General features: G+C 40.1%; 1 protein-coding gene across 3 annotated transcripts; it reads right to left on the bottom strand.

Moving 5' to 3' along the window:
- Window positions 1–98243: 98243 nt before the first annotated feature.
- On the bottom strand, window positions 98244–213039 carry COL12A1 (collagen type XII alpha 1 chain). 3 transcript variants are annotated; one of them, XM_061427224.1, is made up of 65 exons: window positions 212933–213039; window positions 205789–205905; window positions 203865–204008; window positions 203376–203435; window positions 200829–201092; window positions 200475–200639; window positions 198995–199168; window positions 196570–196860; window positions 195525–196127; window positions 194142–194414; window positions 190643–190915; window positions 188308–188580; window positions 178894–179166; window positions 172635–172901; window positions 171994–172186; window positions 170568–170689; window positions 168701–168850; window positions 168500–168619; window positions 168238–168402; window positions 167510–167656; window positions 164569–164708; window positions 163908–164037; window positions 161331–161473; window positions 160888–161017; window positions 158887–159027; window positions 157682–157807; window positions 155099–155238; window positions 154757–154889; window positions 154626–154652; window positions 154148–154290; window positions 151490–151619; window positions 150329–150468; window positions 149767–149896; window positions 148216–148358; window positions 146771–146900; window positions 146329–146471; window positions 144909–145038; window positions 142447–142566; window positions 141226–141372; window positions 139386–139502; window positions 139091–139237; window positions 138523–138597; window positions 136548–136687; window positions 134778–134901; window positions 134468–134611; window positions 132741–132905; window positions 131402–131440; window positions 131167–131305; window positions 128488–128630; window positions 128086–128195; window positions 122313–122462; window positions 120213–120290; window positions 118807–118893; window positions 117334–117387; window positions 116180–116275; window positions 114871–114924; window positions 114467–114520; window positions 110235–110288; window positions 108775–108846; window positions 104865–104900; window positions 104689–104755; window positions 103399–103587; window positions 102406–102474; window positions 101448–101618; window positions 98244–99282 (listed from the first exon to the last, which is right to left on the bottom strand). In XM_061427224.1, the coding sequence occupies exons 1-65, from the start codon at window positions 213003–213005 to the stop codon at window positions 99122–99124; spliced, it is 9348 nt and encodes a 3115-aa protein (XP_061283208.1). In that variant the 5' UTR covers window positions 213006–213039; the 3' UTR covers window positions 98244–99121. The 3 variants fall into 3 exon arrangements, with proteins under 3 accessions (XP_061283208.1, XP_061283209.1, XP_061283210.1); XM_061427225.1 differs by having other exon boundaries at window positions 98244–100430; XM_061427226.1 differs by lacking the exons at window positions 170568–170689; window positions 171994–172186; window positions 172635–172901; ... (10 more) ...; window positions 203865–204008; window positions 205789–205905.
- Window positions 213040–261260: the final 48221 nt, after the last annotated feature.

Consider the following 261260-nt stretch of genomic DNA (forward strand, 5'->3'; position numbering starts at 1 on the left):
ATACCTCCCCTTAAATGATCCCATCCACCACTCTTCATATATCCAGAACATTCAAACCTGTATTCCCTGACCTCTTGTCCTACCCCAAGACTTACATCTGCAGTATCTCTTTCAGTCTCTTCCTCAGTCACCTAATGGAGTTCACCGTTTCACAGACCCCCTTCCCCTACTGTGTTCTTCCTTTCAGGAACTACGATCACCTATCACCTAAGCCAGCAGCATAAAGGTCATCCTTGACTCCTACTCCTCCCTATACTCTTTTCTCGTATACAATCAAATACCGTTTCTGTGAATTCTACCTCCTAAAGCATGTGTCAGGTCCTCCCCTCCACTCTAAATGTGGTAAATTGATTGCAGCCCTCTCGGCTCTCACTGGGGACCACCCACTCACCCTGTGTGCAGCCTACTTGTTCTGTTCTCTCTACTTCCAGAGTGACATTTATAAAATGAAAGCCTCATCATGTCTCTACCCATTTTAAAATCTCAGTGGCACTCTATAGCTTTCAGAACAATAGCCACTATTTTAAGCATTGATGTCCATAGTTCATATTATCCTGGTCACTGCCTAGCTCTCATTTTGTATTCTGCTGCTCTGAAGAATCCACTACGGGGAGCAAAACCAAATAACATACAGCTCCTCAAAAATAAAAAAAAAACTCACTTCATATCACATGCTTATTTCCTCTCTGCCTGCTGTGCTAATCTTTACTCTTCCCCCATCTTTATGTTGGGCTTCCCAGGTGGCTCAGTGGTAAAAAAAAAAAAAAAAAAAGATCCACCTGTCAATGCAGGAAATGCAAGAGACATGAGTTCAATCCTTGGGTCAGGAAGATCCCCTGGGGAGGAAATGGCAACCCACTCCAGTGTTCTTGCCTGGAAAATTCCATGGACAGAGGAGCCTGGTGGATTACAGTCCATGGGGTCACAAAGAGTTGGACAAGACTGAGTGACTGAGCACATAGGCACATCTTCATGCTGTGTGTATCCACACAAATGGCCAATGTGCCTTTCTTTTGTGCTTGCAGCACCTTTCCCATAACTTGTAATAACTACCTTCACTCTGTGTTGTAGTTTTTCTTAGTTTTCTGACTGCCTAACTTGAGTAAGAACTTATTTGAGCCCATGGACTGTGTTACAACAAACGGTTAAGAGCAGAAATCTCTTGGGTTTGAATCTTGGTTCTGCTCTTATTAACTCCCTGATCTGGGCAAGTCATTTAAATTTCCAGTTTCCTCACTGGTAAAATGAAGAAAATAATAACATCTTAGCACATAAGATTATTGAGGAAATGAACTTAGTTAATCCATCTTAGATATTTTGAAGAATGGTACTCTTCATTATCACCATCATACCACCTCTACAAATCCAGTATCTAGCTAAGCACACAGCACATCAGATATGCACAAACGTGCAATAAATTCATAATTAACAGTCTTTATGGAAGTAACAGCTAGAATAGGAGGATGCTACTTTGCCCCCTGGGCTTCCCCAGTGGCTCAGCAGTGAAGAATCTGCCTGCAATGCAGGAAATGTGGTCTTGATCCCTTGGTTGGGAAGATCCCCTGGAAGAGTGCATGGCAATCCGCTCCAGTATTCTGGCATGCTATGGTCCTGGGGTTGCAAAGAGTCGGACACGACTGCAACAACTGGGGTTGCATGCAGGCATTTTGCCCTCTGCCATCCCAAAGATAACAAAGGCAAAAGTATAGAGAGCCAGTGAGTCCTGAAACGTACTCATGATTAGCAGAGGTGATACAGGCTCACAAGAGCAGAGGAAGAGGCTGTTTTGAAGTAGAGGTGATGAGGTTTAGCATGTCAGGTACAGGTTCAAGAGACAGAAAACTGAAGCAAGGCCATTTGGATCAGGGCAGTTTCAGTGTAATGGGCCTGATGAGAAAGTCATGCTGCTGGAGGTGGGGAGGGTGAGTGAGTGGTGAGGAAACCCGACATAGGTGTAGACCAGCTCAAGAGATCTGACAGTGCACAGGAGAGAAAAATAGGACAAAGATTAAGGGGAGAAAGAATGCTAATGAGGTAGTTTCCCAAAAACACCAGTTTACTGGTTTTCCCTTTTGAGGGGATAAATGTTGCCTTAACCAGAGGAGAGAACTTCTCACTCTGTGGCCAACTCCTCTATTTGTTAATCAACAGCGTCTTGCCAAGAATAAAATAGATGACAAATTCTATGGGAATGTCTGATTTTTACTTTTTTTAACTTTTTGCATTGCTCCATTTACTGGAAGAAATTCATTGTTCCACTACTCTTGCCACATTTTAAAGCTGAAGAGATAAACATGAGAAAGAAGAGCAAGGATGTCACCTGCTTGCTGAAACTTGCAAGGAATGAATTAAATGTTTGAGTCAGAGATATTCATCAAGCCATTAGTCAACTTTGCATAGTTCATCATGAGACACTTAAGTTCAAATTCTCCAAGTAAACTAATCTTATTACCAAAGTAAATATAAATTTTTAACTTTAGTATGTTTCTCCTTATTAACAAACTTCATGTGGAAACTGTAAAAATTGTAAAATATAAAAAACAAAAATTAAAACTCCTATCATCCTACCACTCAGAAAAAAAGTACTATTGACCCTTTAATATATTTCCAAACAGCTTTGTTCCCTATACATATGCATACATGCACATACACACACACACACATATACACACACAAGCAAATTCTTAACAAAATTTATAGCATACTCTATATAAATTTTCTGTACAGTCATGTTTCACTCAATATCGGGACAGTCCATGTCTTGAAAATTCCTTGAAAACATAATTTATAATAACTATATGATATTCTATGTATTTTATTTGATCATCTTATTTTTGTTGGGGAGTTCTTTCCAACTTATTTGCCACTATAGTGAGGCAAAAGTTCTAGTTGTTTATTAGCATTTGATTCTAAGCCTTATAGTTTCTTAAGAATGGTTTCCCAGAATGATTACAGTGTTAAAATGCTCCTCACCAGAGAGCACACATTGCTATACACTTTTTCTAGAATTAATAACAAGTATGGATGTGAGAGTTGGACTGTGAAGAAAGCTGAGCGCCAAAGAATTGATGCTTTTGAACTGTGGTGTTGGAGAAGACTCTTGAGAGTCCCTTGGACTGCAAGGAGATCCAGCCAGTCCATTCTGAAGGAGATCAGCCCTGGGATGTCTTTGGAAGGAATGATGCTAAAGCTGAAACTCCAGTACTTTGGCCACCTCATGGGAAGAGTTGACTCATTGGAAAAGACTCTGATACTGGGAGGGATTGGGGGCAGGAGGAGAAGGATGAGATGGTTGGATGGCATCACTGACTCGATGGACGTGAGTTTGAGTGAACTCCGGGAGTTGGTGATGGACAGGGAGGCCTGGCATGCTGCGATTCATGGGGTCGCAAAGTTGGACACGACTGAGCGACTGAACTGAACTGAACTGAACTGATACCAACAAAGATGTATTGTATAACACATTGAACTCTGCTCAATGTTATGTGCCAGCCTGGATGGGAGGAGGGTTTGATGCAGACTGGATACATGTATATGTATGACTGAGTCCCTTTGCTGTTCACCTAAAACTACCACAACATTGTTAACTGGCTATACCCTAATACAAAATTAAAACTATAAAGTTAAAAAAAAAAACACGAATTGACATTTCTACCACTGACATGGGTTGGGGCCAGTCTCCCTGTACATGCCCTTGGAAGCATTCTTAGTAGCATTTTCCATGTGATTTGTAAGAATCCAACTTTTCTTGCATTTTCACTGATCAGTGAATTTGAATCTTTATAGAACTCATTATATCCCATTTATATTTCCTGTTTTTATGTTGCTTGACAATTATTTTATTGAAAGCTTGATGTTTTTCTTAATGACATTCCCTGTAGGAAAGATATTAATTCTGTCACATTTATTTATCTTTTAATTTTCATGTTATTTTACATTTTTTACATAACTAAAATTTTGTACAGTTAAACTTTATACATCAGAATGTTAATGAAGTGTAAATATTTGGCACTTTTTCATGGCTTTTATTCTTTAGAAAGATTTCCCTAATCTTAATCAGATGAGTTTTATTCATAATTTTCCTTTAAAACTGGTTGTATATTTTATATTTAAATCTTTTAATCCATCTGGAGTTTACTTTGAAATATATGATGAGGTAAAATTTTACCTTTGTATTTTCTAAGTATTACTTAATCATCACAATGCAATTTTATTAACCTATAACCCAATATTGCCTTCTACTACTTATTTGTGAGACTGTTTTTATGGATAATACATAGTTTCTGTCTCTACTAAGATCTACTTTTCTATTTTTTTATTTTATCTGTTGATCTGTTTATGGATTCTATTAGCAAAGTAACATTATAATGACTAGCTTTTGAGAATGTTTTGGTGCTTCATAGGGCATTAGTGGTTTTTTGTTTTAAATCTAGAACTTCCAGTGCTTTTATTCCCCAGGGACAGACTCTATTTCCCCATACTGAGTTCTCAAAGCATCTAGGGGAAATACAAGTGTTTGATTCCAAGTGATGTCATCAAAGATTTCTAAGTGACCTCTTGGTTCTTAGTAAACATTCCTTCCCTAGTGATAGAGTCAGGGGAAGATAGGGCCCAGATATCTTCCTAATAGAGGTGGTTAAAGAACAAGTCATCCTGGACTAGGAAAGTATCGTGTCAAGCACACTGCTTCCTAACCTATACATGGAAAAGATGTGAATGACTAACTTTCAAAAGGAGGATCTGTAAGTTTTCAATAAAAACTAAACCAAACAGGTATCATTTTGATTTTGAGCCCTCCTATCATTAACCTTAATTGAATAAGAAAATTCTTCCTCTTCATCAAGCTATCTAACAAAATACATTCAGTTTGTTAATTGGTCCTATAAAATAAGAAGGTGAACAGTGTTCATACTATTATTATTATAACTTGACTAATATAGTTCCCTTCTTTAGTATAAAGAGCACAAAATAGTGATTCCTACTCATTTCTCTGCATATAAGTTAAATAAGCAGGGTGACAATATACAGCCTTGACTTATTCCTTTTCCTACTTGGAACCAGTCTGTTGTTCCATGTCCAGTTCTAACTGTTGCTTCCTAACCTGCATACAGATTTCTCAAGAGGCAGGTCAGGTGGTCTGGTATTCCCATCTCTTTCAGAATTTTCCACAGTTTATTGTGATCCACATAAGTCAAAGTCTTTGGCATAGTCAATAAAGCAGAAATAGATGTTTTTCTGGAACTCTCTTGCTTTTTCAATGATCCAGCAGATGTTGGCAATTTGATCTCTGGTTCCTCTGCCTTATCTAAAACCAGCTTGAACATCTGGAAGTTCACAGTTCACCTACTGCTAAAGCCTAGCTTGGAGAATTTTAAGCATTACTTTACTAGTGTGTGAGATGAGTACAACTGGAACAACAGACTGGTTCCAAATAGGAAAAGGTGCCGGGGACCAGCCCCGGCTGATCCAGGGTATTCGAAGGAGAGACGGCGTAGGCGAAGATCAGGAAACAACTGCTTAATTAAATGTTAATTAAGGATATAAAGAGTAATAGAATAAGGATAGCTCAGTGAGGAAATTTCAGTGAAGAAAAGAGGCTGAAATAAGGATAGCTCAGTGAGGAAATTCAGTGGAGAAAAGAGGCTGAATAATTCAGCCAGAAGGTAAGAGAAAGAACAACATGGTGAGACCAAGTTTCGGTGAACAAGGCCCGCACTTTATTTTTCAAAGTAGTTTTTATACCTTAAGTTATGCATAGAGGATAATGGGGGAAGGGTAGAGTCTTGCAGCAAGCCAGGCTTTCTTCCTGCAAACGTATCATATGCAAAAGCTTAGGTGATTTGCATCATCTTCTGGCCCGGAGGCCTGTTAACATTTTAAGACCCTTTCTTCAGAAAACTTATTTTTCTCTAAAGGTGATAAGTCAAGCGCCACCCTCCAAAAGCATTAGATAAAGTTGCATTCCTACAGAGCAAAGGTGTGGTGGGCTATAACAAGAAAAAGAATTAACTCAAGGGTCCCAGGTTACAAACATTAAAGCTACTATTTACACCAATTATATTAATCAATACACTGCCAGAGACACAGCAGGTAAGGGATATGGAGACTTAGCAGCAAACATTGGCCCAACAAGTGAAAATCCCTTCACCAATACAATTTCTAATCAATCTTTTAACTGCTCAAAGGAATCTATATTTAGACAGTTTAGAACATCTCATGCCTCTCACAGTTGGGAGGCTCTGAACAATCACATGTGGCCAGAAAAACCTATTCAGGCAGGCTAGAGGATTTCCAAAGGAGTTTGTAGGTTAAACACTGTCACACCCAGGAATTATTAACTGGAACTGTAAGCTAACTCTTTTTTCAGAGAGAGGTAGTGGGGGATAGCCCCCCGTAAAGTCAGAGGTGTAGGTGAAAGCTCAAAGCAGAAAGTAGGCAGACTCTGGTTTTGGGGGTATATGCTCGAGAATTTCCAGGGGGACCCCTGAGGCTTGATCCCGCCTTTGCATATGCCAAGCCTCCTTCCTCATGACCTTTGCCAGGGGCAGAGCTCGCTCCCCGCAAAAAGGAGTACGTCAAGGCTGTATATTATCACCCTGCTTATTTAACTTATATACAGAGTACATCATGAGAAACACTGGGCTGGAGGAAGCATAAGCTGGATTCGAGATTGCTGGGAGAAATATCAATAACCTCAGATATGCAGATGACATCACCCTTACAGCAGAAAGTGAGAAGAACTAAAGAGCCTCTTGATGAAAGTGAAAGAGGAGAGTGAAAAAGCTGGCTTAAAGCTCAACATTCAGAAAACTAAGATCATGGCATCCGGTCCCATTACTTCATGGCAAATAGATGGGGAAACAATGGAAACAGTGGCTGACTTTATTTTTGGGGGCTCCAAAATCACTGCAGATGGTGACTGCAGACATGAAATTAAAAGACGCTTACTCCTTGGAAGGAAAGTTATGACCAACCTAGACAACATATTAAAAAGCAGAGACATTACTTTGTCAACAAAGGTCCGTCTAGTCAAGGCTATGGTTTTTCCAGTGGTCATGTATGGATGTGAGAGTTGGACTATAAAGAAAGCTGAGTGCCAAAGAATTGATGCTTTTGAACTGTGATGTTGGAGAGTCCATTGGACTGCAAGGAGATCCAACTAGTCCATCCTAAAGGAGATCAGTCCTGGGTGTTCATTGGAAGGACTGATATTGAAGCTGAAACTCCAAGACTTTGGCCACCTGATGCAAAGGGCTGACTCATTTGAAAAGACCCTGATGCTGGGAAAGATTGAGGGCGGGAGGAGAAAGGGCAGAGAAGGCAATGGCAACCCACTCCAGTACGCTTGCCTGGTAGTCTGCAGTCCACGGAGTCTCAAAGAGTGGGACACAACTGAGCGACTTCACTTTCACTTTTCACTTTCATGCATTGGAGAAGGAAATGGCAACCCACTCCAGTGTTCTTGCCTGGAGAATCCCAGGGATGGGGGAGCCTGGTGGGCTGCCATCTTTGGGGTCACCCAGAGCCGGAAACGACTGACGCAACACAGCAGCAGCAACAGTAGGAGAAGGGGACAACAGAGGATGAGATGGTTGGATGGCATCACTGATTCAATGGACATGAGTTTGGGTAAACTATGGGAGTTGGTGATGGACAGGGAGGCCTGGCGTGCTGCAGTCCATGGGGTCACAGAGTCAGACACGACTGAGTGACTGAACTGAACTGAACTCATTTCTCAAGTTGCTACTCACAAATGGAACCAAGTTGATAGTCACAAATTGTATTAAGAGGCTGTTCCTCCCTGGAAATAAGAATAAACCCAATGGGGAAATTCTCTTACACTCCAATGGTTAGGATTTCTCTTTTCAGCACAAAGGGTACAGGTTCAATCTCTGGTCAGAGAGCTAAGATCCCACATGCCTTGCAGCAAAAAACCCAAAACATCAAACAGAAGCAATATAGTATCAAATGCAATAATGACTCTTTTTTTAAAAAGGAGGAACACTATGATTATTTACTAAAAATATTAGTTTACCAGCTGTAAAATATTATTTACAGCTCTCTCAGGTTGATGACTATTCAGAGGAGGGGACTCAGGTAATTTCAAGAAAAAAAAATTTACATTCATGGCCATTTTTCTAATAACAATAGCAGTAATAAATACTCTTCTTCAGATAGCTTCATGTTTAAACTTTGCCAAGTCACTTCTTTAGCTTCATTGGCTAGTACACAAACTAAATTTTTTCTTCCCTCAAATTAATCCAGTCTAAACATATCAGTGACTAACTCTGTATGTGCAATCTAAATGTCAGCATTCTCCACCAACTTAGTAAAGGGCTCTTGTGTAAGGAAATCCTAAGAATTCATATTCCAGAGAGATTGTTTTCATCTAAAAACATTAACATTGATTAACTCAAAATAACCCTGTGTTTGAAAGGAGAAGAAAAGATTTTTGGTTTTACTTGAGAGGTTTGTGGCCTGTTTTCAGGTACTCTAATAAATCATCCTAAGACTTATAAATTATAAAATAAAAATGTGACATTATTTAACCGAATTCAATAAGCTTCTTTTCATTTTATTTGCAAGCAATTGAAAGAAAATTAGTTCTGTCTATTAAGAAAAGAAGATTAAATTCTCTCTCATGATCCAATTTGTAAGTCTTAGAAGAGACCTTGAAACTATATTTAACATTTCTTGTCTGCATGTTTAATGCCTTTGTTTAATCAATCCACAACTTCAAAGCCAACATCACTGACCAAATCAGTAGCGATTTGTAATTTATTTGGATTGACTTTGACTTTTACTTAATAACAAAATATCCTATAGTTTCTTCTCAAATAGCATTCAGGTTGACAGTTTGCATAAGAACTTACAAGAGATTTATAGTGACCTGAAAAATATAAGCATTGCATAGCACTGGACAGATATAAGTTTGAAGAATCAATTATTAGAATAAGTTGAACTACCAGTGCTTATTAGTTGCTCAGTCATGTCCAACTTTGTGACCCCATGGACTGCAGCCGGCCAGACTCCTCTGTCCATGGAATTCTCCAGGCAAGAATACTGGAGTGTGTTGTCATTCTCTTCCCAGGGAATCTTCTTGACCCAGGGATCAAACTTGAGTCTCCTGCAATGCAGGCAGATTCTTTACTGCCTGAGCTACCAGGGAAGCTCAGGAGGATAGAGATGTTAGATAAAGGAATATCTGGTGCCCAGAGCCTAAGATAACAAGGAAACAACGGGAAAATAGTCAACAATGAATGCATGTATGTTAGGTATGTTGCTGCTGCTAAGTCGCTTCAGTTGTGTCCGACTCTGTGCGACCCCGTAGACGGCACCCCACCAGGCTCCCCCGTCCCTGGGATTCTCCAGGCAAGAACACTGAGTGGGTTGCCATTTCCTTCTCCAATGCATTAAAGTGAAAAGTGAAAGTGAAGTTGCTCAGTCATGTCCGACCCTCAGCGACCCCATGGACTGCAGCCCACCAGGCTCCTCCATCCATGGGATTTTCCAGGCAAGAGTACTGGAGTGCGGTGCCATTGCCTTCTCCGATGTAGGTATGTTAGGGACGGGGCAAAGGTAGAAATGAGGGAAAGGAAGAATGGGCTAATATATTTCAAACCAGTTTTAAAAACTGAATAACAGATATTCATAAACATACAATAAAAGTTAATTTTTTCTTAAGGTAGTCAGTGGTTGCTTAGTTCCATAATTAGTCCTTACAACTATCTTAGGGATTAGATATTATCTTCAAAGCAAGCACAGTTGATGTTCAATTTAATGACCAAGCCTTATTTAGCATCTACTCTACGTGAAGCTGTCTGCTAAGTATCACGTCTCTAAGCGACAATGCACCAAATGTTCTATAGTATTCCCAGTATTTAACACCCCGTGGCTTTACCTTAAAATTTAGGATCTACTGTATTTAAAACAAAGAGATTCTATTTCCTAAATGTATTATTATACAGTGATGCCCTAAAATGAAGAGAGTGTTCTCTTGGATTATACCAAAAGGATCTGCCCCAACTCTGACCACTCATCAAAAGATAGAGTAAGACTTCTTGTGAGGCATAAGATAATATCACCCAAACTACTATGATATTTATAACTCCTGGCAATCAATCACAACTTACCAGTATTCTCAAGAAATATTAATAGAATTAGAGAATCAATGAACTTTAAAAATTCACAGGTGATCACAATTTTTGAGTTATCAGTCACGGACTTTAAAATAATTGTGATTACTATTTTTAAGAAAAGAGATGAAAATGGAGATTTTTCACAAAAATTGAAATACATGGAAAAAATGTGAAATTCAAGAACTTTAAGATAACTAAGTTAGGAACACAGTAAATGAATTTAACTTGTAGAATGTAACTGTAGAAGGAACTAGTGAATTAAAAGACAGATCAGTATAATATAAATGTAAACATACAGAAGAAAAAATAGAAAATGCAGATTATGATGTAAAATAAATGGGCCATAGTGAATATGTCTATATGGTATAATTCAAGCCTTGGGTGAGAGAGAAAGAATGAAAAAAAAGTGGAAATAATATTTAAAGAGTAATAATCCTTATCTAGGTTGACTAGGTAAAAAAGAGAAAATTCAAATTACTAAAATTATGAATGAAAGAAGGAAATTATTACAGACATTCAGAAAAAATATGTAAAGTAATATTAAGAACAAGTGTACAGCAAATTAGATAAATTAGATGAAATGGAAGAGTTTCTAGAAATGCTAATTACCAAAAATGACTGAAGAATAAATAAAAAAATCTGAGCAGAACTATAATAAGTAGACAGACTCCATTAATAGTCTTAAAACCCTCCCAGATCCTAATAGCTTCCTTGGTAAATTCTTCTAAACATTTAAAGAAGACTTAACACCATTTTTCACAAACACTTTCCATGAAACAGGGTAGAAAGGAACGATTCCCAGCTTACTGTATGAAAACAAATATTATCCTGATGCCAAAACCAGGCAAAGCTATAATAAGAAAAAAAGCTACAAGCCAATAGCTCTTATGAATATATATGGGAAAATCCTATCAAACAAAATCCAGCAAACTACAAAAAGACTATACACCACAATCAAATGGGATTTATTTCAGGAATTCAAGGTAGAACTAATATTCAAAATTCAATTAATATGAATGGGTGACCAAGATAGTACAGTAGGAAGATCCTGAGCTCACCTCCTCCAATGAGCACATTGACAGCCAAATGGGCCAGGGTGTAGCCCCACCTACTAATGTGCTCACAGTAATCAGCCCCACCACAACAGAAGGACCCATAGAGTCCCCATAAGCAGCAACCCTAGAGTATACATTAATAGATCTGGTGATCTGAGGGTAATATGAGGGTAATATGCTGCTGAGCTCAATAGGCTATCTCCTACACAAGACTGTATCACTAAGACTGGAAAACATAATCTACCTACCTAATATGTAGAAATAAACATAGAGACTTAGAATGAAGAGGCAAATAAATATTTTCCAAATGAAAGAACAAGATAAGACCCCAGAAAAACAACTAAATAAAGTGGAGATAAGCATTCTAACAAATAAAGAGTTCAAGGTAATGATTATAAAGATGCTTAACAAACAGGGGAGAAGATATGAATAAATATGAATTTATGAAAAAGAAAAATGAATAAATGAAAACAGTAAGACATTTAACAAAGAGTTCAGTTCAGTTCAGTCAGTCGCTCAGTCGTGTCCGACTCTTTGCAACCCCATGAATCGCAGCACGCCAGGCTTCCCTGTCCATCACCAACTCCCAGAGGTCACCTAAACTCATGTCCATTGAGTCAGTGATGCCATCTAGCCATCTCATCCTCTGTCGTCCCCTTCTCCTCCTGCCCCCAGGTTATAAAGAACTAAACAGAGTTGAAGAATACAGTAACTGAAATAAAAATACACCAGAAGGAATCAACAATAGATTAGATGCAACAGAGGACTGAATTAATGGACTAGAAGACAGAATATTGGAAATTAGTCAAGTGGAACAGAACCAAAAAAAGAAAAAAAAAGCCAAAAAACAATTCTTAATGAGATAATTTAAGAGACCTCTGGTACAACATCAAGAATTATAGGAGTCCCAGAAGAAGAAAGAGCACAAAATCTATTTGAAGAAACAATAGTTGAAAAAATCCCTAACCTGGGAAAGGAAATAGACATTTATGTCCAGAAAGCACAGAGGGTTCAAAATAAGATGAAATCAATAAAGAAAATCCAACCTTAAAGAACAAATTAGATCAGATGAACTTAATAAGTAAATATATATATAGAATATTCCATCTAAAAGCAACAGAATACATGTTCTTTTCAAGTGTGCATGAAACATTATATGGAATAGATCACATGCTAGGCCCTAAAACAAGTCACAGTATATTTAAGAAAGTTGAAATCATATCAGACATTGTTTCTAACCACAATTCAATGAGTTTAGAAATCAAGTAGAGATCAAGAAACTGCAAAAAACACAAACACATGGAGGCTAAACAATGCACTACTAAACAACCAACAAATCACTGAAGAAATCAAAGAGAAAATCAAAAAATAGTTGGAGACAAATGAAAATGGGGAAAAATGATTAAAATTTTGTGGGATACACCATAGTTCTTAGAGGGAAGTTTATAATAATGCAAGCCTACCTCAAGAAAAGAAAGAAAAAAAAAAAGATAAAATAAATACTCCATCCTTACACATAAGGAACTAGAAAAAGAACAAACTAAATCCAAGGTTAGTATATGAAAAGAAATTATAAAAATCAGAGCAGAAATAAATGAAATGATGCTTTTTAAAAAATAGAATGGGTTAGTGCCTACCAGGAGCTAGTTTTTTGAAAAGAGAAATCAAATGTATAAGCCTTTGGCCAGATTCTTCATGAAAAAGAGAGAGGGCCTCCCAAAATAAAACCAGAAATGAAGTTACAACTGACACCATATAAATGCAAAGGATCAAAAGAGATTTCTATAATTAAAAACCAGTAATATGTACAACCTAAAAGAAATGGATACATTTCTACAAATGTGCAATCTCCCAAGACTGAATAAGGAAGAAATAGAAAATATTATTACCAGTTATAAAATTTAACTAGTAATGTTTTTAAAAACCCAACAAACAAAATTCCAGGACCAGAGACAGCTTCACATGTGAATTCTAAAACACATGTAAATAGGAGTTAACACCTACCCTTCACAAGCTATTCCAAAGAAGGAAAAATAATGCTTTCATACTCATTCCCCATGGTTATTCCCTCATTCCCTCACTCTTGTACCAAAACCAGACAGACACCACACACACAAAAAAAATTATACTCCAATATCACAAATGAACATAGATACAAAAATTCTCAACAAAATATTAATGAACTGAATTCAACAAGGTATTAAAAGGACCACCCACCATAATCAAGTAATATATATAACAAGGATGAAGAATAATTCAATATCCACAAATAAATCAATGAGACACATGACATTAACAAATTGAAGAATAAAATTATATGATCTCTCAATAGATGTAGCAAATGCTTTTGATGAAATTCAGCATCTGTTTATCATAAAAATTCTCAACAAAGTGGGTACAGAGGGAACATACCTCAAATTAATAAAGGCAATATATGACCAGCCCATAGCTAACATTATTCACAATGTTAAAAACCCAAAAGCATTTCCTCTAAGGTTAGGAATAAGACAAAGATGTCCACTTTCACCACTTTTATTTAACATAGAATTGGAAGTCCTAACCACAGTAATCAAATATGAAAAAGAAATAAATCCAAATTGAAAAAGAAGTGAAGCTGTCACTATTTGTAAATAAATAACACTATATATAGAAAACCCTAAAGAAGCCACTGAAAATCTATTAGAAGTAATAGTTAATTTAGTAAATTTCCAGGATACAAAATTAATATATACAAATCTGTTGAATTTCTATACACTAGTACTCTTGCCTGGAGGAGCCTGGTGGGCTGCAGTCCATGGGGTCACACAGAGTCAGACATGACTAAAGTGACTTAGCAGCAGCAGCAACAAATTATCTAAATCAGAAATTCAGAAAACAATTTCATTTACAATTACATCAAAAAGAATAAACTAAATAAAAATAAAAATTTAGTGTTTGATCAATTTAGCGTCAGGTTTAGGTTAGAACTAAGCCTAACCAAGGAGGTAAAAGACTTGTACAAGACTATAGGACAATGATGAAAGAAACTGAAGATGATACAAATTGTTATGCTCATGAATAGGAAGATTTAATATTAAAATGACCATACTTCTGAAGGTACCCTACAGAGTCATTTAAGTCCCTATCAAAACACCAGTGGCATTCATCACAGTGGTGGTTTAGTTGCTAAGTTGTGTCTGACTCCTGTGATGCTATGGACTGTAACCTGCCAGGCTCCTCTGTCCATGAGATTCTCTAGGCAAGAATACTGAAGTGGGTTGCCATTTCCTTCTCCAGGGGATCTTTCTGACCCAGGAATTGAACCGTGGTCTCCTACATTGCAGGCAGAACACCAATGGCATTCATCACAGAACTAGGACAAATAATTCTAAAATTTACATAGAAACACAAAAGACCTCAAATAGCCAAATGATTTTAAGAAAGAAAAACAAGGCTGGACGTAGCACACTCCCTGATTATACTGCAAAACTACAGTAATTAAAAACAGCATGGTATTTAAAAAGATACCTAGGTCAATGGAACAGAGGCAAGAGCTCAAAATAACCCATTTTTCATCTATAACAATATGGGCAAGAACATACAATAGGAAAAAGACAGCCTCTTTAATAAATAATGTAGGAAAATTGGATAACTACAACTAAAAGTATCAAACTGGACAACTTTATCATACCATATATAAATATAAACTCAAAATGTATTAAAACCTTAAATGTAAGACTTGAAATTATTATACGCAATAATTGGGTAGGGTGTTTTGACTCCCCTGAAAAGGGCAGCAAAAGAAAATCTATACAAATGGGACTTCCTCAAACTAAAGAGCTTTTCACATAGCACAGGAAACTATCAACAAAATGAAAAATTGGCTTCCTGAAGAGAAGATATTTACAAGCAATATATACAATAAGGGATTAATATCCAAAATAATGAAGAGCTCATATACCTCAAAGTCAAAAAATCAAACAATTGATTAAAAAATGGTCAGTGGACCTGTGTAAGAAGACTATACAGATAGCCAGCAGATGCATGAAATGATGTTCAATGTCATTAATCATCAGGGAAATCCAAATCAAAACCACAATGAGATACCACTTCACACCTATCAGACAGCTATTATCAAAAAGGCAACAAATGGCAAGTTTTGATGAGGATGTGGAAAAAAGGAAACCCTAGTGCACTATTCATGGAATCATAAGTTGGTGCAATCACTATGGAAAATAGTATGGAGGCTCCAAAAATATTAAAAATGGAACCGTGTTAGGATTCAGCAACTTTACATTTGAATATTTTTCCTAAGAAAACAAAAACATTAATCCAAAAAATTATATGGACTCCAATGTTCATTGCACCATTATTTAGAACAGCTAAAATATGGAAGCAACCCAAATGTCCATTCATAGATGAATTAAGATGCTATATATACAAACATTGGAATATTTTATTCAGTATTTTTATAAATCCTGTCATTTGCAAAAACATGCCGGGAGAAATATCAATAACCTCAGATATGCAGATGATACCACCCTTATGGCAGAAAGTGAAGAGGAACTAAAAAGCCTCTTGATGAAAGTGAAAGTGGAGAGTGAAAAAGTTGGCTTAAAGCTCAACATTCAGAAAACAAAGATCATGGCATCCGGTCCCATCACTTCATGGGAAATAGATAGGGAAACAGTGGCTGACTATTTTTCTGGGCTCCAAAGTCACTGCAGATGGTGACTACAGCCATGAAATTAAAAGATACTTACTCCTTGGAAGGGAAGTTATGTCCAACCTAGATAGCATATTCAAAGGCAGAGATATCACTTTGCCACCAAAGGTCCGTCTAGTCAAGGCTATGGTTTTTCCTGTGGTGATGTATGGATGTGAGAGTTGGACTGTGAAGAAGGCTAAGCGCCAAAGAATTGATGCTTTTGAACTGTGGTGTTGGAGAAGACTCTTGAGAGTCCCTTGGACTGCAAGGAGATCCAACCAGTCCATTCTGAAGGAGATCGGCCCTGGGATTTCTTTGGAAGGAATTATGCTAAAGCTGAAACTCCAGTACTTTGGCCACCTCATGAGAAGAGTTGACTCATTGGAAAAGCCCCTGATGCTGGGAGGGATTGGGGGCAGGAGGAGAAGGGGATGACAGAGGATGAGATGGCTGGATGGCATCACTGACTCGATGGACGTGAGTCTGGGTGAGCTCCGGGAGTTGGTGATGGACAGGGAGGCCTGGCGTGCTGCGATTCATGTGGTCTCAAAGAGTTGGACACGACTGAGCAACTGAACTGAACTGAACTGATGCTAAATGAAATACATTAGACAGAGAGAGATGGACACCATATGTTCTAACTTATATGTGAAATCTAGAAAATAAAACAAATATTCAAAGCAAAACATTCATAGATACAGAGAATAAATGAGTGTTTGCCAAAAAGGAAGCAGGTAGAAGATGGATAAAATATTTGAAGGTGATTAAGAGGTACAGATGTCCAGTTATATGATTTAAAAGTCACAGGGATATAATATATAGCTTAAGGTATATGGTCAGTAGTATTGTAATTACTTTATATGGCAACAGAGGGTTACTAGATTTATCATGGTGATCATTCATAATATGTGCAAATGTCAAATCATTATGTAATACACCTGTAGCTAACATAATATTATACATCAACTATATTTCAGTTTTAAAAGGTCCAATTTATTGAATACACCATATTAGCAGAATAATAAGCAAAAAGCAAATGATCATTTCAAAGGCAAAGAAAAAGCATTTGACAACATCCAACAACACATCATGACAAAAAAAAAAAAAAGCACTCAACAAGCTAGGAATAGAATAAAACTTCAACCTGATAAAGGGCATCTACCAATACCTACAACTAACATAGTACCCAATGGTGAAAGACTGAATGCTTTCTCAATAAGATAAAAAACAAATCAAAGCATTTCCTTTCACCACTTATATTCAACATTGTAGTGGAGGTTGTAACCAGGGCAATTAGCAAGAAAAAAAAAAAAAGGCATTCAAATTGGAATGGAACAAATAAACCTATTTTCAGAGAACATGGTGTTATATAAAGAAAACTCCAAATAATTCATCAAGAAATAATGAATTAGGATTTTTCAAAACTAATAACAAGTATAAGCCATAGATTTAAGAAGCTCAAGAAATCAAGCAAGATATATACAAAGAAAACTACACCTAGGCACAGTTTTTTTCAGTGTAAAACAAATGAAAACTAAAGACAAAGAAAGTAAAAAAAAAAAATTTATAATAAGCCATATCAAAAATACATTATATTTAAAGAAGCAACATAAAGACTGACTGACATCTCCCCTCTGAACAGAAGGGATATAAACCATAAAAAATACAATCATAACTTTAAAATGCCAAAAGAAAAAAAAAAAACTATCCAAATTTAAATACCCAGCAAAGATACCTTTTTAAATGAAGGTAAATAAAGGTATTTCCAGACAAACAAAAAGTGAAGGCACTATTTCTAGAAGGCCAAAGGGAAACAATATAAATGAAGTTCTCTGGGTAAAAAGAAAATTATCCTATATAGAAACATGGAAATGCAATAGCAATAAAAACAATGGGATATATACATATGTATTTACTTTGTGGTCATTATTTGCTGAAGTTGAACATATGAATATTCTGTGAACTAGTAAGTCTAACCCTCTCACAAACACATGTTTATGTGCACCAAAAATAATGTATGAAAATGTAAAGAGTAGCACTATTAAAAACAGGCAAGTACTAGGGGAAAATCTAATGTCCATCAACAGGAGAAAAGAGAAATAAATTGTGACATATCCATTTGATGGAATACCATCCAGCAATGAGAAAAATGAGCAACTGTTACAAACAATAACATTGATGAATTTTTAAAACATAAAAGAGTATTTCTGTGTGTCTCCATTTAATAAACCTCGAAAACAAATAAGACTAATGAATATTGCTACATACCAGCATAGCGGTTCACTCATTGGAGGAGGACAAAAGGAGAGGTGCAATGGTTGACACCTTGATACAGGAAGTGATTATACGGATATATGTACCATGTGAAAATTCTTCCAGCTATGCTCTAAAAAAGTATACACTTTTATTTCTGTATGTTATGTTTCAATCAAAAGTTGTAACTTTAAAAATGCCAGCATGATGGTTATTTGCAATCATATGTTATTCGCTTCACAATTTTACAAATATAAGATTTCCAATGGTCTTTGCAAATCCATACATGTTGCTCCTCTGTTAACGTTTTGTAATCAAACTTGCAAGTGGCCCTTGAATGGTCCAAGACTGTTAGATCTTTATCTCTTCTTCAAATGCCTGCTTGAGGGTAAAATGCCCAGTAAACTCCTCTTCACGTTCTTCAGGGATCAGAATCAGCCCCTGCTCAAGGTATTTTTATTTCAAAAATATCTAAAGTGTGATTTTCCTTAAACATGTGATATAAAATCTATTAATCTTGATTGCACTCCATTGCAGGGGACAAGAAATCTTTCTGATTAAAACTATGAAATAGGGTTCTGTATTTCTGTACATCCTCTTTAGGAGGCTACAGGATGTCAGTGGGTATTACTAACACTCAGTGTACATGAACATGGCTGATATTTATGACAAGTTATTGTACTCTCTGCAGAATTTGTGTTCTGTCTGCAACAGATAGGTGCTTCCTCACACCCCAGGGTTGTGTGTATAACTGCAGGTCCCTATAATCTCTCCTCATGAAGACCCTTTATTCAGGTCTTCTATTAGGAATTATTTTGTCTACACGCAAATTTCTAATCAGAACAGAAAAGAAAAGGAGAGATAGAAAGAGAGGCCCATGGTTCAAGAACTATCTGTGCAGTTAATCAGGTGTGCTGTACAGGCAGGTACAAGGGGCCATGCCAAATACATTTGTTCTGCCCCAGATAATCTTGCTTCCTTTTGTGGTTTGGTATAATATATATCATCATCATCAAGTTTGCTTGTTTGGGCTATAGAAAACAAGTTCACACTCTTGCAGGAGAGTAAGTTAAGGGAAAAACAAAATTGATTTCCAGCATCAGGAGAGCCAAACTCTTGGCTGCATTCACCTGACATGCTCTGGCTGGGGCTCCAGCTCACAGCAGACACTGTGTAGGCAGCATCAGAGGCTGATAAACCTACCAGACAGGTGATGGTGGGGGCAGTGTTGCTCTGAGCATTTTCTGGTCCTCCAGACCAATCTCAGGCCTGCCTTCACGTCTGAAAGCTGGCTAGAATTACAACATCGATCACAAGGGTTTCTTGTTAGACATCACTGATGTATGGCTAAACACAGAGATTAAAAACCTTTGGTTTGAAAAACTTTGAGAATGAATCATTCAACATTATTTAACTGGACTGCTATATTGTAAATTGGAATTTTAAAATGGTTTCAATTTAATAAGTTTTTAAATCTGTTTATACGGTGGTGAAGGCCAGAACTTCTTTTAAAATATCAGGTCACGACCCTCTTCTGCTCAGCACTCTCCCTGGCTTCCTCCTCACTCAGGGTGAGAGCCAGGCCTCACCATGGCTACGAGCCAGTGAGATATGCCTAGTCCTTCCTCACTACCTAACCTCTCCCCTCACTCTGGATGCTCCCACCTCAGCTGTTTACACTAGCTATTCTCTATGCTTGCCCTGCTCCCCGCATACATCCTCTCCATGCTTTTACATAGCTGTCACCATCTCTATGAGGCCTTATTCAAAGTTTCAGCTCCCACACTGACCCTACACTCCTGATTCCCCCTCATACTCTGTTTATCTTTTCTTATAGCAATTGCCACACCTCCAAAAATATCTGATTTACTGATTTATGTAAGTTGATTTTGTTGCTCCCTCTCCTCCAAAATGTGAGCCCAGTGAAGGCAGGAATTGCTATTCAATTGATTGATTTATCTTCAGTGCCAAAACAGGCACTGATCGTTTCTGAATTCAGTTTTGTGAATATTGAGCTTTAAGCCAACTTTTTCATTCTCCTCTTTCACTTTCATCAAGAAGCTTCTTTTTATTTCCTCTTCACTGTCTGCCATAGGGGTGGTGTCATCTGCATATCTGAGGTTATTGATATTTCTCCCGGCAATCTTGATTCCAGCTTGTGCTTCTTCCAGCCCAGTGTTTCTCATGATGTACTCTGCATATAAGTTAAATAAGCAGGGTGACAATATACAGCCTTGACATACTCCTTTTCCTACTTGGAATCAGTGTGTTGTTCCATGTCCAGTTCTAACTGTTGCTTCCTGACCTGCATATAGGTTTCTCAAGAGGCAAGTCAGGTGGTCTCGTATTCCCAACTCTTTTAGAATTTTCCACAGTTCCACACAGTCAAAGGCTTTGGCATAGTCAATAAAGCAGAAACAGATGTTTTTCTGGAACTCTCTTGCATTTTCAATGATCCAGTGGATGTTGGAAATTTGATCTATGGTTCCTTTGATAGGGAACCAGAGATCATATTGCCAAAGGCTTTGTTTAATGCCTTACAAATTACAGAACACTTTTTCATTAGACCATCAAAGGAATGTTTTGAAGAATATAATATCAGCTTTATTTTTAAATAAAGGAATAAAAATCATCATTCTAATTTAATTTTCCAAAATCTCTTTGTGACTAAGTGATAGAGTCAGGACTTGAAAATGGGTCTTCATCCAGATTTTGGTTTTTCTATCATCCCCAGCCTCTCCTGCAACAACAACAGACATCCTGGGAAATAAGCCAGAGATTCATACATTTAATAATATTTTTTAAATCATATACAGAGCTTGGTTAAGGACAGCTAAGCCCTTCCCAAAATTACATCATGAAGAATATCAACAAACGGAGCCTGATAACCTTGTGTTACAACCACAAGACATAACTCTGTCACCTTCCTTGCTGCACAGCATACTTATCAGCCACATAGCTGTTCTGTGGCAAGTCTGACTAATATCTGTAATAAATTTTTAAAGCAGATTAATTTCTAAAATGGAAATGAACTTGAGCAAACACTGGGAGACAGTGAAGGACATGGAAGCCTGGCATGCTGCAGTCCATGAGATCGCAAAGAGTCAGACATGACTTAGCGACTGAACAACAATTTCTAACAACTATGACAGTTCTAGAAAATACCCAGAACTTAGCATTATAGGTCATTTAATATGGGGGAAATTATTTTATACATAACAAATATAATAACTTTTATTATTTCACCATTGTACAAAAGAGAAATTCTGGTGCTAATAATTTAAGCATATACTTGGGATTATTGAGCTTAAATAGGAGAAATCATTTTCTGAAGTAACAGGCTAAGCCCTCTTATCCTTTACCTTACTTGATTTTAACATCTATTTATTGGGTACATTATAGATGACAATAACTGGTAGGAAAATAGAAGCAACACAGACGAGCTTGAAAGCTAAGAGGAGGAATAAAACAAGTACAGGCATACTTATAATGAAAAACAGCATACAGTGCTATTAAGAGATACAAGGCTCTTTGAGGCTTCCAGAACTAAAGAGGTCACATCTGGTTGAGATATTTAGAAAATGTAAAAAGGATTGGTTTACTCTCCTGCCTAAAGCTAATGAAATATCCAAACAAAATATATAGAACAATAATTTTCAAGACATTCTTTTGCTGTTGTTCAGTCTCTCAGTTATGTCCAACTCTTTGTGATCCCATGGACTGTAGCACACCAGGCTCCCCTGTCCTTCACTATCTTCCAGAGTTTGTCAAACTCATGTCCATTGAGTCAGTGATGCCATCCAACCATTTCATCCTCTGTTGCCCGTTTCTCCTCCTGTGCTCAATCTTTCCCAGCATCAGGATCTTTTCCAATGAGTCAGCTCTTCTCATCAGGTGGCCAAAGTATTGGAACTTCAGTTTTAGCATCAGAACTCCCACTGAATATTCACGGTTGATTTCCTTTAGGATTGACTGGTTTAATCTCCTAGCTGTCCCGGGGACTATCAGGAGTCTTCTCCAAGAATGCAGTTTGAAAGCATCAATTCTCTGGTGCTCAGGCATCTTTATGGTCCAACCCTCACACCCACACATGACTACTGGGAAAACCATAGCTTTGACTAGACGGACCTTTGTCCATAAAGTGATATCTCTGTTTTTTAATACACTGTCTAGTTTGTCATAGCTTTCTTCTAAGGAACAAGTGTCTTTCAATTTCATGGCTGCAATCACCATCTGCAGTGATTTTGGAGGGCAAAAAAATAAAGTCTCTCTCAGTTTCCATTGTTTCCTCAACTCTTTGCCATGAAGTAATAGGACTGGATACCATCATCTTAGTTTTCTGAATGTTGAGTTTTAAGCCAAATTTTTCACTCTCTTTTACCTTCATCAAGAGGCTCTTTAGTTCCTCTTAGCTTTCTGCCATAAAGTTGGTATCATCTGCATATTGAGGTTATTGATATTTCTCCTGGCAATCTTGATTCCAGCTTGAGTTTCATCCAGCCTGGCATTTTACATGATGTACTCTGCATATAAGTTAAATAAGCAGGGTGACAATATACAGCCTTGATGTATTCCTTTCCCAATTTTGAAGCAGTTCATTGTTCTATGTCCAGTTCAAATTCTTGCTTCTTGACAAGACACTCTATCAGATGACAAAGAACAGCAATCCAGAAGAGGCCAGAAATAACCAAGGTGAGCCAGCTGCTAACCTGACTTCCTTGGGAGAGTTTCTAGGTGAGCGGGGAACCCAGCTGGAGATCTGTGGATTCTCTGAGTTGAGGAGAAAGAACTGAAAGTCTGGTAGCCCAGTGGTTACAGTTTGCAAGACAGTCTGCTGACAGTATGAGAGCTTAGAGAAAAAGAACTCCAAGGAGCTTCAGAGGGAAGGCATCCCCCTATAGTGTTTAGCAGACTACTGATCAGCATGTGCATATAAAGAAATTACCCTAGCCCAAAGGAAGAGCTGTCTAAGGATTAAAGAAAAACAAGACCAGTGCTCACACAAAACATGAATAATGCCTGCAGATAGAATAACCACACAATTCATGGAGATTTGGGTAGAGTTCTCAGAAGGGTCTTGCCTCAGTGGTGGGGAATAATTAACTCTACACTGGCCCCATCTAATAAATTTTAAAAGCAAAACATAAGAGAATCGAAGTGCCGCCAAGTGTTTTAACTGCATTCCAGAACAAAGTTCAAGAATATTTATAGATGTACAAAAATATCCAACACCCAAGAAGGTAAAATTTCAAAATACTCTGAATTTTAAAAAGCCAGACCAAAAAAAAAGAGTAGATACTGAATGATACTATACATTAAATGATTCTATGTGTACAGCTCTAGAAAAGCTAACTAATCTATACTGACAGAAAGCAGAGTCAATGTTTTCTTGGGGAAGAGGGAGTATAGAGGAGTTACTCTATACCTTAAGTATCTATAGTTTAGTGTATATCAATTATAGCTCAATAATGCTATTTAAATAAAATGTATACCAGTCATAATGGCCATCATCAAAAAATCTACAAACAACAGATGCTGGAGAGGGTGTGGAGAAAAGGGAACCCTCTTACACTGTTGGTGGGAATGTTCATTGATACAGCCACTCTGGAAAACAGTATGGAGATTCCTTAGAAAACTTGGAATAAAACTGCAATCCCAACAATCCCACTACTGGGCATATACCCTGAGAAAACTGGAATTGAAAAAGGCACATGTACCTCAATGTTCATTGCAGCACTATTTACAATAGCTAGAACATGGAAGCAACCTAGATGTCCATCAGCAGATGAGTGGATAAAATAACTGTGGCACATATATACAATGGAATATTACCATAGAAAGAAAGAAATGCACTTAAGTCAGTGTTAATGAGATGGATGAACCTAGAGCCTATTATACACAGTGAAGTAAGTCAAAAAGAGAAAAACAACTATCATTTATTAACACCTATATAGGGATCTTGGAGAAGGAAATGGAAGCCCACTCCAGTGTTCTTGCCTGGAGAATCCCAGGCATGGAGGAGCCTGTTGGGGTCTATGGGGTCGCACAGAGTCGGACAAGACTGAAGCGACTTAGCAGCAGCAGCATATAGGGATCTAGAAAGATGGTACTGATGATCCTATTTGCAGGGCAGTAGTGGAGATGCAGACATAGAGAACAGACTTATGGATACAGGGGACAGGGTGGGAAAGAGAGAGTGGGACTGATGGAGAGAGTAGCATGGAAACATATACACTACCATTTGTAAAGATAGACAGAATTTGCTGTATGACTCAGAGAACACAAACCAGGACTCTGTGACAACCTAGACAGATGGAAAGGGGTGAGTGACGGGAGGGAGATTCAAGAGGAAGGGGGCTTAATGTATATCTATATCTGATTCATAATGGTGTATGGCAGAAACCTGTTGCAAAGAGCTGACTCATTAGAAAAGACCCTGATGATGGGAAAGACTGAAGGCAGGAGGAGAAGGGGACAACAGAGGATGAGATGGCTGGATGGCATCACCGACTCAATGGACATGAGTTTGAATAAGCTCCAGGAGACAGTGAAGGACAGGGAAGCCTGGTGTGCTGCACTCCATGGGGTTGCAAAGAGTCAGACATGATTGAGTGACTGAACAACAACAACTATGGCAGAAATTAACACAACAATGTAAAGCAATTATACTTCAATTAAAAATAAGTAAAATTTTAAAAATAAAATGTATAGCCTGCTTCACTAAAAATCCTTCCCTGCTTGGGTCCTGTAGTCATGTGAGTTTGCAAGAGAAGAGCATGTAATTTTGCTTAATGATATACAGACTATATTCGGGAAAATAGCAGAGGACAAGTGGAAAGGAAAGATATGTGTATGTCCTTAAATGGCATTGTAATTGGGTAGAAAATGAGTAGACTACAAAGTGTTTGGAGGTGGTTTTTTTTTCTTTCTTTTTTTTTTTTTTAAGATTATATGCTCAGTGTTAACACTTGATGAAGCAAAGTTTGCTAAATTTGGCAGTAGTGTTTTAAAGAAAAGACTTTAAAAGTGTGAAGATGATTTCAGAAGCTATCATATTAGCCTGATTAGCGAAATTAAAAGTTGAACTGGAATGATGCCTGTGTGATTTCCAAAGAGAGAATAAAGACTATTGCCTTTGCAAAAAATAGAAGAGGTGAGAGAAGAGGAGGATCTGTACGATCAACTGGAAATCCTTTCAACATAAATTATTCCAAGGAGTTGATTTAGTACCAAGTAGTACTAACTGGTTTAGATCCATAAAAACACTTTAATTCATTCAGTAGTGATCTGATTGTTCACTAGTGTGGTTAATCTTAGATGGGAATTCACTGGTGGGTCTATGGAGGAAAGACTGTTTCTAACATCTCAAAAAGATGATTTACTCCCAAATCTGTGTCTCATATAATATATTCTTTACATTCATTACTTTTAGTATCACCCAAGAACTCTGTTACTCAGAATTCCTGCTTTATTGCTATCTACTCTACTTTTTCAAATCACAGCTGCCAAACATGTATAAAGTGTCTATTGAGAAGTTTATGGCATCATTGGGAGGTTCAAATGGGAGGTTAAAAGAGCTAGAGTATTTTCTGAGCAAAGAGATCTCATATCCTGCCAGGAAGAATCATATCCAAGTCAACAGATGTCATAGTGAAATAATTTTTTAATGCATATATAGAGTTTCAAACTTTGTAACTGATTTGGCAGACAAGGTTAAAAATTCTGTTTGAGAAAAACTATGGTGAGAGAGGCCATTGGATTGATGTGTATCCCTAGAAAATTCTGGAAGGAAAAAGACTGTTCTAATTCAGAGTCCACTTAGTTTAATAAATGGAATTATTGTCAGTATTTTAATTGTGTAAATGGCCAACTCTTTCAAAAAATTTGCTCCAGAACAAAGAAACAAACAGTGATAAGTAACAGGGTAAGTCTGAGTAAAAGTCTGAGTCCTTAATAAAGAATCAAAAGTGTTAGTGAAAGACAGTTAATCACATTCAATGGCAAAGTAACAAGCCCAAGAATGAAAGGCTCCCTGTTTCATTCCTTACCTGGGATTCTAACAACTAGAGAGTTGACTAGCTCTTACTTTCTTATATGATTTATAAAATTAACCCTGTATTTGCATTGTGGCTCAGACACTAAAGAATATGCCTGCAATGCAGGAGAGCCAGATTAGATCCCTGGATCAGGAAGATGCCCTGGAGCAAAAACTAGCAACCCATTCCGGTATTCTTGCCTGAAAAATTCCATGGACAGAAGAGCCTGGGGTTGCAAATAGTCAGCCATGACTGAACGAGAGCCATTGATGAACCAACTCATCAATCATGAATTGCATCATGAAAATGAATGTTGTCCTTCAAATAGTCACCTGGCCTTTCAGATTTAAGAATTTTTGAAGACCTTTCCAAAACAAAAAGAAAAACAAGCTCCCATTTTTAAACTCCCATATATGAACAAAATAAAAACCACAACACACAAAGAGTGCAAGAAGAAGTAAGACTGGTAAACAAGTCAGCAGAGGAAAGGAAGTTCTAAACCAGAGGACTGGAGTGGGAGATACCCACTAGGAATAGACTACAGGAATCTAGTTATCGGAAACATCCGTGACGGCAGAAGGAAAGAGTGAAATAAGGCCACAAACCATAGTGGAGATTTGAACTCTGTCTATGGAGCGCTTGCCTGGAGAATCCCAGGGACGGGGGAGCCTGGTGGGCTGCCATCTATGGGGTCACACAGAGTCGGACACGACTGAAGTGACTTAGCAGCAGCATGGAGCAGTTAGATCCCTCCGCCCTAACCCCCATCTGTCAATGACTACTTCCCTTCACTATAGGAGAAAGAAATATATTTTCTAGATGAATCAAATATGAAAACTGAGCCATTAGGGACTGGGTAATAGGAACAGGGGAGGAGGAGGAGGAGGTGGTAGGCCAAAAACTAGTGTTGCTGCTGTTCAGTCACTCAGCTGTGTCTGACTCTTTGGGACCCCATGAACTATAGCCTGCCAGGCTCCTCTGTCCATGGGATTTCCCAGGCAAGAATGCTATACAATGTGTTGCCATTTTCTTCTCCAGGAGATCTGCCTTACCCCAGGGACCAAACCCGTATCTCCTACATTGGCAGATGGATTCTTTCCCATTGCACCACCAGGGAAGACATGCTGTAGGGTGTACTCAGTGAGAATGTACACACTGAAGAGCAAGATGAATCGCAGTCAGGAGCCTTCACCTATGTAGATCCAGAATGCCACTTTCCAATCTTATGTCATTTCTGGACTTCCACCAGATGGGAGAATCTACCCTTCTCTGGAGAAATGTAATAACTAAAAAAATGTCTGATAAGTAGGTTTATGACCCCAAAGCTGTCTGACTGCCCATTTTCATAAAACGAATTCTCTCTGCCAATGAAATAAACTACATAGAAAGGATTTAAAACTTATCCTTCAAGTTCTCACTTTCAAGTGTGAATGAATAGTCACGCTTGAATCAACAGATATTTGGTTTTTATTACCAACAGATATTTGAGTAAAATTTCCTACATGCAGAAGATAAATCATGTACAGTAATCAGGATGTCAGAGGATGGATGGCATCACCAACTCAATGGACATGAGTTTGAGTAAACTCCAGGAGTTGGTGATGGACAGGGAAGCCTGGCGTGCTGCAATCCATGGGGTCACAAAGAGTTGGACATGACTGAGAGACTAAACTGAACTGATCTGAATCAGTAGAAAGTAAGACTACAAGTAGAAGAAAATAAAACAGCAGAAAGAAAAGAAAAATCTATATCATGTAACCTCAAGGGTAAGAGCATTTTTTCTATGCATGGAGTAGGAACAGGGTATTATTTTAAGGAACACTTAGAAACTATAAAGGAAATTTAAAATATAGCAAAAGTAAAAATTATCAGCAAGAGTAGGAAGATGAAATAAAGAAATCTTCCTAAAAGTAAAACACAGAGATAAAGATGAAGAGATGATAATACTAGAGAGTTGCTATGTCAAATCTATCAAGATTTTCAGAACAGATGTAAAAAAATAGCACAAGACATATTTTTAGAACTGGAAAGCACAAAGTTCTCAATTGAAAACTTTCAGAACAATAGACATAAAAACCTCACCATGGCTTTTTAGGGTAAAAAAGATCATAGGAAAAAAGAATAGGTTAGAAGCAAAGAATTTAGATTAAACATGTCACTGGACTTAACAGCAATAATGGAAACAAAGTAATGGAATAACATCTTCAAAATTCTTAAGAAAATTATTTTCTACTTAGAAGTTTATATCTTACTAAGCTATAAACAAAGTGTAAGAATGGAATGGAGACAACTTCAGACATTCATGGTCTTTATTTATGTCCTGTGTACCCTTCTTGGGAATCTACTGGACAGTGTGCCTCACCAAAATAGGAGAGAAAAAAGAAAAACAGGATATGAAACAGGAAACGAGAATCCAGTGCAGAAACAAAATGTGGAGAATTCTTCGAACTTCTGCTAGAGTCTAAAGATGAAAGGCATGCTCCTGCAGAGCAAATCTAGATTGAATCAAGGATAGAGACAGCACCTAAAGGGAAGTCCCAGGAAGGAAAAATGGAAATTACAGATTACATGGCCAACTTGACCATATAGGAAATTGTAGAGGGAGGTAATCTACAGAGCAACTGGAAAATACGTGTCAACTCAGTCTTAGGTTCAAAGAAACAGCAAATTTTTTTAAAAAAAAGAGTGAGAGAGAGGGAAAATTATTAACTCCAGGAAAGTAAAAAGCAGTAAAGGAAAGAGAACAACATTAGTTGACTGAGCAGTGAATAATATTTAATATCATAATAATGAAAGCATTTAATAAAAATGTACAGTACAAATATACCCAAAAAATGGAAAAAGTGAGAAGCGATAGAGTTAAAATCTTTATGTACCAAAATAGAAAGTCAATAGACAATGCATTAAAAATGCTTAATCAAGAGGAAGGATTCTACATGTATTAATACACTATTTAGAATTATGAAGATAATTTCTTAAAGAAGAATTGATAGCTAAAAATTAAAAGTAGCTGTCTCTTCTAAGTGTAGTGGGATGAAAAAAATAATCCAATAGGATCTACTTTTTTTCAGTGCAAGCTTTATAGCACTATTTAAATGTTTGAATTATCTTCAATATTTGAAGCTTTCATTATTTCAAAATTTTCCTCTGCAAATGGCAGCATAACCAATAATTCTTCCTTCCAACTGAATGACTATCTTGACTAATAACAATTTTTTTTTTTTTGGTTGCTGTGGATCTTTGTTGCAAGCTTTCTCTTGCTGCAGAGAGTGGGGGGCTACTCTTTGTTGCAGTGAGGGGGATTCTGATTGTGGTGGCCACTCTGATTGTGGAGCATAGGCTTCAGGCACAAGGCTTCAGTAGTTGTAGCACATGGGCTCAGTAATTGTAGTGTGTGGCTCTGGGATGAGGGCTCAAAAGCTGTGGCACACAGGCTTTGTTGCTCCATGGCATGAGGAATCTTCCTGGACTAGGGATTGAACCCATGTCCCCTGCATTGGCAAGCAAATTCTTATCCACTGCACCACCAGGGAAGTCCACTAATAACTAATTATTTAATTCCCTTTTCAACTTTTGCCAAGTCAACACTGAAGTCTTGGTTTTCTCACTGGTCACAGAAATTCATTTTGTAAGTTCAGAATTTTTTTCTAAAGACTTTCTTTTAAATGTTTGGTCAAATGTATTTTCATATCTTTTATCAACTTCTCATTGAAATATTTAAATTTTTGCTATGTGATCAATATCATATTTGAAATTATCCAGACTTCATTTAAAAAGTTACATGATTAAATTTCAAGTATAAAGTTACTTTTAAAAAATTCACCTAGGTGTCTCCTGAGTTTTTTGCAGTTCTTCAGTTTTCATATACTGACTAAGTTGATATTCACCAATAATGTTCACTGTTCACCAGTAGTATTTTTACAACTAAGTACATAATGCAACTCTGTTCAGTTCTAATAGGGTACTAAATTGGAAGTGTCAGCTAAAGGACCAAGGTCAATGGATATCATATATCACAATGAGTTATGAAACTAACTTGGAGGAATTCACAGTAGTTTGAAAATCAGTTAGATAAATCAAATGTATCTAGGTTCTGAGTTGAACTGTGGCCCACTAAAAAAGATATGTTGAAATTCTAACCACACTACCTCTGAATAAGACCTTACTTGGGAATGAGTATTGCAGATATAATTAGTTAAGTTGAAGCCATACTGGCTTAGGGGGCCCACTAACATAAAGTGACTGGTGCTCTCATAAGAAGATAGCTAGTGAAGCGAGACAGATCTACAGGCAGGATGCCCTGTGGAGACAGAAGATCAAAGTGATGCATTTATGAGCCAAGAAATGCAAAAGATTGCCACCAAACCACCAGAAATCAAGCAGAGGCAAGAAAGGACTTCCCTACAGGTTTCAGAGGGAGCATGACCCTACCAACACCCTGATTTCAGATTTCTAGCATCTAGAACTGTGGGATAATAAATTTCTATTGTTTTAAGCTCCCACTTTGTTATATATTGTTACAGCAGCCCTAGGAAACTAATGCAAAGGTTTAAAAGGTTAAGAGAGAGAGTTTAAGAGAATTTTTTTTTTTTTTTAAGAAGCCTGCTAATGTACCATGAGTTAGCAAGGGTGTGTGTTTTCTCCAGGGATAGAGGAACTTCAAAAAGTCCAAAGAGAAGGATTGGTATGTCTTTCTTATCGTATGAAATGATACATTAAAACACTTAAGGGAACGTGGGTATACCTGTGGCGGATTCATTTCGATATTTGGCAAAACTAATACAATATTGTAAAGTTTAAAAATAAAATTAAATTTAAAAAAAAAACACTTAAGGAATCTAAAGTCAAATGTCTGTGACTATCAGCACAAAGTAGTAAAACAGACAGATCAGAATATATTTAAAAACTAGTGCTTTTGAACTGTGGTGTTGGAGAAGACTCTTGAGGGTCCCTTGGACTGCAAGGAGATGATATCAGTCAATCCTAAAGGAAATCAACCCTGAATATTCATTGGAAGAACTTATGCTGAAGCTCCAATACTTTGGACATCTGGTGTGAAGAGCCAATTCTTTGGAAAAGACCCTGATGCTGGGAAAGATCGAAGGCAAAAGGAGAAGTGCGTGACAAATGAGAGTTATATAGCATCACTGATTCAGTGGACATGAATTTGAGCAAACTCTGGGAGATAGTGGTGTGCTGTAGTCCATGGGGTTGCAAAGAGTCAGACACAACTTAGCGACCAAACAACACAGTTGCACTTTCACTGACATCAGAGGCAAGTATTCTCATTATCTCTTATGAACAAGATAGGGATACAAAGGAGAGAGAGGTGATCTAAAGTCCTTCCAAACATAAATACCTAGAAAAGCAATGAAATCTAATTAGAAAGAGACCTTCCAAGAGACCACAAGGAAATCAGAGGACGACAGTAGAGTGCTAGGATAGAGGAAGATATACTATCATAAAAGGAGGGCAGATAAACATTTAGAGTGGGACTTCAGAAAGAACTACCAAAATACCCACAAGAGAAACAAGTGATTTTAAATGTCTGCTAGACCCAGAGAGAATAAAGTAATCTTACTGCACTAACAATAAAATAAGAATTTATACGTACACTTCATCCACCTCCCTCCATCTTTTCGACGGTGGTTAGTAAAAGAGGAAAGGGGAAGGAAAAGCCTATGGCAGCGTCAGCTAGGGTTGATGGGGTGAAAGAGGGATGGTCAAGAGAATATTTAGCTTAAAACTGATTTCAAGGAGAACTTTTGTCTATGTTAATCTAACTTGTAGAAGACTCACCACTTCACTAAAAATAACTAGAAAAGCTGCATAAATTCAAAAATGTATGGGCTTTCCTGGTGATACAGTGGATAAGAGTCCACCTGCCAATGCAGGGGACATGAGTTTTGATCCCAAATCCAGGAAGATTCCACATGCTGTGGACAACTAAAGACCGTGCACCACAACCACTGAGCCCATGCTCCAGAGCCCATGAGTCACAACTACTGAGCTCCTGTGTCACAACTACCGAAGCCCATGCACCCTGGAGCCTGCACACCACAACCACGGAGGCTGCAGGCTGCAACTGCTGAAGCCCGTGTACCTGGAACCCCTGCTCTGCAACAAAAGAAGCCACCACAATGAGAAGCCTGTGCACCACAATGAAGAGTAGCACCCCCGCCCCATTCACTGCAGCTAGAGAAAGCACAAGTGCAGCAACACAAACCCAGCATATCCATAAATAAATAAATTTTTTTTTAGAGTGTGTGTTTGGAGGCATCATGAAGATAACATGGCAGCCACTATCTGAAGGGTCAAGATTGTAGAGAAATTTGCAGCACACTGAGGTGACTCCAAAATTCTAACCTGGTTGTTTTTCCCCATAAAATATTTTCTGATAAGTGAAATGACCAAGAAAACTGAAAAGAGTAAGAGTTTCCCACATTAACCCACTACTGAGACAAGAATTGGAGCTCAAGGCTACCGAGGCAGGAGATATTTAAATCAAAAATTTCAGAGAAGACAATAGCAGCACCTGACATTCTGCACCTCTTTTTCCCTAGCAGTGTACGCCAATTCCTTCCTGGTAAACTCATCAGAATTTCTGATGTGAAGGACAACATCTCAAGAGTAAAAGCACAGTGTAAATAGAGGCTTTACAAAGACTGAAACCCAACTTGAATTGGTTGCACCTTTGAACAAAATGATCTTGTATTATTCTATCTTGTAGAAGCAATTAATCCTCTCAGGAATGAGATAATAGTCTCTAGAGCTTTATAATGTTTTCATACACACACAAAAAATCCTAGTATTAAGTAAAAAATTACCAAGATCATCTGAATATGGATCAAAAGAAAATAAAGTATAGAAATACAGCTAACATGAATTAGATTATTACATATAGACTTTAAAATAACTGTGATTAATTTCTTAGAGATGAAAAGACAAAATGGATGTACCCCAGTGTTCATCGCAGCAAAGTTTATAATAGCCAGGACATGGAGCAACCTAGATGTCCATTGGCAGATGAATAGATAAGAAAGCTGTGGTTCAGTTCAGTTTAGTTCAGTCACTCAGTCGTGTCCGACTCTTTGCGACCCCATGAATCGCAGCACACCAGGCCTCCCTGTCCATCAGCAACTCCCAGAGTTCACTCAAACTCGCATCCATCAAGTCAGTGATGCCATCCAGCCATCTCATCCTCTGTCATCCCCTTCTCCTCCTGTCCCCAATCCCTCCCAGCATCAGGGTCTTTTCCAATGAGTCAATTCTTCACATGAAGTGGCCAAAGTACTGGAGTTTCAGCTTTAGCACCATTCCTTCCAAAGAAATCCCAGGGCTGATCTCCTTCAGAATGGACTGGTTGGATCTCCTTGCAGTCCAAGGGACTCTCAAGAGTCTTCTCCAACACTACAGTTCAAACGCATCAATTCTTCAGCGCACAGCCTTCTTCACAGTCCAACTCTCGCATCCATACATGACTACAGGAAAAACCATAGCCTTGACTAGATGGACCTTTGTTGGCAAAGTAATGTCTCTGCTTTTCAATATGCTATCTAGGTTGTTTATAACTTTTCTTCCAAGGAGTAAGCGTCTTTTAATTTCATGGCTGCAGTTACCATCTGCAGTGATTTTGGAGCCCCCAAAAATAAAGTCTGACACTGTTTCCACTGTTTCCCCATCTATTTCCAATGAAGAGAAAAAAAAAAAGGCAAGAGAGTTCCAGAAAAACATCTATTTCTGCTTTATAGACTATGCCAAAGACTTTGACTGTGTGGATCACAATAAACTGTGGAAAATTCTGAAAGAGATAGGAATACCAGACCACCTGACCTGCCACTTGAGAAACCTATATGCAGGTCAGGAAGTAACAGTTGGAACTGGACATGGAACAACAGACTGGTTCCAAATAGGAAAAGGAGTACATTAAGGCTGTATATTGTCACCCTGCTTATTTAACTTATATGCAGAGTACATCATGAGAAACGCTGGGCTGGAAGAAGCACAAGCTGGAATCAAGATTGCCAGGAGAAATACAATAACCTCAGATATGCAGCTGACACCACCCTTATGGCAAAAAGTGAAGAGGAATTAAAAAGCCTCTTGATGAAAGTGAAAGAGGAGAGTGAAAAAGTTGGCTTAAAGCTCAACATTCAGAAAACAAAGATCATGGCATCTGGTCCCAACACTTCATGGGAAATAGATGGGGAAACAGAGAAAACAGCGTCAGACTTTATTTTGGGGGCTCCAAAATCACTGCAGATGGTGAGTGCAGCCATGAAATTAAAAGACGCTTACTCCTTGGAAGGAAAGTTATGACCAACCTCAGTTCAGTTCAGTTCAGTTGCTTGGTCGTGTCCAACTCTTTGTGACCCCATGAATCACAGCACAACAGGCCTCCCTGTCCTTCACCAACTCCCAGAGTTCACTCAAACTCACGTCCATCAAGTCGGTGATGCCATCCAGCCATCTCATCCTCTGTCATCCCCTTCTCCTCCTGTCCCCAATCCCTCCCAGCATCAGAGTCTTTTCCAATGAGTCAACTCTTCTCATGAGGTGGCCAAAGTACTGGAGTTTCAGCTTTAGCATCATTCCTTCCAAAGAAATCCCAGGGCTGATCTCCTTCAGAATGGACTGGTTGGATCTCCTTGCAGTCCAAGGGACTCTCAAGAGTCTTCTCCAACACCACAGTTCAAAAACATCAATTCTTCAGCGCTCAGTTTTCTTCACAGCCCAACTCTCACATCGATACATGACCATAGGAAAAACCATAGCCTTGACTAGATGGACTTTTGTTGACAAAGTAATGTCTCTGCTTTTGAATATGACCAACCTAGACAGCATATTAAAAAGCAGAGACATTACTTTGCCAACAAAGGTCTGTCTAGTCAGGGCTATGGTTTTTCCAGTGGTCATGTATGGATGTGAGAGTTGGACTGTGAAGAAGACTCATTGGAAAAGACCCTGTGGTGGGAGAATTGGGGGCAGGAGGAGAAGGGGACGACAGAGGATGAGATGGCTGGATGGCATCACTGACTCGATGGACATGAGTCTGAGTGAACTCCGGGAGTTGGTGATGGACAGGGAGGCCTGGTGTGCTGCGATTCATGGGGTCACAAAGAGTTGGACATGACTGAGTGACTGAACTGACTGAACTGAACTGAACAACTAAAATATAACTAAAAGCTAATTTTTAAAAATAAAGTATTTTAAATGAATCAATTTAATAAACAATGCACTTCAGCCACAGAAGAAAGTCACAGTAGAAATTACAAAACACTTAGAACTAAATGAAAATGGAAATACATCATATGAAAACTTGTGAGATGTGGCTAAAGACATGCTTAGAGGAAAATTTTAGCCTCAAATGCATATTATAGAAAATGTTGTAGAAAGGCATAAAATCAAATTGTCTTTCACTCAACTCAAAAAGTTAAAAAAAAAAAAAAGACTGGGAACCCAAAGAAATTAGAAAAAAAAAAAGAAATGAAAAAATGAGAGCACAAATTACTTAAATGGATGAACTATAATAAAGAAAAATAAACAAGAACAAAGGAAAAGCAAAACTACTACAATATACAGAAAGAAATAGAAAATGTGAATATTAATGTATCTACTAAGGAACAATCCATTTTTAAAACTTCCTGTGAAGAAAGCTCTCAGATCTCACAGAGGACTCAGTGACAGCCAAGAACCAAGTAGATTACTCAAGCAGTGATTCTCCAAGAGCCTAGAGAGGTTTACAAAATAATTTGATAGCAATACCATGAAATAATACAGAGGTAAAAGAAAAACACAGACAAAAATAAAATTGATTTCTGAAAGTGTCTTTTTATCAATGTACTTGTGAAGCAATTTTTTTTCTTTAGATTCAATACAAGAAAAAAATTGCTTTAAAAATTTTTGTACTTACCTAGTTCATATAAGATGTTTTGTTTTTCTGTTTTGAAATTGTGCTCATAGCTAGCAAATGTATGCCGGCTGAACTTTTATTTAAACCTATCTTTTCAATCGTGAGGCATTTTTAAGACACTACAATAGGACATTTGTTTCAGAAGAGGAGAGATGGTCATAAGCGTGCCAGAGACTATGCATAATTGTATATATTTCCAAGAAGGCAGAACAAGGAGAAATTTTCATGTGAAAGTAAGTAGGTTACATTTAACAATCTCCATATGGGTTTGCAATAAGTATTTCCATTTTTACCTAAAGGCTTTCAGCTACCATTTTGTGAAAAGGCAGTATAAATACATGTGTTAATTAAGTCTCAGATTTACCAGCTATTAGGCTGAATTGAAGGAATTCAGTCTTTAATTCTTTTATCCTGCCTGGCTCCATTCTCAACAGTGGGCATAAGTTTACATTGGCAACCACATGTTTCCCACCAGAAGTGCTACAAATCTTGCTTATATTATATACAGGAATTTTTGATTACATAGAAGACACTAATTCTGACAGGTTGAGAGTTAGTGCCAGGGTAAGTCAGATTCTCCTACTCTTAAACTTTTAGACTTTGAATACAAATGATATTTTTGGCTAAATCCATGTACCATGTTTCCATAACTGTACTTTTTTAATAAATACTTCCTTTCTGGTTGATATGTTTAAATCTTTTGTGAATTGCACATCAATAAAACTATAATTGAGCAATAACTTCCATATTTATTTCAGATAATGTGAAATAAATTTACTTTACATTGACACCCTCACTTAAAATTAATTTTTTTTTAATTTATAGGATGATATATTATCAGGAGAAGTCTCTTGGATTTTCTTTCAAGTTTATATGCACAATTAATGTGATAAAGCTATATGATAAATATCCAGATCTACAAAAAAAGCAAATCAAAAAGTGGCAACCACATTAAAAAATGAAACTAGCAGAACTTTCAGTATGATGTGGGATGTTGGTTTGTCATATAGGGCTTTCATGATGTTAAAATATGTTTTCTTTATACACACTTTGTTGAGCAATTTTATCATAAATGGATGTTGAGTTTTGTCAGAGGCATTTTCCAAGTCTAATGAGATTATTTTTATTTTTCAGTTTGTTAATGTGGTGTATCACGTTGGTTGATTTGCAGATACAGAACCATCTTTGCTTCCCTGGGATAAACCTCACTTGATCATCATGCATGTTCCTTTTCATCTATTGTTGAATTCTACTTGCTAATATTTTGCATAGGACTTTGGCACCTATGTTAATTAATGATATTGGCCTGTAATTTGTTGTTGTTGCTGTTGTTTCTTTGTCTGCATTTGCTATCAGGATGATGCTGGCCTTATAAAATGAGATTGAAAGTATTCTTTCCTCTTCAATTTTTTGGAATAGTTTGAGAAGAATAAACACTAATTCTTCTTTAAATATTTTATAAATTTCCCAAAAACCAGTCTGGAGAAAGAACACCAGAAATAGTCATCATGAACACTATATTTTCTTCAGCCAAAAAGTTGCAATAAAGTGGGCAAAGAAATCCCCTCAAAACTACCTATTGAAAATAATTATTATTCTATTTTAATTGAAAATTCAGTGTCCTTTAGGAATTAAAAAATTGAGGGCCAAATTGCCCTGTGTGTTGTTCCAGAAAGAGATACAGAAAACTTAAAGACCTTCCAGAAAGTCATTGGTTGCAATTCAGTTTTTTAAAAGCCAAAATCTCTTTTTTGGTTGTTGTTGTTTTTTTGTTCTTTTTTAATTTGCTTAACTTTTATCAGCCTGTTAGGTAGTTAGAATAGGAAAAAGGAGTCCAGAATGGCAGTGGCTAAAAGACAAGGAAGGGAAAAGCCCGCAAAAATAGAACAAAGGAAGGTCAGAGGACCAGAGTGAGGACCTCAGGTAGAACAGCACTCCTGGCTAGCCCAGTTTACATAGGGCAGGCCCAGGGGGAGGAGAAAAAACATAAAAAGGGGAGCCAGAGGGCTGGAGGTAGGGGGGTCTCTCTCTCTCTTCTCTTCGTGTCTTTTGGTTCATCGTGCCCTCACGTCTCGATTGTATATTTTTCTTTATTTTCTAAATAAAACTGAGCTGTAACATGGAGCTGTAACACTGGTCCATCTGAGAGCTGGTCTGTTGCTTCAAATTTTTGTTGTGACGAGACGGAACTGAAGAAATTACACACTCCCCCGACAAGCCTATGACTGACTTCACTGACATGAGAAGTGTTTGTGTGTGTGTGTGTATCCGCACGTGTAATATAGATCTTTACAAAGTATTTGCACCATTTGCATTTCTACTTTCTCTTACAAGCTGATAGGATAATCAGGTATTAATTTTTGTTATCTCTCTCTATATTCTGAAAATAGCATTTCTGTTTTTCTCACAGTAGATGTACAATTAAAACTCTATCTAAACAATCCAAATTACAAAAGAATTACAGTTAACATTGTATTCCTAAACCAAAAATATATTAAAAGTTTAACCTACATTAGGTTTTCCCTCATATAGCAGTTTTACATTATATGATTCATCCTAGAAATTAGCTTTACTCTGAGTCCCGTTCTCTGACAGCTGTGTTTACCTAAAGGATGTCCTTGCCAAACTATTTGTTGCCTTTTACTTTTTAAAGTTGCTTTCTTCTTACACCCCATGTTCTGAATTAATCTGTTCATTCCTTTACTTCCTCTTATAGCCTCTGCTTCACTCACTTTTCTACTCCTTTGTTTTTTGCCATTCTGGTTGGATTTCAAGGATTTTAAAACAAAAACTACAGTTTAACTCTGTATACTTTCTTTTAGCAAAGTCATGTTTACTAAATGCAAAGAAAGATAGATTTGGACTTTTAAAATCCTCTTTATGCCTATGTTATTATGTCAGCATCCTAGCCCTTTTCCACATTACTTGTAGCCTTTTGCCAAAATGCCTTTTTGAGCACTTCTTTCTATCATGTCATGTTTTTTTGTGGAAAAATCTATACTAGCTGACTTTTCACTCCCCTTCCAGGTCTAAATGTCTCTCCCTTGTCATAATACACGGGACAACTCTCCTCCACCCAACCAGCCCACCACTGCTGCTCCCCCACTGTCCACCGTGTGGTTTTCCCTTTTGGCAAGGATATCTTGCTGTTAGTAAACTTGGCAGAAGCATCCCTGCCTCTGGAAGATTGTTTGTGCTATCGTTCTCCTCTGGAATTTTTTTATAGTTCAAGAGCTGTCTTCCCTTTGAGAATCTCCCTCACTGCCTTAACACTTGCGTTTTCTTGAGTTTTCTCTTGTTTACATTTTCTTTATCACCAATCATTTCAAGAGCATTTCATATCAGCTTAATTAAATTGTAACCTATTAATTTAGAAAAAAAGAAAAATTACCAAGTGCTCACGAAAATGCTGGTTAAGTGGAAAATCTGATTTTTACTGGTTGAAATATAAATTACTATGATCTTAAAAGAAAGTAATTTGTGGTAAATATTAAAGCTTAGCAGTCATCCTTTGACCCAACAATCACACTTCTGGGAATCACTGTTTTAAAGGAATAATGTTCTTATATAAAAAGATGTATGTATAAGAGTGTTCACTCACTGTTGCTCTGGTTTCTGTGATAAAAGTCCATAAATACCCTCAATGTCTTGGTAGGGATTGGTTAAATGAATTATTTTTTTAAATCTTACTTATTTTTAAATGAATTCTTGAGTAAATGAAATGAATTGTAGTACATTCATGCTAAATTATGTATAGTTAGTTCCGTCAAAGTATTTTGACCTTAGAAAATACTCACAGTGCATTGCTGAGAAAGAAAAGCAAGCTACAGAGCTACGTTTAAAAAAAAAAAGGCTGCCTTTTTACAAGATTTAAAGCATAAAAAGTAGAAAGACATTCACCGGGTTAACACTGGTTACATGGTCAGGAAGGTAGAAAATTGAAAGGAGAGAGACAGGGAAAACGGGGGCAAAAATAAAACAAAAGCAAAATGAAAAAACATATGTGATGGTCGTTTATTCTGCTCACTGATGCTGGGTTCTCCTCCCTTCTGTACACATGAAGCTCTGAACTTCCTGGTTTTTCTAGGCCGTGAAAGTCCATGTGACTAATTCTGGCCAATCAGTTGAGAGCAGAAGTAAGGTGTGGCATTTTGAGCCAGAGCACTTAACTGACAATTAGAAACCTTGAGTTTCCATCCCACTACTGCAATAATTGTGAAGGTTCAGTCAATGCAGAGCCTCTATTCCTTGGTTCCCGAGTGACCACAGAAGTACAGAAATCAGGGACTTCCATTGACTCCATTTGCACAAGAGGCATATGCATAACTTTTCTTGCATTGAACTATTAAAATTTGAGGTTGTCTGTTACTGCAGCATAACTTAACCTATCCTGATATATATAATAAAAAGACATTACTTTTTAATATTTAATTTTATTTCATGCAAGCTATTATATAAAATTCTAATAGCACTGAAAAGCTACATAACAGAAATCTTACTTCATCCTTACTGAAACCAGGTCCATTCCCCAGAAGCAACTTATTTGACACTTTTAGCAAATGTTATGGTAGTCAACTCTGTAACACTAGATCTTTTATTTCTACTGCTATTTCTGGATTTACCAATTTTAAACACTGTTATGGTAAATCAAGATGCTACATTTTTATACCACAATCAATACTCCCAAATATCATCAAAAATAATAAACTATTTTAAGCTCTCCTAATATAATTATATCACATTTTTGGTCAAAATAATAATTAATGTTTATATTATTATAACTATGCAAATAATCATTGACTGGAATAACCTTTGGTGCTAGACTTCCTCGGGCCATCATCCTGAAAATTCCTCATTTCTTAATTTTCTGCATCCCATACTTCTATTTCTTATATGCTTCGGTGAAAAATCATGTAGGACAGATGATTTTTCAAGACCTTGAATAACCTAGTACTATAATTTCTAGGAAGGATATATTTTTCCCTAATAATTTTTAAAGCATCTCTGCATTTTTCTCCTGCTCAGTTTCTTTGAGATATCTACAGCATTCTTAGGCCTAGATTGAAAATATGACATGTCATCAACCTAGATTTTTCCAGAATCTTCTATTTTCTAATAAATCTTGATGTGGATCTTTTTTTACTACTCTGTACATTTGATAGGCCTCTTAATCTGGAGATTTATGTCCTTGTATTGGTTATTTGAGATTGTTCCAATTTTCCTGTTCTCAATTTATAATTTCTCTTGAGTGAATGTTGTCCTTTAAATATTTCACAAAACTTAAGATTGAGTTTCAGTTTTTCTTTTTTCTTTGTCTATATCTTTGTGTGTTATTCTGCTTTATTGGACATTTCTTAAACCTTGTCTTCTGCTTAATTTTAATTTGAGGCATTGTATTTTTGATACCCATGACTTTTCTGGTTCTCAGTATTACTCTTTCCAGCATCCAATTCTAATACTAGGGATGCAGTGAACTTTATCTCTCTGAGAATATTAACTCTATTCATGTTAAGTTAAAGTCTGTTTCTTTCCCCTTCATGTATTTATTTCTTTTTTTTCTGTTTGCTTATCATAACCTCTGTTTAATGAAGGAGGTTTTTACTGAATAGTTCCTGGTGATCCTTGGATATTGGTTCATGTTCAAGGTGAGGCTACAAACAAGAAGGCTTGGATGTTCTCCATTCAGGCAGAGATGAAGAGCAGAGAGTATCAGGTGCAAGGAGGAAAAGAGCTGTCAGTTGATGGTTTTCACTAGAGTGACTAGGCAACAAGATGGATTTCTCACTGCGATTTCTCCAAGTATCAGAATGCCCAGATCCTTTCATTTTCTCCAAAACGGGATTCTCCCATCTCCTGCCTGGGAAGTGGATGCCTGAGAACCAGCATCCTGGGAGCTGAGGATCATGTGACTCACCATCCATGTAAAGGCTTCACTCACTTGATTCCCTTTCAGCCCAGTGGTTCACTCCTGCTCCCTATCTCCCTAAATCAAGAACTAATCTGGTGTAACATTCCCATAGAAATAAATCCCCAAGCCTCTGCACTGGTAGAGAAGTACTCGCCAGTGTTCCAGGAGGGAACAAAGACCCGGGAGTTTGCTTCCTGCACAAATCCCAATTCACTCCCCCAGTTTTAGCCCCATGATTTTTGAAGCACTTGGTGCCTCCATCTCAGGATGGAGATGGGGTCTGCAGGAAAAAAATCACCTTCCTTTTCGATGCCATTCCTTCTGTAGACACTCTCAGCTGCATCTTTCTTTTAAATCAATTACAAATCCTCTAACACCTAGCTTCCAAAACTTATAGTCATCTCTCACCTGCTGTTCCCTCCTTGCTCTGCCTCTTCATCCTTTTGGTTTGTTCATCCTTTCTGTTTATTCTGTTTTACCTGTGCCATTAGCTTAGCAGGATTTTGAAAGAGAACAGATACAAACACTTGTCTCACTTCTGCTATGTCTACCCTGCAGACAAATACAAATTTTCAAATAAAACAATATAAAAAGCAAATGGCAAGCTCTTTGGGGACAGTTGACCCAAAGCACCTATTACAGGAAGGAGAAGACAGTAGTTAGTAAGAACTTCATTTATTTTGAGAGAAGCTTACAGGTTAAATATTCACGGACAGTGTACTGGTATTTCAGAAACTAGAACAAAGGATTTCTTCCTTGTTCTGATAGAGCCTCTTTCTGGAGGCTTTTACAGTAAATTTAACCAGAATCTTCTCTCCCACTCATTTTTCTATTTGTTTTCATTTAGGATAAAAAAAGAACATCTTGTTTAGTCTTTTCTTCTGCAGACATGTGTGCGGGTGGGAAATGGAAAGGGGTTTTGTTACCATTACTCACGTGGGTAGAAGTGGCCTGGGAACCCACGCACGTGTCCAGCCAAACCACAGCCTACGCACCACAGAGTGCAGTGCTGACTTTTTTCCGCGTATCCGATACCAGATAAATGTAGGATACGTTAAAGATGTTCAAGCTGGATGTTTCTAAAAGACAATGGAGGAAGGAGAAGGGCACATTTTTCGATGATTTGTTTTTGCCCCCAAATTCACCACAACCTTGGCTTCTTTAGAACCTGACGCTGAGGCACTCCACAGCTGGAGGCATTAGCTTTCAGCTTGCCCAGTGAATTGTACTTTTCTCTACTCGTGGCCCTCAGATTTAGACATCAGAGATGCCTGAACCCTTCATCTAAATAAACAGACCCAGTTCTGGCTGGAGGAGCATATCTGAGTGATGTCTGTCTAAGAAATAGATCCCTCTCCACATGCCAATTTCACCATGAATTCCCACATATGGAACTTTCTTCTTAGAGATGGGGTTTAGCTTATTACAAGATGTGGAATCTGTATTATATAATTTCTCATTTATGAGTCAGTAAACAAAAATCTTTTCAAGAAAATTTATACCAGAATTTAATCAAAGGAACATTTTTGGACTTATAATTAAAATTCAAAAAAGAACCACAAATTCTGCTGTTTCTGCCTCAGCTCTAATCCCACCTCATCTTTTCATAAAAACATCACTATTAAGCAGTTACTAGCTAAGAGAAAGGAAAGAAGAGAAAAAGATTCAATTTTCTATGCTCATAATGCAATCATCTTAAAGGACATGGAAAATGAGTAGGCTATCTGCTATGTATTTTAACTAAATTTTATAAAGATCATATTGGAGGAGAAAAGGGGGATTTTTTCATTAATTTTTTTTAACGCCAGTGCATTAGAGGAAATAGAAGCATCTGGCATTTATTTACTATCAACTTTGTGCCAGGAACTTTGTTGTTCCTTTTTGTAGATTCTCTCATTTAATATTCACAGCAACCCAGTAGAATAGGTGTTATTGTGCCTATTTTACAGATGACAAAACTGAGGTCTGGTTTCTAGGGTTACTCAGTTAACACGTAATCTAGCCAAGGTTTGAATCTAAGTGTTTTTGAGTCTGAATTATGTGGGAAACAGCACTGTATGTGGTAGAAAGCATAGATCCTAGATCAAGATTGCTTGTGTTTGAATCCTAACTCTACCTTTTCTAAGTGGCCATAAGTAAGTTGTTTCAGTTCTCTGTGCTTTAATTTTCTCATCAATAAAATGAAGATGAACACATTAATAATCTTACAGGAACATTGTAGAAATTAATGAAGTGATGCCTTCAAAGTCCTTCAGACCAGTGGCTTTACAAATAGTAACCTTTCACTAAATGTAAACTATTATTATTACATTATTTTCATGAAAATATTTCCCTTACTTATTAGTTCTAACATAAAAAAATGAAGAAATTTCATAAATAGACCCAATAAGAGGCATTTTCACCTCCCAAATTTTCACTTCATACAAAACAGAAGCTGAATTTGCCTGGGCATTCAACCAAATTGGAAGTTACAAATAAGCTTAGTCATCTGTTCATTTATACATCCCAAAGGACTTCCAATATCTCTTTCCTAAAATTTCAAGTATTTTTATTGGCTCTTGACACACATATTTTGATATTTTAAAACTTAAGGCAAAAGAGCTAGTTAGGAAGTAGAATTGGCTGACATTATGGGTAGTACGTACTTTTTATAACCATATTAAGAAGAAAAAAAGGCTAAAGTCTCAAGTATTCTCTTAGACTTGAGAAGAACCAGAGTAGACAAAATAGGACAGTGAAGGTAAGTTCATGTTCTTAATTACTTCTTAGTCTAATGATTAACAGATTCAAAGTGTTTCCACAAACGCATTTCAAGAGTTTTTATATTCCTAACATCACTCTGTTCTCTGCTTCTAGTGATGTCAGGCTCATTGTTTTGAGGAGGGGAAAATTGGTGAACTTAATATTTGGAAATTTTTGTATCAGGTCAAAGTCCATCAGAGATCTTAAAGAAAATATCTCTTACAAATTCTGCTTTTCTCTCTGGTTGCTGAATTTCTTGGAATTGATTAAATTGTCTAAGCATTTACAGTCATTAGGCTATTTTTCCAACCTGTAGAATGAAACTATTCATAAAGCTCTGGGAGATCCATAAAAATTCAGCATGTGCCATTTTAATGCATGCTCCAGGTTAATTAGTGCATAGTCAATGGGATAGTATAATAGGTGGCAGGAAAACAGGAGGAAAGGAAAGAAAACAAAGCAGTAGTTTTTAGAGAATTTGTGCCACAAAAATGTGCTTACATATCCATATGTATGTCTTATAGTGAAAGTGAAAGTCGCTCAGTTGTGTTCGACTCTGAGACCTCAGGAACTATAGAGTCCATGGAATTCTCCAGGCCAGAATACTGGAGTGGGTAGCCTTTCCCTTCTCAAGGGGAATCTTCCCAACCCAGGGATCAAACCCAGATCTCCCACATTGCAGGCAGATTCTTTACCAGCTGAGCCACAGGGGAAGCCCAAGATTGGATGGAAGTAAACAAAATGTGCTCTTATAGAACATCGCATCAGGTGTCTCCTGTTTAAGTGGTTTAGGTTTAAGGAAAACAAGACAAAACAAAATACTTCTCAGTTGTCATTTTACTTTTCTAAATATATTTTTTAAACTTTAAAAGAAATATGACTGTTCGCCATTGTATACACACTTGTTGTTGTTTTTGTGTTGCTCAGTCATGTCCAACTCTTTGCAGTCCCATGGACTATAGCCCGCCAGGCTCCTCTGTCCATGGAATTCTCCAGGCAAGAATACTGGAGTGGGTGGCCATTTCCTTCTCCAGTGTACACACTTACTCATATAGTATGTGTGTGTGTGTCTAGAAATTGATGCCACAGCTGGATAAGATAAACGTAGTCCCAGGTGGGGAGCTGTTTGATGAAAGAAGTTGTTGAGGAAGAAAAAAGAGTTTAGATAAAAATGCAAAAGAATCAGAAAGAATCAGGGAAGGCAAATTCTCAAAACTGGTCTTTGAATCTCTTCTGCCTCTCATACACACTAATTTTTTCCCATATACAGAACAGCCCATGAAATCTGCCCAAGATTTTTCATTATACAATGAATCTGGCTATACCTTTAAAGCACAGTTTAAGGGAACTCTGCTTAAATATCTTTAGATCCAAAGATAATACCATCAATGCTTACATGAGTCCTCTTTTTTTAAGTGGCACAAATTAGAGGACACAGTTCAGTTCAGTCACTCAGTCGTGTCTGACTCTTTGCGACCCCATGAATCACAGCACGCCAGGCCTCCCTGTCCATCACCAACTCCCAGAGTTCACTCAGACTCACATCCATCGAGTCAGCGATGCCATCCAGCCATCTCATCCTCTGTCGTCCCCTTCTCCTCCTGCCCCCAACCCCTCCCAGCATCAGAGTCTTTTCCAATGAGTCACCTCTTCGCATGAGGTGGCCAAAGTACTCTAGTTTCAGCTTTAGCATCATTCCTTCCAAAGAAATCCCAGGGCTGATCTCCTTCAGAATGGACTGGTTGGATCTCCTTGCAGTCCAAGGGACTCTCAAGAGTCTTCTCCAACACCACAGTTCAAAAGCATCAATTCTTCAGCGCTCAGCCTTCTTCACAGTCCAACTCTCACATCCATACATGACCACTGGAAAAACCATAGCCTTGACTAGATGGGCCTTTGTTGGCAAAGTAATGTCTCTGCTTTTGAATATGCTATCTAGGTTGGACATAACTTTCCTTCCAAGGAGTAAGCGTCTTTTAATTTCATGGCTGCAGTCACCATCTGCAGTGATTTTGGAGCCCAAAAAAATAAAGTCTGACACTGTTTCCACTGTTTCCCCATCTGTTTCCCATGAAGTGATGGGACCGGATGCCAAGAAAGTTCCAATATCTGCCTGTCTCCTCACATGATTAGCAGAAATAAACATAGATATTTACTGCACACGATTCATTAATCTCTATATTTCATTTACATTAATATCAATCGTAGCAATTGGCCAGAGAGATAGTTTAATATCCCTTTGAAGATAAAGCAACTGTGCTTCATTTACTTTTCTTTTCCACCTAAACTAATTAAAGTTGTGTCCATTTCTATATGACATAGAAGTGTTTTTCTTGGGCATTTAGCCACCAGTTTCTATTGGGGGGCTGAATTTCAGATGTGGTGTGTTTTTCAAGGAGTTCAATCAAACAATCCTGGATTGAATTCAAGAGTGAAAATGAAGAACAGCAGTATAATTCTAAAACAGATCTTGATTTTTGTATAATCAAACATCAACATATTTGATTTTATTCTGTATTTTCTCAACCAGATTTAGTTGAAAAAGTCTGCCATGCCTCTAAATTGACACATCTAGTCTCCCAGATTTTTTGCAAATATTTATTTTACTTTGCTTTTTTAGTTGCTGCTGCTGCTGCTGCTAAGTCGCTTCAGTCGTGTCCGACCCTGTGTGACCCCATAGACGGCAGCCCACCAGGCTCCCCCATCCTTGGGGTTCTCCAGGCAAGAACACTGGAGTGGGTTGCCATTTCCTTCTCCAATGCATGAAAGTGAAAAGTGAAAGTGAAGTCGCTCAGTCGTGTCCGACTCTTAGCGACCCCAAGGACTGCAACCTACCAGGCTCCTCCATCCATGGGATTTTCCAGGCAAGAGTACTGGAGTGGGTCTCCATTGCCTTCTCCGTTTTAGTTGCTAGTCTATATGAAATTTATATCTGTGTGTGCTGCAAGATAATGGCTCAGTTTTATTTGCTCTCATGTGAGTAGCCAGTCTTGCAATGGCATTATTTAGTAACTAAGTAGTCATTTTCCATTGACCTGAAATACCAACCTTAACATATATTAACTTCCTATACATAATGGGAAATATTTCTGTTGTATCTACTTTATATCTTCTATTTATTTTCTTTCTTATATTAATATTTTGTTGATTTGATCAGAGATTTTTTTAACATATTAGTTACATCTAAGGAAAATTATTTAAATAAATATTTAAATTTAAAGAAACTTTATATTTCCTCTCCATATCAGATATAAACAATTGGTTGATATGGTTTAACTTATGTGAATCTTCAGTGAATCAACACATCAAAAAGTCAATAACTAAACTCACTTTTACAAACCAATGCCAATCATAACATTAGTTTCAAATACATAGGATACCGAAGCTTGGTAGCTGGCAATAACTTAAATGCAAAAGTTCTTAAGATAGATGCTTGTCTCTGTGCTTTCAACCCTGGACTCTACTTAGTGATTCTATTGTAGATTCTATTCTATTCTATGCTCTGATTCCTAAAAATTGAGATTCTGATATACCATAAATACTAATGCTATCTCCATAGCATTAAACTAGTCAATCCTATCTCCATAGCATCAAACTAGTCAATCCTAAAGGAAATCAACCCTTAGTATTCATTGGGAAGACTGATGCTCAAGCTGAAGCTCCAGTACTTTGGTCACCTGATAAGAAGAGCCAACTCATTGGAAAAGACCCTGATGCTGGGAAAGATTGAGGGCAAAGGGAGAAGGGGAACAGAGGGTGAGATTTTTAGACAGCATCATTGACTCAACGTACATGAATGTGAGCAAAGGACAGGGAAGTCTAATGAGCTGAAGTCCATGGGGTCGCAAAGAGTTATATATGACAGCGACTGAACAGCAACAACTAATGCTCTGACAATAATTCTGACCCAGGTAAACGACCTTCACAAGCAATCTTCTGTCATAAACTGAAGGCATACAGGAAAGATGGTCAGGAAAAGAAAAGCCACTGAGAATGAAGCGTTGGTTCTAATAGATATCTGACAAATACCACTGGGGCCAATCCATAAACCTATCCTGTATTAAACTGGGAAATCACTTCCCTAGGCATCATATTTTCTGAAACAGTGGCCCTGAAAAAACCCAGCCTTTCAGAAAGATCCCCATGCTCTCCTGTAGCAATATATTCCAGATGCAAGTGAGCAACAAGTTCTAGAATTACGCTCTGCCTGGGAGAGCTGAAAAGACTCCAGATAAGCCTGTTGAGTCCAATTTCTTCATTCATGTAGTTAGAAATTGTCATCACACAATTAAATGCTAATTGGTTTGATCTAAAGGAATATGTTTCAAACACTTTGTTATAAACATACATAAACAAACCTTAATAATATTGTCTCTATTTCATAATTTAGGCATGCAGGGGTTCTAAAGGGGAAATTTTCCAGCCAGATGCCCAAATTAAATTCTTCTTCAACACAAAGCTCTTATATCCAGCTTGTCAGAACAATCAGAGGTACACCACGTATAAATTATACAGAATTCCAGAGTTCATCCACTTCTTTCATAGTATAGAATTTTAAAAACTGTAATAATGATATTGATGTGTGTATACACACAGACATATACATGTATATTTGTGTGTTAGCATCCCACCATGTTCTGAAGTGGAATGATGGCATTACACAAAGTTATAGAAAATAAAGCCAGATAGTATAAATTGGAAATAAATGAGAAAGAAAAAGTAAACTTAGAAATAAAGCAAATGCAAAACTTCACATATCTTTATATTTGAATATAAATATTCAAATGCATTTTGAATATATTTCAAAATATATTTGAATTCATATGCACTTGGTACCAATATACAACAAAGATGCACTAAGATTTCTCAAGAACAATACTGCTACTTCATATCTATAGCACTTTTAGGTAGATTATACCATAAATGGCCTTGTGCCTGCAGTGCAGGTGAGGTAATACACCACTCAAACGTAGATTCTCACATCATGGGACAAAAAACTTTAAGCCTCACAAAATACAGTGTATGCCATGAACAGCCCTCAGATTTTTCTTAAAGAGTACTATGCAAGCATAATGTTTTAGGAATCAAACGGAATACATGTACAAATAATAATGACTTACTGAACGCTTGCTATATTCTAGGCACTTTTTTCTAATTCGTGTATTACTGATGAAGATCTAAGCCAGTTATCAACTGGCTTATTTGCACTATGACAAAACTAAAGACTGGCAAAATGAAAGAACTCAGACAAGGTTAGAAAGATTTAACATTAGAGATCAGCACTCCTTCCACTGCTATAGATCAAATTAGTAGTTTGTTTTAGACTTGGGATCACCATGAACTCCTAGCAATCCAAAGCGTAAATTTAAAAAAGGGAGGTGGGTTGTAAATTAAATATAAAGTGAAAGTATTAATCACTCAGTCACGTCTGACTCTTTGGACCCCATGGATTATATCCCTCCAGGCTCCTATGTCCACAGGATTCTCCAGGCAAGAATACTGGAGTGGGTTGCCATAGCCTCCTACAGGGGATCTTCCTGACCCAGGGATCAAACCCAGATTTCTTGCATTGCAGATGGATTTTTTACCATGAGAGCCATCAGGGAAACCCATAATTGTTTTTATTATCTGTATACAATGAGTTGTCTACTCTAAGCTTATTTTATACTTGGGTTTTATTTTCTAATCCAATTGTTTAAGTATTTTTAGTAAACATTTTACTTAAAAGGATATGAAATGAATGTCTATAATAGCAGTGTGTATAATAACAATGATAATAACTATAATTTAGAGTTCTTTCCAACTCTGACATTCTATAATAACATATCCTTGAATATTGTATAACAGTTTACATAAATCTCAGCATTACTATTAGATATATTTTGTATATATCATACAAATTTCAGGTTTTCAGATCAAAAAATAATTAGAGTGAGGATTTTTCTGGAATGCATTCAAGTCTATCATTTGCCTGACAACAAAAAAGAATAAGAATTTCCAAAATGAAGTCTTTGTAATTGGTATCAGAATAACTCCAAAACTGTAACAGATACTTTCTTTATCTCTGTGACCAAAGCCATCTGACATATAATAAACAAGCAACCATTTAATTATTATTACTGGCAAAATAACTAAAATGAACTTAAGGAATGTTTAGGTTTTGTTGATAGGTTTTTTAAAATCCGTGAATAAAAAAGTTAAAGTAATCAAATGAGTCAAGAATGTAAATAAATATATTGAGGTTGATAAAAGTAAATATCATGTCAAAAACATAGTACAGAATTTTCTGGAAAAAAAAAAAGAAGAAGAATTTATTTGCAAACTATAAAGGCAAAACTCTTGGGGGTAAAATAAGGAAAAGGTATATTATTTAAAAATCTGTATTTCATAATGAAAAGAAGTTGTGAAGTCAGTTAATTCCACCCTCCAATAACTGTAAAATAGATAATTGCTATTCTGCTGAAAATTAAATTGGAGGGTTTTAGTCCTGAATTTGAGCTACTGTCTCTCACATTCTAAGTCCTCAAATCTCACTCAATGTTGAAAAATCATAAAAGTTAGGATAAAATATTTCCCTTTGTCAAGTACATATAAACATCCATCCTTCACCAAAACAAGAAAACTACATTTGAAAATCAAGCATGATATATAGAAGTCTTATTCATGGAACCTTCTGTAAAACTCCACCTCCTAGTGGATGTGACCGTGTAGACAGAGTTGCCCGTGAACACTGACTCAGTGTGAGTTAGGCACTTAGGAAAATCATCAAGGAGCAGCACTGGAAGGAATTAGAGGTTATCTTAGACTAAACCCTTCACGGTAGAGTTGAGGACACTGGAGCCGGAGGGTTTAAGTGGCTCATCCCAGGTTACACAATCACCAAGTGCAGAGTTTGAACTTGAACCCATATATCTCAACTTCAGGCCTGGTCTGCTTTCTACTGACCTTCTGAGCATTCCGGTTCAGTGAAAACAGCTCCAGACCACAAATCACAAATGCTTGCTGACATTACTTTGATCATCAGGCGTGAAGAATATGATTCTATACTATAGAGAAAGGGTAAAACACAGCCACACTCATAGTCATGTTCACCACGTTGGCTTCCATTGCTGCTGTAAGAAATTACCACAAGCTGTGTGGCATAAACCACAAATTTATTACCATATTGTTCTGTAGGTTAGAAGTCCAAGACAGGGCTCACTGAGCTAAAAACAAAGTGTCAGCAGGGCTGCATAACATTCTGGAGTTTCTAGGGGAGAATCTGTCTCCATGCTTTTTCCAGCCCTTAAGAGTATGTCTCCACGTCTTGGCTCATGGTCCCCTTCTCCATTTTCAATGCCCATAGTATTACATTTCTCTGGCTATTCTTCCATAATCATATCTCCCTCTTATTTTGACCATAGCATGGAATGATTCTCTGTGTTTGATTCTTGTGATTAGATTGATCCCATCTGAAAAATCCAGAATAATCACTCCTGCAGAAAGGGGAAAACCATTCCGCCTCCAGGGAGAATTTAAATTTTAAATCAGAATTCTTGAAGCTCTAGCATCTTTCAGATGCCACATTTAAAACTGACTGAGGGGTCCTTTCATCTTCAGTCCGAAAGCCTGTACTCCTCGACCACCGTGTTTCCCTGACCTTTACCTTCTTCTATTTACTCTCTAGAATTTGCAGAAACCAAGAAATTGTATCCAGTTGAAATTAAACAAAAGCAGTAGATTCCAAGAATGTAGAATCTCAAGGGGAATTCACAGATGGTGAAATGTGATTCTCTTTCCTGTTCTCAATTTTTCAAATAAACAAACTGTAACCAGAAGGTTAAAGTTCTTTCTAGAGGCCATTCTGTGAGTGAGAGGGCCAGAACTTGAACCCAGGTATAGGACAGGGTTCTTTGTAAATCATGATGCTTTTATGGGTCAACCCTCCAAATCTTTAGCATTTTAATATGTCTTTATCTTTGTTTCAGTCAAGGATCCTTTGGCTACAAGAAGCAGTAATTGCTCAAACTAAGTCAAGTTAAAAGAATGAGGGGCACTCACAAATTTGGGGCATAGCAGATATTCCTCAGCATCACGGGAACCTGAGAGTAAGGACCTAAAAGCCTTCATGCCCCCTTGTGGGGCTAATGGTCCCTCCTTCTGATCCACTTTAATGAATCCCTACATCTGCTTCCTTTACTTACTCAAACTCTAGTTAAGCACATGGTACAAGGTCATGCCCTCCAATCTCTTCAACATCAACTGTCGAGGAGATGGGCTTCCCTGTGTGTCCTTCATTTCTAAGTTTTACGAAATGAAATCTGATCAGAGAAGATAAGCTATACTTGGGCACAGCTTGTTCCTCTAGGAACACAAAGGAGTCAAGTGTTCACTTTGGTTCAGTGGCCACATCTGGCTCAGTGGCCACATCTGGCTCAGTGGGTACATCTGGCTCAGTGGGTACATCTGGCTCAGTGGCCACATCTGGCTCAGTGGGTACATCTGGCTCAGTGGGTAGTGGCTTAAGCTACAAAGGGGAGATGGATATGACAGCAATGTTGAATTATAGTTCTACAACTTTTACTTGACACATTTTTCCCTTTTAGATGTAGAGACCAAATCTCCTTTAAAGGTTAGTTTCTGAACTTGCCCAAATTTACATTTGTATGTTGAAAGACTGAGTAGGCTCAATTCACTGCAGCTTAGTAAGATCAATGTCCAGGTCAGAGACTAGGAATTAGTGGACTGCCTGGCCCTCATCTCGGGAAACTTGAGGATGCTCTGAGAAGGTTAAACATTTAGTACTCCTTCAAACCACAAATACATAAATCCCTTTGAACCTTTGCTTAGTCAGGTAAAAATAATTGGATTTTTCTGCTAATAAAAATTGCATGTTCTCTGCTCACATTCAAAATAAGGAATTTATTACATGCATTAACTTCATGTGCTTCTGAGCTAGTCAGCAGCTTGGGAAGCATTTGAAAGGGTTTAACTTTAGATAATAAAACAAACCATTCGTCTTGGAAAACAGCCTCATGCCATATCTTATTCAGTTTCAGAGTGACAACTGACTATGCCTAACAACTTTGGAAGGGGGAAGTTTCTTGTCTCTTGGTAGAGTGGCTTGGAATTGTTCCATGAAGTTTGCACATAGTTTTAACAGAGATGGAAAGGCATAGATGAAAAGTGTTTAGATTGCTACTTAGAGGCACTGTCTCTATTTGCTGGATCAAGACAACTGATATTTCCTCAATTACGTAAGTAGCAGTGGAAATTTGAGTTAACTGGTAGCATGTTTCTAACGTATTTTAGTGACTTTTCTTAATGCTTCTTAATCTGGTTCTTGTTCAGATTGATAATAACTTGAGCTTCTGAAATCTCTGAGTTTCCTGACTATAATCAGACCTTCTTAAGTGTTATTTGACAAAAAAACACAAATACAAAAAATGCTTTTCAGCAAGGTGCTTGTCTATGAAAAGAAGGGTTGGTGTTCCAATTCATGGCTGTCATTAATTTTAAAAAGATAAAGCAAATACTTTTGCCCCCACAAACACAGAAACAAATGTCTTGAGCTGGTTTTCGCCTTTCACAAATCAATAAAGAATCCCTTAAGGACTCCAGACAGCAGTCTTAAGTTCTCAGCCTCATAAAACAACTATTTTAATTAAATACAGAGATTCCCCACCAACTTCAATCTGCAATTATTCAAGACTTTTTAAAAAGGCATTAAATGGCATTAATAAAGGTACTGACAAACTCATGACCATGGAGAGCAGAATATGAGTTTTCAATGAAAGCGATGGTTATAGCTGCTTTATAATAAATGAGGCCCTATAACAAGGAAGGTCTGAGCACTGCCCCTCATGCTGTTTAAATTAATCCATAAAAGTCTACATGCACAGCTTGTTCCACACACACCCTGAAAAAATGTGACTACAGAAGGCAATGAAATCTACGATGAAAATCTATGTCTACCGGCAGTAACAAAGGCTCACTCTCCCTTACCCTTTGTAAAGGACTGGGATGTGCATAGTTAAGGTTAAGGTTAATAATTTGAGATAAAAAGAAACATCATAGATGCTGCTCCATAAACCTGAGTGTTCAAATATCTCTCTGCACCTGACAACTACAGAAAGAAAAGAGCAAATCTATGCACAACAATGACTCTGCTGGGAGAATTTTCTTTCCTGGTTGTAAGAACTGTCACCTCTGCACATCACAGTCACCGTGCCTTCTTATGAATCTAAGAACATGAATAGGATAAGAAGTATAAAACTTACATAAAGTAATTTACATAACTTTTTATTTTTAAATCCAAACTCTTTAAAAGATGACTTTTTTAGCAACAGGAAAAACCTTTGTATCCAAAGTAATATTAATGGGTAAATAAATAGAATATGTATGCTGTTTTTAAATAAATGTTTCCCCCAAAATTATTTCAACCACATAGGAAAACTCCATTGAAGGGAAGTTAATGTGGAAGAAATTCAGTCTTGTTCCAACAAACACACATCAAAAGTTGGCATTCTGTAATCCTTAGGCAAAACTAGCATTCCATTGAGTACCAGAGATGCAAGCATTTTTCCAGATAAATAAATTCTATTTCTGGTCTATTACTTTGAAAAGGCTGACAACTTACTTAAGTATATGGAACACCCTCATCAAACAGTCTCCAAGCCACAACATCCTGGAAAAATCATATCAGTCCTTCTTTCTAACATCTATAATTAATTTAAAAAATATGAAGTTTCTATAGAGTATGTATAAATCCAGGTCATAATAACAGACTACAATAACTTCATAGAAACTATTTGAAGGTTTTAAAATAAAATCTGAATGAGTATCAGAGGGAAGGACATACTATATTCATAAATGGAAAATTGAATATGATTAAAATAACAATTTTATCTCAAAATAAAATACAATTTATGGAAATTCCAAGCAGAATTTCAATGAGGTTTTATTTTGAATTGATTAAAATAATCATGTATTTCACATGACTAAAATATGTATGAACAAATAAATAACTGAAAATTGCCAAGAAGTGTTTAAAAGTAAAAAGGAGGGTTGAGGGGGAAGAGACTTATTAGAGAATCATGCCTCACTAGATATTGAAATTGACTATAAAATCACTACCACCAAAAAAAAAAACTGACATGAAAATAGACAAGTGGATAAATGGAATTGAGTGAGAAAGTTCAAAGAAATCTTAATATATGAAAAAATTTTCAGTTCTTAATGGATGAACTATTTAATGTTACTGGCACAACCATTATCTATCCAGAAAAAAGCCATGCCATTTACGTGAATGAATTTCAGATTAAAATTAAAGCTTTTATTACGTGTGTGTTAAGTTATTTCAAACTTTTATTTTGGTGAGAACACTTAGGATGAAATCTTTACAGACTTTTAAGTGTACAACTGGGTCCTGTTATCCAAAGGCACACTGTGGTGCCTCTAGTTCTTATTCATCATCAGATCTCTAGAACTGGTCCATCTTGCATAACAGAAATTTCACACATGTTATTTAGGGACTCTCCATGTCCCACTCCTCCCAGTCCCCTGCAGCATTCTACTCTATGAGTTTGGCTATGTTAAACATCTCCTATACCTATTTTAAGTCATGCAGGATTTGTCCCTCTGTGACTGGCTTGTTTAACAGAACATAAAGTTCTCAAGGTTGATCCATGTTGTCACATATTGCAGGATCTAATTTTACATATATGTAACACAGGATATTTGTAGACCTTCATCAGAAAGATGAAATCTAGAATTCCCCAGAAGAGAAGATTGCCAAACCTGACTTCATTAAAATGTAAAATGTTTCTTTGATAAAGATTGCATTTTCTCACAGGAGGAAGACAATTGCAGCCCCTGTAATTAACCATTGTTAAACATCTGTAGACAAACAGCCTCTCAAACTACGCATTTGAAAAATGGCCAAAGGGTAAGTGACAGAAGCAGAAGAGAAAATTTGAATGAGCAATCAGCATATAATATGTGCTCAAACTCTTGGTCATCTTCAAAATGCAAAGAAAAAAATGACAATAATAAGAGGCTATCTTTCACTCACCAGATGGGCAAATATTAGGAATCACTAATGCCTGGTCTTGGCAGAGGCTCTCATATATGGGCAATGAGAATATGAGTTGATATATTTCCAGCAAGTGATTTGGTGTATCTGTTAAAACTACAGTTGTGTGTAACCTTTGATTCAGCAGTTCCATATCTAAACTTCTGTTCATAGAAATAAGATAATCAGTACCTAATGATGAATGTTCATGAATGCTTTCTGCAGCACTATTTGTAATAGTAAAACCTCTTAACGTCCATCCATATCAGTAGAGGAAGAGGGGGATAAACTACCACAAAATCTATAGACTATCACATAGCTATTGGAAAGAATAAACTTACTGATACGTATTTACCAGAAAAGCTATTCATCTTATATTCTTCAAGTTAAAAAAAAAATTACCAAATACTGTGTATAGTAGCATATTGAAACTAAAAATAAAATCTTTGTGTCTGAGTATATTTGTAGATAAACAGAAAAAAATCATGAAATCATACATACAAACTGACTAAAATTAAATTCAAAGAGTAGGTATATATGAAATAGATAACTATAGCCTACAGTATACCACAGGAAATTTTACTCAATATTCTCTAATGGCCTGTATTGGAAAATAATCTAAAAAAAGAGTGGAGATATGTGTGTGTGTATATATATATATATAACTGATTCATTTTGCTGTACAACCAAAACTAACACAGCATTGGGGATTAACTATACTCTAATAAGGCAGAGGAACCAGAGATCAAATTGCCAACATCTGGTGGATCATCAAAAAGACAAAGAGTTCCAGGAAAATATCTATTTCTGCTTTATTGACTATGCCAAAGCCTTTAACTGTGTGGATCTCAATAAAATGTGGAAAATTCTGAAAGAGATGGGAATACCAGACAACCTGACCTACCCCTTGAGAAATCTGTTTGCAGGTCAAGAAGCAACAGTTAGAACTGGACATGGAACAACAGACTGGTTCCAAATAGGAAAAGGAGTATGTCAAGGCTGTACATTGTCACCCTGCTTATTTAACTTCTATGCAGAGTACATCATGAGAAATGCTGGGCTGGATGAAGCACCAGCTAGAATCAAGATTCCTGGGAGAAATATCAATCACCTCAGATACGCAGATGACACAACCCTCATGGCAGAAAGTGAAGAACTAAAGAGCCTCTTGATGAAAGTGAAAGAGGAGAGTGAAAAAGTTGGCTTAAAGCTCAACATTCAGAAAACTAAGATCATGGCATCTGGTCCCATCACTTGATGGGAAATAGATGGGGAAACAGTGGAAACAGTGTCAGACTTTATTTTGGGGGGCTCCAAAATCACTGCAGATGGTGAGTGCAGCCATGAAATTAAAAGACGCTTACTCTTTGGAAGGAACGTATGACCAACCTAGATAGCATATTAAAAAGCAGACACATTGCTTTGCCAACAAAGGTCCATTTAGTCAAGGCTATGGTTTTTCCAGTAGTCATGTATGGATGCGAGAGTTGGACTATAAAGAAAGCTGAACACAAAAGAATTGATGCTTTTGAACTTTGATGTTGGGGAAGACTCTTGAGACTCCTTGGACTACAAGGAGATCCAACCAGTCCATCCTAAAGGAGATCAGTCCTGAGTGTTCATTGGAAGGGCTGATGTTGAAGCTAAAGTTCCAATACCTTGGCCACCTGATGGGAAGAGCTGACTCATTGGAAAAGACCCTGATTCTGGGAAAGATCAAAGGTGGAAGAAGGGGACGACAGAGTATGAGATGATTGGATGGCATCACCGACTCAACAAATATGAGTTTGGGTAAATTCCAAGAGTTGGTGATGGACAGTGAGGCCTGGCGTCCTGTACTCCATGGGGTCGCAAAGAGTTCAACATGACTGAGTGACTGAACTGAACTGAACCGAATAAAATTTTTTTTTAAACTTCAAAAAGCAGGAGGAGAAATTTTGTAAATCAGAAAGAGAAGGCTAATGTTAGATTTGTTATACATTATAAGGCAATATAGTCACATTGTTCACAGATACGTTTCTCATCTAAAATTTCACCTGCTCCTTTGGCCTATTCATGTCCCCCCTGCTGTCATCTGGCCTCTCAAAACATGTGATTCATGGATAAACTGACAAAGAAAAAGGCTGATTCAAAGCATTTTATTTAGTAAGACAGTGCCCAAGTATGACCTAACAGAGGCTGCCCAAAAATTAGTAGTGAAAAGGAGATTTCAGCCTAATTTTCCCTGTGAGTAGTCAATGAAAAGGAAAGGAAATGTAAGCCAAGCTTCTGGTATTTTAACACTTTAAAACTGAAAAATAAATCTGTGATCTGAGCTTTTTCTTCTTCTAAAAACTTAGCCCTAGTAGGAAGGAATCTCAAACCAGCTCAGCTATTTATCGAATTATTATCTGAAAACATATCCATTGACACATGAGTATATTTATACTCAAATACTCATGAAGTTTTACTTACTAAAGAATGGGAACGGACTTCGCTGGTGGTCCGATGGTTAAGAATATGCATACCAACAGCAGGGAGCATGGGTTTGATCCTTGGTCTGGGGAGATCCCACGTGCTGTTAGGCAGCTAAGCCCATGAGATACACAGATGACACCACCCTTATGGCAGAAAGTAAAGAAGAACTAAAGAGCCTCTTTATGAAAGTGAAAAAGGAGAGGGAAAAAGTTGGTTTAAAACTCAACATTCAAAAAATTAAGATCATGGCATCCAGTCTCATCACTTCATGGCAAATGGGGAAACAGTGGAAACAGTGACAGATTTATTTTGGGGGGCTCCAAAATCACTGCAGATGGTGACTGCAGCCATGAAATTAAAAGACACTTCCTCCTTGGAAGAAAAGTTATGAACAACCCAAACAGCATATTAAAAAGCAGAGACATTACTTTGCCAACAAAGGTCCATCAAGTCAAAGCTGTGGTTTTTTCAGTAGTCATGTATGGATGCGAGAGTTGGACTATAAAGAAAGCTGAGGGCTGAAGAAATTGATGCTTTTGAACTGTGGTGTTGGAGAAGACTCTTGAGAGTCCCTTGGACTGCAAGGATATCCAACCAGTCAATCCTAAAAGAATTCAGTCCTGAATATTCACTGGAAGAACTGATGCTGAAGCTGAAACTCCAAGACTTTGGCCAGCTGATGGGAAGAACTGACTCATTGGAAAAGACCCTGATGCTGGGAAAGATTGAAGGGGGAGGAGAAGGGGATGACAGAGAATAAGATGGTTGGATGGCATCACCGACTCAATGGACATGAGTTTGAGTAAACTCCGGGAGTTGGTGAAGGACAGGAAGGCCTGGCATGCTGCAGTCCATGCGGTTGCAACCCTGAGGGTCCCAACCCTCAGTCGGACACAGCTGAGCGACTGAACTGAACTGACACTGCAACTAAAGAAAGCCTGTGGATAGCATCAGAGACCCAGAGCAGCCAATAATAATTAATTAATTTTTTTAAAAATAAAGAATGAGAACAATTTTCAAAATGGATAGAAAAATGGTACTGATGAAAGTATGTACAGGGCAACGATAGACACGCAGATAGAGAGAATGGACTTATGGACTCGAGAGGAAGGGGAAGATAGAACAAACGGAGACTAGCATTTACATATATACACTTCTACTCATGCTCAGTTGTTCAGTCATGTCTGGCTCTTTGCAATATTATGGACTGTAGCCCACCAGGCACCTCTGTCCACAGGATTCTCCAGGCAAGAATACTGGAGTGAGTTGCCATTTCCTTCTCCACGGGATTTTCCTGACCCAGGGATTGAACCCAATCTCTTGCATCTCCAGCATTAGGAGACAGATTCTTTACCACTGAGCCACTTGGGAAGTCCATATATATACTGGTATGTGTAAAATAGATAGCTAATGGGAAGTTGCTCTATTGTGTAGGGAGCTCAGCTCAGTGCTCTCTGATGACCTAGAGAGGTGGGAGGGGTGAGGCGGGGAGGAAGGCTCAAGAGGGAATGGATATGTGTATACATATAGCTGATTCACTTTGTTGTACAGCAAAAACTAACACAACCAATTATACTCCAATTACAAAAAGAATAGGAACAATTTTCAAACTCTTAAGCCCTTTTGTAATAATAAATGGAGAAGGCAATGGCACCTCACTCCAGTACTCTTGCCTGGAAAATTCCATGGATGGAGGAGCCTGGTAGGCTGCAGGCCATGGGGTCTCGAAGAGTCGGACACGACTGAGCGACTTCACTTTCACTTTTCACTTTCATGCATTGGAGAAGGAAATGGCAACCCACTCCAGTGTTCTTGCCTGGAGAATCCCAGGGACGGGGAGCCTGGTGGGCTGCCGTCTCTGGGGTCGCACAGAGTCGGACATGACTGAAGTGACTTAGCAGCAGCAGTAATAATAAAAAAAATTACTAACACTTTTTGAAAGCTTACTTTGTGTCAGACACCATGCTAAATGCTTCATATACTATTTTATTCCATTATCACAATTCCATTAAGTAGATAATATTATACACTCTGTTTTACAAATGAAGATGCTAAGGTTAGGGACTCTGTAATCTATGCAAAGCTATGCATCCAGGAATTGGCTTGGCCATCAGGGAACCCACTTTGCTTCCTATAGAACAGCAGAGCCCCTAGAGAGTAGTAAATGTTTCTCTCAGCATGTTCTAAAGGCTGGTGAAACAGATCAGCCAGGGGTCCCCGCATAGACAGGACCATAGGTGTTCCAAAGGAACATTCATTCTTAGATGATTCAAGGATAATGAGCTGTCAGCTGATGAGCTTTGACTTCATTATCTAAATCCTACAGCAACAGACACATTTAGAGGCAATTCTCAGTGGTAAGATATTTTATCCCATGTACCAGAGCAACGGGATGGAAAAGATAGCCAGCACCATGCAGCTTCAAGTAGACCAATTTGCAGCAGGCCTGAGTTGGACAAGAACTTCCACTGGATAAGGACAATGCAGAGAAATGTCTCATTGTAACTGCTATCTATTCACCCTATTTTTAAAAGCATGAACCATCCTTACAGAAGCGTCCCTAGATCTAACCTATATTTTGCCACACAAAGAACTTTGGATGATTCTTCCTCATCTTTTAGTTTTGAGGGGAATAGCCTTTAAGGAGAGCTCATTCTATTTAGTATGTGAGGGTCAGGACTTCCCTGGCAGTCCAGTGGTTAAGAATATGCCTTCCAAGGCAGGGAATGTTGGTTCACTCCCTAAGAGCCCACGTACCACGAGGCAACTAAGCCTGAGCACCACAACTCCTGAGCCCATGTGCCACAACTAGAGAAACTGTGAGCCACAGCAAAAGATCCTGCATGTGGCCATGAAGATCCCCTGTGATGCAACTAAGACCCAATGCAGGCATTCAAATAATAAATACGTAATTTTTTTTTAAAAAAAACCACACCACTTCTTTTAAAAAAAGAGAGTCAAACGTGACATTAAGGTATATAGAGCCATAGATAAAGTGAACTCCAAAACCTTATAGAACACTAATGTCTACTGGAAACACAAGGTTGACTTCCCAGTTTTCTTATTACAGGAATTTTCTGTTGAATTGATTTCAATCTATGGAAGACAAGCTAAGAACTATTATGGCATGGTATCAGAGAGATTAAAAGATTGAAGAGATTTGTTGGGTGATTCTCTGTGTCAGCTGAGATACCAGCAAGAAACAGATGGAATGCTCAATAAACAAAATATGAGAACTTTAAGAAAAATGGTTGACAGAGGTGTGGGTAGGGTGTAGGAAAACCACAAGGGCTTGGTGGGTAGTCATACTAGTTACCACTCCTGAGCCTGAAGAGGGAAGGAGAGGCAGGTCTACCAAGAGAACTGTGTGGAGAAGACCATCTTAAAGGGGCTTGGACTCTCAACCAAGGCACCCACCCAATCAACCAATTGAAAACCCACAAGAAGGGGTGCCTCCCCATGGGCTAAATCCCGCCCACAATGAGAGAGCAAGAGAGATCACTGATGCAATCCCTAAAAGTCAGCCTGCTTGCCATAGAAAAGGGCGAAGAATAAGAAAGAGTGACTCTGAAGGGACAAAAGAAAGATGGCCAGCACAGCATCTGTCTTTCCACTCAATGCCGGTAGCAGGCCAGACTGATGACGGTTTAGCACTGAGGAAGCACACGGTATCTTTTGGCATAGTCCCTGGAACAGAAACAACTCATTCAGCACACAAACTGAATGGCACAAACATGCCTTTGGCAGTTTGGTCAGAGGACAGGGGTTCATTCACTGCAAGAACAAAAAGATCATTAATTTTAGACTTGGCTTCTCCTACTCAGTTTGTAAGAGCAAAATATACTACAAATATACATAACTGCAGTCTCGATGTAAACCCGAACCCCCATTTCCCTAGCCGCTTTCATTATAGCACCTGACATAGAGAGAAAATTAGCTGGCAAGGGACAAAAAGTAAGGAAGATGAATATTCCTAATGTTACTACAGGCCACATACATACATTTTAATCATTACTTGTTTCCAGCAGGTCAAAGGTGCATTGCCGATTACCTGTAGGTGAGTGAATTGTGATGGTCTCCACTTGGGTCACTAATCATTCCATGTGTCCAAGAAGGTTCAGTTTTCAGTGTATGCTATTGGAAAGTTATCAGAATTGTATGAAGGGTTTGGACTTCCTTCCTTCTCATTGGAATATTTCAAGAGTAATTTCAACTCACATCCAGGATTCATGACCATGAGATAATATGTCACTGCAAGATTTTAACATTTAGATAGCATTACCAATTCAATGGATATGAACTTGAGCAAACTCCAGGAGATAGTGGAGGATCAGGAAGCCTGGCATGCTGCAGTCCATGGGGTTACAAAGGCTCAGACACGACTTAGCGACTTAACAACAACAATAAGTTCAATTGTTAACCTAAGAATATCATATCCATTAATACCTCTGTAATGAAACATATGACAGAATATCTTTTATACTGCCTGCTTGTTAGGTTTGTAATATTTAGATAATAGATAATAAATTTTTGACTCTACTTTTCTACACTTTTTTTCAATTTACAAAAATAAAACTTAGCTCATTTCTTAAGCAAAATGAATCAAACTTCCAACTAGGAATTTCAGAGAAAAGTTTGCATGGTATCAAAAAATTTAAAAATTCTCTTTCAGTTACTTTGGCTTATAAAAAAATGTTGGTCAGAGAAGGATTCACTCCTGGGGTTTCCCCAGCATTCTTCCTGCTTGTTTTAAGATGAACTCTTGGTCACTAGGGCCCACTTTGTGAAACAGTGGACTGATGGAGAATTCCAGGCCCAGATGGTTTCATGGTGAATTCTGCCAAACATTTAAGGAAGAAATAATAACAATTTGACAAAATTTCTTCCAGAAAGTAAGAGGAGGGAACACTTCTTAGCTCATTTTGTGAAGCCAGCATCAACACCCTGATACCAAAATAGAGACATTACAAGAAAACCATGGCCCAAAAGTGTGAATTCTCATGAACAAAAACCAGGGATCAGAAAACGGCAATCTGTAGGCTGGCTGGCTGTAAACAAAGCTTTGTGGGAACACAGCCACATCCATTCATTTGCTATGACAGAGTCAAACAGTTGCAGATGCAATGGAAAATATGTGGTCCAAAAGTCAACGCTATGTACTCTATGGCCATTTACAAAGTTTGCCGACTCCTGACACAAAACTCAATAAATAGCAGCAAAGTTGAGTTGAGCAATATGTAAAAGTATATAATACTTACTGACCAAGTCCACAAAGGGTGTGTCAAGGATGGGATAGATCCCAGAGCCAAAGTAGGCTGAGGAGTGCCCCTACACATGGGGACAGGCAGCAGTGGCAGTAAGAAAACAATTACCTACACAGGGAACATAGACTACATGCAAGTATACAGAGAATAATCATCTTTCCCCAGAACTAAAAATCCTAAAAAAGTCCATAGAGCATCATGAGGATATATGAGAAGGTTCTTGCTGTTGTTCAGTCACTGAGACCTATCCAACTCTGTGACCCCTTGGACTGCAGCACACCAGACTTCCCTGTCCTTCACCATCTCCCAGAGTTTCCTCAAATTCATGTCCATTGAGCTGGTGATGACATTCAGCCAACTTATATTTTGTCATTCCCTTTTCCTCTTGCCCTCAATTTTTCCCAGCATCAGAGAAGGTAAGAGTTGCCAGTTTAAAGAGCCTCCTACTGGCCAAATTATGGACAATTTGAGCATCAAAATAAGTTATGATAATAATGGTTTGCCATCTATTGGCAAAAATAGGTATCAATGAGTTTATACTCAGTACTCAGTTCAGTTCAGTTCACTCACTCGGTCATGTCCAACACTTTGCAACCCCATGGACTGCAGCACACCAGGCTTCCCTGTCCATCACCAACTCCCAGAGTTTACTCAAACTCACGTCCATTGAGTTGGTGGTGCCATCCAACCATCTCATCCTCTGTCATCCCCTTCTCCTCTCCTTTCAATCTTTCCCATCATCAGGGTCTTTTCCAATGAGTCAGTTCTTCCCATCAGCTGGCCAAAGTATTGGAATTTCAGCTTTGGCATCAGTCCTTCCAATGAATATTCAGGACTGATTTCCTTTAGGATAGACTGGTTGGATTTCCTTGCAGTCCAAGGGACTCTCAAGAGTCTTCTCCAACATCAAAGTTCAAAAGCATTGTATCTTCAATGCTCAATTTCTTTATAATCCAACTCTCACATCCACATGTGACTACTGGAAAAACCATAGCTTTGACTAGATAGACCTTTGTTGGCAAAATGATGCCTCTGCTTTTTAACGTGCTGTCTAGTTTGGTCATAACTTTTCTTCCAAGGAGCAAGTGTCTTTTAATTTCATGGTTGCAGTCACCATCTGCAGTGATTTTGGAGCCCCAAAAAACAAAGTCTGTCACTGTTTCCACTGTTTCCCCATCTATTTGCCATGAAGTGATGGGACCAGATGCCATGATCTTAGTTTTCTGAATGTTGATCTTTAAGCCAACTTTTTCCCTCTCCTTTTTCACTTTCATCAAGAGGCTTTTTATTCTTCACTTTCTGCCATAAGCATGGTGTTATCTGCATATATGAGGTTACTGATATTTCTCTTAACAATCTTGATTCCAGCTTGTGTTTCACCCAGCCCAGCTTTTCTCATGATGCATTCTGCATATAAATTAAATAAGCAGGGTGACCATACACAGCCTTGACATACTGCTTTTCCTATTTGGAATGAGTCTATTGTTCCATGTCCAGTTCTAAGTATTGCTTCCTGACCTGCATACAGATTTATCAAAAGGCAGGTCAGGTGGTCTGCTATTCCCATCTCTTTCAGAATTTTCCACAGTTTATTGTGATCCACACAGTCAAAGGCTTTGGCATAGTCAATAAAGCAGAAATAGATGTTTTTCTGGAACTCTCTTGCTTTTTCAATGATCCAGTGGATGTTGACAATTTGCTCTCTTGTTCCTTTGCTTTTTCTAAAATGAGCTTGAACATCTGGAAGTTCATGGTTCATGTACTATTGAAGCCTGGCTTGGAGAATTTTCAGCATTACTTTACTAGCATGTGAGATGAGTGCAATTGTGTTGTAGTTTGAGCATTCTTTGGCATTGCCTTTCTTTAGAATAGGAATGAAAACTGACCTTTTCCAGTCCTGTGGCCACTGCTGAGTTTTCCAATTTGCTGGCATATTGAGTGCAGCACATTCACAGCATCATCTTTTAGGATTTGAAATAGCTCAACTGGAATTCCATCACCTCCACTAGCTTTGTTCATAGTGATGCTTACTAAGTCCCACTTGACTTCGCATTCCAGGATGTCTGGCTCCAGGTGAGTGATGACAGCATTGTGATTATCTGAGTCATAAAGGTCTTTTTTCTTTAGTTCTTCTGTGTAATCTTGCCACCTCTTCTTAATATCTTCTGCTTCTGTTAGGTCCATACCATTTCTATCCTTTATTGTACTCGCCTTTGTATGAAATGTTCCCTTGGTATCTCTAATTTTCTTAAAGAGATTTCTAGTCTTTCCCATTCTAATGTTTCCTCTATTTCTTTGCATTGATCACCTAGGAAGGCTTTCTTATCTCTCTTTGCTATTCTTTGGAACTCTGCATTCAGAAGGGTATATCTTTCCTTTTCTCCTTTGCCTTTCACTTCTCTTCTTTCTCAACTATTTGTAAGGCCTCCTCTGACAACCATTTTGTCTTTTTGCATTTCTTTTTCTTGAGGATGGTCTTGATTCCTGTCTCCTGTACGATGTCACGAACCTCTGTCCATAGTTCTTCAGGCACTCTGTCTATCAGATCTAGTCCCTTGAATCTATTTCTCACTTCCACTGTATAATCATAAGGGATTTGATTTAGGTCATACCTGAATGGTCCAGTGGTTTTCCCTACTTTCTTCAACTTAAGTCTGAATTTGGTAATAAGGAGTTCATGATCTGAGCCACAGTCAGCTCCCAGTCTTGTTTTTCCTGACTGTATAGAGCTTCTCCATCTTGGCTGCAAAGAATATAATCAATCTGATTTCAGTGTTGACCATCTGGTGATGTCCGTGTGTAGTCTTCTCTTATGTTGTTGGAAGAGGGTGTTTGCTACGACCAGTGCCTTCTCATGGCAAAACTCTATTAGCCTTTACCCTGCTTTTGTTCTGTACTCCAAGGCCAAATTTGCCTGTTACTCCAGGTATTCTTGACTTCTTGCTTTTGCATTCCAGTCCCGTATAATGAAGAGGACATCTTTTTTGGGTGTTAGTTCTAGAAGGTCTTGTAGGTCTTCATACAACCATTCAACTTCAGTTTCTTCAGCATTACTGGTTGGGGCATAGGCTTGGATTACTGTGATATTGAATGGTTTGCCTTGGAAATGAACAGAGTTCATTCTGTCATTTTGAGATTGCACCCAAGTACTGCATTTTGGACTCTTGTTGACTATGATGGCTTCTCCATTTCTTCTAAGGGATTCTTGCCCAAAGCAGTAGATATAATGGTCATTGGAGTTAAATTCACCCATTCCAGTCCATTTTAGTTCACTGATTCCTAAAATGTCGATGTTCACTCTTGTCATCTCCTGTTTGACCACTTCCAATTTGCCTTGATTCATGGACCTAGCATTCCAGGTTCCTATGCAATATTGCTCTTTATAGCATCAGACTTTACTTCCACCACCAGTCACATCCACAACCGAGTGTTGTTTTTGCTTTGGCTCCATCTCTTCATTCTTTCTGGAGTTATTTCTCCATTGATCTCCAGTAGCATACGGGGCACCTACCAACCTGGGGAGTTTATCTTTCAGTGTCTATCTTTTTACCTTTTCATACTGTTCATTGCTAGGTATCAATATTTTTGCTAGGTATCAATAATTCATAATGAGTTCATCAAAGTGTTTATAAATAAATAGGCTGTTCTTTAGGTTTAGAAGGCCAACTAATAAGGATAGAAGGAAGAACTGAACTATAAAACTTACTGTTTGTTTGGCAGTTTTCATAGTAATAATTAATTCAGCCAAGAAACACAAATGGATATTCAAAATAGAGGCGTTTGTGCATTGGAATTGTTGGACCTTAAAATTCCTGAGAATTTAACAACTTCAGGAATTTTAAGGTTAAAGTTGTTAAAATTATTGAAATTCAGATGATCTGAATGTGCAATTAAATTAGGTTTAAATAGATGTACAGACAGATTTGATCCCTCAATCATATCCGACTCTTCATGGCCCCTTAGCCTTTAACTCGCCAGGCTCCTTTGTCTATGGAATTTTCCAGGCAAGAATGCTGGAGTGGGTTGCCATGCTGTCTTCCAGGGAGGACCGGGATAGAATATGCCAATTGTAGAGGCCAGGGCCAGATGCCCAGCCCTGGACCCAAGAAGCTGGACCAGCCTCTCTGGGACCATGTGAGCTGAGGATCATGGGAAATTTGATTCTCTGATGGAAAACAGAACTAGATGAAGGAAGAGAAGGGGCAGAGAAGGCAAGGGAAAGAGCAACCATTCAGTTTTCTAGAATGTGCTAATATCCTGCTGCTGCTGTTGCTGCTGCTAAGTCGCTTCAGCTGTGTCTGACTCTTCACAACCCCATGGACTACAGCCTACCAGGCTCCTCTGCCCATGGTATTTTCCAGGCAAGAATACTGGAGTGGGTTGCCATTGCCTTCTCCGACTAATATCCTAGGAAGCAGGAAAGAAAGTCATAAGAAAGGGGCAGGGGGAGGGGCAAAGTGTTTTGTTCAGCAAACATCAAAAAAAAAAAAAAAAACACATAAAAAGGAAAAAGTCTTTGTATCCAGCAATCATTAACAACATCCCAAGGGCTACTTGAGCAGAGTCAGGGATGGGGTGCTGGTCATAATCAATAGTTGATAGAATGATGGTTTCAGTGGATGGTGGGGAGATGGCAGTAACAGACAGAGACTCATTTTTCAAGAAGTTTCTCTGTGAAAGGCGCGAACGAGACAAAATGTTCAAAGGCATGATTTTTTAAGGGAGAAACCTGAATATATTATTTAGAGGCAGACAGGAAGAAACACCTAAACTGTGCCATGTTTGAGAACGTTGGAAATTTATTGAAATAAAGGAGTAGATAGCTAGTGGACTACTGTTAGAGCTGTGTTCCAAATGATCTCACTTTCATACTTTCTAAGAAATGCTCCTTTGTTGTGAACTAAATATTCCTGAAGGCCAGGGGTTATCTTACTTCATTGGTTTACCAAAACAGGCTGACACGGTGCCACTGAATAAATTAATAGTGAAAACATATTGTGAGTGTGCTCTGCTGAGTCAGAGGTCTCAAGATGGATAAATTACACTTGGATTTCAAATCTTTGATACCAAGCAAACAGAAGCAAGCAAAACCAAACAAAATCTGACCAAAGCAGCAAAATTCCCACAAAGAGAGACACAGCCAGATATTCAGTCTTACACTGGAGCATCACACGTCCGTAAGTCATTCGATTTTCAGGAGAACATTTGCTCAATATTTATTTTAAAAATATTTGATTGCCTACAATGCGTTTTAGTAATAACCCTGTCTATAATGTGGGTTTCTATCAGTGTAGATTGAGAAGCTCTTTTGTTTGATTTTTTTCCAGATAATGTCTCTGATTTTTCAGTACTAATCTAAAAATATCAGCCATGGGGACAGTCCTCCAGTTTGGAAATCTTGATGCATTCTCCAGTGAGAACACACTGCGCCTGGGGCAGGAACTGAATCTCTTTGTCTCCTCTTTTTCTCCTTCCTCTTTCCTTGAGGGTAAGACTGGCTTAGAAGAATAATCACCCATTTGAACAGTGAACATAGCTGCCTGCTTGAGAGAGTTCTTTTAAGTCCATATCTGCATAATCCTAATGAAAAATGAAAAAGAGGAATGAATTAAGAAAAGTCCCTTAATAACAATATAAATGCCTCTGTCCGTATTTGTAGGATTTGAGTTTCCATTCAGTCAGAATTGGCTAAGAAATTCAAATGTGTCTTCAGTGCAGCAAAGGACACAAAAGAGACGCATGATGAGGAAGAGCTATTGCTCTTCTGATCTCCTAATTCTATTCAAACAAATATGTTGACAGGTCATCCAACAGAAATTTTATAAGCAAGTTCAGTTTTCCTCTGAATTAAGCAAAGGAGTCATTTCCCAAGCAAGAAGGGAACTCTAAGTAACCCAGTGCCCCTCTGGCTCATGGCTGCCTCTCTGTTTCTCAGTCAGTGACTGGAGGGCAGAATTCCAGAGTGACTTTGAGACTTGGCCATGCCAGGGGAAAGCCTGGATTAAATAAATCCAGACACTTCGGATCATGTCACACTCTGAGTGAATATCTCCCTCTCCGTCTCCCCATCAACTCCACACTCATCCTCAAGATAAAAGTTACGTTTCTCAGCTTGACCGCAAGACCCTTTCTCCTCCTTCTGGTTCCCTTTTCCCTCTCCCAACACATCTCTGTGCCCGCCGGGTCTCCCTTCCCCCTTCCCTGTTCCTTCATACCTTTTTATAAGTGGCTTCACCAGCCAGAAATGCCCCTCCTCTAGAAAACAAAAATTGCTCGGTTATGTTGCAATGTTCTTGTCTGAGAAAATAGTAAACCCCCAAAGGTAATGCTTCACTGGTACATCTTACCACCTATAAAATGAGACTATGTATCAGTCTAAAGTTTTACTTTTGATTTTTTTTTAGGGAAGCCTAAACTCTGTTTTTGGTAATCCACTTTGAATTGATAAGTCATTAGCTTTCTAATGGAGACAAGAATAACACCAACAAAACATCAAAAGAAATACTCACCATCATATACGTGATAGGTGCAATTTGACTTTCAGTTTAACGGTGTGGATTGGCCTCTCTTATGCATTATATTTGCAGTCACTGTTGCTCACTTAGAGCCAAAATGCTGAAGTGACAATGATTATCATTCTCAACAGGTGTCAACAAAAATTTTTAAGCAAAAAGTCATTTGAAAAATTTTAATTAAAACCTATAATTTAAAAGGAAACTATAATTTCAGCTATTGAGGCCTTTGGGGATTCAAGAAGTTAATTTCAGATCAATTCTCATGACAATGATGTATCATTTCTATAAAAGCTATAGCATCAGAATAACTGGAAATCACTTACAGTCTACAATTTTATTTGTTGTTGTCACTATGTCCAACTGTTTGCAACCCTAGGGACTGTAGCATGCCAAGCCTCCCTTGCCATCTCCCGGAGTTCACCCAACTTCATATTCATTGAATCAGTAATGCTATCCAACCACCTCATCCTTTGCCACTAGTGTTTTATGAAGATAAAGGGTCACTAGGAGTTTCTTCAGAGAAGGCAATGGCACCCCACTCCAGTACTCTTGCCTGGAAAATCCCATGGATGGAGGAGCCTGGTAGGCTGTAGTCCATGGGGTCGCTAAGAGTCGGACACGACTGAGCGGCTTCCCTTTCACTTTTCACTTTCCTGCATTGGAGAAGGAAATGGCAACCCACTCCAGTGTTCTTGCCTGGAGAGTCCCAGGGACGGGGAGCCTGGTGGGCTGCCGTCTATGGGGCCGCAGAGAGTTGGACATGACTGAAGCGACTTAACAGCAGCAGCAGGAGTTTCTTATAATCTGTGATAAATGTCAAGAGGAAATCTCTTAATGATATTCATCAGAATCTAGAGAATTGGTGACTAGTCTCTTCTTTGGTATTTCTCTCATATATTCTTCATCTCTACAATCCCAGATTTTGATGGCTTCTATGCTAAAAAATTAGGCCATCTATTGCTTTTCTCAAGATAATTTCTTTGTATTTTTGGAGAGGAGGAACATGAGCTATGGATAAGGCAACGAGGACAAGGAAGAAGACTACAGAATTAAGTACCGTGAATAATGACAGTAGACATGCCAAAAGATGACATATTAATAGAATGAGACATTTAAGTCTTGCTCTGATGTGCCAAACCTGAATTGATTCAAGCTGCTTGGAATAAGGATAGCTTGGAACCTTAATGTGCAAATGATGCTGGCTGCATAAAAAATATCCCAAACAAAACCAAACAGAACTAATAAAAGTTGGAAGAACTTCGAAAAGAAATCCATATAGCATTGGTGTAATAGAGCATGTTCCTTGGCCTTGAAAGCTGAAGGATTTTTATACCTAGAAAAGTTATTCCCAGCACAGACATCAATTAAATGATTGCTCTCACTTTTAGTAAGAATGCCTATGCTCATATCAATTGACCTTTCCTTTCTCATGATGAATATAGAACAATGAACAAAATCAAGTGGGGATACTATTCCATTTGTTCTTTTTTTTCAAAATGTATTAAATTATGTTAGACAGCTATCCTTGAACACTTTCAAAAATTCATTCATCCATTATTATATACAGATTTTTTGTGAGTCATCATCTTCAGCATTGCTTTTGGAAATTTTACTTTCAAATTAAATATTCAATGAAAAATGCTCAAAATATCACTAAGATGGTTTTTCCTTTCTTTTTAGTCAGGAATCTAACATAATGTAGCCATCATTGTTCATTTAGGTAAAATTTAGCTCGCAGTCCCCCACTCTTTCTCAGTCTCCCTCTTTACAAATATATTTCTTCTCTCCATAAATTTCTTCATTTATTTTTCCCTACTTACTTTTTTCTCCATAATCTCCTATTCATCCTCACATTTGACATCTCAGTAGCTTACCTTCTCAAATAGCTCTAATAGCACCTTAGACCTCTCCAGGAAAGAGGAACTCTGTAAGCTGAATGAATAACTCTAGTTTTATTTAAAATGTATGTGGTTCTTCAAAAAATATATAAAGTACAGTTGTTTTTAAACCTTTCATTTTTGTGCTCTCTGAGACCTGTGAATGGAGAATTGTTTTTTGTTGGTTTTTTTTTAAAGAACTCATTAAGAGTGGCAAGTATAACCTGACATGGTCTAAAAACTGAATGAATGAAACAGCGGCCCCAGAAGGGCACCTAAAAGGGTCTAAAACTAGAGTCCAAGGGTTGCTCACATCGTCAGCTGCAGCTCCCGGCACGTGCTGTTAGGCAATGATGGCAACCCACCCACATCTCTGCAGTGACGTAACCCTCCTTAACTACAGCATTTTGAACCAAGGAAATGGCTGCCTTGTCTTACAGGAAGTCCTTATAATTCTACTTCTGCCCAGCTTCCTGTGTCCTTGCATCAGTTTTCCTTATCTAGAGGAAATCCAGCCTGAGATTATGTGTGGCTTGAGAGAGAATTTTCTTAGTATTTTTTCCCTTACAAAGATAAATGTTTCCCCACAGCACCTGAATAGTTTCCAACGCAGGCTGTTTGTACTTAGATCTGTTTCCACTATCTAAAAACGACAAGGCTTGTCATTCAGTCCAACCTGCCACTTTCTCTTACAGCCATTTACGCCATGTATGGTTTAGAGTCAAGACATTATTTCTTGACTCTTGCCCTTGATTTCTTGCCCTTTCTACAAAAGGTGAAATAGAGGTTCAGAGAAGCTAGAGCATTTTCTACAGGGATCACAGAATCAGTTAGTAGCCAATCTACTTCAGAATCCACTCCAGTGTTCTTAAGTCTCATCCCCTCGTGCGTCAGTCAGAGTCCCAGAAGACAAGAAGTAGCTCCCAAAGGGTGCAAATGATATAAAGCTTGAGTAAATAGATGATTTACATAGGTGTGAGTAAGTTCAAAAGAAAATAAATTTAGAATGGTGAAGTGTTCAGAAAATGGCAACCGGAAATTGCTCATTGGAAGGCATTTGCATTCCCAGTACTGGAGACACACAGGAAGAAACATCAATGGTATTGTTGTCAGAGTTCAGTAGGAACTGGCGCTGAGGAGAGGAAGACACCCAGCAAGAGACAGAGTGTGGTGGGACGTGGCTACTGCCAGAGATGAGACATCAAAGACTCTCCTCCCTCAGAGCTCCCACTGGTGCTTCCTGTTGCCTGAGTACCACCCAAAGAAAGTCAGTAAAAGATCCCACATGACTTCCTCCCAAGGAGTTGGCTTCCACAGGTCAGGAGTGCAGGATAGATTTAGAGGTTAGGACTACAGGGTGAGGAACAAAACAAAAAGCCAGAACACTTTATTTACACCATATTTGTGAATTGATGATTCTATTTTTCAAGGTATAATTCATACTAGAGATATGAGTGACTCCCATTTAAAAGAGTCTAATTAACACTTAATTGACATTTCATCCTTGTGTAGTCTTACACATAAAAAGAGCGTACAACCTCAAATACTCCTAAAAATTTCAAGATTCATGGTTTCTGGCAAACCAGACATCTGCTGCTACTGCTAAGTCACTTCAGTCGTGTCTGACTCTGTGCGACCCCATAGACAGCAGTCCACCAGGCTCCCTTGTCCCTGGGATTCTCCAGGCAAGAAGAATGGAGTGGGTTGCCATTTCCTTCTCCAATGCTTGAAAGTGAAAAGTGAAAGTGAAGTCGCTCAGTCGTGTCTGACTCTTCGAGACCCCGTGGACTGCAGCTTACCAGGCTCCTCCAACCATGGAATTTGCCAGGCAAGAGTATTGGAGTGGGTTGCCATTGCCTTCTCCAACCAGTCATCTAGCATCAGAAAATTCATGTTACCAAGCCATGAGCTTTCTGGAATGAGTAAGAGCCTCCCTAAGAAAGGCTGCCCTGGTGGCTCATATGGTAAAGAATCTGCCTGCAATGCAGGAGACCAGAGTTTGATCCCTGGGTTGGGAAGATCCCCTGGAAAAGGGAATGGCTACCCACTCCAGTAATCATGCCTGGAGAATTCCATGGACAGAGGAGGCTGGCAGGCTACAGTCCAAGGGGGTTGCAAAGATTTGGACACAACTGAGTAATAAACACAAACAGGGGAGTCTACATAGACCACATGAGAATTTTTAATGCTCTTTCTCATGAGGGGCTCCATGGAAAAATCTGGAGAGAGACCTCAAAATCTGATCAACACAAAATATCACAATTTGTGAACAGTTCCTAACCTTCACAGTCACTGAGTCAAATACAGCCCTAGGTCCACTGCTCCAAAACAGAAAATACCCTTGCATCTCATCAAAGAAGAATGTTTTGTTCAGTTCAGTTCAGTCGCTCAGTCATGTCTGACTCCTTGTGACTCCATGAACCACAGCATGCCAGGCCTTCCTGTCCATTACCAACTCCCGGAGTTGACCCAAACCCATGTACATCAAGTCAGTGATGCCATCAAACCATCTCACTCTCTGTCGTCCCCTTCTCCTTCTGCCCTCAATCTTTCCCAGCATCAGAGTCTTTTCAAAGGAGTCAGCTCTTCCCATCAGGTGGCCAAAGTCTTGGAGTTTCAGCCTCAACATCAATGAACATCCAATGAACATCCAGGACTAATCTCCTTTAGGATGGACTGGTTGGATCTCCTTACAAGAGTTTTCTCTAGCACCACAGTTCAAAAGCATCAATTCTTCAGTGCTCAGCTTTCTTTATAGTCCAGCTCTCACATCCATACATGACCACTGGAAAAACCATAGCCTTGACTAGATAGATCTTTGTTGGCAAAGTAATGTCTCTGTTTTTAATATGCTGTCTAGGTTGGTCATAACTTACCTTGAAAGGAGTAAGAGTCTTTTAATTTCATGGCTGCAATCACCACTTGCAGTGATTCTGGAGCCCAGAAAAATAAAGTCAGCACTGCTTCCACTGTCTCCCCATCTATTTGCCATGAAGTGATGGGCCCGGATGCCACGATCTTAGTTTTGTGAATGTTGAGCTTTAAGCCAACTTTTTCACTCTCCTCTTTCACTTTCATCAAGAGGCTTTTTAGTTCCTCTTCAGTTTCTGCCATAAGGGTGGTGTCATCTGCATATCTGAGGTGATTGATATTTCTCCCAGAAATCTTGATTCCAGCTTGTGCTTCCTCCAGCCCAGCATTTCTCATGATGTACTCTGCATATAAGTTAAATAAGCAGGGTGACAATATACAGTCTTGACGTACTCCTTTTCCTACTTGGAACCAGTCTGTTGTTCCATGTCCAGTTCTAACTGTTGCTTCTTGACCTGCATGCAGGTTTCTCAAGGTCAGGTTGTCTGGTATTCCCATCTCTTTCAGAATTTTCCACAGTTTATTGTGATTCACACAGTCAAAGGCTTTGGCATAGTCAATAAAGCAGAAATAGATGTTTTTCTGGAACTCTCTTGCTTTTTCCATGATCCAGTGGATGTTGGCAATTTGATCTCTGGTTCCTCTGCCTTTTCTACAACCAGCTTGAACATCTGGAAGTTCACAGTTCACATATTGCTGAAGCCTGGCTTGGAGAATTTTCAGCATTACTTTACTAGCGTGTGAGATGAGTGCAATTGTGCGGTAGTGTGAGCATTCTTTGGCATTGCCTTTCTTTGGGATTGGAATGAAAACTGACCTTTTCCAGTCCTGTGGCCACTGCTGAGTTTTCCAAATTTGCTGGCATATGGAGTGCACCACTTTCACAGCATCATCCTTTAGGCTTTGAAATAGCTCAACTGGAATTCCATCACCTCCACTAGCTTTGTTCATAGTGATGCTTTCTAGGGCCCACTTGATTTCACATTCCAGGATGTCTGGCTCTAGGTGAGTAATCACACCATCATGATTATCTAGATTGTGAATACCTTTTTTGTAAGTTCTTCTGTGTATTCTTGCCACCTCTTGTTAATATCTTCTGCTTCTGTTAGGTTCCTACCATTTCTGTCCTTTATTGTGCCCATCTTTGCATGAACTGTTCCCTTGGTATCTCTAATTTTTGAAGAGATCTCTAGTCTTTCCCATTCTATTGTTTTCCTCTATTTCTTTCCATTGATCGCTGAGGAAGGCTTTCTTATCTCTCCTTGCTATTCTTGGAACTCTGCATTCAAATGGGTATATCTTTCCTTTCCTCCTTTGCTTTTCTCTTCCCTTCTTTTCACAGCTATTTGTAAGGCCTCCTCAGACAGCCATTTTGCTTTTTTGCATTTTTTTTCCATGGGGATGGTCTTGATCCCTGTCTCCTGTACAATGTCACAAACCTCCATCCGTAGTTCTTCAGGCACTCTATCAGATCTAGTCCCTTAAATCTATTTCTCACTCCATTATATAGTCATAAGGGATTTGATTTAGGTCATACCTGAATGGTCTAGTGGTTTTCTCCACTTTCTTCAATTTCAGCCTGAATTTGGCAATAAGGAGTTCATGATCTGAGCCACAGTCAGCTCCCAGTCTTGTTTTTGCTGACTGTATAGTGCTTCCATCTTTGGCTGCAAAGAATATAATCAATCTGATTTCAGTGTCAACCACCTGGTGATGTCCATGTGTAGAGTCTTCTCTGTGTTGTTGGAAGAAGGTGTTTGCTATGACCAGTGCGTTCTCTTGGCAGAACTCTATTAGCCTTTGCCCTGCTTCATTCTGTACTCCAAGCCTAAATTTGCCTGTTACTCCAGGTGTTTCTTGACTTCCTACTTTTGCATTCCAGACCTCTATAATGAAAAAGACATCTTTTTTGGGTGTTAGTTCTAGAAGATCTTGTAGGTCTTCATAGAACTGTTCAACTTCAGCTTCTTCAGCATTGCTGGTCAGGACATAGACTTGGATTACTGTGATATTGAATGGTTTGCCTTGGAAACGAACAGAGATAATTCTGTCATTTTTAACGCATCCAAGTACTGCATTTCAGACTCTTTTGTTGACTATGATGGCTACTCCACTTATTCTATGGGATTCCTGCCCACGGTAGTAGATAAAATGGTCATCTGAGTTAAATTCACCCATTCCAGTCCATCTTAGTTCTCTGATTCTTAGAATGTCAATGTTCACTCTTGCCATCTCCTGTTTGACCACTTCCAATTTGCCTTGATTCATGGACCTGACATTCCAGGTTCCTATGCAATATTGCTCTTTACAGCATCCAACCCTGCTTCCATCACCAGTCCCATTCACAACTGGGTATTGTTTCTCTTTGGCTCCATCCCTTCATTCTTTCTGGAGTTATTTCTCTACTGATCTCCAGTAGCATATTGAGTACCTGTCAACCTGGAGAGTTCCTCTTTCAATATCCTATCATTTTGCCTCTTCATACTGTTCATGGGGTTCTCAAGGCAATACTGAAGTGGTTTGCTCTTCCCGTCTCCAGTGGACCACTTTCTGTCAGACCTCTCTACCATGACCCAGCCACCTTAGGTGGCCCCACAGGGCATGGCTTAGTTTCATTAAGTTAGACAAGGCTGTGGTTCATGTGATCAGATTGGGTAGATGTCCGTGATTGTAGTTTCAGTCTGTCTGCCCTCTGATGCCCTCCCTCAGCTCCTACTGTCTTACTTGGGTTTCTCTTACCTTGGACGTGGAGTCTCTGTTCACTGCTGCTCCAGCAAAGCGCAGCCGCTGCTCCTTACCTCTCATGTAGGGTAGCTCCTCTGGGCCACCGCCCCTGCCCTCGGGTATGGGGTAGCTCCTCTTGGCCGCACTCACGCGCCGTCGGCCCACTGCTCCAACAACAGAAAATACCCTCGCATCTCATCAAAGAAAAATGTTTTGTTACCAAACCCTTTATATCCTATGGGTCTTCAACACGATTTATCAATATTTCCTACCCTTTGTCTCTTAAACAGTGCTTTCTCATTTTATCTTCGGTATATTTCCACCAACCAAAAGGACTATGGTGCTTCATTCTCTGCAATTCGTGTTACTAAGTAAGTATATTGAACTTGCGTCTTGAAATACATACATAGTCTCACCCTTCAAATTCTGATGAGATCCTTACCCATCCCCAAGAAAATTTACTGCCCCCCCCCCCTCCACCACCCAACAATTGAAAATCACTAACCTAGAGTCCTTGGGCCACACAGGTGGAGAGCATTCAAGCTAAAGATATCTAGATTATATTTTGATAGCCCAGTTTTCTTCTGCAAGTATTCCCAACACATTCTTCAGGAGGAGTTTCCCTCTGGCTTTCTGTGATTTGAACTAGACTAAGTCTGTCACACACATGTGTATCTGGTACAGCTACTGGCGCCAAGAGCCCCCAAGAAAGGAGAAAGACTTTCTTGTCCTGTCTGACCCATATGGTCTGGGGTCTATATCTGCAGAATTCATGTCTATAAAATGTAATGCCCGAAGGAGAGCTCTAGGTTGAGCCGTGGCCTTAACAATGGAAGCTTCTGGTTCTTCCTTTCTTAGCCCTTTGAAATTTCATTCACCAAATATCTCTGCACAACATCTGGTGTCTTCGTCGGTTCTTCCTCGTTTTTCTAATAAAATCTTCCAAAATTCATTTACTCTAAATATAGATCACAAATATCCCAAAGTGTTGTCCATCACGCTCTCCACCACCACCACCACCACCACACACACACACAGACAATGGACTTGATTATAAGCAATGATCAAAGTCAGGCAAGAAAGGAGCAAGCCAAACATCAGTGGAAACTGATAAGATCTCCAGAAGAAAAAAGTCTTGGACATCAGATGCCCTGGATCTCTCTGACTCAATTTTTACTTTCCCATCTTAGATTTCTAGGATCCCTCTGTGCCATTACCAGGCCCAAATGCAAACCTCTTTTTTCCTATTTTTAAATGTTTTGAATTGGGTATCTTTTTTCAAGTATAACTAAATACAGCATTATATTAGTTTCAGGTGTGTGGGGTAGTGACTCAACATTTATATATGTTATAAATAATCACCATGTTAAGCCCAATAACATCTGTCACCACACAAGAGTTATTACAATATAATTGACTATATTTCCTATGCTGTTCATAAAATCTATTACTTATTTATTTCATAACTGGAAGTTCATTATCTCTAAATTCTCTTCACCTGCTTCACTCAACTGCCAACCATCTTCTCCTTTGGAAATCACACCAGTTTTCTCTCTGTATCAATGACTCTGCTTCAGTTTTGTTTTTTGTTCATTTGTTTTGGTTTTTATATTCACATATAAATGAATTTATACAATATTTATCTTTCTCTGATTCATTTCACTTAGCATAATACTCACTAGGCCCATCCATGTTGTTGCAAATAGTAAGATTTCATTCTTTTTTATCACTGAGTTATATTCCTTTATATATATATCATCTTTTTTATCCATTCATCTAATTATGGACACTTAGGTTGTATCCATATCTTGACTATTGTAAATAAGGCTGCGGTGAACATAAAGGTGTGTATATCTTTTCAAATGAGTGTTTTCATTTCTTCTGACAAATATCCAGAAGTGGAATTGTTGGATTATATGATAGTTCTATTTTTAATTTTTTGAGGAAAGTCTGTGTTTTCTATAGTGGCTGTGCAAATTTACATTCCCACCAACAGTGTACAAGGATTCCTTTTTCTCCACATCTTTGCCAACACTGATTATTTGTTGCCTTTTTAATAATAACCGTAGCAACAAGTGTGAGGTGATATCTCATTGCGGTTTCTATTTGCATTTCCCTAATGAACTCCGGGAGTTGGTGATGGACAGGGAGGCCTGGCATGCTGCGATTCATGGGGTTGCAAAGAGTCGGACACGACTGAGCGACTGAACTGAACTGAATGGTTCATGATGAGCATTGTTTCGTGTGTCTGTTGGCCATCTATATTTCTTCCTTTGAAAAATATCTGTGGTGGTCCTCTGTCCATTTCTAATCAGATTTTTTATATTGAGGTGTATCATTGTTGTTGTTTAGTTGCTAACTCATGTCTGACTCTTTTGCAATCCCATGGACTGAAGATCAGGCTTCTCTGTGGGATTTCCCAGGCAAGAATACTACAGTGGATTGCCATTTCCTCGGGGATCAAACCCTCATCTCCTGCACTGACAGGCAGATTCTTTACCACTGAGCCACCTGGGAAGCCCATTGACATGTGTAGTTTTTATATACTTTGAATATTAATCCCTTATCAGATATATCATTTGCAAATATTTTCTCCCATTCAGTAGACTTCCCTTTAATTTTGTTGATGATTACATCTGATATGCAAAAGCTTTTTAGTTCAATAGTACTTTGGCCACCTCATGCAAAGAGTTGACTCACTGGAAAAGACTCTGATGCTGGGAGGGATTGGGGGTAAGAGGAGAAGGGGACGACAGAGGATGAGATGGCTGGATGGCATCACTGACTCGATGGATGTGAGTCTCAGTGAACTCCGCGAGTTGCTGATGGACAGGGAGGCCTGGCGTGCTGCGATTCATGGGGTTGCAAAGAGTCGGACACGACTGAGCGACTGATCTGATCTGATCTGATTGTTTTGTTGGTTTATTTTGGCTTTTGTTGTCCTTGCCTGAGGAGACCAATCTAAAAAAAAATATTACTGAGACTGATGTCAAAGAGTATATGGTTAATATTTTCTTCTAGTTTTCTAGTATCAGATCTTACATTTGTCTTTAATCAATTTTGAGTTCATTTTCATTTAATAGTGTAAGAAAGTGATCTAGATTCATTCTTTTGCAAGTAGTTCTCTGGTTTTTCCAACAACATTTATTGAAGAGATTGTCTTTTCCTCATTGTATATTCTTGCCTCCTTTATCAAAAATTAATTGACCATATAAGCATGAGTTTATTTCAAGACTCTATTCTGTTCACTGATTTATGTGTCTGTTTCTGTGCTAGTACCACACAATTTTGGTTACTATAAGCTTTGTGGCATAGTTTGAAATTAGGGAGCATAATATATCCAACTTTGTTCTTCTTTATTAAGAATATTTTGACTATTTGAAGTATTATGTGTTCCCATACAAAATTATAAAATTATTTGTTTTGTTTTATGAATAATGTCATTGGTATTTTGATAGCGATTACATTAAATCTATAGATTGCTTTGGATAGTATGGACATTGTAACAATATTAATTATTACAATCTATTGGCACTGCATGTCTTTCCCCTTATTTGTACCATCTTCAATTTCTTTCATCAGTGTCTTATAGTTTTCAAAATACAGTCCTTTACCCCCTTGGTTAAATTTATTCTTTTTTGTGTAAATGTAAATGAAGTTGCTTTCTTAATTTCTCTTTCTGATAGTTCATCACTATTGTGTAGGAACACAATGAAATTCTGTTATTAACTAAGTGTCCTACAACCTTACTGAATTCATTTATTCTAATAGCTTTCTGGAGGAGTTTTTAGGGTTTTCTATATATAGTAATGTCACCCTGTTTATTTAACTTCCATGCAGAGTACATCATGAGAAACGCTGGACTGGAAGAAACACAAGCTGAAATCAAGATTGCTGGGAGAAATATCAATTACCTCAGATATGCAGATGACACCACCCTGATGGCAGAAAGTGAAGAGGAACTAAAAAGCCTCTTGATGAAAGTGGAAGTGGAGAGTGAAAAAGTTGGTTTAAAGCTCAACATTCAGAAAATGAAGATCATAGCATCCGGTCCCATCACTTCATGGGAAATAGATGGGGAAACAGTGTCAGACTTTATTTTTCTGGACTCCAAAATCACTACAGATGGTGACTGCAGCCATGAAATTAAAAGACGCTTACTCCTTGGAAGGAAAGTTATGTCCAACCTAGATAGCATATTCAAAAGCAGAGACATTACTTTGCTAACAAAGGTTCGTCTAGTCAAGGCTATGGTTTTTCCTGTGGTCATGTACGGATGTGAGAATTGGACTGTGAAGAAAGCTGAGCGCCGAAGAATTGATGCTTTTGAACTGTGGTGTTGGAGAAGACTCTTGAGAGTCCCTTGGACTGCAAGGAGATCCAACCAGTCCATTCTGAAGGAGATCAGCCCTGGGATTTCTTTGGAAGGAATGATGCTAAAGCTGAAACTCCAGTACTTTGGCCACCTCATGCGAAGAGTTGACTCATTGGAAAAGACTCTGATGCTGGGAGGGATTGGGGACAGGAGGAGAAGGGGATGACAGAGGATGAGATGGCTGGATGGCATCACTGACTCGATGGATGTGAGTCTGAGTGAACTTCGGGAGTTGGTGATGGACAGGGAGGCCTGGCGTGCTGCGATTCATGGGGTCGCAAAGAGTCGGACACGACTGAGCGACTGATCTGATCTGATACATAGTATTATGCCATCTGCAAAGTGACAGTTTCACTTCTTCCTTTCCAGTTTGGATGTTTTCATCTCTTTTTATTTTCTAACTGCTATGACTAGGACTTCCAATACTATGTTGAATAAAATGGTGAGAATGACTGTCCTTGTCTTGTTTCTGACCTTAGAGGAAAATCTTTCAGTTTTTCACCATTGAGTATGATATAAGCTGTGGGTTTGTCATTTGTGGTCTTAATTAGTTTGAGGTATGTTCCCTCTGGAGAGTTTTTATCATAAATGGGTACTGACTTTTGTCAAAAGATTTTTCTGCATCTATTGAGATGATCATATGTTGTGGATGGAAACAATGTTTGATATGATTTCTTAAGTTTATGAAGACTTACTTTGTGGCCTAACATGTGATATTTGCTGGAGAATGTTTCATGTGCAGGTGGAAAGAACCTGTATTTGGCTGCTTTCGGGTGGTATGTTCTATATATATATCAATTAAAACTAGTCCTATTTGTCACTTAAAATCAGTATATCTTTGTTCCTTTTATCAGGAAAATCTGTCCATTGATAGAAGTGGGTGTTAAAGTCTGCTATAATTGTTGTATTACTATCAACTTCTCCCTTTATGTTTGTTAATATTTGCTTTATGTATTTAGGTGTTCCTTTGTACAGTTATTTCAAATGCCTTGTTGGGTTGATCCCTTTATCACCGTGTGATGCCCTGGAAAGGATGAGAAATTCTAACTGTCTGACCCTCCCAGGAGATACCATAGTCCTTGACTGAGGGCTGGGAGAGAAGAGCTCCCTGTTCATCACACCCACCTGAAATGCAATCAAGTTCAGCTTGGGGATGCGAGGACGAAGTGATGGAGCAGTTCATGGCTCAGGTGCCAAAGATTCTTGCTATTTTCACCCAAATATAGTAGATTTTCTTTCATAAATGTTTCTTCATTTGCTGGATGCTCTTAGGACAATTTCCAAAAGCTTTAAATAGTTGCTTGGTCAATAATTTTCACTAGTTATGGTGACTTCACTGGGGAGCAGACCCACAGAGCTCCTCACACATTTACAGAGTGGATCTTTCCTCTGGTCTGTTTTTACATGTGCTTGGGGACCCTGCCCCTCCACTGCAACAGAAGCTGTGAGAGAAGAACCTAATGCTGAGATTTCAGATGGGAGCAGGTTTGGGGGGTGGGTATTAGAGGTACCTTCTTAGGTCCCCAGAAATGACCAGTCTCAACCTAGATGGAAGTATACAGAGAAACCTTCCATCTCTTCAAGCTGGATCTGGCACCCACAGTTCCACCTTAGGGTACCCCCAGTTTCCAGGAAAGTGAGGACTGTGCTTCTCATAAAACATTTGCTAATAATCTTTTGCTTTCAGATTGAGTGAATTTCCTGATATTTCACTAATCTATCACAGGAGCTGAAAGAGAAAGAAATGGAGGAAAGCAAAAATAATTAGAAGAGGAGAGAGCACACAAATAAAAGCAAAACCAAAGGTTTCTAGTTGGCTGAAGTTTGTAAATGTAGCTGATTGGCAAACTGTTTTATGCACATCTAATTGTAGAAAGTGAAATCCATATAAATCCCCAGTATAATCTGAGGACTATCAGGTTTGCTTCTTAGGTTTCCCAGGGGCTGCCACTTGCCTTTACTGACCCCCATGTTGACCTGTCTCTTCCCCCACTATATGATTCCTTATACCAACACAAATTCATTTCTTATACCTAGTTAGACAATTTTTTTACCAGTATTATCAGACTCCTGGTACATAGGTAGCCCCTGTAAATACTTTTCTGCTTTATCTCCAGATTTTTCAAATATTACTCATTAATAAATTTTTGTTCATTACAATGTACAACATTTATTAGGGCTTAAAAGAAAACTGACTACCAATAGTCTAAATTAATATGGATTAACTCACGTTCTCACTGTTGTTGTGCTTAGTCACTCAGTTGTGTCTGACTCTTTGCAATCCCATGGACTGTAGCCCACAAGGCTCCTCTGTCCATGGGGATTCTCCAGGCAAGAACATTGTATACTGGAGTGGGTTGCCATGCCCTCCTCCAGGGGCTCTTCCCTACCCAGGGACTGAACCCAGGTCTCCCACATTACAGGCTGCTTCTTTACTGTCTGAGCCACCAAGGAAGCCCCATGTTCTTCTTACTATTTCTTAACATAAATTTAGCTTGCAGGTTGTTAGAGAATAATTTAATAAACTGAATCACAATAATTCAGTTTGGGCACTCTGAGTTAGAGATTCCAATCCCAAATTTGTAAATTTACTAGCTCTGTGATCTTAAGTAAATTAATAAATCTCTTCAAACTCTGTCCTCACATTCATTTTGTAATAGATTGTATATAACAGTAGATTTGTGATAATAACAATTGCCAAAAATGCTTTTGAGTATTTATTGTGTGCCAAGAACTAAGTACTTTTCATGTATTAACTCTTTTAATGCCTATCATATGATTATCACCATGGTGACACATGATAAAAAAACTTTAAAAATGATTTTTATTATTAGTAATGTTAATGAATCAACTTAAATTTTGACTATCAATTAGAAGAAATAAAACAAGAGCCTATCACTTTTTATCACAATAAAAACTATCTTGTTGCTGTCGTTCAGTTGCTAAGTCGTGTCCAACTCTTTGTGACCTCGTGGACTGCAGCATGCCAGACTTTCCTGCCCTTCACTATTGCCTGGACTTTGCTCAAACTCATGTCCATTGAGCTGGTCTGTTGCCCCCTTCTCCTCCTGCCTTCAATCTTTCCCAGCATCAGGATCTTTTCCAATGAGTCAGCTCTTCACATCAAGTGGCCGAAGTATTGGAGCTTCAGATTCAGCATCAGTCCTTCCAATGAATATTCAAGACAGATTTTCTTTAGGATTGACTGGTTTGATCTCCTTGCAGTGCAAGGGACTCTCAAGAGTCTTCTCCAGCATCACAGTTTGAAGCATCAAATCTTTAGTGCTCAGCCTTCTTTATGGTCCAACTCTAACATCCATACATGACCATCAGAAAAACTATAGCTTTTACTATACGGACCTTTGTCAGCAAAGTGATGACTTTACTTTTCAATACACTGTCTAGATTTGTTAGACCTTTTCTTCCAAGGAGCAAGTGTCTTTTACTTTCATGGCTACAGTCACCGTCCACAGTGATTTTGGAACCCAAGAAAATAAAATCTGTCTTATTTCCCCTTTTCCCCTTTTTATTTGCAATGAAGCAATGGGACCAGATGCCAAGATCTTAGTTTTATGAATATTGTTTTAAGTCAGCTTTTTATTTTCCACTTTCACCCTCATCAAGAGGCTCTTCAGTTCTTCTTTCTGCCATTAGAATGACTCCATCTGCATATCTGAGTTTGTTGATATTTCTCCTGGCAACCTTGATTCCAGCTTATATTGTATTTATTATTATAATCATAAATATAATGTAATTATAGATTATTACTACAGAATATAATCTTTCTACATATTTATTTTCAAGTATGTTGTAGGAATAATGAGGCAACATTTTACTAAAGAGATTTGAATAGCGCCATCCTTGACAATGATAAAAGGGAAGTCTTTGTTGACCTAGCTCGGGCATAACTTTCTCTAAGAAGGTTGCCTCCTTTTAAATCCCCCACACTCACTGCCAACCTGTTCAGTTGTTCCCTTATCTTCTACGACTCTTCACACTCAATTTTAAATAATCTTTTTATTAAAGATTTATTAAAGATTTTTTTTGTTTGTTTGTTTTTTGTATTAAAGATTTAATAGTCTTTTTATTAAAGATTATTTATTCAGTGAAATAGGGTTTCACTGAAGAATCAGCAGATGAATGCTCATTTTCAGTGCACTACTGATCAAAGTTTTAGTGAGAAGTTGGGCCAGGTTTTTTCGGAAGTTTCTTCCTACCCACAAGTCCCAGAAACAGACTTCAGATTTCACATGGAAAGTACTCGGTGGTTATGGCTGCCTGCCCACAAGAATCAAAACCCCAAACAAGAGCCATTGGAAGTTCTTGTGTCCCAGGACACCAGAGTGCCCGCTCCCTTTACCCAACCACATACCACAGTGTGTCAAAGGGTGTTTTCACTCCTAGCTGACGTGTGTTATTATTTTTTTATCCAATTCTGAAAGTGTAGAATGTTTTTAGTGGTTTAGGAGATGACCAAGAGACTTGGTTTTGTTTGTAAATTATTCACCTCTAAATTTGTTGAAGTGATTTTCTAGATATATATTTTATTCATCTGAAGGTTGGAATATTTGCAGATTGGATATGCTAGAAATCGAAGGAATAATTCGGTCAACAATTCACTTACTGCCTAGTCCAGTTTGAGGGAGCTTTCCAAATGCTTATGGTAAAGTAAACAATTAGATTGCATCCAGTTTGGATAGTATTAATACATGTAATTAACATTTTGGTGCCATTATGTGATTGATAGGTGTTGTTAAGATATTTCCACTAGTAACAAAAAGTATCATTTCTTAAACAAGCAAAATGCTTTACTAACATGACATCATCTAACCCTTATCAATTCTAAAGCTGGTTATTAGCTTCACTAACAGACCTCTCGGAGAAGGCAATGGCACCCCACTCCAGTATTCTTGCCAGGAGAATCCCAGGGATGGAGGAGCCTGGTGGGCTGCAGTCCATGGGGTCGCTAAGAGTCGGACACGACTGAGCGACTTCACTTTCACTTTTCGCTTTCATGCATTGGAGAAGGAAATGGCAACCCACTCCAGTGTTCTTGCCTGGAGAATCCCAGGGACGGGGGAGCCTGGTGGGCTGCTGTCTATGGGGTTGCACAGAGTAGGACACAACTGAAGCGACTTAGCAGCAGCAGCAGCAGACCTCTAAATTCTAGATAGATCTCTGCTAAAAGATATGCCATGACAAAAAATAACCTTACTAAACAGTCAATTAACTTAACAGCTGAGGAGGAATTTCCGAGCAGCCATAATTTAGATGTAGAATGTTTTTGAGGAAAGCTACATTTTTTTTTCCTGGCACATTCTCTCTCATACCAGTTTGCTGGTATCCTACTTATTATAATGAATGACAGAACATCCACATGGAAATAACTCTGTATCAAATATAGAGAAAAAAATTCTATTTTTCAATTCTATTTAGAAATTTCCACTAAATTAAAAATCAATTACTATATAGCAAGTGTTTATACATGTATTAACTCTACCTCTAATACTATACTACAAAAGAAATATTATACCCATTTTATAGATTAAAAAAGCAAAATTCAGAGAAGTTGAATTACTTTCCCAAAGCAGCTAGCAAGCAACAAAATCTAGACTTAATCCAGGTCTTCCTGGCTCCAGAGCCTTTCTTTTTCCACTACTGCACTGCCAATCCCCAAATGGGCTGCTTTCTCTTGGTATTTTGTTCTTAAAAATGCACCCTTTGGCTCCACAACCTAAGAACACAATGTTATATAAGAAGGTCATAATTCTAATACCTTCACAAGTTGTGAAACTATTTTCATTAGCAAATTCTGATAAAGGCTCCTCATGCTCCCAAAATGTTCCTATTTCATACATCCCTTCCATTTTCCCTCTCCACATTCTTCCATCTGGTTAAGTCAAGGCAAGGCATGTTAAATTCCTGTGGCATAAAATCCTTACTAAAACCTTATGCAAAGTCTTCTCCATTATCCCTAAGAAGTATTGAGAAATCCAGTCACATGTCAAGACTAATTTACTGGAGCTACTGGGTGGCTAGAATGGGAAGAGTGCATTTATTCAAAGACCAGTGCTAGACAGCTGGTCATTGTCTTTTCTGATTCTATTGATATGAGGGAAGAAAAGGATGATCAGCTGTCAAAATGTGAAAGGAGAAACAGATGTTAGAACTTAAAGTGATGGAATGAAAACCGAAGAGAAAGTAAGACAGCTTCAGCTGGAAAATGAACGGGAACAACCATAGCATGAGCTGGAATAGCTACTGGAGACGTTTCTAACACCTCCTTGTGGATTTGTATCTGGCTTAATTGTTTACTATGGTCATGTGCTAAGTCACTCCAGTCATGTCCAACTCTTTTGTGACCCCATGGACTGCAGTCCGCCAGGCTCCTCTGTCCATGGGATTCTCCTGGCAAGAATACTGGAGTGGGTTGCATGAGTGTTCCCACAACTCTAGAGATAGGTATGAGGCCCAAATTTTCAGAACTTGGGAATCAGAGAAGTTAAGAAAATTATTCATATGACAGTCAGAAAGCATGTGAGTCAGAGTTCAAACCCAGGTTTATCTGAGAGCTCTCTTAACACCATCAGGTGTTATACACAAGATTATGACTTCATTACCACAGATAAACAGTAATGACAGCAGAGTGTAGGAGAAAGGCATGGATTGGAAACCTCTCTTAACTGCATGACCTTCAACAGCAGTTTAATTTTTAAACACTTTTTCTAATCTGTACAATGCAGACAATAATACATGTAAGAGCAGCTAAGTAAAGGCACTTAGCACCATGTCAGATACAAGGTAGCTTACATGGTGGTTTTATTTCCTGTCTTTAAAATATCTCTGAAAAATATTTCATAACTTCATTAGAAGTTCCATCTAACTTAATATGTCTTTGCCTCATTTATATTTTGCCTTGTTCTGAAATTAGTATTGCTAATTGAGAAACTAAGAAATTGAGAGATCAAGAAAAAAAATATATATATGAGATAAGAAAATCTAAAGTTAACAGTGTATATAGAAGAAAAATGTGTAAATTTTCTGTTAGAATAGATGTACTTGAGTAAATTGATCAAAGCAATGTATTCCAGTGGCATTTGCCTTGAGGGATCTAAAAAGCAGAAACTTAAACCGGTGACTATATCACATGTGCCTTGAACTGTCAAACCCTGGGAGATGTTCTGATTGAAGGTGTTTCCCATTTGACACACTTGGCCTATGCCATTTGGGGTAACCAGAACTACAATCAAAAGCACCAATGATTGACAACAGTTGTTACCAGGACCTCTCTCAAAAAAACATTACTTTTATAATAAACTCCATTATCTAACCATCATGTCAGGTGCTGACTCTTGAGGGCATGGCTTGGGCAAAAGAATTTATTTTAACGGAAGAAAATAAGGCATTCCTTCTTTGTCACATTTCCTAAACACCTTAGGCTTTTTTCATTAAGAATTCAATGAGAATTTGGAGCAAAGTCTTTATCTGATTTTCCAGGTATGATTCTAACCCGAAATGTTTCCTAAAGTCTAGCCAATTATCTTCCCTTCATTGCTCACAGTGCCTTGAATCCACAGATACAAGGGTTGATTTGAAAGCTCAGGAGCTTCCCAGGTGAAAGTTGACACTAGCCCCCGTACACAGATGGCAAGAGGAGACAAAAGATAGAGGCAGAGTGCTCCAGACTGGGGGAGCAGGTTTAATAAGTAAAGGGACTGACTTACAAGGTTTGTCGCGGGTGGGCCCAAGACCAGAAGGTCTCCACATCCACCTACCAGAATCATAAGGGTTTATATGAGGCCTTAACTGGGTACAGACTTATATTCAGTCCAGATGGTTTCAACACCACCTCACTCTCTCAAAGCTGCATCCTTGAAAATAGCTCCTACTGTGAGAATGGTGGGTGAAGGATATATTCCACAGATGGAGGATGGAGTGAGGAACCTCCATCCTAGTTGCCCAGATCCGGTGGAGGATCAACTGGCAGTCATGTCTGTCGATGACCTTCTCCAACGATGGTGTTCTAACACAACTGTGTAATAGCTCAAAGTAGGAGTAATCAAGGCTTCCTGTCACTTGTGGCTCTTACAGAGGGAAAAACAAACAAAAAGACAGCAGTGCCATCTGTCCTGGCTCTGCAACAAGGTAGACATGAAGTTCAGTTACAGGTGCATTGTTCAATCTTCATATAGTACTTTGATGTTTCAAATAAAATCTGGTGTATAAAGGAAGAGAGTTCGTTCCACCTGATATTATTCATTAAACACCCCCTAAATACCAGTACTCTGATGGCTGCTGGAAACATAAGAGTGAACAAAATAAACATTGTTCCTGCTCTTATATAAACATGCTATCCAGTGGGAGGGGCTTCCCTGGTTCAGTAGAAAAGAATCTGCCTGCCATGCAAGAGAACCCAGGTTCAACCCCTGGGTCAGAAACATCCTCTGAAGAAAGAAATGGCAAACCACTCCAGTATTTTCGCCCAGGAAATCCCTTGGACAGAGAAACCTGGTGGGCTACAGTCCATGGGGTATGACTTAGCTACTAAACCATCACTACCGTCCAGTGGGAGAGGCAAATTGGGTAAGAAATTACTGGTATGATAGTCTTCCCACGTGGCTCAGTCGGTAAAGAATCTTCCCTCAATGCAGGAGACCTGGGTTTGAGCCCTGGGTCAGGGAGACCCCCTGGAGAAGGGAACGGCAACCCACTCCAGTATTCTTGCCTGGAGAATTCCATGGAGAGAGGAGCCTGATGAGCTACAGTCATACACTGTAGCGACTGACATACACACACATCAAAGGGAACATAAACGGTATTAATGCACACTGTAAGGATCTTGAACTTTGAAAGTGACAAAGAGGTGTCTGAAAGGAAGTGATTATTTCAACATCAAATTAAAGGATAAATAAGACGTGACAAAATCAAGAGAGCAGGCTCCAGATAAAGGAAATAGCTCCCATGAAGGCTCATGATTAAGAAGGGATAGAGCAGGAAGTTCAGTGTAGTTGGGGAAAATCAATTGAGATAAACGAGGTATCATGATGGCAAAAGTAGGAAGAGCCCAGATCCTTGGCACCTAAGTCTTGATAAGGTATCCAAACTCGATACCACCAAAAATTTAAGAAATGCCATGATATGACCAGATTTGCATTCTTCACAATCATTTTGGCTGTTAAGCTGTGAGAAAAGTGGACTGAAGGGAGAAAAGTGGAATGAATGGAAAGAGAGCAGGTGGAAGACTTCAGAGGAATCCAGACAAGACCCCGGGGCCCACGGGAAGAGAATGACAGTGGGGTTACAGGGAGGTGAGCAGCTGAAAGATGCTTAGGAAACAGAAAGAAGCCAAAGGAGGTTAGAGAAAGAGAAATCATGTCAGTCCCTGGTTGCAGGCTAAGCAACTGAGAGGATGGTGGAGCCACTCGCCAAAGCAAGAAACTTGCAGAAAGAAGACGGTGTGAAAAAGAGAGTGAGGGATTTCACTTCATGCATAATAAATTTGAAATGTTTGTAAAATGTCCAATAAGAGACATATCAAGGCAGTGGGATACACATGCCTTGAGGATCAGAAGCAAAGTCTGGGCTAGAAATACAGTTTTGGAATAAAAATTATATCCAAAATCAAAGAGAGTGTAAAATTTTCCCATTCCTATCATATGACTCACCTGAAGAATATATTTAAATTATACATGTTCTTAAGCCTCCATCTCCAACATGCAGGATCAGAATCTCTAGGTCTTGTTAGACTCTTTAGCTATACTTCTTAATTACCTGGGGACTTTAAAAAATCCTTATCATCAGACCTCACCCTAGTCCAATTAATCAGAATTTATGAGGGTGGTATTCAAATATGAAGATTTTTTTTTAAATTCCCCAGGTGGGTAGGCAGAAGTCAAGCGCTACAGCTCTAGGAATATGCCTGGTAATCTATATAATTATGAAAGCATCCAGATTGTACAATTATCAGTCAGATTTCAGTTCCATGCTTTCAGGCACCTTCATTCAGGTCCCTGTTCAAAGAAGCATATTCTACCACCCTACCTAAACCAGAACCTACACCCAGCAGTATCTATCCTTTAGCCCTGCTCTACCTTCCTCCAGAGCACTTATCATCCTCTAACTGTTATGCTTTACTTTATTAGGTAACACTAATAAGTAAAGCATATACAAAATCTCACTCAAAAAAAATATGAGCCCCATGAGGGGAAGGACTTTGCCCATTCTTTCTTATAGTCACTATAGAATCCCAGCACCATTTCTAACAGTACCTACTGCTGACTAGTTGCTTAATCTAAATCTGTGGAAGTAATAAAAAGGGATTCAGAGTTCAAAAAGTAGATAGAGGTGTTCCTTTTGTTGAAACAGGAGAAAAGGGTGAGTCCAGATGCAAGTGATTTTGTAACCTTGGTGCTAGAAAAGTGAGGTTCTAGTCTGGCTTCTCATTTCAGTATGAAATAGCTGTTTCTATAAGAAGTAACAAGAAATCATGTGAACAGGATGAGGTACAGAGTTGGAATCTGGAAATTTTTGAAAAGAATCGAGAATATGGCTGGTCAAATTACTCTGTTGTCAGGCAAGTTGAGGTTGGTCATAATGAATTTACAGACTTGACCATCTGCCCCAAAGGCTGATTTTGCCCTACTGTGCTAAGTACCCTGGGTATAGTCATGGTGATCCAAGCAGTTGGGATAATCTGGAGTTAAGGTTTTAATATATAGGTATGACAGAAGAATAAAGGAGTAAGGGAGTTTGGCTCATCTGGAAAATTGGGCTATTAAATAGCACTTTTCCTTTTGACTCAGAAGTTGACAAATGGTCATAAAGATAAAAATAACCATTAAGTACCACTCATGGTCTAGAGAGAGTCATAAAGCATATTCCATTGGGACCTCCAAGAATTTATCAAACTGGCTCTGCCATCCAAACTGTGACTCCATCACACCCAAGCAGTCTACATTTGCAAAAGAATCAAGAAGAATCCATGGAAGCAGGGGAACATTGGTGTAGGGCAGAGAGTTGGGGCTTTTACTTTCTATTATAGAAAGAGTGCTTCAAACCTTCACCCAAAGCGCTAAGAAAACAGTTCATAGAGACTGAGGTGTGTCTTCAAGAAGCACATGTTATTCCATTGGTGGTTATGTACTACACAGTTGACTTGCTGACCTAACTTACATGCCTACGTGCTTGAATGGGGGGAAAGGCATGGGAGACAGCAAGGAAACAAGATGTCGTATTTGTGGGAGGAGACTTCCATTTTTCATTTGGCTTGACAAGGAAGCCTGAGTCTCCTGTGGTCACATGGGTACCCAGACTTGAGCCATCTTACTAGAATCCCCCCTAATAAGACTTCAGGTCTGGGGAGAGAATCTGAGAAACAAGTAACTGTAAAATATTCCATAGAGACAAAAGGCTGAGAGGGGGTTGGGAGTGATCATTCTAGAGATAACTGGTAGTGGACAGAGACCCAGAAGGCTCCTCTGAAGGGCAAACACAGGTCCCCAGTAAGAGGAGTAGCATTTGGGCACCATCATGCAGTGAGCATTGACATTCAAGACAGGATTCTAGTAGACACAATAAGTGGGGACAATATTAACCTCCTTTTTCTCTAGTTCTCATCCCCTAGCTGAACTCTGAAGAAGCTGAGTGAAAGCACTGACATACTGTCTCTACAGTCCAAGTCCTAAGTTCTGACTTCAAGTTATAAAGGAAAAGGAATACTAAATTAGATTTCAGATTAATGTTTTCAAGTGGATTAAATTACACTGGACTGGACTGGGGTATTCATGCTTATTCATGCATTATATCAAGTATTCATGCTTGAAATAATCTGAAAGCAATGGGTTTGTATAAGGTATGTGAAGGGACAGGAAAATAATATCCAACAGAACATAACTGAAAAATAAAGGAAAGTAAACTTGGAGTTTAGGCAGTTCATTAAACTGGGTATGTTACCAAGACATGAAATCTAAAGTGTATAAAGAAGAGAGTGAAGATGAGGAGGTGCTGATGGATGGAAGATCATAGAAGCTTCACAGAACTGAGTGTCATGATGAAGCTGAAAAGAGCCCCAGTGGGGGTACTTGAGTAGGTGAGCTGGAAACTGAAGAAGAGTGGCCTGTCTAAATCAATGATTTCAAAGTAGTGGCAGTTTGATTCAAGTCCAAGAACTTCAAGAGACCGAGCAGCTGAGATTAAAAGAAAATGATCATGAAGATGAAAAGGTCAAATAGCTGAGATAATGTTATATTTGTCATCAAACATGGATGCTTAAGACACCCAGAAGATGGCAGACGCTGAAGGGGGTAAAAACACTGATGGCCCTCTACTAAAGCTCCTCCTGATTGGGGTGGAGGAAGCACAAGCTGGAATCAAGATTGCCGGGAGAAATACCAATAACCTCAGATATGCAGATGACACCATCCTTATGGCAGAAAGTGAAGAGCAACTAAAGAGCCTCTTGATGAAAGTGAAAGAGGAGAGTGAAAAAACTGGCTTAAAGCTCAACATTCAGAAAACTAAGATCATGGCATCTGGTCCCATCACTTCATGGGAAATAGATGGGAAAACAGTGGAAACAGCAAGAGACTTTATTTTTGGGGGCTCTAAAATCACTGCAGATGGTGACTGCAGCCATGAAATTAAAAGATGCTTAACTCCTTGGAAGGAAAGTTATGACCAACCTAGATAGTATATTAAAAAGCAGAGACATCACTTTGTCAACAAAGGTCCGTCTAGTCTAGGGTATGGTTTTTACAGTGGTCATGTATAGATGTGAGAGTTGGACTATAAAGCAAGCTGAGCGCTGAAGAATTGATGTTTTTGAACCATGGTGTTGGTGAAGACTCTTGAGAGTCCCTTGGACTACAAGGAGATCCAACCAGTCCATCCTAAAGGAGATCAGTCCTGGGTGTTCATTGGAAGGTCTGATATTAAAGCTAAAACTCCAATACTTTGGCCACTTGATGGGAAGAACTGACTCATTTGAAAAGACCCTGATGCTGGGAAAGATTGAGGGCAGGAGGAGAGGGGACAAGAGGATGAGATGGTTGGATGGCATCACCGACTCAATGGACATGAGTTTGGGTGGGCTCTGGGAGTTGATGTTGGACAGGGAGGCCTGGCATACTGCAGCTCATGGGGTCATGAGCAAAGAGTCGGACACGACTGAGTGACTGGACTGAACTGAACACAAGGAAAATACATGACAGTTATGGGAAGCTGAGTATGAGCCCCAAAGGATAAAGGAATTTTACAGAAGGAAGGACTGTTGGCCTGGAAACAGTGCTGAGGAGTGAGGAGGACACGTCTCCACCCACCAACTCTCAGAGGCATATACTCTCTCATAGGTATCTGCAAGGTCAAGCCAGGAGGTGCCAGGGTGGCACCCTGATTTGCAGAGACATCGGTAAACCACTTGAAGAGGGTTGAGCAAAGGACGTGACAAGGTCAGGTGTGCATTCTAGATAAATCACACTGGCCTGTGTACTTTGAGGGCTCCAAGGTAAAGGCGCAAAAACAGCTGCTAAACGGTCATACCAATGGAATCCAGATCTCGTGACGCATCAGGCTGGCACCTGTCAACTACAAATTGGCACTTGTCATTTTACCTCTAGGATGACGGAATCACAAATGCTGCTGCAGCTACTGACCTTCAACGCCCCCTGAGGGAGTTCAGGGTGGAGAGCAGATATGAGGCAACTCTGTTTAGGGCAGGAGGAGGTGCGGGCTGGCAGAACAGGTCCTCAGATAGTCAGATATATTCAGAAGCCGATATTTGAGCTCAATTATTGTATCTCTTTATATCTAGAAAAGCACTAAAACCCTTCCTGGTGATGACTGTTCCTCACGACTAGAAGAAAGCTCACAAGACTAGCAGAATCCTTGTGGGAAAATATGTACTTGATTGCATAGACTCCCCCTTTATCAAAATCACATATAACTGAGTTCTTCCCTCCTGCCTCTCTGGAGCAGGTTCTCAGACCTGAGGTGCTCTCAGTAGGGCTCATTTTGCCCCAGATAAAGCTTAACTCACCTTCCCTGATAGTTCAGTTGGTAAACAATCTGCCTGCAATGCAGGAGACCCCGGTTCAATTCCTGGATCAGGAAGATCCCCTGAAGGAGGGATAGGCGACCCACTCCAGTATTCTTGGGCTTCCCTTGTGGCTCAGCAGGTAAAGAATCCGCCTGCCATGTGGGATTCATGCCTGCCATCCATCTACCCACTCCAGTATTCTGGCCTGGAGAATTCCACAGACTGAGCAAATTTCACTTTCGCTTTTCACAATTCTCACATTGTACATTTTTTTAAGTCGACAAAGGCTACAGGAAAAAAAGACCATTTAAGAGACTGCGATTACACTCCTGGTAAGAGATCCCAAGGGTCTAAAATTGAGTAGTAACAATGGGGTGATTAAGATATGTATGTAGGAGCTCAGTCAGTTAGACTTGATGAATTGGATGTGAAAAGTGAAAGGAGAAAAAAGTTTACAATCACTCAAAATTCTAGCCTCAGAAACTGGCGGTTGATGGGAACAATGGAGGATAATCAGATTTATGAGGAGGTATCTTAGGATTTTAGGGCTTCCCTGGTGGTTCAGTCAGTAAAGAATCCACCTGCAATGCAGGAGACTGCCTGCAATATAGGAGAACAGGGTTTGATCTGATACTGATGAAGTGAGTCTGATTCTTCCCACTTAAAGTGAAGACTTGGGACTGGGATGGTCTCAGGGGTCTCCTTCAACTTTAAAATGTATGTATCGGAAATTACAGGTGAATACCATGAATTTGGCGACCTACTTAAAACCTTCTAATCAAACAATACAATCATCTATCTAGTCTTTTTGATCTTAGTGTCCAGGAAGTATTTAAATCTTATGTTTTACTCTGTGGAAAATTTTCTTTCAATACTTCTCTCTTTGATGTTGGTTCTTTCAAATGAACATTGTTTTCTTTGGTATTTAAAATGATGTTATTGTATTCATAAAATATGCAAAAGAAGGTATCACTAAGGAATTACTCTTTTTGTAGTTAAACATGCTACTGGGTAAAGTATGGTATAGGAGAGTGAGTTAAGTGCATGTGAAATCATGTGACTTGTTAAAGGTTGTTTGGTTGTTTGGGGTCTCCTAGGATACTTAGTTGTTTTTCCACCAACCCACATATCCTCTACATTCCTAATAAAGCCTTTGGAATCTACTGGGCCTTTAAAGGCTCTCTCACTACTTTCTATGACTTCACCATATCATTAAAAATCTAACATTATTTACCATAATTTAATAGTAACAAGCTTTGTAACCGTATCCAAGGATATGAACTTGTTTGTTGTAACAATGGCCTGAATAATCCCAAAGGACATTAAAGAAAAAACATACCATGTCAAATTTTCAGTAGTTTTATTGAAAAATGCCTCTTTTGTTTCAGAAATAAATAATATAAGGCAGTGAAATTCACAATCTGCAGTTAAAATATAAAAGCAGCAATTCTATGTTCATAGTCTTGCAAACATTTTCCAACTGCTTTTGATAACTAAGAAACATTATGTTCTGGAAAAAAAAAAGTTCATACTAAATATACAACACAAACATGCAATTCCATCTCTGCAGAATAATCTGCAATTTGGCATAAATGTTAGCGTGTCTAAAACAAGGAGGTTTAAGGCAATATGGAACTGTGTCCAGTTGATACAACTTCAGCTACATGGCTTAAGGTTTGTGGTTTTTAAAAAGAGATGTATAAGAGCATTCTATGCCCTAATGTACGACAGAGAATAGAAGAGGAAGATAAACAGTTGCAATGGAGTGACTTTTCCCTCTTTTTTGGTTTTACGAGGGAAACTGCTTGGATGGGTGTGTAACTGAATTGTAGCTAAGTATTGGAAAAGATAAACTGCCTTCTCGAAATACACCATCGCTCTGGGTTCCAGGACTTAACTGCTTAAGAGTTTCACTGAGGCTGCCTGCTGAGCTACCTAATTAAGGCACAAGGCACGTTCTCTCCCCGCAGCTTTTGTGAACAAAGGATCTTGCAAGCAACTTCAAGGGCAAAGGTAAAAGACTTCTACAGACTGCGCGGGCAGCGAGCTAGGCTTCCTGCAGGAACAAGGTTCGCTAACAGTCAAAAAGGGTACTCTCCGATGAAGCAACGCCGGAAGAAACGTGGCAGGTAAGACGTCCACTGCTCCGTCTGACCTGTAAATGGGAATCCGAACACCTCCCCGCAGCCCGGCCGCGCTGCGCAAGCGCGCGGGGTCAGGGTCACTGCCGGGGGCGGTGGGGCAGGGCGCGCCGCCAGCGCGCGTGGGGAGGATGCTCGCCTGCGGGCTCGTCGGCGCCGTAGTCCTCGTACTCGTCCGCTGTCCGCTCGGGCTCCACCGGCACGATGAAGGGCTCGTGCCCGCCCTCGGGCACGTAGGGCTCTGTCCGATTCAACATTACAGTTATGGCATGATTTGGAAGAATACACACACACCAAAAGCTAAACCATCACCCGAGGGGACTGCACTTCAGTCTTAATCTCATGACTATAAAGGCAGAGAAATTACAACGTTCTGATTCCATTTGCAAAGAGAATTTGGTGATCTGAAATGGCACTTGTTTGTAACCTTCAGAGGTCCAGCAGTAAATACAATCATTGCACAAACACCTGGAAAGGGTCAGCGACTGGGCCAAAGAAAACTGTCAACCAACCCAGGTAGGATTTTTTTGCAAATCCCCAAGTAACTTCATGACTTCGAATTCCTCAGTTCAGAGAACCACTGGGAAAGATGAGCAAGTGATGGGGAAGTTATATTAGCTCCTTAAAACTGAACTCTGGAGGTGAAAATCAATTATCACCAAGTAATATACAGTACACGACGTTTTCTGTGGCTGTCTGGCCCACAGCCTGAGTTACAACTGGTGGGTGAGGACCACCCGTGACGACAGCAAAACAGGAAGAAAAAAAAGGGATTCTAAAATTTTGGTTTGAAAAGGATGATTACAAAAACCCAAATGAGAGTACATGTACATAAGGTAATCAGACATCGCTAACAAGCAAGAGATGAGGAGATTCTAATTCGATGTTATTCTGGCAGAGAGCAAGCGGCAGGCAGAAGCTGATTGTAGAATTGTTAAGTGATTTTAGTGGACAGTATCACATACAAATCATTTACAAGCCATAATTAGTTTATTATTTACATAAGGTACTTCTCTTTAACCAGGTTAATTGTTTTTCCCGAAATGGCATCATCTCCGCGGTTAGTAGTTTTATTATGCGCCTCTTTCACAACCGAGGCGCCTCATGAGCTGTGTTTGAACTTTTTTTTTAAATAATATTTTTCTACATTATTACTGAAATGCATCAGGCTTATAAACTAACACCACTGCTTTTGTCTCATTCAAGTTAGTATAAAGAGTCTCCACCCTCCTTTATGATGTCCACCCGGTTCGTTAACCAGATCTGTGGTGAGATTTCCATACAGACTCATTTTCTAATAAGCACGTGCGCAAACATCTCAGAAACAGGATTTTCATGTATTCAAACTGTAAGCAGCACTGGCGACTTAGAAAATTTGTTAGCCGGAACCTGAAACAGGTCAAAGATGATAGTTTTTAAAAGTTGAATTACTATGCAAAAAAAAAATATCTATACACATTCATTTAAGTATGTAATGGTTAAATTATATATGTATATATCCATATATTTCAAGTTACTCATACATACCAGAAGGCAGAGGTAATTAAAATTTCTTTGATAAAGAATGAAATTGCAATTTTGTGAATGGTTTGCATAAGAAACTTAAGATTCATGATTCTTTTTGGTCATATGTAAGTATGCACATAAATATATAGATATATAGATATTTAGATATTCAACTACTCATGCAGTACTTGCTAGTAGCCAACCATATCAAACAGCATATCATTTTTAAAACTTGCAAGATGCTTGAGGGTGCACTGATGAAAAAGGTCACTGCTGACCACTGCCCACAGCATTAATTTTTTAATCTCTAAATCAGCATACTGCCTCTGTCCCCATAGTCCCCGAATTCAGGCTTAAGAGACTTCTGCCTCCTGTAATTGTCAAATTGTCAAATATTAGAATTTCGTGACCAACTCTTGAAAAATTAGGTTCCAGAGTTTATAAAGTACTAATTTCATGGACAAAGCGAAATAGTGAAATATTTTCAGTTGCCTCCACTATGTTATCAAATAGTCTGCCTACACATTAGATTCCCAAAACAAATTTTGTATATATTCTTAGCATTCTACAGTTTTTTTTTAGGCAAAAAAAAAAAAAAAATTCAATAACATTCTTTGAACTATCAGGAGAAACAGAAAAGTTTATGTTGTGATTTGATAAATGCAGAAGTATAGAAAGAAGGAGAAAATATTCAACTTCTATCAGTGAAATAATGTCATTAAAATTAACATTGATTCTTTTGAGAGAGACTATTACTATATAATCAAAACACACAACTGAAAGAGGTTCTATCTTCAAGAAATCCTAAAATCAACTTTCCTTCAATCCTAGGGAACTTTATTTCCATACAGGTTTTTTTAATTCAGTTGAATTTGGGTCCTTATAATGGCAACAACATACCTGGATAGCCTTGTCCATTGTATGGGATGCTGGCACACTGGGATGAGTCACAGTATCCAGGAGGACCCGGGGGGCCTCGGATACCTGAGTTTCCAGGACGACCAGGGGGACCTGGAGGACCTCTGGAACCTGTGGACCCTGGTGGACCCGTCCTCGATTCTCCTTGTGGACCTGTTGTGGGTTTAAGACAAGTATTGCCCCTCTTGTTAAATGTGTCTCCTAAGGCAGTCAGCAATACTTTGGCACCTCCACTACTTCAAGACCAGCTGATTCTCTAGCATATAGTAAGAAAATATTTCCTTAGAAATCACCAGTATGAAGCAATGTTATTTCTGAATCTACTGATACCTACTCCTGGTTAACACAAATGTAAAGATTTAACCTCCAGGGCTGACCATGGTTGCAAGGGTCTCATGGACCTTATAGTGAAGAAAACAATTCATTCTCAATCTAGTAAACAAAATGCATAGAACAACTATTCTTTCCTTCCAAAACATCAATAAAAAGCCTGTGAATGAAATCTTGGGATGTGTCAGGATTTCCAACGAGGATATATTTCCTCAGTCCATTAGCAATAGTCTAATAGTCTATTAGCATCTTGAAGAACAGCGGAAGGAACAGGAAATGACACCATCCTTAACAGCTGTGAGGCCAAACAAAACAAGTAGGAAAAAAACAAAATAGGAATCCCATAAAAAGAAAACAGCATCCCTCTGTCACTAAAACTCAGACCCTAATGTATTAAAGTTACAGTAAATCTTAAATAGAATGTGCTGAAACTTTTTTTTTTTTAACAAAACATAAAAATGAGCAGGATCAAGAGGAACTTCTTGCTCAAATATATACCATGATGCTCAGCCTGCCTGAAGCTCACAGGATGAGTTTGTGCCTCTGAGGAGGGTTGTGTGCTCTCTCAGTCCTTACATGTTCTCTTGTTTGATGTACCAGCAAAACCTACCTGGGGGGCCAGGCAGCCCTCGAGGTCCTGGAGATCCAATACCCCTTTCACCTTTCTCTCCCGGCAAACCTAAGCAAGGACAAAATGGTAAAACACAGAGGGAAAATTATCTGGGAAAAATGTAGGTTTCATTGGAACGATAATATTTGATTCAAGTAATTCATTTCCCTTAGTAAAAGCAGAACCCAATTTTTCACAGAAGTCCACTTTTTAAGCCAAAATTCTTTCTAGACATTTGGGTAATTCCAGATTCATGGCCAAGAGACAAATCTGGCTACAACTCAGGGGAAAAATTATTTGAAGAAAACAAATATGTCGAATATATTATTTTAGAAACAGTAATTAAGAACAGAAATCTTGAATAAAGAATTAGAACCCACTGAAGGCATCTCAAAGGTACCTTAGCTTCAGTAACCCTATGAGGATGGCAGCTAAACCATCAGAATTATAGAAACATCTAGGTTTTCCCCAAATTGTTAACCACTACTTTCACAAAGTCAGTCCCCAGCATGCTGAAACATCTGGAATCAGATAATCTTGTTTTTCTTCTTCTCCTTCAATTATACTTATCTACCATGAAATTAAAGCCAAATAAACACATAAGACCAGTTCCAGACCCTGAATAAAGGAACCAGAAGAATTTGGATCTAAAATCGTAAGGCTGCTTACATTCAGTTGCTGCCCAGCTCTTGCCAGTCAAAACAATTAATAAGGTTTTAGCGCCTGATTCCCTTTGCCAAGAAACAATTTTGCTCGCTAACAACAACAATCAGAAAACGGCATTGTCTTGACCGAGATCTCCTGACAAAATCTTCCTGTGTTCTAAGATAAGGATCTCTATAGCCTGAAGCTGCCTAGAAAGAAAAACAGGTTCAGGGATGCGTGACTCTTCTGGGGCTGTCCAAACAAGACCAGCGTTGATTGCCAAGCTCAGCCTTCCACGCGCTTTTCGACCCAGCTTCTACACTTCCAGATTCCTTCCTTGTTGCCTACCTCGTTCCCCCTGGGGCCCCTGCATCCCTGGTGTGCCTGGGAAGCCGGGCCGCCCCCCAGGTCCTGGTTCTCCTCTGGCTCCTGCGCTGCCGGGGGGGCCTGGGGGGCCTGGAGGGCCTGGCTGGTTGCGACTAGAGTGGTAATCATTTGGAATCTGGTTCAGCATCTGATTGAATCTGTTCATCTGACCTAAAAATTAAAATAAGACTTATTAGTCAGAAACCCAGAAAGGAGGGGATGAGGACATGAAACAGATTTCTCTTAGTACTTAGTGACATTCATCTCTGTTCCTGCCCGCTCCGGCAAACATTTTAATTAGAATCCCAACCCTAAAATAAAACACTCCAGTCATCCCAGACAAAATGATCCCTGATAAGAACACCAAAAACTGTCTAGTAAGCCATCAGCATTACTCTAAACATAAAAGACTTGTGAAAGTTTAACGTGGGTCTGATATGAAGCCCCAAGGTTTTGCCCGATGATGTCACTCAAAAGAGAACCTTTTTTAAAATTAATAAGTGACAGCATTTGTGTGTGTGTGCCTACAGCAGTGATAATCAGGCTTTAGTGTAAACTGAAATCACCTGTGAGTTATTTCAAACACTACAAATTTCTGGGTCTCATCTCCAAAGAGTGATTCACCAGATTTAGGGTGACCAAGGAACTCATTTCTCACACGCAGCATCAGTGATTCTAAAGCAGGTGCTCCTCGGAACCGCCCTGGGAGAAAGCTGGCCTAAAACTTCTGAAAAGGGGGCCTTGAGTTGGAGGTCACACTCAGTTTGCAGGCACTGGGCCTTATCACTTAATAAATTTCATCGAATAAGGAGAAAGAGTCCGTGAATCAAAAGGAGGCAATAAAAAGTTCCCCATCAACATGGACTTTTCAGGATCAAATTAATCTCCACGGTCCACGGTCCTCCTTCCTTAAGAGTTAGTAAAACTCAAACGTCATAACTTAAAAGATGCAATGATTGCTGCTTCAATGGAAACCCAGTAAAAAATACTAATGCTGAAACTGAAAGGTCCTTTTAAAATGTGATTTTGTATCAGACTGAATATAAGGATAACTGGCTATGATTTTACCTTGGGTTACTGTTTTATCTTGATGACAATCATTAAAATATCATCAGCTTTATCTAACAGGATACAAATCTGACAATGTATAAAAAGAGGTTGTGAAAATGAAATAGAAACATTTATCTTAGAAAGTATGTATCTTAGAAAATACTCTGCATTTTCCTGCAATTAACTTAAACACTCATATATTCAAAGGAAAAGAAATTTTACCACTTATCAATTGTTCACAGACTTGTCTTGCAACTGCTCGCATCATGTTCTGGGAAGCGATGTCTCCCTAGTGAATTAAATCAGCAAGTACGATCAGCATATTATTTTCATAGTTCCAGAGTTCAATGTTTAACACACAAAATAAACTTGTAAGTCAAATTTTAAGAAATACATACTCTGTCGCCTTTCTCTCCTTTCAGTCCTGATGGACCCTGAAATAGAGGAATTTCAAATATTACAAACTGACAAACACGGTCTAAAATGACTTATGAATGGACATGATGAAAGACAGCAAGGTCTACTTTCCAACAAAGTAGCAAAATCACACATCGTGTTCACATTGAAGTTACTCACTTTTTGCTTGTCTGTAAAAAGGAATCTAATCTGTCTCCCTCTCTCTCTCTCTCCCCTCTCAGAAGCACATGTCCTCCAAAATAGTGCTGGGATGTGAATTTTATGATCATGTTCAGAAGTTATGTATTGCATCTGCATTTTATGATGCCCAGTCACAATAGAGATCTGGAACTGAAATACATGTCACATTGCCCTTGCTACCATTCTACCCTTTTTTCATGTCACGATGGCTGGGGAGCTCAACTGGCTATTGTAGGTTAATCTTGGTTCAGTTCTAGTAAGAACCCAGACCTTGTAATAATAAGACCTTCCATCAATTCCCTAACTAAACATGCATCTCTAACTAAACAACTTCTTCTAGTGATTTTGTGCACTGAATATGAAAGGGCTACATGCCTCACTTATTAAAGAACTTAATCCAAATGGTGGTCCCACATCCAAACAGAACTACAGAATTTGTTGTTGTTGTTCAGTTGCTAAGTTGTGTCCAAGTCTCTGCGACCCCGTGGACTGCAGAACACCAGGCTACCCTGTCCTTCAGTATCTCCCGGAGGTTGCTCAAATTCACGTCCGTTGAGTCAGTGATGCCATCCAACCATCTCGTCCTCTGCCGCCCCCTTTCCTGTTCTGTCAGGCCTCTCACTGGCCACGAGAACATCTTGGAAAAAGTCTTCCTTCTAGTGGAAGATGTTTTTGTCTTTCTGTGTATCTCCAGGCTACCCCCTGAAAGGAATACCCACACCACTGACAAATCTAATGTTCAGATAAATCCCAAACTGCATCTTACCGTCTCCAAGACTTTTGCCTCAACTCCTCAACTTCCATCCAACTCGTCTTCCTTTCTCCCATTTTTGCCCCTTTCAAGTCTGTTCTCCACAGAGAAGCCAGAGTGTTACTTCTAAGAGGAAAATCAGCCCATGTCACTCTTGGCTCCAAAGGCTTCTTATCACACTTAGAATAAGTGTGGGCTGGATAGACCACGTGATGGCCTCTGCCCGGGTACTGACGTCACCTCTCCTCACTTCCTTCACTTCAGGTGCTCGGATCTCTCCGCTGTTCCACCCACGTGCCACACTCACCTCCCTCAGCCTTTGTTCATCTTTCCCCACACCTGAAATAATGTTCCCACAGATGCTCCCAGCCTCACTGCACCTGCTCGGACAGGCTCCCTGACCGCTGCATCTGAAATAGCCCGTTCACACCACCATAATGAGCCCCTAACCCCTTACTCCATGTCTCTTTTTTTCATATCACTCATCATCACCAGAAACTATATTATGTATTTACATTTTTGGTCTATATCCCCCATTAGGATCTCCATGAGGGCAAGGACTTCGCCCTATTTATGGTTTTATCCAGACCCTAGAATGCCAGCTAGCACAGTTAGGCACCAAACCAAAGGGTGTTGAGTAAAGGAATAAAAATATTCCATCAGCAGTTCTTGGAAACATCCACTATACAACATCAGGTATTGTACGTTAACAGGAAGACAACTCTGCATACAAGCGCTAATGACAAGTTAACAGTGACTGAGCTAAGTTCCCTGCTAAGACCTTTATAACATGCAACTGCTAGTTTTGATTTTAGAAACTAAACGCAAATAGAAAACAGAAGAAAAGGAGGGGCAACTTACCACCTTAAAAGGATGGTTAAAGGAAGGAAACGGGGTAGATAACATCCAGATAAATGTCACCAAATTGTACTTATAAGAAAAACTGGAGCTTGACTCTCCCCTTACCAAAAGTACTGGACTCCCATGGAAACATTATTTAGCTTGGAGCCTTTTGTAAATTTCAGCGAATCTTTTTTGCCTTAACTGCTACTTTGTTCCCATTTGTTGTTTTGTTTTGTTTTAATTTACTGCCTTTCTGAGATTGGTCTAGTATGTACCATTTAGAACTCATCTTTATTGCCAGTATCTTGAGATCTCATTTCAAGTAAAGGAAGTAGAAATTTCTTTCAGGTTTCTAGCTGCAGCCATCAATTACATCAGTGATATTCTTATGTTAAACTCTATTTTTGGTCATCATAAAAAGAAATAGAATTCTGAATGGGTTGAAAAGTTCTGTGAATTCTGAATGGGTTGAAAAGTTCCATGCACTTTTAACCGCTCTTGTGAAGTTTCTGCCATGATTCATTAATGAAAAGAGAGTAATAAAGTCGTGCTAGAGTATACACAGAGTATGAGGCATATCAGGAGGCCTTTCATCATTATGCTGCTTGCTTAATTTTATGTAAACGTAGAAGGAGCACCATGGCACATAAAGATTCTACCCTAAGTTCAGTTCAGTTCAGTTCAGTCGCTCAGTCGTGTCCGACTCTTTGCGACCCCATGAATAGCAGCACACCAGGCCTCCCTGTCCATCACCAACTCCCGGAGTTTAAACTTTTTTAACTTGGGTTTATACTTGGGTTTATACTTTTTTTTTTTTTAACTTGGACAATACTTGAGAGAAGTTCCATTCAGAGAACAGCTCTGATAGGTGTGTCATTACTAATATCGGACTTCATGATCTCTGAATAAATTTTTATATTTCAGAATTCTACTCAAAAAACTGCTTAAAATAAATTTATTCTTCGTAGACATAAATAGGGAAGAGCTTGTAAGGAAGAATATGGAGCCCAACAGTCATTACAAATATGTGCTCAGTCGCTCAGTCATGCCTGACTCTTTGCGACCCCATGGACTGTAGCCTACCAGGCTCCTCTGTCCATAGAATTTTCCAGCCAATAAAACTGGAAGGGATTGCCATTTCCTACTGTAAGGGATCTCCCCGACCCAGGGATCAAACTCCTGTCTCTTGCATTGGCAGGCAGAGTCTTTACTACTAGCGCCACCTGGGAAGCATTCAGTTTTGGATTTCTAAATTTGCAAATAGAAGATATGCATTATACCAGCTCCACTGTTGGAGAAGGTAATGGCACCCCACTCCAGTACTCTTGCCTGGAAATCCCATGGACAGAGGAGCCTGGTGGGCTGCAGTCCATGGGGTCGCTAAGAGTTGGACACGACTGAGCAACTTCACTTTCACTTTTCACTTTCATGCATTGGAGAGGGAAATGGCAACCCACTCCAGTGTTCCTGCCTGGAGAATCCCAGGGACGGGGGGATCCTGGTGGGCTGCCGTCTATGGGGTCGCACAGAGTCAGACACGACTAAAGCGACTTAGCAGCAGCAGCAGCTCAACTATTATTTTAATCAAAACATCTGATAAAAAGAAAGTTAAACTAGATATGAGTTGGAGCAGGGCAGTGTAAAAAAGTAAGACAATGGATTAGATAAATTCTTTTAATTCTGGGGCTAGTGCTCTAGTGCTCTAGCATCCTCCATAGAAGAGGCCACAGGACGTTCACAAAGGGTTACTTGCAGAGCATCCACGGGGGCGCCATGCACCATCATGTTTTTCTGTCTTAAGCTGCATACCACTCCTAAATAAAAAGAATGATTCTGCTGACCCAGCTCTGAGTGTTTATACAGTGCAGAAATATGTGTCTTGGCTCATAATCCCATTCTCCTTTTAAAGAAACCCTATGACCACAATTTTCATCCCAGAATGTTATAACTTGGAGAGAAAAATTTTAGAACTAGTACTGAGTTAAATCCATGGGTTTAGCATAGTTTCAACAAATGCTTCAAAAGTATTACAGCAGAGATAACATAAATATGCCACAGTCTTGCAGTCTCTTCATCACTCACAGTGGAATGACTAGGCATGCAAGCCATCCACTTACTGGTCTGCCGTGATCTCCGGGCTTTCCTGGTTTCCCACTTGGTCCTGTGACTCCTGGAGAGCCTGGACTTCCCTGCAAGACACAGGCAGAGAAAACAAAAGGTTACCATGAAAGAGGAGTCCCATGTAAAGTAAACTAACAAAGCACAGAGGGTTTTGAAAGCTTTCAGCACATTAAGGAAGAATAAAATTAAATTTAAGATAACATGGAGGAAAAAAATATCGAAAATTCATATTCAATCTTTATGGAGTGTATAGTTGAAAAATACACTTGAGATCATTTGAAAAATATATACATATCCTGTTTTCAATCAGTTTAACCATTCACAGACTGGGATCCTAGTAAATTGGCTACTAAGTGAATTTACAGAAAGCAATTTCTTTTCATTTATTTCTGTTATCAAAATAGAAAACACATCAAAAGACAGGAACGAAAATTTTGTTTGGGGAAGAAATTGAGAAGGTATCTGAGCACCATGTTGTGGAGTTCATCTCCAGGAAGTCGTAGCTCAGCCTAGAAACTCACTTTTTCTTTGGTGCATTCAAATAAAGCGTAATTCTCTTCTATCATATCAGCACCCTCAAACCCATCAAAACCGTAAGAATTTCTCCCTTTTAGCACAACTTTAAGAAACTTTAGCCATAGTTTAGTCTGTGGGGTGGCAAAGAGTCAGACATGACTGAGCGACTTTCACATAGCCATATTTTAGTAAAAATGTTTATAATATTGCTAGACAATACATTATCTTCTAAAGCTAAAACTTCCTTAAAATGGAATCATCAGATTTCTGTAAAACAATCTTCTATTCATCAATCATATACATTTTAATCTCTGTAGTAAATACTTTAAATGAAAGTTTACTATACATTTTCAACTCTACTTGAGAACATATATATTAAACATGAATCATTCATATCTAGCGAGAAGCCATGAAGAGCATCCATTACCTCCAACAACGTAATTGCAATCTCACCCGGAGGCAAGTATACAGATACTTCTTTCAGAGTCATTGGCTTCAGTATTTTTCCCAAAGATCTTAATTGGAAAACCTACTCAGTACGAATTACATCCTCTGAATGACTTAAAACTGTTCAGTAATTAATATCCTTAAAATTCAAATATAAGCTACAGACTCATAATTCTAGAACAGGAAATGACCAGCAAGATCATAAAACCCACCACTTAATGTACACATGGAAGGAACTAGAGCACTAACCAGTTAGGGATATTTTTCTGTTTTTCAAATATAACTTCATTAAACAGAAAGACTCTCTATTTTAACACATCTGTTTTTTCTAGCCGATTTTGTTTTAGGAGAATAAAAACAAGCAGGTCCCTCAACCGTGTGGTCCACAGCACAAATGGAACATGCCTCAAAGGTCAGGTTACTGAGTTTTTTCCTAGCGAGTTGGGGTAGGGGGTCAGGACAGGGAGACGAGTGTCACGCATTCCATTCTTACCGGTGGTCCAGGGGGACCCCTGGGTCCCATTGCTCCATCTTTTCCAGTAAAGCCCTATTGTAAAAATGAAATTACGTGTGGATTAGTGAAATTATGACCAAGCAAAATGGAAAGAAACCAAACAGGATGATAAAAGTGACAGGTGAGGGATTTAACCCAACTGCAGGTAACTTTTCAATATAAAGACAAATATGCCAAAAAAAATGCTTTCCATTTAAGTTATGCCTTTTACTGAATAATTCAGTTCTAAACTCAGTCATTTTAGGGTTACAAATAAAATCGTTTTAAGAATTAAACTAGTCTTCTCCAAAGAAGGCAGTTTCCTATTATGAAGATACTAACTTTTGCTTTTGTAAGAGTATAAAGAAATCTACAGGAAGACTAGCCCTTTCTACTGAAAAGTCAACGTCCATGAACTGGCCTGGGAACGATCAAAATAGGATGAAGGGAATGTTGCTGAGGAAACCAGGTGACGTCATAGAAGATGCAGGAGAGGCCAACCACCTGGTCAGAAAACTCCCTTCCTTGTTTCCAAGCCAGGACAGGACCACTGTTGCTTCACTCCTGGCTGATTTCTCTCCTCCTCTCCAAGAAAGAGGCAAAACTATCTTAACTCCACCACTCAAAAAGAAAGGAAATCTTCAGTCTTCACTTAATTGTTTAGTGGTCCATCTCTCCTCATCTTACTTACAGGCTAGACCCATACCAGATCAGGTTGAGAGGAGAGATGTACCCAGGAGTGGTGGGCATCTCTGTGCAGCTTGCACAGTGCCAGACGACCTCTGCCTGGAATGAGTCACTCACTGCCCGCTTAGTACTCATCCCAAGTGCAGACCTCTGAAATCCAGCCGAGGATTTCTGAGTCAGGCAGTTTTTTATGGTTGCTGCATTCCTCTGTCAAAGGAAATTTTTGCCTCCTTTGAGAATAAGTGATAATTTTATGCATATTCTTGGATCCTAGCAAAAAGTCAAGAACATTTGGATCACTGCCTGCATTAAGTATCCACACTGCCATCGATTTTTACAAAAGAGGAAGTTTAAATGATTTCTTTAAAATTGCATTAGAAATAGTCTGTCCCTTCAAAAAAATTCAGAAACTTATAGAGATAAACATTTCAGACTGTTTTCTGGAAGATCTAGGCCTGCTTAACAAAAAACAGACTCTAAATTCATCTGATATAACATCAACACCACTCCTGGGAGCCACTTAAGAAGCAAAAATGCTCCGAGTCTGGTTCGCACAGTTGAATGTCATCTAAATTTCCTCCGACCACTGTAGAAAACACTCTTTTTCTTTCATTTTTTAAGGTAAGTATCATGTCTATGAATAATCCTCCTTCAGTCATCCTAAGAACTTCCTGATCAACCATTTTCTCTTTTTTCCTTGCTTTACTGAGCTATAATTGACAAATTAAAATCATATGTATTTATGGTGTACACGTGATGTTTTGATACATGTAGACATTGTGAAATGATTACCACAAACAAGATAACACCCATCACCTCACAGAGCTATCATTTATTATTTTATTTTTATAAAATGATACACTCTTTATGATACACTCTTTATGATACACTCTAAAATGATACACTATTTAAGATACACTCTATTAGCAAATTTCAAGTACACAATATAGTATTAACTATAGTCACCATAATGTACATTAGATCTCCAGAACTTATCTGGCATAACTGAAACTCTGTATCCTTTGTCTAATATCTCCCCATTTTGCCCTCTTTTTCAGCCCCTGGCAGCCACCTGCTTCCAGGAGTTCAGTTTTTTTGAGATTTCATACATAAGTGAGATCATGCAGTATTTCTCTTTCTGTGCTTTGCTTATTTCAGGTGGCATGTCCAGGTTCAAGGTTTATCCATGTTTTGGGAAATGATAGCATTTCCCTCTTCTTTTAAGACAGAATAATATTCCATTATATATATTAAACATATATTCATATATAAAAATATCACATCTTCTTTATCCACTCACTCATGGGTGGACAGTTAGGTCTAACCAAGTCATTTTCTCTTAGAAGTAACATATACCTAAATTGGGATGAGGCAGATTCTATTCTGATGACCTCAGAAGGGCTAACACTGAGCCATCTGCAGAACTTTGTGCTGCAAATTTTATTTTTTTTACTTTCCATTTTCAAAGCTGCAGCAGTTATTGCTGCTTCCCTCCATGGGAGGATGGCCGAGAGGACCTGTGGTCGCTTTCACAGACGCACGTGTATGACTTGCCTGAACATGTACTTGTCTTGCTACTTTCTAACAGGCCCCACAGCTGTGGCTCATTTGAAAATCCATCTGTGCTGAAGGTAACCTAAGCCTCTTGCTTCTACCAACTCCACCTTGCTAGAGACATCTTCCTTCATCACCATGGTCTTGGGCGTGCTCTCCTGAGTTTATTCTCTTCTCTCCCACCACAGGGTTCAAGTTTCTTCCTTCCTTTCTTCATTCCTTCCTTCCACTCTCTGTCTCCCTTTCTCTTTTGGCTGAGATGTCTGCACCCAAAGTCTAACTTTCCAAAACCGTTTTATGTTCCATCAGCTGTGACTCCTACTCTCAGCATTAGTGACAGGAAACTGAGTTGTAGGTACAAGGCTGTGATGGAAAAAGGACGAATAATTTCCTGAAAACCTTCCTCACTCTCAACATGAGGGTCCTGGGTTGCCTCACCACAAAGCTGGATTCACAGATTAAAATGTGAGACTGAAAAACACTGTCCTTCCCACCCCTCACTTTCAGGGAAGCAGTGATGGTGGGGATGGCTGCCTGACCACCAGCTCAGAAGAAGCATGTTGATGGGGTGGGCACTGACCACCCAGCGAGTCTGCATGGAACCCATGCTGAATCACGTGCCAACCCAACATGGCTTTCGTAGTAGCAGTGGCAAGGGAGGCAGCCCATCATTACTTCTGTTTTTTTTTTTTTTTATTGGAGTATAGTTGATCTACAATGTTGTATTTAATTTCTGTTATACAGCAAGGTGACTCAGTTATACATATATATTCTTTTTCATATTCTTTCTTATCATGGTTTATCATAGGACACTGAACTATATTCAATATCCATTATTACTTCCTGACTGTGATATTTTTGGTTTTGTTGACTAATTGTATAGACCAATTGGTCACCCTTGCAATATCATTGTGGTCCTTTATTATAAGACAAGAATTCAAATAAAACTAGAGTGCCAGTCTCCAAAGAGTCAGAAGAACATGTATAAGTGCCAGCAGGTCCCAGGCTCCCAGAGAATAGTTTTCTCTTTGACCTCATTTTCTCATAAATTCAAGAGTAGGCATTGGAGCAAATAAATTTCATTGGCAAATCATCCAACATTTGGTATTATCCGGGCAAAACTTTGCTCCATCTCTTCTTTGGCCCAACTCTTCTGCCCCATGGTGTCTTGGAGGTGTTAAGGTTAGCAAATCAATGCGTGAGTGACAACTATTATAGCCCTGGCCCTCTCAGAGCCTGCTGCTAGCCTTATGTTTTGACTTGATTAGTCAGAATACAGACAACACTCAGACTGCTGTCTAAACTAGAAGGTGCTGAAGTCATTAGTGACTTGGTTCTGAGCAGCTCTAAAACCTTCTATTAAAGCATCTGTGGTCTCCTATGAAACCAAATGTTTCTGTAACATTAAACAGAGCACAGAACTCACTGTGCTTCTCATCTACTTGTCACAGAAAAAATTGGGTCTCCTGTACTGATTTCCTCATAACTCAAGAACAGACCTGAGATCTGCCATAAAAAAGCAAAATTCCTACTAAGTTCCAGGTGCTATCCATCACAGAGGCCTGCAGATGGTATCTGAGTTCTAAAGGTGTAGAAAAGATGTCCCTGACCACATACAAAGTGCCAAGGGAATCAAGACTATTCTTAGAGTTACATAAAAGATGCCTCATAAAAAAATTTTAATTTTCAGATTTAATGCAATTTTCTAGGATTCTTGAATCTCTTTCCAATGAACCAAAAGTCGTTGGTTTTCAGAGCATGCTAAATTTTTTAAAATTTCCAAAATTCTAACAACTCATTTAAAGTCCCACCATTTTGTTTCATAGACCTTGAGATTGTCCTGGTGTCAGTTGGTCCACTGATATTAGCTTTTCTGCCTCCTATGAGATATGTGAACTCTGCCATTTCCAGCCACACCAACTGAACTTTGGGATAGGGGGTTAATTAATAGGCAATAATCATGTCGTTAGAGGCCATGCAAGAAAACTTACTCTGTCTCCTGGAGGGCCCATTGGTCCTGGTGGGCCAGGTAATCCTGGAGTTCCCTACGCAAAAGGAAACAAGCAAGAAAACACTGTAATAAACTTCTTGTGTGAGGAAAGGAATTCATGTCCTTCTCCAAAATGTTTGGCAGAAAAGTCAGGGGACTCTGAGAAGGAACAGAAACTCAGTACTGAGCGCAGAGCCAGCCTGAGGGCTAGACGCTAGCTCAGTCAACAAGCCCAGACCTGACTGCACAGCCCCAGCCTGAAGCCTCAGACCAGGCGACGGAATGGAAAATGGCCAGGCTTCTGCTCTGCGGCTTAACCTTGGTTCACCTTCTGAGGCACTACAAGGGCAACTTTGCAAAGAACACTTGACGAGTCAAGAAAAGGCAAGGTGAAGAACAACTCACAGTCCTGCCTGGAAGTCCTGGCTCTCCGGCATCGCCCTTCATTCCCTGGCGACCCTGGAGCAAGCAGTGGGAAAACAGGTCTCAGCATTTTACAGAAATTAAGTGAAAGGGAAGACATGAGTCATTCCTGAAATCTCTATCACTTCATAAATCCAATGAAGCATATTTGTGAAGGGAGATGAATAAATTATTTTGGGGACTGATGCTCACTTTTTAAACTACAAATGCTGTTATAATTTCCATTTATCATGTTGTGGGATCATTTTATGTAATCATGGGATAATATGCCTTTTTTAAAAGAACCCAAGTTGAAGGGGAAACTATTTTTATTATTTAACATATTTAATTTGGTGCTAACTGTAATGGAGAGTCAATGAAATGTAACATAATTTTGTTCTGTATAACTACATGCGAAAAGACACTTGTTAATAGGCAAATCTGAATTAAAGCTGATAATTTAATAGTAGTAATAAGAAAATAAATAGAAATAAAGCTCCCCCAAACTCCCCTGGGGATGTACGAAGCTAAAAGTAGATGCATTCAACCCTGTTCCTGTTTTACAGCTGCACTGAGAGGTACCAGGGTCTTAGTTCCCTGACCAGAGATTCAACCTGTGCCCCCTGCAGTGGCAGCTCTCAGTCTTAACCACTGGACCCCCAGGGAAATCCTGCATTCAACCGTTTTGAGTGAAAAAAAAAAATCCAATTCCTTCAAATGTTTCATTTCTAGCTATATCTGATATAGATTATTTTTTCTCTAAATGCAAAAAAAAAAAAAAAAAAGGTCTTCAAAGGGAGCTTAGACTTAAAACTATGTAATTATCTGGATTCTTATTCATATGCTGTATTTGTTTTATCTTAAAGTATAGAAAAAAGTAGTTAAATAAAACACCAGCCTTAAAAGGTAAGACACTTCTCCTAAGTTCAGATTGGCATTTGGAATAAAACAAATTTTTATTGAAGTAATGACCTAGATAAATAAGTCATAAATATCAGACAGAACCCTAGGGCCTGCCACAGACTCAAAGCCATTTCAAAGCTTTCAGGATATTAAAGGATATTTGCATTACTTATTAAAATAATTTTTAAAGGTCAAAGAAGTAGCAACAATTTTTCCTACATAGTTACATATTATTACATATGCTATTTACATATCTGAAATTACAGTCACAGGAAGTCATCTCAATGACTAAACTTGTTGAGTTTTCTGAAAAAACACTTGAATTTGGCAAAATAGAGTAGAAAATGTTCCAGTTAAATTCAGCATTAATCCACCATCCTCATTTCATACAGAAAGCCTTTGTACTTACTTGTTCACCGGGAATAGAGAGGCCATTGGGTCCCTGAGGGCCTGGAGGACCCTGGGGCCCAGGAGGACCTGTATCTCCACGAGGACCGGGGGGGCCCTACATACAGAACAGAGAAACAAGCACAGAGTCATAGACTGCCCTTCCAGGGCTGTCTTCACAACTCTCAGATACCAATCAGAATCTGCAAACGTTTGAGAAATCGCCCCATCTATTGGGTTGACCAGAAAACCCAAACGAAGTTTTTGGCTAACCCAATATAAAAGTATTTATTAATGTCATCCCTTTCTTCTTTTGACTACTCACTAAAAGAATTGGAAAGTACAATAAATTCACAAAAGCGCTTAAATTTCCCAACCTATTTTTACATGGGAATAGGTTTCTTAAAAAGTAAAATACATCAAATATATTCATATATCTATAGTCCTAGATTCATTCAGAGATCAAAACTCAAAATTCACTAGATCTGATTTCTTTTGAGCTGGTCCTGATTCCTCTTAGACTTGGGCTGATTTCTGGGACTAACATATGTCTACATCAGGCAAGGAAAGAGCAGGAGCTTCTTTGCAGGGTGTCCAGGTAGAAAAAGACAAACCTGGAGTCAGACAGCCCTGGGTCAGCACCCCAGCCTCACTTTCCTGAGTTAGCTTAATGACAGTATGACAAAAACTACACATCGCCTTCATAATACATCCCCCCAAGATGCTGGAGTTGTCTTACGGAGACAGTTTTGAACCGGCAGAAGAGGCCAGTGACCCCCAGCGAAGGCAGATGTGGCCGGCTTTGCCTCTTTCTCTGAGAGAGATGAACCCTCCTCAGCTCCCTCTAGTGGGACTCTGCTCCTTGAAGGGGGTCTTCCAGCTGATGGCCAGGTCTCCCCCTCTGCTTCCCCATATGACAGCAGAGCCCTTAGGTGCTTCTATAGATCTCCCATGGGCAGTTCCCACTTCTGTGACATCCCTGTACATTCCTTTATCTGACTAATCTAATCTACCATTCTGATATCTAGAGGCAAGACAGAGATCACAATATATTGCCTAAGGCTCACTAAACTTGAATCAATTTGTTTAAGGGCACATTACCCTGTGAGCGGAAATTTGAATAACGAGACTTCAACATATAGGTGAAAACGTAAATGCACTCTAAAATATACTTACAACTGCCCCACTGACACCTCTTTCACCTCTCGGACCTTTAGCACCAGGTCCTCCCTAAAATACATAGTAAGAGAACATTTTAGGGTGAACATAGAAAACTAGGAAGAAGCTGATACATAAAAATTGCTTTAAGAAGCAGCACATACTCCAGACAACCAATACTTCTACGGCTATTTATGAAATATGGAAATAAATACTTTCTATCATACAAATGTGTGGGAAAGGAGAATTTCAAAACATTCTTAAGGATCTAATTTTTATATTCTAATCTTTCCGTAATTGTTAGCAAATTTTGAAGCTGATTTGAAAATTTGAGGTTTACTTAAAAAAAAAGCATTACTTTAAATACAATATTTAAGCATTTCTAAGTGAAAAAATCTATTTTGGAATTATATGAGTGTATTCTTCAGGCAAAATAACATGTAATAACAAGACTCTCTCAGAATCTCACAACATGTAATTTAGTAACAGGAATTCAGAGACCTGTTCACTGAACAAAGAGGAAATAAACATGGTACTGATATCCAACAACGTTATCTTACAATTAGGAAAAAAATTCCTACTTCTCAAAAACATCGAAGTCACATCCAAGCTATAATTTTATGATTATAAATATAAATCAGGTAAGTCACTATTAATTAAAGAAAATAAATGATGTTAATTCCAGATATATTTGGATTCCATATCTGAGGAGCTGGTTTGTAATTAACCTAAAATCAATTTACATTATTTGTTAACAACCATGTACAATAAAATCTGGTGTTCTGAGGCTCTTTAAACTGTTTCTATGTTAATTAGCCCATATTCTTAAAAGAGGTCAATAAAGCTTAGTGGTACCACTTCCATTCTGAAAAACCAGCCCAGGTCACATGTGATTGATCAACAAGATCTAACACTGTACTCTTCAGTGTTTTGCATTGCATTTTATTGGTCTGCCCTCTACCCCATGGAAAGACCTGGTCAGTCTTCTCACTCAGGTTACTCCTAACCCCAACACTTTCACCCAGAGTTTATGATATCATCACATACATAAATTATCCTCTATATGTTATTCTATAATATGCTTGCTAATAACATACACATATCCTAGGCTCTAAAGTTTTTTTGGGTCAGCTTCTCAATCATGGCTCCACACATAGGTACAAGAAGCTTTCAGGAAATGTAAGGAATTTTCAAAATCATGTAATTAAAGAGAGAAACCCAAATCCATATCTTGAAAAGCTCTTGAATGCTAGCCCATATCATTCATTCTCATGTGAGTAGAGAAATGTGTTCAAATGCTTTCAGATTTTCTTCTGGATTTACTCCAGTTGAGATCTCAAGATGTGCCGTGAAAATGGTCTGCAATTCATCTTGTTCTGTCCTACAACACACCAGTGGCTAAAAGCATTTTATGCGCAACACACTGACCAAAGGATGATTATGCCAAAGATTTAACTGGAAATACTAGAAGGACTACTGGAGTCTCCTTACTGCAGGGCCGGGGGGTCCCGGAGGTCCAACGCTGTCCTGTGTACACGTGCAAGCGTTCGGAAGAGCTGGGCATTTTGCTTCATCTCTCTGAAATTTGGAAAAGAATATTTATCTCTGAATTGAAAGTAAACATAGCCTCTTATCCGCCACACCCACTTATCTTATACACACAAGGAAATCTATTTCCCAACTTAAAAGAATAATTTTTAATTATGATTACAAAGTCTTCGCCCAATCTTGCTATGCCCCTTTATGTCTTTACAAGTTTTGCTTTAGGAAATCTCACGTAAGATATGTTTACAAAACCATCATCGGGACCCCTGGTAAATTAATCCAATTCTCTCTAGTCTGGTATTAGAGAAATGCTGAGTGTTTCAGATATGGATGCCCATTTCATTCAGAATAAAAATTAAAATCCCTTCCACAGCCTATAGGCCTTACACAGTCTGCAAAACAGCACCCCACCACCTTGCCCCCCCCACTGCCCACCACCTCCCCTCTCCTTCACTCTGCCCCAGCCCCTCTCATCCGCTTCTTGCTTCTCAGATGTTCAGGGCAGCTTGTGGCCTTAGGGCCTTTACACTTACAGTCACCTCTGGTTGGAATGCTCTTTCTCCATTATCCACATTGCTTGTCCCCTCACTTCACTCAGGTCTCTGCTTAAATCTCACCTTCTCCCTGAGGGCTGAGGGTACTCACCTGGCTACCTGTCCTTGTACTCTGGTTTGTTTTCTATGACTTTTCACTCGATAACATACTTATTAACTCCTCCTCTTCCTCTGCCTTTCACTAGAATATTCCCTTTCACTGCTGTAACCCCAGCACACAGGATAGTGCCTGGCTTATAACAGGTGTTCAGTAAGTATTTGTTGAGTAAATAATGCACACTTATTTTGTGGGTGTGTGCAGCTCACTGTTTGCCTAGAACTTCAAATCCATCTTCAGCATTCAACTTTGTAACCATCACCACCTACACAGATAATATGCGGGAAGGCCATCACTCGAGCATTTCTACTTAGACATCCAGAGAGGTATGATGGCTGATCCTGTAAAGGATTTAATAAGCATTTACTGTAAAATGCTGGTATTTTACAAGCAATAGGAGGACTCTGCAGTAAATGGGTTTATCAGACATGCTGATTAAAGCAGGACTTTTCTGACTATGCCTAACCACTTTAGCTGTTAGGGAGAATTTCCAGATGTGGCCCTCTACATTCTTGACTTTTGAGCGAGGGGTCCCAGCCTGAGCTGCGGTCATTAATGAGCACGCACACCACGTGTGTCCCTGGCTCCATCCTAACATGCAGCTGCTGAGGATAGTTCCTCTCCCAGGCCATCCTCATCCACATTTCTTATTCCTTGAATACTAATAAAACCATGACAAAATTTCATTCTGTTTCACTTACTCTGGAGGGAATATCACAGCATCTGTCTCTGCTGGTCCACACCGGACTGCAGACAATATCAAAATTCTGGATTTGGAACTGTAAACAACCAACAGCAACGTGAGCTAAAGATGCGTGAAAAACATTTCATATTAACATTTCCACATTTTAACCTCTGCCAACTTCTCACACAGACTCTCTAGAGGGTCCAGGCAATGAGAGCAGTGTGATCCTTACCTCCTAAGAACAAAAACACCTATGCCTCAGAGAAAGGGACAGTAAAGCAAAATGCATATGTGATAATCCCACTTCTGATTCATTTCCTTGGCTAAAATGAAATGTCTCATTGAGGTTTGTCTTTTTTAAGAGAACATTGATTTCTTTATATCCTTAAAAATGATGAGTGCATTTAAATCAAAATTTTAATTTGAAGGCTACACACATTTAAATCAACTTTTAAGAGTCTACCTCTGTTAAAAAAAAAAAAGTAACATTTTAAAAAATTCTTCACTTATTCTTAAATTGATGCTCTGTTTCTTATAAATTCTTACCTAGGGGCTAACTAATAATTTCATGTTTACCTTCAGCTTAACTATTTCAATATACATATATTTTCTATCTTTCTACACTTAAAAAACAGAGTTCTTTGGATAAAAAAGAAAAGGTCACTTAGATATAGTCATTCTTTCCTTTATAAACTTGTTCTATTTAAATACTAAACCCAATATTCAATAAATGATTTTAATTGCAATTATATTATTTGCACTAAAAACTAGTTCTTCCCTCGTGGCTCTGAGGGTAAAGCGTCTGCCTGCAACCTGGGAGACCTGGGTTCAATCCCTGGGTCAGGAAGATCCCCTGGAGAAGGAAATGGCAACCCACTCCAGTACTCTTGCCTGGAAAATTCCATGGATGGAAGAGCCTGGTGGGCTATAGTCCATGAGGTCACAAAGAGTTGGACACGACTGAGCAACTTCAACTTCACATGGTGAAAGCTAAGAGTGTTTGCAAGTTCAAGTTCTACATTGAGGGTTAAAAATTTCATTTCTGAATAGAGACGAAAATTCTGTCCATGAAAGAAAGCTAAGCTCAGTGAAAGCAATTTTAAAAAATAATAGAAGGGCTTCTCTGGTGGCTCAGCAGTAAAGAATCCATCTGCCAATGCAGGAGACACAGGTTCAATCCCCGATCTGGGAAGATCCCACATTCCATGTAGCAACTAACCCCACGCACCACAATATTGAGCCTGTGCTGGAGAGCCTGGGAGTCGCAACTACTGAGCCCATGTGATGCAACTAGAGCAGCACATGCCCTAGAGCCCGTCCTCTACCACAAGAGAAGCCGCGGCAACGAGAAGCCAAACGCCACGACCAGAGGGTGGCCCCCATCTGTCACAGCAAGGGAAAAGCCTAATAGCAACGAAGACCAAGCACAGCCAGAAATAAACAAGTAAAATTATCTTAAAAAATAATAGAAGCCAAAAATAGTAGTCTTGCTTTCAGAACAATATTCTTATTAATCAACATTTATTATGAGCTTAGCCTGGGACAGTGAAAACCTCAGGTTTTAACAGTTTATTACTAAATAGCATTGTAAAAGGGTTGGCAAGCCCTTTTACAATGGCCTCAAACAAGCCAATGACAGTTGTGAGGCGGCTGCCACCCTACACTCATCTTCCTTCTGAGGCAGGCCTGACCCCTCTGTGAGGGAGCGTAGCTCTGTGACAGTCACAGCCAGAGTCCACAAATGCAAAATGTCCTGAATGCACAAAGCTGTGTCAACAGTTCCTACTTTTGAAGAGCAAAAAAATGAATTCGTTTACATTTCACTGATTCTCCTGGCAACAGTTTGTGCTGTACTCTCCAGTTTGATTCAGTTTCAAGTCAACTACATGATGTTCTCTGCTGCCCTGACATCTTAATTTGCTTCTAGCAGTAAAGCACATTATCATGTTTTGTCAGGAGCGTATTACCTCAGTGTAACTTCCAGTGTTTCTATCTAACCAAGATATAAAACAATTAAAAATATCATCGAGGGAAAAGAAAAAGTACCAATTACTTTGAAAAATGTCATTTCTATCTTCATACAAGGTACCAAGAAAAATAAAACTGTGTTACTTACTGTGGCTGACTTCCTCTCCCCTTTAAGCAGTTTTCCAAGAATTTCATAACCGTCAGTGGTGATATTTCCAGCTTCCTTGATATCCTTCTCTACAATCTCATAGCAGTCGATGTAAATCTTAACACTTTTCGAGGTCACTACGATATGAACCTAAAAAGATCATTCGTTTCCATTATAAAATTTCTGCCCAGAACAATATGGCTGACTTCTACATATATCAGATCACACTTTAAAAAAATGTGTACTTAAAGCTATTTATGAAATTAAAAGACGTATGCTCCTTGGAAGAATAGCTATGACCAACCTAGACAGCTTATTAAAAAGCAGAGCTTTTTAGCAAAGCTTATTAAAAAGCATTACTTTGCCAACAAAGGTCCATCTAGTCAGAGCTATGGTTTTTCCAGTAGTCATGTATGGATGAGAAAATTGGACAATAAAGAGAGTTGAGCACCGAAGAATTGATGCTTTTGAACTGTGGAGTTGGAGAGGACTCTTGAGAGTCCCTTGGACTGCAAGGAGATCCAACCAGTCCATTCTAAAGGAAATCAGTCCTGGGTGTTCTTTGGAAGGACTGATGCTGAAGCTAAAACTCCAAAACTTTGGCCACCTGACGTGAAGAACTGACTCATTTGAAAAGACCCTGATGCTGGGAAAGACTGAAAGTGGAAGGAGAAGGGGACAACAGAGGATGAGATGGTTGGATGGCATCACTGATGGACATAAGTTTGAGTAAACTCTGGGAGCTGGTGACAGACAGGGAGGCCTAGCATGCTGCAGTCCATGGGGTCACAAAGAGTCAGACACAACTGAGCGACTGAACAGAAAGCTATTCTCATCCCAAATCAAGAGCCTTGAACTAAAAATTCAAGAACCAGGCTGCAGTGTCAATGTCATTTAATTTAACAACATCAAATTAAATGAACCACTTGAAGAGGAACTAAAAAACCTCTTGATGAAGGTGAAAGAGGAGAGTGAAAAAGTTGGCTTAAAACTCAACATTCAGAAAACGAAGATCATAGCATGTGGTCCCATAATTCATGGGAAACAGATGGGGAAACAGTGGAAACAGTGGCAGACTTTATTTTTGGGGGCTCCAAAATCACTGCAGATGGTGACTGCAGCCATGAAATTAAAAGACGCTTACTCCTTGGAAGGAAAGTTATGACCAACCTAGATAGCATATTCAAAAGCAGAGACATTACTTTGCCAACAAAGGTCCGTCTAGTCAAGACTATGGTTTTTCCAGTGGTCATGTATGGATGCAAGAGTTGGACTGTGAAGAAAGCTGAGTGCTAAAGAATTGATGCTTTTGAACTGTGGTGTTGGAGAAGGCTCTTGAGAGTCCCTTGGACTGCAAGGAGATCCAACCAGTCCATTCTGAAGGAGATCAGCCCTGGGATTTCTTTGGAAGGAATGATGCTAAAGCTGAAACTCCAGTACTCTGGCCACCTCATGTGAAGAGTTGACTCATTGGAAAAGACTCTGATGCTGGGAGGGATTGGGAGCAGGAGGAGAAGGGGCCTACAGAGGATGAGATGGCTGGATGGCATCACTGACTCGATGGACGTGAGTCTGAGTGAACTCCGGGAGTTGTTGAGGGACAGGGAGGCCTGGCGTGCTGCGATTCATGGGGTCGCAAAGAGTCGGACACGACTGAGCGACTGAACTGAACTGAACCTCTCTGAGTCTCAGTCCTCCCGCTATTATACATTAGTATAATTTCTTATTTTCCCCACTATGTATTCTTCCTGAGATGGCCAGAGATAATATAGTAGATGAGATGACTCTTTAAATGATAGAGAGCTTTTCAAAAAAAAAAAAAAAAAGACTGACAGATGCAGAGAATAAACTTGTGGTTACCTGTGGCAGGGCAGGGGGGCAAAACGGGTAGTGGATTAAGAGGTTTGTATAGAATAAGCTACAAATATATACTATACAATGTGGGGAACATAGTCAATATTTTATAATAACTATTAAAAAATAAATTATAGCAAGTGAACTATTCAAATACAATTAATAAATTGTTATACTCTGAACAAAAGGAGCCTCGAATGTCTTCCACTGATTTTGCTAAACTCGGTTTTTAATTTCTTAGTCCAGAATACCTGCCAACTCATTGGAAAAGTCCCTGATGCTGAGAAAGATTGAGGGCAGAAGGAGAAGAGGGCATCAGATGAGATGGCTGGATGGCATCACCAATGCCATGGACATGAACTTGGGAAACTTCAGGAGAGGATGAAGGGACAGGGAGGCTTGGCACGCTGCAGTCCATGGGGTTGCAAAGAGTCAGACGTGACTGGGCAACTGAACAACAGCAACAGTCCTTGCCAAAAAGATATTACACACCATGCAGATACCTAACATAGGAAAGAGCTAGGTTGTATCTTTTATAAAGAATCAGCTCTGGAAATCAAATTCAAGATTCAATTTCCTCATAAGAAAACAAACATGTTGATTTATTGTTGTTGGATATTGAAAATATTCAGAATCTTAAGAAATCTATTAGTACAGATAAATAATAAAACATCTATATTTCAATAATGTAAAGAATGGCTGCAGGCAATCTTTGGCTTTATAGTTATGCCCATAGTTTCCACTTATCACACAGCCCAAATACCCAAGTAAGCCCACGATGATTACTTTAAAAAGTTTGGCTCCAAGTTAAGGAACAGAAATTCCATTAAATGCTTTAGAGTAAATAAGCATAAGGACAGTCTCCAGAGATTTTTTTAACAGTAGATATTTTTTCCACATAGAATCACCACCAAAACATTAATTTAGTGCATCTATGAATTACATACTGCTTTTATTTAAAAGTGATATATGACTTACTAAAAATAATTTTAAATACCCCAGGGCAATCATCTAATACTGAATTCAAGATGAATGCCATATAGACATTCCCAAGGTATTTATTATCTAGTAAGAACTGAAACTTATTTATCAGATCTTATATGAACAATCTCAGAGGCTAACATTCAAAAGCTATTTGAAAAATCATAGTATCCAAAAAAACTATTTCAAAATCAAAGCTTTGAAGTTTTGAAACAAAATTATTCCAAATACACTTGTCACTCAATGCGAACCAAAAAAAAACACATGCTAAAAATATATTTTGCTACAATCTCTTCAGTGTGTTTTATTGCATGTTAAACACATGCATAATTAAATTTCAGATTGACTCTTCATCTGGGCACCATTGTCCCAAGTAATTAGGGACTATTTCCCAACCAGGAAGCATGTTGGTCACAGACCAGTAGAACGAAGCACGAACACTCTTGTCAACGCATCAACCCTTCCCAAGGTCTGCCATTCCTTATTTTTAATCTATTCTACCTTTTTGTCTTATTACAAATTTCTCCCTCGAATCTACGTCATCTGTTACAATAAGATGGAGACACAGAACTTTTTCAAGATAATCCTCCAGAAGCAGCAGTTGTCTGCCCTTCCCCACATAAGCTCTTTTAGTCTATCCCCTCTCTCCCAAGAGCCTCCGGCATGTTATTTTCGCTAATTTGCTGCTTCTCTCAGAGAACTACTTGTTCTTATCTCAAGGACTGATGAATTTCAGTTCCCAAATTACATGGGAAATGAAAGAAGGGTGTTCCAAGTCCTTGGATCAGTAGCCAATAGAGACTGAACTTGGTACTTGAATGGATGCGATAAAGGAGAGTAGGTCATAAGAATGGGGTGGAGGAAGGAAGGAGGGGAAGAAAGCATAATGAAAAAGTAGAGGAGGAACTAAAAAAATAGAAAGACACTATGAAAAAAGAAGGCAGAGAATTTGAAACGAAAAGAGTTTATGAGAAAAAGAGACAAGAGGCATTACATAAAACCTAAGAACACAAATACCTCTCTATAAAGGCAAATTAAGATGGGAGGGTCAAAAAACAAGTCTCCTGATATGCAATAATTAATGACTATCACTATAGATCTCTTAAAAAATACTGCCTTATTTTCATCAAGTAAAACTAAACATTCAATGAAAGTTGGAAATTAAAAAATAATAGTTCCTAGCCTAGACGGGGGGAATAGTTTGGGGGAGGATGGATACATGTATACATATGGTTGAGTTAGTTTGCTGTTCACCTGAAATTATCATAACATTGTTAATCAGCTATACCCCAGTACAAAATAAAAAGTTAAAAAGATAATAATAATAGTTCCTAAATGATTATCAGGTGGTTAATAGCAGGCTGAGTTTCCAATATCTTCAGTGGATATGGAAGAAAAATAAAATAGTCCTCTTTAGCAAGTTACTCAAAGGTAAGTTTATAATAGGCATATCAATGAGCCAAAAAAAGTTCATAAGAACTTCACCAGATTCAGCATCTATTATTGGACAAGAAGCAATTGAGGCTAGTAAAAACCTGTCAAACTAGAATCTTCTTTCCCAATAAGGCATTTATTTTCCTGCACTTTACCAGTAAAGTCTGTAACTTGTTGAGCAAATATGCCTTTATACTCAGAGATCTCTGTTTCTCCATCATTGGTTTTGTTTTGGTTTTTTTTTTGTTTTTTGTTTTGGCTTATCACTAACGTGTTCATTGGGCTTCCCTGGTGGCTCAGTGGTAAAGAGTCCACCTGCCAATGGAGGAGACACGGATTCAATCCGTGTCAGGAGCTCCCCTGGAGAAGGAAATGGCAATCCACGCCAGTATTCTTGCCTGGGAAATTCCACAGACAGAAGAGCCTGGCAGGCTACAGTCCATGCCGTCCCATAGAGTTGGACATGACTGAGTGACCGAACAACAATGATGTGCACTTTGAGGCCTCTCCACATCCCTTGCTATCTTCACCAAGAATCTGATTCATGAATAAGAAAACATTCTGGGAAGAAACCAGGATTCTTAGGAAGAGAATCAGCAAGAAATTCAGCTAAATCTACCTAATTATGGGGAAGTTCTTCAATTTTCACTTGAGAAATCAGATTGAATTGGAAATATTTGTTTTCTACATATGGGGACTAACTTTCTGAGCCTCATACTGGGGAAATTTTAAAGCTTGCGCAGCAAATAGTCTTTCTCCTGTTCATTTGATCCAATTGATGCAAAAATTCCACTAAAAAGTCCACTCATAACCAAGACTGTTCATTTCCAATTCTGCCAAAGTCAGTACTCTTATCTGTCAATTAATTGCCTGACAGCAAGTCTGTATTACCCTTGGATCTTAAAATTAAAAAATTAAGATCAAGAATAGATAATCCCCTAAGAATTTATCTTATAAGTTGTAATAAAATGATTCAGAGAAGTTGTAAATGTGTTCATGCAGAAGTTAATCTCATAAACAGTTATCTTAATTATGTTGGTAGATAGTGATAACTTTTGGACTGACATGTTTGTAACTTTTCAATAAATGAGCAAGAGGAAGCAGCTTACTATGCTCTATAAAAGAAAAAATATTATCAACTAAATACAATCCACAAAAATTAAGCTTCTGAAACAAAATTCATAAAGGTTCAAAATAAAAGGTAGAAAAATGGGCATACAATATTGTATATACTATACAACTCATATTCTAAAAAGACATTTGCATTGAATATATATTGAAATGTTAACAGTAGTTAATCTCATTAACTAGTAGATTAGTAGAAATAGCATTTTAAATTTTCTTCTTTGAAAATTGATCAAATCCTCTGAAATAAGATATTGTTTTTAAAAGACATGGCTATGTTTCCACTAGTTTAACATACATTTTAATAAATAATAAATTAGTTTAAGTTTTAAGTCCACATACTTCTTTTATAAATAACCAGATAATCTTACGTTTTTACCTTATGAAAACTTCCATAAAATAATGCCTTCACTTCATCTGTGTCAAATGTAACAGTCTGCACCTCACCTCTTGTATCCTTGTTAAAGAATGATAATGTCTTGCTAGAAGCTGTAATCAACACATAATTGTTATTAAAATCAAATGCATGGAGATTCTATATTGAAAGTATTAACAATTAATTCTTGTTAAGGAGATCTCTAAAAATTTAATAATTCGGTTAAGATAAAATGTAATTCAAGTATTTACTGACCTATTTTTTAATAACTTTAAACATAAAAGCATAATCAAGGAAAAAGATATATACGTACATACATAGACATCCAGAAGGTTCTTAAAGAGAAGGAAAACCATAATAAAAAATATGCATGCATGGGCCTTAAGAGAAGATAAAAATCCTTACGATCTGCAATCACACCAACTTGTGGTTTATAGTCTCTGTCTGTGATCTGCCAAATTGCAAAAGGGTCGCTGGGAGTTTCTGGGAGGAGTCTGAATAGTAATATAATTGTATATGAAGGAGGGAGTCCATTGGGATGTAGTTCTCTGTTGGATAAAGCAAAATTAATTAACTAATTAGTAAGGATTTCTCATCAGAAATAGATGATATTTAAAATTTTTGGACTAGAATCTTTTCATGACTAGTATTGAAGCCATTTATAATAATCCAATTATATTATAATAATCCTTTTAATAATACATTATTAGAAGGGGAAAAAATTAAGAATGAGACCTCAAAATAGCAAACACTAAAGACCCATTATGTAAGCAGTAATAGTTTATTTATAATCTGATAAAGTCAAAAAGTCTGGGAAACTGCCAAATGGTCTTTCATCCTACAGTTAATAAATCATTTTTTCTAGATACATAGATGATTATAAAACTATATAATGATTTTAGAGTGATAAACATTGTATCTACGGATGTAATTTAAAGAGCATAAATCTCACTAAATATATTCAATTTCCAACATCAGGGATATGAGATAGTACGTAAGATGGCTCAAGGTTTCAATTTCTCCCTCCCTATACACTTCCAAAGTCCTCCCTTAAAATCAAATAAATCAAATAAGCTCCAGAAGGTCACACGTTCCCAGAAACAAAACCAATAATATATGTTACGGCCACATACATGTGCAAACGTTTAGTGCTGATAAACGGATATGATTCAAGTTTCTTGGCTCTAAGGCTATTGAACATAAAATGTGGACCCATGCGTCCTTCTAGACTTGAGTCAATCATTGTTCTAAGGGAACCTCTGAAATAGCCTGAGACCATTTAAGAACACTTTCTTCGTAAAGATAGGAAAAGGGCCTTGATAATCGGCCCATGGACAGAAAAGCAACTGCTCCACAGATTTGGACAGAGGCAGAGAACGGCTCTTGGGGTTTTGAGCCTCAGTGTGCCATAGTGCCGGCACTTCTGGAATATAACGCTGTCCTATGTTTGGGGTTTTTTTTCGATTTTTATTGGCATATGCTTGATTTGCAATGTTGCTTTTGCTTCTGCTGTACAGCAAAGTGAATCAGTTATACAAATACATAAAGCCTCTCTTTTTTAGATTCTTTTCCCATCTGTACAGGCTGGGACCTCTACTCCACACTCTGAAATGCCCTCCTTCTTAAAGTGTATGTTCTGGGCAAGCTGACACAATGTCTTTTGTATGTTCGAAAACCAACCATCTTCATGATGAAGTGAAGTGAGAGTTGCTCAGTCGTATCTAACTCTTTGCCAACCCATGAACTATAGCCCGCCAGGCTCCTCTGTCCATGAAATCTTCACAATATTCCACATTAAAAATAATATTGTCTCCATATAAAGTCATCAGTCACTTAGCCCATTTTTCTCCTTTTTTAGTTAATGAATGATTATGAAAAAATAAAGTATTTAATTGCATTTTATGCCTCTTTCAGCCACAAGATCTGACTCTTAAGAGGACAGTGGGCTGTCTTATGTGAAAATGTAGGAATCATAGCTTGAGGTGACAGAGTTAAACACTGGGTATTTAGGTTCACTGCAAAACCTAAAACTGCGAACTAGTGTGGTTAACCATAAAAGAGTTAGGAACTCACAGTGTGGTCACACTACAACAATACAATCTGTGCTTCCTTACAAAAAATTAGCCTTGGTTTTAGTCTGCATTTTCCGTCAGCTTTCCCAGAGCATTTCAAATTTCAGGCATCATCATCTGACTCTGTCCTAAAGTTTCTGAAAACTTTATTTCTTGGTGTTCTTTCCCCTCCAGAAGGTGCCAAACACATATTTTGGTTATCAGAACCAGGTACAAACTTTCATCAAGTTAAATAACAACATCTAGAACTGCCCAACAGGTCCCCGGAGCACCAGCCAATAAAAACTAACTGCCGCCTGTCGGATCACAGATCACTGACGGACTGCTGCAGTCTTTCATCTTCTGGAGTCAGAAGCTCTAGGAAGAATGCCTGATCCCATTCTGCACTGATTCCATCCAGCCCTTCTGCACCCACGGAGAAACGGTCAAGAGAAGAAGGTGCCTCCCTGCTTAAATAATCTCCCTTAGAAGAAGCATAACTACAGTCCTAGCCTTAAATTCAAAAGGATTTAGTAATCCATCACGTGGAAGATACAGGATGAGATTCTCAGAGTAGCAGGCTTGAGTACTAGTCTCCCATGTGACCTGATAAAAGACCCTTAACTCAGCTGTGGGGCTTCCCTGATGGCTCAGTGGTAAAGAATCTGTCTGCAACGCAGGAGATGCGGGAGACACGGATTCAATCCTTGGGTCGGGAAAATCCCCTGGAGGAAGAAATGGCAACCCACTCCAGTATTCATGCCAGGAGAATCCCAAGGACAGAGGAGCCTGGGGGCCTACAGTCCATGGGGTCACAAAGAGTCGGACATGACTGAGCAACTGAACATACACATCACACACACACACACACACACAACCCAACTGTACTTAAGGAAACTAAATCAGGTTATTCATATGACTTTTCTGACAATTCTAAAATACCAGAGTGATAAGAAATCAGCAAAGATTCTAAGACCCTCAAAAAAGCCTCTGGCCCATGGTAAGAAAGAGACCCTCCTGTTGTCAGACTCACACTGTAGGCTGGTTCACAAAGGCGTTCTTCTGAAGCCTGTAAGATGAGTAGCTGGGGAAAGAGCCTGACTCCAGGGAGACTCCTTGCACAGAAGCAAAATTCTTTTCTGTCAGATTGTACGCTTCAAGCATCTTAAAACCTTCACATCAGAACAGAAAATATTGAAATGAGGTTATCTGAATTATCTTATTGCTTAAATCCTGAAATAAATTAGCCCAAGAGTATGAACGCTTACCTGGTGAGGTGTAGCCGTCCAAATAAATGAGAGGGCAACCTGCAACGCACAGCATTGTTTAAGTCCAAGGCACCAGGGAAAACTAACATTACACACGCACAGAAAGCGCCTGCATATGGACAGCAAGTAACCAAACTGTTCATTCATTCACAGAACATGACAATCGAACCTTTTCTAAGTAGTTTTGTGTAGATTTTCAACTTGTAGGAGAAATTATACTATTGAGCAGTAGTAACCATGTTTTCTGGACAGTCTCCAGTCCACCTGGAATTTCACAACGTTCTTAAGAATGGTAAGACAGAATTAAAGGGGGAAATTTATATATTTTTTTCGATGAATTAAAGAACTTTTCGCCCAGCGAACTTTAAATTTATGCAAGGGCAGGAGGAATTGGTTGCCCGCCAGTCCTCTTCTCGGCCAAACGCTGGAGGCTCGTGCTCCTCACTGAACCATCCAGGGCAGGTGTGCAGGGGGTCCCAACCTGGGGCCCAGAGCTGGGACAGGACAGGCTGCATGCAAGACTCCCTGGAATGGATGGAACAGCTGCTCCTCCCTCCCTGCGCACTTTCACTAGGGCAGCTCCATTCTGAGCTTCAGCGTTAATTTTTACAGTAAGCCATTAACATTTGTTTACTTCCTCTGCCTCTAACCAGAGTTCTGAGATTCTAATATAATGTTTAATAGGGAAAAAAAAACAACACTTAAAAAGCACAGCTCTGCCTGGGATTAGGGGTTTAGATGAGCCACTCAACTATCTCCTTAATCTAATACTCCAAAAATCAGAGTTCATGAATGGGGAGGAGGACAAATGGATTTAAATCTTTTGTCCTTCACTGCATCTCAAAAGTTAAACTGGAGGTCTCGGTATACCATGAATATAGCCAAAGAAACAAATGAGAACCAAGTGCATTTCTACGGGGAACACTCGCATAAGGCTGTTTTTTCATGGCTCTCTTGAAGCACAGATGTTGACAGAACAAATACCAATTGATTACTAACAGGGAAAACCTTCACCTCACAGAAATGCTTCTATAAATGCATTTCTAAGTTGAAGATTCATTTTCTCAAATGTCACAGGCATTGAGATGGTGGGAAAAGGATATATACAAACATTTTATTTCCATACAAGGAATATTGCGTCTTCAAGACTAAAAATGGACCTCTGACAAGCACACAGTCAGCATGATCTCAATAGGAACAGTGATTCATCAGGTTCTCAAGTGGTTTCCCAGGATCTATTTATGCACAGACTTGATCTTGGTTAGGATAAGGAATGGTCTACACAGTAGTTACTTTTCAAAACAAGTGAGACTATGGGTCCATATGGACCATGACTTACTTGAAGTGGCAGTTTCACACACAAATGTGATGAGGTTGTCCTCGATCTTCTCAAAAGATTCAAAGTCATCCACGATGAACACATGCCGTTCGCTTGGCTTGCTCGCTATGTTGGCAAGCTCATTGTAGTCGACATCAGCCACACCAACTACAAAGACGCTGAACCCTGCAGAGCAATGTTTACAGAATTACACAAACTTTTATGGTCTAAACAATTCAAAATAAAATCTTATCAGAAATGATGCCAAATTTTCTCAGCTTATACATCAAGTTCTTTCAACATACTTTTTCCTGTTTTGGGGCTTATAGAATTCAATTAATTGGATTTCCTAAAATAAAATCTTAACAATTAAAAGGTGAACATTTTAAAAACAAAATGACTTAATGCAGCACTCAGTTCCTTCCACACATCCTAATATACCCATTAATATAAAATTCAGTTAATTGGATTTCCTAAAATAAAATCTTAACAATTAAAAGGTGAACATTTTAATAACAAAATGGCTTAATATAGCACTCATTTCCTTCCACACATCCTAAATATACCCATTAATTCTGCAGATGTCTTAGGCAACATTAGCATTTTAAGCCGATTTGACTCAGAAACCAACAATAGGCCCATTTTAACTGAATTCCTGAAACTAATTTACTCAATAAACTCAGGCTCAAAGTCAGCACTTTGACCACTTTCAAAATGAAATCTACAACTCCCGCTGGCAATAAACTTTCATTTATTTAGGCTAACCCAAATAAACAAAGTTTTCACTCCAAAAGTTTAATTCGACAGCAGGAAAAATAGGCTATATAAAAAACTGGTTACATAATTAGCTAGAAACAAGATAACTTGAGGAGCAATCATTCATAACCCCAAAGTTAAATCAGCGAGGAGCCCAACATCTGAAGAAATCTGTTCAAAGTGCCTAACCACAATGGAAATAATTTATAAAAACATCAGTGCATAGAATGATCTCTATTGTAAGAAGACAGTATGACTTAGTATTAATCATGACTCAGACTTTTAGCCAAAGACCCATACATGTGCAGATGACAAACTCCATATAATGAAGTACTTTACAATTTAGACCACAGTAAATCATGCATAGCATACAATTCTCTCTAAAATATGTCTACCTTGGACCCTGCCTGAGGGAGTGAGGTTGTTAAAGCAAGCACTATAAAGATCTTGTTTCATCTCTAATCATCTGACATAACTAATTTGAGGGGCAGTGTAACATTCTTGCTACAGGCTTTCAGAATGTTTGATTGCCAGGATCTACACCAGTGACGTCTCCCCAGACGCCTCTCCACTCCTTTGCAGTGAACCTTCCAGCAATCTGTTTGGGGCATGAGTCTACCAGGTCATGCTAAACCTATGTCCCTTCTTAGAGTGGGTTGAACCAGCATCAAGATTTACTTCTGCTATAGCAGGAAGCCTGCTTGAGGATCATCCCATCACTGCTGTCTGTACCCTTCCAACCACTACAGGGGACAGAGCCTGAGGCATGCATGTCTTACACAAAAAATACACCATGTCTTTGCTGAGCAATTATCCAACTGTTCCATGATTAAATGTAAAATAACATTAGAAGGGTATGGAAGAGGATAAAGTCAAAGAGAAACAATAAAGTAAAATCCATAATTTTGGTCTTTTGCAAGCATTTCTGGATGTTTGAAACTGTAAAATAAATGAGGGCAATCCCTGGGCGTCAAATGTGTGTCTGTGTTTACCTGACTGCTGGATGACCAAAGCCGCCTTCTTGACCTCATCCTGCGACCGACCATCCGTGACTACAACCAGCACCTTGGGGACATTCTTCCTCATGCCGCTCTCCCAGGTCAACACCTTCTCCTTGATAAAGGTCAGAGCCTTGCCTGTAGAATGTGGCACAGAACATGTTTGTGTCTTATCAGTGAAAACTATCCAAATGCCTTTAGTCACACCCAACGGTTAAGAATTTGAATGTTAAGAGTTATACTCAGCCCATCACTCCAAAGGCTTTGGAGAGCAAAAGTCTAAATACATGCTGATGAACAGTACCTGTTCTTGTGTTTCCTCCTCTGTACCGAATGTTCTGGAGGGCCCCCAGGGCCAGGGCCTTGTCATTGTATGTGTTCAGCTTAAACTCAGACTTGACCTCGTCACTGTACTGCACAAATGAGACCTGAAGAGAAAGGCAGTTTGGTGGTGAGGGTAAGTCAGCTCTTTTTATGTTTCAATTTTCAAATGAGTCCTCTAGTTGTAGAATGGGAAGGAGAAGTGTATTCGACCTGATGAAATATTATAAACACTTTATAGCTAATATTATAACACTGACTACCACTGTCTCACTAAATTCTCGAATTTCTGATCTTCATAAAAGTTTCAGTAATTGATAACTGATAAAGTACATGCACTGTATTTATTGTCCAGGATGTAAGAAGGGATGCATGAAGCTAGAGAGCAGTGACATTCCAGGATTAGAAATGAGAATATACTATCTTGAGCTCAAATGTTGGCTAAGCAATTGTTTCTCATTTCTACTGACTCCATCTATTCTCCATGGTAACATAAAAATGGCACATGTGTGACAATAATCATCACTCATCACAAACTCAGTGGCGGTGTGATTTAGTAGAAAGATTATAGGCTTTATACACAGGATCAATGGGATCAAAACTCTGCCGATTGATAGCTTTGTGACATTGGGCAAGTTCCCAACGTCTCTGGGTCTTCATTTTTTCATCAGCAAAATGGAAACAATTATACTTACTTTCTTCAGTCGTTTTAAGGAAGAAGAATCATATATACTAAGTAGCTGGCACATGGAAGCTAATAAAATATGGTAGCTTTTTTATTCTTATATTTTATCAGAAATATTAATTTCTAAAAGGATTTTTAAAATGGCTTAGTTGCTGACACATTAAATTAAGAACATAACTAGCCTGACATTTTACTCATCTTGGGTTGGAATAACATCCACAGGATTATTTGGGGATTTGAAATTTAATATATTCCATAAAACATTATTCCATAAAAGAAGACGTGATTTGTTTGCAGAATTATTTGTGGTTTATGTCAAAAGCTCTTATTTTCATAACATCTCTAAGATGTCACAATGAAGAGGTACAAACAGCCAAAATAAAGAAGAAAACTCACCAAGAGAAATATGGAAGGAAAGAACAATATTCCAAAAAAATAATAAAACCATTGTCTCTTGCCTTTAGGAATCAGTGATTTAGACAGAAGAGAAACACACAAATAATGACAATATAAAGTGGCAAGGGCCACAACAGCAATACAAACAGAACCCTTCAGGAGTTTGGAACGCCTAAAACTATCAAGGAAACTTCTCCAGAAAGCGTGGAATTGAAATGAGTCTTCAAGGTCGCAGAATCTGAATTACAAGTAACAGAGCCACTGGCGCTGAGTGTCATGACAGAGGGGACAACAGGTCCCCAACCAGTCACTAATCATCCCTGGATCTTCTGAGTTAAGAGGGTAGGACAGTTACAATGCCTTTAACTTCCAGAACACAAAGTGATCTTTTGTGAAAATGGATCCTTGTCAGAAGTTTTAAGCAGCAAGTTAGAGTTAGAATTCCCTAAATTCTTCAACAAGAACATCATCTAGCCAAGAGAATACCTAGAGGAATACTTATTTTTTCTATTCATTTTATCATTTACACCTAAGCCCTTCCCAAAAGTATATGTGTAAAGAAAATAGAAAATAAAGTCAAAATTGAGTTTATACTGAAAAGTCTTTGTACTTAAGAAGTTTGGAGGAAACGGCAAGACACTACAGATGAACAACCATTGAAACGACACCCACCTGAATTCCAGCAGGACTGATTTCATCAAAGCCTCCCACGGTATGGAAGATGAATTTTACAACTTTGTTAAAATTATCATCCCCAATACTCCAGGAAGCATCGGTCAGGAATACAATATCTGCTTTGGCCCCTTTGCACACTGGGGGAGAAAACACAAAAGAAGCCCAAAGTCTCATAAATTCTTTCATTCAAGTGAAGTTACAAAACTGAGAAATGTAGTCTAACACCCTGCTACTCCTCTGTGGTTCCAGCAGCAACAGCATCACGTGGGAATTTGACAGAAATGGAGTCTTGGGCCCGACCCCAGACTTCCTGAATCAGAATCAGCAGTAACAAAGTGCCAGATAATTCCAGTGCACAGTAAAGTTTGAGAAGTGCTCTCAATCTCTGCTCTGGAATTACTCCATCTGCGCACATTCTGCAAACACATGCTCCCTCCATATAGAATTCTTCAAGTAGCTTCAAACAATAAATGTGGAGGAAATCAAATTAAAAACAATTATTCACAGAACTTGAGTCATCAGTGGGTTTGGAGATTCTATATATAATCATCAAAGACTTGATGCAGATAAGGTGTCTTTTAAATTTTAAATTAAGCCACTAGAATCCTATGGAAGGACGAAAAGGGAGGAATAAAATAAAGAAACATCTTTAAATCTTCAGACTTGAAGGCTTAAGAAAATTCCGAAAATAAGAATTTAACATTTTAGTGACAAAAACTTAATGTGCAGAATATTTAACACCAAGAATGAATCCTAATGTAAATACGGACTTTGGATGATAATGATGTGCCAATATAGGTTCACAGGATGTAGCGAACATCCCACTCTGGCAGCAGGGGGATGTTGAGAGTTGGGGGAGGTTTGGATGGGAGGAGGCAGGGCATGTCTGGGACCTACATGTACTTTCAGTTCAAATTTGCGGTGAACCCAAAACTGCTCTAAAATTTAACTGCTCTAAAATAAAATTTAACGTCTATTAAGACCTTAGCATGTCTTTAAGCAAAAATTATTTACTGAATTCTTTTCAAAAGTTTAATTTAAAGAAACTCAACTATTTTATCCTATAATAATACACTTTTAATTTTACTTCTTTAATAGACTTGATAAAATCATAAGATAAAATCATACCAAAAAGGCTAAGATAAAATCATAGCCTTCTAAGTTTTCCAAGATTAAAAAAAAAAAAAAAAATCTTTAAAGTCTGAAATGCTTTCAGTTAAATGCTGGAAACAGAACGTAGGAAAAGAATAAACCAGTAGTTAATTTGTTATTCAGTCGCTCAGTCATGTCTGACTCTGCAACCCCACGGACTGCAGCACGCCAGCTTTCCTGTCCCTCCCTACCTATTGGAGCTTGCTCACACTCATGTCCATGACTCATCCAACCATCTCATCCTCTGTCACCTGAAACTTAATTTGATGAAACGCTGAGCATTGCCCCAAATTACAGGGAGACCAGTAGGAATAGCTCAGTATATGTCTTTTTACCAGTTCTCTGCAAGTGACAATTATGTCTCCAGCTTTGGTGAATGGAAATTTTTCAGCTTTGTGTAATCCAGGGCCTCTCAGGTCAGAAGCCAGGAATTCCAAAGTCAAAGGCCACAGGAGTTACATTGCAGATTTAGCACCAAAGGTTCCCAGTGCTTGTTAATGCCAACAGCCAGAAGAAAGAAATGCCCACCATGTGACTATCGATTTTATAAGGCATCACTAGACATTCATCTGCAAAACTGAGGAAACAGAGCTCCACTGAGAGCTGCAGTGGTTTATGATTGATTTTAGTCACACTAAAATGTGTCTGGAGCAAGGGAAGAGAGAATCACTGGTCATCTTTGCCTTTGATCTAAAAACGCTTCCGCAGGAATAATAAATCAGAAATGTCCTATGTCAACTGTAAATGATGTATAGGGTGCGTAAGTAAGAAGGATCTCAGTCCCCAGCAGCTGAATGCATGGACTGATAGCATCACTTACCTTCCCGGGCTGGTGGAATTGTAGGAGGAGGAGGGGGTGTGGGTGGCTCTGTCGGGGCTTCCGTTGGTTTTAAGGCTAGAATTTAAAACAATAATTATAAAACCACAACAAGTACATATTTCATATCACAGAAAGTAAATCTTAAGAGCCATTTCAGCCCTCGACAACAAATTAAGTCTCCCTGGCACTGATGCTGGGAATTCTATTTCATCCAAATTTGGTACCATTGGCAGACAGTATTGACTGCAGCAGGAACTGAAGCCCAGAATCAGAGGGAGAATGGGCAAAGGTCACTAATGCAACACATATTCACCTTCTCACTGTCTGCTAGAGCCAGCTCCCTCTTTGAGGTCTTTCCTTATTATACCAAACCTAACAGGGGCAGCACAGGTTTGCTACAGATAAAGGTGTTGAGCCGGCCACAGACCCCACCTCAAGGACCTGCCATCACCTCACTACTGCTGTTCTCGAGGAGAAGTGGTCATGCAGGAGTCACTTCAGCCTCCCACATCCAGAGGATCCTACTCTGAAGCCTTACAGAGACTCCCCAGATTACTCAAGCACTTACTAGTACGTTCTTTGACTGAAACACCTGGTCCCTCAAGATTTGGTGTCTGCACAAAGACAGTGACGCCATAATCAGTTTCTGGTGACAGGTCGGTGAAGCAGTGACTGGTTTCTGATCCACGCACTGTGATTTCCTGTCCTCTGGTTCCTGGTTAGGACAATGCCAGCATTGTCAATAGTTATATTTAAAGGCATGTTGATGCATCATTTTATAACCAAAATAACATCTTTACTAAAGTTTAAAATGTGACTACTATGTGCTCCAGGTATTTGTTTTTTATTTTTTGCACACGTACCATCTGCGGGGCTTAGTTTTAGTCTGTAGGAAGTGGCTGCTCGGTGAGCCAACCATCTGACACAGAATGTATCCCACCCGACTTGGTAAGTTTTCAGATCCGTCACATTCAAATATACTACAAAAAAAAAAAGGCAGGAAGAAACAGACTTACTTCCTAAACAAAGACAAAAAGCAAACTTTTAATCCTAGCACATTTTTAAAACTTTCATTGTGGCTGAAAAAGGTAATGCCTAAAGTCTCACATTGTTCACATTGTTTCCTTATTAAGAAATATACATGAAACAAACATGAAAATATGGTACAGTCAAAATGGATCTCCCTTTTTATCACTGATTTTCAAGAGAAGCAAATTCCACATTCAGGCATAACTCTGAGATACTGCAGGTTCAGTTCCAGACCATCAGAATAAAGCAAATATTGGTCCAGTAAACGAGTGACATGAATATTTTGACTTTCCAAGGCATATAAAAGTTATGTTTACACTATACCATAGTATATTAAGTGTGAAGTAGCTTTTTGTATGGAGAAGGCAATGGCGACCCACTCCAGTACTTTTGCCTGGTAAATCTTAAGGACAGAGGAGCCTGGTAGGCTGCAGTCCATGTGGTCGCTGAGTTGGACACGACTGAGCGACTTCACTTTCACTTTTCACTTTCATGCATTGGAGAAGGAAATGGCAACCCACTCCAGTGTTCTTGCCTGGAGAATCCCAGGGACAGGGAAGCCTGGTGGGCTGCCATCTATGGGGTTGTGCAGAGTCGGACATGACTGAATCGACTCAGCAGCAGCAGCTTTTTGTATAAAAAAAGTAATGTTCATACCTTCATTAAAAATACTTGATTGCTAAAAATGTTAACCATCATCTGAGCCTTCAGCCAATTGTAATCTTTTTGCAATAGTAACACCAAAGATCAGTGATCTCAGATCACTATAACATAATAATAATGGAAAAGGTTGAAATATTTCAAGAACTACCAAATGTGACACAGAGACATGAAGTGAGCAAATGCTGATGGAAAAATGGCACCAGCAGACTTGCTCCATGCCAGGTTGCCACAAAACTTCAATTTACAGAAAATGCAGCATCTGCAAAGTGCAATAAAGCCAACTGCAATAAAACGAGGTCTGTCTGTAGCCCCTCTCAACACAATGAATGTCCAAGATCTCATGAAAAACAATGAGAATTTTTTCTGAAATTCTATCTGCTAAGTTCTGAAATAGTCATTAAAACATTTGATGATGATAAAATCTATCTGTGGGCTGAATCAGTAATCATGACATTTACATGAAAACTTTCAACTGTGCATGTGTTTACCCAGTCACTCAGTCGTGACTTTGTGACCACATGGGCTATAGTCCACCAGGCTCTTCTGTCCATGGAATTTTCCAGGCAAGGATACTGGAATGGGTTGCCTTTTCCTACTCCAGGGGATCTTCCCAACCCAGGGATTGAACTGCACCTCTTACATCTCCTGCATTGCCAGGTTAATTCTTTACAACTGAACCACCTAGGAAGCCCGTGTTTAACATCAAATGTCAGGAAAAACCACCTCGTTCTCAACTCTATGATCTTACATATTATTCATGGATGAAATAATAATTCCAAAATTTTTATCTTTCAAATTTTAAAATGTATTTTATATGAAATAAACATATCTCAACACACACATTTTGTAATTTTGATTATATGGCCTAAATATTTGTTTAGCTGGACACAAAAGGGTTACCTACTCAATGCTGAGGAAACATGCATATGTTAAGAAAGAAAATTAGAACAGACTGACCTGATCATTTATACTACACTTTTTCTTACAACCGCAAAAAGCTACGTGACTCACATGTAGTGCCTTGGTCGGTCAGAGGAACACTGAGTCCAGAATCATACTGAGCGTAGACATTCACATCATAGGTGGTGCTGGGGTTCAGATTGTGTAATGTGTATGATGTCACTTCTCCAACAAAAACTTCCATGGGCTCATTGGAACCTTTTATTACAATCACAAAAATACAGAGAAATATGTTATCCCTAGTCTCAATTTTTTTCTTAAAATCAAATGACTTAAATGATAGTATGAATACTATTGATTTCATAGCCCTTATGCACTTACTCCCTGTAATACATGCTACATTATATGCTGAATACAAAACTGTAGGCAGACACAATCCTTTTCTTGTTATTCTCAAAGTGTAGCACAATACCTAACATGTGTGCTAATGAATGCAGCATGTGTGCAATTAATGCTCCTTTAAAGAATAAAGCATCACACAGTCAACTACTCCAGACTTCAAGCTTCTTCTCTAAAGCCTCATTTTGCCAGCACAGTACTCTGTACACACTAGGTACTCAATTAACATTTTCCTGTTGTAGAGAGGATTTAAAAACATCTGTCTTGCATCCCATTCCTCCACTTTGAAGTTGTCTCTTTGTTTCTTGTACAGCTCACGTATTCTGACACTTGCCTTTTCTCCTTTTCCTTTTTCTGGTTCACACCCTTCCCGAGTACATGGAAGATACCTCAGCAAATTTAGCACAAAGAGTATATTTCTTCCATTTTGCTAAACATATAGACAGAACATGGAAACAAAGATGGCAAATAATTTAATAGAGAGGACATCCATTTAAGTGAAAGTGTCAGTGGGAAGTTGAAAAGCAAGCCTGTTGTGAATAAACTAAAATGCACATGCTCTAAATGGAATAATACCTTGACATAATGGGAAAAATACAGAAATAGTTTATATTAATTAAGTACCCATTATTTCACAAGCATAATAACATAAAGGTTGTCTGAACACAATTTCAATTTGTGGAATTTTATGAACCAGATAAGACATCTTAGTCATGCAAATTAATGGCAGTAACATCTAAACCCATAGTAACAATGATACTTTAAACCACGGGCTTGAATACTATTTCCAGAAATGTTACCTTTGGTAGGAGAGAACTTGATGTGATAACTGAACTGTCAGGAGAATCTAATCATGGAGGATGCAATTAAAAACACTCTCATACACAAATAACCCTCTAATGCATTTCTAAGATAACAAAGTTGTTTCCTTACCCACTGGCTTATACACAATTTTATATCCAAGAACAGGAGAGGGTGAAGGATCCCAGGACACCCTGAATCTGGTATACCATTCATCAGAGATGTGTATGTTCTGAGGAGGAAGTAATCCCACTGAAAACAAATATTGGCACACATTACTGACCTTTTATTAACAAACAAGGACTAACAAACATTAAGCATAGAACTTAATGAGTATTGACTATGAATATTGGCCGTGCAGCTCCACGAGAGCATATTAATAGTATCTCATAATGTTCTGATCCAAAAAACAATTAATAAGCACTGAAATGTTCAACAGAAAGCTTTGAAATTTTTCAAATTCAGACAGCAAATCAAACAGACTCAGGAACTGGTGATTTCCAGAACCAGTATGTTATATGATGCAGAATCATAGAGACTAAAATATATCTCATACCAGTTTTTGAATGTTATAGATCAAAGACTGTTAGAGCAAAAAAAAAAAAAAAAGCAGTTTTGAGACTATCTATCCCAACCATCTGGAGAAGGCAATGGCAACCCACTCCAGTACTCTTGCCTGGAAAATCCCATGGACAGAGGAGCCTGGTAGGCTGCCATCTATGGGGTCGCACAGAGTTGGACACGACTGAAGTGACTTAGCAGCAGCAGCAGCAACCCAACCATCTTATCACAAAAATAAACTATGGTTCGTCCAAGACTACACAGCTAGCTAATGACTAAAACAAGGTTCTTCCCCAACAGTGTTATAACCTCTACCAGCAGACCTAGAGAAAATCCTTGGGCTTCCAGAGCTCAGGCTAACTCCATTCCCAGTAAGAGCAATGCTGTGAAATAGCATGATAGTCAGCCACTGAGTTATTATTCATAGCATTACACACATAAGGACTTCAACTTAAAAAACTGTTCTAATAACATAAACCAGAAGTGGCTTTGGCCCTTCCTAGAAAACTCAAGATCTAGGAGAGATTTTTCATGTTCTGTGATTCTGTGATTAAGAACAAAATTCTGAAATATGGCATTTCCTCCAGAAAAGTATCTAAATATATTCTGAAACCTCAGCGGGGGGGGAGTGAAAATTGGTAATTGCTCAATTAAAATTATCTCGAGTCACTAAACGGAGTCTCTGTTGACTCAGTTCTGTGGATGACAAGTGTCAAGAAATACAAATTCCTGACCTCCAGAGACTGAGCTGAAACACTGGTCCTGCTTTTCTCTCGGGAGCTTTCAAATGTTTCCTCTCCCAAATCCTGTAATGTTGTCAAGATTGTTTAAGCAGAGAAAGAGTCTGGGCAATTAAGCGTATCAAGGACCCTGAAATCATGTTACTTAAGGGGATTTTTGCTGAATGAAGTGGAAAAAAATTCTTAGCAACGTTGCCCAGTTAACAGAACCCAGTAGACTGATGGCCAGCCTGCCTCCAAGCTCAGCCAGAGACTCTCAGCTTTGGCTATGCACTAGAACTTTCAGTAGGTCCAGGCCATATCTAGACCGACTACTTCAGTATCTCTGTGAGTGGTGCCAAGGCATAGGCCTTTCTAAGGGTCCTCAGGTGATTCCAGCTACCAAACTGGAGAACTTGTGATCTAAATCATAAGAAACTGCCACCCGTGTGGGCTAGAAAAGACACCTGAACCCTGGTAATTCTTCGTAAATGACTTAGGACTATAAAGAAAGTTGAGCGCTGAAGACATGATATTTTTGAACTGTGGTGTTGAAGAAGACTCTTGAGAGTCCCTTGGACTGCAAGGAGATCCAACGAGTCCATTCTGAAGGAGATCAGTCCCAAATATTCATTGGTAGGACTGATGCTGAAGCTGAAACTCCAATACTTTGGTCACCAGATGCGAAGAACTGACTCATTGGAAAAGACCCTGATGCTGGAAAAGGTAGAAGGCAGGAGGACAAGAGGACAACAGAGGATGAGATGGTTGGATGACATCACTGACTCAATGGACATGAGTTTGAGTAAACTCTGGGAGTTGGTGATGGACAGGGAAGCCTGACGTGCTGCAGTCCATGGGGTCACAATAGTCGGACATGACTGAGCAACTGAACTGTACAATAGAAAAAAATATTTTTTAAAAAAACCTAACTTCGAAAAGGCAGAAGATGACTACTAATCATCTTGCTTTTTATGACAAATTCAATGGTGACACGGTATTTTTTGCTGACACGTAATTGATTAATAGCCACAGCCATAACTGATACCACACAAACTAAAATATTATTCAGTGACTAGGCAGTGGCTTTCCAAAGGATAAAGCTGTCTCAGGCAAAGAAAAATACACAGGCTTGTGTCTCATTTCCTTTTTCTAGTGGACCTTTAAAAAGTTAAAAACACATTCTGTTGTCATATCATCTTGACAAAATGCAATATATGATACAAATGTTGATGCAGTATTAATACCGTATCTGAGATACAGCTACTCAAAGACTACCAAGTTTAAAGATTATGAAAGGTAGAAGACATTTACCAGTTCTTCCATTTCCAGTCAAATGGGTACCATCTCCATCTTCATAAACAGGAATAACAGTAATTTTATACGGAGTATCAGGCTGCAGGGGCTGGAGAATTACGTTGTTTCTTCTGCCTGGGACGGTGGTCTGCAGGGGAAGTTAAATTATGAAGTTATTACCAGCTAGAGGATTTTCAGATCAATATGTGTTCCCATAGACAGCAATGTTTTCTTCCTGGTTCCTTCTTGTTGTACAGTGTTCATGGTGGGGCAAACTGTCTTCCCTGCCACCCAACAGCAAGGGGAATGGTTTTAGAGTCAGGTACATCTCAGCTCAAATAGTACATCAGCCATGTCCCTGTCCTGTGGCTCAGTCTCCCAGAGGGAAGGAAGCCTTGAGAATGAAAGGCAGCATCTCGCACACATGTGACCAAGCATCGCTGCGCCCCTCTCCTTTCTCACTCAACCCTCCGTGTCGGTTTTACGGTGCTCCTTCCTCACACATGCACCCGGTGCCCACCAGGGGCCAGGTGTGACACCCTCCACAGGAGCACACCAGGAAGCAAAAGTAGACTCAGTTTCTGTCCTCAAGAGGATCAGTTTGGCTGATATTAACTAGGGGTTAATCAACTGCCCCCATGAAGAGGAAATGAACCAGACAGAGCTCTCAGCCTCTCTTCCAACCCTATGCTCTGCTTCTACAAACAGGGATCACTTAAAACAGTGACTTCAGCACGGTGTCCCCTAAATCCAAACGGTGAAGTGGGGGGAAATTACATTTTTAGTGTCTTCAGAAAAAGACAGGAAATTGCATATTTGTCAGTGGCAAAGCTGAATAAACACTAAAGCCTGAGCCTCTCTGCTTTAGCAACTAAGTGTGGTAATACTGCGTATCTCATCTTGAGCAGAAACTTAAAGACAGTTATGTGACTTTCTGATTAACAAAAATAGGGGCTTGAATTTGAGTTTAATATTTCAAGTTCAAGTAGAACAAAGGTTACAGCATGGGGATCATGAAGGAAGAACTATCAAAGACAATTGCTGTTTTTCAGTCACTAAGCCATGTCCAACTCTTTGCGACCCCATGGACTGCAGCATGCCAGGCTTCCCTGTCCTTCACCATCTCCCGGAGTTTGCTCAAACTCATGTTCATTGAGTCAAAGAAGATACATGTGACAAAATGGCTACAAAGCACAGACTTCACTGCCTTACAATCAACATTCTGTGTCATATTCTACTAACCTATCACATCAATTAACCATTAAACTTTAAAGAAAGTAGTGAGTTCATCCCTCTGTAGTAGATGGATATACATACTGAGAACTAGGAAGAAGCTTGAAGAAACTTGAATCGGGTTCTAGAGTGACAAAATACGACACTCAAAAAGTTTAAGACTAATATGAGAGTGCTGCTAAGTCACAATGAGAATCGGACTCACATATTCATCAATCGGGTCACCAACAGTGGGAGAATAAATGATCCTGTATTGTTGAACCGGCCCATCAGCGTGATCCCAGGCTACCGAGAGGCTGTTGGTGGTCTCCCCAAAGACTCTGAGATTTCTTGGTCCACTTCGTGGTACTAAATAAATAAATACAACAATTAGTTTCCAGTCTGTGATCACAGTGAACGTGGGGTGGGGGGTGTGAAAGAAATGTCCCCAGGGCAGGACCTCACCACTCTCTAGATTGCTTACTCCCTTATGACGAAGTACACCTCTATGGTTCTCATGTGAAACCAGAATAGAAAATGCTGTATTCGGAGCGATCCAGGCTTCACTTAAACAGCCCCCAGCACCCCTCACTCCCCACCCGCACCACCCCCAGGCCTCCCACCCTGAGTCACAAGAGAACCCGGTGGAGAAAGGATTTTCGCCTCACATGTGCGGCCCTGGGCAGGGCTGGGATTCCCTTCGGCATCTGAGTAGAGCGCGACGATGTTCACAGAATAGGGCGTGTCCGGAATCAGCTGCTCCAAGTGCACCGTGTAGGTATTTCCTGGCACCACAATCTGGAGGGGAGGACATGCCAGATTCTGTCTGGTGACAACCCAAACACTTACCAAGTCTTCATTAGTCAGCATAATAACGTTTACAATAAAAGCGGAGCCTAACAGCAGAAGCCAACTTCTGTGCTACCTCGTGAGATATGCCCAAGCCATAGCATTCGATGCAATTTAGCCTCAGAAATTTCCTCTCCAAAAAAGTTAGTTCATACTGAACCCTTACTTCAATTATCTCCTATTTATGTTTATTGTAAAAGATTCTCAAATACAACATCCAGGGCTCATGACAGTGATCCAAAAGTGTCCTGAATGTTAGGTACACATAAGACAAGGGACCACACACACACACACACACACACTCGAGGGGCAGAGGTTTGCTATTAATATAGCAACTCCATGCAATGGGTAAGGACAAAGTTGTCTGAATATACTCCGCACACACAGGGACATGCAAATCAACATTCTTACAGAACACAGCCATTGCTCATTTGTTTAATCTTTGTTCATCATCATTGTTTATTGTGTAAAGACTCGTAAATTAAACTAGTTTATAAGTTTACTTTCCCATAGGTATTCTGATAATGCATGCGTGCTCAGTTACGTCCGACTCTTTGCTACCCCGTGGACTGCAGCCCACCTGGATCCTCTTCCCATGGAATTTTCCAGGAAAGAATACTGGAGTGGGTTTCTCTTTCCCACTCCAGAGGATTTTCCTGACCCAGGGATCAAACCCACGTCTCTGTGTCTCCTGCATTGGCAAGCGGATTCTTTACCAACTGCAGCACCTGGGAAGCCCATATTCAAGGTCAAATTAGTAATTTCTGATCTCTATTAATCTACTTTTTAAAAAAATAGCACAGTGCTATGAATTGAAGATAGACTGGGCAATCTGTTAAGAGCCAATGGAGGCAAACTTTAACAAAGTATTTTCTTAACAAAGACATGTGTATGTTGTAACAAAAGCCCATATTAACAAGGGCTAGCAAAGATTTGCATTAACTACTGGGGCTTTTAACTTATATAGCTTATTTCCATTTTTAAAATAAAATTCATTTTTGCTAACTAACCCTATAGGTAATACTTTAATTCATCAAAAGCCATCATTTAAGCATTACATGCAGGCTTGTCTATGGCTTGCATTCTCACAGGCAACCAACCAGGACACGAACATGAGACTAAGCTTATCAAGAAAGGAAGTTTCCAGGAGACCCAGTGCCACACCAACTGACTTATTGTCCGGGGCCGGCAACTACTACAGCTGGAGATGTAGTGAAATCTGCAGCATTCTTTTGCCAAGTTCCAAGGCAACAACATAACTTACAGATTCGGAGGGTCTTGTACCATCCTGAGGTGAATACACAATGCGATACTGCTGAACTGGGCCAGGTGCCGAGTCCCAGCGAACGTCCAGGCTGTTTGGTGTCGGATTGTACACTTGGACGTTTCTTGCCAGCCCTCTCACCACTGAGGAAAGAAAAGCCAACACATATTTCTTATGTTTGTTTATCTATGTTGAGTTTTTGTTATCACTTCTCCAGAACTTCCATTCTCCAAAAGGATAAAATATTGTCCTCCTTAAACATCTAATTATCCACACACAAAAGCAGATTAAAAATTTTCAAATCCAAATGTAGTCCAAGTTAGCCAACTATGTCTTCGGTCTATATGGAAGTGAAGTTGTTGCCAATAAAAACAAGCAAGTAAAAGCAACAGTACTGGGTTGGCCATAAAATGGGCTTCCCAGGTAGCTCAGTGGTAAAGAATCCACCTGCCAATGCAGGAGACGCAAGACATGCGGGTTCAATCCCTGGGTCGGGAAGAAGATCCCCTGGAGAAGGAATGGCAAAACACTCCAGTATTCTTGCCTGGAAAATTCCATGCGCAGAGGAGCCTGGTGGGCTACAGTGCATGGTGTCACAAAGAATAGGACACAATCAAGCGACTGAGCACTCATGGCCATAAAAGAAACTGAAAAGAAGCATCAGTTTTCCCACACAGGTACTGGAGAGATAGATGATTTTATAGCTCTGCCTTCTAAGGGAAACCTGGCAACACGGATGAAGCCACCTAATTCCAAATAGCTATCTTCACCCATTCATTCCTTCTCATTCAGCAAATCGACACTGAATGTCTTCTACGATTAAAATAAAAGGCAAAAGGAAGGAGAAAAGATACACTCAGTTCTCCATTAACTGCCTCAACTGGGACTTAGAAAAACATTCAAATTAAATCCGTGTATTAACCCCAAACTCTAGTTTAGCCAATATCATCATCTTTCCAGACCACTAATCTTTTGCCAAAAGAAGTCATCTGAACTTGCTCTCTTTCAGCCATCAGCAAGTGTATTTTTAAAGCCAAAGAAATATTTATAGGTATGCCCCAAAGCCTTTAAGCAATACTACACAGAATTGTAAAACCACTATAAACTGGTTTCTCAAGATGTTAATGGCAAATGAAAGCACTCAGATTTTCAACGCCATCAGCAAACCAGAGAAATGTGTGATTAAGTAATGTGACGAACAGATTTCAAAAATTGACACTGTGAAAGCCAGTTACAAAATACTGCTCCACATAAATTTATAAAGCACAAAGCAAAGTTCATGAATTTTTGCCAGTGAAACAGAATACGGACGATTATATATACATGTATAAATTCTGAAATTGCCATTTCAGAAGAAGAATGCCATTATAACTTTTCTGTTTCATACACTAAAATAATAACAGTTGGTGGCATTTGGATGGTAAACTAGCAACTTTTATAGTTTTATGCTATCGTGAATTTTCCAAATGTTCTTCAATGTGCCTACGTGGCCTTTACATTGAAAAGCAAAGTGTATCATGAAAGAGCTACGTTTTCTGCCTTCTTACTTACGTGTCCTTCCAGTATCTGACGTGCGTCCTCCGTCACCTTCAGAATAAACAGGCACCACTGTAACGGTGTACTGGGTATCCGGCTGTAGATTCCTAAGAATGGCATAATTGGTATTCCCAGGGATTGGTACCTAAAGATTTTAATAAAATGTAAAGTACTTGATTTGAAAAACTTGCAAAAGAAATAATGCTTCGAATGATACAATACTTAAAATATAAATCAAGACCAAATCAAGAAGCAAGTTCTGTAATACTGGGATGGAATGATGGGCTCCCAGAAGCACTGTTATAACTATTTGTGAAGGAAGACTTCTTACACTCATCCTAGACTCCCTCCTAGAACTCCCCGAATTATCACTTCCCTCAGCTCCAATCCTCTGTCCCCAAATCTCCCCAATCACCCAGGCACCCGAGGCAGCAACCTACTACCTTCCGTCAAGTTCTACTAAATGAATATGTATTTCTTAGGTTCCAAGGTAAATTTTTAATTCTTTAGCTCTACTTTGCAATCATTTGGCTGCAGTTGAAACAAACACACATTCTTCCCTACAGGAAATAATTACCAGTTCCTCCGGGCCCCCTGCTGTGGGTGCGTAGAAGAGCTTGTACTGGCGAGGACTGCCCTCAGCGTGGTCCCAGCGAACATTCAAACTGCTGGTGGAAGGGTCGTACACTCTGAGGTTCCTCACGGTATTCAAAGGTTCTGAAATGCACAGAAAGCATGTCACGGTGTGATGTGAACAACCGGCACACACAGAACACAGGTTCACTGATGTGTCCCAGGAACCCTAGAACACAGCAGGTCCCCCATAGTAGGCACCCCATAAATATTTGCCGAAGTAGTGAATAAATGAAAGAGTGTCTGTGATCATCTCTCCAGATGAATGTCTGTCTCATCTCTCCAGAGACATTTTGGCTCCAAAGGCAGTTTTTATTTGCTTTATCCTAGAGCATAATCCCAGGGATGGGGGAGCCTGGTGGGCTACCATCTGTGGGGTCGCACAGAGTCGGACACAACTGAAGCGACTTAGCAGCAGCAGTAGCAGCAGCAGAGAATAATACCAACCCAATGGACATGAGTTTGAGTAAATTCCCGGAGCTGGTGATGGACAGGTAGGCCTGGCGTGCTGCAGTCCACTGGGTCTCAAAGAGTCGGACACGACTGAGCGACTGAACTACAGAGTAATTATAAATGTCTTTTTTCCGTGAACAGAGACAGAGAATTCCAAGGATATTAAAAACAATTGAGATCATTATCAACATGCATTTTAAAAGATTAGCAAAGCTCTGTGTCGCCCCAGGGTTTCCAGAGAAAGATATGATTCCATTTCCAGGAAGGTTATTTAAAAAGCCACAGAACTGGGCTTCTCTGGTGGCCCAGTGCTATACAATCTGCCTGCCAATGTGGGAGACACGGGTTCGAGCCCTGATCTGGGAAGATCCTACATGCTACGGAGCAATTCAACACACACATCACAACTGTTGAGCCTGTGCTCTAGACCCCAGAAGCTGCAACCACTGAAGCTCAAGAGCCCTAGAGCCTGGTGCTTTGCAACAAGAGACGCCACCTCAGTGAGAAGCCTGAGCACAGCAAAGAGAGAGTAGCCCCTCCTCACGCCAACTAGAGAAAAGCCCACGCGGCATCAAAGACCCAGAAAAGCCAAAAGTAAACAAATGAGTTAATTCTTTTGTTTTTAAAGCCACAGGATTCTGGGTTCACTTACTGGTCTTGCCTCTTCCCGTCATGCGACCACCTTCGCCATCCGGATACAGGGAGGACACAGTGATGGTGTAAGGAGTGTCAGGCTTCAGCTTCTGCAGCAGAACACTGTTCTGCCGTCCTCCTATAGTGGTCTTGAGCAAAACAAGAGTAAGTGTCAGCCTTGTCTCTCCATCTCACTAACCTGCTAGAGAAAGCTCTTTCTACAGGGTAGTTATAGAGAGACGCTTGCCAAGATCTGGAAACATGTCCCACAGTGAAAGTTCGAAATATATCTTAGGTATAATTTTAAATGTAAAAGATGTACCTTCAATCATAAAAAGGATTTTAAGCCTTAAACCTGGTGACCTTAAAAAGATATTTCAACGTGCTAGCTGCCAGCACTGTGAAATTTCATCCAAAACACGTTTCACAGAACTCTTCCCCAAAAAAAGGCATTAATCATAAGCAAGTTGCACAGGAACTTTAAGATAGCAAAGAACTGCACAGTATTGGAGGTGCCACACCATTCAGTATTATTCTTAACCTTTTTTACAGATGTTTCTTATTTGCTTTAAAAACACATTAAAATGATTCAGCAAAAGATCTAAAGCTTTTGGTTTCCCCCTCAAAAACTACCCCTCTAACAGCATGAGCTGGGAAACTACATGACGGGACCCTCTGCCAGGCCACACTCCAGGATTCCAGCCTTGTGGTATGAAGCTCTCTCAACGTCCTCTGATTACAGAGTCCCGCTTAAGGCCATCTCGTTATCTTGTTGAAAGGGAAATTTGTATGATTTGTTAACAGTCTACCGAATTCAGATGCTTATGCCAGACTAATTAAAATCGCATGAAAATGGCATGCTGCCCACCACGAGTGCACACGCCACAGCCAGTCCAGATGTTCCCCACTTAGCACCCATCCACTCACGTGGTGTGAGTTTCAGGGAAAACTTCAGTGAATCACTGCACTCCTCTTCCGCACGGGCAAACTCAATCACTGCTGCCGCTTAGTCGTCAGTTGCATCCGACTCTTGGCAACCCGATGGACTGTAGCCCGCCAGGCTCCTCTGTCCATGGGGATTCTCCAGGCAAGAATGTTGGGGTGGGTTCCCATGCCCTCCTCCAGGGGATCTTCCCAACCCTCAGGTCAAACCCAGGTCTCCTGCATTGCAGGCGGATTCTTTACTGTCTGAGCCACCAGGGAAGCCCACAGTGGCTAATTTTAACAAATTTAGTATCTGAGATTATGAGAGGGAACTATCAATGTATTTGATACTTAACAAATCTGAAAGCATCCACTTAGTAGAATTAGCCCCATGAAGAAACAGAAGAGTGTGCCTACTCCTTACATCCAGTTCTCCAAAATAATGCTAGCATCAGTAAGTCATTACTTTGGTTATTTTATGAGCCAGCATTAAAAGGCAAATAGCCCTAAGAATAACAGACTCTAAGGGACTGTCAGCTAATACTTTACAGAGGATAAGTTGAGGGCACTCCTTCTGCTTACAACAAACAGCTGAGGGATAGGAAAAAAGACTCGAGGCAGCAGTTCCATGGTCAGTATCACCAAGAACAGAAATGCTAAGGACAAGTTTTATCTAAATGTGGCCCAGCTCAGACGAAAGTTCTGTTTCTGTCATTAAAATATCAATGCATTAAATGTCTTATTTTATATAAAAGCCACTTGATGACACTAGGTATTTAGTTCATTATGATGAACTCTAAGAAATTTTTAATCCAAATGTATCACACTCCCTAAGTCAGGTTCTACGGAAACCTCAACAGAGCAGCTCACGAGCAGCATTAGTTCAGCATAATCCACTTACTGTGTGGGTTCAGAGACCTTTAACCACTGCCAGCATCTACCTCTCCTAACACCTCTAAACTGGGAACAGGTATGGACCATTTGCTGGAGCTTGGAGTCGAATGATTAAAAGTTAATAACTCATCTCTCTCTAAGGCTTTGTGAGGAAAGAGTACAGTCCCGCAAAAGTCAACAAAATGCCAGACCTCACCAAATGAAGTATTTGAAATAAATCAGAAAGCATCACTCTGTCTAAATAAAAATCACACTGCTTCCTGACCCAGGGTAATGTGTGCTGTTTGGGCCACACCTTTCATAAAACAAAGCTGGAGAAGGTTCAAAGTAAGCAAAGTGAATGGACAAGGGCTCTGTTAAATAAGGGAAGTCTGGGAAGATAAAGAAGATGAAGGCCGAGTTTACAGTCCTACTGTCTTCCTCAGGAACCTCCATTTGGATCAATGCAAATGTGATAAATAGTATAAGTCAGGCTGAACAGGTACCCAGATCAAGAAACACCAGAACTAAGACGTACATCATGACATGCAAAAAACAGAAAAATTAGAATAATGGAAGATTAGCAAACTCTCTCAACACTTGATCAAGTCAGAGACATAAGAAATGAAAATACAAATAGACTCAAAAATCTAAATACCCTCATGGATAACCCAGCCCTAATAGTTTTTAAGAAAACATGAATACACTGAGGGACAAGCCTGATGCTATGAGGCTCCATTAGGGATGGAGCCAAATAATTCCAACTAATACAGTAAATTTCATAACTCTCAAAACAGTAAGTCTGACTAACTAAACACTGGGAGTGATAGCTTGAGGAGAAAAAGAATGTAACCAGGTATCTTTTTTCCCAACAGATTACCGTTTGTTCATTGCCTTCCCCTGTCGAAGGCTGGTAGGTGATTCTGTATTTCTGCACACGACCACTAGCGGGATCCCACTTAACAGTCAAGCTATTGGATGTTGCATTGTACACCTGAAGGTTTCGTGGGCCACTCTTTGGAGCTGAGAAAAGATTGTTGAGAAATAAAGTAAACAAACTGAAGAATGCCTCCCCGACAAATATGCACTGTCTCCAAGGACATGAGCAGAGTTTTGTACTTCTAGACTCAGAACTAAATCTGACCCCGTAACAAATGATGGTCATTGAGTCTCAAAGGACTCCTTAACAGATAGTAGCAAAGAGAAAAATTCTTCCAGAGAGACCTGTTTAAAAGAGGTCCCAATCAACACCTTACAATTTATTGTAAAAGCAGAAGGCCTATTTGCAATGGATTTTGTGGTATTTTTCATTCATTCATTTGTTCAGGACTCATACAATCAGCAAATTAAGTTCTTACCTTGTGTTGTTAAGGGTATCAAACGCACTAAAAAAAAAGAGAGAGAGAGTGGCAAAATATTACTAATTCAGCCAAAGCTCTATTCTGTTAATTAAAAAAAAAAAATGTCCTACTGAAGGTTAAACACCTACGTGTACGCTCACTGCCAATCAGGTCATCGCTTTCTGACTCATCAGGATAAATGGCGGTAACAGAAACTTCATAGAGAGTGTTGGGGTTCAGGTTTTGAAACACCAGAGTATTCTCATCTCCATTTAGGATGGTCTTAAGGAAAGAGGAAAAAAAAAACAAGCCCACACAAGATTAAGTCACCGTGTGCATCACAGCTCCACGGCAGTTGGTTGACATCATTTAGCCAGATGTTCTTCCTGCTTTGAGGCATGCCATGAGCTCAAATGTCACTAGTAGGAAACGATGCTTTTCAGGCAACAAAGGTCATATATTAAAAAAAAAAAAAAAAGAATTAACACTACCTCCATCTTATCTGCGCTTCCTGAAGGCGCCCAGGTGATTCTATAGAGAGACACATCAGAAGCTCCATGGTCCCAAGTCCCTCTGAAACTCTCTGGTGTTACTTCAGTAATCTGTAGGTTTGTTGGGGCTGGCACGGTGTCTGTCATGAGAGAAGGCTATGTTTTTGGATGTGATCTACAAACTCAATATAATAAAACAGCCTTGAACGGACTTGAGGAAACTGGCTGACAACATTAGAACCAAGTGTCTTACAAATTCAGTTCATTTGAAAGTAAATATGGGAGAGAGCCCTGAGAACTGCAAGTATTTTATGGATATAACAGACTGCTTCAGTCTATTAAAATGGTGATTTTTTTTTTAAAGGTACCGTGTAGTCATACTATTCTAATGCAGTGGTTCTTCATCATTTTGCCCTTCACACTTTTTGAGAATCTAAGGAAAACCCTGGACTCTTTTCCACAAGCAACACAGAAGGCGAACTTTAGCCTGTAGTATCAGAGAGAGCATGAACCTTCATGGTTCATGAAGATCGTTACTTACAATCTAAGTAACCCACAGATAAGCTTTTCCTACAGATTACTAACCTGACACACAACATGAAGCTGACTGTATCAACTCTGTTCAGAGACAGGAACAGCCCTGCAGTGCTGAGGATGGCTGAAATCCCAGCTAAGGATTCTTCTACTGACCAGGCACCCCAGCGAGCTTGCACTGCAAGCAATTTGGAACGTCTGCCACCCGTTCTGAGCTTTCATTGTCAATTATTCCTCTATCTCCTGGTAACCAAAGCCAACTACACAAAAGCCAGAGCCATCAAAAATTTGTTTCTAATAATGACAATGAAAAGGCCCATTGAGATAAAAAGACTGGTCCCACTTTGACAAGCATGACTGCAGAACAAACCAACCATGAAGGATGCACTTTGGATGTGTCTAAAAGTTCCTAGGAAATCTTAAGGATTAAAAACAAGTATTAATATTAAATTACCTGCTTTCACTAGTCTTTCTTCCTGACCTTTCCTTCCCTTTACTATTCCTGTTATATTTACGCCAGTGTGCACCTATGGGCAAATTTTCATCTCCAGCCACTACCCTTTCCAGGTAAGAACTGATGCCAAGAAGGCAATTGAAGTTGCTAAGAGATTTCACATGGTAAGAAAATAGCAGAGGTAGAGACTGTCTGAAGTTACATAGGAGTCTGTGATATTTGACAAGATGCGTTGATTATGTACAGACAGCGGGGCACTGAAGAGTTTCTGATCCTCTGGTAATAAAGATGCTGGAAAAGTTTTGGATCACAGCACTTATCCCACCACTAGCTTCCTGGGCGAGGCTGGGCAAGTTGTTTGAATTCTCTAAACCTGTGCTGTCCACCATGAGAGCCAACAGTCACATGTAGCTAATGAGTACTTGAGATGTGGCATCTGAGTTGAGATGCACTGAAAGCTTAAATTAAGACACGTGTGTGCGTGTATGTTCAGTTGTTCAGTCGTATCCTTCTCTTTGAAGTTCTATGGACGGTAGCCCACCAGACTTCTCTATCCAAGGGATTCTCCAGGCACAGATATTGGAGTGGGTTGCCATTTCCTCCTCCAGGAGATTTTCCTGACCCAGGGATCAAACCCACATCTCCTGCATCTCCTGCACTGCAGGCAGATTCTTTACCACTGAGCCACTAGGGAAGCCCCAAATTAAGACACATTAGATTTTTTTTTAATTATTATCAAAAAAAAATGTGAAATATCTCACTAATAATTACTATACTGGTAAATTTTGAAATGTTAATATTTTGGACAAACTGGGTTGAATGCAACACATTATTAAAGTGAATTTCATTTTTCTCCTTACCTTTTCTAATGTGGCTACTAGAAAATCTTGAATTACCTACGTGGCTCCTAATATATTTCTTGGGAACTCTGCTGGCTCTAGACTTCAATTTTTTAAACACCACTTATCTAGAAAATGACATGCTAAGCACTGAGCCAGAAACTGGAGGTTCAAAATTGAGCAAAATACATGGAATTCATTAGGAGGGAGCCAGAGGGAAGTGGTATAGACAGGAAAAGCCCGACGGGCAATAATAATTGAGTTAAATACTGTGGAAGTAGCACGCTTTCACTCCACCCCCGCCTCCACACACACACACACACACACCAGTTAAGTATCTGGAAGACGAGTTAGTGACAGTGGCTGGTAGAATAACAGGAGAGAAATTATCACAAAAGGTCTAGACCTAAGGATAGAAGATGGGAAGTGACTAAGTGAGGAACCGCCTGATCCCAAACAGTATTAAATTCTGGCAAAAACAACATTAAGAAATGCACAGAGAACTACATTCAACATTTTGTAATACCTATAAGGGAAAAGATTCTGGAAAGGAATATACATATATCTACAGTATATATTATAGAGGTCCATGTAAAACTGAATCCCTTTGCTGTACACCTGAAACTAACACAACATGATAAATCTATACTTCCATTGGAAAAATTTTTTTTAATTTTAAGAAATGAAATAATCAGTTAGTGACACACGCATGCAGTGCTATTTCCCAATTATCATTAAAGCATGAGCCCAACTCACGGGTGGTTTCCTGCGCAGTCACTGGGGGAGACTCCCCCTCTTCGTATAGAGCAGACACGCTGACTGTGTACAGGGTTTGTGAGAAGAGGTCTTTAAGCGGTGTGCTGGCCCGTGACCTGTCCACCTCTACCTGTAATACAGCGGTGGAACTATTTTTACAAAGTTTAGTTTTGACCTCTCTCTGTTGTTGGCTGTGTCTCTCAGCACGAGAGCATAAGAACTGCAGTACAGAAAAAAAAAAAACAGCAAAGTTTTCCAATTTGCCTAACAGTCCAGGAACTGAAGACCGTTTATAGTTTCCAAAGTGGAAACGATGTATGTACTAGAGCCTTGTGTTTGGTAAATGATGACAGCCTAGGAATTCAAACAACCTAATCGCTTTCTCCCCATTTCCCTGTGAGTCACTGCCTCATTGCTTTCAGAAAAATTCTCCTGTGCATTAGCTTGTAAGACCCACTGGTCATTGTACTGCTTCTGAAAATTGAAACCCAGAATGAAAAGAATATGTGCACAGGTCTAAATTAGCCTGCACGCAGTTCAGAAGACCAGCACAGTCTGCAACTGGGTGCTTACAGAAACTATTTCTAGCTTCCAAAACTGCCTCTGAGGTTCTTACATGTCCCTTCAGGGGAACATACATTTTAAACCCATTTGCTGGTGAAGCCCCTCAGTTTGCTCCCACTCTGAAGCAGGTTGTCACAGAAATAGCTTTTCATCCCAACATCAATTCAGAAACGTTCAAAGCCAAAGAGACACCCTTCTGACACTATATTCATACTTTCTCTCTGTCCCATTCAACTGTACTACCTCCCTATTCCTCAACAAACTCCCCCTCTTCTTTCCTGAATCCCCTTGCTACCTTTCATTTTTAGGAACATCATTATGACATTTTCTTAGTCATTCATAGAATGCAGAGCATCATATTAGGCATCAGGTGGAGAGTGAAATACCATCTAGATTCTGTAACCCTTCATCTACTAAGGGATGATGTTTTAGGATTAATATCACACAGCAAAACATTTCTAAACTAAATGCAAAACAGTCCAATATATTATCAATATTCAAATAGTGCTTTGTTAATATATGACAAGTTTTCAACAGTATGTTCATAAAGTGTCGAGTATTCAAAACATGCTATACCTGTTTAGATTCTTCTGTTAAACTACTAGAAAAACAAATATTTCTAAACCGCTTCCAACCTCAACCTACCTCTTTGGCTTCCTCTTCTGGGGTTTTGTAGCGAACGATGTATTTTCGCACTTTTCCAGGTGCGGGTTCCCATGCGACGTTCATGGTGCTGTGAGTCACGTCTCTGAGTTTCAGGTCTCGGGGACTGGGCAGAGGCACTGGAGACGCATGATAAATTAGGACCAGAATTTATTCTCAACCACAAAGCTCTGCAGCTTCCACACGAGCTTTCAAGAAGTTGCTTGAAGAAAACTTAAAGGTGTGCAGCAAAGTAACTAAACAAATTGGTCATGATGACAAAAGCACTTTGATTCTATGAGATACAGCTGAATTCTTAAGAAGGCTTTTTAAAAATAGGATACATTTAAATTTTTATAACAACTCTTTCTCATTCATATTTAACTTTCTCCCATTCTATTTAAAAAAACTCTTACTTGCTGCTCAGCTATAATAAATCATAATTTGCCATAAATGTACAGCTTATGTTTTTTATCAAATATTAAATCAGTTGAGATTGAAATCAAAGTGTCATGCTTCCTGAAGTTATGTGATAGCAAAACAAAACAGTTACAAGAGTGAAGAATGAAGATGATTCAAAATTACACATCCAATAAGTTCATAAGAAAAAACCCACAGAAACCCAAATGGTTAGGAGCAAATCCAACGATAAATTTTTCCCAAGTCAAACAAACCTTCACCTTAAAAAGGACAAGGAGGAGGATAACTAAAGAAGAGTTTTTCTCTTGTCACATGAGATGAAGCTCACTCTTTCTAGCTGCCTGTTTGACCAACTTTCTTCGTCTCTCATTTCAAGTCTGCACGTCTCTTCCTGAATCTCCACCTCTCTGCTCCTACCCCTGCATCCCTTCAATGCTTTCTTCTCTTGGCCTCTTTCTGTGTCCTCCCCCTCCTCCGCTGCTGCAGTCCAGCCCTATATCCAAATCTATAGCCACGTCTGTCTTTAATCCCACTATGACTTGGGTCCCCTCACTCAGCACCTCCAGGATATGTCGCCATGCCTGGCTGGATTCCTACTCTGTCCACCCACCACCGCCCCATTTCTACAATTCACAAGCTCCAATAGGGTCTGACATGTAAAAGGTGATTATTTGATGTCAGTGACTATATCCTGCCCCGCCTTGCAGGGTTTCTCTTTTCCATCTCTTCATGCCTCTGTCTCAGCCCCTTACCCCCCTGAAGGTTTCTTACAACTTCTTAATTTCCTTAGAAATGCAGTCTGAGACTCACAAAATGTAAGCCAAGACATGCTTAGAATCCCAGCATGCCCACCTCAAGAAGCATGAAAGGAAACTACCAGCTGGGTAAGACCAGGGTCCTAAGTGCCATCACTGTCACTTTTCAAGAAAAAGCACCGAAATGCTAGTGAAACAAACCAGAAACACACAGAAGGCTGAACAACACACACGAGAGAAGTGCAAACCATGAAGGAGTCAGGGTCCTCTACCTTGCTCTACGTTATTTATCAGGACATTCCCAAAACCTAGGCACAAGACTGGAACATCATAGTTGATCAATATGTTTGGGGATTAAGTTAATTTACTTAACATAAACAGACTGATTCGGATGTGCCATAGTTTCTACTTCAACAAGAACTTGGAACATCTTGATCTTAAACCTAGTATTTTTCTCCAACATCCCCTTCTCACTAATGGTGTATACCATATTCATGGATCGACAACAGGGACTTTAAGATGCACCATTATTTTACGCTCTGTTCCCTGACTGACACCTCACCAAGAGCAATGGTAAGACACCACTGATTATAAGATACCATCTGAAAATCTAATATGTTAAATATGGAAAAATAAATGCAAATCTTAATAATTGATTAAGATGCTGCCCTAAGTCTAGAAACAACCTTGGCCATAATGAATAACCCTACAACTTATACACAAACAATCAAAATCAGTTTTAGCATCATTGGGCAAAAGAAAAAGCTTAACAAATGAGCCTCATTCACAGCAATGAGAGAAGAAGGAAACCCAGCGACATCTTACAGGTGACTTCCCTTGCTGTGACGGGTTCACTGGTGAGGTCATGCAGGACAGCCTGGACTGTAACTGCATACTCGGTGTTGGGGAAGAGGTCACTCAGCTGCACGTCATTCACTGTCGGCTCCAGGCGCATCTGCAGATGGATGAGCCAAGGCGAAAGAACACATTCAAATAAAACATTTCCGCTAATGAGGGACAGCCAATCACACCAAGCTGTGACCACTAGATTTGAACACAACTTTTATTTTTCATTTCTCTGAACAGCATTTCCCTTTTCATACTGATATATATATATATATATATTTTTTAAGATGTGTCACAGGCCACAAATCTAATCTGTTTTTGTTTTGTGTGTAAAGCTATACATGAGCTAATGAGCCCCTTAACGGGGACTCGACAACAGTGAAGCCTCCAGAAGAGCCAAGATAAACAAACAAAGCTCCCACCTCTTTGGGCTTGGTCGGAACTGTGGCATTGATGGGTTCGTAGGTCACAGTGTAGCCGGTAGCGCCCCCCACTGGCTGCCACTGCACGTGCATGGTGGTTGAGCCAATGTCGTAAATGTTCAGGCTGACCACAGGCACTGGTACTGTTGAAATGAGAAAGCAAATATCTGTCTAACTCTTGTCATTCTCCTTATTTGTTAACTGCTTCCAGTGGCTCAGTGGTAAAGTGCAATGCAGTTACTGATATTAGTGTATGGTAAATAGAAAATGGGCTGCTGTGAGTAATCAGTGAGAGTTAATAGAAGCCCTTTCTCTGCCCTCAAAAACCCAATCTCATTGTTTACCACCAACACCTACTAAGACTGCATGTGATAACTATTTCATAGAGAAAAAGACATTTAAATGTAAAATGGCATTCTAGTGTCTATCCGAAAGCCAAAACAGAGAATAACTTCCTGAGGTTTCAGTCTCTTTTTCTGGAACATCTGTAAATCGACCATTTTCATTCTTCAATCATAGAATTTCATACATAAAAAGGCAACCTAGTATTTCATTTCATTTTTACTTTAAAAAAAATAAGTGAGAGTGATGTCTATTAATAAGTGGAACTCAGGGGATTCTTCAAAGAGAAGATTAGCCCATGAGGCACAGTAACAGGCTTACAGTTTCCTCTTCACTTAATATCCACACAGCTTTTCTAGTTTTTTGTTCAAAGATGGACTTTAAAGTTTTAAGGAATTATCAGATTAATCCTGCCCATTATGAAGTATATTATTTCCCACCTAATGGTCTAATATGAAGGGAAATATGAGAGATAAAGACCTAAGGGACTGAGCAGTCAGTGGAGTCAATTCTTGACTTGGAGTTACGCCCATTCCTTCCTCTTTCTTATAAAAGGCCTCCCTTCTTCCTGGAGGTCAGCCAAGAAGATGGGAGAAGGAAAGAGTATTTTCATATGGCCTCAGAAACCCCACCAGGAATAGGAGTGAGGAATATCTTTCCTCAAAGCTCTACTCAAAGCCAAAGCCATCAGAGCTTCTCTGGTAAAGGCCAGAGTCCAAAAGTCAATAAAAAAGGAGCTCTCGCTGCCAGCTGGAAGATCTGGCCTCATGCAGAACTGAATCAGATGATTCCTGCACAGCTGCTCCTCCAGATACTCTGAGTCCCACTCCCCACATGGTACCTTCCCTTAAGAGGTGGACAATCGTGAAAGCTACCCTTCCCTCTAAGGTAAACTCTTGCCATGAATACCCAGTGGGTTCCAAGATGGTAGGAGCAGCCGGTAAAAGCAGAAAATCACAGAGTATTTATTGAGAACCTGCACAAAGTACACATTCAGTAAATGTGTGTTGAAGAGATATCAAATAAAGGGATGATTCGGAAGGCTTACAGAAATCCCACACACTACAAACGAACTTATTTACAAAACACAGATAGACTCACAGACATAGAAAACAAACTTAGAGTTACCAAGGGGGGATAGTGGCAGAGGTGGGGAGAGATAAATCAGGAGGCTGGGGTTGAAATATACACACTGCTGCTGCTGCTGCTGCTGCTAAGTCGCTTCAGTCGTGTCGGACTCTGTGCGACCCCATAGACGGCAGCCCACTAGGCTCCTCTGTCCCTGGGATTCTCCAGGCAAGAACACTGGAGTGGGTTGCCATTTCCTTCTCCAATGCATGCAAGTGAAAAGTGAAAGTGAAGTCGTGCCCCATTCTTAGCGACCCCATGGACTGCAGCCCACCAGGCTTCTCCATCCATGGGATTTTCCAGGCAAGAGTACTGGAGTAGGGTGCCATTGCCTTCTCCAAAAATATTTGGAAGGAATGATGCTGAAGCTGAAACTCCAGTACTTTGGCCACCTCATGCAAAGAGTTGACTCATTGGAAAAGACTCTGATGCTGGGAGGGATTGGGGGCAAGAGGAGAAGGGGACGACAGAGGATGAGATGGCTGGATGGCATCACTGACTCGATGGACGTGAGTCTGGGTGAACTCCGGGAGTTGGTGATGGACAGGGAGGCCTGGTGTGCTGCAATTCATGGGGTCGCAAAGAGTCGGACATGACTGAGCGACTGATCTGATCTGATCTACAAAAAAAACCCCTGATACTGAAAAAGATGGAGGATAGGAGGAGAAGAGGGCAACAGAGGATGAGATGGTTGGATGGCATCATCGATTCAATGGACTTGAGTTTGAGCAAACTCCAGGAGATGGTGATGGACAGGGAAGCCTGGTGTGCTGCAGTCCATGGGGTCACAAAGAGTCAGACACAACTTAGCGACTGAACAACAACAACTGTATATGAAATAGACAATCAACAAGAACCTACTGTATACCACAGGGAACTACACTCAGTATCTTTTAATAATCTATAAGAATCTCAAAAAAACCTGAAAATTAAAATGTACACATATAACTGAATCACTTCGCTATACCTTTGAAACTAACACAACTCTGTAAATCAACAATATTTCAATAATTTTTTTAAATGAAAATGAAAAAAAAAATCCCACATGGCCTGTCACCTCTTTACCTTAATAAATTAAACATTGAGTTTTTTTTTAATCTGACTTACATGTTTTTTCTGTGCCCTTCAGAGGCTCACTGTATTCATCTTCCACTACAGAATACACATTGACAACATATTCAGTTTCAGGCTTCAGATCTTTCAGGACCGTGCTCCTTTCCAATCGGCTCACATAAAACTAGGGATGGAAATTTATAAAAAATAACAACTTCTGTTAGAATCAGTTCCCTCTTTTCTACTGTTAATTGTGAAGTAGTTAACTTCAATGAGTTTAAGAAATATTCTTCAATGGGGTCATTGTCTTTTGTTTTTGAAAACTATCAGATTACAGTGAGATCTTGGATAATCCATACAGTTTATGCTCCCAGCTGTTGTTTCCTTATTTGTAAGATGAGTGCATAAAACTAGAACATCCTCAATGTTTCCTTCCTACTTGATGATTCTCGTATAAACTCATGAACAGATTAAACACCCTCTTAATCCCTAATTAAAAATTGTATTGATACTGTGCAATTCTTGGAAAGCATAAGAAATTAAAAGCTCTTCCCTCTAATTAAGCCCAAATGGAAGTGCTTGCCCTGCAAGAAATGGAGAACACCACCATGGACCCAGTTCTGCCCCCTACTTCCCCCCCGGCATTCCTCCCAGAGCCCTAAGGAGGAGGACCCAATCTCGGGACAGGAAGGAGCGGGTTGTGAGGTCTACTCACTTCTTGCCGTTTCCCTCCTGACACTGGGTAGTATTCCACCTTGTACCTGTCCACGCTGTCAGAAGGAGGTGTCCAGCTCACTCTCATAGAACGATGGGTCCGCTCAGAAAGAACTAGGTTGGAAGGAGCTTCCAAGTCACCTGCACATGGAAATGAAGTACATAGACTTTTTCATTATCATAGCAAGATGACGATATTTAAATTAGGTTGCAATGGTGTTCCTCTCCTTATTTCAAGCTTTTGTACACATTATTTCATATACTAACAAGTTACAGTTGTACACATTCTTTCATATACTAACAAGTTACAGTTGTACACATTCTTTCATATACTAACAAGTTACAGTTGTACACATTCTTTCATATACTGACAAGTTACAGTTGTTCTTGTTCAGTTGCTAAATCACATCTGACTCTTTGTAACCCCATGGGCTGCAGCAGGCCAGGCTCCTCTGTCCTCCACTATCTCCTGGAGTTCACTCAAATTCATGTCCATTGAGTTGGTGATGCTATCGAACCATCTCATCCTCGGCTGCCCCCTTCTCTTCCTTCCCTCAATCTTCCCCAGCATCAGGGGTCTTTTCTAATGAGCCAGCTCTTTACATCCGGTGGCCGACGCATAGGAGCTTCAGCTTCAGCATCAGTCCTTCCAATGAATATTCAGGACTGATTTCCTTCACGATGGACTGGTTTGATCTCCTTGTAGTCCAAGGGACTCTCAAGAGTCTTCTCCAGTAAATCCGCCCAGTGCCCATAAGTCCTCTCTGAATGGGTGGCCTAAGATTCTTCACCCTCAGGAAATTCAAATCTGAGCTCTTGTCATCCTTTAAAAGCCGCTCCCCTCATCCTGACAGCATCACAGTTTATCAGTCACCTAGATTCAATACCTCCGACTCATCCCGGATACTCTCTCTGCTCTCCCACCTTCTGCATGTATCAGTAAATGACAACATGGGGCCTGACAACTCTATCTATCGCCTCTATCGCTATTGGTACCACCCAAGTTCACTGCCTTCATCATCATGTTGATTATTTACATTCATGTCTTATCTTCTTAACCATAAGTTATGCTCTGTGAGGACAGAAGTGATTTTTTATTCATGTTTAGTTCCTTTTCAGGATCTAATTCAGTGGTAAGATAACCTACTTCCTTTCTCACTCAGAGAGAAACAACCAAGTCTTCTAAAATTTAGGAATATCCTACTGCTGTGTTTGTTTTTTTCTGTTCCTAAGTGTAGGTGAAATGACTAATATATAAAAATATTTGGAATCAATATAAATGAAAATAGAAATATTGGGCTCAATAAGACCATTAGAGAGACATCCCAAATAATAATCATAGGAGAGCTAATACAGTGACTCCATGAGCATGGCAAATCATTCTCATATGAACTCTTCCTACTTTCTTTGTAAGCCAAAGCTGGGAAAAAGCATTTCCATTCTTAGTATCCTAACCTTTATTGTACTTGGGTCATAATCAAGCCTACAAAATTATCAAGCAATTTTACTGTCTGGGAAACTAAATGAATGCAACTATTACATAGCAGATGTAAAAAAAATAAAGTAAAACAGATAAAAGATGTTTTCATCCCCACTCAAAGTTCTCTCCAACTAAATAAAACTACAACTCTCTCAGCTAATCCAAAGCCAGACGCCTACAAATTCTGGCTTCCTGGCTGCTCTATTTCTCCTGGGAAAAGGTCAGTCTATTGTTCAAAATCCAAAAAGAAAATCTGCAAAATTTTGAAGAGAGAAATTCAAGAAGGAACATTCAAATAAATGTATCCTTAGTATCCAAAGCACGTGAACCATTTCTACCACTTTGTTAAACTCATTCCAACTTTCCAAAACCAGAGTAAATTAATGAAAGACAATCTTTACCAGAATCTACACTTACTTAAAAGAAATTTTTCTCATACAATAAGAACCATCATTTTATCATTAATTTTCAAAATACCTTCAATTTCGTATTTACCATGGTTTGTCCTACAATTTACACAGGTAGTAATTATTTTATACCACTTACCACTACAAATTCACTTCTATAATTTTATTTCTAAATCTTAATTCCTTATCAATAGCTACCTTTTTTCAAGGACCTCTCAAAACATCTTTACCCATCTGACTTTGAGTAAGTAACTGTATTTCTCTAAATCTATTTCTTCAGTGGTAAAGAGAGATGATACCCTTTCTAAAAATCCACACTCTAACACTGTAACTTGTCTTTATGTTTAGAAGTTACAAGTGCAAAGTATTAAATGTGATCATCTCTGGTTGGGGCATTTAATAGTAACTTAGTAGTGATATGGAGTGAAGATGGTTTACCAGAGAAAAATATACACCAGGAGAGAAAGCACCTCTTTATTCCCTAATCTCACTTGTGTATGTGTCTGTGTGTGTGGTGCACACGTGTGCAGTCGCTCCATCATGTCCAAGTCTTTGCAACCACATGGACCATAGCCCACCAGGCTCCTCTGTTCAAGGGATTATCCCAGCAAGAATACTAGAGTGGGTTGCCACTTCCTTCTCCAGGGGATCTTCCTGACCCAGGGATCAAAACTGCATCTCCTTTATTGGCAGGAGGATTCTTTACCACTGAGCCACCTAGGAAGCATGTGTTTGATACAGGCACATTTAAACTAAATGTATCCCCAAATAAACTAGAAGTCATTTACAGTTTGATGCCATCAGAGAAAACCCAAGGACTAAATCAATGATTCTCAACTGGGGGCAGTGTTCTCCCCAGCAGACGTTCAGCACATTCTGAAGGTATTTTTAGTTGTCATAACTCAGGGGATACTACTGGTATCTGGTGGGCAGTGTTCAGGGATGCTGCTAAACATCTCACAATGCACAAAGTAATCCACTCCCTCCATTCTACAAAGAATTAAATGGACCAAAATACCAACAGTTCTGAGGGTAAGAACCTGGGCTAACCTTACCTGGACCTTTGACACTGTTACACAAGTTGTTGGTGAGGTCATCCACGATCCTAGAAAGTGAATCAAAATCCGCCACGTTGTACGCGTGGATATCATCAGGATCTGTTGCAATCATCTTTAACTCAACTTCATCAGCATTTTTAATACCTTGGGGGAAAATGGATATACACAAATTAAAAGCATGTCTCAGAAAAAAATTCATGGAACAAAGCAAATATTTCATAGGCTACCCTTATACATTCCGTGTTAACTAGAATGTATATAAGATTTTCCCCAACAATAAAATGATTACATAAATTAAATAGAAACAAAAAATAATACAAACTGAAGGTTATTTTGTTTGGCTTCTCAATGCTTCTAGCACCAATTCCCCACCAAAAAGAGTTTGTTTAGTGTTTTTTTTCTGGAAAGTATTATAAAATAGTGGATATCAAAAACAAACATGATGCTGTGGAAAACCAAACAGGAATTTTCCTGAATCCTATTAATAGTACAGTTGTCCTCTTGATTTATTACTCTCTTCCAAGAAGCCATGTAATTTTGTCCCATTGTAAGGAGAAAAGAAGAAAATAGATGAACTTCCTGGCACATTATTTTAATAAATCATGTGATCGGGAAAGTGTGTTTCTGTATTTTTCATGCTTCAGAAAATATTTTTAACTACAAAATTATCCTTGGCAAAAATATTTGTCACCCGTGGAGGCACGGCTATTCTCATCCATACTTACCAATGGCAAACAGTTCCACACCTTCATCCTTGAGTTTTTTGGAAGGTGCCTCTACATCATCCTGGGATTTTCCATCAGTGATAAGAACACCGATTTTTCGAGCTCGAGGTCTCATGCCAGCTTGGGTCTTGAAGCTCTGCTGGCGAATGAAATTCAAGGCCATCCCTAGTGGGATTGTTAAAAGAGAATCAGCCACATCATTATTCAGCCACGAGCTCGGACAAAAGCGAGAGCCGACAGCGCCCTGAACCATCTGGCTCACCTGTGAGGGTGTTGCCTCCTTTGTAAGGCAGGTTCGCCACGGCCTGCAGCAAGCTCTTCTTGTCTTTGTGAGCATTTAGCTGCCACTCTGTTCTGGGGTCCCCACTATACTGCGCGAGGGCTGAAAGGACACCACTGGCATTAGCATATGTAAGCGAACCTGATGAAGACATCTAAATGCCGTCCATGTTGTGAGACCTACCAATCTGTACTCTTTTGGGGCCAATCTCAAAGACTTCCACGATACGAGAAATGAAGCTCCTGACGGTTCTAAAGTTCGCCCGGCCGATGCTCCACGATCCATCCACCAGCAGCACGATGTCTGCTTCAGCCCGGGTGAGACACTCCATCCCTGACGCAGCAATCACGAGACAGCATGGAGTCAGGGGGACATTCTTTGTCACGTTACTTCCCAGCGCACTCTTCTGCCACCCCCGGGGGCCAGGGTCACCTAACAATCTCAGTTCTGTGGCTCAGTGAGGTGATTGGGAGTTCAAGACTTTGAAAACACGTCCATATGACTTAGAGCTTCAAATAAGAATCACAGGAACTATCCATCCCTCTAATAATCATTTCAGTGGAAAATCTTTCCTTCATCTTTGACTATATTTATGGCCACAATCATAGAACATGGAGACTTAAACTGTCATTATAAATTTGAATAGGCTCACAAACCCAAACACTGAAATATAGAAGAGGGAATGTACAGCCTTCTGACTATAAGGAAATAATAATTTTAATAAAACTTTGCATTTTCCTCAATTTTCAGTGGTCATTAGCAGACAAGTATGAGATGAACTTTAAAATGTGCAAGCCAGAAAAAGGTTCAGTGAGCCAAAAATATCTTTTGAATTAATGCAAACTCTCAGTAATACATACATTATTAAGGATTAGGCACAGAACTCTCAACCCTTCTGAAGTAAAAAATATACTGTTTAAAAATCTGATGGCTATTATTTAGTTTTAAATAACTTAATCATCTACTACATATAAGAATCAGGTAAATACAAATGGTGAAATCTGCACATTTAAAAAATCAAGAGAGAAGGAAGACAATCTAGAAAAAAGGATGCAAAGAAGTATACAAATCGAGAGCTACAGAGACCACAAGGACAAACACTGATACAAAGCTAGGGTGCTTTGGAAAGAGAGAATTATCCCAAATCCTCAGTGCACAAGCTACAAAATAAAAATATAAGTCAGTTAATATCATCATAAGAGAAAAAACAGAACATCAATGCAAAACAGCAAGAGTTGAGACTTTATTTTATCCACATCCATATTTTCAAATGCTTTCTTTTCCAAGAGCTTATGTTACCAGCTATGAATTTTTCAACTACTTGCCATGTTAGCATCTGATCTTTATATTATTAAAAAAAAAAAAAACTGAGGCAAACTCAGTGATGCTCATTATACTACAAAGGCATCACTGGCATACTGGACGGGCCATCGGAGTGAGGATTCCCCAACGCCATCCATGCACCTATGTCTTTACAAGTCCGCTCCTGCTCTTCCAAGACCTACTCTTTATAAGCAAATGATGAAAATATTTAGAAGTAAACTCTACCCACCACCCTCACTGCTAAGAATGTTCAAATCTAGCTTCATGTGTATCAAAGCTGTAGTTGTGGCAGCAGCAGAAAGTCTAAGGGGTTTATGTTACCATTTTGCTTTCCAAGTCTTAGCTGCCCACCTATTAACGTATCAATAACCAAATACCACTTGCTCAGCCCAAATAAATCCTTTCTACAATTACTTTAGCGAAATAAAACTGCATTTGAATCATTAAAAAGAGAGAAATGTACATCATCTACCCATTGAAAAACTCAGCTTTAAACAATACAGTACTCTGTAACTAATGTAATGCTGACAAGAAAGCCTTAAAAAAAATGTTGGCAAAGTGTGCTTAGCTGGATGTCTGTAGAATTTTTTAAAGTATATATTACTGAAATAAATTTTAACATAAAATTTAATGGTTGATTTTCATGGTATAATTAATCTAACACTTTACATTTGAAAAAGTTGCGTGGTACTGACTTTTCTTAGGAGAATGCAATTCAATTTCTTACCAGAGGATAAAATTGGCATTACAGTTGTGTCAGAAAGAGTTGTCATTTCTTGTCCAACAAGTGGTGAACTTTCTCCTCCATCAAACATTCCAAAAACGTTTACTTTATAGGTGGTACCTGCCCTGAAATGTTAAAATATACAGTCTGTATGTATAATAGGCTCAAGTGGTAGCATTTTTTTTTGTTTTGTTATAAATACTCATCTTGATGTATACACTTTCATTCAGAGGAAGTTATAACACATAATATTGCAAGAGAAGAAAAATAATTTCCATCACATTCCAGTTTAAGCTCACACTGTGAGGTATTGAGGGAAACTAGCATCCTAGAGAACACTGGCGGTTCAGGGCACCAGTTTCCACCTTGCCTTCCATCAAATGTAGAATTCCCACCTTCCCACTGAGCAAGTTAGGAAAGGATCAAGCTCTCACTTTTACTACTGCTAAGTAATGGGCTTTAAGAAAACAATTTAAAATGTTGTACTTGCAAGGAAACATAAAGCCCTGGCACAGTGCCCAGCACATAGTGTGTGAAAGTTGCTCAGTCATGTCGGACTCTTTGTGACCCCATGGACAGCAGCCCCACCAGGCTCCTCTGTGCATGGGGTTCTCCAGGCAAGAGTACTCGAGGGGGTAGCCATTCCCTTCTCCAGAAGATCTTCCCCACCCAGGGATCGAATCTGGGTCTTCTGCATTGCAGGTGTATACTTTACCATTTGAGCCACCAGGGAAGCCCCCTGGCACATAGTAGGCTCAATCAATTTTATCCTCCCTATTCTGATAAAAATAAGTATTGTTCAAACAGATATCAGTGTTGTTGAATGAATAGTCAAAACAACTCAACTTTCCACCTGGCAATGAATGCAGAGCACTCTGTTTTTTTCACTATAAAGGATGTAGGCTGCTGTTCAAACTCAAACCTCCTTCTTTTCCACTGCGGAGCCTACAGCAAGACCTTCCATCAGCCCCCACTTCCCCAAGCCTCTCAGCTGACCCCAAGCACAAAGGCCCACTCCCTCCCTCGCTCCTGGGAGGGGATGTACGCAGGCATCTCTGGGTCAGCCCCTGGGCCTTTCCTGAAGCACAGGAACACCCACATTTCCATGGGGCTGGTTGGGGACAAGCTGCTCTTGGTGAAATGGTGCGATGTGGATGTCAGTTTTTTAAAAGAGGGGTGCTATGGGAAAAAACACCATTCCTGATTTCTTAGTAACAAACATCATTAAAATAGTACACTTGTTCAGGCCTAATTTTGAACGTCTGAACCCAAATCTCAACTTCAGCCTCAACAAGAGTGAGAAAGCAACTTGGGCTGATTTTAAATACTCTGCCAGCGACAGACACATAAGTGATCGTGTGTGGAAGGCCTACAAATTTACATCGGTTATGCAATCTGTTAACAAAAATGAAATAGAGTTCACTCCTACCTAAGTTCCTCTAGAACAACTGTGTTGTCATACGGTCCAACCACTAACTCCCCCAGTCTTCTGTCATCTCCCGTGGGATGAAACGTGACCTTGTAACCCTTGACCTCACCGGGTGCAGGCTCCCAAGTTACCCGGAAGCTTGACATGGTTGGATCAGATGTTTTGAGGTTTCTGGGTGATTTAAATCGAGAAGCTGTAGAGATAATAAATATTAAAATATTACCCAAAAGCCTAGGCTCTGGAGTTTTTTTATTAACCCCTACAATAATAAGTTGAATTCTAAATATCTAAGTGGCACACATGGCAATCACCACAAGCAAAACACTTCAAAATAAATATTTACTTTATGTTAAGTCAGAAAGCACAAACTATAATGCCCAATAAAAGTCAGAATATTAGAGTGTGAGCCAAGTGCGAGTGTAAATAGCATTCACAATTCAGATTAGAGTAACATTAATATGTAGGATCATTTTACAAGGAACTAGATTGGTAAAAATCATATGCTAATTAGGCATCTTATCCAACTATTATAACATAATTTATTACAGAGTTCATTTTCGATATTCACAAATGAAGCAGATATATTAAAATCCCCCATTAAAATATTACACTTGCCCCCTCAAATTATTATGATTTCATACCTGTTGTTCCCGATCCTTGCCTAAGCTTTCCTTCCCCTGTCTTGTAAACTGGGAGAACTGTGATGTCATACGTGGTCTGGGGCTGAAGTCGCTTTAACACAGTTGAGGTGACTGTGGGTGACACTTTGGCGACCATCTGCCTCCCACCCCCGCGGGGGCGATACATAACACGGTAGTTGACAACTTTCCCAGGTGCTGGTTTCCAGGTAACTCTCATTGTGTTTTCTGTTTCTTCATCCACTTTCAAAGTTTTTGAGTCTTCAGACACTGTGAGATGAAAAGAAGGTTACAATGTATATCATGCTGAAAGAACATGCTTATGTCCACCACCACAGTTATGTGAAAAGACACTAGATGTGGTTTCTTAAATACGTACACCCTTCCTTTACTTCACATTGTGATCTTGCTTAAATTCAGGATGGCGTGTGAACCTAATCTCAGTGAGGTTACACAGTGAGATGTTTTCTTTTTATCTGGCTAGTAACTAAAAAATGGAAGTTCATATTGCAAGGATTTCCTATTTGCATTCCAGAGACTTTAGTAAAGAAAACATCCATTTCCGGAGATGAATTTTTAGAATTTTTATTATATTTCCATCTGTAAAGAATTCCTGTAGAAATTACAGTGTGCAGAATATGAAAAATCATAAATACAGGGTCAGAAATATTCCTTGAGTCTTTTCAGAAAAAAAGTACAATGCATAAATGACTAGCCAGAGTGACTATAGTTAACACCACCCTTTGCGATTGCCATGAACACATAAGACGATCAAGGAACAGGAAATTCTGACACATAAAAGTATCTCTGGGGCTCTGGAGATAAACCAGTATACACTGGATGGTTTTAGAAAAAACTGTATGTAAAAAGGGTTTGATTAGTATACAACAAACTTTATTAAATTATATCTTATTATAACTATATCAGAAACTGGTCACCCAACATCCACAAATAGCCAATACAGTCCTCTTTTTATATATAATTAGAGCTTATAAGCAGGATCATTTCATTCAATTCAGTAATCTCAGCATTCAAAAATCATAAGCATCTTCTAAAAAGAGAGACAAAGCTGAAGGAAACACTGCAGACAATCTTTTTTGGTTCTAAAAGAAATTTTCATGTTCAAACAGGCAAGGACCACCTGAAAAAACTAAAAAAAAAAAAAAGCCTGGGAAAGCTTTAAAAAATACACACACACATACACACACACACAGAGACATAGCAGCATTTTTCAGACATGGGACATTAGGCAGCATAGGACCATGATCCCTGAGAGAAACAAATGAGAAGGAGCTTGATCATTGCCCTGACTTATTGCTAGGAGAGAGTTTCCAGCACCAGTACAGGAAGGGGGAACCCAGATGGAGCCTGGTGGTCTCCCTTAATTGAGGAGGTAGTTTTGTCAGTTCGGGGAGTCCAAGGCACTTAGAACTTGCAGAGAAAGTCCTGGAGATAGTGTGACGGAGAAAAAGCTCCAAAAATCTGCAAAAGGTCCTACTTAAGTGTTCAATCCAGTACTACTCTGTACATATGAATAAGTAAACTACTCAAAACCAGAGAAAGAACCACCTAGAAGGAGTAGAGAGAAAAAAGTTCTTAGAGTTCATGTGGGGCCAGAAATATTTCCCCTCTTCAGAATAGAAAATCTCAAAATTCTCTGAACATCATATAGAGTACTAAGAAGGAGTTACTGCCCCAGGACTGGTGTAAAAGAAGCCCTAAACTAAAGGTTTCTCTAGTCTAGTTTTAACACAATGTTAATGAAAGCTTCAAAAATATCAAACTGTTTCCAAGTGAGTTTACTACATCCCAAAACAAACCTTTAGAGGATATTTGTAAGAACATAAAAATATCTGATATCCAAAAAAGTAAAGTTCATAGTCTGGCTTCTAATAAACATTACCAGAAATGCAAATAAAGAAAAAAATAATAACCTGTATCATGGACTGAATGGTTGTGCCTCCCTATATTCATATGTTAATGCATTAATCTCCAATGTGATAGTATTTGGACCTTTAGGAAGTAATTGGAGAAGGAAATGGCAACCCACTCAATTATTTCTTGCCTGGAGAATCCCATGGACAGAGGAGCCTGGAGCGCTAGAGTCGCAAAGAGTTGGACACAACTGAAGTGATTTAGCACGCAGGGAGGTAATTAGGATTAAATGAGATTCTACAGGTAAGGCCCTAATCTGATGGAACCGGAATCCTTATAAGAGGATGAGGAGACACCAGAGAGCTCATTTCCTCTCTCTCTCTCCCCTCCTTACCCTCAACATGTACAGACTGAGGAAAGGCTACCTGAGGACACAGAAAGAACATAGCCATCTGCAAACCAGGAAGAGAGCTCTCACCAGAAACCAAGTTCTGCAAGCAGAAATAGAACTGAAAATAACACATATGACAGAACTATTCAAAGGGAACATCAAAACAGATATTATCAATATTATGATATGTACCATATTCCATATGTTAATGATGGTACAAGAAATATTAAGCATGTTAGGTAAACACATAGAATATATAACAAAGACTCAAACCAAACCTCTAGAAGTGAAAAATACAATGCCTGACACAAGAAATACACAGGGTGATACTAACATCAAATCAGAAACTGCAAAAAAAAAAAAAAAAATACTAGCAAACTTGATGACATGAGAATAAAAACTACCCAAATTGAAACATAATAAAAGAAAAAAGACTGAAAAACTGAAAAGCACCGAAGTGAGCTATGTGACAACTTCAACCAGTCTACCACATGTGGAACTAGAATACCTGAAGAAAGTGAGGAGTAATAAATAAAATATTTTAAGAGATAATGGCCTAAATATTTTCAAACCTTATAAAACTATAAACCCACAGATCCAACAACCTCAATAACCCTAAGCACAAGAAACATGAAAAAACCACATCCAGGCACATTATTAGCAAATTACTTAAAATCAGTATAATCTTGACAGCAGCCATATAAGCAAAAGATGCATTATGTATATAGGACAAAGGTAAGAATGACAAAACAGGTAAAGAAAATCAATATATGCTTATGAATTATGTCTCTGAAAGATGCAAATATAATTTCAACTAAGAGTATATTGGTTGCATTTTTTTAAATTTTAGGCTAAGAAAGTAAGAGAATTCTTGGCCAATTCCATTACTTTCTGGAAAATTAAAATGTATTTAGTTAATCTCCAGTTCCCCATTACTATTCTCTAGGTACGTGAACTATTAAAAGAAAAAATATATATTTTTTCAAAAAAAATGTAAAGACCTTACATAGGATTTTTGAAAGAACATGAGAAAGAATAGTACACAGAACAATCTGTCACAAGTATTGAGTAAATCCATGTGTGCCTAACACTTTTCTAGAAAAAGTTCTGCTAAAATATGTTTACTGACCTCTTGTTTCCATCTCTTCAACTCTTGTTCAGTAGAACAAGACATTTCTTCCTTACACAAAAGTCTCAAACCCATTTCATACCACTTAGAATTGAGACAAATAGACAGTTAAATATTATGAGTGTTGGTCTAAAATGAAGCCTATGTCCCCCAAAAGTGGGATCACAAACTTGAAAATATTCCCAAATTTAAATATGTTAATAACTTCCAAATACTGTACTTCATACTTTGAAGTGCTTCAAGGATCTCAATTGTTTTCCTGCTTTATAATTAACTCTTGAAAAAAAAGGAACTGAAGTTAAATAAGGTATGACATATCTCATCCTGGCTTTAATGGGAAACTCTGGATTTTAAGGAGGAAAAAGAAATCCTTGTTGTCTTCCCTTAAGAAAAAGGCAAGATTTGTCACTCCATTCATTGATAGGCCACATGCTATAAAATGCTGTAACACTCCCATTCTAAGTTCTTTTCAAGTTTTAGTGCCTTTCACAAGATGCTCTCCAGTCTCACTGTACCTTGGCTAAACTAGCTGCCATAATTGAAGGGCCGGTAGAGTTTCCCACCTGCTGGCTTTTTAGCCACAATTCGTGGTTGTCAGTGTATCGACAGTCTGCATACCATGTCTCTGAACGTCAGGTGAAAGCAGAAAATATTTCCAAAATGTCCCCCTTGGAAGTTTATAAGATACTCTAAGAGCATGGCCCAGTTATACACACAATTTTTGGACCTGTCCACCAGCCAAAGACACTACATGTGACTCGGATTTCTCAAAGCATTTTTGAAACTACCTTACTTTCCACAAAGAAAACAAACTAAAACACAACAGCTAAGAATGGTAGCAGATGGCGGGTGGGGAGGGAGGCTCCAGAGGGAGGCGGTGTATATACACTTGTGGCTGATTCGTGTTGCTGTAAGGCAGAAACCAACACAACATTGTAAAGCAATTGTCCTCCAAATAAAAATTTTAAAAAATAGAAGCAGAACAAAGAAGGGTTCTTGTCTTTCATCTAATTTGCTGAGCAGTTTGAGCAGGTGATTTATGCCCTCTAGAAAATGTGCCTTTCATTCCTACCTACTCTGCTCATGGTTCTAAAGAGGCCTTTCCATTTACTAAGATTTAAACCAATCAATTAGCCAAGAAATACTGAAAATGTCTTAGATGCTCAGCTTTTAGAAAGTTTATTTAGAATTTCTACTAACATACTTGCTTTGAGCTAAAACATATCCCTTGTGGAGATTTTAAATCCCAAATAAATATCTGAGGATTCAATCTTTTCAGAAGAAGAAAGGATGGAGGAGAATTTTTGAAAAAGTTTCCCTCTAAATATGTGTTTTTTGATAATTTCTCAGCCATGTGAATTTTATCTTTATGCCTACAAATAAATTTAGCTAGATGTGTCATATGTGGCCTAAATTTACAACATAACTTGTCTTTACAACAAATGAATAACTGCCAGAAATAGAGATGAATTTCTGCCAAGTTCTTAAACTATGTCAGTCAATATATTCAGACACAGGATTTCATTCACTATCATGGAAACCAATCATGTCAATATCTGGGAAATATGCCTTTTCATGTATTTAAATCTCCTATAAGGAGTTTGATTTTTTTTTTAATCTGTTAATTTTGACACAGACTTAAGCTCAGACATATCCAAATGATTTTGCCAGTGATTAAAAAAAAAGAAAAGATGAATTCTACAGAGAACTCAGACCAAAAGATTTTAATTTAAGGACAACTTGAAATCAGGATACAGGACTTCACTACTGAAATTGCCCTTGGCGTTTTCCTCTCTCCTCCTTTGGCAAAAATATCACCCAATATGTGGCCTTAATTTCACCCAATTCCTCCACTTCTTCCTAAAAAAAGAAATGCAAGAACACCCCCACTCTTTCCCCTTTTCCTAAATCCTCCCAAACAAAAAGAATAAACTTTTCTATAAATTCTTAGAAATGCCCATTTTTAATAAATTGCTTTTTAGGAAAGACAATTATGAAATACAGACACATTTCTCCCTAGCCACCTGATAATAAATGATGAGACGTCACTCAAAATTTTTCACAGAAAAGAATATTAATGAGATTAAGGTAAATTTTAGCCATCAGAAAACTGAGTAGACTTGAATTAGCCTCCCCAAACATAGTAAAAATAATTTAGGATTAGTCCTGGTTGTACAACATACATTGTCTCAACAGCTGCATTATACATCAGTCTTCTCTAAGTGGCTAGGGTGCTATGCTTTGCCCACTGTTATTTTATTTAATGCTCAAATCTGACGCTGCATTCTACATATTAGGAAACTGAAGCTCAAAGAAGTTTCAAGAACTTGCCCGAGGCCATGTAGTTATAAATGTCCCTGAATTCTCTCTGTTTCCATAGCTTCCTGTCTCTTTACTAGTTGAGTCTCTCATCTAGTTGATCTTTCCACCAGAAAAAAAGAAGCGAGAGAGAGAGAGAGAGAAACACAGTTCATCCTTGAACAACGAAGGTTTGAACTTTGAAGGTCCAGTTGTACATGGATTTTTTTTTCACTATCAAATGCGGCAGGACTACATGATCCGAGGTTGGTTTTATCCTGGGATGCAGAGGAACCTCGGATAAGAATGGTTGCCTATAAATTATATGCAGATTAACCCCCACATTTTCAAGGGTAAACGGTGTAGGCAGTTGGTAGGGATTCAGTATTTCAAAATCTGATACAAGTTTAGATACACAATGAACTTGATTTCAAAGCACATTCATTAAAGGTCATACGTTTTTAGCCCTCATCTGTCACATAAAGAAAAAAAATGCAAGAGGTTATCATGAGCTGATAGCTATTAGGTAGCACCAACACACTGGCAACCCCCCTCAGAGTGTTACCTACATTCAGTCATGGCTTCTCCACTCAAGGGTTCCCCTTCTCCACTACTGTAAGTTGCAAATATGGAAACTCTGTACTTGGTCTCTGGCTGCAGGTTTTCTATCACAGTATGAATTACATCTGCAGGAAGACTCTTTTCTCCAGTCTCTATATCATCATAAAGTGATTGCCAAGAGACCCTGTAACCGCGAACCATTCCTGGAGCTGACGTCCAATAAGCCCCAATCGATGTGTCCGTGATATCTTTAGTAATCAAATCTCCAGGTGAACCGCGCTCTAGAAAAGAAATGAAAGGGGGATCACTCTTCAATGTCTATTAGATATGTAAATACTCCCTCATCCTGGCAGACACCCTGACTTGTTGGACTCAATTTGTCTAACTTACCCATTTCTTCTTTCTGAGCTGTCTGTCCTGTTCTGTCAGGGGAACAGAAGATGGGATTAAACCGAATAATTATGCCTGATTCCTGCTTATCACCCTTGCCCCCATATGTCCAGTCAGATTAAAATGTCCTTCAGAACAAGAATGACATTCAAATACATAGAAGTAAATGCCTAAAGAAATTTTCAAAGAGGGAAAAAAGCATCTAAATCCCCCAATTTTACTCAGTTCTCTTCATCGATTGTTCACAAAGATCTTTATTTCTTCACCATCATCTTTCCCTCTCTTATCTTCTTTAAGTAAGTTCCGTTTCAATGTACCACTTCCAGTTACTTCAACAATCTTATATCACTTGCAAATCTTAATTTCAACAGTCTTTTTTTCACAGTCTATTTTCAACTATTTGTTCAAACAGCTAAAAATCCAGAAATGCAAAATTTCAATTATAGCTTAACCCTAAGGAAAATAAAAACCAACAATTCTTCTGGAAAACCTAAAAACGATTAGTCATCAAAATAAAACACACCACTTGCTCTAACTGATCGAAAATGTCTGCTACTAAATTTTGGCTCTCCCATTCAAAATAAAAATACAACTCAAGTGGAAAAAATATGTAAACCCTGACTTAATAGGAGGCACAGATGTCTACCAATAAAACCCTAACTTTCCATAATTTAAATGTAAGATAAATATACAAGTCATTTTATACTGGCTACCTTTACTAGGGTTTATGCCACAGTATGACATAAATATAAAACTATCTGCCTCTCCAGCATACATTTTACCAGTAATTATTGTGTATTCAAGAAAATGATATACAGTGCTGCTACAAGAATGCTGAAGGCTGCTATTCTACTTGAATCAAAGAGTAAAAATGAGTATCTTAAAAATACTCATAATTATTTAAATTTCAAGTACATAAAGATAACAATAAATGGTGGACAAAACCCTATCATATATGTCAGATTACAGAGGAAAAAATAAAATGGAAGCTGGGCATACTACCAGACCCCAAGACCAAATGGAAAATTTTAACTCTATTATAAATAAGTTTAACTGCTGACAGGACATCTCATCTCTGGAGGGAAATTAGTTACATATTTCACTGCAACCAAGAATATTTATTTTCAAGAACATACTGACTTCTTTCCTTCAGTTCCTGAGGCTCATCTTCATTTGAAGGTCTTTAATTGTATTCCTACTAAGGTCACACATCTTTATATCTTCTCTACTTACAGGAATTAAACAAACTGTTTCTTTGGTTAGGTTGGGCTGAGTTGGTTGGGTTTGACTTGCCTGTTGTTTTTTCACTTTTTATTTTGTTTTGATGGTTGGTATTCCAACTACTCGTCTCTAAGTTTTAAATACGCAGCATGTTTCATTTGCTTAATATATACTACATCTTTTTTTCATATGTACTTCTTCTCTTAAATTTCCCAGGCTGCAATTAGGAACAGCTTTTGTGAAATAATACTTAAAAGTACTTGAAAGGGATTCAGAATTTAAATAAGCTTAAAAGCCACATTAAGAACATTCTCCAAAAGTAATCTTCCAAATTAACACTGGAGAGATTTACAAATAATAATTTCAGTTTCTAGTTTTCCCAAAGATTGCGCTTCTCAGCCTATTTTTCTGCCTACTTTCTATAGTTCTGAATTTGTGACATTGTTTATTTCCATGGCAACAGACATCAATCTCACAAACACAGGCTAATGATTTCACTGTGAGAAAATAATAGGAAGGAAATTTGTGGTTGAAGCAAAAATACATTCACAAAGATATTTCTGAGCTACACACAAAAGGAACTCATTAGATATGTATTCCCATGGATTTTAATCAACTACATTAACACTCTCAATACGTGGAAAGCTAGAACCAAATATTAATAAAATTGTAATGAAGACCTCTGTAGAACTGTTCAATGTCCTGGAAAGAATCTGTAAAAACACTTTTTAAGATCCAAATATGATACGGGAGTTCCCATTAATGGCATGACAGTACTAATTCAAGTGAACATTAATTATATTCTCAATCACAGAAAAAAAAAGGTCCTCAAAAAAATGATAGTTTCTGCCTAACACAGAAAGGCATTACTTGTAGGTACTGGCGCTTCAACATTCCATGTTTGTGACAAAGAAATGTGAAATCCAAAGACAGAAAAGAGACACCTCAAACCAGAAGCCAAGATTGAAAATATAAACTGCTTCAGTGGGTTTCTTGTATGTCAGTCAGTTTGATAATAATAATCCTAAATATAAGGAGATCCAACCAGTCCATCCTAAAGGAAATCAGTCCTGAATATTCATTGGAAGGACTGATGCTGAAGCTAAAACTCCAATACTTTGGCCACCTGATGCGAAGAACTTACACATCTGAAAAGACCCTGATGCTGGGAAAGATTAAAGGCAGGACGAGAAGGGGACAACAAGAGGATAAGATGGTTGGATGGCATCACCGACTCAATGGACATGAGTTTGAGTAAGCTCTGGGAGTTGGTGATGGACAGGGAAGCCTGGCATGCTGCAGTCCATGGGGTTGCAAAGAGTCGGACATGACTGAGTGACTGAACTGAACCGAACTGAAATATTAAGTGTACGCTGTTGTCAAACACATTGAAACGCCTTTTTTTCTCCAAAAAGTAGGAGGGTTGGGTTTTCAAGCTGTTGCATTACATCCAAGAATCTTGAGACTATGATGTTCTCGTGATAAGTATATTTTATCAGACCTATAACCCTTGAAGTTTTTAAAAATGGAATCTTGGCTTGGTCAAATGTTAAGGTACCAAAAAAAGCAGTTGAATTGCACCCTGTGATGTAACTGGCAGTCTGCCAAGGGGCCACGCTGGCCTGGGGACTAGGTGTGCAACAGGATGAGCATGCCCCTACCTCCTGGAGCCCTGGGACCCTCAGGAGTAAAACCTGGACTGGACCCAGTCAGATACAGGAATCACCTGGAGGGCTAAAGACCCGGCCATCCCAGATCAATTACACTGGAGTGTCTGAAGATGTGCCTGAGCCCTGACGCTTTCTAAAAATTGTTTCGGCCTCCTCTGTGATACTGATTCCTCCACGATTCTGGCTTCTTTTCTCACTTAGGGGACATTTATTTATTTGGAAGCTGTGTTTGGTCCATGTGGGAGGGAACCCTCACCCTTGCTTTCATTCAGAAATGAGAGGCAGGTGTGGTGAAGTAAAACCCCATGGGGTGAAAGCAAAATTGGTCAAACCTGGCGGAAATGGGGACGCTGGGTAGCATGGTGTGATGGTTTCTCTATATCACACGGGTCTATGGCCACACACAAGTCACCCTTTCGGTAGTAGTGGCGTGAGCCCAAGGCTGATTCACAGAGAACCGAGAAGTTCTCATCACATCCTTTCCATCCCATTACATGAGTGGGATGTTCCCCATTCTCTCTTCCCCTCCATCCTGTGTCAAAAAGGAAATGGCTTTTCAATGTTTCTTCAAGCACTGATCACATTTTCCTGTGAATGAGATTCCACTCTAGTGTTACCCAGCCAGCCACTTGCTTTAGTTTAATATATTGAATTGCAGGTTTTCTCAAACTACAGAAGTTCAGACATCAGTAGCTACTGAAAGAGATTATTTGGCTTGGACTGCTTTTGGGACAGAGTCAATTTCTAATATACCTGGGAAGGAAGAGGAAAGAGAGAGGAACAAGAAAGAAATATAAGAAATATAGAGCCTCTATCCAGCAAAGGTTAGTATTAGTCACTCAGTATGTCCGACTCTCTGTGACCCATGGACTGTAGCCCACCAGGCTCCTCTGTCCGTGGATACTCCAGGCCAGAATACTGGAGTGGGTTGCCGTTCCCATCTCCAGAAGATCTTCCAGACCCAGGGATCAGATCTGGGTCTCCTGCATGCAGGAGGATTCTACACTGTTTGAGCTAACAGGAAAGACCACAAAGGTCACTGTTCTTCAAAAGACAAAGCCAAAGAAACAGTGGCATGCACAGAAACCAATTCCAACAGACTTCTTGCCACTTTGTCTCAACCCGTCCCTAAATATGGACCCACTTCTGCTCTAGCAAAGGCTCCCCCATCTTGAGCTCCTCCTCTCTGTCTGCCTGCAAGACTCACAAATGCATGTTTTAAGATGTTTGGGCTTGTCCACGTTTTTCACCTAAGTGACATGGTTTTCAATAATATATAATCTCACTGTACTTGTTTTCTGCCATTTTGAACCACATGCCTGTACTTTGCATGTTACTTTTACCTCTGGGAACGGAATTGCTGGCAATCATTTCAAACAAGTCATACCATCATCTTCTGTAACGATATACGCCTTCATCTCTATTCCTCTGAATCCCTCTCAATAGTTTTCCCTTCTACCGTGCTCTCTCCAGTATAGTACTAGGGCAAGTGTAAGAAATAACAAAGCTTTTCTGTCATAAATTTAAACAAACAAAATTCATCAGTTTTTGAAATTTTGATGCTCAGTATTTCTGATCGGATTACAAAGCATAGTCACATATATCAAAAGGCAGCATCGCTGGTGCCTGCATGCATGCATCCCTGTGCTGCTGCTGAGGCAAGTGATTAGACAGGTGCATTTCTCATGATCTGAAGATCCACACGGGGTTGATTCTACTTTTTCCACATACGAGGCCAAAGAACTGAGGCCTCATTTAAGTAACTTTCCTACATTTCCTTAGCCCTTTTCCATTTGCTTTCTGAAAAGCAGATCATCATCCAATTCAAATACAATTATAACACAAATTAGCCAGTGATAACTGAAAAATTAATCATTAAGAAATGAAACTCTATTTTCATCTTACAGATTGTTCTAGCCAGCTTTCATTGAGTTTCACATACCACTTTCAAAAATAGAAATTAAATTGAAAATGTAATGTACCCCCCTTCTAAATCAATTTGTCTTTTCCAATAGAGCTCAACTCAAAGTCATCCAACTTTCCACAGCACAATAAGGAAGACCTGCTCTGGATAATGTTCATGTGGAAACACACTTGATTTACAAGCAACGACTTGAAATCACCATTCCAAAGGACAAAGTTCACTATTGATCAGTTAACTTACTTTAAGTAACACACAGTTCTTAAAAAGCAAATTGCCCTTCAACCTCAAAGCCTGGATTAGATTTCTTCCATAATTGTCACCTCTCCAACATAGTTTAGATTTTTCTCTGATAAGCCATCAATTTGTGGGAAAGATATTACTGTTTGGTGATTGGACTAAAGTTCCCTGGAAACATCAGAATTGTTATACACAGAATGAATGATTTTTTGAATTATGAGACAGCAGTAAATCTAGGAAAACACAGAGGCCTTATTTATTCCATCTTGGAGGCACCCCATGTTACTCAACATCTTGCAGAAGAATTCCTGTGATGTGCTAAAAACCTCATGGTAACCAAATGTCAGCTGAGTTAGCATGGTTTGATGTATAGGAAGCCTTTCATGTTTAGGACACCAGAGGGTTGCTACAGCAACTGAAACAAAAGAAATTCTGAAAAATCATCTTTTCCACAGCCAACAAACGCATTCAAAAATAAAAGAACTGTATTATTCCAACGCTGAAATTTGCATTCATTTGCAGTAAATCTCTGAATTAAAGTGGGAATTATTCATTTCTTAGTTTAAAAGAGCAGGTTTCCCTCTGTAAACACTAGCAGTGACAACTAAGAATTCTTTCAAGATTTGAAGTTCATTTACATGTACAGCAGTGTTTTAGTAATTACATTAAATCTTCTTTAACAACAACAGGAGAAAAAAACAATGTAAATCAAACCTAATAGCTTGTGCTCAGATTCCTCTGAAGTTTGGATCTGAAATAGTAATAAACTCTGCCTTTGTGATTCTATTTCATACAGTACTAGGGCCAACCATGAACCTCCCCAACGCCAATGCTAATAAATCTCTCTTCCAGGGACGGGGGAATTTTCTGATCATTGGCTGCATTTCAAGAAAGCACTAGGAAACAGATTCAAGTTAGGGACGGTTATAGCCCATGCTAAATATTTTTTTAATTCTTTTTTAATTGAATAGAATGCACTTCAGTCAATCTATAAAATTTTCAAGCCACAGAATGCCCTCGCTGGCTGAGCCATGCGTCTGGATGGAAGAAACATTCCTTCAAGGTCTGCTCTAACCACCTCCCCTCCCAAGAGAAAAACAGATTAGAAAAACAGCAACCCTCAAGAGCAGTTGGCTGGCTGTGTTTCTGGGCTTTCCATTCTCTGCATTTACCATCATATCCTATTCCTGTATATGGTATGTGGATTTGGCTGAGTTAATATAATAAAATGAAATGGAATAACCATGAGCAAAAAATATCTATTATTTTAATTTAGTCACAACTATGCTTTCACATATTTGATAAGTTTACCACACATCATGCAGTAAGATAAATATGTTAACAAAATCAGGCTGGCAGCATTTTCTCTAATCCTTCACTAAAGTGAAAAGCTTTGGTGTCAATGGGAAAAAAATCTACTATTACAATCTAGTTATGAATTAACTATATTTTTAAAGTGAAGTTGCAAATCATCTAGCTTTCCTCCATCTCAGGGAATGGGAAATAGTAATTTTTTGATTTATTTTACTATCTGTGTATCTCCCTTGGAGATTATTTCTGACCAGATATATGGGTGTGCACACTAACACACACATTCAAATTTGTAGATTTTCTATACCACCTGTGCAAAGCCATAAAATTATAAAGAATTTAGCTACACACTTGGCCTAGAAAAGTCATTACCCAATAGAATGTTTGCTGTGATGTTAAAATGTGAATTTTATTTTCTAAAAATTGACAATATATTATTCTTAGTAAAAATGCATTAATCTTTAGAGGCAACATTTTGACAAAGTGTAAGTATATTTATAAAGTAAGAAATGCAAAAGAATATCAGAAGTTTAAAAAGTATAAGCACAAGTAAAACTATTATTTCCAAGATATCCCTTATAAGGGAGAAATGTTTGCAAATATAAACAATCTACAACTATTATATAAAAAAACAAAAGCTCCAAAGCTGATCCTTTAAAAATCCTAGAGGAGCAATCTATGTTAAAAGCCTGTAGAAAGCACATGAGAAAGAGAACTTAAAGGTAAAAAAAAAAAAAGGGACAAATTTCTCAGAAATTCTGAATGTTGCTCCAGGTATAAAGATCACATGCTTCCATTGTTTGGACTATGTCCCCCTAATTAAGGCAATTTCCATTTCCATCTCTTATTATTTTCAAAATTTTAGAGTAACCATTCAACATCTTTGATATACTTACAAAAGCTGTATCTTTAGATATCAGTTCTAAACTGAATGTTGTTTCCCCTTGATGAATTTCATATATGTGGAGTATTTTCCAGATCCCAAAGCATTTCACTTAACACTCTACCATTTGATCTCCACAGTAAGTTTGGGAGGAAGGGGGAAAAACCCCTCTTTATAGATGGATAAACTGAGGTTCAGAGGGGTTAAGAGGTTATTTCAAAGTCACATGGTAGCCAAACCAGGACTCTTCAAATAATCAGTACTTTGCACACTGGGATTTAAACTTTCATTTAAACCCTCTTCTAATAATAAATTTCACAGAGTATTGGATTAAACCCTTAATCACTATTAGAGACAGAACTCTGATTAGACTGTTTTTGTCAATTAGGTTTTATTTCTTACCTAAGTCAAAGTTTTAATCAAAACTGCCTCTTGTAGATCTCATCCTTGTGAATTACAACATCTATCATCCTCCAAGCTCTTGGACCCACTAAATCCGATATGGATATTTGCCTAATATCACTATGATCTCACATGACAAAAGATACTTCAGATTTATTTTCTTCCTACAATTATTTTAAATAAGGCATAGAAAAGGAGGTGATAATAAAAGTAAACCCGACCTCCCACTTAGGCCCCAGCTATGGAACTGCATCATCATTTTAACCATCCACTGATACTGCTTTTCAAAACTACAATCCATTTTCATTGTAGTTAAGTTAAATTTGTGCTTTCTCTCTTGTACGACTTACTTTCCGGTTGTGGTGAGTCAAATCTAAGCTTCCATTACAGTTCAAAAGAGCCTAAGAAATATGAAGCCCTCTGACAATGAACTCTGGAGAACCAAGGAAACAGATCCAGTCTTGTTGATGGTTCTTACTAAGTACTGCATTAACTTTGAACTTCTAACACAGAACTGAATTTTAGAAGTCATTCAGAAAACAGACAGTAACTTGGACTCTCATATTTCTCAAGCTTTTATAAATGCTTGTAGGCATAGTCAGAGAAGACTCTTGAGGGTCCCTTGGACTGCAAAGAGATCCAATCAGTCTGTCCTAAAGGAAATCAGTCCTGAATATTCATTGGAAGGACTGATGCTGAAGCTGAAACTCCAATACTTTGGCCACCTGATGCGAAGAACTGACTCACTGGAAAAGACCCTGATGCTGGGAAAGATTGAAGGCAGGAGGAGAAGGGGATGACAGAGAATGAGATGGTTGGATGGCATCACAGACTCAATGGACATGAGTTTGAGTAAACTCCGGGAGTTGGTGATGAACAGGGAGGCTTGGTGTGCTGTAGTCCCCGGGGTTGCAAAGAGTCGGAAACGACTAGGCGACTGAACTGATACTGATGTTGATAGGCACAGTGCAGGAGAAGAGGCTATTAGTCAGAGAAGGGATACTTTCTGCTCCTGGGTGACAGACCAACCACCTTATCTCAGGCACCCCAAACCCTCTTGCTCCATTAGTGTTTCCCCCTGTCCACTCCGAGAGTCACACACCTATTCTCCATTTAACCAACCCATGGCACAATAGACGCATTTCTACAGCCTTACTATACACTCAGCTCCCCAGTACACTGCTTCCCAATCAAATTTAATTTTTTTGGTAGCCTACATCTCTGAATAAGAAGCAGTTTTAAGACTACTTATTTTTTTAATACAAATTCCTTTTAAGAGAAAAGATGGCACACACTCAGATTTCATTCTCTGAAAACATTTTAAGCTTCCTAAGCGCAATCACAAGCAAGCTCAGAGATTTCTATAAAATATGACAGTAATTACCTTCAAGTGTTGTCCCTTCTCCAAAAAGGGCATCTCCAGCTCCAGAGGCGTACAAGGCTGTCACAGATAAGGCATATTGCGTCCCTTCGTTTAATCCTCTCAGGACAGTACTCGCTGTGTCTCCCTTCACAGTGACCTCTTGAGTGTCACCTCCTGCCACCGGTGTGTATGTGATGAGATACTGTTTCACCTTTCCTGGTGCCCTCGTCCAAGACAGTTTCATTGTTGATGTGGTAGGGTCAGAAACTCGTAAATCCCTTGGGTTCCCTCTAACTTCATTAAAGAAACAACAACATCAAAACTCATTATTTAGTAAAATGACTTAAAAACATTTTGCTGCTTTATATATATATAATCAATTGCCATGCCCTCCTCCAGGAGATCCCCACCCAGAGATCAAACCCGTGTCTCTCACTTCTCCTGCACTGGCACGCAGGTTCCTTACAGTAGTGCCCCCTGGGAAGCTCATATCTATCCACCTATCTATGAGATAGATATGTAATCAAATTTACATCCTGGGTGAGATTATGACTATTGTAACTGCTGACTAGTCAACAGAGTTTAAGCATCTCTAAACCGGGCCCTATGTGTTAGCAGAAACAAAGCAAAAGCCATCCAATTTCTCTTCTGTACCGTAGTCACATAGGCTAAAGTCTTCCATGTTAGAATCTTTCATGTAAAAAAAACTACAACATTTTCTCTAAAACTGGAACAAAGCACTATAAAATGTATATATGCTGATTAGTAACACAATGGAGATTTTTAACTCCTCTAAGAAACAGTCAATAAAAAGACTTTGTTGGAGGAAAGCTAAGAACATCTAAATGTGATGCCCATGAATTATGTTAATTGATAAAAATGATAAATGGTGCTGTCTCTAGAAAAATATACATGAGAGGAAACGAGCCTTGGTTCCACTCAGGAGCCACCCATCCCTTTGCAACTGTGATATTTGGCTTTTCATGTCTTTCCTGGTAACGGGGCCATGTGGTCTCTGAAGGGTCTCAAGGCTCCCAACTCTATCACTCTCCTCACCAGGCACACATCCCCCAGCTTTAACTCAGAAAAATAGAAGGATGAGGCATCACTGGGTCTTTTTTTTTTTTTTTTTTGGTGCCCAGTACAAAGATCCCTAGATCCCCAACTGGAAAGAATAAGGGTAGTGAGTTCTCCAGTGGAAGAAAAGAAGAGGGCAGGTGGAGAGGGTCTTTGCAGGAGAGACTAGCTAGGCTGCACCAGGAGTCATGAAGTGTCTGCAAGAGGGCAACAAACTCACATTCACTGCTTATTAGCAACATTCAGTTTCCTTAGCCTCAACATTTGTGCAATACTGGGATAATAACAGTAACAACTTCATAGGTCCTATGCAGGGATTAAATGAGATAATACATCAAAAGCTCTTTGCACAGAAGGCAAATAGGTGCTTAATGGTGGTGGTGGTTTAGTCTCTCAGTTGAGTCCAACTGTTGTTACCCGTGGACTGTAGCCCAGCAGGCTCCTTTGTCCATGGGATTTCCCAGGCAAGAATATTGGAGTGGGTTGCCATTTCCTGCTCCAAGTACTTAATAACTGCTCATTATTGCTGACATGGAATTATTATTATGTTTTTTAAACTTTAAAGACAAGGAATAAAATGAAAAATACATATGGCTTAATTTTTATTCATGAAATGATCCATTAAATAAATATTAATAACTTGCAACTAATATCAGAATCTATCCTGGAAGCCTAATCATTCCATTTAAATAAAAACAGGTGAGTATTTTTAAATCTTCCTGAAGAAATAACAGGTAATCTATCTCAATGGTGCATAATATGATATTTAATCCCTAGTCATCCTTCAATTTACAATAGAATATTTAATAGTATTATATTAAAAGAATATTTAGACCGTATCATACAACTCAGGTTCCTGCTGACACCAATAAATGAGGTCTGTGCTGTGCTTAGTTGCTCAGTGATGTCTAACTCTTTGCGACCACATGGGCTGTAGCCTGCCTGCCAGGCTCCTCTGTCCATGGGGATTCTTCAGGCAAGAATACTGGAGTGGGTTGCCATGCCCTCCTCCAGGGGATCTTCCCAACCCAGGGGTCAAACCCAGGTCTCCCATGTTGCAGGCAGATTCTTTACCATCTGAGCTACCAGGAAAGCCCAATAAATGGGGTCACGAGTAAGTCAAATATTTGAATAAATCAAATCTAATAGGACTAGCATCTTAGATACTCCAATAATTGAGACAAAGTATCTCATGGCTTGTAGTGTCTGAATAGTTGTCCAAAGCGTCTCCTAGTCTAAGATTTCAGTTGTTACCAAATAATGAGCATATTTCTTCTACCTTCTTCAGTGGCTGCATTTCCAGTCAACGGAGACCCGGGTCCCGAGACATATTCAGGAATTACAGATACTTCATATTTTGTGTCTGGAGTCAGGTTCTCCAGCGTTCTCCTCCTCTGATTGGCTGGAGTGGTAACTTCTTTGCTTTCTCCACCAGCAACAGGTCTATAAGTAATTCGGTACCTTAAGACTCTCCCCGGAGCTTGAGTCCAGGTAATTTTAAAGCTATCCGTAGTCTCGTCTGTCACCTTTAGGTTTCGAGGTGCTCCTTTCACTAAAATTTAAAAAATAACAAGTTGACTGATTATATGTGAAGAATAAAAAGCTAGTTTTTTGATCACTAAGTTACAGCATTTCTCTAAGCAAATCCATGAGCATTTTTTAACAAACATCCTGGTTCCTGAACGCATTTGGCCAGATATTAACTACATTCTGAAATGGCAAACACACTACAATACCCAGAAAGAAACTGAGTACTGTCAACTGTTTAATCAAATAAAGAGGTATATAACAGTAAATTTTTAAATTCATAAATACTCTATAAAATTGCAAATTAATATTGACATAAAATCAAAAATAAAGACAATCTGTTTATTCAAGTACAAGGCTTTCACTCTTACTAGATCTTCTCAAAAAAGCAGGAAAGTAATACCTAACACAGGAAAGTAATATGAGGTCTACCATATTCACCCACTTGAGCAAACTGTCTTATCCAATCAGTCACACCGTTAACTTTTTTATCTGCACAGTCGTTTGACTTGAGAATAATTAGACCACACATGTATTAAACCAAATACATTTGTAGGTACTTAATGAATACTCCTTTGTTTAGTCACCCAGTCATGTCCGACTCTTGCGACCCCATGGATGGTAGCCTGCCAGGCTCCTCTGTCCATGGGATTTTCCAGGCAAGAATACTGGAGTGGGTTACCATTTCCTTCTCCAGGGGATCTTCCCAACCCAGGAATCGAACCTGGGTCTCCTGCGTTGCAGGCAGATTCTTTACCGACTGAGCTATGAGGGAAGCATAATGAATACTAATAGCTGAATCTAAATCTTGAAGTTAAATTGCAATGTAATTTAAATGAAATGAAATTTTCATTATGTCTTAAATGAAATTTTCATTAAGTCCAAATGAGAACATCACTTGGTTTTGTGGTTTAATGACTTTTTTGTCTAAGAAGCGAAGTGTTCATATGGACAACATGGTCAGGAAAGATGAACTAAATCCACTAGGGTAAAACCACAATGCAGCATATCTACATGTACCTCCCATGCAATTAGAAGTTTATCTAAATGTACAACATATCAATAGACCACTCCAGGGAGGAAAAGGAACTGCATATCTCAAGAAAAGAAAGCAAATTTTTGGCAGACCTATATCCATGATTCATTTAATATGGCAAGGAAAAAGGCTATATTAGTCCAAGCAAACAAAACTGATGGATCTGAATACTGGCTCTGAAATTTAATTAACGTGTAATTTTGAGTCTCAGCTTAGCCAAAGCAAAAACGTGACTATTTGTAGGGTTATTGAGGTGGTGAAATGAGATAATCCTTGGAAACAATTATCATAGTATCTGACACATAGCAGAAGCTTAACAACTGCTAGTTTAATACAGATATTAAATCAGACACTTCCTTATTGACAGAAGAAAGTTCAAATCTCAGATTTCACTACAAATAATAGAACTTGCAAGGCATTACCAAATTCTATTGTAGTAGCCCACTGAGGAAAAATTAGAGTGTATACAAATATAGTTGACTGTACTCAAAAACCTTTTAGATTTCAATTTCCTTCTTGAGACAAAGTTCCATCTCCACCCCAAAGTGCTGAAGAAAAAAGGCCAGGCTCATCAAACCACAATTTGACATTACAGAGAAATCAGCAGAAAGTCAGAAATAGCTAAGTGTGGCCTGCTAGGTTATACTATCACAAAAATCATAAGACAAGAAGACACCTTAGGCCATTTAGTCTACTAACCTTCAGAAAGGAATACACCTGAACCATGCACAAAAGAAAAATCAATCATATTTGAAAAACTCAAAGATTCTCTAGCTTTTATCAGCAAGTAGACCTGCACATGCCTTCCCTGTCAGCAAACACTTCTTTGTTTGTAACTATCTTAAATTCCTCATGCTGCTGTTTCAGCCTTTTCTATACCCAACAAAAATGCAGAACAACTGATGCCTCTTATCATATTCACTGCATTTATCTTAAGGAGTAAATATCTGGTGGTAGTCTTCTAACAAGGTTCTTCAGAATATTGTAAATATCAAATGAAGAAAAATGTATCAGAAAGTATTCAACTCTTTCCAGTAAAGTGGACACATCTAAACAAGTATCACTTAAAACATCTGGTCAACTTTGTACACCTAGGTTTTTAGCAGGCTTATCTACAGTAGCTAAAGGATGGAAGCAATCCAAGTGCTTACTGATGGGTGAACGGATAAAGAAAAGTTGGTCTATACATACACTGGAATATCATTCAATCATAGAAGAAAGGACATTCTGACACATGCTTCGAGCACAGATGAACCCTGAGGACACTAAACTAAGTGAAAGAAGCCAGTTACAAAATGACAAATACTGTATGATTCTAGTCACGTGGGAACCTAGGGTCATCATATTCATAGAAACAGAAAGTAGAACGGCTGCTGCAGGGAAGGAAGGGGGAGTTGTTTAGGAGTAGCAGTGGGAATGAAAAGTTGTTGTTTAACAGGTAGAGAGTTCCAGTTTTGCAAGATAAAAAAGTTCTGGAGACGAATGTGGTGATGTTAGCACAACAATATGAATGTACTAATTGCCTCTGATATGCACACTTTAAAAGGGTTGCTATAATGTTTTTTATAGGTATGCTGCTGTGCTGCTGCTAAGTCACTTCAGTCATGTCCGACTCTGTGCGACCCCATAGACGGCAGCCCACCAGGCTCCTCCGTCCCTGGGATTCTCCAGGCAAGAACACTGGAGTGGGTTGTCATTTCCTTCTCCAATGCATGAAAGTGAAAAGTGAAAGTGAAGTCACTCAGTTGTGTCCGACTCTTAGGGACCCTGTGGACTGCAGCCCACCAGGCTCCTCCATCCATGGGACTCTCCAGGCAAGAGTACTGGAGTAAGGTGCCATTGCCTTATCTTACCACAATTTTAAAAAGATAAAAAACTGGTAATATATATCTGTCATCAGAGGTTTGGTAGCTCTGAAGTATTTGAAACATGGGACAGAAAATGCTAGATAAGCAGTATTTCAAGAGCTAATTCCATAATTATTAATGGTTCTCTATGTCTCAACCTCAAATTCATCAAAATAAACACAGGATCTTTCACTTAAAAGCTTTTTCCCTTTTGAAAAAGGTTTATGAGTAGTTGTATTTTAAAGGAACTGAATCCTACAAGGGCATTCACAGTGCTGAACTATAAAGCAGATGGTCATTTCCCATGGTGACTCTGTTCTACGATAAACTATTAGTTTGGGGGAAACGGTGGGGAACCCTCCTCACACCTTCTGCGGTGGTCTCCTCTCCAGCTAAGGGGATGCTGAAGCCATCCTCGTACTCCGCGGTCACATTGACCAGGTACAGGGTCTCTGGTTTCAGGTTGCTGAGGACCACACTGGTGCTCGAGGCTGGCTCCACCAACGTCACTTCATCATCCCCAGTAGCTTCTTTGTAGGTGATGTGGTACGAAAAAACGTTTTCTCCAGCAGGAGACCAGCTGGTTTTCAAACTGTTGGAAGTCACCTCAGAAAAATTAATATCCTTTGGAGGCACATAAGCTGTTAAGAGAAAAAGAAGGACATAGTTAAAATTTTTAAATCTACAAAGCAAACACAGACCCAACAGCTACGCATTTTCTGAAATGGCTTCCGTTCTATTGGGAGAGTGGTCACTGAGGCCAATGCACTGAGTAAGTAGTCCATACAAGACCAGTGAGAGAAAGCCTCTCACTCACAGCCCTGCAAATGATCTCAGTCTTGACCATTTGTCTTGATCATTCATAACACTGTTGTGTTGTTTAAGTAAAAGTAACTAGTTAAAAAAAAAAAAACTCAATTAGAGTTTTCAGCTTCATAAGGCAAAGCAGTAACAGAATGGTCATACCCACAACTGGAATATTTAAACAGTATCAGATCTAAAATGAATCATCAAGTAAATGGTTTGACAGATATTTCTGTCATACCATAAGTAGATATTTCAAAGTAATAATTTAAAATGTTTTCCTAACAAAAGAATATTTATTAAACCAAATCATAGGAAGATGCAATGTTTAAGGCAAACTCCCTATCCTTAGGGGACATACAATGAAACTGGAGTGAAAAGAGAGTGCAAGGTTATTAAGAAAAATGTAGTCTATTTGAATGCCAAATGACTACAAGTGGTCAGCATTATAGCACTAGAACAGGTATGAAGCTTGATGCAAGAGATGGGACTTTTAATCAAATGTTGAAAAACAGAATTTGAGCAAATGAAGAGAAGAGAATAGGGAATTCATTTGTCAGGAATGATGCCCAAAAATGGTCCAGGAAAAAGATTTCAATGATCCAGGACTATACTCCAGTTACCTTTGATTCAAAGGAACTAGTTCAGCCCTCCAGACACTCAATGCACAGTTATTTAATTGGACATGACAAATGGGCGTGACAAAGCTGGTTCCTAGTCCTGTATGACTCTGAAGATAAACAGCTTTTTCACCAATAAACATCTGACCCATAGCCAGGAGAAAGCCATGTCTCAGAGGTAAATGAGCTAAGCTCAGCACTTTTCAATAATACAGGAAAGTTACTTTTTCCTACAGATAGAATTGACAAAGCAGATTATCCTCTATTTTAGAACCAAAAATGCTTTGTTCATGAAGGGATAACTTTTACTTTAGAGAGCCTACTAACCTTTTTTCTTTATGGCTGCCAATTCTTGTTCAATTCTAAGGCAGATAGACTGTGTGAGTTCAAAAGATATCCTCTGAAAAGCATCAAAATCTTCCACTGTGAACACATGGGTCTCGGCAGGAGGAGAGGCGATGGCTTCTAGCTCTGAGCGAACAGCATCCTTCACACCAACAGCAAAGATTTCAACATCTGAATTCCTCAGTTTTATAGCCGGGTCTCTGAAAGCATCTGAAGATTTTCCATCTGTGATAAGAATCATGACCTTTGGGACATTGCTTCTTGAACCCTTGCTCGGCACAAATATTTTCTCTCTGACATAAGTCATTGCTTTCCCAGTGTTGGTAGACCCTCCTCGGTACGGGAAAGTGTTTATTGCTTCAATTATATCTTCAACTTTGGTGAATTTTTTCAATGTGAATTCAGTATGAGGATCCCGGCTGTACTGGACAAGACTTATCTGTACCCTATTTGGTGAGATCTCAAAACTTTTTACAAGAACTTCCAAAAAGGCCCTAACTTTAACAAAGTTTGCAATCCCAATGCTATAGGAACCATCAACCAAAAACACAATATCGGCTTTTATATCCACACCACGTGAACATTCTGTAAAAAAGAAAGAAAGCCCATTAAAGTTCAAACATTAATCACATGAAATAAACAAATTATAAACAAATATTAATTAATCATAAAAATATAAATACAGCAGCTTCTCTGCATCCTGGGGATGGGAGTGGTTCCAGAACCTCCTTTCCCATTCCAAACTCTGTGGATGCTCAAGTCCACTCTATAAAACAGCACAGGGAGGCTGGCCCTCCAGATTCACAGATTTCTACATCTGCGGGTTCAACCAACGTCAGACAACACAGGTGGTTGAATCTGTGGATATGGAACCCATGCATATAGAGGGCCAAAGACATCTGATTTTCTTAGTAAGCAGGCTTCTTTAAAAGAAACTTGTCGCAACTGTTTTGTTTAAAAGTAAGTCTGAACCAGAAAGGTATACTATTAAATGGACCTCCACATACTTCACACCCTATTAACTCACCCACTTGAACTTTCATTGGTTGAGTCTTCTCCATTATTGAAACGGGCTCACTGGATGTCAGTCCCTTCATGGCAGAAACACTGATCTGGTATTCCGTGTCTGCTGAGAGGTCACGGACGCTAAGCGTGGTCGTCTGAGGCCCCACACTCAGAGCATGCTGTCGGCTTCCCGTGGTCATGGGTATAAGGAGAACTTTATAGCCAGTCACTGCGCTAGGAGATGGACTCCAGCTTAGCTTAACGTATTTCGACGAGACTTCCGTGGCAATCAAATTTGAAGGAGGTTCAACAACTACAAAACAACAAGCAGAAGAGTGATTAAAAACAGTAAGATGCAACCCCATTAATGAGGTTTTTACTGTTACACCTCAGTTTTCCTTATTCAATGGTTGTATCATGATTGTATCAGGAAAAGGGCTTCCCAGGTGGCACGAGTAGTAAAAGAACCCACCTGCCAACACAGGATCTTAAGAGACGCAAGTTCGATCCCTGGGTTGGGAAGATCCCCTGGAAGAGGGCATCACATCCCACTCCAGTATTCTTGCCTGGAGAATCCCATGGATAGAACAGCCTGGCAGGCTACAGTCCATAGGGTTGCAAAGAGTCAGACACGACCGAAGCAACTGAGCACACACACACACACGTCACATGCACCTATCAGGAAAAGTTCCCAGTCACAGACACCCACTTCCACTTGTACCCCCCAAACCAGAGATTCAGCACCTGAATTTTAATCCAGGAGATGAGAAGTTTAGGGCAAAGAAATCCTTGAAAAAATTCATAATAGGACATCAGATGCCTAATTCATTTCTGGGGCCAAGATTTTCCATTTTGGTTTTTTGGTATTACATTCATGGGCCCTTTCCCTGGAGAAGGGCAGGGCAATCCACTCCAGTATTCTTGCCTGGAGCATCCCATGGACTGAGGAGCCTGGAGGGCTACAGTCCATGGAGTCACAAAGAGTTGGACATAACTGAAGCGACTTAGCACGCCTGCGTGTCATGGCCTTTATTCAGGTACCAAAGGAGGAACTTGATAAATATTTGTTAAATCAATGACTTATTCAATACTTTAGAAATTTTTTCCCTTTTCATAAAACTTTAAGCATAATAATGTAATACTTTAAAGATACTTTATAATATGCCAAGAAAGATAAGAAGTCGGCCGTTCTTAAATGATAAGATTCTTGTAATTTTAAATAATTGTATTTCCACTTCATTCAGGGTTTAGAAGAAAAAGTTCATCTATGTTCAGAATGCCACCAAACAGAGGTGAAACCACGGTGTACAACATGCAGATTGATAAGCAAATACTGATCATCTAAAAATGTTCTATCCTTAGTCGATGTAGAACATAGTCATGTACTTAGCTAATAACAAAGTATCTTAAGCTATTTCAGACCAAATCTTCGAAGTTTTAGATCTGTCAATGGAATCTATCTCCCAGAAGATATGGTTCTACGTTTTTATAAGTCAGCCTGAGACAGTGGATGATAAAACATGCACAGGGTCACTCACTGTCTTCTCTGAAAGGCAATCAGACATAGTCCATAAAAACGATGCCTAAAGAAATGAGAAATAATGGGAGGACAGGAACGGATGCGCCACCTGGAAGCCTGGGCAAAGCCTTGGACTGATGCAGACAGTGAGGGGACAGAAGTCACAGGCAATCGCCAGCGACAGAGAGGAGACCCCAAAGTTAAGACTGTGGCCACCTGGGATGAAGCCCGTGCCCCCTGCCAGAGACAGTGCGAACAGGGGCAAGACCAAAGTTGGCCTAACCTCACACATGCACCCTAGTGAGGATGAAAACTCAAATGTTTTAAAAGACTGAGTAGGAGAAGATGAGCAGGGGAAAGTCAGACGGGGGTGGATTTTGTAACAATATAGAGCAAAAAATCAGACATTAGGCAGTGAAACAAAGAAAGAGATTCAGAGCCCATGAGGTAATAAGAAGGAGTTCTGAAACTGAATTACAGCCCATGAACACTGCCAAAATGCTTGGGGTTTGGAGATGAAAGACTCTACATGATTGAAGATGGAGTTATTTAGAACTTATCTTTAATCAGTTGTCAATTCTCAGGCTGAGAGGAGAACAATCATGGAAACTGTGATTTTTTAACGCCCCAAAGGATCTTCATGAAATGTTTTTTCTCTCTCCCATGTATTTAAAAGCAATGACTGATAAATGGGAACATTGTGCAAAAGTGGGAGGATCAAACTGACTGCTCTTTGAAATATTCTTAAGAGCTCTGAAAACACTACGCAGTTTATGGTGATAGAAAACTTTGCCACCGAATAGAAACAGCGCTGTGATGAGTTTAAGTTGCAGAGTACTAACCTAAATGTCCCCCCGTTTGTAAACCCATAAATGCTCTCAAATAATGGAAAAGGGGAACACATGGGAACCCCCAACAATTCACTCACCTTCTTCTCCACTGACCAGTTCCCCGAGCTGTTCATCCACACCTGAGCACACCTGGGAGATGATCTCATTCTGAATATCCACAATTGCATCGAAGTTGGCCACATTGAAAACATGATTGAGTGAAGGTGTGGAGGCAATTTGTTTGAGTTCTTTTGCATCTGCAGCTTTAATGCCTTTAAAAGAGAAGGGACAAGGATAACAAATGGGGACCTCCTGTATGGTACATGGAACCCTGCTCAATGTTATATGGCAGCCTGGATGGAAGGGGAGTTTGGGGGAGAATGGATACATGTATGTGTATGGTTGAATCCCTTTACTATTCACCTGAAATTATCATAACATTGTTAATCAGCAATGCCCCGATACAAAATAAAGTTTCAAAAAAAAGGGAGTAGGATATTTGAAGGGGCTTCCCTTCAACGTGGCTCAAACATTAAAGAATCCACCTGCAATGCAGGAGACCCAGGTTCGATCCTGGGTCGGGAAGGTCCCCTGGAGAAGGGAATGACAACCCACTCCAGTATTCTTGCTCAGAGAATCGCATGGTCAGAGGGGCCTGGTGGGCTACAGTCCACTGAGTCACAAAGAGTAGTTCCCGACTGAGCAACTAACACATACACACACACAGGATCTTTGAAAAGGGAAGTGGGTCAGATCAAGGAAGTTCCTTGCTTTCTTAGTCTTTCCCAAGTGAAGACATTTGCAAATCCTTATTCAGTCATAAACTGAATTGCTTTGTTTCCTAACGAATGTGCAACTGTTGAAAGGACAAAAACGGTTGAATGACATTTTCTCATTTCACATAATGTGGCCACAGAGGCAAATGAGTGGTTGGTAAAACAGACTAGGCTCTCATGCCAACCACGCCATCATTTGTCCCTGCTGCCATCTGGGAAGATAATACTTTTTTCTTCCAGAGTCCTGAATGAGCTGGAGCCCTCTGAATTCTTCAAGTGTTACATAATAGAGGAAATACATATAAAACACTTAATGATAATACAAGGAGGACCTTTATGAGAACCACTGGCCCAGAATTCTTTGAAAAGCAGAGGATTGACAAGGAATGTGAATATCGCCTTACTTAATACATATGCAGCTTTAATGCCTTTTTTAAAAAGGGGGGACATGGGGACCTCCTGTATGATACATGGAACTCTGCTCAATTATATGGCAGACTGGATGGAAGGGAAATTTGGGGGAGAATGGATACATGTACATGTATGGCTGAATCCCTTTACTATTCACCTGAAACTACACCAATAAAAAAGTTTTTTTAAAGAAGGGAGGAGTTACATGAAGAAATAGACAATCAAAATTTTACTCAAAAATGATTTGGATTAACACTACACTATAAGATGCAGTAAACCTTGTTTTCCTTCCTTGAGGAAGGATCCTTTTTGAGGAATCAAGCCTTCATCTTCTGAGCATGAACTAGTAAAGTAGTTCTAAAAGGAAAACACTTCAGCAAACACGACCTACCCAAAGAGAAAACTTCAACCCCAATATTTCGAAGCTCTCTTGCTGGAATTTCCACTTCGTCCTGGGATTTGCCATCTGTAATAATAATTGCCACTTTGGGAAAGCCAACTCTTGCCCCAGCAGATTCCGTGAAGGTATTTTTAATTAAGTAATCAATGGCTTCCCCTGAAATGAAAAAGAGATACATTCAGTCACTCCACACTATACAATTTTACTAAAATCAAAAAGTGCGAGATTACTTTCAAAATTATTTAACATATGATCATTTGTGCAACCCATCATTCCTTTCCCACACAGACACTTCATTTATCTTAAACAATACCAAAATTTGTAAAAAAAAAAAAAAAAAAATACCTGTCATTGTGTTGCCACCTTTGTATGGGATTTTTTTAATTGCAGCAAGCAGCTCTTCCTGTTGGTAGTACTGATTTAAGTTAAATTCCGTCCTGGTGTCAGAGCTGTACTGAACAACTCCAACCCTTGTCTTCTCTTCCCCAATGTCAAAAGCAGACACGAGAGCAGCAATGAAGTCTAAGATGTACTTGAAATTGTTTCTTCCCACACTCCATGAGCCATCCACAAGAAAAACTAAATCAGTCCAGGCACTGACAGAACATTCTGAAATATATGTGATACGTTTTTTAAATGACATGCTATTAAATCTATCTAGCATTAAAGAATACAAACTAACATTGCAAAAATGTTGGCTCCTAAAATCATTTCGTTCTTTAGAACATTTCATATTGTTCTTCCCCCACAACTGACATGCACAAAAGAACACAAAATTTTATTGGCACACATTTTCAGGCAGGTTCCCAGATGGCACTGTAAAGAACCCGCCTGCTAAGGCAGGAGACATAAGAGACATGGGTTCAATCCCTGGGTTGGGAAGATCCCCTGGAGGAGGGCATGGCAACCCACTTCAGTATTCTTGCCTGGTCTGGCGGGCTACAGTCCATTGGGTCACAGAGAGTCAGACATGACTGAAGCAACTTAACACACACACAGAAGTATTTTCAGTACCTTCATGAACATGCATTTCTGCAACTATGTCTTTAAAATGTCATAGAAGACATTGTGCAAGACAAGATGAAAAGATATATGACCGATTCTCCAAGAGCCTATGACCCAAGCATTTGTGCTATTGACTTATCTATTTTTGTAACTATATCCTCACTCTTTTCTCCAAGTAAAAATTATATAAAATATCTAGGAGACATACAAAAGAAATATAAGCGAAGTGTTTTCATTCTTGGTACTTTTAGATCAATAAATACAAAACAGGAACTTCCCAAGTTGTCCAGTGGTTAAGACCCTGCGTTACCGATGCAGGGGGCCTAGGTTCCATCTCTGATAAGGGGGACTAGATCCCATATGAGGCAACTAAGATCTGGTGCAGTCAAATAAATATTTTTGTAAAATTACAGAACAATTGCTGTGCCATTTAAGCAAATGCAATAGAGCTGAAGAAAAAAGCAAATCTTTCAACATTCTCCTGTACTTTACAATGTAATGGTCTAAAGTTTGCAGCTGGTTAGCCCAGAGGGTTAATGAAATCTTAACAGAAGTACCATAAATATCATAAATATATCATAAATATAATGCAAAATACCCATAATATTTTCAATGCATTTGCACATTCAATGCAAATCATCAATGCATTTAAATTTCACAACTAAATCTACTTTCACTAAAGAAAAGGCAGGGAAAATATTTTAACTCAAAAGTAAAAACATATGTGGTATCTTTAAATCCCCAAAAATGCAACAATTGGTGTTTGTAATCAAACATATTTTTTCTTCTCTCTGTGGTCAGTTGGTGAGTGGGAAACAGGTTGGTTTTTACGAAAATCTGTATTCATAAGGCAAAGCTGAGTAAATTTTCTGAAGATATTTTTGTCCCTGCAGTCAGTTGGTGGATAATAAGAGAAGTATTTGGCTCAGAAAAGAAGGAAAGGGTCCTGGAAAAATTTGCAAGCCAATACAAGTTGCCTGCCTAAATAATTTTTGCATACTATTTAATGGGCCAACGTAAGTCTATTGAAAGTCAATGTTTGGAATAATACTTTGCTTTAGAATAAATATTGATGATTCAGGGAAAATATTTGCATTGTAACTGCATGCTATAAACTTCACTTCAGATTATTAGACATTATAAAGAATTATAAACAGTGATCTGGAGGGGAAAATTCCAGATAAAGGGAACTTTGTGTTCACAATATTTTTATTGTTATCCCGAGTCATAAATCCCATTTATAAGGTGGCAAAATCAGAAGTCCAACCACTTAAGGCTTTATCCCAGTAAGTCAGAGCAGTGTAGGATAAAAAGGGCCTAGAAACCACAAAACCAGACCATAAAATTGCTTTCATTTGATTACAAATGCATCAATTCATCAGAGACATCCTACAGAGACTCTGGAAATGTTTAGAGTCACACCAAGTAAGCCCACATAAACACCCTAGAGATGACCAGAATATATACAGCAATTTTCACGGCAATGGAATTGCTAAAGACACCACGAGGGCATCTCCCTTGTGGTCCAACCTTCTATTTCCCATGTGTCCCTAAGCTACCATCTGTTTCTACAATTTAAGTCCAGTGATGAGCTTTGTTTTTCACCTACTGCCAGAATACTGCAGGGAAACTTGAACATACACACATTTAATACACCTCCAGTAAAAAGAATATTTAGTCCCTAGAATGGTTAGAAAGTAAGAATGTGGGTGTTATAACCACTTAGCCGTACATTACTATTACACTGCCTATACTTGTAGATAAAACTTACAGAAATTAATATAGGAGTGAGATCAAACTATGGATCGAATTGGAACATCTCCTTTATATATTACATTTATAACTTACTTCTGCAAAACCACATAAAATATTAAGGAAAATGCTTACTTTGTATCTCTGTTTTTCCAGGTTTCTTCTCCCCTGGCTTTGTCGGGCCACCTGTTTGAACTGAGTCAAAACTTGATTATTACAAAGGGAAATGAACCCATAAAAATACTTCCTAAGAAGAAAGTAAGTGTATTGTCCTTCAAGTGTATGGTGTATTCCCAGCTTGTCAGAGAATACAGCCAAATAAGCATTCCCTTGCAAATAAATTATTTTCAGTGAGGCTTTAGATATATTTCAAAAAGAGATAAAAACTCTGTAGCTTGGCAAAGTCTAACGCTTTTTAATAGTTTTCATTCATAACATTCCTGCTGCTTGCAGAGACCAAGCTTATAAATGTGAGTACATTATTCACATCTACTAATAACTAGGATCAGAGCAAGAACAGTTAATGCTGATGTAAATTAACTGCATAACAACAAATTAAATTTGAAAGTTAGAGAAACCTTCTGCAAAATTTAAGGTATAAAAGTACTTTATATGTGTGCTTACTTGTTAATTGGCCTATAACTGGTACACTTTCTTCTACTTCATCATATGAAGTGATTGTCACCACATACTCTATTTCAGGTATAAGCTCTGTTAATAAAGTTTCAGTGGTACTAGCTGAAAGGGTAAATTCTTTAGTGGGCCCATCTGGAAATATAGAAAGGAAAATATCAATGCAACAAATCTTTTTTCACATATAACGTAATACAATATAATGTAATTCCCAGATATACTCAAAACCTAAAAATTCAAAATACACATTTTTCTCAAAATGCCCAAGCATTATTTTTTACTGTCCTCCAAAACTAACACTTTGAATTCTAGAAATTCAATAAATGAACTGGCATTGCCTTTACCTGTTACAATCATATTCCATATTTGTTTGAGGACTCAAGTATGCCTCTAGATTAAAGATATATCAGAATATAAAAAAAATATTTCATTGTTTTTGAATACTAATGGTAGATAACAAAATTTTTATAAGTGAGATATAAAGCAGAAAATAATTTAATTTTAAATTATGTATCGGAGAGTACCAAAAGAAAATGAAGGGCTAAAAATCAACTCAAAGACAACAAACCCCATTGGCTAAAATGAATGTCTACTGGGAAACAGCATTCACTTTTATAGGAGAGATGTATCCTCCATATTCCAGTGAGTGGGGCATACTCTGAAGGGTAACCATGGTCCTCTGAACTGACTTAACTATCAAATATTTCGAAGTACAGCGTACTGAGCATTTCCTTACATGCTGGCAATTATGTATTTCCTTTTAGATTATGTTAATGCTCAATTCAACAGGAAACAGTAGTTGTTAGAGACTAAATGACTTTTAAAATTCTTCACCATATTAATTTTCATCAAAACATAAATAATCAAAAAAGGCAACAAGTGTGACAGAACCCTGAGAAATGCTCCAAGTTAATATGTGGAGCACTGCAGAACCAACCAGGGCCCACCGTGGCAAAATAAGACCCCAGGGCTCTGTGGGTATGGATGGTCCCAGTGTTCGTTTCTACAGTCAGTCATTTCCAACATCTGGAAACCAGATGAACTCTTTCAGCTGCTTTTTGGCTTTGCAATCAATGAAATAGTTAACTGCAAATATATTTGGGAAGAAAAGATTCAAGGAAGAAAAAGTAAACGCCTGATCCCTTTTTAAGCTCTTGGGTCATATTGAAAACAGATAACAGTTTCTCAATCCCCTGATAAATCAGCATTTAAAATCATTGGCATTTTTAAAGGCCATAAGCATGCAAACACAGCTCTGGTGATAAGTTATGTTGACATCATCTATCTCTTCTATCAGCCAATCAAGACCCCTTCCTACCACTTGGCCAGTGCTCATAAAAATGGTTTTATTCCCATTCCATGTTAGAAATAAAAGTTAGTCAAGAGAGATTGGTTCTCCCTACTCAAGCAACATCAAGGATACTGACTCTTAGCCTTAGGATCTACAGAATTTACCCAGTAAATCCTTGTCTTCCATCATGGCAGCTAACCACGATCCCAGAACACTGTGTCCTGAGCACTGAAGTATGCAGGACACTGGGCAAAGTGTAACACCTCACTTCATCACTTGTCACTTGAAGTGTTGGACAGATTAAGTGATTCAAGAAGAATGTCAAGCCGTCATCGTTCTAGTTTATAAAATCAAAGATTACCAGCAATATTCTGATCAAGGGATAGAGTCTAACAGCTTTACACAGCAAACCAAGTTAATAAAGCTAACACTATAAAAATATAATAGTGGGTCCTGAGCCGGAAACCTGGAGACCTGAGGCCACCAAATATCTTGTGACATTAGGTAAACCCCTCTGGTTTTCTAAATCTTGGCTTCCTCATAATGAAGCAGAAGGTGGGGGAAGGATCAGATTATATCATCTTGGATGTCTCTGTCCGAAAATCCCAGCATCCCAAAACTTACCCGTTGTAGGGTCCACTGTTATTTTGAAACCCACAATTGGATCAGGTGGTATTGCCCATGACATATGAACAGTATTTTCATCTATAATTTTAAAATTCAAGTCTGAAGGTGGTTCAACTGCAAAAAGAGAGAGTTGGCATGTTACATTTTCCAATGTCACAAAATAGTCAATTGAATTAATAAAGAATTGTGTTGAGCAAAGCTTACTAAAATTGTCTTTGCATAAATTTGTTTCCAACAAATATAAAAGATATCTTGTTGGACAAGAATAAAATTAAAAGCTGACACGGTATGACAAAACATCAGAGAGTATACATATTACAGAAGACAGCACAAAACGCTTTGGATTCTTGAGTTGCTAGGTCATCCAAGAATGGCCAGCAAAATCAAGCATAATAGAAACAAATTTGGATACAAGTACATACAGGTACAATGAAATCACATATAATAACCACATATGCAAACAATTCACATAACAATTAAGGAAATTTCAATACATGCTGAGTGCATTTTGAATAAGCATGCCAAATCACAACCTGCTTACAACCACAGAAGTTAAGTTAGAACACTGACATAATACTTTTTTTTCATAATATGGAAAGAATCAATGATATTTTGGTTCATTCTCTGCATCATTGCCTTGTTATTAATTTTTGTTTGATAATTCTCAGTCTGTGGCAGAGATGAGGAATGTATTTTAATAAAAAGGAAGAAACACTGTTGGGAAATTTAGCACTGTTGTGTTTCACAAGGAAATATACATTTAAATGTATATTTGTATTCAAATAGACCAATACTCAAAAATAGTCATAAGGGATGTCAATCATTTATAAATATATAAAGAATGATATACAGGTGTTTATAAAATTAATATTCTGCCTGTTTACACCAATTTGCTGTATGTTTGCAAGGTGTAAACCAACACTTATTTTCCTTTGCAGCAGGTATATTCCATACTAGAAGTGGCATTTTAACTTAAAATGCCAGTATGGTCCTTTTACAAAAACAATGGTTAATTATGAAAAGACAACATCAATGTATATTTATGGACATTTATTTACAGAACTTAAAGAAACTAGTAAAGCAATCTGAAGACATGACCGCATAAATCTTGGAGAAGTCAATGACAGGAATAATTGAAAAGTACAGAAAGCAATAGTTTACATACAAAACTGTTCAGCATCATGCACATGTCAATGAAATGTTGACTGGTTTTTAGTTTCCCACAATGAATGAAAGCCTCCATGTACAGTAGTCATTACACAAAGACGTTCCAGAAATATTTTATAATGATATTCTCCCTGCAATGTTCATGCCTCATCATGCAGCATTGTACTGACTCACTGTCAGTGCATGGTCGATGCATTCAAAATGATTACTCTTGAAGCAGGTCAACACAATAAAATGACTTTCTGCCATATTCTTCTTCATTTTAAGATTGAACGTATTCCTTGTGAGTCAGAATTTTCTGTTTTGAGAGATTACAATCTCCTTTTAGGTTTTCCTAAAGGTCAATTGAACTGTAGTAGTAGCTTGGAGACATGAGTCATAGAATTTAACTGGGGTTAGGGATTTATGTAATATTAATAGCACATTTTAATGGAAATGATACAAATTAAGCAAACATTTGCTTTAAGGAACTGCTGTTTCCAACTGTAGGAGATGGCTTTTGATTTCTACTGTATACACTAGTAATGGAATGGATGTTATTTTCCTACTATCCATACACAGGCAGTGAGATTAGACTATTAATCTACATGCATAGTTTAATTATTCAACATTCTGCTGTCTGTAACCGTATTGCGAGGTTTCCCGATAGCCATCACTTAGTATAACAAGCATGCAACAGATGTTAATAGGACAATAGGTATTAAGAATATCATTATAAAATATTATTTCAGTAGCAATGGCTCAGGACAAATTTAATGCAAAGGCAGACGCAACTGGCCTGAGCATGCTTTTGAAAAATCAGTACATGGAAAAACAGTACCACCAACCTTGCAAGGAAATTGACCTGAAGCAGCAGACACTAGGTTAAAACTGCTGAAGGGCAGCAGCAGCCCACCTTGTTGATTTCCAAATGACCAGGATTCCAGAAAAACTGAAAAATTGACTGTTGGGAAAAGTCTTTAACAATTGGATTTTAAGGTGTTCATAGAAACTCAGATGTGGTACTTGGGGATCAAAAGTAATAAAGGATGGTTGACCAGCATATGTATAACAGACAGCCCTTTGCACTTTTCTTCTTGCCACTTTTATCACTTGCAAAATCTTTTAGGCTTGCCATTCTATGCATTTTGTTTGTTTTTTCATGAAAAAAACATAATAAAGCAGGTGTGAGTGTGGACCCCTGTTGACTTGAATCAATGCAAAATATATTTTCATTAACTTCAAAAGTCTTCTATTTTATATAAAAGTAATTCACAACTGCCTTTGCATCATTATAAACAGTGAATGCAGATGCCAGAATATTTCTAATAAAACTATCTACATAGGGATTGTGATTGCAAACAGTCATAGTTGTGTAGAATATGAACGGGAATGAAGATAAATAGAAGTGTAATTATAAATGAATAAGGTAGCAATCAGGTATATTAATATATTCATAAAACTGAATACTGATAGTGAAGAAACTAGAGTTTTAAGTATTCATAACACTAGCAGTTTAAGTTCATATTTATGAATAATGCTCTTTGTTATCAAAAGGCTATGCTATCAAAGCTACATTCTGATATATCTTTTTACATAAATTGGCAGGATTTAGGACTTTTTAGCAATGATAATAATAGCTAGTGTTTGCTGAGTGTCTTTTCTATGACAGGCAGAGAGTTGGTCACTTTATATATTGTCTCTCTCTCCTTTCATGATCACCCAGCAGAGTGGCCTTATTATCTGATTCACAGATGAATCAGTGAAATTCAGAAGGGTTAACACAGCAGCAAATAAGCAGCAAAACTTGGACCCCCATAGTCTGACTCTAGAACATACAGTTTTCTATCATACTGGCTTATTAAATAAATATTTGCATGAAAGATTAACTTTAGAAACCAATATTGATATGAATTTGGCTATTAAAATATACATAAGTATTTTACTTACTCTATGAAAAACCTTTATTTCATGCCTCATCAACAATAAATATGTGCTATTCAGACATCTCCAATTCAGATACAGATAAAGTTTGGTATATTAACTTTACAACTTGTTTAAGCACTTTTAAAACCAAAGTGTCTATCTTGATATACAGTGTTTACAAAATATTGTTATTCATTATGGCACTCAAAAGGAAGATATGTCCAAGAGTTTAACATCAGTGCAAGGATGGATGGACAGGTGGAAGGAGATTAGTGTAATAAGATTTGGTAAGTGTATGAAGTGTATTAAAGATAAGGAAAACCAAGAACAAACTGCTAAAATATCATCTTGATGAACCAGGTACCACCAACCTTGCAAGGAAATTGACCTGAAGCAGCAGACACTAGGTTAAAACTGCTGAAGGGCAGCAGCAGCCCACCTTGTTGACCTTTAGTCTAAATTTTGTGATAGCAATATTGAGAAGGGTACTACTTTAATGGCAGAAACTTTGAGAAGCGAGCAAAGTGCAGTTTTACTACATTCAGTAGGCGCTAATTTTTATTTTCTGTCCAAAGCTAGTATAAATTAAATGACCTTTGCCATGATACAGATATTTATTTCATTTGTGTTTATAAGATACCAAAAATAAGCAGTTGAAAAGTTCATGTTTCAGACAAGTAATAAATTATTCTGTGCAGATTACAAAATGCATTCTTTCATTAAACTGGCTGGGTTGACCCACTGTCAAGCGAGAAAGCAGCGCAATGGGAGCAAATTAGCATGGCGCTGGCCTAGAAGACCTGGGTCTTGCCTACGCCTTGCCCCTAGGCATCACGTTTGTTAACTGAGCCCTTCAGCCTCTCTGGTCCTCATTTTCTCACTCGGAGAACGAGAAAACTAGAATAGATGACTACACATTCCCATCTAGTTTGAAATTTCTGTTGCAAGTTAGACACAGGATTATAGAAATACGCATTAACTTGCCTCTTAACCTAGACACAAGGTAATTAAAGCTTATAGCCTCTACTCAGTTATGAATTAAAAATACCCAATATTTCATTATATATTATGAACTACAAATCAGAGTTACTAAAATTACAACTGTTTTTCATAAAACATACGATCACCTCAAATTTAGATTAATTAGAAAGGTGTCTAATTCTCAGGGAACACTGGCCATTGACCTTTACATGTTAAGTGTTAAATTTTCTAAATGGCAATTAATGTGCACTATGATATAGGAACCAAAAATAACTCACACATTTTAGATCTTACAGAGAGCTGGCCAAGTTATAAGGTTAGGGTTAGAAATAAAGTCTATGCGGCAGCTAAAAATTATTAAAAGAAAAAAATCAAAAATAAATAAAAGAAAAAATCATTTCACTCTTATTTCTACGGGAGAAAATACTAATTATGAAAAATAAAGTTCCTTGTATAAATACATAGAATAAAACAACATAATAAAGGTGGTACTCCCTATATTTTAAAAAAAGGATAAATGCAAAAAGTGAATGCCAAAATCTTTTAATTAAAGGTATGGAACTTTCCACACATAAAAAAAAATTAAGTAGAAATTGACTGGAAAATAGTATGAAGACAAGAGTACAAGTTGGAAAAGAGAAAGAAAAGTTACAATGGCTATTTTAGAATTAAGGTCAAAATGACATCTCAAGAAGCAGGGCTGCCAGTTGAAGTTTTGAAATGTATCAACAGAAATGATTCAGAGAACTTCTGTTTGCTGCCCATTGTCCCCAGAAATGCCTTGGCTACAAATTTTGTTAGCCCTTCCCAATCTCCTGGGGCCACTTAGTTGGTAATTAACACTGGACCAGTCCCGTCCACCACTGGAGCCACAAGCCACATGTGGCTATCAAGCACTTGAAATGTGGCCAGTCTGGATGAAATACACTCCAAGTGTAAAATACACACCCAGTTTCAAAGACTTAATACAAAAAATGCAAAATATCTCACTAATAATTTTCATATTGATTACATGTTAAAATGGCAATACAGTGGATATATTAGCTTAAGTGAAATATGTTGCAAAGACTAATTTCTCCTGTTTCTTTTTCCCTTTTTAATATCACAATCAGAATATTTTAAGTTGCATGTGTGGCTTGCATTTGTGGCTCACAATATATTTCTATTTGACAGTGCCAAACCGGAGAATGAGGTCCCCTTCAAATAAAAAATCTTATTAAAATATCATTATTAAATGCTGACCTAAGCAGATGAGAGACAAGAAGAGAAACAGCTTAAGAAAGCAAAACAAAGAGCTATACCATGTGGAAATAAATACAAACTTAAAAGATAAATTATGAGAAATACGGAAATAATCAGTAATGTAGATAGCAAAATGCTCTTTTCAACTGCACTTTGCTAACTATCTATTATCCAATTGAGAACTGATTTTTTCCCACTTACATCATTTCCAATCCAATTCTTGTCCTAAGAATTCACAACTTTTTCTGATTTTCAAATAACTATTTTCTTAATGAGCAATAAATAGGCCACTTGAGTGAATTATCTAAAAATATCTTGAGTGGGGCTTCCAGAAGTTCCTCCAGTGAAATTCCTTCCTAACAACGACATAGAATGGAACATTAAAAGCACTCTCATCTGAATATTACTTCACAGAGGCCTCTCTGAAAAGCCTCTACATTCATGAAGTATTCATCAGATAAGCAGAGCCAGCAAGTTTCCCTTACTTTTCTGAACATGCTGTACATTTTGAAGACTCTGCTTTTCCTAATCTTAACTTTTGGTACTTGCGGTCTTGAACCAGAGGATTGAACACAACAGAAAGTTTTTGGAAAATCTCAGTGCTGTCTTGAAACCCTTCTACTTCCCCACAAACTCTAAATTACCCTCACCCTCTGAACCCCACCCCCAACTTCCACACTGCCCCACCCAGAAATATTGCTTTTTTCCCTTAACTCCATCAGGAGCATTTCTTTACTGGAAAAAAAAAAAAAAGAGCATATTTTTAAGTTGTCTTTATGGTAGTACCCCATTTACCTTGCAGAAAAATAAATTTAGTGTGTCAGATCTCCCATGATAACTGAGGAAACACAGAAGCCCCTACTGGGTTTGTTCCACCAATACTGACAAACGAAGGCATCAAATGCACACAACAGTAAGGATGAAATAAGGTTGAAAACCTAGCAGAAGTCTTTCATTTCCTAAGGGGTGGAGCCTATAGAGTTTTTCCAGACCCTTGGGCCCTGAGCCCATCTCTGAGGCTCAGAAGACTCAGCGCCCAGGGATGATGCTGGGGGAAGGAGTGTTGGGGGAGGTGATGCCCAGTTTGCCAGGCTCCCACCAGCTCCCTGGGTTAAGAACCTTGGCCCAGACCCAACCTGTGCGCGAGGGGCTGGGTCTGGGCTTGGGCCAGGCGTCCCGGGGCGCAGCGAACCAAACAGGGACAGCAGCGACCCCCGACCCCGGCCACTGCCAACACACCCCGGGTCCCGGATTGCTACCGACCACCCACTCCCGGGGCGATCTGGCTGCTCACGTGCCCGCACCGCCCGCCTCGCCGACCGGACTCCCCACAAAACACACAGAGGCGCAGAGCCGGCGCTGTTGGAGTCTTTTATTTGGTGCTGTCACCGAGGCCGCGGCCCCGAGCCAGGGGCTCCCCCAGCCACGCGCACGAGCGAGCGCGCCGGGCGCTCCGGGGCTCCTGGGTACCACCCTCGGGGCGTCCGGTCCGTAGAGCCGGGTGCAGCCGTCGCCCCCTCCCGGACGGCTGGTCCTCGCTCCGAAGGCGGCAGCGGCGGTGGCGGTGTGGACAGCACACCGCAGAGACAAGCGCAAGGAGAGCACACAGCACTGCACGGAACGGAAGAAGCGGAAGACGGAAAAGAGCTGGACCTGAGAGCTGGGAGGTGGACGAACCTCAGAGGAGGGGGCGTTTCTCCGAAGCAGAGAAACCCCGGGAGAAAACAGACGAAGTGCAGGGGAAACAGATCGAGCAACAGTGGCAAGGAAGGTTTGCCTTTTTTTTTTTTTTTTCCTTTCTAGACTTCTACCTTGTCACGGAGAGAAGGAGGGAAAAGACTTTTACCTTCTGCCTCGATGGAAGACAGGAGCAGGGCCGCGCCCAGGGCGGCGAGCGCTGGGGGAAGCCTGATCCGCATGCTCCGCCTCGGGGCTCACAGCCACATGAAGGGATCTGCCGGAGGAAACAGTGACCGCATCAGAACCGGGTCCGGGCGGGCCTGGAACCATGTTAGAACTGGAGCCTGGACCCGGGCCAGGACCCGACCCGCTCTGCCTTAATAACCACAGGGCCCAGCCGAGCAGAGAATGGGCCCTATTGTGGAGCAGTGGAAGAAGTCAAGTTCGTCTGCCGCCGTTCAATCAGGGCACTGAGAGCGAGTTGAAGTTTAAAGAGGGTCCTGTTTGCCTGGAGGCCGGACCTGCTTAGCATCCCGGGTGAAGGGCCTTACCAGGCCCCACATGACTTCATCCTGCCTGGGTGATGGCTAATTCAGAGATCATCTTATCCCTAAGTCAACTAAATGTCTCTTCCAGCTGGGGTTTTTATTTGGCCAGGTTTTGTTTTGTTTTGTTTTTTCCCCCCTAGCTGCGGAACTCTTTAGGTAACTGTACTTTAGTGGTCTCAGGGTAATTTGGAAAAGTATAATAAGCCTCTTTTACTCTCTTTTTTTCATCATTTTGTTCTGCCTACAAATATGCAGCCCTTGAAGGTCTGAAATGGATTATACAGAAACATGTACAGCCCAAGAGAAACTTGACCCTCCTGCTAGCTGTGTTGTCTTCACATCTGATAAATCTTTCACTCAAGATGAGGAAAAAACAACTCTGAAATACATAATAAAAAAGGGAAAGGCAATAGAAGGACAAAGCACTCTTGTCTGTTTTCCCAAGATTTTTTTTTATAAAATTCTCAGTAATAATTACTCTTCTCACTTAACTGTTCATTTATTCCAGAAGATTACAGGTTTACATGCTCCAGAGAATATATCCTACTCTCATTTTTCCTGATTCTGTAACTAGGCTATTAATTCCTTCAAGACAAGGAAACTTATTCACCTTTTGTGGCAAGTAACACATAGTAAGTAGGTGCCTAATCCATGTTGGTAGAAGGAAATCTAAACTATTCTAAGGTCCAACTCAGGAACAAAAGCTACTAGCGATGAACAAAAGTGGGAGACTGCCAGAGGTAAACATAAAAAGAGAGTTGATTCTGAGATACATAAATTATTGTAAGGCAACAGACCAGGCCTCTTGAAAAACGAAGTCATGCTTGGGAACCCAAAAAGGAGCCAAAGGTTGAGCCCTCTTTGAGAAAAGAAACTGACAAGCTCCAACCGTGTCTTTCCAAATTATTGGCATGATGTATCAGGGCAGCTTTCCTGGGCCCGAGTGTAAATTGCATTTTAAATGTCTGATGAACAGGCTTGCCAGATTGCCCGGAGCTTCTTTTTATAAGCCAAGATTAAAATTTTCCCGCTGCTCTAGAGATCCAAGGACTCTAGCAATTTCTTTCTTCCTACTTAACTGTTTCACATGTCTAACCCTTTTCTACATCAGTAAAAGGCAAGAGGTGAGACTGGTCCATTGTTCCCATCATCTGGCCTTAACTTCGCTATAATAATTTCCAACTCAGTTGGCAGTCGTGCTCGCGAAAAGTTAAAAGGCTGACAATCGACCCACCGAAAAACTGTGTGCAGATTTTTTTTTTTTTTTTTTTTTAACCGCTGAACTTGTTGTAAAAGTTGTGGCAGGGCTATTGTGGATCTAGAGCGCCACTTATCGGCTGTCTTAACTCAGCGGCACAATGGATCCTATCTCGTCGCAGTATCTGAACATAAAGTCAGTTCAGCCAGCCAGCCAGGCATTACACCCATGTTTAAAAAAAAAGAAGAAAGAAAGAAAAGAAAAGTTCTCTCTCCTTTTAGCTAAAACATTTATCTGAATGTTTAGCAACACTTCATTGAGCATTCTCAGACACAAAAAGTCTGAAATCGGCCGCCCCTACGTGGCAGCTGGGCCATTTCACACACTCATGAATGAAAACGAGTCGGGCGGGGGGGGGGGGGGCGCGCATAGATGGGGGGCTGGAAACTTGGATTCATCTCCTTGGGCCAACTCGTCCCTTCCCCCCACTCCGCTGGAAGAGCCCAATTCTTGCCAAGTTAAAAAAGGCAATTGCACCCCCACCCCCACCCCGCGGGGTCCCTCCAGATTTCCTGCGCGTCACCTACCACCGACCTAACCCACTGAATCCTTGACATTAGTTACCCAAGGACCACCAAGTTTAGCGCTCACTTCCTTTCTTGCCCCATTCCTCCCCGGCGCGCCAGCACGCTTTAGAAGGCCACAGAATCCGGGTTGAGGGGAAGGGAAAGGGGTCTCCGGCAAGCCCTGCAAGGACCACCTGCGGCCCCTAAAGGTGCCTGATGCGGTGTACCTCTTATGCTCCCTGGCTACACTCCCCGCTCCTTAGAACCCTCTGCGACCCCTACCCTGTCTAGGATAGAGGATGGAAACTCGCGCAAAGGTTCCACGACCCTGAGGAGGGCCACCCCGTCTAGCCTGGGGGAGAAGCTGGGTAACGTCGGGCCAAAGCTGAGTCCCCGAGAGCTGAACTAACCCCCACCCCCACCCCCTCAAGGCCGGGATGCTTTGAAAAGCGGAGGAAGGAGCCAGAACACCAGCCCGGGAATCTGTCTCCAGATGCCAAACGCACCAGCGCAGCCTGGACGAGGAGTCGGCGGGCTCTCTAAAGAATTTCGCCCCGGGCGTCACCTCTTCTGCGCGCCGGCAGCCGCGAGGCCCGGGGGAGACCCGCGGCTCCAGGACCCCGCGCACCCCTCGTCAATTTCAACCAAGCATCTATAGACGAAATGCCTCCTCCAGCTGGAACAGTGAAGGGGTGCTTTACTCACGCACAGCCGCCCGGCATCCTCTCTTGAGAAAAAAACTACATTTCTTTCCCCCTTCATGTTACACATGAACACCCCCCCCCCAAAAAAAATCTCCGAGTAGCCCAGGCGCACGTTCAAACGGCCCCCGCTCGGGCTCCTGAGTGGCTCAGAGCCGAGCGACGAAGAGGCTCGAAGTTAGTTTCCCCAATTATCTTTGGAAGGGACGAGGCGACGGGGGGAGGCTAGCAGCCAGACCGACCTGAGGCAGTGGTGACCGAGGTAGCGGCGGCGACAGAGGCTTCCCGGCGTCGCGGAAGCCGGCGCTCGGTGTGATCCCTCGCGCACGCCCGGGCGGTCGGCGCTGCGCTCCGGGCGCACCTGGCGGCCGCGGAGAGGTGGAGCGGCCGCAGGGCCACCGGGGACCCGGAGGCGGTGGAGCCCGGGCGGAGCGGCGGGCGCGGCCGGACAGGCGGAGACGGCCCGGGACCGCAGCTGCCGGCGCGCGGACGCGTCTGGGTCGGCTCGCCTCGGTCGAGTGGGAAGAGGCTCCGCGCCGCGGGCTCCTTAATAGAGGGCTGTTCCCAGCTCTCAGTTTACTCGGTTACGAAACGCCTGAGAAGGTGGACGGCTGCCACGGGGTGATGTATGCTCCTCCGGCGGTGAAGGAGGTCTACTTTTGGGAACGTGTGCATACTTCGAGCATTCCTTCGGCGTGAGGTGGCGATCGCCGTAGTAGCAGTGCCCCGGCGGGGAGGGGGGAAGGGGAGGGGGCAGGGGCGAAGCAGAGGAAGCGGGGAGGGGCGGGAGTGGGGGTGGGGGGAACGACAGCCGCGGCCGGGTTCACTGCCAAGGGAATCCGCTCACTCCTCCGCTTGGGGCGGGCTGGGGAGCTCGGGTTTCCCTCTCCGGGCGACTTTCTTTAATAAATTTATTTTTCTAAATTAAGAAGGAGGGGGGAGGGAAGTAGCGACTTTCCTGTATAGAACTGCAAGAATGTGACCGACCCCACCCCATCGTTAGCCCCATCCCCCATCATCACCACCCGCACCTTTCTCCCTATCCGTCCTGGGGTGCACTTAAAACCGATTTACAGCGTTTCCATTAACTAACTGTCTGTGCACGCGGCGCGCCTTCTGTCTTTTTCAATCTCGGACGATTGGAAACCCGGATGGCCGCCTGCGCCGGGCTCAGCGGTGGGATGGCTTTCCCAGTCCTGTCTCTCTCTCCCCCCTCCGATGCTCCGGGACGGAACTGGGAGGCTTCATTTGAGCCAAAAGAGAGGGCGAAGGAATGCTATGAAACCTAGGGATCCTCCGAACTGGAAGCCCGCTCGGGAACAAGTTCCATCCACCGTCGAAATGTCTCACTTGAGCCAGAACAAAACTTGATTCCTAGTCGAGGCTTCGGAAAGAAAGCTCTGCCCTTCAAACCCCGCGGGGTCAAGGCGACGGAGGGAAGTGAGTTTCCCCCCTGCCCCTCACTGCTGGGAGCTGGCGGCCACATGGAGCTCGTGTTCTGCCAGCGCCTTCTGCAGGTTTTGCCGTCCCCCTCCCCGCTCTGCGCCACCGCTTGGCCCCGAACGGGGCGCCTAGCACTGAGGGCTGCCAAACCGTATTAGACGCACGGGAGGAGGTGAGGCACTCTTACACTGTGGCATCCGAAAAGCGCTTCTGGAAACTTTCGGGTTACACGTCAGTGCGCTCAGCGCAACCCCTGCGCCTTTTGGCCTCTTGGAGCCCAGGGTTAGTCGGCCTCCTTTAAGCTACCGGGGATGGAGACGAGAGCGCGGAGGGGAAAGCCGCAGCGCGGTCCCTGAATTCACCGCCCTCAGTAGAGGAGGAGGCCGGGTGGCCAATATAACCTCTTCTCCCTGTTTGATCTGACATCTCTAAATTTGTCTTTCCCCACACCGGGCTCGATAGCCTCCGAATTTGTCTTCAGAATGGCAAGAACTCTCAGGGCGAGCGGTCCCCTGCACTTCGCCCCACGCACAGGCTGCTCTAGAGGAAGCCAGAGAGAACACTGGGGCGGGGAGGGAACGGATGGGGGGCGCGGAGATGGAGGAAAATGGGAATCGCCACCTCTGCACATTCCCCGAGCACACACAGCCCACTGGAAGTCCAGCTGGGAGCTCACACAAAGAGCCCACACATGCACAGTGCGCAGGCCTTTTCCCCTTCAAACTTTCACAGCCCAAGTGTCTGGCACAAACCTCCAGCGCCCCAGGCGTGAATAACCCAACGTGAACACCCCAGTGCGCGGTGATCGCCAGGGTAGCAGCCCTTCAACCTCACTCTGTCTCACTCCACTCCTAGGCGGGTGGCAGCCTTGGGGACAGAGCGCGGAAGCTGACAAGTCCCGGCATTCACGGCCCCGGGCACCCAGCGGTGCTGCCGGTGGCCTGGAACGGCCGGGGATGCCCCTGGGAAATCCACACCTCTGTCTAGAAAAGGAAAACTGCTGCCTTGCAAGTCAGCCCAGGCTGGCTGGAGTTTTCATTTCGCCCGGGTGGAATGTGTGTGTGCGCGCGCGCCTGTGCGAACGCGAGCCCGCTCTTTTTCTTTATGTACTTTTTAAAAGTTGTAATGGCGAGGTTGCCTAGGAAGCTACTTAACCTAGGTGTTGATATTTGGGGATTAAAAAAAGAGTTTTCGGCTGTTGATTTGATTCAGAGCTGCAAATGCATCTAGCAGCCCGGGAATTGAGCCGGGGAGCGGAGCGCAGAGGCGGGCTTCCCCTTCTGGAGGCTGGAGGCGGCAGAGTCGGTGGAAGAGGCGTCCGCCCAAGACCACGCGCCTGGCGACGCCTGGGGAACTTCAAGGCAGTCCTCGCCGGCTCAAAGCAGTCTCGTTCCCAAATTTAGATTTAATATACTCGAGAACAGTTGCTGCAAAGAAGTATAGGTAATGTAAACCACCGGCTGCAAAAGTCCTCTCTCCCGTTGAAAGAAGGATCATACACAAAACTTCCTGAGTTGGATGAAAGGAGAAGGCTGGGGACACCCGGGTCGGGAAATCCACAGACGCGCATCCACAAACTAATCCAAGCACACGCACTCCTGGGGACACGAGTGCAATTCAAACATATCCAAAGGCGCTCTAGGGGAGGGTGGGGGGAAAGGGTGCTCCCCGCGGGCTGTCTGCACCGTTTGGCCTCAGGGTGCCCTTCTGCTGGGCTCCCAGTATGGTGAGCAGACAAACGTTAAAAACAAAACAAAACTTGTAAACCGTCTTCCCCTTCAGTAGTGCGTTCAGTTCTTAATACCCTTTTAGAACCGATTAGTTTTTGCAATAAATTAATGATATTTATGGATGAGATGGTTGGATGGCATCACCGATTCGATGGACTTGAGTTTGAGTAAACTCAGGAAGTTGGTGATGGACAGGGAGGCCTGGCGTGCTGCAGTCCATGGGGTCGCAAAGAGTCGGACACAACTGAGTGACTGAACTGAACTGAACTGAATCATATTTATCGACTGAGGCTGCGCCGGTTGGATTTATCGTTTTGTTGTTGTTGTTTCCTGGCTTTTATTCCTCAGGCTGCCTCCCGGAATCTCCCTCACCTCCCTCTTCCCATCCATTGCTCCCACCTCTTCTCCCTCCGACTCCTGGGTTCCTGGCGGGTCCCGAGTTTCAGATTTCTTGTCCGACAGCGCGATCTAGCGGTCAGCGCTGTCCCTGACGTCTAAATTCCAGAACGTAGATACATACAGTGAGTTTTGGGGAAATGTGTCATCCATAGATCAAACTCCCAGGATTGACTGAGAAGCGAAGCGACAGGACGGAGGAACGTCTGTGGAGGTGACATAAATTTTCTGTGCGCCCTGAAGTAGTCGCCTTTAGAAATTCTTGCCCCCCCCAAGCTGCTGAGAGGTTCAGGTCAGGGGAAGGCAAAAGAGGAGGTGTTAATTTCAGGAAGAAGTGCAGGGTACAGCTCCATTCTTAATTTATAAAAGCACAAAAGCGGCCTCCTCAGTGATTTGCTCGAGGTCAGCACAGCCGGGTTCCTGGCCATAGGCTAGAGTTGTTTCCGTTGTAAGTTCTTGATGATTTCCTTTGTGGGAAGGAGAAACCTGGACTCAGCCAGCACAGATGTTCCAGCTCTTAGGCTGTGTGCAAGCTGTCCCCAGAGTGAGTTTTTAAGGGTCTTGGTGAAGAAAGCCCTGGCAATTCCTTTGGGAGAAGGGCTTCCCTGGTGGATCAGTCTGTAATGAATCCGCCTGCGATGAAGGAGACACGGGTTCTATCTTTGGGTATGGAAGACCCCTGGAGAAGAAAATGGCAACTCACTCTAGTATTCTTGCCTGGAAAATCCCATAGACAGAGGAGCCTGGCAGGATGCAGTCCATGGGGTCACAAAAGTTGGATAGGACTTAGTGAATAAGCCACCACAATCACCAAGGGTGTAAAGAGAGGAGGCACCTGAATGGATTCTCAGAAAAAGGTATCCGAATCCTCTCCCTTAGATTGGGGTTCTCTAGGCTGCCGTCTATGGGGTCACACAGAGTCGGACACGACGGAAGTGACTTAGCAGCAGTAGCAGGCCAATTGAATCCCACCAAGCAGCACCTTGCATGTGTCTATAGAGGCAAGCTCACAGTAGTGGATACAAGATAACTACACAGAGGTTTCCCCCTCAAAACTCTATCAGACAATACCTGGGGCACTTGCAACATCTTTGTGTGGCCACTCCACCTCCTCAAAATCTCCCAAGAGATTTTGCCTCCAAAATGTTTTAACATTAAAATTGCAAAGCAGCAGTATATCAACTGAGTCTCCATGTGCCTAAAGCTGTGGGCACAAGTTGAGTGAGTTACTGAATAGTTGATCTCATAGAGAACTTTCACTTCATTAAGCAGTTGTTCTTCCCCAGGCAGGTGCTTTGGAAGACAAAGGCAGGAGGCACCAGTAATTGGAGAGGTTCACTGTCTAACAAAGGCCTACTAAAACAGCCCTAGGCAGCACTTCCTCTCAGGACTGAGGATTTAACACAAAGCTGGGTTTCACACTGACAGTTCACCTATACTAATGATAGGTGTTCAGCAGGGCCATAACAATGGAAATTTGTAGTGACTTAAAGGGACACACCCATCGCTGGATCTGGGTAAGGATCCCGCAGGTATCAATGGCCTCAGACCCAATGGCCTGGGGGTCTTACCCAGATCTCTCTCCCTTATGTGGTGAATATTATGCAAAAGAAAAAAAAAAATAGCACAAAGCAGCAGGCAGACCATACCAGGCAGTAGAAAAGCTGAAGAATCAGAGACCAAAGGCATCCCTGAAGGAAAGAAGAGGGAAGCCATGTGTTCCTGCCATCCTGAAAGGCTTTGCTTCCTCACAAAGGACTATTTCAGGGGAGCCCACAGGCTTGGTGCTGCTTCTCACTTTCATTACAGAACCCCCACCCCCACCCCGCCCCGCCACCTCCGTCAGAATATGAGCAACTCTGGAGCAGAAAACAGTAACTCATCTTATTCATTATATTCAATGTCACAAGGTCAATGTCACATGACCTCAAAAAGTTGCCATTGCATGGAAAGCTGTGAAACCAAAAAAACAGTGTATCCAAATACAGTGTCTGAGATGAACCCTTTAGATTTAATGAAAGCCAAGTGCTGCTGGAAGTGGATTATTCGGTTAGCTCTAAACTCCTTAAGGTAAGGTAAGTCACTTCAGTCGTGTCCGACTCTGTGCTACCCCATAGACAGCAGCCCACCAGGCTCCCCTGTCCCTGGGAGTCTCCAGGCAAGAACACTAGAGTGGGTTGCCCTTTCCTTCTCCATTGCATGAAAGTGAAAAGTGAAAGTGAAATCGCTCAGTCGTATCCGACTCTTTGCGACCCCATGGACTGCAGCCTACCAGGCTCCTCCATCCATGGGATTTTCCAGGCAAGAGTACTGGAGTGGGGTGCCATTGCCTTCTCCACTAAACTCCTTAAGCAAAGTGTAAAAGATAGAAGACAATACATTTTCTTAAGAGTTCAAAAAGCAACATTCTCCCACTTCCTTTTTCATTTCCATAAGATTCAACACTGTTTGAATCATCCTTAGACCTCAAGAGACTGGGAATCTATTTAGCTTGCAACTATCCAAGTAACAGAAGGTCCAGAGCTTCTAGCCAGGTCACCGTACTGTGTGCCAGCAGTGAGGACTGTGTGCTTGACATATACTTTCAGATTAGTGGGAAAATGTGAAAAATCATAGGAACCCAATGCTCAAGATTTGGTCTTGGCCTTCAAATGCACTACATAGTAGACTGAAACGCAGTGATAATGAAATTGTTTCAGGAAGGGGGACCCCTTCCAGGGCTCGAAAGTGGGCTCTAGAGCACTCAGAAATGAATTGTCAGAGGAGACACACGTGCTGACAAAGCAAGAGATTTTATTGGGAAAGGGCACCCGGGTGGAGAGCAGCAGGGTGAGGGAACCCACGAGATCTGCTCTGCCATGTGGCTCGAAGTCTCGGGTTTTATGGTGATGGGATTAGTTTCCGGGTTGTCTTTAGCCAATCATTCTGACTCAGAGTCCTTCTTGGTGGTGCACGCCTTGTTCAGCCATGATGGATGCCAGGGAGGAGGATTCTAGGAGGTAGTTGGACATGTGCTGTCACTTTTTGACCTTTCCTGAACTCTCCCAGTTGGTAGTGGCGTATTAGTTCCGTGTTCCTTACTAGGACCTCCTGTCCTAAAACAGTTCATGCAAATGGTTACTATGGTGCCTGGCCAGGGTGGGCAGTTTCAATCAGTGTGCTTCCCCTAACAAAATCACAGTCGAAAGAGAGGTTTCATTGGCCTCGCTTCCCTGGTGGCCCAGACAGTAAAGCGTCTGCCTGCAATGTGGGATCCCTGGGTCAGGAACATCCCCTGGAGAAGAAAATGGCAACCCACTGCAGTACTCTTAGCTGGAAAATCCCATGGTCAGAGGAGCCTGGTCGGCTACGGTCCATGGGGTCACAGAGTCAGACAGGACTGAGAGACTTCAGTTGGAGCTCCTGTGTAGAAAGAAGTGTAACCAGACGAAGGCTGAGCTTGATGATACATTTTATACACCTACTAATTCACTTAGCGAAATGTATGGCGCACAGACACCCAGGTATTCAAAGCCAAGAGCTCAGATTTGGGATGTTCCTGCTCGTGGAATGCGCCCTCTGGTGGAGAGAGGGGAAAAGGTGGCTATCGTCTGATCAGTGAGTGCGTGCTCAGTCCCTGAGACCTGCGCAACTCTTTGCAACCCCATGGACTGGAGACCACCAGGCCCCTCTGTCCGTTTTCCAGGCGAGAATACTGGACTGGGTTGCCATTTCCTTCTCCATAGGGTCGTCCCAACCCAAGGATCGAACCTGAGACTCCTGCGTCTCCTGCACTGGCAAGCAGGTTCTTTACCACCATGCCACCCAGGAAGCCCTGTCTGATCAGAGTCATCCTTTAATCATTTTACTGTGAGCTTTCATTCAGCAATTGCTGTTGCTCTAGCCATGATGTTCAGTAGGAAGGGTGGGAGAATTTTTTCCTTAAGACAAATCAAAAGAAGTCTTGTCCATAAATAAAACAAAAAATTTAATGTAGTAACAGAGACTAGAAACAAACATAACCAAGAGTCAAATGCTTCAAGAGAGGTCTGGAGACTGTGTAATTGGAAGCTAAAAGACCAATATGAAAAATAGTTTGGGTGGAAATACATAGTACAGAGAAACAAGATAATTGACATCACAGGAAACAATCAGCTCAATCCATGATTCAGAATATTCCACCAGAAAAAAAAATTTTTTTGCACAAACCAATTTCTCTATAAATCAATCTTTCCACAAACCAAAGACAAGAAAAATGGGGAGGAAAGAGTGGATTGTTATGAAAAAGTGTTTAGGATACTTTTTCTAATACTAAAAGTAACAATAACAATGACAACAATAGTTGTCAAGAAATGTGAAGGGTCTGGAGTTTTATCTTACTTGCAGGCTAACAAGTTACCCAGATGCAGTTTCATGGGTGCTGGCAGACAACCCAAAGAACCACACAAAGGAATATATTATTCACAGCAACAGCAGTAGCCAGAATAGCGTGCTTCTCAAGGTTCCCTAAGCTCCAGTTTCCACTGGGTGATGCAAAGAGAGCCAGCAACGTTGCATTCACAGTAACTGCATTGCAGGACCCAAATCTGAGCATGGGGAACCCAAGACTTTTACAAGGACAGTAAGCCTGTTTGACTTTTGCCTTGAAAAGAGACATTATATTTGTTATACTGGACAGTAAACAAACTTGCCCTTTGCTCTTCCAAGGCTACTAGTGTACAAACACCCTAGAAGGGTGTTCCTCATCTGGAACAAAAGCAGTCCCCCTCCCCGTGCCTCTGCTCAAAAGACACGCAGACACAGGAGAGACCCACAGAGAAATGTCTCAGCAGTAAGAACTATTGGGAGTTCACGGAAGGGAGAAAGCACTGTGTCAAGACGGTCTCTGAAGAATTTCTGGAGGAGGAGACTTTAAAGGACTAGAACTGAGCCTTCCTAGCACCAGATTCAAAATGAGAAGTTGAAAAATGAGGCAAGGTCAGAAAACGTCTTGGGCAATAAATAAAGCTGAATTGTTTTAGCACAAAGTGTGTGAACGCAATTTGGAATAGCAGTGGAACTTGGAAGTAGCTGTGATTCTGCATTTAATCCTTTAAATGTAATCATTTACAGAGTGTATTCCACACACTGACCAAAGCATTTTGTACATATTAGTTCCCGAAATCTGAGTTTTCTATGTTGTACATGAGAAATTGAGGCTCAGAAGAGTCAAGTGATTTGCTAGTCAATTTTGGAACCAGGATCTAAATTCAATTCTCTGACATCTAAGCTTATGGTCTTTTCTATTATATGAAAATCAATGCTTGTTAAAGAAAAAATTTATTATAAAAAAAGCTTAATCTGGCAATGGCGCTTATGGTAACTTGCTGGGAAGACAGCCTCAAGCCAGGAGACCAGTTGGGGGAGGAAGGTCCATGTTAGAGGCCAGGTAGGAGAAGCAGAGGGTCTCCATCACGGTGCTCACAGCAGTGGTGGGCAAAGAGAAAGATGACTGGCTGGAGGAAGTAAGGATGGGAAAAGCAATACCTCCAAGCAAAATCAGATGACTGGAAGAATGATGATACCATGGGGAAAATTAGGGAAGTGAGGCAGACAAGCTAGCTTCAGGAGAACAGGACACACAGCTTTAGATGTGCCTTCTCTGTGATCAAAATCCTTGTAGGTTTTTTCCTAATAAAGTTTATTGGTAACTTTCTATTGTATTAATAATATTAAAAGGATTTCTCTGGTAGCTCAGCTGGTACAGAATCTGCTTGAAATGCAGGAGACCCTGGTTCAATTCCTTGGTTGGGAAGTTCCCCTAGAGAAAGGATAGGCTACCCATTCCAGTATTTTTTAACTTCCCTGGTGGCTCAGATAGTAAAGAATCAGCCTGTAATGTGGAGACCTGAGTTTGATCCCTGGGTTGGGAAGATCCCATGGAGGAGGGCATGGCAACCCATTCCAGTATTCTTGTCTGGAGAATCCCCATGGAGAGAAGAGCCTGGTGGGCTACAGTCCATGGGGTCATAAAGAGTGGGACATGACTGAGCGACTCTACACAGCACAGCATAGTATCTCAGATACAAACATGGATCCGTTTTTTTTTTTTTTTTTTTAACATAGAAATGTATCCTTCTCTCTTTTTTCAGGATTTTGCAAACTGTGAAAAACTACGAGTCACATTTGCACTCTGAGACAGGCAGTCATTCACAGGGAAAAGAATGGCATTGTCGGGCCTTGGCCTCCTGCAAGCTTGTTCATGGGTGGGTAAATACATAACACTGCTTGTGACACAAAAACATCTGGAAAATGCTTCAACAATTTCTCCATCCTCCCCCTGTCTATCTGCTCCCTGAGGACTGGACTCATCAAGCTGAAAGTGAAGTTTTCACTTCTTGTTTAAATTGAAAAAATAATCACTTCAAACTCACATATGGCCAAGCTTTGCCTTTAAAAAAGAAACTGTAGTTTTATTTATTGAGTGGCTTCTTTTCTTGCAATTTTGGGGTTTTCTTTTCTGGTAGCAGCTTTGGAGCAAAACCACAAACTGCACCCAAAATAAAAGATTCTGGTGTTAGAACACTGAAGACTTGTGTTTGAAACAGGGATGTAATTAAAACACTAAGGATTCGGATGGCATTCATGTGTTTTTATTAACACGTTTCTGAAATGAAGTCTTGGACTCTTACTATTTTGATTACGAGCTATGAAAATGAAGTTGCCATGTCTGGTTTTGCATTTCCAAGCAGGATCCAATACTGTTTCAGTGTTGGAAGCTGAGGTCTTGGCACATGGATCATGGGCTTTCACAAGGTGGTCACAGTATGGACTCAGTGGTTGGCTCAGCCATATTCCTTCCACTGCCGCCCTATTGCATGGCCACCATGTGGCTGGAGGTGGCCCCGGTGGGTCTAAGCCAATAGGTCTCAAGTCTGCCTGCACAAAATAATCACTCTTAGAGACAGACCAATTTCTGTCAATCTCTGTACTGATGTCTGAGCACCACCCTTACACCAGTTAACTCTGATCCAGACTGGGGTCTGGGCATCTGCATATTTTTGAAGCCATCTGAGTAATTTCAGTGGTCAATGAGAGTTGACACACGCCTGTCTAAGCCAAGCCCTCTTTGTGTTAAGGAAATACTAGGAACTCAGAGGCAAGCAGAGGGGAGAGAGTCATCACCTAGAACTGGCAGGTAAGGAGAACTAACCACCCACAAGAAAGTGAAAGTATCAGCTGTTCAGTCATGTTTGACAGAGGATAGGCTCCTCTGTCCATGGAATTCTTCAGGCAGGAATACTGGAGTGGGTAGTCTTTCCCTTCTCTAGGAGATCTTCCTGCCCCAGGGATCGAACCTGGGTCTCCTGCATTGCAGGCGTATTCTTTACCGTCTGAGCCACCAAGGCCCATGGGGGTGTTTAAATTTGGGTTCAGTGTTGAAAGTAGCAGTTAGAAAAAAATGCCATGATGAAACCAGCAAATGGAGGAAACGTTGATGAGCCAGAGCTGGGAAGTGGGGCATCGAATCAGACCCAGCCTACCAGCTTCACAAGTCTCCACAAGCCCTGCCTCCACGTCACAGCTGCAGAGAATCTGTCATTGTCGTCAGTGGCTCCAAAGTCTAAATCAGACAATAACATGGTCCAACATCATTTGCTGAAGGATATTCAAGATGTTCTTTATCTCTTGTTCCTACTGACGCCGATCCTAAAATAAATGTCCAAAGGTGAGAATCTGCGTTTTATTTCTTCCAATGAAACTATTGGTAACATTTTTTTTTCTTGTTTTCCATACTGGATAGTCTAAAATATGACACAAATGAAACTAGCTGTGAAACAGAAACAATATGGGGCACAGAGAACAGACTTGCGGCTGCCAAGGGGGAGGGGCGGCAGCAGGACGGATCGGGAGCTTGGGAGCAGCAGCAGCGAGCCTGTGTATATGGATCGCAGAAGCAACATGGTCCTACCGTAGACCACAGGGAACTATATGCCATTTCCTGTGCTAAACCATAATGGAAAAGAGTATGAAAAAGACGTTTTTGTATGTAGCTGTACAACTGAGTCACTCTGCTGTACATTGGTAATTAACATTGTAAATCCACTATACGTCAATTTTAAAAGATAAACAAATAAGGCACTCAACAGATTAATTGAATAGTTTTAGAGAAAGACATGAAACTGTAGGGAGAAGGAAAGGGCAACTCACTCCAGTATTCTTGCCTGGAGAATTCCATGGACAGAGGAGCCTGGTGGGCTACAGTCCGTGGGGTCACAAAGAGTCGGACATGACTGACTGACTAACACACACGGTGGGTCCAGATGATGGTGGGATTATCACAGAGTGATGGGAGCAAAGGGATCTTAGAAATCCTGCCCCCCACTCCCTCATTTCACATGTGCAAAACCTGGGAACCAGAGCAGCTGAGCAGCTGGTTCAAGGTTGTGTTCATCTCAGAGGATCAGTGGTGACAGGACTGGAATCCAGGTGTCAGCTGCCTGGTTGGTCTTCTTTCCATTCCTCTGGGTACCCTATTCTTGGGCATGTCATTAATTTCGCAAAACATGTTGGGACTCATCACCTCACTGTCTCAAGAACAGGCTGGACTAGAGCCGTGGAAAGCTGCCTGCCGCCTATCACAACATATCTGCATCTGCAATCTTTTAAAGTTAAAGCAAAACAAAACTTGCCACAAATAGGCGGTGACATCTGCAATGAGATGTGCCTGGCCCACCCAGCGCTCGGAGGTCCAGCTGAAGGACATCAGATGCCTGGGGCTGAGTCTGCTCCCAGAGCAAGCAGGGGAGGCAGCTCCCTCCTTGCTGCAGACATGTAAGCAGCGCCGGAGCAGTCTGCGTGTGTTCTGAGTGCAGGTGAACAGACAGGGCCAGCACACTGACTCGTGTCCCGTGACAGCCAGCGTCTGCTTTCTTCCCGAGAGGATTCTCTTCTGGGAATCCTTGAGAACACTGCCATGCCCACTTTAAAAAAAGAAATTTTTTTAAATTGATGTGTAGTTGATTTACAATATCATGTTAGTTTCAAGTGTACAGCACAGCAATTCAGTTTTATATATATATATATATATATATACGTTGTTATGTGTGTTAGTCACTCAGTTGTGTCCAACTCTCTGTGACCCCATAGACTGTAGCCCGCCAGGCTCCTCTATCCATGGAATTCTCCAGGCAAGAATACTGGAGCAAGTAGCCATTCCTTTCTCCAGGGGATCTTTCTGACCCAGGAATGGAACCTGGATCTCCTGCATTGTAGGTGGATTCTTTACCATCTGAGCCACCAGGAAAGCCCCATATGTTATTATATATACTGGTCTCCTTATTGCCAAATTCAGACTTAAATTGAAGAAAGTAGGGAAAGCCACTAGACCATTCAGGTATGACCTAGATCAAATCCCTTATGATTACACAGTGGAAGTGAGAAATAGATTTAAGGGACTAGATCTGATAGACAGAGTACCTGATGAACTATGGACTGAGGTTCATGACAGTGTACAGGACACAGGAATCAAGACCATTCCCATGGAAAAGAAATGCAAAAAAGCAAAATGGCTGTCTGAGGAGGCCTTACAAATAGCTGTGGAAAGAAGAGAAGTGAAAAGCAAAGGAGAAAAGGAAAGATATACCCATTTGAATGCAGAGTTCCAAAGAATAGCAAGGAGAGATAAGAAAGCCTTCCTCAGTGATCAATGCAAAGAAATAGAGGAAAACAACAGAATGGAAAAGACTAGAGATCTCTTCAAAAATTAGAGATACCAAGAGAACATTTCATGCCAAGATGGGCTCGATAAAGGACAGAAATGGTATGGACCTAACAGAAGCAGAAGATATTAAGAAGAGGTGGCAGGAATATACAGAAGAACTGTACAAAAAAGATCTTCATGACCAAGATAATCACGATGGTGTGACCACTCACCTACAGCCAGACATCCTGGAATGTGAAGTCAAGTGGGGCCTTAGAAAGCATCACTACGAACAAAGCTAGTGGAGGTGATGTAATTCCAGTTGAGCTCTTTCAAATCCTGAAAGATGATGTTGTGAAAGTGCTACACTCAATATGCCAGCATTAAATTTGGAAAACTCAGCAGTGGCCACAGGACTGGAAAAGGTCAGTTTTCATTCCAATCCCAAAGAAAGGCAGTGCCAAAGAATGCTCAAACTACGGCACAATTGCACTCATCTCACGTGCTAGTAAAGTAATGCTCCAATTCTCCAAGCCAGGCTTCAGTAATATGTGAACTGTGAACTTCCAGATGTTCAAGCTGGTTTTAGAAAGGAGACCAGTCCTGGGTGTTCATTGGAAGGACTGATGCTGAGGCTGAAACTCCAATACTTTGGCCACCTCATGCAAAGAGTTGACTTATTAGAAAAGACCCTAATTCTGGGAGGGATTGGGGACAGGAAGAGAAGGGGACGACAGAGGATGAGATGGCTGGATGGCATCACCAACTCGATGCACATGAGTTTGGGTGATCTCCAGGAGTTGGTGATGGACAGGGAGGCCTGGAGTGCTGCAATTCATGGGGTCGCAAAGAGTCGGACACGACTGAACGACTGAACTGAATTGATGTATATATAATACATAGATATTTTGTATAACTGACAGATATGTATTATTTAGACTCTCCTCCTTTATAAGGTATTACAAAATATTGAGTATAGTACCCAATGCTCTACAGTAGGTCCTTATTTTATGAAACTATTGGTCCCAACCTCCTAATTTGTCCCTTCCCCAACCCCTTCCCCTTTTGTAACCAACAACTTGTTTTCTATGACTGTGAGTCTCTTTACAGCTGGCCCTCTATTGCATGGAGGGGTTTTGCTGCTAGCAATAGAGAACAGAAATAACAGGGATTAAAACACTCATGAAAGCGAGAGGTCGGCAGTCCACGGCTGAGATGTGGATTTGGCTCTATGAAGTTCAAATACCCGGGTTCTTCCCATCTTATGACACCACAGATGAGTCCTCTGTGTCAAAATATATACATACAAGACATGAAATACACATTTTAGCCAGAAGGTAAAGACAAAGGGCAATAAAAGGTGGGAGAAGGAGTCACAAGGTGGTCTGTGTAGTCTTCTGAAGAAGCTTCCCACAAGCTGCTCTTTGATGATTGTGATTATATCTCATTGGCCAGAACTTAGTCCCTTGGTCACATCTAGCTGCAAACGAGGCTTGATGGTATAGTTTTTATTCTGGTCGTCCAGGTACCCATTTAAAACTCTGAGGTTTTACTGGGAAACATCTAAAGGTCCAGTGGTTAAGATTCCACAGTAGGGGGCTTGGGTTTGATCCCTGGTGGGGAAACTAAGATCCCACATGCCAAGTGGCTTGGTCAAAAAAAAAAGAATAAAACTCTGAGGGGCTTCCCTGGTGGCTCAGAGGGTAAAGTGTCTGCCTGCAATGCTAGAGACCTGGGTTCTATCCCCGGGTTAGGAAGATACCCTGGAGAAGGAAATGGCAACCCACTCCGGTACTCTTGCCTAGAAAATGCCATGGATGGAAGAGCCTGGTAGACTATAGTCAATGGGATCGGAGAGTCATACACGACTGAGCAACTTCACTCCTCTGAGGTTCTATTATTATGGAAGAAAGAGAAAACAGATAATGGGGTTGGGGGCTGACCACTGATAGACAGCAATCCACTGGTAAATATCCACCATCTGTGGTCATCAGTACTGGCCACTTGGTAGCCAATAAGTAAGCTAGGCCAAGCCCTATCCAAGGCATCAAACAGTCCTGGTTACCGATATCAAATTTAACAAGAGTATATTCAAAATTTGGACTTGTTCCACTCAGTCTGGAGAACTAGCTGCCAAGTACAGAGGAATCTCCTTTACACTATTGTCTTCAGAAATTCCTTAACTCCTACTAAGTTTTGGCCTGCACACTTAGCATAATTTGGAGAATTGGCTTTACTTGAGAGCAAAAGCATCCTGTGAGCTAGACGGTCTATGGAAACAGCAGGTCCCCAGAGAACAATGAGGCCGTGGAATCATCACTGGTGACATCACTGCACAGACATGTGTTTTCCCCAGCGAGTCATTTACTCCATTAAAACTTCATTTCATCTTTCCTATCATAGAGGGCATTGAAAGGATTACATGACATTGCTTTTATAAACATTATTCTGGAACACACAAAAAGGCAAAACAAATGCAGTTATAAATAGAAAGGGAATATAGGAAAATTTCCAGGAAAATGTAGGCATTTCATAAATGACTATGACTTAGCGTCTTTTGTTTAAAAAAAAAAAAAATGCTTGTGTTTGTCTTAGAGACAACAGAAAAATCACAGAAGGATACCTGCATCCCCTCAGAAATTAAGAAGCCTGCTTCTAGCATTTTAGATCAATCTGAATCCCACCGCAGGTTGACTGAAATGTAATTGGAGTGTTCTTTGATCATGGAACCTGAAACTGAAGGGCACACTCCAGTCGTATCTCAAACCTCACAGTTTTGTTCTCTGGGTCTGAGATGGGCTCAAGTCAAAGGAAATTTATCAAAGTGCCGCTGGTTGTTTCCTAAGTGTGTAGGATGTTTCAATGGGGGCAGGAAAAGAAAGTCAATGAATCTGAAATGAATCACCATGGATACGGTAGGCAAGGGGTAAAAGTCAAAAGAAGATTCAACAGAAGGGAATTAAAGGAGGGCAAGCAGGTTAAAACTGACCAAATAAAAGACACCCATGAAGTAGACATCACACTCACCCTTACGTCTCAGTGCAGGGCCCACAACAACAGTCATGCAAGGCACATGGAGCTAGTGTTACTTCTTCAGCATCCTACATGGAAAAATAATAATAATAAATCTAATGTTTAAATAAGTGGAAGTCGCTCTGTCCTGTCCAACTCTTTGCGACCCCATGGACTACACAGTCCATGGGATTCTCCAGGCCAGAATACTGGAGTGGGTAGCCTTTGCCTTCTCCAGGGGGTCTTCCCAACTCAGGGATCAAACCCAGGTCTCCCACATTGCAGGCAGATTCTCTACCAGCTGAGCCACAAGAGAAGCCCAAGGATACTGGAGTGGGTAGCCTATCCCTTCTCCAGTGGATCTTCCTGACCCAGGAATCAAACCAGGGTCTCCCGCATTGCAGGTGGATTCTTTACCAACCGAGCTACCAGGGAAGCCCCAAGAGATTACATGATTTGCTGAAAGCCACCTGACTAGAAAGTGGCACAAATCTACCACCACAGCTGCGAGAGAAGGAAGACAGGCTTCCACCCCAGCCTCCTTGCTACCTGGCTGTTGGGGTTGGCTGTGTGTCTCCTGCGTGCCGTCATCCCACTCCCCATTTTGGTCTCATGTCTGGACTCTGACTCTCTATTCTGGGAATGGCTCTCACCACTCAACTCTTGCTAAGCCTTTGGAAAGTAACCCTGATAAACCCTGATGGGGTGATCCTGTCAGATCGGCTTCCTGGAGGCTGAATTCTAATAAAAAATTGAGGAGGAAAAATGACACTGCAAAGAAGGAATTTCAAGTATTGCTAAAACAAAACAGTGGAGGAATTATTGGGGGAGGGATTGGTCTTATTCAGTATCTTTCTACCCTGGCAACCAAAAAATTTAGACCTCAGCACATCTATCCATCTACTTTGACACTTTTTTTTTTCAAAACTCAGTAAAATCTTACAACTCTAAAACCAAAAATCTAGTACAAGTATACTTACAATATTTATTTCCAAAGTACTAGAGAAATGAAAACTGCATATACTGCTGGTAGACATGTAAATTGGTACAATTGCCTCGGGAAAAGTTAGCATTTATTATTATAAAGTTAAACACACGGTTACCATATGACCCAGAAATCCTTACCCTATGTACTTACCCAAAAGAAATGAAAATATATGTCTACATAAAGACCAGTGTGTGAATGTCAATAGGAGTATTATCCGAACAATAAAAACTGAAAACAACTATAATATCATCTGGTGGATAAACACATTTAGACCATGCATACAAGAGATATTGCTGCTGCTGCTGTTAAGTCGCTTCAGTCGTGTCCGACTCTGTGCGACCCCATAGACGGCAGCCCACCAGGCTCTCCTGCCCCTGGGATTCTCCAGGCAAGAACACTGGAGTGGGTTGCCATTTCCTTCTCCAATGCATGAAAGGGAAAAGTGAAAGTGAAGTCGCTCAGTCGTGTCCAACTCTTAGCGACCCCATGGACTGCATCCTGCCAGGCTCCTCCATCCATGGGATTTTCCAGGCAAGAGTACTGGAGTGGGGTGCCATTGCCTTCTCCAACAAGAGATATTACTTAGATACAAAAACGAATAAACTACTGAAATCGGCAACATGGATGGATCTCAAATTCATTAGACCCAATGTAAAACGTCAGACACAGAGGAATACAAGCTACATATGATTTCATTTGTATGACAGCATGGTACTAGTGAAACTATAGAGACACAAGTCAGAACAGTGATTTCCAGGCAGGTAGGGATGGGGGACTGACTACAAAGGAACAAATAGAACTCTGGGGGAGTGATAGAAATGTCATGTATCATAGTCATGGTGTGGTGTTTGAGATTTTTTTGAATCTCAGATCTGAGAAAATTACGTTTAAAAAAAGAATATAGTGCATATTTGCTCTAAGTTATGTGCTTGCTGGGATCTAGGAATACAAGAAGACCTAGTCAATGACTTTAGGGAGTTTATAGTCCAGTGGAGGAGAGCGGGGGAGCAATGCATGACATTGAGTAATAAGTGCCTTGGTGGAGACTCGCAGAGCAGGCTGGAGCACATAGACAGTATTGCTTAGTCTCTGAGTCTTGTCTGACTCTTAGAGACCTCATGGACTCTAACCTGCCAGGCTCCTCTGTCCATGGGATTTTCCAGGCAAGAATACTGGGGTAGGTTGCCATTTCCTTCTCCAGGAGATCTTCCTGATCCAGGGATCGAACCCAAGTCTCCTGCATTGCAGGCAGATTCCTTACCTCTGAACCACCAGGCAAGCCAGAAGGACACAGAAGGGTGTCTAAATTAGATTTCTGGAAATGATGGCACCAAGACAGTGCAAGAGTTAGTCAGCCAGATGAGAGAAGAGGACATCCTTAGCTAAGGAAATAAAAATACAAAAATAGAGAGAGAGAGAAAGTTTTCATGGATCAGCTCCACTTTGAAAACTGCCAAAATGAATAATGTAATGAATGAATAGGAGATAATTCAGACAACATGCCAGAAAAAAAATTCCATGGCAGTGAGATATATTTAAATGTGACTTGTTCTTTCCAAGGAAGTGGTAGATGATCTTGAGCATCCAGAAATGCTCAAGTTCATAAATAAACAGGGCTGTGACACAGTAAGAATAAGGGTCCTTTGCCTTGGCATCATGACCTATCAATTCTTCACTGACTCAAGGATCAGCACAAGGATTGATTGTTCCATTTCTAATATCCACTACTTTACCACTGTCTGTCCTGTTTACTCCAGTTTGTTGATTTAACAGCTTGACTTCGACTTTCATCTTCCTATTGTTTTCATTAAAAAAAAAAGTTAAGTGCACAAAAACCTAGTTGACTGCCATGCTACATCGCTGTGGGACACACAGGACTCATTCAGCACTGTGTGTTCAAAGGCGAAAAAAACAGTACAATCTAATGACATAAGTTAAAAAGCAGAGACATTACATGGCCAACAAAGGTCTGTCTAGTCAAAGCTATGGTTTTTCCAGTAGTCAGGTATGGATGTGAGAGTTGGACCATAAAGAAACCTGAGCACCAAACAATTGATGCTTTAGAACTGAGGTGTTGGAGAAGACTCTTGGGGGGGTCCCTTGGACTGCTGCAAGAAGATCAAACCAGTCCATCCTAAAGGAAATCAGTCCTGAATATTTATTGGAAGGACTGATGTTGAAGCTGAAATTCCAATACTTTGGCCACCTGATGCGAAGAGCTGACTCTTTAGAAAAGACCCTGATGCTGGGAAAGATTGAAGGTGGGAGGAGAAGGGGATGACAGAGGGTGAAATGGTTGGATGGCATCATCGACTCGATGGACATGAGTTTGAGCAAGCTCTGGGAGTTGGTGATGGACAGGGAGGCCTGGTGTGCTGCAGTCCACGGGGTCACAAAGAGTCAGACACGACTGAGCAACTGAACTGAACTGAATGACATAAGTAAAGCATATACATAGTCTCATAAAGCAGGTTACTGCATGTTACCCCCAAATACTCCCAGATCTATTCCACGGGTCAGGATTTAGTCACATGGCCATGCCTAGTGGGAAGGGATGATGGGAAATGCAGTCTTTATTCCAAGAAGTCATAAGCCAGCTGCTAGAAATGAAAAGGAAGGGTATTGCAGGATAACCAGTGGTCCCTGAATCAAAAAAGGAGATTCCCCTTATCCCTCAGAATACTGGGGTCACAGAGATAATGCATTTTAAAACACGGACTCTAGAATTTAATTGTCAAAATTTTCTCCTGATTGGGTACTATTTGTTTTTTCTCCTAGTATTACCTGGAGCTTCACAGATTACAAAGCACTAAGGACAGAGTTGGCAGAGTAAGTGCTAGAATGTCACTGAAAACTGGGCAAGAAAATACTAAAAAAATGTTCAGATTTCTGTATATCTCTTTCTGGGAACCACAGCTCAAGAAATGCCATTTTGTTGTACACCCAAGTATTCTATTTGGGTAGATTTTTCCTGATGGCTAATTTTGCAAGATAGACCTGAGAAAATCTAGATAAGATTGCTGACCTATTATTTTTATTTTATTAGAAAGCATCCTGGGTAATTTCCACAGCATCAACATGACTGGGGGGAGGGAGGTTGGAAGGGAGGAATAACTACATGTTTCCATTAATTGTAATGTAATAACAAAAACTAGCAAGGACATTTCCATTATCTTTCCTTTTTTAGGAAATTAAATAGAAAACATCATCGCAATTTACTTATAGACAAACTGTTTTGAGGACTGAATTTATAACTGGGCCAAAGACTAATCACATGAATTATTATAAGAAGGAAACAAATTTGCCTCCAAATGGCCTTAAAAAGGAGTCAGTCCAACAGATCTTTGATCATCTTCTTTAAGAAACTAATTTATCTTTCGGGAACATGGAGCAAAAATTAAATCTTCCTAAGGCTTATTTATTCACTAATAAAGTGAAAGTGTTAGCAATGTTTCAAACATCTTTGTCTCACAGCAATGCACAGTCTAAAATCAATGTTTCAGATTTCATTCTGTCTCTTCTCCTTCACAAAAATCTCACTATATGAGAAGTGGCTCCATGAAAATCTTCCTTGAAAAATTCCTCTCTCACCACACTTTCTGCTTTCCCAAGTCTCTTATTGTTTCTGAGGTTAGATTGAGACCTATGGACAAACTTGGCAGCCTAATAATGTAATGCCACTTTTCAAACCATAATTTGTAAACATCTGTTTGAAATGCAGGGCGGATGGGATGAACCTGATGGTCTATTAACTTTTAAAAATGTATGCCCTTCAACAGAAGTGGCAGTAGGTATACCACAGTGCTTTAACCTACTTAGAAATATCTCTTAAACTGCAGTGTTTTCACCACTTAATTTATGAGTGATGAAATGAAGGGATGAAAAAACCATAACTCAGATTAACATGCGTCACATGTCATGTATCAGTTGTATTCGTTTGCTGGGGCTTTCAAAACAAAATGCCACAGCCCAGGCAACCGAAACAATGGAAAGTTATTTCTTCCTGGTTCTAGAGGCAGGAAGCCCACGATCAAAGTGTCGACACGTTGGGTCTCTCCTGAGACCTCTCTCCCTGGCTTGCAGAGGCTGCTTTCTCTCCGTGTGTCCACATGGTGGTTTTCTGTGTGTCTGGGCCCCAGTCGCCTCTTCCTATAAGGACACCAGCTGTATTGGATCAGAGCCCACCCTAACCATCCCGCTTGAACTTAATTACCTCTTGAAGGCTCTGTTTCCAAAATACAGCCACAGTCTACGATGCCAGGGGTTAGGGCTGTAACATGAATTGGGGGAGACACTGTTCAGCCTACAACAGCTGGCCATCCTAGAATGCTAAAACCAGACAGGGACGGAATTTATTTCAACCCCTGACAGCTTTCAACTGCAAAACTCTAAAAGTAACAATCTGACCTAGCATGCCATACTTCACTTTTGGATTTCAAATCATTTTCTACACAAGGAAATTTGCAGAAACAGAAGGAACAAAAACAGATTTATTACTTATTTGCTTCTATTCGCGAAAGCAGAGTCAGTATCCTGAGGGGGGGTGGGAGGGGGGACTACAAAATAGACCCTGCTTTTATTAAGTGCTAGTTCTCCTTTCAGCTCTCTTTTGTGACTTTTGGAAGCAGGCAACCTCTTGGGAGATAAGGATTTTAAATTTAGAAAACAATTTTTAAATTACTCATTCCTCAGAAGCCACAAATGTCAACTGCATCAATTATGGTTTTGGCTCCAAATAAGAGGAACTCTTGCAAACAGAGGTTTAAGCATTAAGGACACTGATTATCTAACAAGAAGCTCAGCAGCCTGCAGTTCCAGGTTGGTGAATTCAGCAGCACAGTGAAGACAGGCCCAGTGGTTTCCTGCCTATCCCCTCCGCCGGGCAGGAGTTGAGTCCTGTCATCTCGTGGTTGCCAGGGGGCGCTCCAGGCATTACCTCACCACACAAGCGCACCCTGGGGCTGGAGGGAGACCCCTGCCCTCCTGCACCTTTGTATCAAGGGGCGAAGCTTTGCCCAGAAGTCTGCCTGTTCCACCTCATAGTGCTGAAAGGAGCAGAGTCTGTCACCGCAAAACATGACACTAGGAACTCAACACCTGTCACCCCAACATATGCTGCTCCTGTATGGTGATTGCTTTGAACTGTAAGTGCTTGAAAAACCACAAATGCAGGGAGAGGCTTTCTCTGAACTCTCCTAATGTGTCTAAAGAGAGATTCTCTAGAAGGAACTCCAATGCCAGAAATCCACTCTGGGAGTTTCCTCAGCCTGGGAAGACTGACGCTTATCACAGATAAAGGACTGGAAGTCTTACCACATCCAGACAAACTCTGTCACCAACCATCACACCTCCCACTCACTCTTCTAAGGGCCCTCTCGTCTTTGCTAAAAATTACTTGCCCTCTTCTAAGAGGTCTGCATCCCTCCTCTTTCCCCAGTAAGATGGTGTTTAACAAAGTGTTAGTCGCTCAGTCATGTCCGACTCATGGACTGTAGCCTGTCAGGCTCCTCTGTCCATGGAATTCTCCAGGCAAGAGTCCTGGAGTGGGTAGCCATTCCCTTCTCCAGGGGCTCTTCCTGACCCAGGAACTGAACTTGGGTCTACTACACTGCAGGTCGATTCTTTACCATCCGAGCTACCAGGGAAGCCCAGTAAGATAGTGTTTAATCTTAATTCTAAACCACCACAAGGAGTCACTTGTTTTCCCCCACGGGTCTCCCATGAACACGTGAGGGTTACGCGCTAATAAACTTCTGCTTGTTTTTCTCTGTTAATCTGTCTTTTCTTATGGAGTCTCAGCCAAGAACTCAGAAAGATGGAGGGAAAGTTGCTTTGCCCTACTTCAGTCCCAGCCTCCCTGGTAAGGCCTGTCCTGGTAAGGGGCGACAGAATTCATTCCACTTTTTTGTACACAGATACACAGCAGAGATGGACTCATGCTGGACTGAAGCCCTTTTAAATACATTTCCTGGCAAGGGAACCACCCACTTTAGCAGGAGGCGAGTCACTGCCCATTTCACCAGGATTTTCATGAGGGAATTGGAGGTTGGGGGCATCATTCTTTCAATGTGTTTGGCAGTGTAAACACTTTTTACATGGCCATGTAAAAAGGCCAAATCAAATATCAAAGTCTCGAAACAATAGTAATCGTTTCCTTTGCTCACTGACTGGAGTCCCTATGTGACTGCAGCTGGGCAGTGGCCTGTCTGGGGTCATCCTGAAGCTTCTTCACCCACCTCTGGACCTGGGCTGGGGCTCCCTGGACACTTCTCTCTCGTCCTGACTGGGAACCACCCCCCACCACATGTGCACACACACACGTGCTGACCTCAGGTGGACGGTTAACTGGGCAGCTGAGGCTCCAGAAGAGAGTGTCCCAAGAGAAGCTGTCACAAGTGGCACGGCATTTCCCACCCTAGCCTGAGCCATTGCACAGCATCACTTCAGCTATGTATTCCCCAAGGCAGCTGCGGGACTGCTCCCAGTCAAGGGGAGGAATCAGAGATTCCACCCGGTGACAGGAAGACTGTCACAGCGCTGGTGGGGTAACCAAGAGGGAGTGTGCTAAGTCGCTCCTGTTGAGTCCGACTCTGCAACCCTATGGACTGTAGCCTGCCAGCCTCCTCTGTCCGTGGGATTCTCCAGGCAAGAATACTGGAGTGGGTTGCCACGCCCTCCTCCAGGGAACCTTCCCAACCCAGGGACTGAATCCATGTATCTGATGTCTCATGCACTGGCAGGCAGGTTCTTTATCACTAGCGCCTCCTGGGAAGCCCAGACATAACTAAAGACCATCTAAAAGGCTGGCTCTTCTGCCACCTACCCCACTAAACCACCTTAACTGGCCTGATTCCACACAGCCTCCTTTCTGCAGTCACGTCGAGACCCTCAGCTGCCTGTGGGTTGTTCCCACTTGAGTGGCACATACCCCCTCTCACAGGATGGACTATTTCAAGTGAGAGATTGTGGACCTTTTGAAAAGGTACCAGCACGTCTAGTCAGCTCCTAGTTATTCTGACAAAGCCAAAATCAATGCCACTAAGACAAAGCCACTCACCACCAGAGTTTCGAACTAGGAAACACGGAGGCCTTATTTCCTCTCACCCACTGTGGTCTCCGAAGGAGAAGACAACGCAAAGAGAGTCAACTAGCAATGGGAGGGGGTCTCGTATGTCAGTGAAACCCAAGAGCACCTGGCTGTCAGGCCTGTCCGTCCTTCCGATGGATAAGAGCAGAGAAAGAGGAGGTGAGCAGCCCAGGGCAGAAGGAGCGCCACCCAGCGGGCCGTGCTAGGCCTCTCTGTCCTCCCCTCTGAAGGCGGAGGGCTGGTTTCGTGTTGCTTTGCCCACCTAGCAGACAGGATAAGCATCTGAGATCTCATCTTCCTCCTCTGAACGCCTCTCGTTCAGTATTAATCAAGCTTTCCTGGAATCTGAGATTGGAGAGAAAGACTGAAGTAATGAGTATTCCTCAGAACAACGTCACAGAGAAAAATCAAATGTTTGATGCAGGGCACCCAAGCCAGTCCTCCGTGACAACCTTCAGGAACCAGTTAGGTTGGTAGGAGTGGGCTTCAGGATGTGGGGGACACACGTATGCCTATGGCCGATTCATGTTGATGTATGGCAAAAACCATCATGATATTGTAAAGTAATTACCCTCCAATTTAAATAAATAAATAAACTTTAAAAAATTAAACAAACTCCCAGGACAGTTCAACCATTCAGGAAGAAAGAGAAGCTGATATATTTTGCACGTAGTGGTAGGAGGCACGGGGAGGAATTCAACGATGACAGAGAGTCACTGTGTGGAACTAAATTATTTAAGACCCAAGTATTGTCGATTCTGTCTTCATTTATATTAAAGTTACTTTGTGCATTTGTTTGTTTTGCTTTGTTTTAGCAAGAAATGTTGAAGGAAATTTTAGGAAGCTATTTTTATGCACACTTTTGAGAATGCAAAGCACAAGGCTTACAAACAGCTTTGTCTGGATAACATAGAATTATGCATATATACATACCAGTTACCATGAACTACATAAAAGTCTTATACTTCTGTACTTTGTCATCACGAAATTGAATTTCTGTCTAACTGTGACTAAGATGAGCAAAGACTTATCCTGTAATCCTCAAAATTTTGTCTTACTAGTTTTTAGGACTGATAATTGCAATCATGATGTTATAAACATCTGTTTTTGGAAACTGCATTTATGAAAGTCAGCTTCCCAGGTGGCATTAGGGGTAAAGAACCTACCTGCCATGCAGGAGACATGAGAGACGTGGGTTCAATCCCTGGGTGAGGGAGATCCCCTGGAGGAAGGCACAGCAACCCATTCCAGTATTCCAGCCTTGGAGAATCCCCATAGACAGAGGAGCCTGGCAGACTACGGTCCATAGGGTCACAAAGAATTAGACATAGCTGAAGCAACTTAGCATGCACAGGCACATTTGTTAGTGCTGTGAGAAACTGTTCAAGGAGAGTTGTATGATTGATTTTATTCACCAACCTCAGACAACTTGTCACTGATTTTTGACCTTGGCAATCTAGTTAACTGGTATAAGGAAAATAAGGGGAAAAAAACCCACTATGTATAGTTGCTTGAAATTAGAAGCATTGCAAAAACCATTCCTACTTATAAAAACAGTATTACACAAAATAACTTTAACAGACCAACTTTAAAACGTAATATAGAATCCTGATTTGCCATCACCGTGGCATGGACTGTTTTAGCAGGTGAGACTTGGAATCCCCTGACATTCTGATTTTCAATCATTCTGCCTGGTGGATGTCAAACTCTAAAGAAGAAGCACCTGTAAAGGATAATTGGCGGGTCAACCTCAAAAGAAAAAAGTTGGTGAAAATCTCACAAACATGACAGGAATGGAAAGAGATATTATAGGGAATTAAGCTGTGAAATGTGCTGCATCTATTATTTTTTTGTGACAGTGTAAAATTTACTTTGATATTAAAACTGAAAAGGAAGGAAAGCTATAAATGTCTCATGAAGATTCCTAACACCGTCTTCAGAAGGTGCTCCCCGCTTCCCACCCCGCGCACTGTAGTCACAGTGAAGGTCAAGTTCGAACTGACAGGGATAATTTATGAGAGCTGATCCCGGGGCTCCACAAGCTGACAGAAATAAAAGGGGTGCACAGACCAGTGTCCTAGCTTACAAGAACCTTCAGTTCAGTTCAGTCACTCAGTCATGTCCGACTCTTTGCGACCCCATGAATAGCAGCAGGCCAGGCCTCCCTGTCCATCACCAACTCCCGGAGCTCACTCAGACTCACGTCCATCGAGTCAGTGATGCCATCCAGCCATCTCATCCTCTGTCGTCCCCTTCTCCTCCTGCCCCCAATCCCTCCCAGCATCAGAGTCTTTTCCAATGAGTCAACTCTTCGCATGAGGTGGCCAAAGTACTGGAGTTTCAGCTTTAGCATCAGTCCTTCCAAAGAACACCCAGGACTGATCTTTAGAATGGACTGGTTGGATCTCCTTGCAGTTTAGGAGACTCTCAAGAGTCTTCTCCAACACCACAGTTCAAAAGCATCAATTCTTCGGCGCTCAGCCTTCTTCACAGTCCAACTCTCATATCCATACATGACCACAGGAAAAACCATAGCCTTGACTAGACGGACCTTGGGATGTAACAAACAGTCATAGTATGAGGTCTTTGGTAAGATCCTGACTAGGAAAAAAAAGCAATATAAAAAACCTTTGAGGATCAATTGAGAAAAAAAAAAAAAAAAAAAACCCATGGCCCGTATATTAGGAAACAATATTTCATTCACTAAGGAGTGAATTAGCTACTATATTATGCAGGATAATATGGTGAAGCATTTTGGTGTGGGATTTCATATAGTCTACAAATTTAAATGGTTTAGTGGAAAGATATCTACATGAAGTATATGCAGCAAGATAAACAGTTCTCAGATACAGATGGTGAGTATATAACTATTGATTACACTTTTTTTTCTGCTTCTCTTTGTATATGAAAGTTTTCAAAATAGAAGTGTTTTTAAATACCTGAATGTCATTCCTGTCCCTCAATTTTTAAAATTGTTAAAAATAAGCAGAAAGGCATGTTGAAGTTGGCCTAAGAAGATGGGACCTGTAATACAAAAACGAGCTGGCAAATAGAATGCTCTCCCTCAGATGTTAAGGCCTCATCATTAGGACAAAACAAAACGAGAAATCTGGGCTCACCCTTCCTTTCCTGGGCAGGCCGGGGCTCGGACAACAGTGTTCTCCGTGTGGGTGGGAGTCTGGAAGGCCCAGCAGTATTTACCCTAGGAGCTGCCAGGCCCACCAGGGCTGAGAAGTGCTGGGCTCTCTGCTGGTTTCAGTAAGACAGCTGGTCAGAGTCAGCCTCCGGGCATGATGTAACATCGCCGCTGAGTAACGCTGTCAGCAGACAGTAATGCCTAAATCAAGCTTCCAGTGAGAGGCCTGATACAGAGACAGTCAAGATGTCGATATTAGCAACAGATAAGGCCTGTAGTCATGATGGAGAGTCTGCTCTTCAGCCGAGTGTCCAACAGAAATGAAGTCTTTCCTAGCGTCCACAAGGACAGACTCTCAAGTCAAGCACAACTGGGAGCTGTGGAGGAGCTCCGTGGGCTGGGACACCCCTCTGTCCATGTGCCCCTCTCTCCCTGACTCCGGCCTGAATGGTGTCCATCCTCCTGCGTCCATGAAAACCTCACTCACCGCTGCTGGTGGAGGCGGCCTGCACCCGCCCTCCTTCTGGTCCTCACCCTTCAGCATCACCTGTAACCCGTTCACCTGCTCCACGTGGTCTGGGAAAAGCATGTTCACATTTCTATTCATTATCTTTTTTTTTTTTTAATGGTAACAGCAATTTTTTAATTTCAAAGTGACAAGTAATCACTGTGGGAAAAAAAAAAAATGAGACAATGCAGAAAGAGGTAAAGGAAAAAAAAAAATCCCTCCCAAATCTCACCACTGGAGAAAACGAACCGCCATTAACACGGTCATATTTTATTCATTATTTCTTCATAGTTCTACCAACTTTTCAACTTATGCTTCCTGCCCACATCTGCCCGGAGTGGCAGGAAACACTGCAAACTTCCTCTGTGCCCCAGTGCCCAGGGCAAGCATGCCATCCGCCAGCCTCTCGACCCAAGCACAGATGAGCAGACGAGCTCAGTCCTGGCACGCGGCGGTGGGGCGGCGGAGCGTTCAGAGAAGATGACTTCTGATATTTTAAATTCAGGTTTACTGAGCTGCTTTTTAATTCTATACTAATGGGATGAATGTGAACTTTTTGTTTCTCTATACAACACTGCCCCCTAGTGGTGCTCTGTCCCCCTTGCAGAGCCGCCCAACTCCCCGCCGGGGTCCAGAAAGGGACATGGAAACACCGTGTCAGCAAATCACTACTGAATCTGGATTGATTTGTGAGCATTTGTTCCCAGTTGAGCCTTTTTAAGTGAAGCCTTTATTTCTCCTGCTTTTCCCTTCCAGGAAAACCGTGCGTGCTTAGTCGTGTCGGACTCTGCTACTCTTTGGACGGTAGCCCGCCAGGCTCCCCTGTCCATGGGATTCTCCAGGCAAGAAGACTGCAGTGGGTGGCCATGTCCTCCTCCAGGGGATCTCCCCGACCCAGAGTTCTAACCGGGGTCTCCTGTATTGCTGGTGGATTCTTTACCATTTGAGCCACCAGGGAAAACCGTGTCCTGCCATAAAAATATCCTGTCCTTTTGGTCCTAAGCTTTTATCACAAGCTGCACTGGGAAAAGGCGAAGACTCCCGAAAAATGGTCTAAAAAGGAAAAGCAGACCTTCCGCAGGCTTCAGGGAAGGGCCCCTTCCTGCTCCCAAGCAGCTGTGGAGAGCAACCCCCCAGGAGCCGGCGAGGGAATGGGAAGCGCTCTGTTCATCATGCCTGGAGTCTCAATCCGAGGGAAACAGGGTCCAGAGAACACTGACATCCTGACATCTGTATCAATAGCCAAAACTCCTGTCATGTCCAAAGTGGGGTGGCTCCAAAACCACTGCAGATGGTGACTGCAGCCATGAAATTAAAAGACACTTGCTCCTTGGAAGGAAAGTTATGACTAACCTAAACAGCATATTAAAAAACAGAGACATTACTTTGTCAACAAAGGTCCGTCTAGTCAAGGCTATGGTTTTTCCAGTAGTCATGTATGGATGTGAGAGTTGGACTATAAAGAAAGCTGAGTGCCATAGAATTGATGCTTTTGAACTGTGGTGTTGGAGAAGACTCTTGAGAGTCCCCTGGACTGCAAGGAGATCCAACCAGTCCATCCTAAAGGAGATCAGTCCTGGGTGTTCATTGGAAGGACCAGTGTTGAAGCTGAAACTCCAATACTTTGGCCACCTGATGCAAAGAGCTGACTCATAGGAAAAGACTCTGATGCTGGGAAAGATTGAGGGCAGGAGGAGAAGGGGATGACAGAGGATGAGATGGTTGGATGGCATCACTGACTCAATGGACATGAGTTTGGGTAAACTCGGGGAGTTGGTGATGGACAGGGAGGCCTGGCATGCTGCAGTTCATGAGGTCACAAAGAGTTAGACACAACTGAGTGACTGAACTGAACTGAACTGATAAATGTGACCTCCACTGGCTCCAAAGCTGGTGTGACCCTCAGTATAAGTAACGCAGCATCGCCCCTCCTGTCTGCAAGCAGTGCCTCCTGTTCTACCTTCCCTGATTCTTGCATTCAAGGGCCTTGGAGGGCAGGTCCCCTTCCTGAAGGAAAATGCTGCATCTTTAATTAATAACTTCCAATTCTGGAGCACCTCCTCTGGCAACTTCCTTTCCTCCTCTGATTAATGAAGGTGGAAATCTAAGAATGATGCACTGACCCTCTTTACACACTTACCCATTCTTCTTTTAATTCTTCTCTCTTCGGGGCAGTCATTATGCTTCTCACAAAGCACATACTTTGTAAGATTTAAGTTATTTTTCAGTATGGAGATCCCTTAGAAAACCTAGAATAAAGCTACCATATGATCTAACAATCCCACGACTGGGCATATACCCCAAGGAAACCATAATTGAAAAAGACAGTTGTGCCCCAATGTTCATTGCAGCACTAGGACATGGAAGCACGGAGGCCTTATTTCCTCTCACCCACTGTGGTCTCCGAAGGAGAAGACAATGCAAAGAGAGTCAACTAACAGTGGGAGAGGGTCTCCCGTGTCACTTATGCCCAAGAGCACCTGGCTGTCACGTTTGTCCGTCCCTCCGATGGATAAGAGCAGAGAAAGAGGAGGCGAGCAGCCCAGTGTGGAAGGAGCACCACCCGGCGGGCCATTCTAGGCCTCTCCGTCCTCCCCTCTGAAGGTGGAGGGCTGGTTTCTTGTTGCTGGGAGAAATATCAATAACCTCAGATATGCAGATGACACCACCCTTATGACAGAAAGTGAAGAAGAACTAAAGAGCCTCTTGATGAAAGTGAAAGAGAGTGAGAAAGTTGGCTTAAAGCTCAACTTCCAGAAAACTAAGATCATGGCATCTGGTCCCATCACTTCATGGCAAATAGACAGGGAAACAGTGGAAACAGTGGCTGATTTTATTTTTCTGGGCTCCAAAATCACTGCAGATGTTGACTGCAGCCATGAAATTAAAAGACGCTTGCTCCTTGAAAGGAGCAACCTAGATATCCATCAACAGATGAATGGATAAAGAAGTTGTGGTACATATATACAATGAAATATTACTCAGCCATAAAAAAGGAACACATTTAATTCAGTTCTAATGAGGTGGATAAAATTAGAGCCTACAGAATGACGGAGAAGGCGATGGCACCCCACTCCAGTACTCTTGCCTGGAAAATCCCATGGACAGAGGGGCCTGGTGGGCTGCAGTCCATGGGGTCACTAGGAGTCGGACACGACTGAGCGACTTCACTTTCACTTTTCACTTTCATGCATTGGAGAAGGAAATGGCAACCCACTCCAGTGTTCTTGCCTGGAGAATCCCAGGGACGGGGCAGCCTGGTGGGCTGCCGTCTATGGGGTCGCACAGAGTCGGACACGACTGAAGTGACTTAGCAGCAGCATACAGAATGAAGTCAGTCAGAAAAACAAATATCCCATATATTTGTTTAACACATATACATGGAATCTGAAAAGATGGTACTTAATTAACCTATTTGCAGGGCAGCAGTAGAGATGCAGACATAGAAAACAGTGAGGGAAGGAGAGAGTGAAATTAATTGAGAGAGTAGCATTGAAACATACACTTATCATACACAAAATAGATAGCTGGTAGGAATTTTCTGTGCGATGCAGGGAGCTCAAACCCAGTGCTCTGTGGCAGAATGGGCTGGAAGGTGGGAGGGAGAGTCAGGAGGGAGGGGACATTACATATACCTATGGCTGATTCATGTTAAAGTATGGTAGAAACCAACACAATATTGTAAAGCAGTTATCCTCCAATTAAAAATAAATAAAAAATTTTAAAAGAACCCTAAAGAATTTGTTAGTGTTAACATCCTTCCTGACACCTTCTTTCACTTTTATGTTTCTCTCACCCAAGATGACAATTCACTTCCCTCAGTATTTTAAATCTCACTTAGTCCATCATAACATTCCCCTCACTAGCCATTCTGTCTCTTAATATGGACACTGGTCCATCTTAAATGCTATTGCCTAAGTCTTCTGCATTTCTCCAATCGTACCTCCTCCTGCCTTGGAAGAACCCCTTCAGAAAATTAAGCAATGTTGCAATCAATCTTTGAATGTCAAAAATTTGACAGTGACAAATTTGAATGTGACAAATTTCAGATCCTGTACATTTCAGAATTTCTCCTGCACTAAATGTTGAGCAGAGGATTTATTCTGAATTTCTATAATTAACGCATAGTTTTTCTCATCTATCAAGATATTATCCATCATGTGTTGCTGCTGCTGCTAAGTCACTTCAGTCAAGTCCGACTCTGTGCGACCCATAGATGGTAGCCCACCAGGCTCCCCCGTCCCTGGGATTCTCCAGGCAAGAACACTGGAGTGGGTTGCCATTTCCTTCTCCAATGCATGAAAGGGAAAAGTGAAAGTGAAGTTGCTCAGTCATGTCTGACTCTTAGCGACCCCATGGACTGCAGCCTACCAGGCTCCTCTGTCCATAGGATTTTCCAGGCAAGAGTACTGGAGTGGGGTGTCATTGCCTCCTCCGATCATGTGTTACTTACTCTTGGAAAAAAGAACCATATCTTCAATATGCTTACCTCCTTGATTAAAGTGCTTAACTGCACTTGATCGAACACACCAGTATTAAACAGTATTAAATCTACTATCTTTACATGTATCATAAGTTTAATCTGTGAGAAATTCTTCAGAGATGTAGCTCCCTAAATAGAAGCTATTGGTTAGCAAGGAGCGAGTCCCAAAACAAAGGGGGCCAATTATGGTACCTTTCTGCTGAGGGATCCTAGACTTGTCAGAGCGCTTTCTAGAAATTTATGACCACCAAGTCCAGAGATAACATTTATTTTCTTTGAGGTGTGTGCCCTCAGACTTTGAAGCCCTAACCCTCAAGGTGACTGTACATGGAGACAGGGTCTTTATGGCAGTAATTAAGGTTAAATGAGGTTATAAGATCTGGGCCTTAATCCAATATGAGAGGAAGAGACACCAGACCTCTCTCTCTCCCCACACCATGTGGAAGGGCCACATGAGAACTCAGCAAGGTGACCATCCGCCAGCCGGGAACAAAGCTCCCACAAGGAAGCAAATAGACCAGCACCCTGATCTCGGGCTTCCGAGAAAGGAATTGAAGATGGCACAAAGAAAAGGAAATAAATACCATGCTCATGGGCTGTAATAATTAATACTGTTACATTGTCCACACTACCCAAAGCAATCTACAAATTAAATGTAATCACTATCAAAATACCAATGGCATTATATAAGAAATAATTTTAAAATTTGTATGGAAATACCTAAGACCCTGAATAGTCAAAATGTTCCTATAAAAGAACAACAAAGCTGGAGGTATCATGCTTTCTGGCTTCAAACACAATTACAAAACTAGACGAATAAAACTGAACGTTACTGGGACAAGAACAGACACATAGATCAGTGGAATAGAGAGCCTAGAAATAAACCCATGATTATATGGTCAATTAATTTATTTCTTTAACTTCAAACTTGTTATTTTCTATTGGGGTCTAGCCAATTAACAATATTGTGATAGTTTCCGGTGAACAGTGAAGAGACTCAGCTATACATATGCGTTTATCCATTCTCCCCCAAACTCCCTTTTATGGTCAATTAATTTGTGATAAACGAAGCAAGAATATCCAATGGAGAAAAGATGGTCTCTTCAATAAATGATGTTGGGAAAATTAGACACCTACATGCAAAAGAATTAAACTGGACCACTTTCCTATACCATGTACAAAAACAACCTCAAAATTGATTAAAAACTTAAATGTAAGATCTGCTAGAAGAAAATCCCTAGAAAAAAAGCATAAACTATACACTGTTTGACATCAGTCTTGGCAATATTTTTTCATGTCTGTCTCCTCAGGAAGGGAATCAAAAGCAAAAATAAACAAATGGGACTTAATCAAACTTAAAAACTTTTGAACAGAGGGAAAAAAATAGCCATGAACAAAACAAAAAGGGTGATGAGAGAAGATATTTGCAAACATTATGTCTGCTAAGTGGGTTAATATTCAAAATATGTATTAAAAACTAAACTCATACAACTCAATATCAAAAAAAGCAATTCAATTTTTAAAATGAACAGAGGACCTGAACAGGCATTTTTTCCAAAGAAGACATACACATTGGCCAACAGGCACATGAAAGGATATTCGGCATGGCTACTCATCAGGGAAATGCAAATCAAAATCACAATATCATCTCATACCTGTCAGAATGGCTGTCATCAAAAAGACAAGAAATAGGAATTGTTGGTGAGGTTGTGGAGAACAGAGAATCACCATACACTGCTGGTGGAAATGTCAGTTGCTGCAGCCAATACAGCAAAGAAACATTAAAAATAAAACTGTCATCAGTTCAGTTCAATTCAGTTGCTCAGTCGTGTCCGACTCTTTGCGACCCCATGAATCACAGCACGCCTGACCTCCTTGTCCATCAGCAACTCCCGGAGTTTACCCAAATTCATGTCCATCAAGTTGGTGATGCCATCCAGCCATCTCATCCTCTGTCGTCCCCTTCTCCTCCTGCCCCCAATCCCTCCCAGCATCAGAGTCATTTCCAATGAGTCAACTCTTCACATGAGGTGGCCAAAGTACTGGAGTTTCAGCTTCAGCATCAGTCCTTCCAATGAACACCCAGGACTGATCTCCTTTAGGATGGACTGGTTGGACCTCCTTGCAGTCCAAGGGACTCTCAAGAGTCTTCTCTAAACCACAGTACAAAAGTATCAATTCTTTGGCGCTCAGCTTTCTTCACACAATCCAGCAATTTCACTCCTGGGTATTTATCCAAAGAAAATGAAAACACAAATTGGAAAAGATACACGCACACCTATGTTCATAGCAGCATTATTTACATTAACTAAAATATGGAAACAATTGCATCCACCATTGGACAAATGAATAAAAATGTGCTACTTGTGTATATATTATATAATATACACATATATATTATATATTATAACTATGTATGTATATACAATGGCACCCCACTCCAGTACTCTTGCCTGGAAAATCCCATGGATGGAGGAGCCTGGCAGGCTGCAGTCCATGAGGTCGCTAAGAGTCGAACACGACTGAGCGACTTCACTTTCACTTTTCCCTTTCATGCATTGGAGAAGGAAATGGCAACCCACTCCAGTGTTCTTGCCTGGAGAATCCCAGGAACGCGAAGCCTGGTGGGCTGCCATCTATGGGTCGCACAAGAGTCAGACACCAGGCGACTCCCGCTCGTTCGCCGGAGTCCCCGCCGGCCGCGGATCTGGCGCCAGCTACGGGGGCTGCCGAGGACGCCGAGTGCCCACCGCCTCGCCAGCCTCAGCCCCTGCAGAATGTCCTCGCTGCCCCGCGGCTTCGAGCCCCAAACTCCCGAGGACTTGGGGCAGCGGAGTTTGGCGGAGATTAAAAAAAAAAAAAAGAGTCAGACACGACTGAAGCGACTTAGCAGCAGCATATACAATGTATATACATAATATTGTATACATATATATTATAACTATATATATACAATGGAATATATATATATACACAATGGATTACTCAGCTATTTAAAAAAGAATAAAGCTTCGCCACTTGCAACAATATGGATAGAACTAGAGGGTATTATGCTTAGTGAAATAAATCAGACATGGAAAGACAAATATTGTATGTTTTTAGTTGTATATTTTAACAGAATCTGGAGAAGGAAATGGCAACCCACTCCAGTATTCTTGCTTGGAAAATTTCATGGACAGAGGAGCCTGGCAGGCTATATATAGTCCATGGGGTTGCAAAGAGTCGGACATGACTTAGCAACTGAACCACAACATTAATAGAATCTACAAAATAAAACAAATAGTATGGAAACAGACTCAGAGACACAGGAGAACAAAATAGTAGCTACTGGAGGAGAAAAATAGGTGAAGACAATTAAAAGGTACAAGCAATTAGGTATAAAAAAGTTTCAAGGATATAAGATATAGCACATAGAATGTAGCTGATATTTTAGAATAACCTTGTATTAAAAGCGTAATATGTAAAAATGGAATAATGGGCAAATTTGGCCTTGGAGTACAAAATGAAGCAGGGTAAAGGCTAACAGAGTTTTCTCAAGGGAACATGCTGGTCATAGCAAACACCCTTTCCCAACAACCCAAGACATGACTCTACATATGGACATCACCAGATGGCCAATACCAAAATCAGATTGATTATGTTCTTTGCAGCCAAAGATGGAGAAGCTCTATACAGTCAGTAAAAACAAGACCTGGAGCAGACAGTGGCTCTGATCATGAGCTCCTTATTGCAAAATTCAGGCTTAAATTGAAGAAAGTATGGAAAACCACTAGGCCATTCAGGTATGACCTAATCAAATCTCTTATGATTATACAGTGGAAGTGACGAAGAGATTCAAGGGATTAGATCTGGTAGACAGAGTGCCTGAAGAACTATGGATGGAGGTTTGTAACACTGTACAAAAGGCAGTGACCAAAACCATCCCCAAGAAAAAGAAATGCAAGAAGGCAAAGTGATTGTCTGAGGAGGCCTTACAAACAGGTATGAAAAGAAGAAAGGCGAAAGGCAAGGGAGAAAAAGAAAGATATACCCAACTGAATGCAGAGTTCCACAGAATAGCAAGAAGAGAGAAAAAGGCCTCCTTAAATGAACAATGCCAGGAAACAGAGGAAAACAATAGAATGGGAACTACTAGAGATAATATTCAAGAAAATTGGAGATATCAAGGGAACATTTCATGCGAGGTTGGGCATGATAAAGGACAGAAACAATAAGGTTTCTGTCAGAAACCTTAGAAGGTTTCAGAAGCAGAAGAGAAGCAGAAGAGGTTTAGAAGTGTGGCAAGAATACACAGAAGAACTATACCAGAAAGGTCTTAACGACCAGGATAACCACAATGGTGCGGTCACTCACCTAGACATCCTGGACATCCTGGGGTGTAAAGTCAAGTGGGCCTTAGGAACCATTACTATGATCAAAGCTAGTGGAGGTGATGGAATTCCAGCTGAGTCATTTAAAATCCTAAAAGATGATGCTGCTAAAGTACTGCACTCGATATGTCAGCAAATTTGGAAAACTCACTAGTGGCCACAAGACTGGAAAAGGTCAGTTTTCATTCCAATCCCCCAAACCAGCAGTGTCAAAGAATGCTCAGACTACTGTACAATTGCTCTCCTTTCACATGCTAGCAACGTTATGCCCCAAATCCTTCAAACTAAGCTTTAGTGTATGTGAACTGAGAACTTCCCGGTGTACAAGCTGGGTTCCAAAGAGACCAAATTGCCAGCATCTGTTGGATTGTGAAGAAAGCAATGGAGTTCCAGAAAAACATCGATTTCTGCTTCAATGACTACACCAAAGTTTTTGACTGTTTGGACTACAAACTGGGAAATTCTTAAAGAGATGAGAATACCAGACCACCTTACCTGTCTCCTGAGAAACCTGTATGCAGGTCAAGAAGCAACATTTAGAACTGGACATTAAACAATGGAGTGGTTCCAAATTGTGAAAGGAGTACATCAAGGCTGTTTATTGTCACCCATTTATCTAACTTATATGTAGAGTACATCACATGAAATGCCCAGCTGGATGAATCACAAGCTGGAACAGGATTGCTGGGAGAAATATCAATGGTCTCAGCTATGCAGATGATCCACTCTAATGGCCAAAAGTGAAGAGGAACTAAAGAGTGTCTTGATGAGGGTCAAAGAAGAGAGTGAAAAAAACTGGCTTAAAACTCAACATTCAAAAAACTTAGATCATGGTGAGAGAGTCAATTCCTAGGCAGGTTGATAAGAAGTCCAGAGTCCCCAAGGAGGAGGAGAAAGGGGTCTGGGACTCTCAAGGAGGAGACAGGGGTCTGGAATTCTCAAGGAGGAAAAAAGGACAAGTGCCTTTTTTTCCTCTACATTCCTTAGTCTTCAGTTCAGTTCAGTTCAGCTGTTCATTCATGTCTGACTCTTTGCGACCCCATGAATCGCAGCATGCCAGGCATCCCTGTCCATCATCAACTCCCAGAGTTCATCCAGACTCACATCCATCGAGTCAGTGATACCATCCAGCCATCTCATCCTCTGTCTTCCCCTTCTCCTCCTTAGTCTTAGTCACATAAAATGTTTTTTTTTTTTCTTTAAGCCCAGAACAAGGAACAACTCAGTTCAAACTCTGTAGTAAGGATTATATAACAACAATGTATCCTGCTTGAGGACATGTTTCTCCTTCTTCAAAACCTTCTCACTAATCCTGTTATCTTAGAATGTATATTATGGGAGTGAGTCTGGTAAGATCCTTCTATTGTTAGTTCTTATCCTGTCATTTTAAAATGTAAATTATGGGAGTGGGTCTAGTAAGATCTTTACAAACTTGAGACATTCTTTTGATTTATTGCAGTAGCCAATTAAAAAGGTATATAACTCCCTTGCTTGGACTAGTGAGGAGGCACTCTCCATCCCCCTTCTGATGTCTGTGTCAGAAGCTTTCTCTGTCCCTTTTTCACTTTAATAAAACTCTGCTACACAAAAGCTCTTGAGTGATCAAGCCTGGTCCCTGGTCCCAAAGCTATATCTTCTTCAGAGATCAAGAATCCAACATGACACATTCACCGTAAGCTATCAAGGGCATCTGGTTCCATCACTTCATGGCAGGAAAAAGCAGAAGCAGTGACAGGCCTTATTTTCTTGGGCTCCAAAATCACTGCAGATGGTAACTGCAGCCATGACATGAAAAGACGCTTGTTCCTTGCAAGGAAAGCTATGACAACCCTGCACAGCATATTAAAAGGCAGAGACATCACTTTGCCAACAAAGGTCCATACAGTTAAAACCATGTTTTTTTTTCCAGTAGTCATGTAATGGTGCAAGAATTGGACCATAAAGAAGGCTGAGTACTGAAGAATTGAGGCTTTCGAATTGTGACGCTGGAGAATATTCTTGAGAGTCCCTTGGACTGCAAGGAGATCAAACCAGTCATTCCTAAAGGAAATTGACTGTGAATATTCATCGGAAGAACTGTTGCTAAAGCTGAAACTCCAGTACTCTGGCCGCCTGATGTGAAGAGCTGACTCATTTGAAAAGACCCTGATGCTGGGAAAGACAGAGGGCAGGAGGAGAAGGCAGTGGCAGAGGATGAGATGATTGGATGGCATCACTGACTCAATGGACATGAATTTGAGCAAACTCCAGGAAATAGTAGAGCCTGGCATGCTGCAGTCCCTGGGGTTGCAGAGTTGAACATGATTTAGTGACTGAACAACAACAACATAAAAATACCTAATTATAATATTGTACACCTGAAACTAATACAACATTGTAGTCAACTTGCTTCAATTAAAAATTAAAATACATATAAAGAAATAATCATTACAATGATCATTAAGATAGAATCAAGGTGGGAAAATGACCAAAGGGTGAAGGTATATTTTTGCGACCAAAGCAGTCACAATGTTTCATCACATTCTAATTTCCCAAAGAAGATACTCTTAAAAAAAGCACCATGGGAAGATATCCAATAGTAATGGCCATGAATAAAACATTTAGCACATTAATTGGGGCTAAAACGCCTGGAAAGAGATTAACAAAGCCAAATAAGGACATTAGCCTTTAATCTTCAGAATAATACCAGAGAATATTTTTAGCAACTCCCCAGAGGGAAGTTTACAGCCTCCTACAAAGAGGTCAATGAAGCTCTGATCTAATCTTAGAATTTAAGGAAACAGCCCATCTTTTATTATGTTAATGGCACATTTATCATTGGAAACCAGTGATCCTAGAACTAGAAATAAAAAATAAAAGATATATATATATATATACACATACACACATTTATTATATTCTAGCACTAAGGCTGCAAAGTTTAATACTGTGAGTTCCTCTTCCTCAGGCAAACTTTATGTGTGCTTGGAAATAACCATTTAAATAGACAACTCTCTAGTTTCCAAGCAACTTATTTGTAAACATGCAATCATTTCTCCCCTCTAGTATATTATACTAGAATAAAAATATAGAAAGTGTCTTGTGTTTTGAATTATTTTTCTCATTAATGAGGTAAGTTTTGCAAAATATCTCCAACTTAAAGAAGCTGTTTTTAAAAAATGATAAGTACCAATTGTAAAGCTATAATTTTCATAGAGATGGGCAATCAGAGCAGATACATGGTCAGCTTCACTGGAATTGGAGAGGAGAGAGAATGAGAATTAAAAATCAACAATTATAAGATACAAATTTACCAAAAATAACCAGTGAACCAACAGTGTTCACACAGGAAAAAAAAAAAAAACATCTATGAGGAAACCAACCAGTAAAGTTGTCCTAAGTATTTTCTTTCTTCTTTGCTCATTAGGAAGTAACTTGGTACATAGTGGATCAAAAAAATGGGGTTCAGAATAAGATCTTGATTTGAAATCAGGTTCAAACATAATTGCTCTGTTTGATTTCCCCTTAACTGTATTTTCTCAGCTTCTAGTTCTTGCTAATAATAGTAACAACAACTGTCTGGAGTAGAATATTCACCTGCTGGTTTCTGTTTAGCACGCATACTAAGTCGCTTCAGTCCTGTCTGACTCTTTGTGACACTATGGACTGTAGCCCATCAGCTCCTCTGTCCATAGGATTCTCCAGGAAAGAATCCTGGAGTGGATTGCCATTTTCTCCAGGGGATCTACCTGACTCAGGGATGGAACCTGTTTCTCCTGCACTGCAGGTGGCTTCTTTACCACTGAGCCACTGGGGAGGCCCTGTTTAGACATTTGGTTAAATCAATGCTATGGTCATCAGACTGTGTTGTGTAATGTTATGAAAGCAGATAAAAAAGCAATCTGGATCCTGAGTGTAGGAACACGGTCAAATGTTATGTTGGTCACAGGGGAAGAGATAACCACTGCTGTTGCCTTTCTCTACCTCCCTGTGTTCCAACAACACTGGTCTTCTATCTGCAATCCAACCATGCAAAACAATTTCCCTTTCCCCAATACTTTTCTTCCAAGTTTTAGCACAGCAGGCTCCTTCTTTTTTGGTCTTGTTTCAAATGTCACTTCCTCTGAGGCCTTTTCTAGCTTCCACTCTGGCACTTTTCCTAAGAGATCACACTGTTGATTCCTTTATAGCTGTTCCAATTGTAGACCATTATCCATGCTCATGAATTTACTTACTGTCTATGTCTGCTGTCTAGAATGCAAGTTCCATAGAGGAGCTTGCTCATCTAGTTCACAGTTATAGTCTCAGAGCCAGAACAGTGCCTTACACAAAGCAGACTTTCAATAAGTCATTATTGGATGGATATCTGCAAGGGTGGATGGAGAAGGGCAAGGTCTAATTGGCTGATGGAGTAAAGCTCCTCCTCTGTTCATGATCTGACCACTCTCCATTGTCTCCATGATGATCAACTTCTGCTCTTGGTCTCCATCATTCTGAAAGGTTGTTGCTGAGCCATGAAAAATGCTGGGATTCTTGGCCTCTGGAGGAGAGGAATTCAATCTGGGGCCAGTGACGAGGCTGGATTGCTCAGAGCTTTTGTATAATAAAGTTTTACTAAAGTATAAAAGAGATAGAGAAAGCTTCTGACATAGACATCAGAAGGGGGCAGAAAGAGTGCCCCCCTGCTAGTCTAGTCTTTAGCCAGATGTGATATAGCTACTAGCAAGCTGTTAATTATAGAAAGGAGATGTCTCATAACTCAGAGTAGCATCAGGCCCCTCACCCACAACATGCATTTTGAGATAATTTTGACACAAGGTGAATTGTCCTTGGCCATAACATGATGGGCATTAATCTTGAAGAAAGGCAGCTGCTATTGCTAAGTCACTTCAGTCGTGTCCAACTCTGTGCAACCCCATAGACAGAAGCCCACCAGGTTCCCCCATTCCTGGGATTCTCCAGGCAGGAATACTGGAGTGGGTTGCCATTTCCTTCCCCAGTGCATGAAAGTGAAAAGTGAAAGTGAACTCATTCAGTTGTATCTGACTCTCAGCAACCCCTTGGATTGCAGCCTACCAGGCTCCTCCATCCATGGGATTTTCCAGGCAAGAGTAATGGAGTGGGCTGCCATTGCCTTCTCTGGAAGAAAGGCAGGTTTCTAAGCAAATACAGTCTCACTAACACAACTTAAGAGAACATTTGCATGAGTAAAACATACTGGTCTGTCAAGTCATTCTGAGTCTTAGGCAGAACCAACTTGAAGACAGAGTCTAGAGTAGATACATAGTTCATTAACATAGCTTAAGACAAACATTTCCATAAGAAAAATGCATTGGTTAGTTAGCTCAAGGTTTGAGAAACATTAAGTTCAGGTGGAACCAGGTGTCGTCAAGGCAACACAGAATTTTAAAAGAAACCTCTTTTTAAATTTGTATAGAGAAGGGGAAGAAACATAACACTAGTAGTTTGTTTCCTCCTGCCGCTTAAGAGAGAGATAAAAAATTGTCTGACACTTGCAGCCTATTTCCTCTGTTTGGAGACCCCTGGCCTTCCTGCCTGTTACCCTCTCATTTCCTCACCTGGATAGCAGCACTAGGTTTCCTGATGAGTCCATCTGCTTCTATCCTGGGGCCCCTATGCTCTTTTTCAACATGACAGCTGAGCCAACCCTCTTTAAAACATGTCAGTCTCTCTTCTCTGAGAAACTCTGCAATGGCTCCCCATACTACTCAATAAAAGGCCACATCCATCAAGGCCCTACTTGGCGTGATCCCTTCCTGCCTCTCTCCCTTGTCGTCCCTCCATCAGCGAAAACCACCCCTGCTCTTGAACTTGTCAGGCGCCTTAGGGCATGTGATTTAAGCTGTTCTCTCTTTCTATGAGGCCCTTTCCCCACATACCTGCTTAAGTAGCTTCCAACTCTCCTGTTTTATTTAAATATAACACTTCCACTGAAAGGGCTTTCCTGGTGGCTTAGAAGGTAAAGAAAGCTGCCTGCCAATGCAGGAGACATGGGTTCGATCCCTGGGTTGGGAAGACCTGCTGGAGAAGGAAATGCCAACCCGCTCCAGTATTCTTGCCTGTGTTGCAGAAACCAGTACTCAAGAAACCAAGCACCACACTCAGAGAGTTGGAGAACTCAGGTTTATTACACCAGCGGGCCCAGAGGAGTTAACACTCCAAGCTCAGAGCCCCTCACAAAGGGGTTACAGAGTTTTTATACACAGACAGGCATGATTAAGGTGGTTTGCAGGTTTGCATGGGCTGGGCAATTGCAAAGAGCAGGACAGGGGTGAGTGAGATAAACTCCACTTTCTAGTATTGTGAGTCTCCGCTTTCTGAGACCTATGTGATCCAGACTTTGCAAGGAGCAAGCTGAGTTACAGAGGCAGAAGGAGCAGGAGGTTATGTCAAATTTTAACTTTTCCTCTTCATTCCCCCCTCTTTCTACTCATCGTAGAAAGCATCATCTCGTGTTTTGGTAGGATATTCAGAGCTCCCCATCGTTTAGGGGGCTATATTGAGCTTTGTAACTTTATAGATTCAATTCCAGAGGTTATGAACTGGATAGAAGCACTGAGAATATAAGGGCCAAACAAGAACGCTGCAAAGAGCATGAAGAGAGGACCGGTTAAAGGGAGAAGCCACGATGCCCAGCTCCAGATACTGTTCCAGTTACCCCAGGAATTAGCTAGTTTCTCTCTCCTTTTTATGATATGTTCCCTTAGCTGTTGGGCCATGTCCCTGACTATTCCTGATTGGTTTACATAAAAACAGCATTCTTCATTCAAGAAGAGGCAGAGTCTTCTCTTTTCAGCTGTCAGTAGGTCTAGCCCTCTCCTAGTCTGTAAAACCCCCTCAGCCAGGGAGTCTAGTTGGTCCTGTAATGAAAAGTACAGCAATAATACCGATTAGGGATAGAGGCCAGGGTTGACAATGAAAATCCATCGATACTTTGATAGCTGGATCCGCAAGCTTCTGCCGTGCATGGACTAGTCAGCTTCTGGAGTGACTAGTGCAAGGCTCAGCATCCTTCGTGGCTGAGGGCTGTTGTCTTTAGAACCAGACCTTGAGGAGGTTTTTGGGGTCTGGAACTGCTTTCCAGGTGTCACCAACTGCTTTCCAGGTGTCCCCATCACAGGAAGTAGCTGCCTTCTTGACTCTGGTGTGGTGGATCCGAGGGATGACGCCTATAACTTTAACAGCAGTAGTGGTTGCCAGGATGACCTGTCCAAACTGGCTGAAGTGTTGGGTTTTTTTTCTAATTTTTAACTCATACCTCAGCTCCTGGCTGAAAGGCATGAACCCAATTGCCCAAAGGAATGGATGTCCTTTCTAAGTTTTCTTGGGCAATATGGCAGAAGACTTTCCCAGGGCCTGGAGGTGTCGGGACATCTCCAGGTCAGCTAGTTGGTGGTGGTCTCCCTTGAGCTTTTTTTTTTATCACTGGGGTTGGTCTACCATGTAAGATCTCAAAGGGAGAATAGCCTGAGGACCTTGGGGTGCATTTGGGGACTTTGGGGAGGGAGATGAGAGTACACAGAATGATAAGGCAGCTTGTTCTAGCATTGTCTGGGTGTTGGCTGGGGGACATTCTTCTCGAACTACTACTTGGAGAAACAAACTCAACAAGAAAGTTAAAGATATTTGGTCCAAAGATGAATAGATGTAGGAAAGCTGCTGAGGGGCTAGCCAGGAGAAGCAAGTCCAGACACTCATTCATGATATTAGTGTTTCTCTAGGTATGAGAAGATGCAAGAATTTGGACTCATAAAAATCTTTACCTGAAAACATCTGACTATCTGAAGGCCTGTTTTTCTGGGTTTTCCCAGAGCACAGGGTGCCTTATTTTTTGTCTCCACCCTGAACTCCTTTCAAGGGGGTGTTGAAGGTCAGCATCTTGTAGTGGTCATGATTTAATCTTTGTAGAGGCAGCTGACAAGGGCCAACTTCCAGTCAGCAGGGCCCCTTCTTAGTCATATTTGACCATGTTTGGGGGGCATTTCATGGTCACTGTGTCCCACAGTGCTGGGAAGGCTCATTCCCAGTCTAACAAAGATTCCATTGACAGGCCACTCAATGCGTTGTCAGTAGGCCAGGCCTTGTAAGTAGCAAAAGTCTCTGGACCATATCTACCTTACTAACCTCTTGGGCCAGGAAAATATTTCCTCTTTTTGCTTCTTCCCATATCTAGAGTTACATTATTACAATTATTGATCTCATATGGAACTGCATATCAGCATTTTATCACAGGCTCAGTCACACATTTGGTAACGTAAGAAATAATCTTCTGAAACAAGCTACATAGAAAATAATATAGCGAGCAGTTATTAGTAAGGTTACAAGCAAGAATTTAAGTCAAGAACTTTCATTGGGTACAGCCGGGTATACCCCAGGTCATCTGACTCAGTTAAATGATTATAACCAACTGTTAATCTCCTGGTTGTACATCAAGGAGCATCTGACTTTTATCCAAAGACTGGTTATTGAGATAAGCTCTAGAAACAATCTTAGTGTCCTTTCTAATAACTTAATTAAAACTTTTAGCAACATAACATAACAAGGAACTATCTTGGAAGTGAGTCTTAGTAAACATAGACCTTAATTAACAAAACTAGCACTTAATATTCAATGAAGCATAATTTTTTTTTTTTTTTTTCTTTTTGGAGGACTCATTGTGAGGGCATT

The sequence above is a fragment of the Bos javanicus genome, chromosome 9 (genome assembly GCF_032452875.1).
Source record: "Bos javanicus breed banteng chromosome 9, ARS-OSU_banteng_1.0, whole genome shotgun sequence".
Taxonomy (NCBI): Eukaryota; Metazoa; Chordata; class Mammalia; order Artiodactyla; family Bovidae; genus Bos; species Bos javanicus.

Coding starts and splice junctions, on each gene's coding strand:
- COL12A1 (XM_061427224.1), bottom strand. CDS start 213,005: ATGCGGATCAGGCTTCCCCCAGCGCTCGCCGCCCTGGGCGCGGCCCTG. Junction 161,474..163,907: donor GAAGGGCACAGAAAAAACAT/GTAAGTCAGATT, acceptor TCATTTCAACAG/TACCAGTGCCTGTGGTCAGC. Junction 134,612..134,777: donor AGGAGGAAACACAAGAACAG/GTACTGTTCATC, acceptor CACATTCTACAG/GCAAGGCTCTGACCTTTATC.